At 40.5% G+C, this 269,434-nt stretch overlaps 44 protein-coding genes, 3 long non-coding RNA genes, 1 other non-coding gene and 1 pseudogene across 64 annotated transcripts in view; 20 read left to right on the top strand and 29 right to left on the bottom strand.

The window, feature by feature from the left end:
• The window catches only part of LOC102720395 (beta-amylase 8), an 8,632-nt gene extending 2,286 nt beyond the window's left edge, over nucleotides 1-6,346 (bottom strand). For both annotated transcript variants that reach the window (XM_006646769.3, XM_040520785.1), the window contains exons 1-7: nucleotides 5,853-6,346; nucleotides 5,441-5,668; nucleotides 4,619-4,693; nucleotides 1,451-1,654; nucleotides 888-1,076; nucleotides 394-558; nucleotides 1-45 (exon numbers count right to left, since the gene is read on the bottom strand). The exon at nucleotides 1-45 is cut by the window's left edge and continues 216 nt beyond it. In XM_006646769.3, the coding sequence (XP_006646832.3) occupies nucleotides 1-45; nucleotides 394-558; nucleotides 888-1,076; nucleotides 1,451-1,654; nucleotides 4,619-4,693; nucleotides 5,441-5,668; nucleotides 5,853-6,275 (1,329 nt within the window). In that variant the 5' untranslated portion in view covers nucleotides 6,276-6,346. The remainder of the gene's footprint in view (nucleotides 46-393; nucleotides 559-887; nucleotides 1,077-1,450; nucleotides 1,655-4,618; nucleotides 4,694-5,440; nucleotides 5,669-5,852) is intronic.
• Nucleotides 6,347-9,832: 3,486 nt separating this feature from the next.
• LOC102718522 (protein LOW PSII ACCUMULATION 3, chloroplastic) lies at nucleotides 9,833-13,440 on the top strand. The gene is made up of 9 exons (XM_015833503.2): nucleotides 9,833-10,221; nucleotides 10,307-10,483; nucleotides 11,096-11,143; nucleotides 11,221-11,260; nucleotides 11,352-11,452; nucleotides 11,733-11,925; nucleotides 12,006-12,104; nucleotides 12,265-12,382; nucleotides 13,127-13,440. Exons 1-9 carry the CDS (start codon nucleotides 10,150-10,152, stop codon nucleotides 13,245-13,247), a joined length of 969 nt encoding a protein of 322 aa, XP_015688989.1. The 5' UTR covers nucleotides 9,833-10,149; the 3' UTR covers nucleotides 13,248-13,440.
• A 13,245-nt stretch (nucleotides 13,441-26,685) lies between these two features.
• TRNAS-GCU lies at nucleotides 26,686-26,767 on the top strand. Its single transcript has one exon. It is a non-coding gene; the product is annotated as a tRNA-Ser (tRNA).
• Nucleotides 26,768-27,116: 349 nt separating this feature from the next.
• On the bottom strand, nucleotides 27,117-30,908 carry LOC102719735 (ADP-ribosylation factor-like). Of its 3 annotated transcripts, none has more exons than XM_006646766.3 (7): nucleotides 30,653-30,908; nucleotides 29,998-30,088; nucleotides 28,942-29,057; nucleotides 28,514-28,573; nucleotides 28,343-28,408; nucleotides 27,663-27,871; nucleotides 27,117-27,504 (listed from the first exon to the last, which is right to left on the bottom strand). In XM_006646766.3, exons 1-6 carry the CDS (start codon nucleotides 30,707-30,709, stop codon nucleotides 27,677-27,679), a joined length of 585 nt encoding a protein of 194 aa, XP_006646829.1. In that variant the 5' UTR covers nucleotides 30,710-30,908; the 3' UTR covers nucleotides 27,117-27,504; nucleotides 27,663-27,676. The 3 variants fall into 3 exon arrangements, with proteins under 3 accessions (XP_006646829.1, XP_006646830.1, XP_015688817.1); XM_006646767.3 differs by having other exon boundaries at nucleotides 27,117-27,465; XM_015833331.2 differs by lacking the exon at nucleotides 30,653-30,908 and adding an exon at nucleotides 30,183-30,476 and having other exon boundaries at nucleotides 27,117-27,465.
• A 1,863-nt stretch (nucleotides 30,909-32,771) lies between these two features.
• LOC102719454 (dnaJ homolog subfamily B member 1-like) lies at nucleotides 32,772-37,323 on the top strand. The gene is made up of 4 exons (XM_006646765.3): nucleotides 32,772-33,132; nucleotides 33,529-33,792; nucleotides 35,368-35,783; nucleotides 36,685-37,323. The coding sequence occupies exons 2-4, from the start codon at nucleotides 33,628-33,630 to the stop codon at nucleotides 37,121-37,123; spliced, it is 1,020 nt and encodes a 339-aa protein (XP_006646828.1). The 5' UTR covers nucleotides 32,772-33,132; nucleotides 33,529-33,627; the 3' UTR covers nucleotides 37,124-37,323.
• A 582-nt stretch (nucleotides 37,324-37,905) lies between these two features.
• On the top strand, nucleotides 37,906-44,442 carry LOC102718242 (protein SENSITIVE TO UV 2). Its single transcript, XM_015832957.2, has 12 exons — nucleotides 37,906-38,491; nucleotides 38,600-38,638; nucleotides 38,827-38,924; nucleotides 39,120-39,333; nucleotides 39,421-39,747; nucleotides 40,099-40,167; nucleotides 40,636-40,718; nucleotides 41,435-41,722; nucleotides 41,805-41,911; nucleotides 42,725-42,879; nucleotides 43,131-43,327; nucleotides 43,608-44,442. Exons 1-12 carry the CDS (start codon nucleotides 37,988-37,990, stop codon nucleotides 43,924-43,926), a joined length of 2,400 nt encoding a protein of 799 aa, XP_015688443.2. The 5' UTR covers nucleotides 37,906-37,987; the 3' UTR covers nucleotides 43,927-44,442.
• Nucleotides 44,443-44,505: 63 nt separating this feature from the next.
• Nucleotides 44,506-48,692, bottom strand: LOC102719173 (transcription factor HBP-1a-like). The gene is made up of 14 exons (XM_015833849.2): nucleotides 48,484-48,692; nucleotides 47,940-48,089; nucleotides 47,428-47,493; nucleotides 47,235-47,321; nucleotides 46,674-46,757; nucleotides 46,507-46,563; nucleotides 46,405-46,435; nucleotides 46,275-46,329; nucleotides 46,141-46,192; nucleotides 45,984-46,020; nucleotides 45,680-45,894; nucleotides 45,372-45,449; nucleotides 45,161-45,286; nucleotides 44,506-44,784 (listed from the first exon to the last, which is right to left on the bottom strand). The coding sequence occupies exons 2-14, from the start codon at nucleotides 47,991-47,993 to the stop codon at nucleotides 44,743-44,745; spliced, it is 984 nt and encodes a 327-aa protein (XP_015689335.1). The 5' UTR covers nucleotides 47,994-48,089; nucleotides 48,484-48,692; the 3' UTR covers nucleotides 44,506-44,742.
• Nucleotides 48,693-49,654: 962 nt separating this feature from the next.
• LOC102718896 lies at nucleotides 49,655-52,547 on the bottom strand. The gene is made up of 2 exons (XM_015833497.2): nucleotides 52,180-52,547; nucleotides 49,655-50,236 (listed from the first exon to the last, which is right to left on the bottom strand). Exons 1-2 carry the CDS (start codon nucleotides 52,441-52,443, stop codon nucleotides 50,000-50,002), a joined length of 501 nt encoding a protein of 166 aa, XP_015688983.2. The 5' UTR covers nucleotides 52,444-52,547; the 3' UTR covers nucleotides 49,655-49,999.
• A 1,995-nt stretch (nucleotides 52,548-54,542) lies between these two features.
• On the bottom strand, nucleotides 54,543-55,500 carry LOC102718618 (18.9 kDa heat shock protein-like). Its single transcript, XM_006646764.2, has one exon. The coding sequence runs from the start codon at nucleotides 55,438-55,440 to the stop codon at nucleotides 54,910-54,912; it is 531 nt and encodes a 176-aa protein (XP_006646827.1). The 5' UTR covers nucleotides 55,441-55,500; the 3' UTR covers nucleotides 54,543-54,909.
• Nucleotides 55,501-56,957: 1,457 nt separating this feature from the next.
• Nucleotides 56,958-59,181, bottom strand: LOC102718334. The gene is made up of 2 exons (XM_006646763.3): nucleotides 58,888-59,181; nucleotides 56,958-57,664 (listed from the first exon to the last, which is right to left on the bottom strand). The coding sequence occupies exons 1-2, from the start codon at nucleotides 59,016-59,018 to the stop codon at nucleotides 57,217-57,219; spliced, it is 579 nt and encodes a 192-aa protein (XP_006646826.1). The 5' UTR covers nucleotides 59,019-59,181; the 3' UTR covers nucleotides 56,958-57,216.
• A 1,216-nt stretch (nucleotides 59,182-60,397) lies between these two features.
• On the bottom strand, nucleotides 60,398-63,006 carry LOC102717683 (probable xyloglucan endotransglucosylase/hydrolase protein 30). Its single transcript, XM_040521136.1, has 3 exons — nucleotides 62,662-63,006; nucleotides 62,485-62,585; nucleotides 60,398-62,394 (listed from the first exon to the last, which is right to left on the bottom strand). Exons 1-3 carry the CDS (start codon nucleotides 62,843-62,845, stop codon nucleotides 61,666-61,668), a joined length of 1,014 nt encoding a protein of 337 aa, XP_040377070.1. The 5' UTR covers nucleotides 62,846-63,006; the 3' UTR covers nucleotides 60,398-61,665.
• A 1,388-nt stretch (nucleotides 63,007-64,394) lies between these two features.
• On the top strand, nucleotides 64,395-68,197 carry LOC102717408 (ribose-phosphate pyrophosphokinase 1, chloroplastic). The gene is made up of 9 exons (XM_006648209.3): nucleotides 64,395-64,600; nucleotides 65,022-65,195; nucleotides 65,553-65,801; nucleotides 66,153-66,296; nucleotides 66,398-66,565; nucleotides 66,907-66,976; nucleotides 67,108-67,189; nucleotides 67,502-67,661; nucleotides 67,903-68,197. Exons 1-9 carry the CDS (start codon nucleotides 64,499-64,501, stop codon nucleotides 67,939-67,941), a joined length of 1,188 nt encoding a protein of 395 aa, XP_006648272.2. The 5' UTR covers nucleotides 64,395-64,498; the 3' UTR covers nucleotides 67,942-68,197.
• Nucleotides 68,198-68,595: 398 nt separating this feature from the next.
• LOC102717131 (pentatricopeptide repeat-containing protein At1g71210, mitochondrial) lies at nucleotides 68,596-72,467 on the bottom strand. The gene is made up of 2 exons (XM_006648208.3): nucleotides 69,536-72,467; nucleotides 68,596-69,042 (listed from the first exon to the last, which is right to left on the bottom strand). The coding sequence occupies exon 1, from the start codon at nucleotides 72,327-72,329 to the stop codon at nucleotides 69,603-69,605; it is 2,727 nt and encodes a 908-aa protein (XP_006648271.2). The 5' UTR covers nucleotides 72,330-72,467; the 3' UTR covers nucleotides 68,596-69,042; nucleotides 69,536-69,602.
• A 4,592-nt stretch (nucleotides 72,468-77,059) lies between these two features.
• Nucleotides 77,060-77,761, bottom strand: LOC121053486 (merozoite surface antigen 2-like). The gene has a single exon (XM_040520453.1). It carries the CDS (start codon nucleotides 77,574-77,576, stop codon nucleotides 77,238-77,240), a length of 339 nt encoding a protein of 112 aa, XP_040376387.1. The 5' UTR covers nucleotides 77,577-77,761; the 3' UTR covers nucleotides 77,060-77,237.
• Nucleotides 77,762-78,656: 895 nt separating this feature from the next.
• Nucleotides 78,657-82,928, bottom strand: LOC102718055 (ER membrane protein complex subunit 2). The gene is made up of 9 exons (XM_006646762.3): nucleotides 82,589-82,928; nucleotides 82,105-82,169; nucleotides 81,897-81,945; nucleotides 81,021-81,115; nucleotides 80,756-80,841; nucleotides 80,620-80,679; nucleotides 80,449-80,530; nucleotides 79,300-79,413; nucleotides 78,657-79,203 (listed from the first exon to the last, which is right to left on the bottom strand). The coding sequence occupies exons 1-9, from the start codon at nucleotides 82,800-82,802 to the stop codon at nucleotides 79,039-79,041; spliced, it is 930 nt and encodes a 309-aa protein (XP_006646825.3). The 5' UTR covers nucleotides 82,803-82,928; the 3' UTR covers nucleotides 78,657-79,038.
• A 2,725-nt stretch (nucleotides 82,929-85,653) lies between these two features.
• LOC102717769 (phosphatidate cytidylyltransferase 4, chloroplastic) lies at nucleotides 85,654-90,590 on the top strand. Its single transcript, XM_006646761.3, has 6 exons — nucleotides 85,654-86,202; nucleotides 87,426-87,616; nucleotides 87,896-88,020; nucleotides 88,515-88,648; nucleotides 89,005-89,120; nucleotides 89,931-90,590. The coding sequence occupies exons 1-6, from the start codon at nucleotides 85,733-85,735 to the stop codon at nucleotides 90,020-90,022; spliced, it is 1,128 nt and encodes a 375-aa protein (XP_006646824.2). The 5' UTR covers nucleotides 85,654-85,732; the 3' UTR covers nucleotides 90,023-90,590.
• A 297-nt stretch (nucleotides 90,591-90,887) lies between these two features.
• On the bottom strand, nucleotides 90,888-92,822 carry LOC102717493 (Golgi SNAP receptor complex member 1-2). The gene is made up of 5 exons (XM_040520451.1): nucleotides 92,341-92,822; nucleotides 92,165-92,254; nucleotides 91,998-92,069; nucleotides 91,428-91,557; nucleotides 90,888-91,237 (listed from the first exon to the last, which is right to left on the bottom strand). Exons 1-5 carry the CDS (start codon nucleotides 92,704-92,706, stop codon nucleotides 91,140-91,142), a joined length of 756 nt encoding a protein of 251 aa, XP_040376385.1. The 5' UTR covers nucleotides 92,707-92,822; the 3' UTR covers nucleotides 90,888-91,139.
• Nucleotides 92,823-93,793: 971 nt separating this feature from the next.
• Nucleotides 93,794-95,736, top strand: LOC102717213 (small nuclear ribonucleoprotein E-like). The gene is made up of 5 exons (XM_006646759.2): nucleotides 93,794-93,975; nucleotides 94,067-94,129; nucleotides 95,192-95,270; nucleotides 95,350-95,395; nucleotides 95,488-95,736. The coding sequence occupies exons 1-5, from the start codon at nucleotides 93,907-93,909 to the stop codon at nucleotides 95,495-95,497; spliced, it is 267 nt and encodes an 88-aa protein (XP_006646822.1). The 5' UTR covers nucleotides 93,794-93,906; the 3' UTR covers nucleotides 95,498-95,736.
• A 215-nt stretch (nucleotides 95,737-95,951) lies between these two features.
• LOC102716930 lies at nucleotides 95,952-97,494 on the bottom strand. The gene is made up of 4 exons (XM_006646758.3): nucleotides 97,270-97,494; nucleotides 96,912-97,023; nucleotides 96,755-96,815; nucleotides 95,952-96,619 (listed from the first exon to the last, which is right to left on the bottom strand). Exons 1-4 carry the CDS (start codon nucleotides 97,292-97,294, stop codon nucleotides 96,323-96,325), a joined length of 495 nt encoding a protein of 164 aa, XP_006646821.1. The 5' UTR covers nucleotides 97,295-97,494; the 3' UTR covers nucleotides 95,952-96,322.
• On the top strand, nucleotides 96,513-97,543 carry LOC121053485. The gene is made up of 3 exons (XR_005811071.1): nucleotides 96,513-96,602; nucleotides 96,681-97,086; nucleotides 97,477-97,543. It is a non-coding gene; the product is annotated as an uncharacterized LOC121053485 (long non-coding RNA).
• A 1,541-nt stretch (nucleotides 97,544-99,084) lies between these two features.
• Nucleotides 99,085-100,365, bottom strand: LOC102716848 (putative pentatricopeptide repeat-containing protein At3g23330). Its single transcript, XM_006648207.3, has one exon. The coding sequence runs from the start codon at nucleotides 100,363-100,365 to the stop codon at nucleotides 99,085-99,087; it is 1,281 nt and encodes a 426-aa protein (XP_006648270.3).
• A 366-nt stretch (nucleotides 100,366-100,731) lies between these two features.
• On the bottom strand, nucleotides 100,732-106,707 carry LOC102716573 (calcium-dependent protein kinase 4). 2 transcript variants are annotated; one of them, XM_040520450.1, is made up of 12 exons: nucleotides 106,277-106,707; nucleotides 104,683-104,813; nucleotides 104,127-104,168; nucleotides 103,865-103,976; nucleotides 103,684-103,762; nucleotides 103,372-103,541; nucleotides 102,446-102,572; nucleotides 102,235-102,350; nucleotides 102,048-102,155; nucleotides 101,902-101,964; nucleotides 101,625-101,798; nucleotides 100,732-101,228 (listed from the first exon to the last, which is right to left on the bottom strand). In XM_040520450.1, the coding sequence occupies exons 1-12, from the start codon at nucleotides 106,523-106,525 to the stop codon at nucleotides 101,070-101,072; spliced, it is 1,530 nt and encodes a 509-aa protein (XP_040376384.1). In that variant the 5' UTR covers nucleotides 106,526-106,707; the 3' UTR covers nucleotides 100,732-101,069. The 2 variants fall into 2 exon arrangements, with proteins under 2 accessions (XP_040376384.1, XP_015688441.2); XM_015832955.2 differs by having other exon boundaries at nucleotides 100,751-101,234.
• Nucleotides 106,708-115,448: 8,741 nt separating this feature from the next.
• LOC102716653 (65-kDa microtubule-associated protein 3) lies at nucleotides 115,449-118,781 on the top strand. 2 transcript variants are annotated; one of them, XM_015833574.1, is made up of 11 exons: nucleotides 115,449-115,727; nucleotides 115,824-116,048; nucleotides 116,132-116,365; nucleotides 116,498-116,692; nucleotides 116,778-116,933; nucleotides 117,027-117,186; nucleotides 117,467-117,615; nucleotides 117,699-117,786; nucleotides 117,876-117,940; nucleotides 118,022-118,096; nucleotides 118,295-118,781. In XM_015833574.1, exons 1-11 carry the CDS (start codon nucleotides 115,647-115,649, stop codon nucleotides 118,547-118,549), a joined length of 1,683 nt encoding a protein of 560 aa, XP_015689060.1. In that variant the 5' UTR covers nucleotides 115,449-115,646; the 3' UTR covers nucleotides 118,550-118,781. The 2 variants fall into 2 exon arrangements, with proteins under 2 accessions (XP_015689060.1, XP_006646820.1); XM_006646757.2 differs by having other exon boundaries at nucleotides 117,867-117,940.
• Nucleotides 118,782-119,692: 911 nt separating this feature from the next.
• On the top strand, nucleotides 119,693-123,541 carry LOC102716295 (general transcription and DNA repair factor IIH subunit TFB4). Its single transcript, XM_015832954.2, has 12 exons — nucleotides 119,693-119,788; nucleotides 119,905-119,993; nucleotides 120,259-120,529; nucleotides 120,618-120,664; nucleotides 120,940-120,977; nucleotides 121,051-121,096; nucleotides 121,315-121,368; nucleotides 121,447-121,515; nucleotides 122,253-122,329; nucleotides 122,634-122,729; nucleotides 122,840-122,946; nucleotides 123,184-123,541. Exons 1-11 carry the CDS (start codon nucleotides 119,767-119,769, stop codon nucleotides 122,892-122,894), a joined length of 864 nt encoding a protein of 287 aa, XP_015688440.2. The 5' UTR covers nucleotides 119,693-119,766; the 3' UTR covers nucleotides 122,895-122,946; nucleotides 123,184-123,541.
• Nucleotides 123,542-123,632: 91 nt separating this feature from the next.
• On the bottom strand, nucleotides 123,633-125,705 carry LOC102716015 (light-harvesting complex-like protein 3 isotype 2, chloroplastic). The gene is made up of 3 exons (XM_015832953.2): nucleotides 125,297-125,705; nucleotides 124,221-124,358; nucleotides 123,633-124,068 (listed from the first exon to the last, which is right to left on the bottom strand). The coding sequence occupies exons 1-3, from the start codon at nucleotides 125,661-125,663 to the stop codon at nucleotides 123,821-123,823; spliced, it is 753 nt and encodes a 250-aa protein (XP_015688439.2). The 5' UTR covers nucleotides 125,664-125,705; the 3' UTR covers nucleotides 123,633-123,820.
• A 555-nt stretch (nucleotides 125,706-126,260) lies between these two features.
• On the bottom strand, nucleotides 126,261-131,328 carry LOC102716376 (probable alkaline/neutral invertase F). Its single transcript, XM_006646756.2, has 5 exons — nucleotides 131,191-131,328; nucleotides 129,227-129,629; nucleotides 128,540-128,974; nucleotides 127,533-128,088; nucleotides 126,261-126,940 (listed from the first exon to the last, which is right to left on the bottom strand). Exons 2-5 carry the CDS (start codon nucleotides 129,614-129,616, stop codon nucleotides 126,645-126,647), a joined length of 1,677 nt encoding a protein of 558 aa, XP_006646819.1. The 5' UTR covers nucleotides 129,617-129,629; nucleotides 131,191-131,328; the 3' UTR covers nucleotides 126,261-126,644.
• Nucleotides 131,329-131,969: 641 nt separating this feature from the next.
• LOC102715736 (RNA-binding KH domain-containing protein PEPPER-like) lies at nucleotides 131,970-135,714 on the bottom strand. 4 transcript variants are annotated; one of them, XM_015833409.2, is made up of 7 exons: nucleotides 135,211-135,714; nucleotides 134,219-134,474; nucleotides 133,742-133,890; nucleotides 133,432-133,653; nucleotides 133,014-133,208; nucleotides 132,845-132,909; nucleotides 132,401-132,577 (listed from the first exon to the last, which is right to left on the bottom strand). In XM_015833409.2, the coding sequence occupies exons 1-7, from the start codon at nucleotides 135,643-135,645 to the stop codon at nucleotides 132,502-132,504; spliced, it is 1,398 nt and encodes a 465-aa protein (XP_015688895.1). In that variant the 5' UTR covers nucleotides 135,646-135,714; the 3' UTR covers nucleotides 132,401-132,501. The 4 variants fall into 4 exon arrangements, with proteins under 4 accessions (XP_015688894.1, XP_015688892.1, XP_015688893.1 ...); XM_015833408.2 differs by lacking the exon at nucleotides 132,845-132,909 and having other exon boundaries at nucleotides 131,970-132,577; nucleotides 133,041-133,208; XM_015833406.2 differs by lacking the exon at nucleotides 132,845-132,909 and having other exon boundaries at nucleotides 131,971-132,577.
• Nucleotides 135,715-137,334: 1,620 nt separating this feature from the next.
• LOC102715457 (cyclin-P4-1-like) lies at nucleotides 137,335-139,580 on the bottom strand. The gene is made up of 2 exons (XM_006648203.3): nucleotides 139,076-139,580; nucleotides 137,335-138,031 (listed from the first exon to the last, which is right to left on the bottom strand). Exons 1-2 carry the CDS (start codon nucleotides 139,528-139,530, stop codon nucleotides 137,695-137,697), a joined length of 792 nt encoding a protein of 263 aa, XP_006648266.3. The 5' UTR covers nucleotides 139,531-139,580; the 3' UTR covers nucleotides 137,335-137,694.
• Nucleotides 139,581-140,711: 1,131 nt separating this feature from the next.
• LOC102716095 (bax inhibitor 1) lies at nucleotides 140,712-143,696 on the bottom strand. The gene is made up of 6 exons (XM_006646755.2): nucleotides 143,450-143,696; nucleotides 142,507-142,650; nucleotides 142,283-142,374; nucleotides 141,345-141,531; nucleotides 141,088-141,243; nucleotides 140,712-140,968 (listed from the first exon to the last, which is right to left on the bottom strand). The coding sequence occupies exons 1-6, from the start codon at nucleotides 143,564-143,566 to the stop codon at nucleotides 140,915-140,917; spliced, it is 750 nt and encodes a 249-aa protein (XP_006646818.1). The 5' UTR covers nucleotides 143,567-143,696; the 3' UTR covers nucleotides 140,712-140,914.
• An 8,957-nt stretch (nucleotides 143,697-152,653) lies between these two features.
• Nucleotides 152,654-158,006, bottom strand: LOC102715181 (AT-hook motif nuclear-localized protein 7). The gene is made up of 5 exons (XM_006648202.3): nucleotides 157,028-158,006; nucleotides 156,013-156,080; nucleotides 155,780-155,911; nucleotides 153,947-154,108; nucleotides 152,654-153,318 (listed from the first exon to the last, which is right to left on the bottom strand). Exons 1-5 carry the CDS (start codon nucleotides 157,485-157,487, stop codon nucleotides 153,022-153,024), a joined length of 1,119 nt encoding a protein of 372 aa, XP_006648265.2. The 5' UTR covers nucleotides 157,488-158,006; the 3' UTR covers nucleotides 152,654-153,021.
• Nucleotides 158,007-164,336: 6,330 nt separating this feature from the next.
• LOC121053554 lies at nucleotides 164,337-165,552 on the bottom strand. Its single transcript, XR_005811130.1, has 3 exons — nucleotides 165,461-165,552; nucleotides 164,498-165,377; nucleotides 164,337-164,424 (listed from the first exon to the last, which is right to left on the bottom strand). It is a non-coding gene; the product is annotated as an uncharacterized LOC121053554 (long non-coding RNA).
• Nucleotides 165,553-168,170: 2,618 nt separating this feature from the next.
• On the top strand, nucleotides 168,171-173,330 carry LOC102714893 (3-isopropylmalate dehydratase large subunit, chloroplastic). The gene is made up of 14 exons (XM_015833837.2): nucleotides 168,171-168,239; nucleotides 168,327-168,461; nucleotides 168,584-168,907; nucleotides 169,033-169,101; nucleotides 169,179-169,295; nucleotides 169,824-169,898; nucleotides 169,988-170,065; nucleotides 170,148-170,243; nucleotides 170,414-170,463; nucleotides 171,298-171,352; nucleotides 171,441-171,572; nucleotides 172,202-172,249; nucleotides 172,338-172,496; nucleotides 172,919-173,330. The coding sequence occupies exons 1-14, from the start codon at nucleotides 168,186-168,188 to the stop codon at nucleotides 173,057-173,059; spliced, it is 1,533 nt and encodes a 510-aa protein (XP_015689323.2). The 5' UTR covers nucleotides 168,171-168,185; the 3' UTR covers nucleotides 173,060-173,330.
• Nucleotides 173,331-173,545: 215 nt separating this feature from the next.
• Nucleotides 173,546-175,664, bottom strand: LOC102714620 (protein LOW PSII ACCUMULATION 2, chloroplastic). Of its 2 annotated transcripts, XM_006648200.3 has the most exons (3): nucleotides 175,183-175,664; nucleotides 174,389-174,542; nucleotides 173,546-174,060 (listed from the first exon to the last, which is right to left on the bottom strand). In XM_006648200.3, exons 1-2 carry the CDS (start codon nucleotides 175,571-175,573, stop codon nucleotides 174,403-174,405), a joined length of 531 nt encoding a protein of 176 aa, XP_006648263.2. In that variant the 5' UTR covers nucleotides 175,574-175,664; the 3' UTR covers nucleotides 173,546-174,060; nucleotides 174,389-174,402. The 2 variants fall into 2 exon arrangements, with proteins under 2 accessions (XP_006648263.2, XP_015689091.2); XM_015833605.2 differs by lacking the exon at nucleotides 173,546-174,060 and having other exon boundaries at nucleotides 174,384-174,542.
• A 5,210-nt stretch (nucleotides 175,665-180,874) lies between these two features.
• Nucleotides 180,875-184,365, top strand: LOC102714348. Its single transcript, XM_006648199.3, has 6 exons — nucleotides 180,875-181,194; nucleotides 181,325-181,484; nucleotides 181,589-181,771; nucleotides 181,863-181,946; nucleotides 183,307-183,388; nucleotides 183,561-184,365. The coding sequence occupies exons 1-6, from the start codon at nucleotides 180,875-180,877 to the stop codon at nucleotides 183,992-183,994; spliced, it is 1,263 nt and encodes a 420-aa protein (XP_006648262.3). The 3' UTR covers nucleotides 183,995-184,365.
• A 2,531-nt stretch (nucleotides 184,366-186,896) lies between these two features.
• LOC102715641 lies at nucleotides 186,897-199,235 on the bottom strand. Of its 4 annotated transcripts, none has more exons than XR_005811097.1 (21): nucleotides 197,816-199,235; nucleotides 197,308-197,601; nucleotides 196,961-197,212; nucleotides 196,710-196,842; nucleotides 196,479-196,618; nucleotides 195,759-196,392; nucleotides 195,435-195,499; nucleotides 195,253-195,354; nucleotides 194,928-195,070; nucleotides 194,275-194,330; nucleotides 192,523-193,175; nucleotides 192,242-192,432; nucleotides 191,835-192,129; nucleotides 191,037-191,324; nucleotides 190,821-190,930; nucleotides 189,806-190,136; nucleotides 189,018-189,419; nucleotides 188,494-188,731; nucleotides 188,322-188,391; nucleotides 187,354-187,510; nucleotides 186,897-187,259 (listed from the first exon to the last, which is right to left on the bottom strand). XR_005811097.1 is itself a non-coding variant. In XM_015833750.2 (20 exons), the coding sequence occupies exons 1-19, from the start codon at nucleotides 199,232-199,234 to the stop codon at nucleotides 188,366-188,368; spliced, it is 5,772 nt and encodes a 1,923-aa protein (XP_015689236.2). In that variant the 5' UTR covers nucleotide 199,235; the 3' UTR covers nucleotides 187,802-188,073; nucleotides 188,329-188,365. The 4 variants fall into 4 exon arrangements, 1 of the variants encoding a protein (XP_015689236.2); XR_005811096.1 differs by having other exon boundaries at nucleotides 188,329-188,391; XR_005811098.1 differs by lacking the exon at nucleotides 188,322-188,391.
• A 2,182-nt stretch (nucleotides 199,236-201,417) lies between these two features.
• Nucleotides 201,418-203,298, top strand: LOC102715368 (L-gulonolactone oxidase 5-like). The gene is made up of 2 exons (XM_006646752.2): nucleotides 201,418-202,372; nucleotides 202,457-203,298. Exons 1-2 carry the CDS (start codon nucleotides 201,418-201,420, stop codon nucleotides 203,296-203,298), a joined length of 1,797 nt encoding a protein of 598 aa, XP_006646815.2.
• Nucleotides 203,299-203,593: 295 nt separating this feature from the next.
• LOC121053439 lies at nucleotides 203,594-205,143 on the top strand (annotated as a pseudogene).
• Nucleotides 205,144-208,246: 3,103 nt separating this feature from the next.
• On the top strand, nucleotides 208,247-210,645 carry LOC102714071 (L-gulonolactone oxidase 2-like). Its single transcript, XM_015833679.2, has 2 exons — nucleotides 208,247-208,969; nucleotides 209,431-210,645. Exons 1-2 carry the CDS (start codon nucleotides 208,268-208,270, stop codon nucleotides 210,532-210,534), a joined length of 1,806 nt encoding a protein of 601 aa, XP_015689165.2. The 5' UTR covers nucleotides 208,247-208,267; the 3' UTR covers nucleotides 210,535-210,645.
• A 5,059-nt stretch (nucleotides 210,646-215,704) lies between these two features.
• LOC121053646 (bile salt-activated lipase-like) lies at nucleotides 215,705-217,889 on the bottom strand. The gene is made up of 7 exons (XM_040521392.1): nucleotides 217,721-217,889; nucleotides 217,370-217,408; nucleotides 217,101-217,182; nucleotides 216,804-216,838; nucleotides 216,481-216,513; nucleotides 216,268-216,300; nucleotides 215,705-216,114 (listed from the first exon to the last, which is right to left on the bottom strand). Exons 1-7 carry the CDS (start codon nucleotides 217,806-217,808, stop codon nucleotides 216,065-216,067), a joined length of 360 nt encoding a protein of 119 aa, XP_040377326.1. The 5' UTR covers nucleotides 217,809-217,889; the 3' UTR covers nucleotides 215,705-216,064.
• Nucleotides 217,890-219,785: 1,896 nt separating this feature from the next.
• On the bottom strand, nucleotides 219,786-223,159 carry LOC102715087 (endoglucanase 4). The gene is made up of 7 exons (XM_040520331.1): nucleotides 222,950-223,159; nucleotides 222,406-222,864; nucleotides 222,165-222,257; nucleotides 221,609-221,782; nucleotides 221,357-221,468; nucleotides 220,933-221,105; nucleotides 219,786-220,344 (listed from the first exon to the last, which is right to left on the bottom strand). The coding sequence occupies exons 1-7, from the start codon at nucleotides 223,157-223,159 to the stop codon at nucleotides 220,006-220,008; spliced, it is 1,560 nt and encodes a 519-aa protein (XP_040376265.1). The 3' UTR covers nucleotides 219,786-220,005.
• A 3,509-nt stretch (nucleotides 223,160-226,668) lies between these two features.
• Nucleotides 226,669-227,349, top strand: LOC107303622. Its single transcript, XR_001549580.2, has 2 exons — nucleotides 226,669-226,888; nucleotides 226,961-227,349. It is a non-coding gene; the product is annotated as an uncharacterized LOC107303622 (long non-coding RNA).
• Nucleotides 227,350-229,394: 2,045 nt separating this feature from the next.
• Nucleotides 229,395-232,509, top strand: LOC102714804 (probable CDP-diacylglycerol--inositol 3-phosphatidyltransferase 2). Its single transcript, XM_006646750.3, has 11 exons — nucleotides 229,395-229,524; nucleotides 229,826-229,970; nucleotides 230,161-230,245; nucleotides 230,337-230,386; nucleotides 230,602-230,641; nucleotides 230,730-230,774; nucleotides 230,859-230,924; nucleotides 231,173-231,287; nucleotides 231,635-231,691; nucleotides 231,781-231,879; nucleotides 232,196-232,509. The coding sequence occupies exons 2-11, from the start codon at nucleotides 229,910-229,912 to the stop codon at nucleotides 232,247-232,249; spliced, it is 672 nt and encodes a 223-aa protein (XP_006646813.1). The 5' UTR covers nucleotides 229,395-229,524; nucleotides 229,826-229,909; the 3' UTR covers nucleotides 232,250-232,509.
• A 1,339-nt stretch (nucleotides 232,510-233,848) lies between these two features.
• Nucleotides 233,849-236,760, top strand: LOC102713798 (NADP-dependent D-sorbitol-6-phosphate dehydrogenase-like; the record flags this gene model as incomplete). Its single annotated transcript, XM_015832952.1, has 6 exons — nucleotides 233,849-234,107; nucleotides 234,579-234,673; nucleotides 235,108-235,225; nucleotides 235,323-235,455; nucleotides 236,026-236,245; nucleotides 236,380-236,760. Coding segments are annotated over 6 exons (1,056 nt in total), but the record flags the coding sequence as incomplete, so codon positions are not given.
• Nucleotides 236,761-239,186: 2,426 nt separating this feature from the next.
• LOC102713521 (NADP-dependent D-sorbitol-6-phosphate dehydrogenase-like) lies at nucleotides 239,187-242,834 on the top strand. 2 transcript variants are annotated; one of them, XM_015833822.2, is made up of 6 exons: nucleotides 239,599-240,136; nucleotides 240,582-240,676; nucleotides 241,131-241,248; nucleotides 241,349-241,481; nucleotides 242,065-242,284; nucleotides 242,418-242,834. In XM_015833822.2, exons 1-6 carry the CDS (start codon nucleotides 239,917-239,919, stop codon nucleotides 242,649-242,651), a joined length of 1,020 nt encoding a protein of 339 aa, XP_015689308.1. In that variant the 5' UTR covers nucleotides 239,599-239,916; the 3' UTR covers nucleotides 242,652-242,834. The 2 variants fall into 2 exon arrangements, with proteins under 2 accessions (XP_015689309.1, XP_015689308.1); XM_015833823.2 differs by lacking the exons at nucleotides 239,599-240,136; nucleotides 240,582-240,676 and adding an exon at nucleotides 239,187-239,569.
• A 1,175-nt stretch (nucleotides 242,835-244,009) lies between these two features.
• LOC102713243 lies at nucleotides 244,010-247,356 on the top strand. The gene is made up of 5 exons (XM_015832951.2): nucleotides 244,010-245,650; nucleotides 245,735-245,885; nucleotides 246,005-246,152; nucleotides 246,232-246,474; nucleotides 246,898-247,356. The coding sequence occupies exons 1-5, from the start codon at nucleotides 244,048-244,050 to the stop codon at nucleotides 247,171-247,173; spliced, it is 2,421 nt and encodes an 806-aa protein (XP_015688437.2). The 5' UTR covers nucleotides 244,010-244,047; the 3' UTR covers nucleotides 247,174-247,356.
• A 238-nt stretch (nucleotides 247,357-247,594) lies between these two features.
• On the bottom strand, nucleotides 247,595-252,022 carry LOC102712965 (eukaryotic translation initiation factor 3 subunit C-like). 2 transcript variants are annotated; one of them, XM_040520577.1, is made up of 4 exons: nucleotides 251,926-252,022; nucleotides 251,437-251,500; nucleotides 249,513-251,339; nucleotides 247,595-248,887 (listed from the first exon to the last, which is right to left on the bottom strand). In XM_040520577.1, the coding sequence occupies exons 2-4, from the start codon at nucleotides 251,458-251,460 to the stop codon at nucleotides 247,922-247,924; spliced, it is 2,817 nt and encodes a 938-aa protein (XP_040376511.1). In that variant the 5' UTR covers nucleotides 251,461-251,500; nucleotides 251,926-252,022; the 3' UTR covers nucleotides 247,595-247,921. The 2 variants fall into 2 exon arrangements, with proteins under 2 accessions (XP_040376511.1, XP_006648257.2); XM_006648194.3 differs by having other exon boundaries at nucleotides 251,931-252,022.
• A 1,102-nt stretch (nucleotides 252,023-253,124) lies between these two features.
• LOC102714530 (peroxisome biogenesis protein 16) lies at nucleotides 253,125-257,153 on the bottom strand. Its single transcript, XM_006646749.3, has 8 exons — nucleotides 256,870-257,153; nucleotides 256,496-256,553; nucleotides 255,006-255,219; nucleotides 254,574-254,899; nucleotides 253,984-254,249; nucleotides 253,818-253,885; nucleotides 253,669-253,730; nucleotides 253,125-253,577 (listed from the first exon to the last, which is right to left on the bottom strand). The coding sequence occupies exons 1-8, from the start codon at nucleotides 256,936-256,938 to the stop codon at nucleotides 253,516-253,518; spliced, it is 1,125 nt and encodes a 374-aa protein (XP_006646812.1). The 5' UTR covers nucleotides 256,939-257,153; the 3' UTR covers nucleotides 253,125-253,515.
• Nucleotides 257,154-258,827: 1,674 nt separating this feature from the next.
• Nucleotides 258,828-263,477, bottom strand: LOC102712697 (cyclin-dependent kinase A-2). Its single transcript, XM_015833776.2, has 8 exons — nucleotides 263,406-263,477; nucleotides 263,089-263,273; nucleotides 262,863-262,980; nucleotides 262,570-262,743; nucleotides 261,489-261,652; nucleotides 261,296-261,383; nucleotides 261,114-261,167; nucleotides 258,828-260,405 (listed from the first exon to the last, which is right to left on the bottom strand). Exons 1-8 carry the CDS (start codon nucleotides 263,412-263,414, stop codon nucleotides 260,319-260,321), a joined length of 879 nt encoding a protein of 292 aa, XP_015689262.1. The 5' UTR covers nucleotides 263,415-263,477; the 3' UTR covers nucleotides 258,828-260,318.
• Nucleotides 263,478-267,367: 3,890 nt separating this feature from the next.
• LOC102712422 (cyclin-dependent kinase A-2-like) overlaps nucleotides 267,368-269,434 on the bottom strand; it is a 5,770-nt gene continuing 3,703 nt past the window's right edge. Inside the window, exons 7-8 of one of the 3 annotated variants that reach the window (XM_015833778.1) lie at nucleotides 269,176-269,229; nucleotides 267,368-267,848 (exon numbers count right to left, since the gene is read on the bottom strand). In XM_015833778.1, coding sequence (XP_015689264.1) covers nucleotides 267,843-267,848; nucleotides 269,176-269,229 — 60 coding nt within the window. In that variant the 3' untranslated portion in view covers nucleotides 267,368-267,842. Of the gene's footprint in view, nucleotides 267,849-268,169; nucleotides 268,513-269,175; nucleotides 269,230-269,434 lie in introns of those variants that run through there. The other 2 variants (XM_015833777.1, XM_006648193.3) reach the window with 2 other exon arrangements.

The following is a 269,434-nucleotide window of genomic DNA, read 5'->3' as shown; positions in this document are numbered from 1 at the left end:
CAAGGCTGCCTGCCTTAGGTTCTTTTGCAGATACCTGTCATAACACTGTCGACAATGCAAATCAACAAAAGAAAAAGAAATGCATCCTATTTTTAGGCAATTCTGCAAGATAAACTTTTGTGCCAGCTAGCATGCATCATAGTAATAGCATACAGTTCGGTTATATGTAGTGATCCAAAAGGTAAGTTCAAGTCAAAGCCCAGGCAGTATAACCTACAAATGTGAACAGGCAGTGACATATGCTTCTGTGCACTCATGATTCTATCATATTTAAATACAAAATAGTGCATGATTATAATTCTATCACATTTAAATTAATCTAGTAGAAAGAATTAGGAAGAATAATGCCCTATTTATCCCTATCTCTATACAAGTTTGAATTTGAGTAAATACCTGAAACTCACCAATACCAGGATATCTCCAACCCATTCTTTCTGGACATGAAGGGTATCTTAGCTCTCCAGAAACACCCAATCCAATTTCAATAGCAGAAATAAGGCCCTCTTCGGTCAGGTTTCTGAATTCTATATGAAAGCTCCTCATGAAATCAAAATACGCCTGCATATAATCTCATTAAGTATCAGTATATTAGTTTCGCTTTACATTAATTAGGGTGCAACATGAAACAATATTAAAAAAGAGGATAGAAGGCATGTTCAATGTTTTTAATACCAAGTCCAAGAGTCTATCATTAAGATATGCAGGATATATTACAATTACCACAGTGTATAAAGATGGACGAACGATTAAATGCATTAAAAACACCAGGCATAAATAAATAGTGCCCAACTAAGGAGAGTGGCAGTTTCTATAACGCGTAATACACACAGATGCTAAAGGAAAGTTTAAGCAAGGGAGAAGAAAATTTACCAAGGATGACCCAATACCTCAATGCCAGTTCTCCCATGAAGGACTCGCTCTTTGTCAATTCCCCAGGAAAGGCATTCTGTACTTCTCCTACCTTCTCGATCAGTAAAGAATATATCTTGGTTGTCTTGTGCAATTTCCATGATCCATTTTGGAAGAGAGACACCACTAGATCCAGTTTCCCCAGACCCATGGAATGACAATACAACCTTGAGAAGTTTGTTGAAGAAAATTCGCCAAGTTAAATTGTGATAAAACAAATGATAAAAGGAAAAGCTTGTCTAAGTTAAATATTTCACTCTACTACAAGATGCTGGCAAGTTATGCACATAATTCAATCATACAATTTTGAAAATCGAATGATGCGACTGGTATTATGCCTACAGTATAGACATGTTATTTAGTGCCTCAAGATCTATAGAAATCACACTCCACAACATACTACAATTCACTCGTGTAATGGTTATTGTGTAGAGCATTAAATAAATATGATAAATAACAGATGTGTGATTACTAACATCCCAAAAAAATCTCTGAATATTTGTATCCCAAAGAAGCCATGAATCACGATAGCATGCCTAACCTGAACTTTTAGCTTGAATTCTTTAATGATACCAAAAAGGTCCCTGTAACCAGACCAATCGTACTTGTGAGGAGTCCAGGCTTCCACTATCCCCCACCAACAGTCAACAACAACTCCATCAACATTCAAAGATTTCAGATGCATTAGTTCTGCACGTATGCCGTCCGGATCAATCAATTGGCAGTGACTATTGATAATGCCCATCTGCAGCAATAGCAGCGCTGCTCAAGTATAGTATATGGCATATAGATCATAGATGTGGAAATTTTCTCATCCGATCGTAAAAGCATGTGGTTTTTAAAAGCGTGGGTGAATAAGATGAACATGGCATGGTAGTTATTAGTCAGTTAAATAGATTTTTTTTTTGCCAATTTTGTTACTATAATAGAAGTTCAAGGTATACATCGGTCAGGCCATTAGAGGAATAGCAACCAGGAGCAAATCCATTAAAAAGACAAAGAAGAATGCACGATATGTGCAACTTGGAACCCCCTCTATGGCACACACATGGATAGACACTGGAAGATGGCATAGATTATACTTGAAGATGGTTACAGGACCTGGCCCTGGACCTCGATGGCATGGCGGAGCCATGACCGACACTGTGCGGGCGAGGCAGGGTGCAGCTCAGGAAAACCAATCTCCACAGCCTACTCAAACTAGAACCGATCACCGCTTATATAATGTGTGTGCCTGACCACAAGAATCTTAACTGTAAGGCTAACAAACCAAATATAGATAAAACAAACACAATTTATCTAAACTAATCCTGCATTGGTACTGCTCCTGCATCGCGCTTGTTCTGGCGCCAGTGGTACGGAAGAACCCACATGACACTCCAACCCATCAAAAGAGGAAAACAAACAAAAAAGGGAAATTGCCTTTTCTTTTTAATGGTAATACATGGCATACGATCCATTCCAGCAGAGCACATAGCTGTCATTTAATATAGGGCTAAACCCACCAAAAATGAAAATGAAAACGGTGACCTTTTCACACGCATGCCTTCGTCCTCTTATATCAGCCGCCGGCAGTGAAACAGAGGGCGAGCGGCACGGCTAGGGCTAAAGCAACTAGACAAGGCAGCAGTAGCGATCTGTTCCATGGCGCCCATGACACGTTCCCAGAGTAAAGCCCTAGCGCAGCCAGAGAGCCAGAGTACGAGGAAGCAGCAGGAGCAAATGGAGGGCCGCGGTGATGACCAGAGGGAGTCCATAGCGAAGACCAACGGCATCTCTGATGCAGAGAGATTGCATCTAGCCTCCAGTATACGGTGAGTTCGTGAGTATGCATATCTGAAATTTCTATTGTATCCTATTACACCATGCGTTGTTGCTTTGTTTTTTGTAAATATCGGAGAATTTTTCATGTTATGCTGCTAACCGAGAAAGATGAAATGTTCTTTTATCCAAACATCACGCTTCTTAACCAAGATCTACTGCATCGGAAGGTTTAGGGTGTGTTTGGTTGCTCGTATGGTCGTAGCCTGGCCCATCTCTTCTATCCAGGCTGAATTTGGTTTGGCTCTAGGGGTAAACATGCAGTTGTTTGGTTGTTTGTATTGGTTTAGCCTATTAGTATAAGATTGTGTTTGGTTGACTATATGAGAGACACGGTTAGAAGAGATTTTGTTTGGTTTGGTGCTTTTCCATATGTATGGTTACTTTTTATTTGGTAGGGTGAGGTTACCTCAGTCCTATATAATAAAAAATAAGTTGATTTATGCTATATTTTACTGTTTTATTACAATTAGCTATGAATATGCTGAATAGTCTATACAAAATAAAAAGAACTCATCAGATGAACAAATGAAGGGTAACTAATCATCACCATCCTCAATATATTAGTGACTAATTACGAATGAGTAGGACAAAGAAAGAAACACAAATATGTACAGTAAAACACCGTAAATATATTAGAGGCATGTTCAGAGATTGATGAGGAAAACTAAAAGAAAGGAAAGACAATGGGAAAGGAAAAAAATAGTACATCCTAGCATATATCGCCAGCCTCGCTGAGCCATTCTCCCAGCCAGATCCAACGGTCCGGCCAAATGGGAGCTGGTGGCCGATGGCCAGGGGATGGTCGGGTAGCCACGAAGCCTGTAGATCAGACTCCCTGGTCGTCTCACCACCGTTGCAGCACCCAGATCTGGCCTCTCACCGCAACATCGCCGTGCCCTAACACCAGATAAAGCTAAGCTCGTTGCTGATCACCATCAACGCAGCGTCTAGAAATGTCTGGTAGAAGAGGTGGTGGTTCAAGAGGGAAGGAAGAGAAGAAACGAAGGAGGCCAGGAGGAAGGTTTGCAAATAATGGGAGCAGCGACCCCTACGAAGCGATTGCACGGGTGGGTGCAACGCTGCTTTCGCGGATGCAACCGTGACTGCATCCCATGGGCCTGGCTCGAGAGCAAAGCTCACCACGCGCGTTTCTCCTGGGCCAGGCTGCGGAGGCTATTTTGCACGCTCGGAAACTAGCTCTGACGCTTGTCCAGGCAACCAAACACCCGCGCCATTGCATCCCCCATGCGAGCCAGGGACTATGCAGGTAACCAAACAGACCCTTAGATCACCTTAATAGGCATAACTAAGATATACTGCATTGGAAGGTTTAGATCACCTTAATAGGTGTACATAAATTTGTGACACCTGTTATAGTGGTACTATATTAACTTTTGTTGATTGGTGGTGTGTGATTGCCTCTAATTGGGGTCACATGGCATTTGTCGAATGACTCTATAGTCATATTATGGTTCACATATTCATATAAACGTGTATTTGATGACATTTGTAGCCAACCAACAAGATGCCATTGCCACACCAGCACATTTATTCAAGAAAAAATAGTTAAATGGTCAAAAAAGTCAAAATAAATAAATTAAGCACAAGACCTAGGGCCTACCGGTAAAAGCTTAAAAACTAATGATACAAATTTCTAAAGCATAAATTTCAGAAGTAGGGTAACAAAATGAACATCCAATTCAAGCCATTTATAAAATTTGAATCATGTGACAAATTTCTAAAGCATAAATTTCAGAAGTAGGGTAACAAAATGAACATCCAATTCAAGCCATTTATAAAATTTGAATCATGTGTCAAATGAAGAAATTGAAGAAACAATATTAGCATATCACATATTAAATCAAGAAGTTTTCCAGGAACTTACAGGCAGAGAAGCATATACTGGTATATATGGAGTTCTGGTGTAATCACCTGCCAGTGCTGCTGATGCTTTTATCAGCTATTACAACTCAAAAATAAAATGAAAGATGAGGTAATCAGCCAAGAAAAATATAATAAACAAGAAATCTTCAAGGAAAAGTTGAGTTATAAATTTCAAGAATTTGTGGGTTTTGCATCTGTAGAAGTCTTCAGTCTATTCTAGCTTTCAATATTAGCATGATATAAATTAATTCAAAGACCATTATACAATGCAACAAAAACACCACTGCAATCTAGAACTATAACTTTCTGGCCACCATAGATAGCAACTCATTTTCCAGTTCAGAAACGAAAACAACTAAGAAGACTCCATATTATATTATGGGGATGCTAAACATTGAGGATCAAATGGAAATATAGCATGAGGAAGTGAGTTTTCTTTCACTTTCAATCACTGTCCAGTGCACTGTTGTTCTTTAGGTGATTGGTTAAGTCTCACATTTATGTGAAGTTACAAACCTATGACTCGAGTACAATGGAAGATGCTCAATTCCTTCTAAAAACAAGTTTTGTAGTGGTTAAAAATAGAATCATCACTTTTCCCAACTAGATTCATGTTATTATCTATAAGTTGATTTTTCATGTATTGCCCATTATTAAAGTCTATGTAGAGGCACCATTTTTTTTATTTTGTTTTAAAATGAACTTGACTGTTTCAAAACTATTTTGATCTTAGGTATTGCAGTAGACAATAAAATCTGTGAAGGATACCATAACATGAAATTTAAAAGAATAGCCAAACCAATCAGATGACATTCTTTCTTACCTGGCCATTTTCCAAACAATTCAGAGAGCTGACAGAATCTGAAGTACCATACGTCTCATTTTTTATGCTCTGCTCTGCCACAACAACCGAGTCCAACGATGATGGCGATAAACTATCATCTGTTTGTAGCATAGAAGCCTGCGAATCTAATGGCGTCCCGATGGCATAGCTGTTCAGAACACTAGTAAACGATGGGGTTTCAACAGAATTGACATGAAAAATCCCTGGCTGCAAATAGCATTCAATAGATTGTGTTAGACAATGATGATTGTTCCCCACAAAACCTAGTTTATAAACCCAAATCATCTATAGAATAAACATATACATTGGTAAGTAGGAAGGCAATGTAAACTGAAATGAAAGGACAAACAAGTAGGGAGGAGAAGCACGAGATTGGAGAGAGAGCACGGACCAATGGGGCAGGGGGAGGGGGGAGGGGTTGCGGCGAGGAGCGGAAGGTGGTGCCATCGGGGTGGACTGTCCAACCGGCGGCGCGCGCGAGGGCGGCGAGGACGTCGTTCATGTCGGCGCGTGCGGGGAGGGGGAAGTTGCCGTGCTGCCGCAGGCCGGCCAGCATGCGGCTGGTGATGGCCCGGCGGTGCCGCTCCCGCAGCTTCGTCCGCTCCTTCTCCCTCTCCCGCTCCCTCTCGCCGCCGCGCCGGCGAGGAGGCGGAGGCGGAGGAGGAGGCGCCGCGGGTGAGGGGGAGGGGGAGGGGGATGGGTCGCCCGCGGCGGGGGCTGGGGATGGGGATCCGAAGCCGCGGGGCCGGCGGTTCGGCGGCGGCGGAGGCGGCTCCCCGTCCAGCATCTGCGAGTGCGGGTGCTTCAGGCTCATCGCTCGCGCGCCGCCGCCGTCGCCGTCGCCGTCGTGCCGATCTGCGGCCGCTGGCAACGAGGAGGAAGGGAGCGTGCGTGAGGTGTGGACTGAGGCGAAGACTGAGTGGGCCACATGTGAAAAATGCTGACATAGCGAAAACTAATGCACCTTTTTTTCCGCTTGCGCTTATAAATCAAGATTAAAATTTTAAATTTAGAGTTAATTTTTAATTTTTATCACAGTTTATTTTTTCTAAGGTTGACTTTTAGATTACTATAAACATGTATATAAAAGTTTTATTTATAAATTATTTTTTTACAAATATATCGTTTAACTGTTTTTCCCCAAAACAATCACCCACGTGGATTCATTGTTTCTCTGTTTCTAAGCACAAAATCACTATTAACATTAAAAAAATAATTTATAGATAAAAACTTTTATATACGTGTTTTTTATAATCTAGAAGTAAATGCTACAAAATAAGATATAATAAAGAAATCTTCAGAACTAACTCTCATGTTAAGTTTTAAAATTCGAATTTTGATTTACAAGTTTAAGCGGAAGCAGTTTAGCCAGCAAGAAAAATCATTCCATCGTTTTCTTAAGACACACCGTATTAGAAAATAAAGTTAAGAACAGAGTTCATGGAATACAAATTGCATTACATCACCAGGATAGATAGAAATGATCAAAAATCATTTCATCGTTCAAAAATCAAGGGCACATGATAAATAATATTTTTCTTACCAAAGTTTTCATGAGTATCTGGCGTGCTTTTTTTTAGGCTGAATGAAACGGAATACTGAATAGCTGAATAATCTTTCATCCTTCCTTTTCCTTTTGTACCTAAGATACCGTAACTCGAGATACCAAATTATTCCTAACCATTGGATCTAGCTAAATAGGATGTGTACTGTTGGATCTAACGATCAGAAATAATTTGGTACTTCGAGGTACCGGTACAAAAGGAAGGATGTAACTAGAAATAATGAATGATTTTTTCTTTGAAAAGTTATAATGTTTAATAGTTTATGAAGTTTGTGCATTCTTAGTTCATTTCATCATAGGGATAACAATATTAGAAAAGATAAAACCACGCTCACTTGGTAACTATTATTTGACATAAAGAAACACTTAACTGTTCCTTATATTGTACGAACTTGGTAGGATCTTGATATTTAGTTCAATTCTCACAAAAAAAAAAGTCCAAGTTACCTCGATTTTACAATGTTAAATATACCTATATATTTATGTAGAGATACAACTCTTGTTTGAGTTGCATACCCCTTTTATAACATTAGTTCCTAACCATTTTGCATAATACATTCAAGCTTACGTCCCTATATTTCTGTTTCTACTCATACTTATCAAAATTTAAATTTTTAATTTTAAGTTTAAAATTAATTTTAAGGTTCTTTTTGACTTTTAGATCACCAATAATACATATATAATAGGTTTATTCCTAAATTATTTTTTATTTGCAAGTGTACCGTTTGGTTTTTTCTTCGAAGAACTCAAACAATCACCCCGTTACTAGCCAAACATGGTTGTTATTATCTGACCGAATTTCTTTTCACTTCTGTGTTTTCAGTGCTAACGATGCTCAAGAAGGATCCAGCGCCAGAGGCAGCACAGCCACCATACCAAGAATCCCCCCCTACCCTGGCCGCATCAACACCATGGAGATCAAGCAGCACATCCAGGCGACCCTGGGAGAGGAGAGATCCGAGCGCTACTTCACATATCTGAAAATGTTCTTGTCCTCCAGGATGGAGAAGGCGGTGTTCGACAGGGTGATCGTGCAGACCATCGGCAGGGAGAACGTCCGGCTGCACAACCACCTGCTCATGGCGATCATCCGCAACGCTTTTCTCCCGGCTCCGAATTCAGGCGCCGCCCCAGGAGCCAAGTGATCTTCTTTTTGTTGGGCTGACAGAGAATTTTATCTGGATTTTGTCTGGGCTCGTTTGAAATGGAGGAATTTTGCGAGAATTGGAGTGGTTCCCGCGAAGATCCTGTAAATTTCTTGCGTTTCAGAGGAGCACTTAGGGGAGGGGAGTTGATGGTGATGCTTGTAAGGAAGAACTACCGTTTTAGTTTATTAATTATTGGTGCCGGATTTAATGGTTAGGAGAAAAGGATAGTTATTTCCCTAAATTATGAGTTCATTCGTGTTGTTTGGTGTTTTATCTTAGCAAACTGTTGTGCATTATGCATGTTGCAGGTAGGTAGCTGCTGATGTATTTGCAACAAGAATATGGGGTTCCTGGTTGGGTCATTATAGTTTAAGCTGGTCATTGCAAAATGCCTATTGTTTTTCCTATGATATTATTCTCCCTTTCCGTACCTACATATATGCCAAAGTGTAACATTGCTGCAATGGAGATTTGGTATCATGTTTGTATGCAAGAATTTCAAGAGAATTTTGTGCTATCCGTGTCTTGATAAACTTATAAGAGGGTGATTTTTTGCGGCATGTTTATAAACGAATAATAATTTATGAATAAAACTTTTATATATGTGTTTTTCGTGATATAAAAACTAAGACTGAAAAATAAACTTCGATGAAAAAACATCAAAATCAACTATAAATCTAATGTTAAAAATTTAAATTTTAACTTATAAGCATCCACATAAACGAAAAACGAAAAGGCGGGAGTGTAACAATCTATAGGTCGTCGGATGTGTTTGGAAGCATCTCAAGATTCGTACACGTGTAACAGTCCCGGCTTTACCTGAAGCTGACGACGCCACCGGCCACCGCTGCGCCCAGCTTGTCTCCGCCGCCGTCACAGCACGACGCCGGCGATGTCTTCCAGTGGTAATCACGCATCACCGAGTCACTGCCCATCTCTGTGGCCGGCAGAGTTGTCCCCGCGCGCGTTCACGTGGAGCGGCATTATTGGCATGGCTCTGGCTTCTTGCGGAGGCCGATGCTCGCCGGCGCGCGTGAGGTGTTCGACGAAATGCCGACGAGGGATTCCAGTCTGGTGGGATGCGCTCCTGGCCGGCTGCAAGCGGTGCAGAAGGGAGTTCTTTGGTTGGACGCTTGATTTGCGAGGATGTCGGGAGTTGTTTGACACCATGACACAGGGAAAATGTCATGTTGTGATCTGGCAAGGGAGGGAGCTCCTTTGATCGTGTGCTACCATGATCGTGGCTTCACTGAGCAATACTACAACGCTATACTGTTGCCATGTTTTGTGGAGCTTGGTAGAAGATATGCGAAGACGGATGATGCGACTTTGATATGGCTGTCAAAAGGGGATTCTGAAGGTGTTTATGGGGTAATTTGACGACCTTCATGGCTTCATACACTAATGTTTGCCTTTTTCTTGGTAGAGCCCAGGATATGCCCAGATGAAAATTGTTTCCAGCAAGTATTCATTTTGCTGGAGCTTACTCTGCTATTTTCTGGGGATTCCTTACAAGACCATAATTGAGAAGTTCAAAACTACATTTTGGTTAATTTGTCGCAAAGCATCCTTTGGTATCCTTGGTGTCCATGGCAGAGACAGAGGTAAAGGTAAGGTGAAGTACAGGAGCTTTAAACTGCATGTAAATATCTTTTCAGTTTTTATTCAGGCAAATCATTTTTCAGCCAAGATTTTATTCTACTATATGCAAAATACTATATTACCTCTGTACAGTGTCCACTATCTTTAAAATTTGTAAAACAAAATTGACAAAAGGAAATGTCTCCATCTTATCAACCAATGGCAGCATATGCATACAACTGCCATAACAGACAAGATATTTTCCCCTATCCCTCCAATTGGAGACCACACAGTAAGGCCCCACAAACAGATTGCTGCTCAAATTTTTCTAGATTACCACATAGCCTTTTCTCTTTCTCCCTCCCCTCAACACACCATCCAACCCCCAGTGTTCGATGGCCATGGCAATCAGTTATTGCTCCATCTCCAATCCTCCATTATCCAAAACTTCCTTTCGCAATAAACAGGTATTCCATCACAAAAAAGGCAACATCTTTGTTCTTAATTCTCTATTATTTTAGCCTGCTCATGCATTCTCTTGACTTTTCTAAGGTCTCAAGTTGGATAATTCATACCATCAGCAATGGCAATTGCACTGGTGGTATTTACATTAAGACGAAGAGGAATTTAAGAACTGGGTTCCATGTTCGTGCTGTCACTGGAGGCCAGGACACACGTAACGTGCCTGGTGCAGAGTTCCCAAGCAATTACACTGAGCTTCTAGTGCAGGTACTTATAATGTCATAGTGCGAAAACTTATTCATTGACAGTTGATAATCATAAAAGTATGCCTGAGTTCTTCATTTCTATCTTAGTCGCTTTGCTTGAATATGAACATGTAGTTTACTGTTTGCAACTGCATAATTTAGACAAACACACTTTTCAAAAATTCAGATGGTCGCCAAATTACTGAATTATATAGCAGTAAAGTTGTTTGTTAGTCAGCAGTGACATCACTAAAATATGGGTGGTTCATGTATAAACCATTCCATTCCATGCATGTTACCTGTTAGATGTAGTGCCACAGATGTATAAACAAAGACTTCCACATTTAGATGTCACATTTTTTGCACTGTATTTATCTATCCCTTTTAAATGGCATTTGAAGGTTTTTGTGTGGAATGTACCAGAATATCCAATATACTGAAGCTGGAAACTGTATTTTCTGTAATAGTCAGAAAATATGCTGAACAAGTTACAATATGAACTAACCATGTTGCCATTTTTTTTCGCTGATGCGCCTAAGTGGAGAGAAGTCTTTTCAGCTTGTTAGATGCATCAACCCGGCAAAATAAGATGTTAGAATAATCAACTAATTGGGTATACATGTAGTGATTTCAGGCAAAAGAAGCTGCCGAATCAGCTTTTAAGGATGGGAAGCAGCTATTGGTGAGCCTCAACTAACCACTATCTGACCTCATTATATTCTTTTTTTTACCAAGAAATTGTGATGTAATATTTTTCAGGAAATTGAGTTTCCTACTGCAGGACTGCAATCTGTACCAGGTTCTACACAGATGAACTTTCGGTATATTACCTTGTTATATGATCTCAGTCAGGTGGAGGATACTATATGTATTATATTTTTTGCTTTTAGGTGACGGTGAAGGTGGAATTGAGATGACAGGAAGCATGCTTCTCATAAGAGAATTTTGTGATCGATTTGTACCTGCAGAGAAAGCTACTAGAACCAGAATCGTATGTCCATTTTCTATTAATCAATACATGTATCAATGTAGGTGTGAAATTTTGGTAACTCCTAATACCCTACTCAAGGATTGTAAAATTGCTCATCAATGTATGTCTACAGTTTTTTTTTAAAAAATGCATTCTCATACAGAAACTGAAAAAGACACGGTTATACATGGGATAATCACTGGCAGTTCGTGCCAGTGATTCAAGCACAAATCAATGTGCTTAAATTAAGCTAAATTGAAATGCCCTACCTGATTCTATTTTTCTATCTGACATGTTTCAGTTCTTCCCTGAGGCAAATGAAGTTTCCTTTGCAAGACAGTCCGCCTTTGAAGGATGTTCACTGAAGCTAGATTATCTGACAAAACCATCCCTATTTGAAGATTTTGGTTTTACAACAAAGGTCAAAATGGCAGACCGAGTGCGTCCAGAAGATGAGATATTCCTTGTAGCTTATCCCTATTTCAATGTCAATGGTATGTGCTTCTGTCCTTTCATTGTTGTTCTATAAAAGTTGAGTCTACCACATCAATAATATGATGATGATTCTGCACAGAAATGCTTGTGGTTGAAGAGCTTTACAAGGAAGCAGTTGTTGGCACAGACAGAAAACTGATAATATTCAACGGGGAACTAGATAGAATAAGAAGCGGTTGTATCCTTCCGTATAAATTTAGAGTTTGTATTTCATATGATGCCAAAGCTGCTTATTCTTGTGTGCTAAACTGCTAATTCTAATGCCAAATCGTTCTCCTTATGCCAAATAAGTTATCTTTTAAATTAAGCATATTGCTTCAATTCCTTGACAATCAAAGACTACCCTCCCTTCTTCTACCCAAAGCTAGCGGAACTTTCAAAAACATTTCTTCCAAAGTTGGAGACAGTTTATTATATTCACAATTTTAAGGGAATCAAAGGAGGAACACTTTTCAGGTTTGCATTCCAGTCATGTTTTTATTGTATTGTGTTCTCCAAAATTAGCAACGCTGATTCATGCCCATGCCTTTGCATGATCCATTTTTGGTCTAGTTGCTTGCAGATATTCCATAAGCTTTTATACATAATTAATTAATCAATAATATAGTTCTGTGTTGGCCAATCATTATTGAATTGAAGTAAAATTGCCATGGCACCTGATATTAGAGGCCTCATCTGCCATACTTTTGTGAGGGTCCAACATTGCTGCACTGTATGCAAATTCTATTACTGTATTGTTGTTGGCAAGATAATTAACTTTCTTATACTCCAATAATCCTGATGGTTTGTGTTATCCAGTTTGAACCATGCTCTGGTTAGCATGAGAACTTGAATTGTGCGTGCTGTTCTTTATTTGTATTATCATCATCATTATAATACGCTAGTAACGCTACTTATACCTACATAGCGGCTATTGCCTCTTGATGATTATGCTCTGAAACAAATATGTTCAGGTCGCTGTTCCCATTCAATCACCGTAGCAAGATGTAGTTGCAGAAATTTAGTTTGGTATAAGTTGCAGTATGTTTATTTTGCGAGTAGCTCTAAGAACCCTATAGTTGCAGTATATTGCACTATAAGTTGCAAGATGTAGTTGCAGAAATTTAGTCTGAAACAACATGCATGATTGCATTAAGAGCCTTTATGGCACAAACTGTAGAGACAAAATGTGTGATTTTGCCGAACTTTGTTTTCTGGCAGGTGTTATCCTGGCCCTTGGAAGGTCCTGAGAAACATAGGTGGCAGCTTCTTCTGCTTGCATGAACAACAAGAGATGCCATCGCTGAAGGAAGTGGCCCTCGACATCCTCCCTTCTGCCTAAAACCGAGTCACTATAAGCACAACCCAAGTCAATGAACAAGGGAAAAGCCTCCAAAACTACCTGTTGTTTCTGCATATATGTTTCATGAAATTTTCATTGTACATAAAGAGGTAGGAAGGGATGCACATTGCTGTAATGTGGTGTACACTTGTGCATTAAAGTGAATGCATGGTTGGTCCAATGGATGTTGAAAGCTTGTATGATATATACAAGGACAAATTTTATAGCTCTTGAGAAGATACTAAAAGGTACCAAAATTTTAGTGTAAAATTTTAGTACCTCTCGGTATCTTCTCAAGAACTATAAAATTGCTCATATACAAGATGTACCGAGTAACTATGAATTGATTATTGAGTCTTAGAGTTGGTGTAGAAGCAGAGTTACATGGCTTAAATATCAAGATTCATACTATTATACTATAATGATACAGTACAATCTTATCCATACACTCTTAACTCTTAAGGGATGCCTTGGTGGAGATCAATATCACTCCTGCTAAAAAATGCTAAAGGTATGAGAAGTAAAAGTTCGTCTACTGTATTACTGAACTGAAAAGTTCAATGTAGGCCAGAGTGCTCTCACATTGTATATACCACATCTCGATGTGATTGACTGATATCAATAAAACTTCTATTATCTTAAAAAACCAAGAGATTAGATAATGGACATCTCAGGATTTTATCTTAATTTGATTATTTGACTGAAACAAAAGCATCCGAGCTAAAAGAAACCTGTTATCCTTCACAAGTCAAAACTGCACTAAACAGCAACAACTTAGCTGCGCCGTCTTCTCTGCTAATATGGAAGGAAACCCAGATCCATGGAAGCTTGTCGCAGCAAAAGCATTGCTGGGCGCAGATGTGCACGTGGAGTTCCTGATGCCTCCCAAGCACAGATGCCAAGATTCAGAGTAACCTTGCATTGTTGCAGGCAACATGCCTGAGTGCCTGTTAGCATGGGCTTATATATGGCTTCAGCTTAGATAGAGGTTGTAGTTTCTCCACATTGTTTTCTTGTTTTGAAAAGAATATATTTATCGGATCGATAATGTAGCTAACTTGAAATGCAGTATCTATAGATGTTTTGTACTTGTTTTCAGTTACATTATTCAGGGGGTCATATTTTCGTTTTTTTAAGAAAAAAGGCAAACGGTATATTGCAAACAAAAAAATATTTGTGAATAAAATTTTTATATATCTGTTCGTAGCGATCTAAAACAAACGATGAAAAGTAAATTACGATGAAAAAAACCACAAAATCAACTCTAAATTTAAGGTGAAAAATTAAAATTTTGGTTTATAAGCAGAAGTAAAATGCAAAATATGAGGGTGATAGATCAACTGTATGTACATTCATCCTAGCATGTATAATGCATCCATTAGGATGTCGTGCAGAACGCCGAGCTCTTCATGTGCAGACTTGCAGTAGAGATTAATTAACGGTAGCCTGATTTGGTGTCCTGTACTTGTGCATCAAGTGAATGTTAATTTGGTGGAGATCAATATTTCTCCTGCGAAAATGCATTCTATGAAAATTGATATGCAAGATAAGTTTGATGTTTTATGTTTAGGCAAGAACTTGGAACTTGTGTAACTTCAATTTAGTCCATTAGTGAGTGGGTCAACACAACTTAAAAAAACTATTTACTTATCCGGTTATCCCATTATATGGGGCAACATTTAGGAATCCGCTTATGTAATAGAGACGATATACTAAAGGATTAAGCAGCAATGTAGTATCAGATCACAAAGATAGTAAGTTTTTTTTCTTGCTTATAGGAAAAAAATGAAAGATTTATGTAAGATAGAATAAAACTTTAAAGGTATGCCAGAACTTGAAAACCTTGCTCAAGATGTATCCTAATTCAAGTACTTGGCAGCAATCAAAGTATAAGGGGAAGAACTGGAGAAGGGTTACTTAGTGAAATACAATTTTTACAACTGCCTTTCACTAAGCCTTGCACTTAAACAATGATAATAACTACAGCGACAAATATAGATTCAGTGACGACAATTACAGTTAAATATCAAGAAGACAAATGTTAGTATAACTGATGAACCTCGGCTACGGGTTTAGACCAGAGACAAGGTAGGAGACGTTTGTGCTTACGGATATTGACAATCTATCCTCTCTCTTGATCAACGTTTCTCTATCCTAATGGAGGTCTATTTTCTCGTATGACGCTCCAAAAAAAGGAAGCAAGATGCCAAAGAAGACACAGCACTATCCTTGAAGAAAGGATTGCACAACATACATGTATACACCGAGTTCCCGATGTCTCCTAAGCCCTAACTAACTAGCTGGTAAGCATAGATGCCAACATACATAGCTATGAGCATCAACTGGCTAGAGCCTACAGCAGAATTAAGTAGAGCCTAGAGCCCTATGTTGTCTATTTATATATCAAAGCTAGTGTAATTGTTTGTATTTCTTCATATTTACCCTTTCCGTGTGAAATTTGAAGGAGATTTTGCATCTCCTACCTGATTTCAGTTACATTACTCATTGATTAGCTACGTACATTCAATCAATGTGTATCAGCTACGTACCCACATTCAGTGCAGATGCAGGTGGAATCAATGCATTCATTATCACCTTGCAGGCGTAAACTGCAAAATCCCGAGGTGATCACCCTGTGCACTTCTTTTTTTATCCTGATAATCAGACCGACCAAATCGATCGTCGATTAATACGTATATAAAAGTTTCATCGATAAATCATATTTAATTATTAATACAGGTGACTCAATGTACCGTACGTACAACAGATGAGGTGGAACAGAAGTGGAGTAAAGTGGAAAAACCACCCTCTGTACACGTGCATGTTGAATTCCCTGCGCCTCCTATGCCCCGGAGAGCTAAGATCAAGTTACTGAGATTGATCATTAACATATAAAAAACTATACATTTGTACCCTATAAATAGTAATTGCGCATAAAAATAGTAAAAACTAATATGCAAAATGTTGAGTATATTTTTTTGTCAGTTTGCAATATGATAAAAAATAGTAAGACCAACATAAAAAATAGTAATACCAACATAAATAGTAAGCTTATACAAGAGGTGCCTACGAAAATGGATTTTATCAGGCGCACGACGCCTTCCGCCTGTGAAGATTGTTTTTCGCAGGCGACGCTTATATGGTCCGTCTGCAAAAATCCATCTTCTCAGACGGACTGCCCCCTCTAGGCCGGGTACAATTTTTGTCGACGGTGTTTTAACTCCGAAGGATATGCCCGCCTATGAAAATCGAACCCTTCGACGCCGAAAATGAGTTTTCTAGTGGTGTCACTCACGTACAAGAGGAGCCACCTGCAAAAACCAACAAGCCATGCACCCTGGATACTTCGCCCTTCGCATTTAGTTATCGTGATTGACCACACTATATAGTAGACCACATAAGAAACGGCGAATTATATGTGTCGGTTATAATAAAACATGATCAGAGTAGAGTAGGCTAAGACACTTGGATGCAGCTAAGCTCCAAAGTTGTCAGGGTGACATTAAAGTTGTGACGAGCAAGATGTGCTACAGGCTGTTGTCTTTATTTGGAGGAGCCATCGAGCCCTCGCTTAGCAGCGAGAGCGGCAACTAGAGGAAGTAGAGAGAACCATAACACAAATCTTGTTGCGTGTGAAGCAAATGTTGTAAGTGCATCTTTGTATCCAACTCCCGATGCCTCGTAAGCCCTCAATTTAACAAGACCAAGATAGTATGAGAAGATAGTATGAGTTGCAATAATGAACATGAAGAGCAAGTACTTAGAGTTGATAGGTAGATTGATACAAAGTAAAGTAGTAGATAGATACAAGTTTGCCTGCATGATAGCATTTTGTTACTCCTGCCTTGTTTGGTAGCTCTCATCTCGTATATATTGCCTTGTTCTGAACTGCCTAATAATATCCATTACGACGTTTTTCAAACCGTTAAACTTTTATGTAAGTTCTTTTAAAAAATAATAAATCTATTTTTTTAACTTTTTAACATTTAATTCTTAATTAATCATATGTTAATCAGTTTTGCGTAAGGCTAATGAGCTAATTACAAACGCTGAAAAGAGCATGCCTATAATGCTGTAAGGATATGCTGTAAGGTTAATGTGGTTGGCGTATGATTAATTAAGAACTAAATATTAAACCATTGAAAACCATATTTATTTAATTTATTAATGAACCTTCTGCATATAATTTTTTTGCACTAAACACACCATTTAACAATTTAAAGGGTGTACTATTGGATATCGAGAGAGAGAGAGAGAGAGAGTAACTAGTAAGATTAGGTAGTTTAAATCATGTATATCATTCTGCCTAGAAGCACAACCCAAGAGAAAGGGACAAGGGAAAAAGGGCACCCCAAATTAACTGCAATTGGGTTGTTGTTCATGTTGCATGGATTTTGAGGGATGCATATCTCTGATGTGGTGTACGCTTTTACATCAAATGGATAGATGCACGGTTGGTAGCGATCAAGATTTCTCCTACTAATAAACGCAAAGCGTATAAGAGAAAGATCTATTTTAAGTGGGGCGTCCTTATTTTTATTAGAGTGAAGTGCATCAGCGGTTCCTAAACTTATGTGTATGTATTATCTAGGTCCCTGAACTCTCAAAATGTATTTTTGGATCTCCGAACTTGTTCGAGGATATCATATAGGTCTAAACGGACTTCGACCCACTCCATCGCGGACGTGGCATGCCACGGTGGTGCCTACGAGAAGGGAGAGAAAAGAATAAGGAGGAGAGAGATACTGACACGTGGGATCCACATGGCCCCAACAACACCTAGACGCCACCGTGGCATGCCACGTCAGCGGATGGAGCGGGTCGGAGCCTGATTGGACCTATATGACACCCACGGACAAGTTCGGGGACCCAAAAATATATTTTGAGAATTCAGAGACATAGATGACGTATGCACATAAGTTTAGGGACCGCTAGTGCACTTCACTCTTTTTATTAGATGAAATCAAACTGTGTTGCAAAGTTGTTCACACTAGACAAAATAGACACTGCCTTATTTTTTTCCTTTTTATAAGCATAGCCGAAACAACATGAAAAAATTTATGAGGAAATTTATTATATAGATGCTCACACTGATCTAAAAACACCGACTGAAAAATAAAGCACGATGAAAAACTCTCAAAATCAACTCCTAATTTAAAATTTAGCTTAGAGACAAATGATTAATGATTAGGATCATGCCCTTCCTCCGATCGCAGCTACGGAGAACACTCAGTCTTTTGTCTTTAAAACAAGATCTGGAGACTCCCTCCTTCCTCGTCTACAGTTCCACACGCGCGCCAGCAGCAACAGAGCAGGATAAGGAGGAAGGCACAGAGGTAGGCCACAATGGAAGCATTGTCATGGACGCTGGTGCAAGTCGAGTTCCCGATGCCTCCTAAGCCCCCCTAAACCATGCACCCACCATGAGCAAAGGCGCCAAGATGCAGCGCAACAACAATGGTGATATCATTGGTAGCTCTGTAGCTGGCTAGAGTTGCATGCTGCAGCATGCCTTACTGTTGGTATGCAGCTATATATATACCCCCTATAGTTTGAATCAGATGGTCTCACCCTTCCCATTTCCATTAAAAAAACGGATTGAAAAAAAATACCACTTATGATGCTTGGTTATATATACTATATTTTTTCTCTTATTCACATGACTATTGCCATAGATTATTTTTAGCGAAATATTGCCGCGGATTATTAGCTCCATGCTTACCGGACTATTGCCACAGCTTATTTTTTGACGAAATATTGCCACGGACTATTAGCTCCATGCTTACCGGAATATTACCACGGATTACTTTTTAGCGAAATATTGCCATGGATTATTAACTCCATGCTTTTCTAAACATATAATTTATTTAAGAAACATTGTTATACCAGAGTATATAGGCCACATTGATAGTGCACTGCACATATACATATAGGAATTGATACCCGTGCACTGCACATATACGTATAGGAAATAAGTACAGGGTCGTAAAATGTCTTTTCCACCATAAAAGCTAGACAATGAGATGAGGGGTTTTCCACATATATTAGTTCTCTTGTCCTTCCACGACCAATATAACATTGTGTTCAACAATAAGGGAACATCCTCTTGATCATGAAGGAGTAAAAAATTTTATCAGATATATGAGCCGAGTTCCTGATCCCTCCTAAGCCTAACCAAAGCACACTACCGCATGCACTGAGATTCAGAGAAACGAGCATCAACAAGTTAAGAGCTGAAGTAGATTTGCATCATTCAAGTAGAAATTGGTTTAAACATATTTATGGATGTTAGTATGAGTGCAATGTAACTAATATGGATAAGGTTATGATATATATGCTAATATGCCCAAAAATAGTTGTTTTGTATATTGATTTGTAGGTAGGCTTAAGGTCAGCCATGATCAATAGTGAGGGACGAGACTATGCTCAGTTAGCAGCTGATCAAGTTATATTATAGCATGGTTAGGATATCATATAAGAAAATTGGACTAGAGTTATAATCTTAAGGTTAATATCGGTTAAAGACTAAACAGTGAAGAACTATCTCCAAATCCTCCATGGAGCCCATGGGCTCCCTATCCAGCGCTAGCCATGAGCAGCCAGCCAGACAAATGTGGAGCCTTTTCCCACATATCTCTATTCCAATTGGTTCTTTCCTACCTTGTTCAATTCAGCTATGAATAATTCATTTGGATTGTGAAGTTCTTGTTGAAGCTAACTAAAGTTCTTGATTGTGAAATCAGCTGATTTGATGACCCTTTTTGTGTATATGTTCAAATTCAGCTAGTACATTACATTGTGTTTCCAAGGTGTGATAGACGATGAGGTGCGTCGCAGTGAAAGGAATGCGGATAATAGGTATGTAGCCCATGCAAGGTTACGTAAGTGTAGATGCCAAACTGATAAATTGTATAATGAGCATGAAGACTAGATGTACAATATCAATATTTATATTAATATTATCATCATAATCTTTAAGAGAATTTATATTTAGTTAGGTACAGCTAAACAATGTCATGTGTTTTCTCCAAAAAAAAAATAAATTGTCTTCATAAAATGCAGGCTTTTTCATAAAATTGGCTCATTTCACGTTGCCTCCCTATGGTAGTCCTAGATAGCATACAGTTCCGTGTCTACATATTTTGACGTGCACTTATAAATTGGACCGTTTTACTCGATATCATCTGTTTGGTACCCACAACAACAGCCAGTCTCTCGAAGCCGCTTTCAAGCAAAAACACAAGGCTTGGATGACTTGGAGGAATGATGACTTTCACCTATGCACACTGAATTCCCCAGGCTTCCTAAGCCTAGACATAAACCAACACATGTCATTGGGTATCTATGGATGCTTCAACAAACTAAGTTGAGGACTATATTGTCTATGCTAGCCTTGTTTAATCACACCGCCATGGATAAGACCTTCAGCTTGAGCCTTGTAAGTTAATATCACTCCATGCAGGCATGACCCGCAATGGCGGATTTGCTCATCTCGGCTTTCTCTGATGCCTTCCAGGCTTAATCGTATGGAGATCACACACGGCCAACACATGCGATGTACCAGGAATTTGCATGGCTCAGCTTGCTGTTATATTTGAACTCCCAGCATCCATTTCCATCGATCATGTCTCTCTGCTTTGCCCTGCGTTGGTTATTTATGAGCTTATTTATGTCAAAAAAGGGACAATTTTACCATTCTTGAGACACTCGTAGGAACTACCAATTTATTTTATTATAAAACATTGATACCTCTAATTACTAAAGGTATAAAAATTTTATACTAAAAATTTAGTAGCTTGAGTTATTTTAACGAGGACCATAAGATTTCTAGTATGACTAAAATTTGTCTCTCCAGACCTCAATTTAGTTATTTATATGAAAAGATTTTATTTCTGCACTCAAACAGGTTCAAATCCTAACGTCTAATTACAATTATCCAAATTTTATAAACTCTAACGCCTCCAATCTATATCAACTCTCCATAACCACACTCTGTATTTTTCAAAAACTCCAGTCGGCCGTTTGCCTTGGAGCCCAGCCAGAAGTTAGCTCGTGCAGGGAAATAGTTTTTAGGATATGTGCTTGCATGTCATCTAAATAGAGATAAAAATATAAAATTTTTGACAAGATATATTAATATGAATTATATCATTCCATAAACGTGCAAGTTTAAACTCAACTTCTACAAGTTGTAGAAAAAAAAAGTTAAACTGAAACTAAATATATACATATTCATAATTATTTTTGTTATATATAGAAATCAAATTTGAATTTATATGTTTATGGAGTGATATAACTCATATTAATCTATCTTATCAATTTTTTATACTTTTAGATGAAACGTAAGTAACGGATGAACGCTAAAAAAAATGTTTCCAGCTCATGGGATCGTTTGGATTGACATGTGACGTCCTCACATGGCTGTTTGGAGCTGCTCTATCATCTTGAACGATTTTTTTTTATGGCATGCAGCGTGCAACCGAAGGGGCTTTCTAGTAGATGAACAGAAGCAATTCCTACCCATCCGTGCACATCGAATTCCCAATGCCTCCTAACCCTAAAGATCACACAAGTATGATTGCATAATTAAAGCACACCAACATGCATATATATCGGTGTAATATTTGTAAAGCATATATATATGACATGTCATGCTTGTTAATTAGTAACATTTGTGGTAGCTATTCCTAAGTGCATTGGATGACTTTCAGCTATAGCTCGTAGTTCAATTCGGATCGACATACATGCATCGATCCCTAGCTAGGTTATCTACATATAAGCTGTATAACAAGATGGCCAATTAATATTCTGAGCTTGTGTTACTAGATTGTTGGATAAGATTAAATAAAATGGCTCCATTATTTTGCTCTGATGTTCAATTTATATAGGACATCATATATGCACATGCATGTGACTGACTTCTGCCATAGCTAGCATGTAGCCATTAATAAGTAATAACTAGAGGTGTCAAATTTTTACATTAGAAAATATAGGTCATCGTCACCGACGTACCATCACTGGTGCCATACCTGAGTGTTAGCTCCAATGGTAGCTACTCCATGATATGCTTATGACGTGCACCAATAATTCTAAGTGTCTCCCAAACTTAGCTAGACGGATAGATCGGGGTCAGTGACTGAGTATTACCCCCCTCAAATCTGACTCGTTTATAGGGAACAATGACGGCAAAGGATACCACCGACGGGTGGCAGCTCTGAAGATGGTGTTCTCTCTATACTCAACTGACACGCCGGTGCGTCTAGCCTTAATCGTCATGGCCGCGTCCGGGCCAAGTGGATTTAGCATGGCAACGGTGACGACTTGAGCCCCTACTTGAAGCATCGGCTCAAATAGGGATTTATGTGATAGTGTGAGGGGCACCAAAATTTTTCTATTTTACGTTAATCCATACTAATATAAAAATCCGCCACTTATTTCAAAATGAACGAAGTGATACAACCTAGCAATGTGCATGTGTTCACTTCTTGATTGACACCAATAGATGTGGTTGTCCTCATGAACTGCCATGATTTGATAGGTCAAGAGAGAGTTGTAACAAACTAGTCGTACAAGCAAGGATGACTCTCAACTCTTGAACACTATCTTGATTCAGGAGTGTTTTCTTGACACTTTCAGCTAAATATGGTTAAGTCTTTGTCTTAGCTTCAATGATAGCTACATACAGGTCACATTGACCAGTAAAAAGTGAAATGGACATATCAATATAAGTCAATGTATTGATGTCATGGTGACCATGCATGGGGATAAACACAAGACAATCGAGAGTCATCCCTATCTTCTCGTCGCTCCTGGATCAAGCTTTTATGACTGCCAAACGACGACAGTGTGACCCAGCGAATTGCAGTAGGCAATACCCTCGATGACACATTTTCGCACACCGCCTATTCTTGATGCCTTCCAAGCAAACCTAGCTAACTAGTAGTACATGCACAATGTCTAGCGCGTGGTCAGCCTTATGTCTCAGTGGCAATACCCTCAACGACGCATTTTCACCTTGCATGTTAGCATCAGCTAGCCCTTGCATGGATAGTGCATGGCTGGCCATATGTTTATTTTGTACCCCAACAATCCACCACCCATTCATCTCAATCAATCGTTCATATAGTTCCGTATAGGTGAAACTGTTTTTAGCACTCGGTGTATGTCCACCGGTTTCTTACATGTTATCTTAAATAGCCCACGTATATGCAAGTTCAACTTCATCTCTATCCAAACATGTTTAGTTATGACTTATGAGCTAGCATCTGGCAGTTGGGCTGGCTAGGTAAATCAACGGCATATATACCTCTTCAGTCTTTAATTTTCTGAAGAGTGAACAACATATATATTTGTTGGAGTCAGGCAGGCCATTGATACCCCTGTAACAATGCTGATGCTGAACCAAAAGTCACCTGTAGATGGCCAAGGCCATCAAGAGCGATCAAGCCCACCGTGAATGACGAATTTTACTGGACGATCGAATTATCATCCTAACCGCAAAAAATGTACTATCCTGAAATTCAGGGATATTGATTTGTTAAGCTTTACAACATTAATTCATGATCTCAAAATGCTATTCTAAAACAACAGGCATATGAAAATTTGATTTATCTTATCACCGGAGGTGGCATTGCCCCACTCCAGCGATAAGTGTGGTAACCGTGGAAAACCACGAAAGGTACGGACAAAATCATTAAATATTCAAACTATTTTTAGAATTTTCTTAAATCATTAACTTAGGCTACGTGTGATCACCAGATTCTTCTATAGAATTAATGGTGATGGTACAGACTGGTAATTGATGAAGGCATAGGATTAATGGCTATGTTTGATGTTTTTTAATGTGATCTGGTGATGGAATTCTCCCTTTGGTCCCTTCCAATATGTCTTAGAATCAGGTTTAGGAGTCGCATATAGAAAGGATGCATTTTTGATATTGCGTTGAGGGAATCAGGAGCGTTTCCTTCTAAGAAAAACGATCGATGCGGCTGGTCATCGCACTAAGCAAAAAAAAAAAAAGAAAGAAAAGAAAACATGTGTATGAGACCGACTTGGTTCCCTCACTCGTCTTTGTGGCTCGGTGGCCATACATCAACCAACACCCGGCTGCACGTAGTCTATCACCCCTGTTGTTTGCCTTTTCGCTGAAAAAAAAGCTAAACAACATATTTATAAACAAAAAATAATTTATAAATAAAACTTATATATACATATACATACATATATATACATACATACATATATATATATAAGAGCAAAGATTTGAAGATAAACAATAATAAAAAAACCTTAAATTAACTTTAAATTTATGATAAAAATTTAAATTTTAGCTAAGCACGCGCCAAAAGGTGAGACTTTGTGTTCTGCGCTTTTGCGTGCGCACACAGCCAAGAGCCATTCCACGTGACCATGCACTTGTGTGAACTGCAGGCGATGGCCAAGCTTAGGCGCTAAGAACATCCCAACAACTAATCTAAATTTGGTCATCTATATCTTTATTTCGATGATTATCTAAAATAGTTTCATGCTCCATATCTCTTTCTACTCTAGCAGATCATCCATATATGACATTCTCTATATCTTTTTGGAGGATGAAGAAAGAACATTTAAATATAGAGTTTCTTTCTCCTGATACAAATGTCATCTAAAAATAAAGGATGTGATAGATGTTCTGCTGGAACTCTACTTTTATCATTTATCCTTTATTTTTAAGATATAGGATGAAATAGGAAGGCTGTCGGGGATATTCTAACCTCGACGGCATATTTCCACGCCAGCACGCCTCACCGATTCATGATGCCTTCTAAGCCTACCTAACCTACCTGCAAGTTACAGTGTGCTTGGCCTTACTGTTTCTTTGTTTTGAACCCCTAACATCAAAATTGCACAGGACCATCAGGGCTGAATGCACGCGGTAACCAAACATACCTCAAGTTAACCTATATATGTATGACTGCATGTGTAATATATTTAGTTAGAGGAAAAAATTTTCAGTCACTGAGAAAACACCTAGAGATATTAAATTTTCAGTGCAAAGACTTGGTACCTAAATTCTCCGATAAAATTTCCCAATATCATGGCATTGACATGTGCACGGACAACTGCGACTGTAGCAGGTCGCCATTGATGTGTGTGGTACATGCAATTGTTGTCTTCATGTGCTGACTGGGGCAGTTAAATTTGATGAACTGTAGGCTTTTTCTTTAGTCTTAAATTTTCTAAAGAGTAAACAATATACTAAAACGAGAAATAATCCTATGCTTGAATTTTGTCCAGTCTTTTTCCTTTGGATAGAAATTTAAAAGAGTTAAAGATTATCATTATTAGTCTACTTGATTAACCTGGACATAAGTAGTACAAGTACATAGCAAAGCTTTAAGACACAAGTGTACGATGTCCTCGTGAGCTCTAATATTATTTAATATGTGTATTATTCTGTTTCTTTTTTATTAAGAAACAGTACTTCGATTCACTAATTATTTCTTCCTTCTTTTTCCTCTCTCTGCATGTACATATTAAAATCATCACATATAGAGAAGGAGAGAAGACGAATGGACGACCAGTTCGTAGCAGAAAGATATCAACCAGGTCACATGGTAAAAAGATAGGCCTACTGTATATGTGCATGACGAATTCCCAATGCCTCCTAAGCCCTAGCACGCAGTGTAATTGTGATTTCGATCTACAGTCAGCATAATTTTAATTACTGGAGTATGACATAAAGGGAAAACTCATTTGTTGCTTCTTTTGATCTCTTCAAAACTCAATGGATATTTGGTTTATAGCTTCTGTTAGCATACAAATAGGGTGAAAATGAATAAAGTGTGTTCATTATATGACCATGGTACTGAATATATAAGAGCACGACATGTGCACATTGCAAAGACAAGTGCTAATGTAGCAGGCAGCCATTTTCAAGTCTTCATGGCCCACGCCCATTTAAGTCGATAAAATTAAAGGCACAATTTTACCGTTACCGAGAAAGTACTACGAGGTATTAAAGTTTACACTTAAATTTTGATGAAATTTTAGTACCAAGTTACTACTTTGTATCTTAGGATACTAAAATTTATACTCAAAATTTTAGTATCTAGAGGTATTTGCTTAATGACGGTAAAATTATATAAATTAAATATCAAAAATTTAACAACAGGCGAATAAATCCGCTGATAACTAAAATAACGTCCTGATGGATGACGACGACGATGATATATACAGGTCGACGATCTAGAGGCCCAAGCGTATATATAGGGGTGGTAATGGGCCTAACTATTTTTGTCTATAAAATTTAAGGGTCGGATTTAAAACGGGTTAAAAATAAAATTGTATAGAGTTTTGAACTAATTTTTTAAAAAATTGAATAGGGTTTTGAAAAACGCCCATTACCACCCCTACCTTTTGGCAGAAAAAAGCTAGCCACGGAGAAATATACAAAAGCGACGCTTTGGCCGAGTGGTTAAGGCGTGTGCCTGCTAAGTACATGGGGTTTCCCCGCGAGAGTTCGAATCTCTCAGGCGTCGTTTCTTTTTGTTTTCGTGTTTTTTCTACCATTTCTCGAAAGGCACATGCTCCTGCAAAGGCTACTACGCAACTGTTTTTTAGTACATTTTGCGCCGAATTATTGTCCAACTTATTAGCAACCAAAAATTAATAATTTATAGTCAGAGCTTTTATATCCTTGTCCTTACTTATTCAATAGCAAATATACTAAACTAAACTATGTGGAAAAACTATAAAATCAACTTAAATTTTAAATTTTAGCTTATAAGCATAAACACGAGATGCGTAGGCACGAGGGCATAAATGTAACAAGCTCTAGACTTGTGAGCAACCATGAAGAGAAGCACTCAATCAAAGCATCACTTGGTATGTATCACAAAATCAACATCCAACCTTCTTATTATCGATATGCAATCTTGCAAACAATCATGTGGACAGGCCCCCCATCAAAAGTATACACATTGCACGGTCCGTGTCGTCAACTTCACTACTCAGCTGTTGCCTACTACAAAGTACAGCAATTTACAAACATTTCAAGGAGAAAGATATGCCGCAAGTTCATGTCAGATGACTAGATGAGTTTTGCTCGTATGAACAACACAACGAAGCAAATGCCCTCTGCGAGCTGAGCTGAGCTGCCACACCAAGAAAGCCGGTAGATCGCGCATGGGCGAAGGAATTCATGCGCTGGAGCATATTCTCGTCGGACGAACAGGGACTGCAAAGGAGCATCACATGGTTGAAGAAGCATTGGGATCTATGGGGGGAAAATAGCATGGATATTTCAGAATTTGGCAAAACAAGGCACATTTTTGCATAGTTTACAGCTATTATTTATGTGAAACATGGTGATAGACTTTCTTGCAGTGTTCTAATTGTGTCAGGTAAAAGCAAAATAGCACAGTGAGGCAATACCTTCTCTAGTGAAATCAGATGGAAGGACCAGCAACTGAAGTTGCATGGCCTGTCTCTTGCAATTGCTTCAGGGTAGATGCCAGCCAATCAAGCCCATCATAGAGTCCCTCACCACGGAGAGCGCATGTCCCTTGTATATGCCATATCCTGTTCTTAAGTTCATGCAGACCTAGCCCCTCGCTCACCTCATCTGGGCTCATTGAACCTCTCTGTGTGAAGAGGAAAACTTCTTAGTCTGTAAGTACCGCTGCTTGTTTGACAATTTTATATACATACATACATACATACATACATATATATATATATATATATATATATATATATATATATATATATATATGCCATCCACTATGGAACAGATCTACATTTTGTCGCTTTCAATTTCCAGTTAGCAATATGGAACGTAAAGAATTGTTTCGTAGCTACTCTAAAGCCATTGTGCTCCAATATGTAGCAGATAGAATCATATTTTGTAAGGAGACCTATATATATAAAAAAATCCTGCATATAATCAACAAAGAACATGCTGGACATGATAACAGGCTAGCAGGTTAAAAGATAAAATAATGCAACAAAGGGAATTTGTAAATAATAAATATGAAAAGTAAGCAGCCCCATGTAAAGGTCATGAACAGCTAAGAAGTCAGTCATTGGTAATTCAAATTCTTGGTTCAACTTACCAGGTCCTGTTTGTTTGCAAATACTAAGATAATGCTGTTTGCCATCAGTGGGTCCTTGATAATGGTCTGATAAGGGAAAAAGAACAGAAGATAGTATGATCCCACAATCCCAGCCAACATAATTTGGGAAGACAGGAACTCCTACAGTGACAGAGATAATCTAATTCTAACCTGGAATTCTTGTCTGGCATCTATAATTCTTTCTCTGTCCAATGAATCAACAACATAGATCTACAACAAATGGAAAGCAGAAAGACATCCTTAACTTCAGCAGCAAAAGACATGCGTATGATGCATGTAGCAACTGACATTCCCAATCAGACTAGCAAAGAAGGCTAGATGCTCCTTGCTTATGTTATGAATATCAATTTACAAAATTCACCAAAAACTAAAAGAGCTTTAGGAAAACAATCAGCACCAATAAAACTTTCAAGAGGTGCTCAGATATGATATCAAAGGAAACTGAAAACAAACAATATGCACATTACACTACCAGACCAAGACTTGGGAAAGTATTAAAGGCACTGAAGCAGTGCGAAATGACGGTGTGGGAAGCTAAATATCGATATGTGCGGAGGGTTTCATCTAACATTAATTACCAGTGCATCAGAATTACTGAGGTACATCTTCCATAATGGCCTGAGTTTTTCTTGCCCACCAACATCCCACACGGTAAATACAACATTCTTGTACTGAACCTTCTCTACGTTAAAACCTGCAGAGGGTAAATGTCATTATTGGATATACACATGTGATCAACCAATGGGAAAAAAGGGCAAAGGAATAGGATTATAGGATTATTATAAACAACTAAAAAGGTAAACAAATTTGTGCTACTTCCTCAATTAGATTGAGAAAAAAGTTGTTTCAAGCGACACATGATTTGAAGGGAAAAGAATTCCAACAATGTCTTTTTTTTTTGGTAATTTCCCAATCCTTGTTGCCCAAAAAGAAGAGAAACTCATATAAGGAAGTCTAATAATCACATAGGGTGACCAACTTATTGTATCAAGTATGGTCTGTTCAAAAGCATAGCAAGGCTTCTCAATTCTCATTAAAAAAATATAAGCTTTTGTGTCCATGTATTTTTACAATCGTTGAGGAGTTATCATACATTTTAGTGTAAATATTTGGTACCTCTTTACCTTCCTATGTCAAGGTACCTCCCAATACCTTTTTAAGAAATGTGAAATCACTTTTTGTATCCATATCAGTTTCCTACTTGTATTGTATTGCACATTCTTTCTTGGAAATCTATAAGACCATAAATTTCAGGATCAGTACAAGATTTCAAATAATTGATTTTTTGAAATATCAGTTGTAAACTTGTAATAGACACAAGATATAAGTTTCCAAATCAACTCCACAAGAAAAGCCATGCCTTTCGAGCAAGCTCTGTCTACTAATTAACCAAATATTGTAGGTCATGTTTTTCAATTAATGTCTGACTGCTGTGTGCTGACTCTATAGTCAGCAAGAAAATCAAATCATAGAGCCCGTGAACCCAAAAAATGGCATTATACAGCTGTAATTTATAAAATGAAGCTAAGTGTGACATAACTCAATAGTCTGCATGGCAATCCACGATCATTTAATACCGGACAAAAATAAGTACATTAAAAGTGATACAATATATGAGTCAATGAGTGACATACCTACTGTAGGAACCGTTGAAAGAACCTCTCCCATGTGCAGCCTATACAGAATTGTTGTTTTGCCAGCTGCATCCAAACCAAGCATCACAACCTTCAAGAGGTCAACCACACCATCAGCGACAAACATATAATAGTAAAGCAATTAAAACTTCACAATATAAATGAAGAGAGCTGCTGAGCCTAACGCTATGGAGAGTTGATGAAATGGTGCGGTCTGGTCATCATGCGTCGTCGCGTTAAGACTTGAGACGCTGAGTGGGCTGCAATACTTTCCGGATTTCGTAAGGCGGCACGAATTAGAAGAACTTCGGCAAAGCCCATTCTTTTAGAACTGATCACACAATCAAAATTCACTAAACCCTTCCATTGACAATGCACACTTCTGCAAGGAATCAAGGATGGTACTTCTCTTCCAACCAACTTAGAACTCAATTCACTACTAGTATCACGTAATTACCCAACACTGAACGCAACGAATTTCCGCGGCAGTCGAGACTTAAACAGGAAAACCCTAGGAAGGGGAATCCCAGGCGACACTCCGGCAAGCCTAAGCCAAAGAATCCATCCATCCGGCAGACCCAGGAACCCGGAACGCATCGAGCCACCCTGCGAGGCGAAGCGGAAGAGCGGAGAAAAAAGAAGGATCAGAGGGTACCCGCATCTCCCTGGTGGAGAAGAAGGCGTCGAAGAGCCGCCGCAGAGCTTGCCCCATCTCCCCCCTCCCCGCCCGCCGCCGCCGCCGCGCGCGCTCAGCTGTTGGTCTCTGCGGAGTGGATCGCAGCAGGAAGGTGGTTGGGGTTGGGGTTGGGTTTGGAGAGAGAGAGGAGAGAGAGAGCTCGCCTCGCCAGGAGGAGCGAACGGGAAGAGATCGGAAGAAGAAGAGCTGCTTTTGGTTGCAGGTTTGGCCTGAACCTCGCGGTTTCGCTTATGGCCTTATAACTATGATTATAAACTATACTTTGAACTTTAAAATTTACATTAGTTAATTTTATGATTTGTTTGCAGTTTATTTTTTAACGGTTGCTTTTAGATTGCTTCACGCGTAAGCACTAATCTTTTCGTTTTTGTTTATGCTTATAAGTTTAACATTTAAAATTTTAACTTACGTTTGATGTTAATTTAGATCCTTCTATTGCTGTTTATTTTTCAATCTGGACTTTTATATTGCGAATAACTCAAACAATTTTATTTATAAATTATTTTTTAAACAATTACCCATATATAAAAGTATTTCTTTTAATCTTTACTTAGTTGCTAATGTTTAATTTCTTCAAAAGATGGAACAGACCCAGGGAAGGACCAGGCACACGGTAGTGGAATGCTTTTTCTGCTTTCTTGGTTGGTTTTTCTGTTGGTTAACAGTTAAACACCTCTAGAAGTTTTTAGTCCAAGATTAAAAGTCTTTTGTAATAGCAAATCAAGTTTTGTACACTTGGTTTTTGAGAAAAAAAATTGTGTACTCTCCTGTAGAACGTCTGTGTTTAATTTACTTTAGAGGAATACACGTGGACATGTGATTTACCTTAGAGACAGTTATGTTTTTACCGTATTTTAAAGTATAGCTGTCGATCTAGCCCTAATTTCTCAGTTTTTCTTATTTGACCTCTTTTTCAAAAAATAAAAATGCCTGACCATGACGCGAAGTCTCAGGCTGGAACCGAGACTTCAAAAAATGGTCGAATCACAATTATTCCTTTACCTTGTGTCATCGTTCTGGTATTTTTTATGAATTCAATATTTTAAAACAAGTACAATCATTTTCTAAAATAAAAAATCCACAGCCACTAAAAAAACAAATTAGAAAGAAATGTTAGTATTAACACTGTTTCACGCTATAAGATTTTTTTAATATTTATATGGATATCAATAAATATATATACATATATATTGAATCATTAATAAAAGTAATGTTAAAACTCCTTACAATATAAAACAAAGAAGTACATGTAACTGATTCGCTGAAATAATTTTATAAACAACATTTCTAAATAAAAGCAATAACAATAAATTGGGTGAACGGAGAAATAGCAATAAAAAAGACAACCATCTGAAAAAACACACAAAACAAAGATTATAATTATCGTACAAAGTACTGGTGACATTTCTTAACTAGGAGTTATCTTACTAAATGATAACCCCGACAACCATACCGTTACCATAATAAACACATAATAAACACTAGTATAAAACCACATAAAATTTATCAATGTTTAAGATTTATAATTAATCTCGGAAAAACCAACCAAAATTATCGTATCATATTACTAATAACAAATGTAAGCTGAACCCTACCCACACAAAGGCCGTGTTTAGTTCAAATTTTTTTTCTAAAAACATCACATCAAATTTTTGGACATCTAAATAAAACATTAAATATAAATGAACCAAAAAACTAATTGCACAGTTATGGAAGAAATCTTAAGACGAATCTTTTGAGCCTAATTAGTCTATGATTAGTCATAAGTGCTACAGTAATCAACACGTGCTAATGATGGATTAATTAGGCTCAAAAATTCATCTCGCGGTTTCTAGGCTAACCGTGAAATTTATTTTTTCATTCGTGTCCAAAAATCCCTTTCGACAACCAATCATTTGACGTAACACTCCGCCCAAAAATTTTCTCGATCTAAACACCCCAAAGCCCAAAGCCCATTTGAACCATTTCCAAGCGACAGCGAGCAGTACGGAGAATCCCACAAACACCTTTGCTTCCTCCAACAAACCAAAAAACCATCTCAAAATAATAAATAAAACTAAATTAATTACGTACGTGTAAACCATACCAAAGCGGGTGAGCAACACGAAACAGCTGGACGCGGCCGGCGGCTGCGGCGGCGCGGGAGACCTTCCTTCACCTCCGCGGGCCCTCGCCCGTCGCACCACCACCGCCGCCACCCACGTGAGGCATCCCGGCGTCCGCGGCGTGATCGTCTAGGGGCGAAGGCCGAGGCGCATCGAGGATTCGAGGACGCGGAGGTGACGCCGACGGGGGCTCATCCGCGCGCCGCTCCCCGCCGACCTGCTGCCCGGCCCGACGTCGCGTCGCTTGAGCTGCCCCGGCCGGCACCGCCAGCGTCGTCGTCGAGGCCGCCGACGGACAGCTCCCCCCCGCCGTCACGGTCGAAGCCCCCTGAGGTGAGATCTACGGTTGGGTTCGGCTGGGGTTGGTGATTGATTGCATTGGATGGCTGAATCGCGTGTGGCATTTTGAAATCTGAAACCGTAGGTGACGTCGCCATCTTTCCGTCTCGCCTCATCGTCTCTGCGCACTGTGCATTTCAGGCTATCCGGGGGCAGCAATTCGGTGTGGTTCGGGTAGATAGAACGTTTACTCTGCGGATTTCATTGATTCGTTTGCGCTGCTAGATAAATCTGGTTTAAACTCTGGCTCGGCAATTGGTTGTGGGTATGGAGCATCTCGTTAGTTCAGCTTGGTTTCATTGATTTGATAGCTCTCATTGCGATTCTTCGGTAGCCATGCTCGATTAATTTTGGTAGGATTGATGGATAATTGTTTCTCTGCCTTCCCAGAACTTGGCGGGCTTCTCCTGGATTTGGGGTCAGAAGATATGAAGCTCTAGGGCTAGGTTTTCACATTTCAGTCCCTGCTTGCCTGTTTTGAAAGCAGAGATGGGAATGGACTACTACAACATCCTCAAGGTGAATCGCAATGCAACAATAGAGGATCTCAAGAAGTCATACCGGCGGCTCGCAAGGACGTGGCACCCCGACAAGAATCCAACTGGCGGCGCAGAGGCTGAGGCCAAGTTCAAGCAGATAACTGAGGCCTATGAGGCAAGTGGATTTTGTACATTCATTTATCTTTCAATATGATGCATTTAGGGGTATGCCTTTTCCCCCAGTTTGCAAGAGAATATAGTACTTAAAACATTTGGCGCAAATATGGTGGTGCCATATTGATGTGAAAAGGTGGTCTACAAGTTTTTTTTTTTGGGTTGTAATAAATGATACGATGGAACTTTTCTTATGTGTGTCCCCAAAATGGTAGCTTAATATCTGTATTTTTGTTTTGAGTATATAGGTATGACTCTACAGTATCCAGTTGGTATGGTAGATGGAAATTAATCCTATCTATCATAACAAAGGGGTGGGTCCTTCTAACGGGCGAATGTCCGTGTGCCTATTAACCCACACGAACGTACTATATACTAGAAAATTGATATATACAATTTTTTTAATAATTTGTGTTTGTATGTATAAAGTTTTATCTTTATACTAGAAATTTTATGTATAAAAAATTTATACATAGAAATGTTATAACATATAAAGTATCTAGTAGGAAAAAAATCTACATGGAAAATATCATCTGAAAAAGATGTGTGTACAAAGATTTAAACTAAAAAATTATATATATATATATATAAAGTCTGTATATAGAAAGTTTATATTATAAATTTTTTATATATGAAGTGTCTGCACGGGTTAATTGGCGCGTGAATATTCGCCCGTTAACCTTTTCGATAACAAAGGGCTATCACTGTAGTGTCCTCTTGTTTGTTTCTTCTCCGGTCTAAGTGCCCACACTGCTCACATTTTGACTGTAGGGGTCTATTAGGATATATGGATAAGACTCCAGAGGATCCAGTTGTTATGGTAGATAGGATTAGTTTCCATCTATATCTCTAGGATTACTTGAAATCCAAGTCACATACTCCTATACATACCGCCCCCCAAGGCACAATACAATGAGCCACGTTACACGGTGTCGCAGTATACATCTCTCCTATACTATTCAACAATTTTCATACCATAATTAAGGAGATAGACTATTAGTTGTACTAAAAGACTATAAGCATAGTTTTTTAATGGAGAATGTGCTACATTAGCTTCTACTCTCAAGCATGTTGTATCCTGGACAGGTTTGATCGTGCCCCATTTGGATATATGTCTACCTGGAGGCAATTTGTAGTTCATCCCCTTCTCTTGGTTTACTGCTATGCATACTATTCATATCAACAACATTTTTATTTTTCAACATGAGACCATTGGTTCAACTCTTAGTGCCCCGAAACATGAGGAAATGATCAGCTTTTGATAATTCCAGCTGCTGACCGATACAAAAGAAGACTGTTTCAATACTGTGGGTTTATTTAAGTTCAAAAGTGGCTAGCTTAGCTATAATGCTATACTTCTCTAGCACCCAAAAGTTCATTTCCTAACATTTATTTGGAATTGGAAATAGTAAAACTCAGGCGGTAAGTGAGAAATATAGGTTTGTTTAGTCTTCTTGCAACTATGGCATACACATATAGTAGTACTGCATGAGGCAACATATTGTGATGCAATATTGGGTCATGGCCTCCTCACTTCAGTATGTTATCTTCTAACGAACTCTGATTAATTTTGTAGGTATTAAGTGATCCAGAAAAACGTGCAATTTATGACCGATATGGTGAAGAAGGTTTGAAGGGTATGCCTCCACCTGGTTCACAGAGCCGGACCTCCGCATCTGCTGGTCCAAGTGGTCCTAGTAATTTCCGGTACAATCCGAGCGACCCTGATGATTTCTTTGCTGAGTTCATGTCAAGCAATAAACCTTACTCCTTCGACCAAGAACGAACGCAATTTCAACAACGACCACAGTGGACATCAGGAAACACTAGAAGTGAATCAACTTCTGCTTCACATAAGGAAAGCAGTACCAGCACAAGCCAGCTAGAAAAGCCACCAGCTGCAGAAAAAACCTTACTATGCACTCTTGAAGAATTGTATAACGGAACAAAAAGGAAGATGAAGATCACTAGGAATATTGCAAATTCTGATGGGTACGTATGCCTACATTTTCTCTTTACTGTGTATATTTGCTGTACTAGAGTTTCAGTAGTTTGGGAACACATTTACAAAAATATGTGAAATTATACATAGTTTTGTTGTAAGAAAATTTTCAAGTTTCAAATATTGTGTTTTATTCTATAATTGCATCATTATGGGTTTTGAAGTACACCAAAAATGGTAGGAGTTGTGCTATTGACACTCTTTGTTAAGTTTCTGTTTGCACTGCATAATGCCAACTCCAGTTAGGTTCTAATTAATTACTCATTAAAGGCTTATGGTCCAACATACGTAAATAGTGTTTGATATATAAGTTTCTTTGTGTATGGAACAATATTCTACTTTTACTTGTATACATGAAACAGTTTATTATACTCTGTTGATTTGGTTACCTATTACCTCCATTCAAATCTGCTAACGGTTCCAAAAATGGGATCCAGAGAAGTTTAAATCAAAAAGTTTGGTGGTGGCATGGGCACGGTTAATGTTTGCCCAAACTCTATTAATTCTAAGTCTTCAATAAGCCTTGTTTGCTGCTAACTACACAATGTGGTTTGATAATTGATAGGAAAAGTGTTTCTGGAGGATAAAACCATGTCATAGTTGGCAGCACACTTGGCGTCCTAGTTTTATAATTTGATTTTTGTGATTCTTGATTTAGCTTCACATGTTGAAGTTTCCCTGTTTTTAACTAATAAGAGCATACGCAATGTCAAGGATATATATTGATCTATAGTTTTATTTTATATACTTCCAAAACTGATTGAATGAGAAAACCGTTTCCTCTTGCTTTACAGCATTATATGAAATCATGTTTAGAGGTATCAATCCTGCTTGTTTTATACTGAAGCATTTTGGTTCTCTGACGCTGCATCTTCATGTTATCTTGTGCAGGAAGGTAGAAATCGAGACAGAGGTGTTACCTGTTGAAGTGTTGCCTGGCTGGAAAAAGGGAACAAAGATAACATTTTCCAACAAAGGTGATAGGCTGTATGGCCAGTTGCCACAAGACCTTACCTTCGTCATCTATGTGAAGCCCCATGATGTGTACCTTCTTGAAGGGAACAATCTTGTAGTAACCCAGGTGATCCCTTTGGTGGATGCTCTTGCCGGGACAACCATACATCTGAAGACCCTTGATGGTAGGAATCTCCCCATCAGGGTGGAGGAAGTCGTGCGCCCTGGGCACGAGATCATGATCATGAACGAAGGGTGGCCAATCAGGAAAGAACCAGGGAAGAAAGGGAACCTGAAGATCAAGTTTGATGTCGCCTTCCCAACGAGGTTGTCATCTTCACAGAGAGTGGCCATCAGGCAGATCATGGGGGGTTAGCTAGAGAAAGAGAAGATACACCAACAGATTCATACAGAAACAAGAAACTATAGGTGTGTAGTCTGATAGATGGAGCTGGGCTCAGATAGGTTATTCTGTTGCTACTTGTTACAGGCATATAGTGCTTCGATTTTTATTCCATCTTGTTGTTCTTGCTCTCTGTAAGTGACAGAGAAGTTCTCATTATGTTAATCATTAGAGGGATGCTGCTAATACTGATCGTGTTATGAGCTGATTCTGACGTGTCTGATTTCTGAATGCCTTCTTTTGGAATGGATAAACATTGTGTGCTCAGTCCTTGCGTTCTTTTTGTTGTTCTCGTCCTGTTGTATTCTCACGAGATTTTATGGATTATCTGGTTGTGCCATAGCTATTTGAGAATATAAACAATCAAATTAATTAATATAAAGTTTAAATTTGTTATAGAAAGATCAGATTGGGAAACTTTTATATATGATGGGGAACTTTTATATATAATAGGTTAGGAAATGTGCCTACGGAAATCTAACATCCTTGTTAGGAAATCCAGAAATCCTTCCTATGAAACCAACAGGCCAATTTAATATTCATCTCTCGAAAACCTCTTTGAACAAATGACAAATTTTTGATATTAGATCCCAGAAGGAAAACCCAAAATTCTTAGCAAAATTATTCAAATTTGAGTTCATCTAATTATTCATATTAAATTCTTCTTGTAAAATAAGAGGCGGATGAAAATGACTAAAATGAGACTATGAGAGAGACCCATATCGAAGGCGCTATTAAATGCGACCAACCAAAAACCCCCAAACCCCCGCACCGCACCGCACTCTCTCTCCCTCGCCGCCGCCGCCGCAACCGCCGGTGAGGCGCGCCGACGCGGGGATGGACGGCCTCGACGACGAGTGGGACGACGAGAAGTTCCTCGCCGAACTCTTCCGCGCCCAGGACGAGGCCGTCGCCTCCCGCAACCCTAACCCCACTCCCGCCGCTCCTCCTCCTCCCGACGACCCCATCTCCTACCTCCCGTCGCCCTCCACCACCTCCTCCTCCTCCTTCTCCGCGGCTCCGCTCTCCTACATCTCCCCCGCGCCCCATGCCTTCTCCGCCGCCGCCGCCGCCGCCCCCGCTTCAGTTCCAGTTCACTTCTCGCCTCCCCGCGAGCTCTCCCAGCACCCGATGGGGTTGGTACCCGACGTCGGCCTCCGCGGCTTCTCCCCTCCGCGCGAGCTCTCCCAGCGCCCGGCGGCGGAGGTGAGCGGCCGCGAGATCGTCGCGGTGTCGACCATCCCCGGTGCCGACCGATTCAGAGGCGGGGGCGGGGGCGGGGGCGTGCGGAGGGAGAGGGACGCCAGGGAGGCTGATCGGAGGGAGGTCGAGAGGCTCAAGGTGAGAGGGTTGCGATGGCGCATTCGTGCGTGTAAAGCATGTTCGTTTGGTTCCGCACTCACTTTTCTGTGCGCTCCTAATGATTCATCTTCGTACTTGCTTCTGCAGCGGGAGCTGAATCGTGTCTCGAAGCAAATTAATGACATGGTGCGTGTCTCGCTAGCTGGTTTTCGTGTGCTCTACTAATAAAGTTGTCGATGCACATGTTGCTTTGTTTGAAGCTTCTTTGGAATGAGGATCGGCCTAGTACATGTGGACTGGGATACTATCTGAACTTGGCTAAAATTTGAAGCTGTGATCAACAAGGGATGATTTTGTTTCAATTTTGATTGCAGAGAAACGAATGCAGTGAGCTGAAGAAAGACAGAACAAGGAAAGACCTTGAAATCAAGGCTAAAGAAGCAGAGATTCAAAGTTTGAGAAGGGCAAATGTGTAAGTGGTACACAACCGTTGTATTTAGTAACGCATGCTCTTGTCTCATCATGTTGCAGGATTGCTTATGGACTTAGCCATGCATATTATCTGAATGAGAATAATTTGAATTAAACTAATTTTATTTGATCTGTCCGTTGCTTGCTGTATTTGAGTGCATACTCAAGACCATTCATGTCAATTTTGTGTATTCAGGAGCTGTGCCAACAATGGTGTCGGCGGCATAGCTATGGATATTGATAATTCGAATCATGCCCCTGCAAATGGGACTTTGCATGCTGGGGGTTCTTGTTGGGCATCCACAAGGAGAGCAGACAAGTTAAATGACAAAAACAATGAGCTAAGCTGCCCTCAAGATGGTTCTTGTTTGAATCAAAAGAATCAAACAAACACATCCGAGGTCTTGGAGGTAGTTTATATTTTGCCTGCCTTCATTGCTTTCTACTATATGGTGCTAACATAATCCATTAGTGATAGATTCTGTTCTGATTGTTAGGAAAGTGTCCGCTTTGAATCAAAAGGCAGCAAGTGCAAGGAAATTAAGGCTATAGGGGTTCAGACAGATCTTCCAGGGAACAGCGAACATCTTGAGCACAAAAAAGTATTGATCGATCGCATCTCTAGCAATCTGTGTGCAGTGTGGGGCATGCCAACTATCATTTTGATGGGGAGGAGTCTGATATCAAAGATTCTGGTTTCCTGCTCAGAAGAAATTTTGACGCTTGTCCAGTCTATGGGGTTGCTTGACAAGTGTGAAACCTCTTCTGAAGTGAGCATTTCAGTCAGAAATGCTATTTCCGAAGTATATGATATCATCATCAAGGTAATAGATATGTCAAAGGTGTTTTTTTTTGTGCTTTTCCTCTACTTCGACTTGCATTGACTGTTTATTCAGTAGAATTTGAACTTCTAATCATCAATACCAAAAACCAAAATATATTCTTTTTTTTTTCTATTCATCTTCTCTGTAGTCTACACTAGAAGTGTAATAAGTAAGGCTTTTGTTCATCAAAAGGATTTCGACGCACCATTTGAATAGGGGACAATGCATCCATCCCCATTTATACTGTAATTTGAGTGCTATCTACTTTACTTTTAGTTTATCATTCCATGTTACTCTATTTCATTTGAATTAATATCTTACATTGTCAAATTATCTGTTTCATTCCTGCAGATGAATAGTGATACAATACCTATACAAACTCTTCTCGAAGCATTGCTAAATTTGGCTGCTGTTGGTAATGTATGAACCTATTATCGAATCTCGTGTACATGCTTCTTTTGTCACTTACTTTACATTACCATGTGTACTTCCCCACTAGCTCTAGAAAAAAAAAGATGTAACATTCGATACAGCCTAATGTTAGTTCTTCCTACAATGTGAGTATCAATTTTAAACCAAGAAGTTCTATCATTTATTAGTGGAAATATCTAGCCAGCTGAGAACCAGCAGGAATTAGCAATTGTCTTGTTCTGAGACAGTACATAGTGACAATAGTTTATTGCATGCAAGATGCATGGCTTTAGGTTGAGCTTGTTAGGCATAGATTTACTACTAAGTTGAAGTTAATTTTAAAGCGTGATCCCTTTGGATTGTTTTTCTGTACAATGTTGTCTGTGGATTGTGGAGGCTGAATCGAACCAGTCATTTTCCAGTTCTTAATCCTTAGACGCAATTATTGTTTTTGCCTTATCTTTTTTTTTTTAACAGGCTGCTGTTGTTGGTAGAGCCCTGCGAATGTTGCATAGTATCTTGCTGCACTTGCTGAATAACAGAACCATGTTTAACCAGAGGTATGCTTTACTGCTACATTGAATATAGTTCTAGTTATCGTTGAAGTATTTTTCACAATTGGTTTCATCACTGAACTAAAAAGGTGACCAGTCAACCTTATCTTATAGAACAGCAGCTTCTATTGAATTAGATACCTTATCAATGTTTGCTTCTCTAACTTAGCCCTCCCTTCAGTTTTGTAACCCTTGTGTAGTTGCGTTGCACGGTTTTAAATTCACCTTTGGCCATAAACTCTATTGAAAAATGCTATTTTTCATCCGGAATTCATGACCATAGGAAAGTACATTTAAATACAAATCTGGTAGTATCACCTTGGTGTCACTAAATCTATATATAGTTAGCCTAATTGTTGTCACTTGCAAAGTTTGATTCTCGAAATACATATGCCTTACAAACTTGATAGTTGTTAAGTGACCAGCATTCATGGGCTGCTATCTTCATCAATCATGCATAGTAGAAACAAAGTGGTATCATCCTGAGAAATTAATAGATATTGATCTAACTCTGATTTGTCTTCCTTTTCTGTTTCAGCACTTTTGCTATTTTCTAAGAGAATTGGGTGGGGTGGGTTATATTTTGTAGATGCCTTGTATTCAATCACAGTATTTGGCATAGGGAGGAATAAAACAAGAATATGAGTCTTTTTTTGCTTGTTTATAATGATAGGTTCTCATGCTTATGAACTTTAATACGATTTTCCTCAGTGTAACATCAGGAACAATGTTTATATTGAGCCATGTGTTAGCAATACTGCTCACATGGCGCGGAACAGTCACAAAGATAGCTCTGCTTCACTGAATACCCCTGATGCAGCTAATCTATCAAGAAGCCATGATGGGCTTCACATCGGAAACATGCAACTTCCTTTTACATTCTGGGCATCACTCTTTACTGCAATGTTACAAATTGGGGATAGGCATTCAGAGGAGAATATTCGTGTTGATGCATTATCTATAATGATTCTCATTGCAAGGACTAGTGATCCCAAAGTGGAGAGGGAAAAGTAAGCAAGCTCATGGTTACTATTTCTTTTCTTTAATTGTTTACAATGCTTTATGCTAATGATGTTATGCTGCTACTTTCAGATTTGGATTTACTTCTGTAATAGAAAAATTGCATCAGCTGTTGCAGAAGGAAAATGGATTGCTTGTAAAGAAGCATTCTGTGGATCTACTTTTCTTGCTTTTGAACTGTAAGTTGATGGGCTTATACTCAATAGTAGTCTTAGAAATGAATATCTCAAGAATTTTTATGGGTAAATGAATGCCTCTGTAGATTGCCTGTTGTGCTGACTCCTTTGTTTCCATGGTTCCTTTTTTATTATGGTGAAATTAAAGCTTGCCCATTTCTTGCAAAACAATTTGATTCTATTCCTATTGACTATCATCCACCGGCAACTCAAATGTTTAAGGTAGCGCAAGCGTCCAATTCGAGGAAATGCTATCAACGAGTAGTTTTATGAAATACCATCGTACAAACGACTTTGTCCAAAAAACTTCACTGCCGCCCTCCGTTAAGTGTTGTAGGATGAACAGTGCATTTAATGGTGTGAGATGGACGGAACCCTAATGGTGATGGCATTTTTTAGACAAAATTATTTGTACGATGTCATTTCATGGAACTCACACTCGTTGAGGACATTTCTTGGATTTGAGCATTTGTCAATGATATTTCTTAGATTTTCTCGCATATTAAATGCATGCAAAATGCAAAAAGGTGATATGGACCCTTGGCACCTTCGCAAACTTAATTCTGCCCTTTTGCAAAACCTTGCTACTAGCTTGGCCAGGGTTTCATTAGTATATTAAGTCTGTAAATGAGTTTAAAAATGTGGTCCAAGAGGTGAAACATTATTTTTTTTCAAATCTATTCTTATTCCAATACTGGATGTTTTGGGTCGTAAACCATATTTATTTTCCATTTTCAAGATAAACCCTTTACCTTTCTGTTTCTTTGTTCTTTCTCAAATCTCTATACCAATATCTGGATTTCCTGCTGCTGTTAGGCCCAGCAACATTGAAGTTGCTATGCAATGGAGGTAAAGATAACCCTGAACAGACTGAAGCTATAGGATGTGAAACTGATAGGTCACAACAAGCTATAAGCTTGATTTTTATGGACCTATCTGAATGCTTGAGTTGCAAGGCAACAAGTTCTCAGGTATGTTACTACTGTTTTTAGTTATCCAGACCATATATTTTTCATTTGGATGTTTATCTTGAAGAGTAACTTCACATTATTAAGAACATATACTGCATGGATTGAACATAGTTATATTGACATTCTTGAAAATAGTTGTTGCGTGGTATTTCTTAAATGGTTTAAAGCTGGGCTGCTATAGAAAATATAATTATAGAAATTGTTACATTTTACTTCCAACTTTGGGCAATTAAGAAAGCTACTATTTTCAGGAGATCAAACTTTGTCGGGTAGTTGTCACTCTGTTAGCATATATAGCTTCCAGTGGCAAATCTGGGTATGAAGTGCTTCTAGGTCCAGTTACTGCCCGTGGTGCCAGTTTCCTGGAGTTGATCACGGAAGTCCTTGCATCACAGATGGAATATGACACGGCCTGTTCAAATGGAGCACATGAACTATTGAAAGAAAGGTGATTTTGAACTTCTCATCTTAAACTGCAATTTCAGTCTGTTACTTTTTAGCATGTAAGTGGAGATAGTAGCACATACAGATAGCAACAGTATTGCACCATGTTGTGAAGTGTGACTGCTTGGTAATTTCTATTTACCGCTTATCTTAAATTACCGCCAGATAACTACATATATATGTAAACATAAAATAAAAAACATACAGAAATGAAATCATGAACCTTGGCTTAGAGTTGTCCGTGCTCCATTAATTTTAACTGATACACAGATGCTTTTCTGTAGGTACTTGCTAATGAGAGAGGTGCTGATCCTTCTAAACCGATTAGCTTCACATGCTAATTTTGCAAAGCCAACACTGGAAGTGCTCACGAGCAGTAAGCTCTGTGCAACCTTGACAATTGATGTCGCAAATCGGTTGCCAGAAAGGAGCAAATACCCGTTGAGACACCTTGGTGAGATAAACATCCAGATGGCAAACGATCTTGCTGAACTAGCCCAAAAATTCCGCACGCGAGTACACAGTTTCCTGGAAGAGCAACATTCAACAGTTGACCATTCCAATCCAAGTGCTTTGCACAAGAGCTTACAACTTCCAGGATGAGCAAAATCCCTCCCAATTTAGCTAGCTGGGTGCGATGACGGCTACGACAGCTTGGGGGCTTATTTCTCTAGCTAGTAGAGAATTTTGGAATCCTTGTATATTATTGCCCCTTTTTGGGTGTTTGTTTGTACTAACAGGCAGGGCCTTTCCTTGGTTTTGATTGGCTTGGCTGGGGCGAGTAGATAGGTTTTAGCTGGTGGTGTACAGAATCAAAGGCTACGGCAGATTGGTTTTGATTGGCTTTCTCGCCATTTTGGGGAAATGTAATTCTACGCAAAGAGAAGGAAATGTACAATCAGATAGCAGCATAGGCTACTGCAGCTTCTATTGCTGATGAAAAGTTGTCTACAATCGAATTAGTAATCACATCATCAGTTTGCTAGACGGCCAAAGCTACTGAATTTTGTAAGTAGCAAGTCCGTGAGCTTATTTTAAATCATCAAGGAAAGCACTTTATATTATACATGTTTAAAGTGAGAATTTTTGTTTAATTTTTAACTCAAATGTTAGGTACATTGTGAGAAGATCCTTACATGACATGTAAATATGAGGTAAACCAGTCGGGATAAAGATTATCAATGGAACTGCAAGTAACTGGAATAGACGTTTAGTGTCAACAATTTGCCACGTCGGATTCTGAACTGGCACCGAAAGATACTTTACTGAATTCATCTAATACAAATGGCCAATCTGCTATTAGAATCATGAGCTAAAACAATTAGATGCTACATGTGATATAATAACTCTCAAGGCGCATCATTTGGCTGAGTATCAGAATCCTGTTGCTTCTGGTAGCTGCCGTTGGTGTCGTTCTGCTCATTCATCAGGTATTGAATCACTGTTTCCCCCTAATTTTTCCTGTAATTATTAAATCACAAATGAAGCAAACAATAATGCATATGAGCACAAAAGATTAAAACTATCTGAAATAAAGAGAAGTCGCGATAACACTAAATTCGTTGAGGTGTTGCAACTTGCAAGTTAACATGAACCAACACTCCCAACAATACAACAGTTCGCTTGCGGAAATTCATAACTGGATACCAGTTTCCATGGAACCAACCAACAAAGATAAACGGCAAGTTAATAGAAAGAAAATAAATACTCCCTCCGTTTTATATTGTAAGACTCTCTGGGTTTATCTAGATTTATCCATGTACCAACGTATGTATCTAGATTCATGGCACAAAATGTGGAACGGAGAAAATACTTTGGAAATGCATATGCTAAACACCTTGAGTGAGGCATTATGTGAAAGTAGTGCCTCGTACTCCTTTTTGATCCGTTCAAGCTCGGCCCTAAGAGAAGAGTTTTCTGCCCTTAAAGTGTCAGCGCGTTGAGAAAGCTCTTCACACTCAGCCTGGAACAAAATATTTCGAAGATTCAAAAGGACTATCCTGATATTCTGAAGAAAATAATGAATCCACTGTGCGGGAACATCATACCTGCTTGCGCAGCCGAGACCTCCGTGCTGATTCCCGGTTAGACTGCTTCCTTTTCTGCTTCTTTAGTTCCCTTTCATCCTGAATATTGCCAGTGTGTAATAAAAATATATACAATAACCAACATCAATTACATTCATTTATACGCAAGAGCAAAAAAATAAAAATAGGCCAAACACTTGTCTAAGGACTTATGGCCAGAGTAGAGTCAGCTTTCTTTTGCTTTGTGGATTAGTCTATTCTACAGAACCAAGGATTTTACTCAAATTTTATCCATAAAATATGGCAAACACTTGTCAAAGGACTTATACCCATTGCTCCCCTCGAACTGAACCAGACGGTGATTTGCCATGCATTGCAGGAACAGGTGAAGAACCAGCAGCACCCCAGTACTCCATTCCTATGTTCAAGTTTGTTGTGGGAGCAACTCCCCCAATCACTACACCTGTTTGAGTTGGAGCCATTGACATGTTCTGATTTAACATTCCTTGTGATGCTGAATGTGACATGCCATTCTGAGAACTACCTACATGATCAAATGCATACTTGATCTCACACAAGGAAATATGCAAGTCTATCGGTCAGAAAACCATAAATGGGTCCTCAAGTGAATACCATCTTCCTTTACATCATTTTCCTTTGAATGTGAATCCTGGAGCAACAAAAAATAGGGGCGATGAGCATCTTCCAGGGTGAATGGTTTATCTTACTACCTAAAGATTGTAACAGAGAAGCTATTTGATATGAAAATTTATACAGAGATCAATCTCACATTCTGAGAGTTGGCATCACTTCCTTCACTTTCACTCTCACTTCCACTCTCACTGCATGTTGAAATTACCAGAGATTAGGTTTTTTTGGAACTAAAGAAACTCGTAAGTTAGCCCTCAAAAAAGAGAATAAAACCTGTGGGAGGTAATCCCATTGGCAGATGGACCGGATGTTCTGCCATCATTTTTCCCTGAAATTATGATCAGAAGAATATGTGTAATTCCTTGCGCAAATAACCTTGATATTGACCTTAGAGAAGACTTACCATTAATTTCTGAAGCACCTGGTGCAACTCCCTGAAAGAAGCATGTCAGGATTGCATGAACTGATGATCACCAAACGATTTAAAAATAAGTTGATTACTTACAGCAGTTTCGACATTCCCATTAGTCGGCATAGGGTAGTGATTAAATGGATGCACACCCTACCAAATTAGTTAATCATTCAAACAAGCATGTCAATAAAACTTGATACAATGGGCTCAAGTGTGAAGAGAACATTATCGATTACAACTGTCAGGTAGAAAATGCATACAGGAGTAGAGGGATGGGCATATACAGTTCCTGGAGGATACATCATATATGGTGGTGGTGGTGTCCCGTAAGGTGGCACCATGGGCTGAAATTAAAGGGACAATATTTTGAATTGAGGTACAAAAGAAAATGGTTATATACAGCACACAAATATACTATTAACGAAAGCAATTCTCAAACAGTGCCTAACTTTTATGGCCTTTTTTACCAATGGCAGGATGTTTGCATTGCCCTCTAGTACCAGATTTAACAATAGAACCATAATCTACATGCTGCAAAGTGGTTAATTCTGCTTGTCTTGGAGAGATGAAACCATCGAGATTTTGATGTTACCTATACGACTGTCTAGTGAGTACTAAAGGAAACAAAGATAATATTTAGCAACACATTTGGTTGTGTTTCTCCAATTTAACCCAGCACTCTGTCCTAATCCAGATGATTCCTACATCAGTAAGTCGGACCTAGATTCCAGGTAGCACAAAGATTTGCCCTTTTCTTCTGTAAGTTTAATAGATACAAGAGAAAAAAAAGCACCAACAAAGTTTCAAGATATAAAGGCTACCTGAGCTCCCCACATGTAGGGATGAGCCTGGGCAGTTGCAGCAACAGGAGGTGGAAAGAACCCATGCGGTGGAATTGCCGAGTAGGCCTTTCATGGTTAAACAAAAGATAAAAAGCAATGTAAGTCATTAAAATAGAACTGGAGTCCAGTAGAAGAAAACTAAGTCCATGTTAATAAGTTAAGATGCAATAACCTGAAAACCAGGCCATTCAGGGTAAACTGGAGCTGTAGTGCCAGATGTAGTGGCTGGAGACTGCTCCTGATAATGGGCAAGCGAGAAACCATAAAAAAGGTAAACAAAATATAAATGGCTGTGGAAAGAAATAGGATACAAGTGTTCTGTACTTGTATTGTGTAGTAAATATATCCGTTGTGTCAACAGAAGCATACTAGTCTATGCAAAGAAAAGTATAGAACAGAAACCATAACATCTTGATATAATACAGTGCAAGTCATCTGCATAAACAGAACATGCACATCCGTTCCAATTCATGCCTATAATAGATGTTTGACACTTATCTCAATTTGACAGCAACACAGCACTGTTCTCGAAACAAATCACATCATGTATCATGAGGCTATTGATAAATTCCAATTATATGGAGAAACATGAGGGAGAAGGAGCACTAGAAAATGAAAAATAATCAAGCTTATTGTCTTCAGCAAAAATAAAGTACATTTGAAAAGAATCAAATGATCAAGTACCGGTTCCGATGCCTTTGTTGCCTTGGACGGCGTGCCAGGATCATTAGTGCCCATCAGATTCGCCAACAAATGCTTCTGGGCAGCCAAATTCGAGCACTCATTCCATTCTAACCCGGATGTACTGATAAATTAGGCTAGCCAAAAGGCCACCTGGTAGGGGGGAAAAAATCAATCCTTTGAACAGCAACAAATAAAGTGAAAAAAAAAAAGAGAACTTGACAGATTTTGCAACGACAAATCTCACTTCTCTCTGCCTCTCTCGATCCGGTGTTGTCTAAGCTGCACACTAATCCAAATTCCCACTAAATTTTAAGGAACACCAAATGCATTATGCACCAAATCAAGTGTGCAATTCACCGAATTCTGTGCACCCTTCATCGATGCGGGGATACAGAATCGTAGCTTGATTACCCGTCGGGCATCAGGTTACGAACCCAAACCCACATGGCGAGGCTAATCCTAATCGGAGGAGAAACCGGAACCACGCAAACGCAAGCACAATGCAAGCAGTCCAGCGCAAACACATCACACGGTTCACCCTCACCGGCCTTGCTCCAGCAACCCCGAACGGACAGGAGCAGCTCGCTCCGCCGGAGAGGAAGCCAAGCCCGCGCCGTCGAGGTCGAGCAGAACAACAGCAGCACGCACGCACGGTGGCGGGCGCCCGCTCTCGTCCCCGGGGCTGGCAGCAAATGCAGCGCCCCCACGCGGCGGCGGGCCTACGCCGGCGAGCGGATTGGGGAGGGGCGGCGAGGAGGAAGCGGAGGCGGAGGTGGATTGGGAGGAAGGAATCGAGGAGGAAGAAGAGATGGAGCTAGGCGTAGGCGTCGCGGGGCGTGGACAGCGTCCACGGCGGAGGAGCCTGGGGTCACTTCCAGGTGGGCCCCAGGGGGCTCGTGGGCCTGGTCCATGGTGGACGTCTCGTGAGCCGAAGTAGATGAGATGAGATGAGATGGATGGATAGGATGGCCCACCTGGGCTGGGATCGACGCTGCAACAACCGTCGCCGCCGTCCTGGGATATTCCTGGCCATAGCTTTTTTTTTCCCTATTAATTAATTAAACATTATTAATCCAATCATTTGAGATCATAACATCTTCTTCCAATTAATTGTTCTTAATATAAACTCCAGTAAAAATTGTACTTTCTCAAACAATTTGCTACATGCCCTATTATTTTGTCCTACCGCACATATGAAGTTGCTAAAACTTTAGTTCCGGTACTTAATTTTGGAATGTTCTGTAATGTATCCTAGTTTACTTTTAAGTATTCTTTAAAGTCACTTTCAAGTAGATATAAAAATTTTAACCACAAGTTACCACTAATATACTGTTGGGTGTGTGCTATCGTATTGTGATGAATAAAAGTTGTCACAAGTTACCACTAATATACTGTTGGTGTGTGCTATCGTATTGTGATGAATAAAAGTTGCCCGGTTATATTTATGGCATACTGATTATGCCAATAATATAATATATTTTATGTACCTATATTTTTTAAAAAAATAAAGATAAACAGTTGAAGTTAAACTTGAATAGTACCGGTGTCACTTAGTGTCAATTATATTCAAGAAAGAGTAAGATGGTACGTTCAACAAGTTTCTTGTACCATGGAGAATTGTTTGGGAAATTTATGTCAAATTTCTTATTCCTTTTCTTCTTTAATCAACAGGTATCTGTAAAAATTCTAGAGATGAATGAAAAACAAAAGACACATTACAACCATCAATCTGTTACTTCGTGTAATGCAGAATAGCTTGATCAAAGATTCAGTGGCTCTATTTGCAAATACACATTCCCTTTCTACTGTTCTAGCAGTAGCTTGTTTACTCCTGTCATTGTTCAGTCCAACAATGTACAAGTACTACTAGTGGTACAAAGGAACCAAACCAGGCATCCCAAAACACTTGAAATTTAAGAATGATGCATTAACCATGAACTCCACAGATACACTAATGTAGGCTCCAAGGTAAATTTGCACCTCAAATTCTTGTGATCCTTTGGCCTAAAGGAGTAATCGACAGTTCTTGAGGCAACGGCACACTCAAGCTCACAAGACAGTCACACCCAACGCAGTCGCCCTTGGTACTCCAAGGAATGACGGATATCGCCATCCATGACGGATATTTGCTTTCTCATTGCTAGAGCAGCTGGTTTTGTATTATATTTCACTTGAAACCTTCCAGCTGGAGCTACATCATTGTTGATCGAGTTTTCTGGAACAACTTCATCCAAGAACTCATCTGCGACATCACCATCTTCATCAATCCTTAGCTTCCTTGTATACCACCTAAAACCCTAGACGAATAAAAACAGAGCCAATGATTAATATGATAAGAGGGATGGAAGCAGCGAATCACAGGAAGTTGACAGCATTGAAGAGAACTCATACTTAATTCAAACATATAAAAGAAAATTTCAACGTGTTGAAAGCGCACACACACACAAAAGACAAGACCCATCATCTTCGCATGCCAATCCACGAACTAAAAGGAGTGCCATTCCACATTGTTCTACTACAGAAAAAGCTGATATGATGGCCATGTGCTTTAAGGGTAGCCATCTAGCACCATAATTGTCAGCATGAAATATCCTAGGATGATATAATAAAAAATGCTAAATGCATTACACCCACTCATATTTTTAATCCCCCCACACTAAAAACTTTATTTAATTTTGTAACAAAATGAAAGGAGGAATAGGCACCATATAATATCAGTATAACACCATGCTCTAAGTGTAGGAATATCAACAACACTAGCTAGATGCCCTCATAGTGTCTACTATGTAACAATAAAATCATGTAAGGTAAAGTCGATGATAATTTTCGTACAGTTGGGGGCTAGGGGCTATTATGCATCAATATCTAAAGATTCCAGAGAATGATAGATTTGGTTATCTATTATGCATGAACGGTATCTTCCAATTCATGCCATTGAACATAACAGCCTTACATATACTGCAGCCCAAATCGAGGGTCTGACCTGGGCAGTTCCCAGATTAGATAAAATAAATATGACCTTTAAAACAACAATGCAAATGATTCTCCCAGTTGAATCGTATTCATTATTTTTTTTGGAGGCAGGCAAAATCTTATTCATTGTTTTGCATGGCCATATAATGCAAGCATGTCATAACTTGTATCTGTAGAAGTTCACAACAACAGAAATAACAACCAGAATTGTGAAAGACTCCACTTGCAAAAGACAGTGCTAGGTGTAAAACTCATGGTTTAACAAGAATGCCTGAGAGTATCTGGTATCCAAATTCCAAAACCATAGCACATTAAATAACTTGCACAATTAAAATTTCTCTCATATTTGAAGAGCAGATCACAAAAACAATTATCATGCTAGCAGCAAACCCACCATATCAAAACAAGTAGTTAATGATGAAATGCGCAAATGGACAATTCAGACGTAACATGATTAGCTCGAAGAGAAGTGTATACACCATGTCCGAAGTAACCATTAGTGTAATATAGTGCAAGATATGTTATGTCAATAAAATGAATTTGTAGGCCAAAGATATAGTGAATGCACTCTAATTTTCTGAACAGTTAATGTAGTAGCAGAAGCCCAAGTCGAAATCTTCTATCATCTGTAACAAAAAAAGGTGATTCACATTGCTTACGTCTTAAATTAGGTGAGCTCCTCTACTTAAATTCATCCAAGAAAATCTGCGTCCTGCCTTTCTTCCCCCCCCCCCCCCCCCCCCCCCCACAAACTATAAATGTTAAGGTATGAGTACACGAATGAAAGCTAGCACTCTCTAGTTATCTATTGCACCTTCCTTGATATAGCAAGAGACCCTAATAAAACGCACCATTGTGCTAATCAATTCAATATGGTGTGTCTAATAAATCACAAAACAAGTATTATCTCCGTTCCACGTTATAAGATTTTCTAGCCTTGCCTAGATTCACATGTATGCTAATAAATCTGGATACGTAGGCAAACTCAGAAAGTCTTAGAATATGGAACGGAAGTAGTAGAGTCTTTTGGTGCAGGACTAATCTTATGTTCACGAATGTTAAAAAAGTAAGGTAGAACTATCTAGTTGAATGACAAGAAGTTCACTGGAGCCCCAAAATAGCTACTGCTAGCTAAATGGTCGCGCATACATTTCAGCAAGCAAATTACCACAAGCAGCATCATCGATAACCCCAACCTCCCAGATCGTGCTAACTCCGTCAGGTACATGAACAGCGAGATTGCCACAACCACGCGCCCACCGATTACCTGGACGCCGCCTTCGCCCTGGGGGCAGGGCACGAGCACCGGCCCGGGCCCCGGCCGCTCGACGGGGACGGGCACCTGGACGCTGAACCCCCGCCTCTGCACGTTCCCGGCAGCCGCCGCGGCCGCCGCGACCTTATCCGGCGGGACTTCGGCGGCGGAGGCGGAGTCCCCCGCGGCGCCGGCGCCGTCGTGGTGGGGGTGGTGGTGGTCGGCGTCGTCCCTGGAGATGCCGAAGATGCCGGCGATCCGGCGGAGGAAACCCATCGGCGAGGCGACGGCGGCGAGGAGGGCGAGGGGGAGTTGATCCGACGGCGGAGGGGTAGATTAGTAGATGTGATGTCAATGGCCGACGCAACTCTCTGTGGGCTCATCTTTGCTTCTACTTTTGGGCTTTACTGCGATTGCATTTCTTTTTTTTTTTAACTTACAAGTACCTCACGTTTTACAGAACTGCGATTATTTCGTCAAAAGTCAAAACTATTGCTCCCTCTGTTTTGCCGTGTAAAAGAATTATCTCCTTATGCTAATTATTCTAGATACATATTGATCGGTCGATAATTTTATTTAATATCAAAAAAATTTATAATATAAGACAAATGAAATACTCTGTATAATATCAAACAGATGAAGGAGTTTGTTATAACTAAAGCAGATTTATAATTTTATAATAGTTAGTTAGATTGTTTGTACTACTATTAATGAAGTATTATAAAAATTGGAAAAAAAACATGGCATCTCCCGTCACAAAAGAACTCAGTCTAACTATCTTGTTTTTTTAACTTTCGGTGAAAACATCACCAGATATTTATATATTTTGGAAGGAACGAGTAAGTGGATGGTTGCATCTCTTTGTCGAGAGATTAGTAGATAATTGCGGGCATGATGGGGCAACCGGTAAGGTTAGGTTAGCTTGCCTTTCCTTCATCACCACGTGGCCATGTGCGAACCATTTAATTAATCAATACTCCCTCTTTCGTATCATTGTTTTATAAGATGTTGACTTTTGTTTATAATGTTTGGTCATTTATATTATTTAAAAAATTATAGAAATATCATTTATTTTGCTTATGACTTATTTTATTATCAAAAGAACTTTAAACATGACTTATTATTTCTTATATTTGTACTAATTTTTTTATAAAACGAATGGTTAAACGTTATAAAAAAAATCAAACATCTTACGTTATAATTACATTATGTAACGGAGGTAACGGAGGTAGTAGCTACATATCCTAGAAAAAAGGATAAAAATTAAAAGAAATAAGAGAGGTACACACAATGGCTACGTGGAGAGAGCATGTTTTGGAGTTTTACGCTGAGTTCATTTACCTATATTACGTGTGATGTGATCTTAATGAATCGCCTTAGAAACTAGTAACATGATATCTAATGTTACCTCCAAACCGCTGACATTATGAATCATTGATAGGGTCTCATCTTTTTGGTTTTATTATGTTTATCGGTTGAAATTCAATTTTTCAACCTTAAATCTACAATTGATTTTAGGGTATTTAAATTCTATTTTATTTTTAGTTTCTATTTTACATAATCACACACATATATATATATAAAACTTATTCATAAATTATATTTTTGTGTGTAAATATGTTGTTTAACTTTTGTTTCTACGAAAAAGCTAAAAGATGAGGCCGCAGGAATTCCGCTTACTCTAAACATTTAGTTTCGTTGTTCTCTCTCAAGAAAAAAAACGGTGAAATAGGACAACGAGACGATTAATGATTTTTAAAATGTGAAATAGCAGAACGCTGTTTCCAAGTAGAGGAGACCGCTGACATATATGACATATAAATACAAGCTAACAGCGATTAAAAATCAGAAAAGGAAGAAAAGAGTCTTGCTGACGTGGTAGACTCTGCTCTGATGCTCTCCCACACGTGGGCCACATTGGGCTGGGCCTGACTAACAGTTAGCTCAGAGCCTCCTCCATGCTTGGGACTGGTGGCACCGGTGGAGGAAACCTAGCTTGGAGTGGTCAAATCCTATAGGTAATTTTTGTCATTGTGCCTTTGAAATAACTTATTAAAACTTTTAAAATCTCATTAAATTTTACTTAAGACATGTAGATTTTGGAGAAAGGTTACTGAAAGAGCACCAACCTTCTTAAAAAACTTCATTTGAGTATCTCTCTCATGTCTTATTCCTATTCTTTTCCCTACAGCATGTCTATCCAAAGTCATTCTCGTATTTTTGCGTACGTTTTTTTATCATTTGCTTTACATATGCTTTTTTATCCAAATTATGTAATTACTTATTACTGTGTTTGTACCATACGTCGTTCCAAATAGGGCCTACGTTGGCAATGCATAGACATCAAACTTTATGCTTATATTCCTGCACTTTAATTATGCCGCGTCACGAAATATCACATTTATTCCACCACCATACATGCTAATACTCCAATTTATTAGTACTTCGAGTATAGAATACATAGTATTTGTCTGGGGAACTTAAGATTTTGAAAAGCAGCTGACGATAACCTTCTCAGAATCTAAAAAAGCTTCTAGTTTATTTTCTAAATTTTATAACTCTAAATTCTCAGAAGCTAAGTACTGTTTGAGAAGGTTTCTGACTTCTAAAGATTCTGCGAAAAGCTACGACCGTCGAAAGCTCCCAAATAGGCCCATATACTGGAAGTGATATATTAATTAGGTAGGAGTAACTGTAATTAACAGCAGCAATTATGGTGGGTTTGGATGATTAGCTAGCAAGCTAGTTGGTGATTGGGATGAGCCTTCCACGAGGCTTCACGTCGCTGTCCTTGGGGATGGTGATGGTGAGCACGCCGTTGTCGAGCGAGGCGTGGACGCCGTCGGTGTTGGCGTTGGGCGGCAGCCGGACGGTGCGCACGAACCGCTCGGAGCTCCGCTCGACGCGGTGCCACCGGTCGCCCTTCTCGTCGGCGGCGCGGGCGCGCTGCCCGCTGATCTTGAGCACCTTCTCCTCCTCCACCTCCACCTTCACCTCCTCCTTCCGCACGCCGGGCAGGTCCGCCATGAACACGTGCTCCGTCGCCGTCTCCTTCCAGTCCATGCTCGCCGTCGAGAACGGCAGCGACGGCATGCCCAGCGCCGCCGCCGGCGCGAACGCCGTCAGCGAGATGGCCTCCATGAACGGCTCCATGATGTCCACGCTCACCGCCTCCACCTCGCCGCCGCCGGCGCGGCCTCCACCGCCACCACCGGCGCCGCCCTTCTGCTGCACGTTCTGCTTCCGGCCCAGCATGCTACTGATCATCGACATGGCAGCTTTAGCTAATTCAGCTTCAAGCTAGCTTGCTTAATTACCTAATTAATCAGGGCACTTAGCACTTGTTGAGCTAGCCAGCCAGCTTAGCCTGTCTATTTATAGATGCATACGTATACATGGGCACGCACATCAAGGGCATCTTGAGCTTTTCAGTGAGAAATGACCAAATTGTCCCGTGATAATAATACTAGCTACTACACCTTCGTCTCATAATAACTTTATTTTTTTTCGTATCCAACGTTTGACTATTTGTCTTATTTAAAAATTAGTGCAAAAATCAAAAAAAATAGTCACGTATAAATACTATTTATATTTTATCGTCTAGTAATAATAAAAATATTAATCGCAAAAAAATTTCAAATAAGACGAACGGTCAAACATTGTACACGGAAAAACGAAAAATAAGATTATTATGGGACGAAGGTAATACTTAACTTAATGACAGTGCATTTGTTACGTTTTTTATCAAAATTATACTCACAAATTTATCCGACATTACAAAATGTGTACGATTTGGTAAGGAATACGGATCTTCTAGGAGCTTGTAGACGGTGTAGATTCTATTGTGTGATTTCTGACGAGAGATTACCAGTGTGTATGTAGGCCAGTGACTCAGTGGTAATGCAAATGTGCCTCTTATACTCTTTAATTTAGCGAAAAGAATTTTTTTATGTCATGTTGGACGTTTGATCGGATATTAGAAGGATATTTTTAGACACAAATAAAAAAATGAATTTTATAGCTCACCTAAAAACCTTGAGACGAATCTTTTAAGCATAATTCGTCTAGCACATGTGGGTAGCACTAATAGCTAACCATGGACTAATTAAACTCAAAAGATTCGTCTCACGATTTTCTCCTTAATTATGTAATTAGTTTTTTATCTAGGTTTAATATTCTATTTAGATGTCTAGAGATTCGATGTGATATTGTTGAGAAAAAAAATTGGAAACTAAACGGACCCTAATTGTCATCGCTTTGCTAATCATGCATGGCTCTTCTGTAAATAGTGGATTCGTTATTCGGTCGATGGGTACAAGCACTGAGATGAGAATTTTTCGTGGAGATAATTCACATCACTTCTTTTTCAAGCTCTCGAATAAAGTGAAAATATCATATATCAGATATGAAAGATGGAATCATTCGCTGCCTCAGGGACTCTGCCTGACCTTTATTTCTTCTTGATGCATCGATCGTATATAGTAGCATTGTGCTTAGCTGAATTACTAGCATGACCCTAATTCGCGTACAAGAATGATATGTAGAAACATAAGATATGTAACTTCACAGCTTTAATTAAACTTATATGTGGAGAAACACAAGGAAATGTGATCTTTCTGCAACAGGAATACGTCCAACCATTTCCATTTGGTGAGTTGAACAGTAAAAGTAAAGGTAAATTCCTGATAGAAACATAAATTTTCCTGGTGTTTCAAGCAGTGAAGATATATATCTCTAACAGTAGTGCCATTTCTGAAATGGAAATCTGATCATTAAGGCACAAAAGCGAAGAGAAACTGATATAATGTTTCAGTCCTCATATATCCTTTTGCACATTTCAAGGATTAATGGAGTAGACATATCCATTATGGAACATCACATACTGTCGTTTGAGCATTGGTTAGAAAATCTACTGCTAAACTGGTTGAGCAACAAAAATCTTCTTCAGACCTTTATTATTGCAGGACCCATCACCCATGAGTCATGAGATTCCTGTTCTACGCGAAAATTAAGTCAAATGAACTTTCAATTCCAGGAAAGTATATACCATCACACCATTAGCTGTGCAATGTCCTTGCGAAACACACCCTCAACGAAATCCTTCCTCTTTGCGGTGGCAGAAGGGAATGATGAGTAGGAAATCCGCCTACACTGGCTGCTAACACTAATCTTGGTCGGCTGCATCATTGTAGGTAGAACAGGGAAGGACTTGGGTCGAATATTCAGAGGTGAAAACAACATCTTTCCACTGTCATGTGGTGAAGCTTTGGATGCAGATTTCTGAGCTGCTGTGCTCTTGCTTGTACTCGAAAGATGCCTGAATTGCTCTGAGCTGCCATTTGTTGGGCCTGGAGGATGAGGACGAATCTGTGCCGATGGCTTCATGCGGTCAAGCCAGCGAAGGATCATGTTACCAAGGTTCCGACCAACTTCTAGGTCTCTCTGCTGAATGTTCTTGTGCACTGAGACTGCAACATTGAAAACATCCCGTGTGCGCCTGCATAGAAAAATTCGTTTAGTCATGTAAAATCAATCAGAATGAATATTTAATATTGTGTAGTATAGTAGATAATGAGCAAGAACTATTCAGGGGTGAACAAAAGAATTGAAATGAAGTTCTATTTAAAGAGAACTATCTGAATTATATTAATCCTTAGTTTATACAATGGCCATCGTGGGGAGATTTGTAGAGCAGATATATACTGTTAGTGATAGATCCACATAAGAAAGAGGTTCAAACCATCAGTGTATCAGGTATGAAATGAAACCAAAGAATTAATTAGCATTTACATGGCTGGAGAGTCAGGATTATGTATGCAATATGCAGGTCCATTCACTAATAAGTGGTTGTGCATCAAAATGACTATAAAGTACAATGTTAGCATAAAAAAATCCAATTTCATGGGGATCAGCAAACTATGGAACTTAGTTCCAGGTTATAATATACCACAAAGCTGCAATACAACGTTTATGCTCCTTGTCGTGAGCCATGTCAAGAATTTTTATTTGGACAACACACATAGATGGTTCAGTGGCATTAAGCAAAAGTAGAGGCATATATGGTAATATAAGGTGATGTATTAGAATTAAAGATATCTCAAATGAATACACACCAAAGTGCAGATGAAAGGCATAAACAGAGCGGGAGATTTGCGGCTTGCAGGTATAATCTCTTGTATTGATAAGTAAAAAAAATGAATATGCAAGAATTCAGGAACACCACTTCCATGTTGAGCAATTCACCACAGAAATAGGAGTATTTGACAAGATTTCATATGGACTTATGACTTATGTATGACTGAAATGAGGCAGTCGCAGCCTTGAGAATGTAAGATCAAAGCTGTGCTTTTGGACAACTAACACCAAAAATGCTGGCAAAGCGACATTGTCCCAAGCTACTCGCTGCGCGTAAGGGAGTCCAATTCACCATGAATAAGCCTACATATTGTCCCGTATTATTACGGCATTGACATGTCTGCGCTAATTGATTTCAGGAGAGGCGACAGCTTAGCGCAGATTTCAGGAGAGGCGGAAGCAATTTCTAGGCAGGCGAGCGGGATTCGCCTCCGATTGGTTTGCTCCCCCAACAATCACAACAACCAAAAAGATGAAGTCAATGAATCCATGTGCCCCGATTTGGGCGAATCCCTAACCGAACCCTTCGCAGCACTGCGCGTGCGAGAGCGGGGGGAGGAGGAGAAGAGGGAGAGGCGAAGGAACCTGTAGACGAAGTGGCGGATCCTGGGGTGGTTGGGGCCGATGAGGCGGCGCTGGAGGCGGAGCGCGAGGCGGTAGGTCCGCCTGAGCCCCAGGAAGTAGGCCGTGATCGCCGTCAGCTCCCACAGCACCATCTCCGGTCAGGGGGGGGCGTCCGGCCACGCGCGCGCGGAGGAGGAGCGGATCGGCGGCGGAGAGGGTTTTGCGGCGGCGGCGGAGGAGGCGTGGTTTTGGTAAGAGAAAGGAGGGCAATGGCAATGGCATCTGCGTGCCGTGGAGTTCTAGTATCTCCTGGAAGATGCCGTGTCTTGGAGGAGGGGTTGCTGACTCAGGTGTTATGCTGGACTAGGCGATGGAGTGACGTCACTCCCTTCGTCTACCTGTCCGTGGTCTATCTGTGTGCCGGTCTTAATTGCTTGCTGTGTCGCTGGTTTTGTTGTAAATTATCCCTGCTTCAATATCCGGATTTATTTGTTTATTTATATCTATATGAATGTAAAAAAGGTTATGGAATATTATAAATGGAATAGAAGTAATAAAGTTAAGACCAATTAATTTGTCTGACTCGATACGATATCTTGATATAAAAATCAAGATATGAATGTATTATGGGTCGAGCTATGCCTTCAATCATGACTAAAGTGACCATGACTAAAGTGACCGGTCAATTTTATGGCTTATTTTATTACTAAATTTTATAACTTAGTTTTGAGAACATGTTCCTGAATAACAATTACTACGTACAACTTAACATCAGCATTGGATTGTTCAAACATTATACTTTCTAGACAATGGAACTCATTTCAGCATTTACTTTAGGGAAACCACTTCTAATTATTGTAGAATTTGGATAAATAATTGTCAAATATAAAATTATAGCTTATTAAAAAAACACTAGACAGCCCTAAAAATAGATACTCTATGTATGGTTAGGATTGTTTCAAACAAGATTACCTAATAGGCCTCCATATTAAGAACATTCTCAATCCATAACACTAGATAAACTTTTCATCATCAAGAAACCAGTACTAGACACTACTCTTCTAATGCAAACACCACTATTCCACACATGATATTTTGGATGTTTTGTAGAAACTATGTCTCATGTAAGACATGGTTTCATTCTCTTTCCTTATTTATTCACTTGTCATATCATTTTTCATCCTATGTGGCAACTTATTTAATGCTATGGACACTATTCTAGTCATTAGGTTGAGAATGCCCTAACAAACTAATATTGATTATGCCAATGACCAAATTTAGGGTGAGTTAATTTGAGATGGGAACGAAGACCGAGATAATAAAACGAGGTAAGATATTATTAAATGATTAATTGATTACTACTACGTAACTGTCACAAACTTTTAAAATTAGATTAATATATTTTTTAGCATCATTCATATTATTTTATAAAAAGACATGCGTAATTTAGCAGTTTAGAAAATATATACTCCTAAAAACCAAGAAATTATTTTTCTTTCCATTAAACAGAAAAGAACTCAGCCTCAAAAACTTTGGCCAACGTATTCGGTTTATGTCTGTTCTTGGTTTCAGGTAATCATGTCACCTTCAGTACAACATAGACGCTCACCCTGTGAACACCTCCGAAGATCGTCGAGACGAGCACATTGTCTCTCACTGAAAGCACAAAGACGACGTTCACCCTATGAGCACTATGAACACCTCCGAAGATCGTCGAGACGGGCACATCGTCTCTCACTGAAAGCACAAAGACGACGTTCACCCTATGAGCACTATGAACACCTCCGAAGATCGTCGAGACGGGCACATCGTCTCTCACTGAAAGCACAAAGACGACGTTCACCCTATGAGCACCTCCGAAGATCATCGAGACGGGCACGTCGTCTCTCACTGAGAGCACAAAGACACTGAAAGCACAGAGACGTTAGAATTCTAGAAAATTCATTTCAAAGAAGAGTCGAATTCAGAACCTCAAGTGCTATTAAGTTCTTATGTAACCAATAGGCTACAGAACCTTTCGCGTTTCTGAGATAATTTCTTGCAGTACGTGTCAATGGCTAGAAATGTTTTTGGTTGGATCGTTAGGAGTATATCCGTATATGCGCTAACCTTGGATTCGGAATTTCGGATATTCCACGTTACCATGCTGGTCTCATTTACAAAGGATCAATCGCTGTGTGGCCCACTGCAATTCACACCCAGTTTGAAATTATGGGCCGGATTAAGACGGGCCGTATACTGCGTGGGCCCAATTGGTAGATGCGTTGGCCCATCGCTCGGTTCTCTCTCAGCTTGAATTCACCTTCGAGAGTCACCACCGCGTCACCGTATCTAAGATGATAATTTTTTTCCTTCCCCTTAACCACAATAAGGCTATATTTAACATTTTAACCCATCACCGATAACCGTATTGGAGAAAAATCCCGTGGTTTCCTTGTCCCCGTGCTGCACTTGCGTCGGTGGAGGCTGGCGGATAGGATTAGGCCAAAACATATATAAAGTCTATATTTTGTTCATCTACAGTGTAGGGTCATTGCGAAGAAAAGGGCAACCCCCGTCATCCCCGATAGGAATGAGTTCTGGTCCGTTTGATTTTCTATGAAAGATAGATATCAACCATCTTCGTCCCTATCTCCTGATAGATGAATTTATCGTGAGAAATTGGTGACTAGTCCTCGTTGCCATCTCTATTTTTTTATCGTAATCTTATCGCTCGGTGGCTCGGTGCACAGAACCCGGCGGCGCATGGTCGGCGAAAGGGCAAAATGCTGTGTGTATATATGTGTGTGTTGCTACTTGCTACATGTCCGCCGCGCTGGTGGGCTTCGCCGGCCGGGAGCCCGGCCGGGGGCGGCGGCGGCGGCGGAACGCGAGGCGGAGGTGGCCGCTGTTCTTGAACCGGCGGCGCTCGGAGTCGACGACGTCGCACTCCGGGAAGGGGACGGGGTACCGGCGCGCGTCGTAGCAGTAGGAGTAGACCATGTTGTTCTCCCGGAAGCGGCGCATGGCCTGCTGCTTCTCGAGCGTCATGACGGCGAGGTCGGAGGCGAGGAGCGCGCCCTCGGCGGCGGCGCACTCGCCGGAGGCGCCGGAGGAGAGCATCTGGATGGGGTCGACGCGGCAGCCGACGAGGGCGAGGTCGGTGAAGGAGGCGACGAAGGGCCCGTGGCGGTAGTTGACGCGGTAGCGGCCGCCGGAGGTGGCCCAGGTGGAGGCGTCCCAGACGGTGGCGTAGAGCGACATGGGCTTGGAGGGGAAGTCGCCGGCCATGGCCGGCGAGCGGCGGACCTCGCGGACGGGGACGTCGTCGACGAAGAAGACGACGGCGGCGCGCGTCCAGAGGATGGAGTAGCGGTGGAACTCGGTGGTCGGGTCGAACGGGAGCACGTACCGCTCCTCCCGCCCCCGGCTCACGCTGCCATTGCCGTACACGTTCGTCTGCACCCGCCATGGCTTCCCCCGTATGTTCCCCAAGAACTCGAAGTCCAGCTCGTCGTGCCGCTTCTCGAACACGTCGCCGTTCGACGTCTGCATGCGCGCCATTAACCAACCAAATCAATCCACCAAAGAGAGCCGCCGCGCCGGCGTGGTTAACCAATCAATTACGCACGCACGCACGTAGAAGGCGACGACGACACCGGCGGTGTAGTCGGAGGGGAGCTTGATGGAGGCGCTGAAGAAGCCGTGCTGGTACATCGACGACGAGATGAACCCCGATCCTAAAAAAATCCAAATTTTGCGAGGATGATTTGAATCGGATTACGAGGAGGAGCTCAAATTTGCATTGGTGTTTACCGGTGGAGCGGTCGAGGAGGAGGCTGACGGTGCGGTCGTCGCCGGAGCGGAGGATGTTGTCGAAGCCGAACAGCGGCGTGTACCCCTCCTCGAACGCCACCGTCGTCACGTCGATCGCCGGCAGCGCCGCCGCCGCAACCACCACCACCACCACCATCACCACCACCACCAACGCACCGGCCATGCCGCCGGCGGCGAGCGCGCGCGCGATCTCTCCCTCTCGAATGCAACCCAACCCAGTGGATGCCAAGATTAATGGAGGCGGAGATGCATGCGAAGAAATCAAGATTAATTAAAAAAAATTCGCGCGCGGTTTAATTGGAACGGAGAATCGCATGCAATTGGAAAAGCATGCAACCCTTGAAGACCGGGGAGAGAAGAGAGAAGAAAACGCCTACACTTTCCCTGTTTTTTTTAATCCGTCATTAATTAGCGCAGGTAATTAATTACTACGCACTAAAATTAGTGCGACGGGTAACTTCCTGAAATTACGATGAAAAAGATTTAGTTCCGTGGTGAAAAGAGTAACTGACGGTTTTCTAGATTTTGACATTTGAATAATTAGCTCAATTTTTCGTGTCAAACCTCAACGATGATGATAATATCCACTGTTTTTTTTATGATAGATAGAGTACTAACGCTAAAAATGTCTTGTATGATGTAATCATGAAGGGGTATGAAATCTTAACAGCATACCTTGTCTATGAAAAAGAATAATTAGTTTCTAAAACTTAACTTAATACTTCTTTTAAATGCAATTATACATAGACCAAACTGTCGAAGTGGTTTGTCTATTAAGTATTTGTTAATCTAATAAAATATAGCAAACAATCACTCTATCTGTTAAGATGTTTGACTTTTTTGCGTGAAATGTTTGATCATTTGTCTTATTCAAAAAATTATGAAAATATCATTTATTTTGCTCATGACTTACTTTATTATCAAAATAACTTTAAACATAACTTATCATTTTTATATTAGTACTAAATTTTTGAATAAGATGAATGGTCAAACGGTTAAAAAGGTCAAACATCTTATATTATGAAAAGGAAGGAGACAGTAGTTAACAGTGACCATTATAATTTTATATAATTAATTATATGTTGAATAATAAATTACGAGTTTTAAAGTTTGGACGCTAGTTGCAGAACTTGCAAGGGTGAGTTTATATGCTAATTTTAAAAACATTTTAACAACAAATTGATACAGTAGAACTACTGCATTATCAAGTTCACACGTTGCAATGACATGTTTAATTAAATAATTTATTCATATTATTTAATATAACCATAAAATGTAAAGTCTATAATTAAATTTAATAAAAACACTTAAGTTATATTGCAAACATCTTTTTATCTTTTACAGTAAATAAAATTTTATGTAATATCGTATTAACTGTTAGTTGCCTAATTAGTGATGACATAACTTATTTATGTGGTGAGCTTGGTTGTTATATTGCAAGAGCAAGAGTAGGCAAGTCACAATCTATATTTTATGGGGTGTCTTGCACATTAAATATGATTCCGTTTGAGTAAAATGATTGTTGATTTGGCAGGATCATTAAATAAGAGAGTTTTATGATATGTTGATTTGGTAATTAAATAAGAGAGAGTTTTATGATATGAGACCGATAACTATACTATATCAAATTATGTATAGAGACTAAGCTAACCCCTTCGAACGAGGAAAAAAAGAAAAGCAAAGAGAGAGAGGAGAAAACGATGAAGCAGCCAATGAGGGGAGCGTCGTAATCCGGCGGCTGAAACTAAACCCCGATTTGGCCCAAATTAAACCCTAGCCATCCACCGCCGACTCTACCCCCCTCCGACTCACCCCCATGCCGCTCTCCTACTCAGCCGCCGCCGCGCCGCCGTCTCCCCTCGCCGCGCGCGGCCGGGGCCTCCTCCGCCGGCCGCCGCGCCCGACCCCCGTCGTCGTGGTGAGCTCACTCCCCACCCCCCGCCTTACGCCACTCGCGTTGCTCCGCCTCCGGTGTTTATTTTGTTCTACCTAGTGCTGTAGTGGTGTGATGATTTGTGATGGACTGATTGCTGATGGGGTCAGGAGCTTTAGGAATTAGGAGGTGTATTAGCATCAATTAAAAGGTTGATTTTTGGACTTCTTGGCAGATTGTGCTGGCTGATTTACGGTAGTGCTATGTTAACTGCACCAAAAGTTAGGTTATTGTTCATTGATTGGAGCTGTTCGTGTAAAATTTGCTTACCTCAAAGAAAAGTGGGTTCGTTTTCTTTGCTACAAGGCAGCAAAGCAAGTGTGGCGGTAGCAATGTTCAATTCAGTGCTCTAGATTAGTGCATTCCTGCCTATTTAAGCTGAAAGAAAGGTTCTTTTGTCATGCAGAGGTGTAAGAAGATTGATCAACTGAGGGTGGTCAATGGAGTACCACCATACATTCCAGTGTCTAACAGATCACTGTTGACTCCTGTCACGCTGCCAATTATCCAGGAAGCGAATGTTAAAAATGATACGAGGCTCCGTATCTTCTCGGGCACAGCTAATCCTTCTCTTTCCCAGGTCAGTTGAATGTCCCATCACTTTTTCATGCTTTGCGTACTGTTGTTTCGAATTTGGCAGAGGCAGCTAATTGGGCTATGTGGTTTACTGCTGTTGTAATATCAAAGTTGTTGTATTCTTCATGTCACTCATAACTTTCAGAAAATGGATTGTTTGTTGATGTAAAAGTGTATATTAATTATAGGTAGGCTCAAATAGGAATATAGCCAAGAACTATGAAAAGTGGAAAGCTGCTACTGAAAGAAGTCTAGCTGTAGTATTTAAGTGTGATGTGTTACAGTTAGCACATCTTTGACTGAATGATCAATTAAAAGTGCTAAACTAAGATGCAAGTTTTTCTTGTTGTCCTATCTGCAGGAAATAGCAAGTTACCTGGGCTTAGAACTTGGGAAGATTAACATAAAAAGGTTTGCTGATGGTGAAATATATGTTCAGTTACAAGAAAGTGTAAGGGGATGCGATGTTTTCCTTGTGCAACCAACATGCCCTCCTGCAAATGAGAATCTTATGGAACTTCTGATCATGATTGATGCCTGTAGGAGAGCATCTGCTAAAAACATTACTGCAGTTATCCCTTATTTTGGGTACGCCAGAGCTGACAGGAAGGTAATGCTGTCTTGCAATTTTTTGCCTCCAAATTATGATAGTGGTTTTGGGATCATATTGTTTTTTAGTGCCATTTGTCAAGCTTGCAACAGTGGGATTTTATTAGTTTCCGCAAAGAGAGAGAGAAGAGAGAGAGAGAGAGAGAGAGAGGGGCTTTTTGGGGTAAATTTAGGCTGTTTGTCCATTTGTGAAGGCCTTGGCAATCAGTAGCATTACATATTGTCTTAACACCTGAAGAACTCTTATTCTTGACACTAGGATATATTGTTGGAGTTCTTAATTTCAAATACTTACGGCACCACTCTGGCTGGCATGTCAAAACTAACCAAAATGAACATTTCTTGCTTTCAGTCTCAAGGTCGTGAATCTATAGCTGCAAAACTTGTAGCTAATATGATTACAGAAGCTGGTGCAAACCGTGTCCTTGTATGTGATCTTCATTCCAGTCAAGCCATGGGATACTTTGACATCCCAGTAGATCATGTTTATGGTCAGGTACACATTGATGCATGTTCATTGATAACTTAAAAGACTTGCATGTTGTTTCATTTGCGCTTATAACTTTGTCTTTCTTTTTGCTTCTTTGATCTGTCAAGCCGGTGATTCTTGATTATCTCGCCAGCAAGACAATATGTTCAGATGACTTGGTGGTGGTGTCTCCCGATGTTGGAGGTGTCGCCAGGGCACGTGCTTTTGCCAAAAAGCTATCAGATGCACCTCTAGCAATTGTTGATAAAAGAAGGCATGGACACAATGTTGCCGAGGCAAGTAGAGCATTCTTTGCTTTCTGTTTATAACAGATTAACAGGATACCCATGATTGAATGCAAGCATGAAAAAAACTTAGTTTGTTCTAAGTTCTTCACCATACATGGTGCATGTTATATGAACTGCAGCTTAGGATGATGTATAGAAGAAGAAATATTCTGTGGCACCTTTTTCTAGATTTATTCTGCGTGAAAATTATGGTGCTTGATGCATGAAATTTATAGTGCTTAATACATTTTGAGATGTGTTTATCTTACTAAATGTTGCATAGTTGTTAAAAATTATCATGCTTTCTGAAATTAAACCATTATAGTTTTATCATATTCATTTTTTTACAGGTAATGAATCTTATTGGAGATGTTAGAGGAAAAGTGGCTGTTATGATGGACGATATGATCGATACAGCTGGTAAGTTTTCATTTGAAGTGTTCCCATTCATGCAAGGCGGTTGAGAATTTACTTTTAACATTAAGTTCATACAAAACTAGTTTCGTTTTGCCTTCCAAATATCAATATTCTAATGAAACCAATTAAATCAGGAACTATTGCCAAAGGGGCTGAGCTACTGCATCAAGAAGGAGCAAGAGAGGTCTATGCCTGCTGTACACATGCTGTTTTTAGGTACGGTATATTTGTACTTATTATAGTACTTATAGTAGATTTTGATGTAGTAAGCTAGCGGAACTTGATTTACTGTGGAGAAACTCAGGATCCCCTTTGCCATGCTTATAGGCATACTTTATTCGTGATTCTGGTGGAATTGCTTTTTACAAGTTTGCCTAAACAATTCATAAGCTGCAATTGTTTACCATACTTATAATCGGCAACAATGATCAATGTTCTTGAATTAAATTCGAGTTATGCTTTGTTATACTTCTGTGGAAAATTTATAGCTGTCTGGTGGTTTTTATATTTGTCCGTTGCCTTCTTCAGCCCGCCTGCCATTGAAAGGTTATCAAGTGGTTTGTTTCAAGAAGTGATCATCACAAACACTATACCTCTCAAGGAGGACAAGAGTTTTCCGCAGCTGACTATTCTTTCAGTTGCTAACCTTTTAGGGGAGACAATCTGGCGTGTGCATGATGATTGCTCAGTAAGTACTTTACTAGATATCGCGCAAACTCTCTACTCTTTCATGTGCTGCACTGGGTTGCTTCCAAATTCCAATTGATTCCACAACTCATTTCTTAATGCTCATGTTACCATTGAATGTTTCAAAATTATAATGGCACGGTCGCAAATTTCCCTTGATTAAAAGATCAGTTTTTCTTTTCTTGGGTGCAACTCTTTTGATGTTCAGACTGATGATCCTCTAAATCATTTAACCAATGCAGGTTGGTCATGAGCCGTACTCAAGCTTGGACATTGATTGAAGCTCAAGGTGTATTGCCCCCCAACTATCAGCGCTACCTAGCCCCAAATTTTGGATTTTGTTTATGTTTGGTTTCGCAGAATAAGCTGTGTAATCTGATATTATTCTATTGGTGTAAGAAGCCAATTAACTCTTCAGTATTTCGATGAACCATAGTACATAATATTGAAATTTAGGTAGTTTAGCTTACTACTAGTATGCTCAATGTAATGTACATATCGTTCCACGTGATCCATGTATTTCTTTGCAAAGCTCAATGCCGAATTGTTCAACTTTATGGGCTCTCTGCGATGGGTACAACGTGCAGTTTCATTTGGTCGTCTCTCTCAAACGAAAATTTGAATGCGATAGTGTTTTTTTTTTAATTTTGCATCGGTGTTACGCTAATTGTTGGCCAAATATTGTTGAGATTATATCTTCAATATACATTAAAATAAAAGTTATCGAATGTTCACAGGATGATCTGGTTTGTCTTGTAGATCCTTTCAACATTAAAACATCTTTTTGTGACCTTCAATGATGATCCACAATGAGGAAATTCTTTGCAACCCAAAAGATGCTTAATATGCAGTAAACGATCCAAGTTCTAATCCAAATTTCTGAACAGTTGGCATGTGAAAGAACATAGAAACGCGTAGGTTCACCTCCATAAAAAGGCTGAAAACCAATGGTCACTGAAAAGAATGACCATTGCTTGATGGTAGTATAATTTACTGATTGTTTGCCAAGTAGCACATCACACATCTTACCTAATACAGAAATTGTACAAACAGCATTTATTCAATTTCTATTTTCTAGTGCTTAGCTTCCAGATCAAAAAAGAATAACCATTGCTTGATATAACTTACTGATTACAGTGGGGCCCTAATGGTTGTTGCACCGAATGAAACAATGCCGAATGATCGAATAGCCAAAACCTCAAAATTCTGGGCATAAAATATGTGATCGCAAAATTGTGTAAAACTAGATTTACATGTCAACTAGTATCCTAGACGCATCTTGGACGCTGTGTTGGGGCCAGGTGAGATGTGATTCAAAGTACATTAATGTTAAGTTTAGGAATAATCTTCCACAGGTACAGATCTGATCTTCAAAAGATTGCCTGCAAACATCCAAAACCCGCACCGAATTAAAATGACTTGGAAAAAGTAAAAAGGCTAGATTAACTTGCTTGGTCTATTAGATATTTACAGAGACCAAAAATAATCACAACCAGTTCGTGTGCAGTAAATGCCTTTTTTTAATCATTGCAATATGAACCGCACAAACAAAATGAACTTGTAAAATTAGAATAGACAAATATGTATTTACGTGTTATTAAGCAATTGTACGTCTGTTCTGCCTGTTCCTAACAATTAAACTCAAGTGCGACTGCCAATTGAAAATGGCCATCCAGCACATTGTCATGCTTAAGCTTGACAGATTGCCTTGACCAATGTGTGCCTAACATAAAGTGCAGGGAAATGGCTAATGCGACTTATTGCTTGTGTTTTAAGAAAACATAGAAGGAATTACACAAGAGCATAACAGTAAATGAATGTCATAAAGAAACTTTTAAACAACTAAAACATTCAATGGTTTTGATAATACTTTACCTGTTTCAGTAAAGTAAGAGGATCAAGGCAGACCAAGGCATGATTGTGGTGGCAGAGAGATGATTATTTATACAAATGAGATGGCTTTACGATCATTTGCTCGCAACGCTAGATTGTTGTATAACCTCATAGTGTACCACGTGGGATAGAACCCATTGCGGTGCATTGCTTCCATCCATCTCTCAGCCTCATCCCTGTCACCATTCTTGCAGTAGCCATGTATCATTATATCAAAAGTCCATCGATTCGGTTCATATCCCTTTCTGCACAGCTTCTCAAACAAGTTACAAGCAGAATCCATCCTGCCCACCATGCTCAATCCTCGCAGCAGCATGTTATAAGTGTAAACATCGACTGGAAAATGCTTTTCTAGGTCCTCTTCTAAATCCTCTAAGTCATTCATGTTCCTAATACCATTTGCAAACATCATAACAAGTTCACCAATCAAGAATCGTCCAACCCCCTTACCTTGGATCTCTTCTGGTTTCACTGTTGCCTTCTCTGATTGGTCTCTTGAACGTTTCCAAGCCTTCAGAAGGTCACCACCTCTCAATGTGTGCAACAGAAGAGCATTACACAGGAAAGCTGAAACAGGGCGACCTGTTTTTCTGAAGTCATCAATAATCTTTATGACATTGTCATAATCTCTCACGGAGCACAACAGGAGCACAAGCTGTTCATAGCAGCTGATGCTCGGGACTAAACCTTTTTCCCTTGCTTCCCTCCAGAACACCATTGCCTGTTCTGGCTTGCGAGCTTCACATAGACCAGATATGAATACATTGTATAACTTGGTGCGTGGTGCCTTCTTGTCACGAATGAAGTTAAAGAAGTTTAGTGCATCGCCAATACGCTTGCTCCTCAGATAACTCATAAGAAGAAGGACATTGCTGTCTCCTGATGGTTCAAGCCCAGCATACTCCATTTGGTTATATACCTCCCTGGCCATGTCAGCCTTTTTAGCGTGCCCAGCCCCAGAAATGAAGTAGTTGTAGCATACACGAGGGTGTAGTGCAGTCCGTTGCAACTGGTTGTTCAGCAGCTCAAGAACCTCAGCATACCTGTTCACCTCACACATAGCACACACAACCGACTGATAGAGGCTTCGGCTTGGGATGTGGCCCATATCTTGCATTTCCAATAGGAGCCTTGGCAGCACATCCACCCTCTTGATCAATATTAATGCCCGAATCAAGCTATTGTAAGTTGACTCATATCGATACAAGCCCATAGGACTTTTACTGCTTGACATCTGAGGCACTTGACATGCTGCCTCCACATCCCCACTCTTGCACAATGCCACAAGGTACTTGGCCAAGACACTGTCTGTTGGGCATGCCTCCTGCTTGAGTGCACTGTCGAGAAGGACCCGCACCTTATCTAGCTTCCCCTCCTGACAAAGGACATTTGCAAACATGGTAAATGTCTGGCGCCCAGGGAAGTACCCTTCTGCCATAGCCTGTTCCAACACCAAACATGCCTCTTCTGTGTCCCCAACTTGACACAGAGCTCTGATCAAATTGTTATAGACATCGTTGTTAGGGTTAACCCCAAGCTCCATTCTTGACCGATACAAGTGTGCTGCGACTTCCACAAGCCCAGCCTTGCAAAAGAAGCAAAGGGCGGAATTCATGGTTGAAAGGCCTGGAGCAATGCCCTCCTCCATCATTTCCACAAGTAAGTCATACACTTCACCAAGCCTGTTACTGCGAAGCAAGCGATAAATAAGCCTGTCATACCGACGTCCATCAGGAATATACCCCTCAGCCTCTTTCTTCTCAGAAAGGAACTGCAACGTAGTATCAAGCCTTCCAGCCTCAAGGAGGCCATGAATCCATGAGCCGTACACATCAGGGGAAGGGAACCTGTCAACAATCTGAGCTGCCTCATCGAAGCGCTCACGGCGGCACAAGACTGTGATGATTGAGCCAGCTGCAGCGCCACCGGATGCCTCGTCGAAAGGGAGCGTGTCCAGGAGAGCCACAGCATCTCCGATGCGGGATTGGCGGCAGAGGCTCTTGATGCGAATGCAGGTCGCCACGGGACTGGAAGCAAGGTGGCGGGAGAAGGAATCAGCATAATCATAGAGTGACGCCTCAACGAGGGAATTGAGGAGAATGTGGGAGGAGAAGGCGTCGAGGTCGAGGCCGCGGAAGCGCATGCGTCCGAGGATGCTGAGCCCTCGCTGGGGATCGCCGGCGACGGCGTAGCCAACGACAAGCGTGTCGTGGAAGCGCGAGCGGGAGGCGGACGCGGCGGTGTTGGTGAAGAGGCGGAGCCAGTCCACCACCACGCCGGAGCGTCGCGAGCGGGAGAGCAGGCCAAAGATGGCGTGGTAGACGGCGCGGGAGTGGGAGTATCGCCGGCGGCTCCCCGACCAGTCGAAGAACCTGAGGCGGAGCAGCAGCAGCGCGTCGTCGTCGGGGAGCTGCCGCGGGCGGTGGCGGAGCACGGCCAGCACGAGCTCCTCGGAGAGCGGGAGCGCATCGAGCGCGGCCGCGTCCTCGGACGCGAGGGCGCCGTAGATCGCGTCGAGCGCCTCGGGCGGCGCGACCGCCCCCGCAGCCCCGCGGCGGCGCAGGAGGAACCAGTCGCGGAAGGAGTCCGCGACGGCGCGCACGACGGGGGCGAGCTTGGCGGCGGCGTCGGCCCGGCGCGGGAGCAGCGGGGAGAGCGAGGGCAGCGGGGGAGGCGGCGCGGTCGTGGTGGACGACGCAGAGAAGGTGTTCGAGAGAATGGCGAGGAGGAGGGGCCGGCGGGAGCGGGAGTGGAACGGCGCGAGGAGACGGGGCATGGCGTGGGTCGCGCGGGGGGAGGCGGTCAACGGCGGGGAGGAAGCCGCCGGCAGCGGTGGCAGCCGGCGGCGGAGGGTGGCATCGGGTGTGGCGGCGGCGAGGCGTGCGTGGAAATATTTGGGGTTGGGGTTGGGCCGGTTGGTCGGTCTCGTTTGGGGTGGTGGCGCGGCGCGACGTGGGCCGAGCGAGCCAAGATGAAAGCATCACGAAGCTTCGAGGCTCATCCGATTTCCAATTTTTTTAAAGCAATTTTACATAATTTAAGTAAATATCGGGAGTTACTAAAATTTTATTGTAAAATTTAGTATTTTGATTGGTACCTCTACCTTCTCAAGCACTATAAAATTGATTTTTTTCCTTCATTCTCTCTGAGTCAAAATAAAGAGGCTTACAGCTTACTAGCTCCATCTCATATTACTTCCTCCGGTTTTTTAATTTAATATTATTAAATTTTAAGATATGTTTATTCATTCGTCTTATTTAAAAATTCTATCCAAATATGTAAAGTTATATTCATGCTTAGAGTTCCTATAATAATAAATCAAATCATAACAAAATAATTAATGATTATATTTTTTTAATAAAACAAATAGTCAGACATAAACTTAAAAGTATCAAATAAAAAAAGAATAAAATATAGGAGTACTAATTGATATAATCTAGTGTAATGGATCACCTTTTTAAGATGAATGTGATAATCTCTGTATATAAAAATAATTTCTACAAATAAATCTAGATATAACACATGTCTAGATTATATATAGAAATTTGTTTTATCAGTGACATGTGCTATGTGCTATTTTTTAAGTGATTAAGGTCAAAGTGAGTTATAGTTATGCTGATTTTAAATAAGGAAGTGGACGAAAAAATAGATATATTTTTAGACGGATGAAGTAGTTTGATAAACATTCCAGTGTGTTTATTCTTATGTCATATACAGTGGATAACTGATATTTGTATAAGTCTCCCGTTTATGCTTGGATGTTGTTTGGATTATATATACAGAGTAATAAATTCGTATACTTAATGATTTGGTGGCTATCTAGATTAGTACTATGATAAATTCATATAATTGTTATTGTGATTCCGTGGGTATCATATATAGGGATGGTAATGGGTATAAACTTTTTGTCTGAAAATAAAATTATATAGAGTTTTGAACTAATTTTTTTTAAGAATTAAATAGGGTTACGAAAGAACCAAGGGCCTTAGCCCATTACCCCTCCTATCCATGTGTCTGGTATCAAGCCATCTATTAGATTAACTGATGACAGTAATTTCTCGTATGCTAACATTGAAGTATTAATTATTGTTCATGCCATTAGCGGTGGTGAAGAAGCTTCATAAATAGTTTTTTCTTTTGACCGGATCGTAGAGGCGATATATATACCCAACTGAATATATTACTTCAATCAATTTTACAAACAGCTTCTTTGGTAACAATAACGTAATAGCAATTTTCTCTCGCCGTTGTGTGTGCAAATTAAGTCCAAACAGCTTGCATCCGCTGAGTCTTTGACATAGCTATCAAATTCTTACAACATATTGGTACCAAAGTTCTTTTTGGTATACAGCGTTTTACCCAAGTCATCAAACCACCTCTTCATCTTAAATTGCCGAAAGCAAGGAAAATATATCTATCTTGTGATTTTCACTTGGAAAATTTCTTCTTTTTCTCTGTTAATACACAAAGGCAATGTTACACGACATGAGGGAGAGGAAAAGGTTCACCAAACCATTCCCATAAAAAATCGGGAGTCAAACATTTTTTTTAAAACATATTTGAAAACTGGTGGCTACTGACAAATTCCAATTAAAATTTGTCAAAAACTTAAGATTTGGTTTGACATTTTGAACTTCATGGGAAAGTGATAGTTTGTTTTCTCGGGCTATATATACCCTGAAAATTAAAGTGCGGTTTTCGTAGAAACCGACAAATTCTCATCTATTTTGTAAAGCTAAAGGTTATGCAGTATCTATTAAACAGTGGAGAAAAATTAATAAATTTATTATTAGGACACGAACACAAATTCGAACAGAAAAGATCATAACGCTCGGATGTAAAAGCAAACTTGCCTCTGCCTCTAGGACAGGATTATTGGAACATCAAATATATGTCTACAGGTTCTCTTAACATTTTCCTATTCATCCCTCCTAACTTGTCACCAACGTACTATCACATAATAAGTTACGCATTAATTAAGTAAATGAACTGTTGCAATTTGAGAATTAACCAATCGAAAGCATATGGATTAGATACAGATTAGTCAGTTAATTAAACATCAATTAACTGACGACGAACAAATTAAAGAACAGAGATTAATTAAACATGCTAATCAATGGACATCCACTCATGCATGCACGCGTCGATCTATATATGGATGGCTGACACCGACGGCGGGACGCCGCGCCGCGAGCTCGATCGATCATGCTGCTGCGGGAGCCTCGGCGGGGCCGGCTCCGGCTCCGGCGGCGGCACCGGCGGTGCTGGCGCCTGCTGTGGCTGCCTCGAGCACGGTGCCGACGCCGGCGGCGGCCTTGCCCAAGACGCCGCAGGCCTCGTTGCACATGGTGGTGCAGGCGGGGTCCGTCTTGCCGTTGGCGCAGCGCTCGTAGCAGTCGTCGTAGCAGCCGTAGGAGGCCGCCGCCGGCACCGACGCGGCCGCCACCACGACGGCGACGAGGAGTAGCGCCGCCACGCCCATCCTGATCACCGCCATTATTGTATGTAGTATCAAACTCTTGCTGCTTCTCCTGAGAAGAAAGAATCGCGCACTCGACCGCAGAATCGAGCTAGCTAGCTGCTGCAAGAGATCGAGAGAGAGATGGAAGAAGAGACGATGGATTGAGCTGGTCGCTGGCTAAGATAAGAATTAAGCGGAGCGTGTTTGATTTATATATGTGAATTGATGCATGGGAGGGCAGGACGGAGAGCCGCGGAGACGACGTGAGGACATGAGAGCTTCCCGGCCAAGCGTGTGGTTTTTTCTTGAGAGCGTACGTGTATGTGTTGGTTATTTGCACTAAAAACCCTTCTAATTTTTAATTCCGGAGATGTTTCCCTCGTTTGTTGATGTATTGATAGTTTACTCCTAATTACTCCCCCAATTATATTTATATCATTTCATGTATTGTTAAATATATTTTTATGTATATATATATTTTTACATATTTGATAATTTTTTTAATAAGACGAATAGTCAAACACGTATAAAAAAGTCAACGGCGTCGAACATTTAGGGACGGAGGTAGTAGTTTTATAAGACCACCTTCATCCTGAAATAGGTGAACAATTTAGAAGATAGGCGATATTATGAGCTGAGCAAAATGATCAAGATATACACCATGTTATATGATAGATGTTTATGAATAGAATTTAGTTGGGGTAAAATAAATTGAAATTTAAATAGATATATTTTGGATGGACCTAAGGCCCAATCAGCGGAGAAATTTTTCGTCGTATAATCATTGTACGTATAGCAGTGTTAATATAATATCTAGTGCACCGGGAAATATAATATTATAGATATATTGTGTTATTGCACGTATAGTTATCAACTTACTGCAAGATTATGTTAGCAATTGTACTCCTCTCCCTTTGATGTTCTAAAGTCAAGAGGATTTGTTTCAATAATGTACAACAAGAGGTAAATGATTAGCTAGAACATTAGTACATGTATGAAGATTGGTAGAAAGATGGGTTCCAACTTAATTTGGGGTGGAACCATGATTCCAAAACCAAGGATTTTGATAATATGACACTAGTCTACTGGTTTCGCATGACGCTTAGAAGTTTAAGCTGGCTTAATTATTGGCTTAAAAGAATAACTAATAAACTATCTTATATGTCTCCGATTAAACTTTCAGCCAGAAAGGCCGATCTACAACCGGTTTGATTACTCGTTTTTTAAGGAAAATGATATGATCAGGGAGATTCGGAATGCAATTGCAAAAATAATCACTATTATTCCAGCACAATTGATGATATATTAAACTAGATTTGTTCTCTTGTGAAAAATCATAATTAGTACGTGGAGACGAGAATAATAAAAATCAAAATGTTGATTCCTAACCAGTGGTATTAAAGTTGGGTCTATAATTTTGACCCGTGCACACTCAAGTGGTGTAGACCCAAAGTTAGCCTAATAGATCAATAGAGCTCTCTTAGTTTTGAGTTAGTATAACTTATACTAAATTTTTAATATGAGACTATTCCAATTTCTCACAGAGATGACATATAATAAAATATAGGCAATATATATTTGAAAACAATATGGAGAAGATCGAAAACCATACTTTCTTTTTTTTTGTTTGGTTTTTGCTTACTCTCTTCGGGCCTTTTTTTGATTGAATTTGTTGGATCATCGAAATGTTCGCTTATAAACAAGATGAAACGCATTGGTAATACGGGGACAGAACCACCACCCAGTGTCCAGTGACCCCAGGCAGCTGCTCTACAATTTTGATGTCTTGGTGATTGAAAATAATTTTTTAAGCCATACTCACTGTAATTAGATTTACTTAGACTCTAATAAACGTTTTCTAGCTCTTATCAGTATAATCCGTGCAATTTGATTTTATGCCGTATAATATTAAAATAGGAGTATTAAGTAACGACATGTTTACACAAGATGGATATCACAATAGAACGAAAGATGAATTAACACAATGTAATAAGAGAACTTAATTACTTAATAATAATAATAATTATTATTATTATATTATTATTATATGAGAGTTACAAATCGGAGACACGAACTTGCAGAAATTAATTAAACAACTAAACGCTTGACGTTTAAATTAACGAAATTTCAAACAAAAAACCAACGGAACACGCGCGAATATACGATGGTCGATCGATGGCCGGCGGCGAACGTCAGACGACGGAGGGTGGCGCCGCCGCTCGATCATGCTGCCTTGGGTGCGTAGGCGGTGCCGGCTCCGGCTCCTGCTCCAGCTCCGGCTGCGGCTCCGGCTCCAACTCCAGCTCCGGCTGCGGCTCCGGCTCCAGCGCCGATGGCGGCGCCAATCCCGACGGCGGCGCTGATGCCGGCGGCGGCCTTGCCGGCGACGCCGCAAGCCTCGTTGCACATGGAGGTGCAGGCCGGGTCCGTCTTGCCGTTGGCGCAGCGCTCGTAGCAGTCGTCGTAGCATCCGTACGCGGCCGCCGCCGGCACCGACGCGGCCGCCACGACGGCGACGACGAGGAACAGCGCCACCACGGCCGTCCTGCCCATCTGCGCCATTAATCTCACCGCCGCGAGCGAGCTTAGCTCAATCAGCTCACCTCAGCTTCAGTTAGCTCGAGCTAGCTAGCTGCTGCTGTGATGCGGTGATCGATCGATCTGCGGAATCGAAAAGCAAGCGATCGATGCACGATGATCGAATCGAACAAGAAATAATGCGAGAGATGAGCTGCTTCGATTTGGTAGCGGCGGCGTGGTGGTGGAGGTGTTTATGTAGGGCGAGAGGTAATGGCGCGCGCGGCGTGAGGCCGCGAGAGCTTCGCGGGCTACGTGCGGTGGCCGTCGATCGATCGCATGCGCGCCTCGGCATCCGGCGAGCTCCCCGGTTCTCGGTTCGTTGACCCAACAGAAGAGCTAGCTTGTGTTTCTTTTGTTCATTCGCTATATAAAAAAAATTGGTGAAACAAAATGGACAAAGATTACTAGAATAGGGCTATGTACAATATTAGCCGTTTCTCTCCATCACCAGCCAAGGAAATATGATGCTCTGAAAAATTATTGTCACGTAAAATAATGGGTCAGAGTTAACTCTTACCATTTATTAAAGAAAGTTTTGTTGTGTGTACGTGATAAAAAGAAAGCAATGATAATAAAAAGTTATTTGGTGTATTAATTAAGAGGACATATCTCAGGACCTTTATACATGCCATAAGTGATTATCCCAAAATAGTAACAAGTTAACAACAATATCTCATTTAGTAATTTCTTTACATGTTTTTTCATGCAACTAATTAACTGCAATTACATATTACAGTTTCTCAATCACCTATAAAATAGAGAGAACGGAATAGTACTTTTGATGTGATGTGACACGATTAGGACAATTCTGGTGTTTTCGTTCTCCATAAAATCTGTGAAATAAAATAGATTAAATATTTTTACAAAAATAAAGTGATTTGCTAGTACTCTGTAATTTGAGAGACAATGCCTGCATGATTTATTATGCAGTTGCCGACCCTAGATTCAAACTAATTTGTGTCTGATTGTAATGCACTCCCTCCATCTCACAATACTTAAAGCTTATACTAGATTTGACATAACCTAGTACAGTAGATTTGACATAACCTATTACAGAAAATCTGGATAGCATCTTGATTGTTGAAGGAGTACAGCATTATGACTGGACAAGCTCTAGCAAGTTAGCAACAGGGTATAGCTTTCTCAAGGTCTTATTTCAAAACTGTCTATCCTGAAGTTACAAGGGGAGATTTTATTGATCTTAAATACAGCTTCAAACTAAAACACGATGATGAACACATATTTCTAAATAATCAAAACAGGTATTGTACAACTCATGGAAGCATCTTACATAAGTTTTACATTTTTTGGTGCCATCAGGAAAAAAAACAAGCATTATACTGCTATGAATTGATTTTTGGCAAACTGCCATCGTGGCGCCACTGAGTCGCTGACTAGCTGCAATATGCCACAAGCTAAAAAAAAACATGAGTGGAGGGCAGGATCAGGAGAGTTTCATGTTCTTCAACAGGTTGGTGATAAGTGCCTCCTTAGATGGTGCTCGCTGCTTGTATTCCTTCAATAGTGCCTCAGCAGCTAGGCTCTGCAGCTCTGAGCTTTCTTCCTCCTTATTCCTCCCTTTGGTCAGTTGACTGATTGCTGAGCTACACTGTTGATGTTGAAGGTAATATGCATAAGGATTAGTAATGGATAACAAAAGGAAGCAACTGCAATTCTTGAAGTTGTGGAACAGCAGTCATCTTACCAAACATACACCAAAGAGGGCTCTTGTATTCTTGCCTCCAGTCAACTGTATTGTGGATGCATAATATTTTCTGGCTGTTTGAAGGTTTTCCAAACCACCCATAGTATACAGAACCTAGAAAAAGATATAGCTAACAAGAATTACATACCAATCCATCAAAAGTATACAGAGATGCTGGATGAGAGATCAATTGAGTTTCGAGCAGAATCATGAGTTCAGGACAGGTTCTAGGCTTGAATTAGTTGCATGCATGAAACAGAAATTCTGTGGTGATTTTGCATCCAGTAAAAAAAAAGAAGTAAATGGTGGCATATAGGCATATCAAATTGCTATATTATATAAAAGTCAGAAAAGGCGATTGTATATTCTCTTGCACCTACAATATAGTACTGGAAAGGAACATGCATATGGCATAAAAACAATTGCAAAAACAAAGGAGAAAAGTTTCCCTTGCAAACTCCCAGCAGACTCCACAAGATAAAGCTCCAAATCCTTTCATTAATAATTTTGTACCAACAAATACGTGTCCCCTCCTGCCTACTTAAACAGAGCTAGTAGAAGAACCAGCAAAACAGGGAGGACAAATTCCAGGTCCCAATAAACTACTCTGTATGATTACTAAGACAAAACAGCGATCTCATTCATAGGATAATTCACTAAAACCCATCTTTATGGTGGATCACAATTTACAACAATACAAGTGGCTTATGACTAGTTATTAGTATCTGCAAGAAAAACAGTGATGGAAATGCTGAATAATGGATTAACCAATTAAGATAACTCATGAAATTTTAAGACCATGGTGAAAAATATTTCCTCGAATATGCACTGGAGTCCCCACAAACATGTCAGGCTACTTATTCATTCGAATTCATTTCCTAAAAATACCATTATATTGTCAAACACAAGATCAGTAAAATACTACAATGAGCAAATAAGTAAATCACTCTGAAAGCAAGAGGTTAAGTTCTATTGAATCAAGCAACACTTTACCATTGGCATGAATAATGATCTTTGTGTTCTTAGTTTTAATTAGATTTTTGGTCCCACCTTAGTATGGTACTTGAACTTAGTTTATGCAGGAAGAAACAAGCCAATCCGGATGTACTCCAAAGGAAAAGAAACAGACCAATTGGATAGTTTACTTACCTCAGCATAAGCTAGATGATAGAGTGGAACAGTTGGTTGGGCCAATATTAGCTCCTCATAACAAAAGAGAGCTTGTTTGTACCTGATAAAAGAGGAATAACAAAATTTAGCATCATCGCCGAATCACATTCTAACAGCTTATGTGAATGAATCGATGATTAAATATCTCACATTTGTAAGGCAACATATGTTTCAGCAAGTTCTCTCCAAGCATCGTGATCTGCCATAAATCTAACACCCAGGGAAAATCACTGTGTCAGAGGTAAACATATCTGGTTCATAGCATCAGGTTGATGCAGATACTTACAGTTCCAGATACTTGTTGAGATACTCCACAGCTAATGCCATGTCACCCTGTGCTTTTGCAATAGCAATTTTTCTCTTGTGGACAATCTGTAAGCACACAAGCAGAATATTTAATACAATAAAAGGATCAGTGCATTAGAGCCTTGCAGAACTACCATGCCAAGCATTTGAATGGCTTCTCATACCAAGGAAATCACATTCCATCTTGCACACCAAGTTCACAGCATATAAACCAGGACAGCAAAAGAACCATGTTGTTATCATACCTGATCAAACGGATTGTTTTCAAGGATAAGCGCATAGGCCCTTTCAGCATCAGCCCATTCACCCTTTGCTTCAAACAGCAGTGCTTCCAGCCGACCTTCATTTTAGGGCAAAATGTTTAGCACATATACAGAAAAATATTCATAAGAATCAGGATCACGTATCTCAGCAATAGCCAAGTTGGACACTCCAATGGAGTACAAGGGAATTTGATATTAGGTGTATGTGGTATTTTATTCATGTCCACCAGGATTTAGGTAATCGATCAATAGTTAACAAGCATGTAAGATATGACACATTCAGTTGATCATCACTCTGCTCTCCTACTTTGGATCCCCAAATCAAGAGAAACAATGCCTAGTCTGGTAGCATTGCTATACTCCAGCTTACTACGTCAGTGTTCTATCTTGACGTATGGAACACTAAACTAGATGCAGGTATATCTTTTCAAAGAGACCAACATCAGTTCCTGTAAGATTGTCTTAGCATTATATTGCACGATTGTTGAGCAATTCCACACAACTCATAACAATATAGATTAATAGCCCTGGCTATTTGCCTTCATATTTACTCAAGTTATTGACAGAGTGGCCTATTGTCAACCCAAATTGTAACTTCACATATACAGATATACTTATGACACGGGATGGTGGTATTTTTTGAAATTGTATACCAGATTGTTTTATATCTTCCAACAAAATCCTTTTCGCATTTCAAAAATAGTGAACTCCTGTGAACATTTTTAGTCTGTCTGGACCATTTGTAATTTTTTGACTCTAGCCTACCAGATGTGCATGCATAAGCAAAATTTAAGATCCACATTTGCTGATAAATGATGCTAGTCTCACTACATTATGCTGATCTCTGAAAGAGCTTACCAACCCGCATGCTGCCAGGAAACTGCTTGGAGAGTACTCCAATACAATCCTGTAAAATTATAAAAAGAGGTCACTCATCAGAAATTTGGATAGCTAAATGCCTAAAGAGTGAACTGTTCAGTGACTAAATGAAATCACGTTGAATCAGAGAACATGAAGAGCTGAAAAGAGTGCTACTGGCAGTACAAGACGAGAACAGCAACCTCACCTTTGCCACATCGAGACGCTGGCAATCCATGGCAGCCGCTGCCACCTGCTCATAGAGCGTCCACTCTGCATCAAAAAAAAAAAAAAAAGCAATCTCAGTTCACTACTGAACTAATTGTGAACGGAGAAATCAAATCCTGCAGACTTGCAATCCTATTCCGGTAACTGTAACTGCAAAACCGCAGGGCTTGCAGGCAACACACAAATAATTAACCAAAAAAAAGCTCAATTCTACAGATCACACAGTACTACAACTGCAATCTAACAATAGGGTTCAGGCTGCCCATCCAAAACCCCCCGGCGTCGCATACTCGCATCCACAGATGGATCGGGGCAGCGTAAGGAGATCTCCACCCCGGAGGAGGAGGATGAGATCACGAGATCTATCCAAACGAACCCATCTATCGACCGTGCGGGATTGCGGGAGATCAGGCCGGGGAGGAAGACTTGGGAGGGGAGAGGGGGGGGGCGCAGGAGCACGTTACGTTCTGAGGCGAGGCGGGAGCGGGCGGAGGAATCGTTGAGGAGGGCGAGGCCGAGGCGGAGGACGTGGTCCGGGCGGCGCGCGCGGAGCCTGCGGGCGAGGCAGAGGTACTCCCAGGCGCCGCCGCCGCCGTGCTCCGCCTGCTCCTCGAGCCGCAGCAGCCGCGCCTCGTCGTCCGCGGCCGTCGCCGCCACCGTCGCCGCCGCCGCCGCCATGTGGTGGGGGAGAGGAGAGCAGATTGACTCGGCCGGCGAAGGGGAGGGGAGTGGGGAGCAAGTGCAACTCGACTCGGCTGGACTCGAGCAGACGGACGGATCTGATTGTTGTGTTGTGAGCGTTGCCGTCTGTGCGGAGCTGGTTCGTTATTTCAGTTGCTGCTTCCCTTATCGTTCTTCTTTCTGGACATGGTTATTCCGCTCCATAATAATATCTTTAGCGATTAAAATTTTTAAAACTTTAGCTACAAATAAACAGGATAAATTATACATTAGATGATACCAACTACAAGATATAATTAAGTATCATCAGTGTCATGCTGCAAGGTAGCACAGAAGGCACACCAACATCAGTGGCTAAGTAACACGACGGAGAGATCGGTGCCGGTGCACGAAGCAGCTGAGCAGTGGTATAGACGTCCAAATTAGTGCATAAATAAGCATTAAATAGTACTTTAATAGAAAATATTTGTATTGTATATAATATAATAGAAAATTATAACCAAAGATAGATTTTAAAAGCCGTATTCTTTTGTAAATCACACTCCCGCCCGTCAGTTTGATAATTTTTTTATCATTGTAGTATATGTAAATTTTACTGTCAATTTTTCCATCTAGCTAGCTATTAAAAGGATTACTCTCAATATTTTTCATTTACACTAATAATCTATCATCAATAGTCTCTATCATTACAGAATTACAATAGGATATGTGCACTAGTTGCTTCTTATCACCACTAATGTCTAGCGCCAAGTAGTGTTGTTGCAATTGATTCATCGCGGTCGTGACTCTCGAGTACCAATGTTGATAGCTTCTACATTCGATGAGGTAGTGAGCCAACTCCTTGATCTTTCTATCCGGCCATCTTCGATTTCTACCGTCGCCATGAGAATGGAGAAGGTGCATAGGTCTCCTAACTCTTATTCAAACAATTAAGTAGTATGTCCAGTAATAATCTACTATAGTTATTAGTATTTCATTTCTTTTTCCTATATCACTATTTCGTACTACTAATTGTGTGTTTTATTTGCTCAAGTAAAGATAAAAGGGAAAAATAATTGACTGATTTAGTTGGGATTAGATAAATAGATGCAAACGGATGTGTTTGCTTTTATTGGATCCAAATAAGTTAAGATTGTGTTTGGTTATTTGTATAGGAGAGGGATGGATTGACTATGTACATGCAAACTTAACATGTTTGGTTACATATTGACCGTATATGGTTGAGTTTAGTTACACCCTCCTTCGTAGGGTGAGGTTACTTTTGTAAAATTATATATGAAAAAAATACAATCTCTTATAATCTAAATACTGACCGATTTGAATAATATAGAAAATATCAGATTGCCAAAACATCCTAAACTTCCCATCGTCGATTTTCTCTTAGAACAACATTGTTTTGCTAAAAATAAATACAAGCAAAATAACTTATTAACAAATAAAAAATCTATAGCTAAAAGTTTTAGAGCAAAGTGTACCTCCGGTCCTTAAATTTATTGGGGTGTGTCACCCCGGTCCATAAAGTCTCAAAACGACTATATAGATCCGTATTCTCTGTTTTAGTGTCATTCAAGTCCATAAGCCCAGTAGCTAATGATGTCTTATTGTAAATCACCCCTCAGCTAATATAATCGCTCAAGTTAGTCTTTAGGAATGCTTAAAAATGTGATTTTTGTGGCTGGCTGTTGCACGGTAGTGCTAAAACTTTTTGGTTAGTGCAATGACATGATATGGTTAAACTTGGATGCTTAAACTTGTGTTATGGTTCAGCCTGTAAAATGTTTTCCTAGATGTGTTGGACGGTCATGTTGTTGATCGGTCCTTCTCTTTATGTTTTTTTTTATCGGTGGCGTGTGTTTTTTGTTTTTAAAATGTGTCCTAGGGTGATCTTATAATCTAATTTGAGGGGTGATTTGCAATAATACATAATCAGCTACTGAGCTTATGGACTTAAATGACACTAAAACAGAGATTACGGAGCTGCATAGTTGTTTTGAGAGTTTATGGACCGGGGTGACACACCTCCAACAAGTTTAAGCATCGGGTGTGCACTTTGCTCAAACTTTTATATACATGTTATGTTTTTTATTGATCTAACACAAATGTTGGAAAATGAACTACCAAATTTAATTTTTAAAAATTAAATTTTAATATATAAACATAAGTATAAGTGTAAAGATAAAAGACATCTAATAAGTATAAGCTAAAGTTATAACCCTTTATGATAATCTGGGAAGACAATGCTAATCCTAATTAGAAAGCCCTTTTTATTTTCTTTACACAGTGTATTGCCTATTTACAATATACTCCTATTTGTAGCACATTTTAAACAGCTATATAATACTTTATAATTAACTAATCAAATACTCCCTCTATTTTTTTAATTAACATCGTTGATTTTTAATGTAAGTTTGACCCTTTGTTTTAGTTAAAAAATTATATAATTATTGATTGTTTTGTTACGATTTAATTTATTACTAAAGTAGCTTAAAATATAATTTATAATTTTATATATTTAAAAAAATTAAATAAGATAAATAGTTTAAAGTAAATTTAAAAATTACCTGCGTGAATTAAAAAAATCGGATAGAGTAATACTCCCTCCGTAAAAAACGAATTCTCCGGTTTACGTGTCCAACGTTTGACCATCCGTCTTATTTGATAATTTTTTAGGAAATTAGAAAAAAAGTACTATTTATGAATTATCATCTAATAAAAAAAATATCAATCAAAAAAAATTTAAATAACATGAAAAGTCAAAAATTAAAGATAAAAAAAAGTAAAGAATTGGTTTATTTTGGGACGGAGTACGTAAGTTTTTCGTTTTCGAAGAAAACAAGGCCACCAAAATCCCCTGTACACATCGAGCTCTCCGCCACCGTCCCTCCCTCCCTCCACTCCACTCCACTGCAACTGCAACCCCATCTGCCATGGCCGCCGCGGTGGCCACGGCGACGGCGACGGCGACCATCCACCTGCACCGCCGCCGCCACCTCCTCGTCCCCTCCCAGCCGCAGCCCCGCCCCACCCTCCGCCTCCGCCTCCTCATCCCCACCCCGCCGCCGCTCCGCCTCCTCCTCCGCCGCCGCTTCCCGCTCCTCGCGGCGGCCGCCGTCTCCGCCGACGGCGGCGGCGCGGAGGAGGACGCCAGGAGGAAGGAGAAGTCGCGGCAGCTCCAGAAGCGGGTGCTCGTGGGCGTCGCCATCGGGGTGGGCGCGGGCGGCGTCGTGGTGGCCGGCGGATGGGTGTTCGCGGCTGCCGTGGCCGCCGCCGTCCTCGCCGGAGCACGAGAGTACTTCGGGCTCGTCCGCGGGACTGCCGGCGGTGGCGGCACCCCTCCACCGCGCTACGTGTCCCGCGTCTGCTCTGCCATCTGCGCCCTCATGCCTATCCTTACGCTGTAAGTAGTACATGCCTCGCGATTACACTTACATTGGTTAATTTGGATGAACTGTGTTAGCTACAAATTTGCTTCATCCAATTAGTGTGCAATTCAGGTGTAATTTAGTCGGATTTGTCGTTTGAAGGTGTCATTTTTATCTGCACATAAAAATTGCTTATGATCTTTAATTTTGTAACGTGGAAGCTGTTCTGGCCAATAAAAGGGTTGAAAATGAACTGAACGGTGTGTCTCTATTGAATAAACAAAAGACAGGGAGAGTCTAATGTGGTGCAAATAGTGAGGTTTCAGACTGGGGTGGATTAACTATCTGGGGTGGCTACTGGCCATCATCATAGAGTAAACGGATTGTTGATTGTTGAGGTTCTATTGTTTGGTTGCTCAAACATGCTAGTATCAATATTGCAAAACATACTTCTTAACCTTATTTGTTTATTTAGTAGATTAATAATTTGGAAAAAGGATCAATCTAGACTGTACATAAGAGAACTCCAGTAACCACTAGGCATCTTTTGTTGAACTGTTTATGCGTGCATTACTTTTGAACAAAATACGGGAGGAGACTGCAAAAAAACCTTAATGATGATACACTTTGTAGGATTCAAATTCTGAGAGGGAATTATGTATTGTATTAATTCCTTCATTTGCAAATACTAGAGTGTGCAGTCAAACCAGGAAACCTTACCTCGTGAATTTATGCAAAAATATCAAGTTTTCATATTTGAAAAATGAAAATAGTAGATCTGTCATGAATTTTTTATGTACTTACCCCCTTGGTTTCATATTATAAATCACTATCAGTTTGTCCTAAGTCAAGTTTGACTATGTTTATAGAAAAATACAGCAATATTTTTAACAAAAAAAAATATACTATAAAAATATATCTGATGGTGGATGTAATGAAATTAATTTGGTGTTGTGAATGTTAGTACATTTTTCTATAACCTTGGTTAAATGTAAAGAGGTTTGTCTTAGGACAAACCCAAAATGACTTATAATATGAAACAACGGGAATAATACACATTGGAGGTTGTAATATTTGAAAATGAAATTAGTAGATTGTCATGAAAAAGCTTTTATTTAGTTAATAAACATTAGAGATTGTGCAGATATCCTAAATGACAAGTAAAAGAAATGGAGTATTATATGGTACACAGCTATATTTAAGTTTTCATTTTCTGTAAATGTGTAAAACCTGATGCTTCGCCTGTCTGTTTGCTTAGGTACTATGGGCATATGGATGTTACCGTGACATTTTCTGCGTTCCTTATTGCAATATCATTGTTACTACAAAGAGGAAATCCTCGTTTTGCACAGCTGACTAGCTCAGTTTTTGGGCTCTTTTATTGCGGCTATCTTCCTTCTTTCTGGGTTAAGCTCCGTTCCGGACTAGCTGCTCCTGCTCTAAATACAAGTATGTCGCTCAATCAAGTATATTTTGTCCTTTCTTGATTGAAGCATTTTTTTTTATTAATCCCTTTGTTGTTTAGTTTGTTAGCAATCGTAGAAATGTTGTTGTAATCAACTTATATGTTTCTAAAACCAATTTATGTATAGTCTTAATTTATTCAAAAGGTTCATAAAAATGTGTGCAGAAAAGTTTTTTTTCCCAGTTTAAGTGTTTCTACTGTTATTTTTTCACTCTAGCAGGTGTATAGGGGTCCTCTTTCTTACGCAGTGTGTGTTTTGACAGAAATAGCATACAGTTGGCCGATACTTCTCGGTGGGCAAGCTCACTGGACAGTTGGACTTGTAGCGACCTTGATTTCTATCAGTAGTATTATTGCTGCTGATACATCTGCTTTCCTTTGTGGTCGGGTATGTTATTTTCTTTTATAATGTTCAGTTTGATTTCATTATTTTATTTTAGTATTTAGAAGATACAGTTTTTTTAATGAAACTATATCTTCTGCAATGCCCACGGTAATGTTAGGCTAAGAAACAGCTATAATCTCGTGGGTTCTTGTAAATTTTACTATTGTTTTGTGTGACTACATTAGGTATTTGAGACTTTTTTGACTGAGGTATGCTACTCATGAATCATAGTTCTATTAAGCCATCCAAATTATGTCCAGTGGGTATAGGTTTGCTGTAGATATAGAAATATGTTTTAGATCACATACAAACTTCTAGAATGTTTTTTGCTCCACTTTTTCCTGCTGACCAAGCTGCCATGAGTCTGCTGACTCACATGTATTTATTGTATCTTAGTTTTGCTGCCTATTTGTTGCATGAAGAAATATTGCTACTGCCTGTATATTTTCCAGTCAACTGGTATATTTATGAGTTCTGTTATTTATTTTGCATTCCAGGCATTTGGCCGCACACCTCTTACTGATATAAGCCCTAAGAAGACATTGGAGGGTGCTTTAGCTGGTCTAACTGGTTGTGTACTGACCACCGTGCTTCTTTCAACTGTCTTATGTTGGCCAAGGTCACTGCTGAGGTGCTGCTAATTTCTGGCTTCGAACTATTATCATTGTCATTAGCAAACAGTACATCTCTCCACTGAAACTTCTCACAAACTGGTTTTTCTGGATGCGTTTACTGGAAATGGTAGCCTTTCACCTTTTAGGGTGTATCAGGCTGTACCACAATGTTCTATCATACTTTGCTTAACATACAAAGCACTGTAGTAATGAGTTCTTGATGGAAATGAACCACATGTGAGCATCAAAATGTTAGCCTGATTGTGCTCAGAACTTTGATAAAAGTGACAGCTTTATATGTTTTCCTGAGTTCACCAGTAGCAACTATTTCCTTAACACTTGGTTTTATAACTAACTATTTCACTGATATCAGTGCAACTGCGTATGGAATCTTGATCTTTCTGGGTTCATTGTTTGGAGATCTTGTTGAGTCTCTGATCAAGCGTGATGCTGGTGTGAAGGACTCTGGATCACTCATTCCTGGCCATGGTAATCATTGTTAACTCACTCTTATTTTATTGAGTAATGCATCTGGTGGAAACCATGCAAACCTCACAGGAGTTCTAAAAAATTCTTTAAAAATTCAGACACATGTAATATGATATTAGAGAAGCATACAAAATTGTAAGACCAAACTTTACTTCGTTCGTGAGATATAAAAATAAAAATTAGAGAAAAAGATCTGGGGAAAAGAAAATCAGGAATAGTGTTTTTCCATAGCAGTTTGTTAATTTTATATCTCAGAAACGAAGTTGAATTTGGTCGTGCAGTTTTGAGTAGTTCTCTAATATGATCTTACCTATGTGTATGAATTTATTGAGATTTTTAAGAACTTCTATCCAATAGTTTCCACCAAAGATGTGATTTCCGCTACATATTTTCCCATATGTGCACAAATGATTGTGTTGAGATTAAGAATTAATACATATTTTCCATCATTGGATGCATAATTTCACATTGCCATTTTATGTTGTCTACTGCATTAATCCATACAATTCTAATTTCTTCTACTAGTTTTTACCTTTTGTCCAACCCTTCTCTGTCAAATAAGAGATACAGACACTGCCCCTATATAACTGAAATCTGATAGCATGAGATCTATCATCTACCACTCTTAATGCACTTCGTCAGTTTTATAAATTTTTGTTGAACTCATACTGAAAGTTTCACTGTGTATGCCAGTCGTTATCTTTGCTTTCATCCCTGAAAGGGAAACAAATTACATTTCCATATTTCATAGTTTGTGTTAAAGAACCATTTATAGCTTATGCATGAACATAACACAAGGCTGCAATGCAGGTGGGATCCTTGACCGAGTTGACAGCTACGTTTTCACAGGGGCACTTTGTTACTCATTTGTGAAAGTAGCTCTACCTCTCTATGGAGTATGATTCAGCTAGAAATTGCTTGTTGATGTACTTCTACCGTCAGCAGCATGCTCATCAATTGTATGGCCATGAGAAGTCCTGCTGAGAAGCTGAATACCAGTTTCCATCACTGCACAACATGTCTCTCGCGAAGAGAATTTGATGCCTGACTTTTGAAGTGAGATAGTACCATAGAATGCGGCTGTTAACTCGACAGTTTCTTTGGTGGGATCGATATGTTTGCTCCTTGTCATTAGCAATTTCGTATATGTCACTTTTGCTGTACATAGTTCATTCTTACAGAGTAAAAAGGAAGCAGATTTACTACAAACGTTGTTGAATTGCATTTGGACGGCTTGTGGGAAAGGGTGGCCTCTCGGGACCTAACTGTACTGGTCGATCACCATTTTTTTTTCATGCTTTGTAAAGCGTCAACTACTCGTTTTTATCCACTGCTCTTGCCTGCGATTGAATGGGGCTTTTATTGAGATCATTGAGAATGTTCATCGAGTACTGCAAGATGATGAATGCTATCTAGCTGTATTGTTAAGTGGCAGCATGTATAATACTGGTGACCATCGTGCTTAATAGCAGCCGCTGATGCAATCCTGGCCATTGTAATCTTTCCTATACTGCCATGGGTTGCTAGCAACGAAGGGTAATGCGTCAGTGATCTCCATTCCAGACCAGTTGCAAATGTGTGGAATTGAAGAACCAATAACTGAGATTAATAGCACCAACATGGGTTTGCATTTTCTGCCCCTTAACGGCCACTCTGTTGTTGAGAACCGAAAAGAGAGTTTTCCCAGCTGAACCTAAGTGCACAAAGGATAAAGTAATTTAATGACCATTTTTATAACAAAGAGCATCAGTTTGATTGTATGTCATATTTACTCAGCCAGCCAAACAGGTTACTTTGGAAAGCAAAATTGCTCTGTACTGTACATATAGAACAGGTTAATCTCCAGATACAAGGTATATAACAAAGGCAAATTGATGAAAGCTGAAGAATCCAACCTCTCATCCCCTCCTCTTAGCCTAACAAATAAAACATACTACAAGTCTTATCGTGTCATACGGTATCAGCAATTCTGTGCCAAGAGGGGAAAGCCTTCACGACGAGATTTCAAGGCTTCAACCATCATTTTGAAAGCCAGTAAATAATCAAGAAGATGGTACAGGCTGCTATCACTGCTGAAAGAATGATAGTGTCCTTGGATTTCTTCCTCTTGATGGCACCTGCAGCAAGAATGTGTTACAAAGGTAGTTGTGTAGTAACACAAAAATTACAACGACTATGGTCAATGGGAAAGTTGGGATGCAAAAATGTCCGTGAATAATACAATAGCACATTTTAGCACACTGAAAGTTCAGAACAAGGTGCAAGACAGGATTGATGCAGCATGTAAACAAGGTTTTGATACATTACCAAGTAGGCCTCTAATAACAGGGAACTTTTCACCCAGTTGCTTGACTTTTCCTTGAACATCCCCAAATAATGCCCTCTGATTGGAAAGGGCTACCCTTGTGCTCTGAGCTTGGCCAATGACCTCGTCAATCTGGAATCGAGCGATAGATGTTACTTAACCTCATACATAATGAGCTACGTTGATTGAGATTGTTGCGCTTGATAAATCAAATATCCTCACAAATGCATATTAGTGATTCTCGAAGAAAGAAATACTACCATTTCCTTCTCCTTTTCTCAACTAAGACTACCTCATATTGTTATAGTTTTTATTTTCTCAGAACTAATCAAATGGTTGAGTGATGTAGCAGACTAGCAGTGGGGGATCTTAGATAGACCCTTGTCCAAACAATCATTACATCGAACGTCCCTGATAGGCAGTTAGGAATGATCATGAGATAACATAAGTCAAGCTAATGATGAACATCACATGCCTTTCAATATAAATTCTTCTAGGCAAATCAATGAACATGTATTCGAACCAGGTAAACATTTGATCATTGCAGCCTTCTCAAGCTCAAGCCACCATACCTGGTTAATGCTGCCATGAATCGAAGCCCTCTCTCTGAGCAAATGCACCCTCGGCGACATGCCGCCGGTAGCCTAGATAATCACAACGATCAATCAGGTGAGCAAAAATGCACAATAGAGTATCACATTACAACCATTTTGGGGAGTTGAGGGTTTGCGGCAACCACCTTGGACTCGGTAATGTCGTCCCGCACGGAGCTGAGGAGATCCGCGTGCTCCCTGATGGAGCTCAGATTCCCCCTCGTCCTCCTGAACTCCTGTCGCGATCAGTTCAACCAGCTGAAGACGATTAGTTGAGTTTGTTTCAGCGAAAGGGAGAAGAGAGCCAAGGAGTGGGGTTTACCTGCGCGAACTCGTGGAGGATGTCGCGGTGGCGGGCGAGCTTCTGGGTGACGGAGACGGTGGGGGCAGTGGAGGCGGCGCAGCGGCTCATGGCGTCGTTGACGTCCTGCAGCTTGTCGAGCAGCGACTGGATCTCGAACTCCATGGACTTCCAGGAGGAGCGGTCGCTCGGGGACGACGCCGCGGCGGCGGAGGAGGATGCGGAGGCGGACGCGGAGGAGGAGCGCGCGGCGAGGCGCGCGTAGGAGGAGAGCTTGACGTCGAGGTCGCCCTCCAGCTTCCGCGACTCCCGCCGCAGCTCCTCCCACCCGGACTCCTGCAGCTCCAGCGCCGCCGCCGCCGCCGCGTCCGACGCCGACGGCATCATCGCCCGACGCTGCCGGCGACCTCGGATCCGGGCCCGATTCGGCGACGGGATCCTCTCCTCCTCCTGCTGCTGCTGCTGCTTCCGCCTCGCGATCTGAAGAAGAAGAGAGATGTGAAGAGGAGGAGGATGGCTACAGGGGTATTCGGCGCAACTGATCCCGGCTTGACATTCTACGGAGGCACGAGGACCGTTCGATCGTGGGGTTTTGACGGATCAGATGGAACATCAAGTAATTGCGGATTATTCTTCTCCGAGAAAATCTAACAAATGTCATTGACAAACAATTAATTCTAAGAAATGTCATCGACGAGTGTAAGTTCTATAGAATATCATCAAACAAATAAATTTGTCTAAAAAATACCATCGGCGTTAGGGTTTCGTTAACTTTTTCCGTTAAGTGCTATAATATTAACAGTGTATTTAACGGCAAAAAATGTACGGAAATCTAACGGCAATGATATTTCTTAGATAAATTTGTTTGTGCGATGATATTTTTTAGAACTCGCATTCGTCAATGGTATTTCTTAGACTCATATGTTTGTCAATAACATATTTTAGATTTTTGGAAAATGGTTTGAGCTCCCTTCGTCCCAAAATACGGAATACTGTACATTCAAAATTTTGTTATAAAATATACGCACTATCTATGATAATGATAATAGATGACATTGTTAAATTTTGGGACATTTTTAACCATTTATCTCATTTAAAAACATACATAGTTATTATTTATTTTGTTATAGTTGGATTTATTACTGAATGTATTTTAATTATAACTTCAATTACACCTCTTATAAACATATGTTTGTTTCGTAAACTGGTTTTGTTTGAGCTTATAAAAAATAATTAACTGTCATTTTTTGGTGCCAAAAGATAGAATCCTAGATTCAACAAATCAGCTAGCTGCATTCACCTTAAACCATAACTATACACCGACCAAACACAACGTTCAATATTGCAAAACTAAATAGGTTTTGATCTCATATAATACACAAATAATTTCAAAATAATTTGAAAAAAAGTTCAAATGAAACTTATAAACAAATTCCATAAATTTCATGTGTTCTCCTGATAAAAGGTCTTCTTCCCTGCGAGCCAAAGCCCCCCTCCCTCCTGCCAACAAACTAGGGTTTTTACCCACCTCAGCTCGCCGAGGGCAGGAAGCGCGCGAGGCAGAGAGGAGAAGCGATTCCGCCCGCCATGGCGTCCACCAAGGTGCAGAGGATCATGACCCAGCCCATCAACCTCATCTTCCGCTTCCTCCAGAGTGTACGTACGCCCCCCTTTGGCCCTCCCCTGAGTTCGTGCTGCTCGTGCTTTTCTTGATTTCCCGTTGGGTTTTTCTTTTTTTATGGAGCAGAAAGCGCGCATCCAGATCTGGCTCTTCGAGCAGAAGGACCTCCGGATTGAGGGCAGGATCATCGTAAGTTCGCTAATCTCTCTTGGTCAAGAAAATTCCAGGGAGAAGTTTTCTCTTTTTGCTCAAATTTGATTTTGTCTGCTTAGCGTGCACTTTTTGGTAGTGTGCGAAAAAGAATTTTGCCATACGAAGAGCTCTGTTGTAGTTGCAAAGTGCAACTTTTAAGCCTAATTTCTGAAGAAATGACAGAGGTGAAGTACTGGGTTTGTCATTTGTTACAGGTGAAATTCTGAGTGTTAGATGGTATTGCCGTCAGAGTTGAGGTTGTTGCTCATAAACTTAGTTGTGTTGTATGCTCATAGGCGTCTGAAGTAGCTTTTAAACATGAACTCCAAACCTGGCAATCGCATCCCTTTTGTTATCTCATGTTTGTAGTCTTGGAAACGTTTGGTGGTATGATTTTGTGCCGTTTTAGAGTATATGTATATTTTGGAAGAACAGGTTTGATGGGCTGCAGATTATTGTTGTTTTTGCATCGGACATGGTGGAGTTAGGCATTCTTTCATTTGGTTTTGAAGTAATAGATACGTGGAATAAAAAAACAGTGAGGAGCTGCCATGCACACACTTTCAAGAATTTATAGTACTAGTGTGTTCACATGAATTCCTATTTTCACATGAGACTACCTGAGTCGAATAGTATAATGTATCATCGAAAAGAAAGTTATTGAGTGTTTGTTATGCAGTGGACACATTATGGAACTGTTAATTACTTACTGTGAAACTTTTCTGATTTGAGAACTTGATTTGATAGGAAAATACGGCCAGTTGATCATTTTAATGCTTGATACTGTTATACTAGATATATTTTGGACAGAGGGAGTACTTATACATTTTCTGTTTTGTATGTCAACTCTGTAGTTTAGTTAGTATTAGTAGTAGTAGTATTCACAAAATCTCATGGAATATGGCAAAAGTGTTTAGTTCTTCTCACATAGCAGCTATTATTGTTTACAACTACAGTTGTTGTCTGACCTTGCATGTGCATGCTAAATAGTTTTGTCATTGCTGGTTTGTCCTCGTCGAATATTGTTGAACAATATAATTACTACAGCAAATTTTGTAGGGCTTTGATGAATACATGAATTTGGTTTTGGATGAAGCTGAGGAGATCAACATAAAGAAAGACACTAGGAAATCTCTGGGTAAGGAAATCCTGAACTCTGCTATTCTTGGCCTTTGTTCTCAGCATACTGTGAAATCTCTAATTTTAATTCGTCTCAGGTCGGATCCTCTTAAAAGGAGACAACATTACATTAATGATGAACACGTAAGTGCAAAGCAAATCAAGTTCAATAAGTTCTCTATTAGTTTTAGCTTCTGGGCTTATATTTATCCATCTGTTCTTCCTGTTTGCTTCAGGGGAAAGTGACAACAGCTTTGCCGTGTCCTACATTGCAAGAACTGCTGATTTACATATCTATCCCAACCTTCTATGATGTTAGAATGTGAGGCTGTTGTAGACTTCTCGTTTGTTCATCTAAACTGATTGTAATATACAGTATATGAGCAAGAGATGACGTGCTTTGGGAAAGCAAGTGTTTATCTAGAACATGAATTTTGGCTATTATATCAGGTCTGGTTTTGCACTATAGTTGAGCAAGGTATCAATGTTCTGCTTCTGTTCTGTTACTTTGCCCTTTCATTGGCATGCACATGTTAGCCAAATGTTACTCTTTTGGGGGATTGATGATTCTGTGTGAATTTGTGGGATTCTTCTAAAGAATCATGCCGGAGCAGTGGAAAGTTTGAGCAAATTTGTAAATCCGATCATTGCTTGCTTGCCCAAACATAGACATTTGTTGATCTTGCAGAACACACTTTGATCAGTTTTCAATTTATTGATGTGGTGCAAGTTTTCTTCAGAGACAACCTTAAACCTTCGATTCCATGACTGACTTACACTGCAACTCCAGGCTTAGATACTTCATTTCGCAAATACGCTGAAGAAAAGTATAAAATCATAGAACGCACGATAATTGCAGCTTGGCAAAGGCATTATCCCAGTCTGTGACTATCATCATCACTATGACTACGAACAATAATAAAATAATAAAAATAAAAATTATAAAATGAAGCTTTGTCACCTAGATTTGATCGTCATTTATCAGATTTGATCACCATTCATCCGTGTTATTATAAAAATAATGCTGACGCAGACGCAATGACATGGAGTGCTTGCAATGGCGATGATGAATCAGGGGTGTTTGCTCTTCTGTTTCATCTGGACAGCAGTTGCTCCCATGATGGCGGCCAGAGTGAAGAGCGGCACGAAGAGGACGTTGGGGACGAGGTCCAGCCTCTTCAGCTGCGGGATGCTCTGCCCCGTCTTCTTGAGGACGACGGCTCCCGCCGGCGCCGCCAGGCCGGCCATGATGAAGAGGCTGTCGTCAACCGAGGCTTCACTCACTTCCTTGCGAATGAAATCCATGAACGCCGCCTTCTTCTTTGCATCGTCTCCCTCGATTTTTTTCCAGGTATCATCATAAAATTTCTGCACATCATGCACCGTCACGTTTGAATTTGTTTTCTAGGCTAAAATTTCTGTGATTCAGGCCAATTCACAGCTGAGTCCCGCTAATGGAGGTACATCCCAAAGGAAGATTAGTTCATAAGATGGTAGGGTTACCCTAATTTGATCGATTGACGGGGTATCGAAATCTTGGCCAGGCAGCACGGTGTTGAAATCTCTGCAGTAATTTTGGGAAGATGAGATGTATAACAACCAACAGCGAACAGGATTGCACAAGTGATAATAACAGTTTAGGCGACAAGGGTGTGCTTACTTGCAGAACTCAACATAGGCAAGATGAAAATCAGTAAAGGTGTCGGTTTTCTTGTCCTTGAAATACTGATCGTACACTTGTCCGGTTGGAATGCTGCTCCAACCTGGTAGGCCTGAGAAGAAGAACATCACAAACTAACAAATTCAGAACATGGAATTGTTAAAGCATGAAGCAGGTAACCAGCAGAGCTCCAGAATTGCATAATGTTAGCAATATTGCACATTCCAATACAATGAGACCTTTCTGATGGGAATAAAGCAGCTGTATGCAGAACCATCCAACATACATGAGGCACATGTATTTGTATATCTTAACAGATAATAAATAGGAACGAACTGAAAATATTTACCAAACTTACCAAAGGCACTAAATGCAAGACCCATGATTAGTCCAACAAAGAGGGCAAATAGACTGTTCGCTTACAAGATTTAAGGGAACCAGTGTGTTTATATAGTTCAGAAGAAGAAAAGGAATGCAAGCTTGGAATGCATTCCTTCCTTTGCCTTTTTATCTTACTAATGCTTTTCTCTGACCTTCCTCTTTGATTCCTCCCCTGGAATTGAAGCTAGAGTTGGCCTGGCATTGGAGAGGCAGGAATCATTTGAGGGGAAAGTTACCAAAGCTTGGGTTTCTGTAATGAGGATCAAGGTTTAACTTCACCTTCTATTTCAATGTTATGCACCATTATAGAAAAAACAGAATGTTATGCACAACCTTATTTCCAGGTTAGTCAAAATCTGGCCATTGTGAATGGTCTAGAATGTCACATAACCTTATCCAAAAACCTATTAAGGGGGTCACAGCGAGAAATATTAGGAATTCAGTCCTACAAGTTATGGCACCTACAGTTTTATAGTAGCTCCGAGATCACTTTTAGCAATAATGAGAAATCAAGGCAAAAGATGACAGTAGGCATGCTTTTTGCATATGTATACACTTTTGCTTGCATAAGACGAATTGAATAATCATGCTTTAGATACTAAAAGAGAGATTCCTACTGTTAGTTCTTTTTTGTGACTTTTGGAGTTTTGGATAGTATTAGTTAATACTCCAAATAAAATACACATTACTAAAAGTTGCACTAGAAACTGATGAATACTGAAATTGAGGTAGTTTCTCATACTACACAAATATATTATATCAATATATAGGAAATACTTTCAGCATATCGCCTAATCTGATGTATTTTAACTGGTCTTGTATAGGCAACTAACCACAGTTCTAATTCCATATTTAATTCTTCTTTGTTGGAATGACAACTAGCAGTTATTCAGATTTCTGACAAACACAGTTCTTATTTGGCAGATCATGATCACAACAGCACTAACCTGTGGAATTTCAGCAGCTTCGCAAAAATCAAAGTTGCAGGTATAACATATAGGAAGAACACTGTTAAAGAATAAAAGAATGCATTTGTACCATGAAAAGTCTAATAAGTTCAGCGTTATTCTAGTTCCAGACTTTTGAGCATCCAGTGTAATTGTGTCTAGAAGAAGAAACCTGCAAATAAAATCCATAGCACAAGTTTGTCCTGATGAAAGAGTCAGGAGTTTTTTTTCATATCTTTTGAGTCAAAAGAAAACTGCGTCACATCAAACACTATCAACTTGTTTGGTTCATCTCAGCAAGTTATCACACTAGGGTATTGTATGTTCCCATCAGAATATTACATGACAGAACTTTAAGATCTTTAAATTATTCCGGCGGTTTGCAAATAGTTGGTGCACAAACGCTTCCAATTCATTGGAGGAATCATGTAGCAACAACCATGCTAATGTCAGATCACGTAGTAATGTACTACCCAAAGACTTTAAAGGTAAAGGTAAGCACCTCAGTCTTTCACACCATAGTTTCACGTTCCAGTCCCATGAGTTCATGCACCAACAGCAGAACATCAAAAATGTTAAATATGTCCAATTGTCTTGGCATAATGACGGTATCATACAAGTGTTGTGCATGCATTCTGGAATGAATATAAATATGAGGTGAGCAAAGGAAAGCCACAATTGGCTTCAGTTTCAATTCCTCTCAACAATCTTAAATATGTGACTAAAAAATAGGACCATTCTCAAATCTGTTCCAGGAAAATACCCAGTTGGCATTCATAACAGAAGCAAAACTGCCTCCCCTTGCTCCACCCATAGTGGTTCCATAAAGTGGTTTTTAAGTCATATCAGGAACTAAGCTCAACCCACGTTAATCCAACATCCTTTTCCAACCCATTGTTCTTCATCACTTTCCGCAGCTGGTCAATCTCCTCCCACATGCCAGCCCTTGCATACAAATTTGACAACCCGACATAAATCCCAACATTGTTAGGCTCCAATTCGATTGCCCTCTGAGCAGACATTCTCCCGACCTCAACATTGCCACAATCACAGCAAGCACTGAGCAAAGCAGCCCATGTGGAGATGCCAAACTCACCTCCACAGCCTTCGGCGGTCACAATCTCCCAGGCCTTTATCACCTTCCCTGCCCGACATAGCATGTTGACAACGCAGCTGTAATGATCTGTTGTGGGCGTCAACCCGTAACTGTCATACATAGACTCAAAATAATGGAGCCCCTTGACCACCTCCCCAGCATGTTGGCATGCTGAGAGAACAGCCAGAATAGCCAGTTCATCAGGCCGGACCCCTAAAGCCACCATCTGGTCATACATCTGGATAACCTCTTTGCACTGTCCATGCCTCCCATATGCATTCAGCAGCGCCGTCCACAACACAACATCTCCTCCAACAGCATTCACCCGCTGAGCGAGGTCAAACACTTGATTCGCTTGACTAACAAGCCCGCACTTGGCATACATGTCCACAACTGCACTGGTCAAGAACACGTCTGACTCCACAGCTCCCACCCTTCTGATCGCATGCCCATGCGCCTGCCTGCCCAAATCAGCATCCGCCAGTTCCCCGCAAGCTCTCACCACAGCCGTCATCGTGTATCCATCAACCTGCAACCCGAGTCCTGAAAACTTCCTTGCAAACTCCAGCAACGGTGCCCACTCGCCCGCGTTCACGTACCCAGCAAGAACAGCGTTCCCGAAGACGCCGTTCCTGACAGGACTTTCGTCGAACAGCCTGCGGGCGTCCAGGAACCTGCCGGACCCGCCGTACGCCGCGGCGAGCGCGCAGGACACGAAGACGCTGCCGAGCCAGCCGGACCTGGCGGCGAGCGCGTGGAGGGGCTCCGCCTCTGGCACGGAGGCGTGGCGGAGCGCGGAGCAGAGGGCGTAGGAGTCAACGGGCCCGACGGCCGCGGGGCAGCGGTGCGCGAGCGCGAGGGCGGGGAGGAGGAGGGAGCGGAGGCGCCGGTGCGGGGAGGCGGCGGCGGCGGCGAGGAGGGAGTTGAAGGAGAGGCGCGGCGGGAGGCCGGAAGGGGAGGATTTGAGCAGCGCGGCGTGGATGATGGCGGCCGGATTTGGCGCCAACGCAGGTCGCGCCGCCGGCGGCATTCAACCGTGCGCCTTTGGAGCGATGGAGAAACCGAGTTTCTCAAAACCTCAAACAAATCGGTATTAAGATATTTTTTTCCAAAAAAAAAGAACAAATCAGTACCGCAAAATAGATCTGTAAATTGCTTAGCTCTAAACTATCCACCAGCTAAATGATATTGTTGTATCACATTTTGAACCATTTCACATGATCATGCAATCAAGGGACAACTAATTTGTGAACAAATGTTTATATACGTGTTCTTGGCAATTTAAAAGTAAAAGTTAAAAAATAAACTGCAATGAAAATATCTCAAAATCAACTTTAAAATTTTAAATTTTGATTTATAAATGTAATCAGAGGCGAAAAAGATAAGGAATGGAATCTCTTGCAATCTCAGATAGCTTTATTGTGATGAATACGTGCAATCAAATCATGCATACAGAAATATGTACAGGGAGGAGAATGGGAGACTTGAACAGCATTTCTGCTTGTTACATTTTTTTTTTTTTGGATTTGAGAAAAAATATGTATATACTCCGTACAACACTGAAATTATCTCCATGCTGCACACGGAACCTGGATGCTAAAAACTCAGACACCCTCACATCACATGGTACGCGGACAGTAACAAGACAAAGCATTTACAGGGACTAAGTGAACGTATCTCCGTAGGTGTTCGTTCATCAGGCACGGTCCTTGCCAATGGCTCCATTTTTGCAGTTCACAAAGGTTGAGGATTTGGAGGCCCTCTTGGGCTGGGAAGGTTGCTCATGCTCGCTGTTCGCAGAAGCTTGCGGAATTCGGACAAGCTTATTCTCCCGTCTTTGTCGATGTCGGCCTCCTCCAGCAATGGCTCGATGGAGCCCTTCAAGCCGGTGTGCTGCACCTTGAAAGAAAACCTCAATGAGAAATACTAATACTAGCTTTGTTTGTTTCTACAGTTCCATTGTTGATAATTGTGTAGGCATCTGTCACAGCAGGACAAACATTTACATGCCTGGTTAGTCAAATTAATCTCTGCATCTAATTGCTGAAACAGCACACTGCAGCAAACTGGTCTTCAACGTTACACACACAAAAGAAAAAACACTTTCAGTTTATCAAAGGGCCTTTTCGTACATAGTGATGCTGATCATCGACTAACAGGTGTGACAATCTGGGTTTTTCTTTCTTAGTGTAGGAAAAAATCACTTTATGTGGACAAAATCAGTTCATTCACTAAATAAGAAGAAGCTGCATAAACAAACACGAACACAGAACAGGAATTGAAACTTACCATTCTAAGTTCATCTGGAGTGATATATCCATCACCATCTAGATCGAATTTGCTGAAAGCAGCTTGGCACCGTATGCCCCATCTTTCGGAGTCGAGCTCAGCCATTTGATGTATATGGAGAGTCGCTGCTACAAACTCTTCGAAGTCCACAAGGCCATCGGTGTTGCTGTCGATCTACCATAGAATAATATATCACATTTGAACTACTGTCTGATAGATGGTGAGCTATTTGCTCCGAAAATAAGGGGGCAAGAAATAAAGAAAGACCAGCACTCACTGCTTGGATAATCTCAAGAACACGAGGGCCCTTCAATCTCCAAGGAAGATCCTTTGCAAGGGCCTATAGAAACATAAAAAGATAATCAGAAACTCCAATTAAGTGCCAAGTACATTTTCATTTAAGAAAATCCAACAAGTGCTTACATGCCGCATTTCCTCGATACTAATTGATCCACTTTTATCAACATCAATTGCATCGAACTGGTCCTTCAGATCTGCTAGTTCTTCCTCCTTTAGTGTACTTGCTAAAGCCTTAATATGGAAGGAACCAACATCATGAGGAACATATAACAAGGAATAACATATAAGATTAGTAGTGCACAACATTTACCCTCAGTGCAAATTGCTTAAAACGGCTGTACTTGACAAACTGGCGCATGTTGGACAATACAGATATATCGACAGGGATCTCAGACGCTTCTCCTCCTTCTCTTACCCATGGATGTGCTGAACATATCAAAGCATAAACAGGATCAGCAAGGATGACATATGATGAAAAGTACAACTATTGTATTAAGACTATATTGGATGTTGGAACTTACAGAGAGCTTGAGCAGCAGTTAATCTTGCCCTGGGGTTCTTCACAAGTAACTTCTTAACAAAATCCTTAGCACCTGAACTGATGCCTGGCCAAGGCTTCTTACGGAAGTCAGGCTTGTTTCTTAGTACCTGAGGAAATGCAGAAGATTAAGTACACAACAAGATATGTCTATGCTGATTTAAATACACAAAGATAATCAGCATAACAACAAAAATGCAGGTTGATTAAACAGGAAAAACCAAACTACCTAACGTCTCTCACAGATTGAGTAGAATGTCTATTCTCAGTATGGTTATTTTCTAATTCAACTAATAAAGTAGAAATGTTTTGTACTGTTTTATGTGTTATTAGAAAACATACAGCACGGTAGCAGATAAGAATGAGATTATTCTTCTGTGGACACACCGAATTCAAAAAATATTCTAGCATATGATGGCGATAACGGTCCCAGTAGGATTCTACAGTCAGATGGTGCCAGCTGTCTAGAACTGAGGTAGAGCTATACCACTAGCACATTGGTTGCTAAGATCGTTGGATCTTCATACTAATTAGTACAACTTTGAAGTGAAGTTCATTTTTGCTACTCACTCAAATTATATCATAGGTGTATCAGCTCGATTTTGCAGGCTGCACATTAGCATGCATAAAAGATGGTGTGGTTGTAAAACTGAACAGCTAGTGCAGAACATCACTTGAGGACAGCTTGAACAAGCAGCCAAGTGCCCCACTGTGTAAAAAACAGTGCAACTATATTTCCAAAAACTGACACATGGTTAACAGGGTAACAATGCCACATAACTTACTAAGGAGATGCAGATAACACTGCTCCTTCCATCACATTAGCACACTGATAACACTAGGTAAAAGTTTGGCACTCACTAACACATTTTACATGGAAGCAAGGCTTTGGAACAGTTGATCACTTGCCTCTCTGAATATGCCATCCTCTGTTTTATTCCAAAAAGGGCGCCTCCCACACAGCAAAATATAAGTTATGACTCCTATGCTCCAAACATCTGACTCAGGGCCAGACCGCCGTTTTAACACTTCTGGTGCGACATAATAGGCACTGCCAACTATATCATGAAACTTTTTCCCTACAGTAATGAAACAAAACAACAAATGAACCAGATAAGCTGCAGAATTGTATGTCCAACTCAAAGCAGAACTGCAGAAGCAACAATTGGAATGTGGAACATAGCAAAGATGCACATAAGCAAAAGCCCTCAAAACAAGTACCTGGTTTTATGAAGTCTGACAGACCAAAATCTGTTGCCTTCAAAGGTGAGTCCTCCTTGGTTGATTTAAAAAGGAAGTTCTGGGAAGGAAAATAGGTACATTCTTACATGACCTGAGAAGTAGTGAAATATCACCAAAATGTATGCTAAGTGCCAAGACATTGAAAGTGTTCAATCTCTACCTCAGGCTTCATATCTCGGTGTACTAGCCCATGCAGATGACACTCGGCTGCCACTTTCAGCATCTGCCGCACCACCACTGCAGCATCTTTCTCACTATAACGGCTGTTTTTTCTGAAAAAAAAGGAACATGCCAGTAAGTAATGGCCCTAATAGATGCACTAATAGATGTAAGGGCAATCAAACTAAATAATTCTGACAGAAGAAGATAGCAGAAAATGTATCAACTGCAAAAGAAGAAATGGAGGATATATCATATCTTACTTTGCCAAAATCCTGTCCAATAGTTCACCACCCTCACATAGTCTGCCAAAATAGAAAAGAAGCAATGATTGGTACTGTACTAATGACAATTGAAATTATATGTGCATACTACTTTTAGAAAAAAAAAATTAGAAAATTGGGACATATCAAGGGGAAAATGGTAAAACATGCGAAGAATTTTGAACATATAAATGATTATTGTGGTAAACACATGCATTCAAGATGTGATTTTGAAATAATTGTGTTTATACTCATGTACCACAAAAAGTTATAGAGAATGCAATGGGCAGTAAAGAAATCTTAGGATTTAGGTAGATATAAATATAGGTGCAAGGAATGCATATAGCAAACAATATGTACATATGTGAGACTACGGAAACAAGATATGTGATCCTTTTTAATAAAAGTATGGCAAAAGGACGTCATAAAATTGGTAAAACATCAAATCGTCAAATGCTTGTTTTTAATAAAAACAAGTTACACCAACAAAGAACTAGGGAATTCTGATATGGTTCAACATGGTTAGGATAAGATAAGCTAGTGCATGACTACTTACTCCATCACAATATACACATATGAGTCATCCTCAAATGCATTGTAGAAGTGAACAATATTCTCATGGCCTTTAAGTTCTTTAAGAATCTTCACTTCTCTCTTTACATCCTCCACGGCAACAGGGCGAACCATCTGTCATAAAATATCAAAATTCACTCAATCACATATCCTAAAGATAATGTAGAGTAGACAAATGTAAAAACCATCACTACACAGGGATGCATCCAATGCTCCAACCATGGATGAATATCGGCTGGACAACATAATAGCTACCGTACATGTAGTGTGATTGCATATGCTACTCTAATTTAAATTTAAACAGATGTTATTCACTTAATTATGCAAGCTCATTCATGCATATTTAATTATTTTATCCACATCTCACAAAACACTAAAATGGAGATAATTTATGGAACAGAAATAGTAGATTAACTCAAGCTACACATTATGCAGTTGCCCGTGCCCAATGCTGTGGACAATCACAAAAAATGACTGAATCAGTTATGCCGAATTCTCTACCAAAGGCTATTATGTGAAGCTAAAATATAAACATGGACCAACTATTCAATTCAATTATGTACTTCTGTTCATTGGTATAATTTGAAAGGTGGTGCTCCAGTTGTCCCCTTAACAACAACAGGTGCAATTTTCACACAGGTTAACACAGTCACTACAGATTTGACAAGGACATCACCTAAATTATACAAAATTGCACATACATCTTCTAGTTTAACTATGACACTAAGTCACTAATTTACTGCAAAAAATTATCTGAGATTCTGGAGAGATTAGCAGTTTCTACCATAAGCTTACATTTTCAGAAAAGCATTAATAAGCAAATGCTACCGAGGGTCCAACGTATTTGACGAAATCAACAACATGTTAATTGGTATATGTATTCCAAGGTCAAGTTGATTGGAAGAAAATGGCATCCACTAATACCAATATACCGTAGAAGAATCCAAGGACACGTTTCCATTGCCAGTTGGTAATGGTTGGCTTTCCTGACTGGTCTTATCAAGGAAAAATATCTAGTTACACTATGAACACCTAAAGGAGGAATCTGTCAAGATCATAAATCTCTCCATGAAAAAACAATCAGATGAATTTGGAGACACCAACAAGGACCACACAAACTAGTGCTCTATGTGACACTAACATACAATGGATCAAAGTTGGAAGGTTTACTTAAAATAGCAGGGGGGCCAAAGAAAAAGCAACAATCAACTGAAATTAGTACGACAATGCACCAGCTTTGGCGAGTATTATAGAGCGCAACTAGCCAAACTGAAAGCGTGTTTACCGTTTCAGTGACAACTGCGTTTTTGCCATTTCAGGTGGTAGATGAACGAGGTGAAATCCCCCAACCAAACCTAGTGATGAATGGTATGATTAGGAGTGTAGGGCCGCACCGAGTCGCCGACAGCTAAACTACCCCAAAACGAACCAAAAAATCTAGTCACGAATCAGAAATTTACTTGAGTTAAACCTCCCAAAATTCGAAGAAACAATCTAAATTAACCGAATCCCACTGCTAGCTTCATCCGAAACGAAACGCCCAATCCAATCCACCAGGCGAAGTAGAGCAGCAGTACCTTGGCCTTGTCGATGCGCTTGACGGCGACGCGGTCACCGGAGGTCCGGTCGGTGGCGGCGAAGGTGTAGCCGAACTGGCCGTGGCCGAGCAGCCTCCCGACCTGGTACCGCCCCTCGAAGTCCCTCTCGTACCCGAACTCCACCCGCGCGGGCGCATCCTTCCCGCCGCCGTCGGGGAGCTTCCCCCTCCGCGGGCTGCCGCTCCCGGCGGCGCCGGCGGTGGCAGGGGAGGAGAAGCAGGCGCCCATGGTGGGTGGTGCGGGGGAGGGTTTGGGTGGGGGAGTTAAGCATATGGGGGTTGCGCGTGCGCGTGGGGGAGGCGAGGGGTGGGGTATATAGGGGAGGGGAGGGGACAGCGCGGCGGAGGAGACGACGACGAGGTTTGGTTGGGGAGGGGGAGGGGGAGGGAGGGAGGGAGGAAGGTGGAGAGGAAGGTGAGGAAGAAGGAGGGTGAGGTGGCGGTCAAGAGGGGCCCGGTCAAAACTGTCTATTGTCAACACACTCACACTGTCATTTGCCTGCTACACACGGACACTTCCTTTCCTTTTTAAAGCCGCGTTCGGACACGAGGGAACAAGAGATCAGCTATCCCACACGTAAAACTAAAACGTAATAGTAATTAATATATGATTAAATAATTATAAAAAATTATAAAATAGATTAATATGATTTTTTGAAACATTTTTTCTATAGAAAATTTTTATAATAAATACACCGTTTATTATCTAGGATAAAACTTTTATAAACATGTACGCGAAAAACGAGAAAATCTAGGATTTGATATTGTAGTGCCAAACATGGCTTAAGAGCAAACCTAACAGATATTGTAGTGCCGAACATGGCTTAAGAGCAAACCAACAGCTCATACATATGTGATCATCTGTATGGTCATTTGGATTACCATCCATATTACTTTGCACTCTAAAATAACATCTATAATACAACATCCATATTTATTTTATTAATTTTTATAACCACATACTTTTATGTTGATATTGTTCTCTCCTCTTATGATTGGATGTCGAAATATGCATGGATGAGAGAAAACATCTAAATTTAGATGACATCTCTTAATATGGATGACCATCTATTTTTACATGATGGAATGCATGATCTGTTGCGGACTGTTTTTTCTTCATATCATCTATTTTCAATATTGATGATGGGATGCATGAGCTGTTGGTTTTGCTCTATGTACCCGGAGAAAATTTTTAGCTTTGTTTGTCATATCGGATATACTGACACATATTTCAGGTATTAAACGTAGCCTGATAACAAAACAAATTACATATTCCGCCAGAAAACCGTGATGTGAGTTTATTAAGCCTAATTAATCCATCATCATTAAATGTTTAATGTAGCACCACATTGTCAAATCATGATGTAATTAGACTTAAAAAGATCCGTCTCACAATTTACACGTAATCTATGTAATTGTTTTTTCTACATTTAATACTATATACACGTGTTCAAATATTCAATGTGATGACGTGAAAATTTTTGTTTTGGGAACTAAACAATGGTAATTTAGTTTCACATAATTTTTATGTTTTTGTCTATTTCTATAGTATCCCTATAGTATATAGATTTGATGAATGTAGACACGTGTATATATTTGGATAAATCTAGGTAGTATCAACAAAAGATATGGAGCGGAGCAACTAAGTTGTTTGGTCATATTGATTTTTCATGTGAAAAGAACATGTGGTCTTTTTTCTCCTCTCTTCTTCTCTTTTGTTTTGGTTTAAATAAAAGTTGCTGGTCATGTTGATTTTTCTTGTAAAAAAATCACGTGATTTTTTTAACCTCCCAAATTTATTTGGCTAGGTTTGCTAGAGTGAAGTGAATCTTGGTTGTGAATTTTGTATAGGGTCAGCTGTCGTATAACATAGTGTAAAGCTTCTAGATAGTAATGTTGTGTTCTTTTCAACTGAAAATGGAATATTATTTATTTTGTTTATGATAGCTACTTAATGATATAAACGATAAAATTAGCTATTACAAAGTTTAAAAATTATGAGATAATAAACTTCTATATAGAAACATTTTGCAACAATTATACCGTTTAGCAGTTCGAAAAATATGTTGATAAAATCCAAGAAAAAATCTAAGAATAATTAGGGAAAAGAACATAGCCATTTGAGAATAGTTATCTGAGGATATGAATGATTGAATTAACTAAAAAGTAAAAATCTTGTTTTAGAAATGTCAAATGAGGAAATTTTGCACGGAATGTACCGTTTAAGAGTTCAAAGAGTATGCATTAAAAATAAATCTCACATCTATGTAAACGCAACCTATATACCGTTCATTCCATATTAATGGATTTGTATCGAGTTAACCTTTTTAAAATTTGGTCAGTCTTGTAGAAAAATATAGAAAATATTTCCAACTCAAACACAAATATACTATAACAAAATGTTCAATGGTGAATTTAATGACTAAATTAGTGTCATAGATGTTGCTACAATTTTTTTTTAAAAAAAATAGTGAAACCTAAGGGCGTCACATTATTTCTTGTGTTAATACAATACAATAATTATTAGGCCTGGTCAACTATATTAGAAGTATTTAATGATACATTCTAGATTTTTTTTTAAGGCACCTATTGATTTATTAAGGAGTTGGCCTTAAGTCTATATCTAGGGGGTTGTTATTGTATTACTCAATCATGTTTAGCTTCCATTGTTAGTATTTGCGACATTTCCATGTTAGTACCATATGGTTGTCTTTGTATTGCAACGTTAATTTCTCTTTTAAGGTGATCTAAAAACATATATCAATATCTATAAAAATATTAGACCACTAGATATGTTTGAGGGGAATAGTCAAACAGTTGGGAAACTACATGGGTGTTAAAAGACACGCTGCTTAACACGATCTTTCTTATACTGTCCATACGTTGTAACCGAACTTTATTTACTTGTACCAGGCCAGTGGAGCTCCGTTTAGGCCATATTTAGTTTCCAAAATCATTTTTTAAAGACATCACAACGAATCTTTGGACATGTAAATAGAGCATTAAATATTGATAAAAATTAAAGCTAATTACGTAGTTATGGGAGAAATCGCGAGACGAATTTTTTGAGCCTAATTAACGCATGATTAGCCATAAGTGCTACAGTATCAATATGTGCTAATGATGAATTAATTAGACTCAAAAGATTCATCTCGTGGTTTTCGGACGGAATCTGAAATTTATTTTATAATTAGACTACGTTTAATACTTCAAATATATGACCGTACGTGCTGATGTAATATCTCTCCTAAAAATTTTTAAAAACCAAACGGAGCCTTAAAATGTACTTTTAATATAATAGAGATATCTTTAAGTAGTACTGTCTCTTATTATTTGATATATAAAATCAGCTTTGCAATTTGCTACCTCTCTTGGGTTAAATAATTTTCCTATATAATTACTGTTGCCTGTACTCTGCCATATTTTTAAAAATGTTTTGAGTCTTTTAGACCTCCAATGTCTCCCTAGACTAGGACCATCCATCCATTCCCGGTGTGGTTCTCTACCAGCAGCCACTTAGTTCCAATTTTCCTAGCTCATGGATAGATTACACAAAGCATTAGTATTATAGGATTTATTAGCTTGACAAATAGTACAAAGCTATCAAAGCTTGGTCAATTCTCCACTGCTGTCTGTAGAAGAAACATGAGTGTGCCGATCGAGTATTTATTAAAACAATTACTACTTTGATTTCTTTCTTCCAATTAATTAGCTCGCTCAATCAATCGTGTCAAGGTACTCTTGGACGTATATTCAGCATCTTTTCGTTGTGGTTATGGCCTGTTTTGACCTTCCAGGCTTCCATGCTACAACCCTTGGTTCCTAAGTTGAAGCAGTCTTGGTCAAAATAGGACGCCATTTTCCATAGCGTCGGTATGCTCCTAATCTAAAATTTAATTCGACCTTAAATTTAAAATTAATTTTGATGTTTATTATGATAGATTATTTTTCAATCTTTGCTTTTAGATGGATAAGAATACTTATATAAAAATTTTATTTATAAATTATTTTTTTACAAGTATATCATTTAGTTTTTTTACTAATAAAGACATACGATAACCCAATCACTACTACAGCCTACAAAATGTGCTACCGGTAGGGCTTACTGAATGTGAATATAATGGTCGTTTCAAGAACGGCTAATAAGCCGTAGAAAAATAAAGAAAACAGAAAAACAATTTATGGATAATTTTTTATCTATGTTATTAGAGGTTTGAAAGCTCATAATGAAAAGTAGACTGCGGAGAAAATAAATCACATGGTCACCTTTAAAATTTAGTTAGTCAATTTTTTGATTTTGGCTAATAAGTGAACCAGCAGATGATTAATTTTATATAGCCGTGTTGTGTTTTAAGCTAATACATTGATTAATGATCAATCAGCCCTTGAAGATATATTTCTAGCTTTTAGAATACCACCAAAGATCTACTCCCTCCGTTTCGGTAAGACTTTCTAGTCTTATCTAGATTCATATGGATACTAATAAATCTAGACATATATATAAATTATATACATTTATCGATCGATGAATTTAGAGAAGATTAGAAAGTCTTACCATATGAAACAGATGTGTGGTACATTATCACCATCGTGGTATATATAGATTTAATTAATTTGTGTTTGTCCAACATACGTTATACAATCATCTAGGTATCATCTATAACGATGATGGATATTTGTAAGATTTGGGCATGCTCTTTTCTGATTATTGCCGCTGGATAATCGTAGGCATGCATGCTTCTTAATCTCCTATATTAAATTATATGAATTTTACAAAAAAAAACATTTCTTCATCGGTATTACTTAGAAACTTTTTAATCAACTTATCAACCTTTTAATATTTGATTTATTCATTTGTTCTCTCAAACAATTGCCATAAACTCAGTTAATCTATCATCATTCCTTGATCTGAAAATTCCTATGAAACTTTGCATTTATATTAATCTATTGGTGCATGCATACCAGGCAAAGAGGGTAATTAATTAAGTTGAAGATTTCTCTTGATCAGTGGCCAGTAGGGGCTTGGTGGGACCAACACATTGCATTGTCACAGTGCACACCCAAGGGTGAGCTCTCTCATCAGCCATGCATCATCAGGCCATAAAAATGCTGACTTGACTAAGTCAACACATAATCAACAGGTTAAGTGCACCTTTCTTTCTTATTATTTTTTTTTAAAATTTTGTTTCCATGCTTGCCACTGCTGTCCTCCCTGGAAAGAAAGTATCATAACACTATCCTATTCATCCTCGTGGCTAAATAGCATAATATTTGTTTTATCCACTAGCTCTTTCCTAGCTAGCTAGAGACTCAAACTTGAAAGAGTTGAGGTACGTCTCTATGCTTTATTAAGCTACTATACAGTACTCATTTTCCATAATTTCTTTCACAAGTTGCATATATAATGTCTTTTTTTAAAAAAAAATAAACAACTCTTGTTTTTCACAAGCAACCCTTACGCATGTTTAACGTAAGAACACAACACTATTAACAACTCGTTATATCCTGTTTTCTTCATTTCACAATGTAAGACTTTTTAGTCTTGACTAGATTCATATGGATGCTAATAAATTTAGACAAATATATATATAAACTATATATATTTATCAATTGATGAATTTAGACAAGGTTAGAAAATCTTGTAATATAAAACATAGGTGCTATCAACTCATGCCATGTTATACGACCATAACCCATTCTATGCAGGTACGTACAGCAGTGGAGCTGCCACATATTGCAGCTTAGGCTTGAGTCCCATATGTAGCCAAAGAAAAACACTAGAATAACACATAATTTTAGTTAGAGTTTTTCCCTAAAAGATATATACTTTAGCCAAAAGGCAGATCTCATAAAAAAATTATTAGAGAGGATGAACTTTCTAGGGCCATACACCAAACATAAAGCTCATTATGTTTTATATCAGATCAACATTATGGTTTAAATCGGTTTTATATAAAAACATAGATGAATAATTAAAAAAATAAATGCATGGGTCCTAGAGAGTAGGGAGGGGGGCGACTCGAGCCCCCGTTCTCCCGTGTATAATCCACCACTGACTTTTAATTGTCATGAAAATCTTAGTCTCGTCCATGGATGCACAAGTACTCTCTCTTTTCAATATTACGAGATTTTCTAGGTGTGTCTAAATTCATCTATGTATTAATGTATATATTTTATATACGTGTGTCGATTCATTAGCACATTAGCACACATAAATCTAGTTAAGTCTAAAAAATCTTATAATGTAGAACAGAGGTAATAGCTAAGTACTTATAGAACTTACACATCATTTATTCACACGTGTGTAGGAGGGAGCTATACTCTAAGCAAAATACGTCAAATAGATCAAATGGTACAATGAAATTATCATGAGCGTACGTGGTTGAACTAATTAGGATTTGTTTAGTTCCCAAAAAATTTTTCCAAAAACATCACATCGAATCTTTAGACACCTAAATATAGCATTAAATATAGATGACACGAAAAACTAATTGCACAGTTACGGAAGAAATCTTAAGATGAATCTTTTGAGCCTAATTAGTCTATGATTAGCCATAAGTTCTACAGTAACTAACCTGTGCTAATGATGGATTAATTAGACTCAAAAGATTCCTTTCGCGGTTTCTAGGCTAGCCATAAAATTTATTTTTTCGTTCGTGTCCAAAATCTCCTTCCGACATCCGGTGACGTGACACTTCTCCAAAAAAAATTTCTATCTAAACGGGCCCTAATGTGCGTGTGTTTGTTTGACCAAGATTGGTTGATCGAGGAATATAGAATAAGGACCTACTTATAAGCGTGTGTACTAATACAGTAATACCCTGTTCTTTAATTAGTCGTTATCGATTATATATTGTCGTCGGTATGTTTTTGAAACTTCTCAACAATCCGTTCCATACAACAATTTATCATATAAAAGTTTCTTATCTAATATTTCTAAGCAAGATTTAGCCCTTATACTTAAATCTTGGTAAGAAACGAACTGGGCCTAAGAACCATAGTTAAAAACAGCCAGACCGGACCGACGGCTGAGTATGAAAAAACCAGAACCGGCGACCTTGACGGCCGGACTATCGTATGGCCCGCGCAATAAAACTGGCCAAAAACAAGTGAACAGGCTGTTTTTTAGTCAAACCGATTTTTTAATTTATCATACGACATGATTGCATTATGAATTTGTTAATCTACCGTACATTTGTTATGTTGTGTCTATGCAATAATAAATATATTGATTTATTTATACATATTTTTACCAATTTATAATAGATGTATACTAAAAATAAACACAAATATAATATAACATTAATAAATAAAAAACCGACGGTTCAACCGGTGAACCAACGGTCAGAGTGGATCGACCTGTTATTCGATTTTATTATAACAGTAAGAACAGGAAGATCTCACGGTCTTGAGAAGGACGTGGATCTAGTGACATTGCACCGTAACATTCTATCACTACCATGCGAGCCACGTGGGTCCACACCTACAAGGCTCACATATCAGTGACAGAATGCATCACTGAATCTGTATCCCCGGACGGGGCGAGGGAGTCAAGTTCTCAGTAAGCGAGTGAGCCTGGAGTCGGACGATCAAAGCTGCGAAGCTTCCAATCACTGCCGGCCGCTGCATGCTGCATATTTCTCTCCTCCTTCCTCTTCCTTCCTGACGTCGTCGTCGTCGCTGCTGCAGCATTCATTCTATCCATCGCTGTCGATCTCCTCCTCCTTGTTCACTCGGATAAAACCCATCTCTCTCGACGCTTCCTGCTAAGCTACAGGCGACAGATGGTGACCTCAGTCCAACTCCGCGTCGAGAGAAATTCAACGACCTACGAGACATACATCTGCGTGTATATATATATATATATATATATATATATATATATATATATATATATATATATATATATATATATATATATATATATATATATGGCCCTGCTTATATTTTTGGTGTCACTTTTGAACGTTTGTTCAGACGTCGAAAGTAATTTTTAGACACAAATAAAAAAAATTTATAGCTCGTCCAAAAACCGCGAGACGAATATTTTGAGCCTAATTAATCTATCATTAGCACATATAAGTTGTTGTAGCACTTATGGCTAATAATGGACTAATTAGGCTCAAAATATTCGTCTCACGATTTTCCCACTACCTGTGCAATTAGTTTTTGTTTTATCTATATTTAATGCTCTATTTAGATGTCTAAAAATTCGATGTGATTTTTTTGAAAAAAGAAATTTGGGGAAACTAAACGGGGCCATATGTTCATATACTACTAGTACACACATATATCCCTTTGATACTTTCAAAGAGAATAATATAATGTCATTAGGATGATGCACACATGGCACTGCAACTGCAAAGTAGGACTGCTTCAGGTGAAAGTGAAAGTTCAGAGAAAATAGATGGCAGTAAAACTACATTGTGTGCTTATTGTATATATGATTACTGTCTCCTGTGTGTAAAAATTTCATGAGGATTATTTGTTGACTGAAAGTTACATGTGCTTTCACTAAGCGGTTTTAGGAGCACTAGCATTTCACTTCAGATTTATAGAGTTTTAGTTGTCCTATGTATTATTCTTTTCCTCTAATAAGAGACTTATTTTATTCATGCAAATACTGCAACATTAATACATTACCACCTCTCTCCTCCATTTACTTATGGATGTCACCAAACATTATTCATATTTGAAACTTTGATCGCTTGTCTTTTTAAGAAAAAAATCATAAACACTTGAATTGAAATGATGGCATATTGTCAAAGTGTGTGTGTTACATCCTAAAATTAAGCACCAATCTTACGTTTAGCGTAGACAAACTATTTAAAAACTCATAGCATTCAAAAATTTAAGTAATGTTTGTCGATGATGACACCTATGAAGGAAGGTAGGATTGAACATTTTGTTGAGCTTGCACCTCCTAGCACCTCCTAGTACTTGTGGGTGTGCGAGTGTCTTAGCGTGCACACGTATACGTCTTCCGTGTAATAAACAAAAATAGAACGCATAAACACAAAAACACTTTGATTTTATTTTGGTGTCATTGTTGGCTATCCGTATCTGTAGGCCACCTCAAGCTCACTTGCATGCATGGGTCATCTTCTTCCCGCTTGCCTCTCTTTCTCCCGCACTTTTCTCCCACATTTGCACACTTTCTGAGCAATTCGTGATGCTGCAATCGTATCATCGCTCCCCCACCATGACCCATGCATGCACGCATGCAACATTAGCTTCTGCCTTTCGACCCGTTGATCTTAGTGTGTTCTTGATCTCGATCAACGCCTCTGCTGGAGGAGAAGATTAAGCATGAGTGATTATCAGGTGTGACACGGCGGATCTCAACACCGATGGTCTCATTGAAGTTGCGAGCCATCCTTTTCCCCTTCCAGATGGAGCCCCGACGAGAGATGCTTCTACAAGAGCTTGGGGTAAGTAGGGAAACTCTTGTGACGTCATCAATGGCAATTTGTTCAGAATCCCAATGGCATGGCGACGATTTCTTTCTTGTTGGTTGGTGCATGCAGGAGATGTGGGACGAGATCGGGGAAGGGGAGGAGGAGCGACGAGAAATGCTACATGCATTGGAGGAGGAGTGCCTCAACGTGTACAGATTGAAGGCGGCGCAGGTGAAGCAGCACAGGGCGCAGCTGCAGCGGGAGATCGCCGACTCCGTCGCCGAGGTCGCCGCCATATGCGCCACCATTGGTGAGCCACTGGCCACCGTGCAAACGGCTTGCTCCTCGCTGCAGGTACGCAAAAAAAAATGCATGCATATACAATCTCTCCTTCACTTCTTGATCTGATGGTGAGCTACTTGGAGAAAATTCAATAGAGCACGAGGAACCTGAAGGAGGAGCTTAGCTCGATCACACCAGAGCTAAAGGAGATGAGAAGGAGGAGGGATGAAAGACGACAACAATTCTTGGAGGTGACAGAGCTCATCAACAGGATGCATGAGGAGATGAAGCCAAGTGAGCATCTTCGTCTAACAATGGACAACTCTGACCTCACCATTAGACGGCTTGAGGAGCTCAGATCATACATGCAGAATCTACAACAGGAGAAGGTTCAGATAAATTTTGCCTAGGACACAAACGAATATGTAGAGCAAATATGAAAAATTTCAGATAAATCTTGCATGAATCAAAGAAGGGCATTGTCAGATTGTTGTTTACATGCATGATCTTTGTTCTGACAGGAAAGTCGCACTAGGAAGATGGCAGAGCTCATGGGTTGTCTGCATTCATCCTCCTCAATTCTTGGCATAGATTTCAAAGAGAAAAGCCTTCATCATGGCGATGAAATCGTAAGCGACATAAGCGATGATGCAATCACAAGATTAGTTTCTGAGATCGAGAGATTGCGAGAGATCAAACGAAACAGGATGCAGAAGGTGAGCTAGCTTGATTACATGAATATATTAACTATGGAGAGTAATCAATCATCTTCTCATTGTAACTAACCATGGTGTTTGTCAGCTGCAAGACCTTGTGGCCACCATGTTGGAGCTGTGGAACTTGATGGACACGCCATCGGAGGAGCAGAAGAGGTTCCAAAGTGTGGCCTGCAACATCGCTGCGTCTGAGGACGAGATCACTGAACCAAATGCTCTCTCCATGGACTTCATCAATAATGTTGGTGCTGATCATCATCTCATCTCATGCTGATAATTTTCATCCATGGTGAGAAATTTCAGTTGGGCCATTAAATTTGAGAGTGTGTTGCAGGTGGAAGCAGAGGTGGTGAGGCTAGAGAACCTGAAGGAGTGCAGGATGAAAGACCTTGTCCTGAAGAAGTATGATGAGCTCAATGAGATAAGACGGCGTGCACATATACCCATCGAAAATGAAGGCAACATGATGATAATGTTTGATGCCATTGACAGTGGTAATAATTGACCATGAGTCATAGCATCTGCAGTAGAAGGAGACTAGCTTCATAGTCAGTGGTCATCATAGTATGTGCTTGCAACAAGAAAATATGCAAAATATGTCTGAAGTGATGCATTTGAATAATTTGATTTTAGTTATCGCTGCAAACAAGGTATAAGCATATGAAGAGAACAAATTTTTATTATCGTTAATAGTTTGCAATTCTAGAATGTACTACTTTTGTAGAATCTATCTATGGTACTTGTGCAAAGCATGTCTGATATATTTTTTTACAGATGCTGAAAGGTCTTTAATCCTAGAGCGACTAGAAGTGCAGATCTCAGAGGCCAAAGATGAGGAGTTTAGCAGGAAGGATGTTCTTGAGAGGATGGAGAGATGGCAGGCTGCACTTGAGGAGGAATCTTGGCTTGAGGAGTACAACAGAGTGTGTCTTATGAATTTTTTCTCTACTCATGCCATATTAGCATCTACATCTCCGAATCTTACGAATGTCGTTTTCATTTTCAGAATGAGAATAGATACAATGTGGGCAAAGGGACTCATCTTGTGTTGAAACGCGCCGAGAAAGCACGAGCATTGGTCGGCAAAATGCCAGGTGGTAATCATGTTTCTTGGTTGTTCTCTCTTATAAGGGAGTTAAGAAGATTGATCATTGAACTTGATGTGGGTTTATAGCAATGGCAGAGGCCTTGATCACAAAGATAGTTGCTTGGGAGAAGGAGAGGGGTGCCAAACTCGAGTATGATGGTGTAAGTCGTGTTGCTCCTATGGATGATCTCTACCTTGCAAAGAAGGTGGCTAGACTAACAAGGGAGATGCTTCAAATGTAGGATGGCCTCCTAGACATGTTGGAGGAGTACAACAATACGAGGAAGGAAAAAGAGCAGGAGAGGAAGAGGCAAAGGGTACTACATACTTTTCTCGCTTTAGATAATGAAAGCTTTATTGATATTAACTAATTACAACAAGGCAATACAACCGTACCGAGAAGCACTCCTGTTCTCTACACAACTAGGATGCGCGCAGCAAAAAAGAACTCACACCCACATCAAACACATTTTCAAGCAAAGTGCTCATGCTATCACTAACATAATTGGTTGCAGGATCAGAGAAGGATGTTAGGTCAAGGCATGGTAGAGTCGCCGGTGGCTAGGCCTCCACCGAAGAACATCAAGAACGTAACGAGGACACTATCCATGGGTGGCAGTAGCATGGGAAGCAAGAAGGCGTTGGTGTCGGCATCGGCATCGTCTAGACCAAGCACGCCAAGCTTCCTCAAGTCACCAATGTCGGCGCGAAGGAGCGATGAGGGGCAGATATTATTGTCACGCACAGTTGATGAAGATGATTTGTTATAGCCAATTGATAGAGTATTGTTTGCAATAGAACATATTAGTATTCAGGTTTGTTTATAGATTTCCATATTTTTAAGACTCCTTTGGAATAAAGCTATATTGGTGCAAAAGTTCTAACCTACGAAATTTGTAAAGTTACTACATTCCAGAGGAGCCTTTGATGTCGAACTTTGATCTATAATTACTTTTTGAAAATTTTAGGTGGATTTTTTTCTTATGACAACTTTTAATTATCTATGGCAAGGTTTATTTCATCAACTTTACTATTCATTGGTCATGTGAAATAGTAAAAAAATCAAGTAAATTTGCTACGCATGGATGAACATGGACATTCGTGCATATTGGCCTAAAAACGGCGAAGCCACGAATAATTTAGGTCCTAGAGTATGGGGAAAGTTTGGAGGGATTTAATCTGGTTGGCATTTTATTGTGTATCGATTTTGATGAAATATTTTTAGATAATAAAAATCTATCAAGTCTATGTCTCAAAGAAGACACAACTAATTATTAAAGGGTTTGCAGATCAAACACATGTTGAGGGATAATAAGAAAACTAATTAAAACATCAACATAGAGACATATATAACACAACTCCAACTAAATCTTTATCCATGGTTGGTGAAGAATGCAAGCCACATGTAATACTTGTTTTACTTAGTACCAAACTAGTATTAGAGTGTTGTGCACATCATCATCATCAATCGTCAAACCAAAGCAGAAGATATCGCTAGAGAGTAACTGAACCGTAAGAATACGTAGTTATGTGATAAATCTGTGATAACTTAAGTATTAAATATTTAGTTTTGGGATAAATTTTGTGCTAAATCTGTAACTTTATGACATCAATTCTTAAATAAATCTACATTTTTACGATAGTTTGGTCAAACTATCGTTTGTGAAATTTACCTCTTTCTTTTTCTAAAAAAAATAAAATAAATGTGCCTTCTATTTTCGAGGTGTGTTTACGGACTTCACTGAAAGGAAAACCTAGGCCCAAAGTGCGGCCCAAAGTTATTGGGCCGAAACGGCTGTCTACCAGGCCCACAAGCGCGCTCCCTCCTCCGTATCCTACTTCCCCGACGAGCCGCCTCGCCGCCGCCACCTCCCGACGGCGGCAACTGCTCGCGCGCGCCTACCCCCCGCCGCCGCGGCCCAGCCAGCGCCTCCGTTCGCGCGTTTCGCCGAGCGGCTCCGCCCCTGCCGCCGGCGGCGAGCCTGCCATGGCCTCCAAGCTCTACTCCGGTAGGCCGCGCGCGCCCGACCTCCCTTCCTCGTCTCCGCCTTCTGTTTTTTTTTTTTACCCACGCGTCGCTCTAACCTTTGCCTCCCCTTCTATCGTCTCCGCCGCGCGGGCGCAGATGACATCAGCCTCGCCGTGGTGGTCGTCGACACCAACCCCTTCTTCTGGGCCGGCGCCGCCCTCCCCTTCACCGACTTCTTCGCCCAGGTGAGCACCAACTTTCTTCCCCGCTCGATTTCTAGGGCTTTTTAAGGATTTAAGGCTTGGATTTGCCATGAAAACACGATCAATCTCTAGCTGCGCGCTGATCTAGCTAGTTTAATTTTATGTTTACTTCTCGGGAGAGTTAAATTTGCCATGGAAACACGATCAATCTCTAGCTGCGCGGCTGGTCTAACTAGTTTAATTTGATATCGGCTTCTCCAGAGAGGTTATGCGCTTGATACCGATGCAAAATTTGCTGTTTATGTAGCTGATCCACTATGTGAATTCGCTTCTGCTTCTGAACCACCTCAACCATGTGGTCGTCATCGCCGCCGGGCTTAGCTCTTGCACCTACATCTTTGATTCGAGCGATGCTAGTGCCTCTGGTGCTGCAGACGTCGCGGCCACCTTCGCCAAGGCAAGCCGCAAGATGGATGAGTTCATTGGAGAAGATGCCCATGCCACTACCAGCAGTGGCGCCGTCGCTGACAGCAATGCAGCCTCTCTTCTCTCAGGCGCGCTGTCCCTTGCTCTATGCTGTATCCTATGATTAATACTGATTTCTTAGTTTTAGTGCATTTGTCTCGTTCATTTGTGCTCGTATCTCTTAACCTAGAGGATGCTTAGATATACAGAGGGTTTTTCGGTCTGGGACTCGGCATCCGCAACCTCGGGTGAGTATCCTCTCTGTGTGCGTTCTTATTTACCTTTTGTCTGATGCCTGTTGTTAAATTAACCTATGGAAGTATGGAACAACATAATAGAAGGGAGCATATCAGTTAGCATAGATGTTTACTGTGCACATGATAGACAAAAGCCTGATAAGCATCTGGGTTGTTGGTGGTGATATAGTTGTTTAATTTTCTCCGTTCTCTTGTATTTTTTCTACTCAGTACCCTCACATAAATTATTCTAGTGGCATTATGTATTATACTAACATGAAATACAGATTTTATGCCTGCAGGGTTCTCCAGATGGACCTGAACAGTACGCACATTCATCAATTTGAGTACATACGTATTTTCTGGAAAATGTTTTCACTTAACAAGATGTTGTGCAGATATGTAGCGGTTATGAACTCAATATTTTCTGCTCAACGTTCCATGGTATTTATACACTATCACTATTCTAAAATACATTTGGATTCGTTGTTCAATTCATTTTATTGATACTCTAGATGCGACCACTATTCAAATGTGGTGGTTCTAATTTGTCCCAACTGCAATTAGCAATGCCTTTAGACATGTCTACCAGTTGAATTGCTTAAATCATTGACTTACAACTTTTTATCCTTTGATAAGTAATCTTTCCATAAAAAATTTAGGTCCCTATCGATTCATGTATAGTGGGAACCCAAGACTCTGCTTTCTTGCAACAGGTGATGCTCTCGAGTGCCTTCTTGGATTTTCCATTGTTTCTATCCCTTGCTGACCATATACTAATCTTTTATTTGCAGGCTTCATATATAACAGGTGGTGTTTATTTGAAACCCCAAGAACTAAGTGGCTTATTTCAATACCTTGCTGTAAGTCATTCTTGCACTTCTGCAGCAACACATGCTTTCTAATGTTACCATGTCAATATCTTTATAAAAGCATGATGCATTTATTTATATAAAGCTCATGGTATTATGTCTTCTTATGTAAGCTTCTCCATCTTTTTTATGTAATACTAGACTAAATATTTTCTAGGCTCTTCTGTTTTTCTGCTTTTCTTCAATCTTGGGTGTACTAGTCATTCTTTGGAACTCATGCATCTTTAGTGAGTATGGTTTGTTTAAAGTGGGCATGTATGTTAAGCATGATTTCCTGTATGTCTCAACTCTTAATCTGAGAACATGTAGGAATTTATCAACAATTACATCACTGAACTATTGGATGAGTGGACTAGAAAGTTGAATATACTCTTAATATGTTTATTTCCTATGTCAATACTCATATTTTCTGTCCCTAGAGTGGGCAACATAAATACTCCTTGCAAGGGTGTCTACTTTTAATCTAGAATTAGACGCACATATACGTATAATGCACTAAAGGAAAACAAGGAAATCAGATTAACGCGTGATAAATTGGTTGTTGATTACTTGTGACCCAAGTCTAGAACTTCAATATCATCTTATGCTTACCTATTTTGGAATGTACATTAGTTCCAAAGTTGCTTCCTTCTGTATTTTTCTGAGTTATATCTGAGTAAGAATATTTCTATTCAAGACAAATTGATTATTTTGCCTGACCTCACTGGCTCATTTCTGCAAATATGCAGGCTGTATTTGCTACTGATTTACACTCCAGAACCTTCTTGCGCCTCCCCAAGACTCTGGGAGTGGATTTTCGTGCTTCGTATGTTTTCTTTGGTTCCTCTGTTAAAATGCTCTAGGCCTTAGACACATATCTCTCTGTTTTCTTCAGCATCTTGAATGCCTTGATGGCACAGCTATGATACACATTATAGCTTTATCTGAGAATATAGCACAATCTCATGGACTTTCACAAAATGTGAGAAACATATGGCTAACTTGTTTGTGTACTGAAGGTCTAGTCAGGACTAACAGCGCAGCTTTGTTTCCCCTTTTTGGAGTTCCTGTTCAGTTTTCTGATATTGCTGATCTCTCAACTGTATCTTATTTTCTGTACTTCTTTTCAGATGTTTCTGCCATAAGAAGACTATTGACATGGGTTATGTTTGTTCAGTTTGTTTATCAATATTCTGCAAGTATCATAAGAAATGCTCAACCTGTGGGTATGTTGTAGTTGCGTTGTCTTTCTTTTTTTTTTTATTTTCATGAGCTTTAATTTGTCTCAGCAATAATCAGCTTGTTAGCTTGTTTAATTTGATGTCTTCCGTTGCAGGTCAGAATTCAACCGCGTGATGCCTGACTTAAATTCCATGCCTGATAGACAGTAGTCTGTACACCACAAAATGTTTGACTGCACACTCCTCTATATGTTTTCCGCAGGTACGTCTGATGTACCTTTTTAAGATTATTTTTCGTGCCACTTATCAGCTAGCCAAAAGTTTCATCAGTGAAATTTAGACTACATCTGCATTAGCTGACTTCAGACATGCAATATGCAGTGTGATTATGACATGCACATACAATGCACACAATACCTAACCTAGCTTCAAAATTTAATTACCTTTTGTTCGACATACCAGCCCTTTGTTCCATTCTGAGAACTGGTACGTTTTTCAGGAACATCTATCCAAGCATGTTTAGCTTCAATGATGCCTGATGTGGACTATCCTGTCCCTGATTTCGGCAGGTCCAACTGCTGCTGAGAATACATCGCGTGTATACCTGAATGGGCGTCAGTTCAGTGAAAACTAGCCAATCAACTGATTCGAGGCTGAGTAGATCACATATTACATTTAGATTTATTCTGTTCTACTTGGAAGCTGACAGCATGCAAGTTAGTAAGCTTGGCAGCATGAACCTGTTATGCCCTATTCGCAAATGTATGGTTACTCTTGTTGCTCACTGAAAACAGGTGGAGAGCTAGTAGATGAAATCATGACCCCAATTGAACTTTTGTAGATGGAATTGTGCAAACATGCTCGCGTGTGATGCCATGACAGATTCTAGAAATAATGTTAACTAGAAGCATGCACTTGCAAGTGACTTCATCCAGAAAAACATTGAAGTTATAGCCAAATAACCCGCAGCAACATTACCCTCTAGCACATAAACGAGTTCATACTTTTTACAAGACGGCGTAGGTATCAAGATCATCAAAAGGTACTGAGCCTCACTAATAAACGGGGGGAGAGAGAAAAGGGCTGCAAAAAGAGTGATACAACATAGGGAGGAGGATTCAGAGTCCACTCCAGAGCTAATTCTTGGGCTGAGAAGGGGATTCGTCTTGCCAAGTTGCCTGCCATTGCTTGTCGTAGAACGTCGTTTCATCGATGAGCTTCTTCACCGTCTCGATGTCCTCGTTCTTCCTGACCAGCAGTACACCAGCTACAGCAACAAACAGTAGGGTTTTGCAGAAGAAGTTGCCCATCTGGTCGACAAGCCCCACACCGGTCAAGCTATCAACGAAGTATGCCATGAAGAAGCCAACCATGGCAGCACGGCCTGCGGAGACACAGGTTTGTGAAGTTAGAAGATGTGATGAACGTTTCTTCTAGCATATCCCATACATGTGGTTTCTTTGCAGATGCAGCTTGAGCTTGATGCCAGCAAAAACTTTTTTAGTTTTTGAAACGAGAAGGATTCAAGAATATAACCATTTAGCTTCTCGGCTTCAGGGAGATGGAAACGCTTCACCCATGCCCACCACGGTATGATTGAAGTATCGAAAACAACGCCCTCGTCTGGGCTAGTTGCCTCTGGACAATCTTCAAGCCATTTCCTTCTCCTGGCCTCTGCAAACAAACAAATATGGCATCAGACGATTGCAACGTTCCCAAGGAGTATAAAGGAATCCGATTTTTGTTCCATTCAATGCAGCAACAATCACAAGTGTCATAAATTTACACTTCACTGACAGGCATCTTGCTCATACCAATTCATAAAAAATCACAAACTACATACAGAAATGCAAGCTAGCTGAGGAAAAAAAAACAGTTTCAGAAAATAAATCAATTAGAACTCAGTTCAAACTCTAGTTGTGCGCATGTGACAGATCTCTCTTCCCTATCCAACCTAGCTTTCACCCCTTTTTGCAATGCCATTCCTAGCATCTTGAACTGTAAAAGCAAGCAAGAACACTGTGGAGCAGTTCACATCATCATCTCCTTGCGTTATCAAGCAAATCAATGGCGACAGCGATGCACTAGAAACTACATCTAGTTGACGCTATCAATCTAATCATGCTCCACTGCTCATTGAAGTTTTTATGTATTTATTTTGCGGGGCACTGATTATTCAAGGTGTACAGCCATAGAGATCAGAACCCTAAATACAGAGCACTGTGGATGTTCTTGTCAGCATCCTTGTTCCTCATTTCAGCAGATGGGAGGTCGCAATCTCTGAGACTAGTGAGAACCAAGCTCCATCCTCCACTACAACCACAAACAGTTCCACTGCATAGCAATGGGTTTCATCAAGCGCACTAGCAACCCAACTAAAAACACACTGGAACAATCGTATCCAGAACAATTCATGCACAAATTTCGAGATTCCTCAAGCGAACGCCAAATATCTGATAGCTGATAAGGAATCCTAATCCTGAAGTATTCAGTTATGCAATGCTTAGCTATTTGGGAGTATTTACGAATTCCACCATTGGTGTGCTTAATCAGAAGCAGCAGCAGCAAACTGGAGCATGGGGAGGAAGAGGGCGACGAATCGGGAGTCTCACCGGCGTCTATGACGGCGTCCCAGTCGACGGCGCCGCCCTTGCTGAACTGGCTGAGGTCCCACGTCCCGTTGACCCACCTCGAGTCCCGGAACCTCGGCAGCAGCGGCTCCAGCGCGGGCGCCTTCTCGGCCTTGATGGCGGCCCCGTTGGACGCGGCGGGGGACTGCTCCGCGTCCGGCTTGCTCGGCGGCGCCTCGACGGGCGCCTCCCCGGAGGCGGCGGCGGCGGCGGCGGCGCGGAGGAGGCCGGCGCGGGGGCGCGGGGAGGAGAGGGCGAGGAGGCACTGCCTGGCGGGGGCCGGGTGGCGGCGGGCGAGGGGGAGCTGCAAGGCGGCCGGGGGCGAGAAGGTGGAGGTCGCCATGGCCATCGGCTGCGGCTGCCGGGATGGGGGAGGAGAGCGGCGGAATGAGAGGCCAGCGTGAGCGCGAGCGCTTGGGGCTTCACTAGTGGTCTTTTTTGCCTACGTGGAAGGTCAGGGTGGGGCCCCTTTCGTGACGTGGCGGGGGTGGGTGGATGGGGTCTCGTCCTACGTGTGCGTTTGATTGGCTTGTGGCTCTCAGATAACTCTCGCTTTTAGCGCCGTCCGGTGCCACCAGTCTTTTCTTTTTCCTCTCTTTCCTCCTCCATTTGTTGCTAGTACTACGTTTTAAATTATAAATAGTTTTAAAATTTAAATATTATTCCGCACTATAGTTAATTGCACCTATCGCCTAATACTACTATTTATCTTATCAATTAATTTATGTTTCACATCTTATCTTTACTAATCCTCCCAACTACAATTCATTCGATATTTATTATCAGGGGACTAAGTCTTTTTCCTTAGCTTTTTAATCTCTACTAAATATATATAATACTATGTTTTTTTAACGGAGGTAGAAGACAAGTGTAGATGTAAAGAGCTTGCACAGTTGCACCACAAGTTAAAATCGCAGCCCGAATCACAAGTAGAAGCAGCCTAGGCATCGGCAAGAAACAAATGAGTTGATAAGAAACCGACATACTCAAATGAGTGTCAGCAATGTGGTGGATGCACCATTAATCCACAATCATCAAAAGTCATCCAGGTCTAACCATGAGCTTTTCTGTCCAACATTCCGATCAAAACTCCATTTCCAACCGCCGGTTTGTGTAGTGACCTGTGCGCGAGCTACCAAAATATCCACCAGCGAGGGGCGTCCGGTGAATACCCTAATCCTCATCCTGACAACAACATTACTACCAAGTACAGTACGATATGAACAGTGAGTTAACAGCCTTGATTACCGGAGTACGTACGTACGTGCCTATATTTATATGCAAGGGTGGTTAGCATCTCCGTGTGGGGCAAGCACGTGAAGATGCATCATCACGGGAAGGAGTTGCTCCGCTTGAGGACGGGGAAGCGGGCGTGGCCGTCGTCGGCGAGGGAGACGGCGCGGAGGTTGGAGGGGTCGTCGAGCAGCATCTTGGCGACCAGGTAGCCGGCGACGGACCACGTCTGGAACTTGCGCGCCTGCTTCCCCACGTACCTCCCGGCCTTCCCGTCGTAGTACTCCGGGAACTCGTCCTTCACCAGCCGCTTCTCCGTAGCCTCCACCGCTCGCCGCGCGATGTGCGGCCTCCCCAGCTTCACGCTCACCGCCACCAGTAGCCACAGCAACACTGATCCATCATCATGCACAATGTCAGGCATCCAGCTCATTCAGGCCTTGTTTAGTTCCCAAAATAATTTTTTAAAAAATCACATCGAATTTTTAGACACCTAAATAAAACATTAAACATAGATAAATCAAAAAACTAATTACATAGTTATGGAATAAATCTTAAGATGAATCTTTTGAGCCTAATTAGTCCATGATTAGCCATAAGTGATACAGTAACTAACATGTGCTAATGATTGATTAATTAGGCTCAAAAATTCGTCTCGTGGTTTCTAGGCTAGCCGTGAAATTTGTTTTTTCATTCGTGTCCAAAAACCCCTTCTAATATCCGGTTAAACGTTTGATGTGATGTTTTTACCAAAAAAATTTTGGCAACTAAACACCACCTCACATGGGCTCACATGGGCAAGAGACACATGGCAGGGATTGTGAAAAAAAAAAGTCAAATGACATATTTACAGATAAAAATAATTTATTAATAAAATTTTATATGTATATTCTTATGGATCTGAAAGCCAAGGCCGAAAAGTAAACTATAGAAAAAAAAAAACCTCAAAACCAATTTGGAAAAGATGGGGTGCGAGTGTTTATACCTGGCCATGATCCTCCGTTGTGGTAGCTCCATCTGGTGTTCTTGGGGTCGCACCCGGTGACGATCTGCCACTCCTGGTTCTCCATAGCGGGGTAACACACCTTCATGGGCATCTCTCCGATGAGCTCCTCCCAGCGCTCCTCCACAAGGTCCAGGATTGCTTCAGCCTGTTCGCCGCTTGCCAATGACGAGAGGATCGCGATGAAGTTGCCGAGGCAGAACCAGCGGAAGTCCATCCTCGCAGGGCTGAGGTTGCCGATGAAGTACCCGCCGCGACTCGGCATGAAGTCGAATATCCAGTCGGGGATTGATTCTGGTATCACGTTGAACTTGTTCAGAGCTGTCTCTGAGTACTCCTCTGTCTTGTAGCGGTATATCTCGTTCAGCCTCTGGAAGTCAAGCCAGTAGTAAGTGTGCAGATGGTAGCTCAAAGCTTCGATTCTCTTTGATATTTGGTACACAAAGTCGTCGTTGTGATTTTCTTTCAGCAAAGTTATGGCACATCTCAGAGCCATGAAAAACAGAGCTTGGATTTCAATCGGATAGCCATATATACCCTGCACAAATTGCAATCTGTAAGGAAGCAAAAGATAACCATGCAGAAATATGTTCAGTATGAACAATTCAAGGTAAAAAGAAAAAAGCAGATACTTTGATTAAGTAGTTACAAGACGATCTTTGACAACACAAACATATAATCAGAAAGTACTGCTATAACCATTGGGCATTAGGTCAATTTTGTTACCCGTATAATCAAGAGGGGACATGATTCTTCTACATCCAGGAATAAACTGTAAGGAAGGATCTGACAGAAACACCCATTCGTATTGAATAAAATCAAAAGCACCAGTATAGATTCCTAAAACATGCCTAACGTAATTTCAACTTTGATCAAGATAATACTTCTGACATCGCATCAAAACTATAAAATTCTAGTAAGTAAGAAAACAGTTAAAAGATTCATACTGTCCAAAAAAATGGAAAAGATGTTCAGTCTAAGTGGCTCACCATTCTTCGATCGACCATGGAACAACCATCAGCACAAAGCAAAGCTGGAGACGTATCAAACCCTTCAGACAGACACAATTTCAGGATAAGGCGCATTGCCCTTTGGCATTCAGGACTTTCAGCCAGAGAATTGTCCCTTGTCCATATGGTATAAGCACGAAGAAGAATAATCCACCATAAGCCAGAGTCCACAGGAGCAACCCTTCCGATGGCAGTTTCACCAAAATCAGCAAGCAGACTTTCAGTTTTGTGCTTAGAGTTGCAGTGGTGCACTTTGAAACTTGCTGGCATCACACCCTGACCAAGCTTAAAGAGGTCAACCATCTTCTCTCTTAGTTGAAGGCGAGCAGTCTCTAACAGAAAATTCTTCACAATTGTTGGTTCTCCTTTCATCAAGAAAGCCAATGCACTAGGAATAAAATCCCTCATGAAAACCTGCTCCAGAGTGACGAGAACTTTATCGTTGTCAATTGCATTGGATATCCAGGTGTAAGGAGAACTATTAATTCATAGGTTTTGCAGGAAGAGAAATATTATACCCATCATTATATTACCAATTGGAATATTGTAAGAGTGGTACGTGCTTAAAGAGCATATTTGACAAGGTTATATAGGGATGATAGTAACGATATTTAGGAATCTTTATTGAGTTCATATCCATGGTTCAACTGTAAAGGAAATGCTAACCTGGTCATAGTTGAGTGCTCCCTGAGACTTGTCTATTGCAGCAACAGTTCCAATTGGTTGGCCTCTGAAGTGAACCATTGATTTCTTTAGGGCCTCCCAAGCAGCATCTGCAACCGTGTTCTTGTGTACTGCGTTGGTATCTGTAGTTGATTCCACTGGAGCAGAACACCCAGATATTGGGCTTTTAGTGGGCTCGAGGGTTTGGTGTTGATGACGATTTTCTACCTCAGAAAATACCACTTGACTCACTTCACACGACCTGTGGCGCTCGATGGCATGCGGTCTTGTCTTTTGCTCGACCATTGCGGAATCATATGTAGTCTTACTGGCTACTTCTGTGATCTTTTCAGGGGCCTTTACTGGCGGAGGAGGACCAGCCCAATGTACCATCTTTGTAGTTCACCTATTCCCAAATTGCAAAACCTCAGATGGTTAGAATAGGCAACCAACAGTTTAAGAAATACTCAACAGAAAGCTAGGATTAATTGTATAATCTGTTTCAAATTTAAAATCTAGACCTTAAAGGAAATGCATTACATTGTAATGGAAAAGGCAAACATTATTCTGCCACGAGCTCTTGCTCTCTTGAAAGCAAAGAAAGCATTACTCTGCCACGTGCTAGTGTCTTTGTACAACACATAAGTAAAACACCAGTATGTCTTATAAAAAGCAAAGAGAGTTAGAAAGGCATACCACATACATGTCCATAAAACATACAGATCATAACACTGAATAATGACATGCAGCTTGTTTTAAGCTGAAAGTGTAAATTTAAGTTGCAGAGTCATTGACCAGTGCAATAATTTACTCGACTGGTTCTCTAACAAAATCGGCATATGCTATTAGTTGGTGTTGTGATATCTGGGGAGAAGTTCCGAGTAGGTATGACAGGGAAGACTGCTTAGTTTTTGAATAAAAGCATGGGTTATGCATAAATCTTGTGTAACACTGTAATCTGTAGAAAATATTTTCCTTATGTATATAGTCAGACTTGCACCTGCTCACTCTTGTCCACAATAATTGGTACCTTCGGTGCAAATACAGATTATGTTATTCTTCAGAGATAACTAGTGAAAAAGTATATGGAATTCTTCAAACATCACAGTGGTAAACAAGAATATCATGAATAATCCAAGATGTTACAAGTTTTCAATTAACTGGCATATTAGAAGTTCTGCACAGTCGTGCATTACATCCTTATATCCTTGACCATAGCAAGCTACAGCAAATTACATTTTGTTCTACAGAACAGAAAAATAGCAGGTACATCTGGACCAGATTGCCCATGCAAAAGCCTTAGCTAAACAAGCTTTAACATAACGTCAGAACAATCCAACTCTCTGGACGACCAAAACTAGAGCAGGATTCCAAAATGATGAGATATCTTCTCAATGATCAAACCTACCATACCCTCCCAAATCCAAAACCATTCATGGCGTTCGTTGGCAGAAACGCGTAGAGTGGAAAATGCTAGTAGTAACCGATGCAAACAACTTTGCTACGCTTCTCCGAAACCTCACGTATGCTCACGAACCAACATCAAAATTGCACAACGAATTTCAAAGTAAATCGTACACCGGTACAAACTCAAAAAAATGGGTCAGATCAGAACAACTCCCACCACTAGCCCAATGCGATCGCATGATCTCCATCCGCACACCCGCACCAAGAGAGAATACACCAATACACCAACATCTTAAGCGAGCATCCTCGCGTCGTAGGACATGGGCGGATCTAATGTGGGTTCAGTTGAACCCCCAAACTTTTTGGAAACAAAAAAACAAACTGCCATTAGTCTCCCTTAAGGTTATTAAGGCAGCCAGATCCAGAAGAGAACCTATCTAGGGTTCATGACGCAAGCTCCAGAAGAGAGAAAAAAGTGCGTGCGTGGATAGAGAGACGAGGAAGAGGAAGAGGAAGAGGATGTGGCTGCGTAACGGATAGATGGATGGATGGATGCTCACCGCACTGGTGAGGATGCAGCGGGACACAGCAGGGCGGCGGGAGATCGGCGGAGGCGGCCGGCGAGCCCGCGCGAGGAGGGCGGAGGAGACGAACGGGAGGGAGAGCAGCAACGCCGACGAGACGAGACGAGACGAGAAGGAGGCGACAGCAACGGGCGAGTTGGCTGGCTTACGTGCGAAGCCTTGCTGTGGTCCTCACTTTGTTGCGGGCTGAGCAAGTGATTTCTGGGCCAAGACGATTTAAAGTTTGGGCTTGTTATTACTATCGAGGTGAAGACAAATTAAGAGACAAACTTGCGGATTCTGGAGCTTAATTTCACTCACCCTTGGCCGCGTTCGCGACAGCTAATATGAGCTGATTTTGGATATAAAAAAAAATATGAGCTGATTTTTTTTCCTGTCTGTGCTTCCTGAACGGTTGAACTGTGGGGTATGTTTTTTTAAAAAAAAGTTATATCAAAATTGCTTAAATTTAGTCAGAGTAATAGCTAATACCTAATTAATCAATGAAATTTTTGTTTTGCATGCCCTATTTAGCAAATGGGCCCCTTTATCTGTTCGCTTTTTACTAATTTTATTTCGTAAATTTTAAATTTTTAATATTAAATTTAGAGTTGATTTTAGAGATTTTTCGTTATACTTTTATCCTTTACTTTTTAGATCACTAAAAACATATTTATATAAGTTTTATTTATAAATTATTTTTTATTTGCAAATATACTATTTGATTTTTTTTCATTGAAAAAGCTAAACAATGACCCTGACTTGTCTTCTGCTATGAGATTATGCTATAGGGGGCATGCTTAATCATATGGTGTACCATGTTTTTTTGTTTCAGAGAAGCAGAAGGCTTTGCGACTTAAGACGCCAGGTAGCTCAGTCGCGCCTGGTAACCGGTGTAGTTCTACTAAATACCAGAGTGTTTGTACAGTTTACAAAGCCCTCCTTCCGACATGGTAAAACTTCTCCATACCGAAATAAGGAGCTTTAATTAAGTTAAAACTACACTAGAATTTGACACAATTTAGGATCTGCTTCGGTTAACCGACAACAGAATATACAAACTACTTTAGTCCTTAGTTAATTATCTAAGCATCATTTGGAATCACAGTCACTTCATCGGTCCTCCCACAGCCGCCTGGTGGTTATTGTTAGACACAGAAATGAAGCTAGGTGCAGCTACTTTTGCTTGCTACAGCCTGTATTCTCTGAACCTCGGTAAGCTTGAAGATCCATATCGAACAATGTATGGTTGATGGCCGCGGTATGATGGCAAGTGATCCCAGTTTGCTGGATTGGCATGTCCAGAGATCAGAAACTTTGGGCCAGCATCAGGTCTGCTGTCACTGCTTCCAGGAGGTGGTTCTCTATTGCCCGACAAGATCTCCTGCAAAAATTGCAAGAGCATATATAAATTCAGCAATCGGCATATAGTTTCAAAAATTCAGAAACACATATGATTAGTTGATGGTTGGAATATCATTTCTACAGGATAATGATCTTATGTTTATAATAACCACTTGTTTGTTGGGCCCCTTCTCTCCATACAATCACCAAATGCAGTTTGCAATTGTAGAAACTAGCAAGGGTCGTGTTGTCCAGTTTCTCATTGCTAAGCAAGCAGGTGCTGCTGTGATGGATAACAATGCAGCACCTTCTAGTTAGCTGAGCATGGTTTTGTAGGCTGATCTGAGTTCCTGGGCCCTGGCTGCGACAAGACTATAGTGGGGTAAATAAAATAAACATAACTAGAGGCTCAATTCTTATGGCATCTTAACTTTACGAAAAGAGCAGCAGTGTGCATCAGGACATAGGTTATCAACCTCTACAAGTTGATGTGCAGTTTGAACCTGTGAAGAGCTGCCTTTGATCAGAACTAGAACCTCATTCGGATAATCTCTATTCTCCTCAAGATCAACAACTGCTCCACTGACAGAACGTATAAAAGCAATATTTTGTCCCCTTGCACCAATTATATCTTCAGCAAGTGGCAACGGGATCTGCATTGTTTGTGTGATCTGAAATTAAAATATATATATAAGAACAAGGTCTGCAGCAGCATTATAATTGGAAACATGAGTGCATCAGTTTATATTTTTTTAAAAGAGAAAAAATGGAGCAAATAAATGTAAAACAAATCAGAATGTAACAGTTGAAACTTGAGCAAATTTTGACAAGCAAAATGAAAGAAAAGTATAGTTTGTAACTAGAGGATTATAAGATGGTGTTACTAAATTAGACCTGTTGTATTGCGGTATTGGATTGGTGACTAGGATCAGATAAATATGGGTCACAAACAGATGGGTCTCGGCCATACAACAAATATCTGCTGACTTTTGGGCTGGGAGGAGTTTGACGGTCAGATAACAATAGTTCCTTGTTCCCTGGGAGACGATAATCACTGGCAACCTGATTTACTTGATTTTCTTTAGAATTATCATGTTCCTCACCTACTGCTTGGTTCTGCAGATGAATAACACAAATCTCAATTGCATGAGCAGAATTCATGTTCCTGCATAACAAAGCATGCTGAACTAAAGGAGGCATTAACCTTTCTTTCAAATAGATGAAGCACACCATGATCAACTAGGAACTTTCGGAGAACTCCAAGTACAGATTTTAGGGCATGGAGAACTTTGGAGGGAGCACCACGTATGGCCACAATTCTTTCATCCACTACATCATAACTCAGAAGCTCATCTACACACAATAACAAGTGTTACATCCAAAGAACGGCAGTATGTTCAGACACAGCAAACTGGATTGAAACCAGAAAAAAATGGATAAATTGGTAGAAGCTGTGGGTACAAAATAAATTGAGGAACAAAATGACAACTGGTTATTTTATCTTATTAATATATACAGTAGGGGCCTCCCCTACAGGTTTCCGGCAAAAAAAGAACAAGTGATTCGAATTGGAAATGACCAGCATTTTAACTGAACATTGATTTTAGAGAGCCAAAGAATAACACCACATTTCCAATTTTCTTTTAACTGAGAAAAATTCATGAAACATTGGACCGTATACCTTTATCTATAATCTTTATGGTAGCACCAGTGATTTCTTGAATTGACTTGATCCTGACTCCTTGCTTGCCAATTAAGTATGTGGCTTGTGCTGAAGGAACCAATAATCTAGCATAACACTTGTCTGGTGCAGAACCAGAAATTGAGTCATCGCCATTGATCTTTTCTATATCATTTATATGCATGAAGATCTTAATTGCAGCATCCATAGCAGGAGGTAAATCTGCTTGAGATTCTTCTGTTGCAGATATTAACACCTGAAATACAATGGCGAGAAAATAAACATAGTGCAATGAATAAAAAAATCAGAAACTAGTCTTTTCTGCACGTAAATATGAAACAGGAGTAACAAGTTTATGAAAACTCGGTACGAAGCTGTCTATAGTTCTGATAAGGAGTACCATCTGCACATCTTGCACTAGTTTCCTACCATCTCAAAAGTAACCTTAGCTACCAGTGAAGTCATTACTATCAGAGTCTACTTGACGCATGACACTAATAAGTTATTGTCCCTGTGATGTTGACAAAGAATAAATGAAAAAAGACACAAAGCAGGAACAGGTCATATAGGATGGGCAAGCCTTGCATAGCTATTAAACTGTTAAAAGAAAGTGAAAAGAAAGAAGACCATGCAACATGGTTCCAGATATCGTTTACCAGCTTCTAGAACCATGATAAAGCTAACACAGAATCCAACATGGCACATAAATGAGATCATTTGCGCTAATTAAACTGTTGATACAGCGAGTCATCCTTACTCTGAAGCCTTCCACTCTTCCTAGGAATTTTCACCAGTGATCAGGATGCTGCAATCTCTATTAAAACTTGAAGAGCATGGGAGCATCCTAATGGAGTAATAAGTATTTGACCATACGACAAATATCAGCAGGCTTTCAAACGGATTGAGCATCACATACCGTTTCTAAGTTCTAACCATCCGTACAACGAAAGCCCTAGCTCGAATCACCCAAAATGTGCAGGGAGGAGTCTTACGATCCGGTTGGTGGCGGCGGCAGCGGCAGCCTCGAGGACGCGGACGCGGGCGCGGGTCTCCTCGCAGAGGCGCTTGATGGTGTCGCCCCGCCGCCCGATGAGGCCACCCACCTTGTCCGTCGCCACCACCAGCCGGAACACGCTCGCGCCGGGCCACCCGGGCCATCTAAACGGCTTCCCCACCTCCACCTCCCCCTCCTCCACCTCATCCTCCTCCTCGACCTTCCCCGCCGACGCCGAGGTCGCCGGCGGGGGCGATGGGTGCTGCTCCGGCTCCGGCTCCGACTCGAGCGATGAAGGGGTCCACTGCTTCAGCGCCGGGTGCTCCGGCTCCGAGTCCGAAGACAACCACTCCACCTCCTCTGGCTCCTCCTCCTCCTCCTCCTCCTCCACCTCAAGCTCGGCGTCGGCGGCGACCTCGTCGGGGTCAGCCATCGCCGTGGGGTTTTGTCGCTTTCCGGGCGCAGAAGCAAAACGATCTCCCAATCGAAGTGAAGCGAGTAAACTGACACCACTAGTGACTAGTCGCGTGGGTTTGTGAAAAATATAAACGAAGAGACCATTATAAATTTGCCATGGATTAAATATAAAAATATTAAAAAAATTGTCGTTCTGGTATCGTAGTGAAATTTGCAAAGTCCCAAAAATGAAATGGGTTATTACCTAACGAAACATAATTTATTTATAAAATTTTTACATGTGTTCATAGTGATTCTATGATAAATAGGATAAAATAAACTATAATGAAAAAACCTATAAAATTAACTTTAAAATTAAATTTTAAAGTTTAAATGCTGGCTTATAAGCAAAAGTGAAACAATAGAGCCTAGGATTTTGTATTTCCCATCTCATGAATTCCAACCCATCCCAACTATTCGTAATATTACACTTCCATTGTTTATTTATTACCTTATCAATTATAACTAAAATTGCAATGTAAAACTTAATTTTTAATTGATATTAAGGTTTTCTCATAATTTATTTTTTACATCGGTTTTAAGCTGTTAAAAATATAGAATTCTTATCCATAACTTATGTTTCGTTGTTTTGTTTAATTTATTTTATAGTTTATCAGCCGTAGAACAAACGTTGAATTCCATACATTTGTGTGATTAGCCGTTTGACTTGCTAAAGAAATAACTCAACTGGAGTGTGATTGATTAACCCATTAAATATTGCAGGCTTAAATAAATATTTATTTTAATTTTTAAATATATTAGTACATAGAAATTGTAAAAGTACGTTGGGGATAATATAATATATAGTAAAATGCATACAGCAAGTACCAACCAGGCAACCACAGCTATTCTCCATTAATTTTTATTTTTTAATCCCCGTTAAAACCACATACAGGGAAGGACTATACTACTAGAGAAAGTATAATTTTAAATTTTTTAATATCCTTTATTGTTTCGATTTTAAAACTAAATCATCTTAAGGCTTATTTTTAAATCTGAACCATTTAGACCAGTCAGTTTGACTGGCGTCGCTACAAATCAACTTCTTATGATGTGGACGCGTGGTTGTGCTATTTAGCCATATCAGACAGGGTGGCTACGTCATAATAATTCAGATTTGAAAATAACCGAGTTATTTTAAAATTTAAAGAAGGTTACAAAAATTCAGGGAAAGGACCAGAATGTATCGAGTCGAGTCACAAGATGGACTGAATTTCTAATTCCCAGCCCATTCATGGGAGGCCGGAATTTCAGTTCCCGACATGTTTCCAGAAATGGGCCGGAGTTCTGGGCCTATGAAACAGGTTGATGAAATGGACTGGTATATCATAGCTCATTTTTTTTTAATAACGTTAATGGAATATATAAGGCCATTTAGTTTGGGGAAAAAAATATTGGGTATCACATCGGATTTTTGACCGAAGGTTAAAAGAGTTTTTTGGACGCGAATGACAAAGAATTTCATAACTCGCCTGAAAACCGCGAGATGAATCTTTTGAACCTAATTAATTTGTCTTTAGCACATGTGTGATAGCATTATGGCTAATAATGGACTAATTAGGTTCAAAAGATTCATCTCACGATTTCTCTCCTGGCTGTATGATTAGTTTCTCATCTATGATTAATGCTCTATTTAGATTCTCAAATATTCGACGTGATGCTTTTGGAAAAAAATGAGAACTAAATGGGCCCTAAACCGAGAGTTTTTTTTTTTTCCCTAGATGATGATACTCAGATACTGTACAGTCAGGACGGCTTTTTTCAGATGATCATATACAGGTTAGCCCGATCTCATGCAACACATTGCAATTATACACAAAGGAAATGATCAGCGAGTTGCCAATGGCTAGCAACAACAGCTCGTGATCACCACGAAACAGATTTCCGAGAGCGAAAAAGGGAAAAAAAAAACAAAGAAGCGATGAAAGAATCAATCACATTCACAGACAGACAGGCAATGGCCAACGCCATTGATTATGCCGTCTTCGACAACCTGCACCATCCTCTGCCGCCGGCGTCGTGTTCGTCATTGGGTGATCTCTACTGCTACAGCTCTGTGACGAGCAGCCGTGAGCAGCGGCGCCGGTCTGCCTGCTGCGGCGGCGGCGGCGCTGTCCTTTCGTCGCGGCGCCTGACTCTCCTCCTCCTCCTCCGGCGACGGCGACGGCGACGGCGAGGAGAGCCGCGAGAGGAGGGGGTCGTCCGCCGCCATCTCGCCCTCGAGCGCGGTGCAGTAGGCGGCGAAGGTCGCCGGCGTGACGTTGAGGCGGAAGCGCAGCGCGAAGAGGAGCTCCAGCTCCAGGCCGTTCATCTCCGCCACCTCCACGCCGCCCACGCGCGCGAAGTATGCGTTGTTGTAGTGTCTGCACATCCATCCATCACACCAAGAATAAAAAATATATATTATCACCAACAGATTAAGTGATTAACCAAACCGATTAATTAATTAAACCGACTAACCACTAATTAATCCAGAATGCAGCTGAGATTAGCACCGATTAAGTAGTTTGTTAAACAAGATTATTGGTTAAGTAGTTAGCTAGCAGGTGTGAAGGTAGGTAGGTGAGCAATCGGGATCAAGCACTGATCAGATCAGCTGTCTTCTTGTCTGGGAGAGGAACAGCCTAGCTAGCGACGAGCTGGACATCCCAACTGCACCTACCAGCCCGGCCGTGTCGATCGTGTATTCGTGTCTCGATCTTTAGCAATCTCGAGCAACAAAACTTGCTGCAATATTGATGAGATTAACATCTTCAGAGAAGAGAGAGAGAAAATTCATTCTGTTAGAACCAGCGTTTCTTGGCTGCGATCCAGCTCGATCAGCGATCAACTGCTGGACAATGAGCACTGGATAAGAGTCATAAGGCTAATGCCACATGAGTGAGTAATTAAGCTAATACTCACCAAAGCCATGTCAGATCCGCACATTGGCGCAGCAGCTTGGCTTGCCTTCGCCGACACACAAGGGCACGCAAGAACACATTTTGAGAAAGTTCTCTTTTTTTATCATCTGCTTATCGACTCTGCTCTAGTACCATGCACCGACAGGTCACAGGTCGACAGATTGTTCGATCGGCTGCCCATTTCGCGCCTGATGGCACGCATGGCACATGGTTTGTGTAGTGCAAAAATGTTGGCCGCATTTGTGTGTTCTTGCAAGTACAGTAGTGAATATGATTTATTGGCTGGTGATGCTGGTCAACTTTGGCATGTGCCTGGTGTTATATCGCTCCGTGCTCTCGATTTTTTTTCCCCATCCCGTGGTTTAATTTGATATTGGCAAAGTGGCAGTAAAAATGGCACGAGTTGAGGCAGATGCGAGAGGAATTGTGAATTGCCGGAAGAAAAAAATTGGAATGGAGGTTGGAATGTTGGATCACGGGAAGGAGATGAAGTAGGTTACTCACATGTCGTCCATGAACTTGGCGGCGACCATGACGCTGGTGATGAGCAGCCGGTGCACGCTGTACGAGTCCACGCACACCGCCGCCGGCGACGGCGATGGAGATGAGTCTCCATCCTCTACCACCACCTCCTCCGGCCGACGCGCGAGTCGGTCGAGGTAGACGTGGGCGACCACGAAGCACGCCGGGCTGCAGCCGGCGTACCGGTATATCCGCTCCGCGTACCGCCGCACGCTGATCTCCGGCCTCGTCCGGCCGCGGAACGCCGTAGCCGCCGCCGCCGCGCTGCCCCGGCCGCCGTACTCCGCCTCGGCGGTGTCGGCGTCGCCCCTCGCCGCGGCGCGCTCGAGCAGGCCGGCGAGGACGGCCACCACCTTGGGCGCAGGCGCGGGCGCGGCGGCGGCGTTGCCGTTGCCGTTGCCGCTGCCGCTGCCCCGCCGCCGCCTCCTCCCCTCCATGTCGCTGTTGCGTGGGCGGAGGGAAGGTGGGGGCGCGGGAGGTTGGTGGCGCGAGCGGCGGGGAGTGTGTGCTCTTTTCGCTTGCTCTTATATCTACTTCTCTGGTGGTCGTGTAGTGGCAGTAAGCTTTGGCCTTCGGATTGGTTGAATTTGAAAATTGGACAAATTGTTAGACATTTAGGGCTCTTTGGAACGAAAGAAATGTTTAACGTATACTCATTCTAGATACATCAATTTATCAATATATATATATATATATATATATTAACATACATATACATATACATATGATTCTAGGCCAGATTAGTAGGAATGCATAATGTGAAACAGAGAATAGGTAAAAACACGGGCTTCGTAGGAATGCATAAGCAAGAAAAATGGTTATAAAATAATGAGGTACTAAACAACCACGGGAATGACCATTTGAATAGAACCAAACATAAATCAGATGAGAGAGAGAGAGATTCAAACGAGAATTTTAAGAGGTTGGAATTTTTACTAACTTTTCTCCTAAATCTATATACATTGGACCATTCCGAGGGAATTTCATAGAATTCTGGAAGTACCAATCTTTTGTTTCAATCTTCAAAGGCTGGTGTAAGAACATTTTATATTGGATTATTAAATCCTAAAGCACCTACATAAAATCCTTTGTTCATTTGTTTCCAAGGAGGTGGATTGAATCTTAAATTTCCTACATAAATAATTTGTTTGGATGGATAAGGCGGCCTTGCCTCGGTAAGCTTCAGGTTACAAATGGAGGTTAATTGGTTCTCTCCCAGGGCAGGGATATTATAAGCGATTCGCTAATGTCCAAACTGATGAAAGTTTAGAGAATTGTGTTAATTTGACCGGCTCCAGTTAAAAACAAAATGCGTCAAACGAAGCGTGCTACCGTAGTTACCCTAAATTTTTAACTAAATTTAAATTTGCAGCACGTTACTGGCGTCGATTCTACGTCGAGCAGCGGTAAATGAAGACGCACACCGTGCAGTGCCAATAATCGTTTCATTCACTGTGCCCGTCGTACCGGGCGAAAGCACGCAATTCGTTGGGGTTCGCTTAAATCGTAATAAAGTACTATCTACTAGTACTAGTATATCAATCATCATCAATAGGAAGAACACACACACAAATTGGAGAGGGATCTATCACAAAATGCTTTTAACACTTTGTAACCATTTCAGAATGTGAGAAAGATCCCCGTCATGTATCATTGCTAGTATTTGCAAAAGCTACGACGACATAGTTGAGAAGATTCACACCGTATCAACAAAATGTAAAGAACTCAATTTTCACAACACCCAGATGAAGTGCGGCTCGGCCGTAGGTAGAGGTAGTAGCCGCAGTGGTGGTTCTATGTGCAGAGCGGGGAGAGAGACGCTCACGACCTCTTCTTCCTCTTCTTCTCCTCCGACTTGTCGGACGCGTTCTTCAGCTGCAACGGGAGACAGCGGCGTTCATCGTCAGTCGGCATTTCAAAAGCCAAATCAAACCGAATCGAATGGAGGCTATGTACGATGAGAAATTGAGCAGAAAGCTGACTCGGGTACTCACCATGATGACGAGGATCCGGACAAGGACGGCCACGAAGTCAGTGAAGAGGGTGAGTGCGTGCTTGATGTAGTCCATGTCACCGTGGTGAGCCCTCTCGATGATCTCCTGCGTGTCGTACACCATGTACCCCAGGAAGATCAACAGGCCAAAGTAAACCTGTAGAGAGAGCACCACACATGTATCATTGTTCAGCCAAAATATGGGTACATGTTTTTTTCTTGTTAGCATTGGACAAGAACATCACTCGAGTATCTCACCTCAAACATGAAGCTGCCGGTGGAGTGACCAAAGATGGATGCAGCAAACTGCAGCCAGAGCAGGATGGAGAGGCCAGAAGAGAGCAGACCACCAAGGTAGAGGTACTCCCTCCGCTTGGCAACGATGGCAGCGCAAGTGAAGCACCCGAATGCAATGGCAGTTCCAACAAATGCTGTCACAAGAATGCTGGTAGCACGCAGAGCAACAGACATATGATGACAGTCAGCACAAACAAAAAAAATGCAAGTCAAGGTGATCAACAAGAGAAAAGTTGCTAAGACAGTTGCACTACAAATTTGACAACCAAGACACAGACAGACAGGAACAATGAAATACCGCTTAGTACTGTAAAGCTTGACTTCATCATCATTCAGAAAATAGAATAAGACCAGGACAACCATGAAACAGGCCCAAACCCAAACCACAAGGCAACATCCACAGGACTACTAACATTAGTGATTTCCCAGGGACAAAGTAGGTAGTGCAGTCCTAGTAAACCATATGAATAGAGTCAATAGACAAACAGTATTATTAGGCAGGCCTAACTTTATGACAAATCAATTAATGATAATAATACCACCGCGCAGTATGTATTTACCCAAACTATTGGCAAACTTTGTTCTTGTAGAAGCTATTCAAAGAAAAACAATAGAATTTGACCAATTTCACAAGCAGAATTTGACCACTTTTAACCATGTGAACAAATTTAATGCTTCGAGAACAAACAGTCAATAGTCACTTTAATTCAAAGGTATCTGAACCACAGTAAATCCCACGAGCATCATGTCACACTCAACCCTTGACGTGTTGCCAACCATTATCACCAACTTGTTTGTCCACCATGTCATTTACAATTCCAAGTTACTTCTAAATCCACCAATCATGATCAGACAAAATGAACCATTTACTAAACAACAACATGGATAAGCTCATTTACCTTGGGTCAAAGTCTACAGCAAGCTTGATCAGAGGCCCAACTGAAGCCCCTTCCAGCAGGGCAGCGGCCAAGAGAAGCCCAAACCTCTTTCTCTGCTCAAAAGGGAACACAAAAAAAGTCAGCGTACCATGTATTTGACATTGTCAGTAAACCATACTTCCTGTGAACTTCTACAGAGGAAGCAATCTGAGTAATCAAGGTCAGCAGCAGAAGGCGAGACGAACCTCCTCATAGACAGGCACCGCGAACATCCAGGCGATGCTCCCCACGCACCCGAGCATGGTCAGCATCCCGCCGATGTTCAAGGCGACGTGCAGGTAAGCGCCCAAGGCCGACGCGGCCAGAGCAACACATAGTGTGAGGTAAACCTGCAGAGATATTCAGAATTCAAGTCATTATCGCAACCATCTAAGCTCAATTGACGCGTGGATATTAAGAAGCAAAACCATAATCAGTTACAACCTAAGGCATAAATATTGAATAGCATCCATCTCATGAACAATCTACAATTACAATTCTGTAGGACATTTAGGACATTCAGGCTTGCAGTGCTACCTGCTGTGCGGAATCAAACAGTGAATCAACCTATTCACAGACAGCTACTCAATCGAACAAATCAAATCTGTGAACAAAATTTATGCTCAATCGAGTAGCGTTTGTCGCATTTTGTCAACAGATAGCGTTGGATTGGTACATGTCCCATCAGAAACTACCCAAACCAACAACTCATTCCTAAATCTAATACCAAAACCAACGAAAACGGCGACTAATTAATCCCCATGGCTATTCCCAAACCGACGAGACTAGTCTCCAAAAGTTAGTTAACTGCATGCATCAATCTCATATTCTCATAGCACAAGCGCCGCGATTTCCCTAGGCAGTTCATAAATTAGTCATAAAAACTCCAACCAAAACCGCATTACGCCTAATTCTCTCTCAGAAAAAACGAAAGCCATGGATTCGGAGAGTTAAACACCCAAATCCATTGTCACGTCCCGCCACGGCGGGCGGAAAACCTAGAGCAGATCCATTTCCACGCCCTGCAAAACCTAGACCAGTAGCAACCAGCAACACCCGCCACGCCGCGAACCAAAACCGCCCGAAAGAAGAAAAAAAAATCCCCTCAAAAACCAGAGCGAGGCGGCAGGGAGGGAGGGAGGAACGTACGAGCTTGAGGTGGGACTGGACGGCGGGGGAGATCTGGCGGAAATTCTTCAGCGAGTCGTAGCCCCAGCCGCTGGCCGCCGCGCCGTACGCCGACGAGGTCGAGTAGAAGGCGTCCATCTCGAATCGAATCGAACCGCCTCGCACGCAAAGTGTGCGCAGATTTTTGTTTTGTCTCGTCTCTTTCTTCTTCGCTGGTGCTTCGAATCGTGCGATAATAAAACTAAAGAAAAAGAATGCGTTTGTGAGAGGGCAAGGCGAGGCAGGCGGGGTATATATATATATCGTGCGGTTCGCGGGTGGGGGCGCACGCACGGGACGGGATGTACGTTGCTTTGCATGTGTGGGAAGAGTAGACGAAGGATTCTGGAGCGCAAGGAAACGGGACGGTATTGTTTGGGTAGTTTTCGGGAAGGCTCGGCGCGTTAACGCGGTCCGGTGCCTCGCGACCGCTCCGGAACATTCTAGTTGACACTACAGGTATAGCACGTATATGTAGCGACGTACTCCTTCCGTCCCAAAATAAACCAATTTTTTATCTTTTATCTTTAATTTTTGACTATTCGTCTTATTTAAATTTTTTTACGATTTATATTTTTGTTTTTACTAGATGATAAATTATAAATAGTACTTTATGTATGACTGATTTTTTTTGATTTTCTGAAAATTTTTCAAATAAGACGGATGGTCAATCGTTGGACACGGAAACCGGATAATTTGTTTTTTAGACAGAGGGAGTATCTGGCTGGGTTTAAACAAATTAAATATGATTTTAATCTCTTTTTTTATTTATATTTTTTATAAAATTTTAGGAGATCTTCTTGAAAAATCTCGGTGGGAACTCTAATGACTTTAACGAAGGTAACTAGGACTCAAGCTCCCGCCACCCATGCTCTAATGGCTTTTTCGAATAGGTGGTAATGATTTTTCTTTTACTGTTAAAATTTATTTAAAATTGGGTAGGTTTAAATTTTTATAGATTTTGAGGTAATAGTCTTGGCTCATTACCCTCGTTGCATACGTGCACTATATATACTCGTTGACTTATATTTTAAATATAAGTTTGGTGATTTTGTTTAACTAGTACCATTATACATATATAAGAAAATATAAGTGGCATTTAAGATATCGTTAGTAATAATAATTTTTATAACAAAATAAATACCAATAATTATGTAATTTTTTGGATGAAATTAATGGTAAACATGCTTAAAAAAACAGTATCCAACATTTAAGTAAATCTGTAGTGACTACTTTAAAGCAGGAAACTGAGCTTAGGGGGTGTTTGGATCTCTCCTACTTTTTTTACTCCCTATCACATCGAATATTTGGACAGTAATTAGAAGTATTAAATATAGACTGTTAATAAAACTCATCACATACTCTGGACTATTTTGCGAGATGAATCTATTAAGCCTAATTAGTCCGTGATTAGCGAATGTGATGCTACCGTAAATATTTACTAATCGTGTATTAATAGCCTTAAAAATTTGTCTAATGGAATAGCATTTATTTATGCAATTAGTTTTGTTATCAGTTTATATTTAATACTCCTAATTAACGTCTAAACATTCGATGTGATAAAGAAAAAAAAGTCATGATCTAAACATCCCCTTAGATAAATGGTGGTACAAATAGTAGAGACATGTGACACATGGCATTTAATTTCATTATTGGTAGCATGTGATTTGTTACATTTTTTTGCATGGTAAACATGCACGAGCATTATCCTTCCTACCATGTGTTGCGGTTAATTAGGAGTACTCCACTATTTGTGATTTTGATAGAATGTCGTACATACCGGATTTATCTTGCCTGTTCATTTATACTTATTTTTATAAACTAACATCTAAAATCTGAAATCTAAATTTGAAATTGATAAGACTTTTTTTTATCATGCACTCTTTGTTTTTTTTCTTTACGTTTACGTTTAGATCGCTAAAAACACATATATCTAGGCTTAGGTTGCATTCTCCTGTATTTCTCGTATTTTTGCTTTTTTATGCATGTTTTTTAAGTTACCGAATATGCTGTTTTAAAATGTTTCTAAAATAGATTTTTATTATAGTAATAGCCAATTATATAGTTCATATCATGAAATGACTACTTACAAATTAATAAATTTTCGTTCTCATCCAAATCTGGAAAAGAACGCATCCGTAGGAGTAGTACTGGTACATTTTTGTTTGGAACGGCGATGTTTCAATGGACGAGACGAGTCGACGACCCCTGCGCGACCAACGCAAACGCGCATGCCGGCGCGGCCCCGTGGGCGATCAGCGGTGACGCAAAGCCAGCTCAATGCGGCCAATGGATGAGCGCCACGTGGCACGGCGCACGTAGGTGAGGGAAGCTTCGCGGGTGGTCGCGCGCTACGGGGAGCCGTCGTCCACTGGACTGGCGGTAATGCTTGCTTCCCCGACGCTTTTGCCTTCTCTTTCTAGAGCTGGCCTGGCCCCACCTTGCAGTGAGACCAACCCGTCCATGAGTTTATCTGCTGCTCTCTCACTCTAACATAAAAATAGAGTATATGATGATTGAGAAAATATTACTCTAACATATACTTTATATCATCCTTCAAAATAGAGCATTATTCATACGGAAAAAAACCCCAAATATGTATGTTTTCTCTGATCACTTCATAAAATATCTCAACATCTAATTAAAAGAGGATAGAATAATAATAACATAAGAGAAGATAGTTGTAAAATATTAATGTATATATAATTGAATATGGATATTTTGTTGAAATAATATTTCATATGAACAGAGAATATATTTTGAATGGTCATTCAAACAACAATATGAATGGTCAAATTTAGATAAGCTGTCGAGAATGCTCTAATATAATTATATTTCTAACACTATATCACTAAATTAGTTATGAGAAAAAATATTTAAATATCTTTCATTAAGTAAAAAGATTTATGAAGTGAGAGGTAGATAGAAGTAAAATGTAAAGAGATTTGAATATAAATTGATTAATGGGATAAGTTGTACTTCACAAATATGTTTTTTATGAGATAAAAATTAAATTCTAAAATATAATTAATGGACATAGATAGTACTAATTATCTCCCTCTTGCTTTGCTATTTCCTCACCTGGTTTCATGGTTTGAATTTTCCGTGTTTAGCCAGGATAAATTTGTAGCTCATTTCCCCCAAGATGATTAATGTTTTTTAATTATGCGAGAACTACGGTTCTTCGTAGAAATTCCAGAGATAATGTGGAAAAGTAAATTTAAAAGACATTTTTTATCGCGGTCTCCGTTGTTGGTACTATCAACGAAGTCCTTTTACATTTTCTTGTACAACAAGTACCCACCATCAGACTTTTAATATACAAGCTAGGTTTGACCATATTTTAGTAAAATAATCACCTAATTATATATTTTGTGTGATTTGTTTTATTACTAAATGTTGTTTATACATGACTTCTATTTTTATATTTACACAAAATTTTGAATGGGAAAAATGATTAAATGAAAAGTTAATAATGTCATCTATTAAAAGAGGAGAGCATTTGTTTATTTATACTACTAACTCAACTAATGGTATGAAGTAACTTTATGTACGGGTATGAAGCACCTTTCTCTACTATTAGAACTTATAAATCAACAGCTTTGATCATTTCTAACATATATAAATGATACAGATAGTAAATAGGATAAAGACTTTTAAATTCTTAAGAGGATATCCTCTCGTGTCGTGTATTTTATCTAAATGGTTATAAAAAATTAATAAAAAAATTTAATATGTGATATAACACTACACAAAATATATGAGGTCAAATTTAACTTCTATAATTTGCAAAACAAACATGACTCTAAATAGGGATTAGTGTGTGTACCAGCAGAGAGAAACGTAAACATATATAGCATGCAGGAAATTTCGCGTGAGCAATTTAACAAACGATGTAGAGATTCTGAGCAATCGCATCTCTTATTTGCCGGCGTTCATCTTATTGGCATCTATATATAGCAGCCGTCTGCTATAAGTACTATATATCGACCGATAGATCTTGAAATGATGTGTTACTTTTTAATGTATATATGCGTATAACCTACTACCTCAGTTTTAGAATATAACATGTTTGAATTTTTTGGTTGCACTGTTTGACCATTCGTCTTATTCAAAAATTTAGTATAAATATAAAAAGTGATGTCGTGCTTAAAGTTTTTTTATAATAAAATAAGTTACAAACAAAATAAATGATATTTTCATGATTTTTTGAATAAGATAAATGAATAAACATTATAAAAAAAAGTCAAACATTAAACGGGGTAGTAGTACCGATCGACTAGCACTTCAATCTATCATAGTGATGACGGCTAATATATTTATATATAATTACAATCGAACCGTGTATTTTTCAACAGAAATTTTATCATTTCAAAAAAAATATCCACGAAGGCTATTTCTAGAGACAACAGAGGCCCAAGTCGACCATCCATGGAAATGGAAATAGTTCCATTTCCAATCTATAAATATCTATTTTTAAATGTGATCGGCTAAAACAATTAGATGATCATCACTTGTACATTTTTCTTATGAATTGTTTGTGCAGCCAGAGGACCGTAGGTGAAAATTACTTTTTACGGTGAAGGATAGATATTAATTCACTCTTATACAATTATGCAACTTCTAGCTAGGAATACTATTATATGCTTAATTATGATTATAGTAAATCAAATCTCTTTAACTGATTTCACGCATACAAAATTGACTTGATCAATGCATATATAGCTAGAGGTCCCAAGAAAAGTACGAGTCTCGTTTTGTTTTGAAGCTTAGACGAAGGCACCCAGCTGCAGTTTCTTGCCTTTTCGTTGTATATATATAGATATTTCTAGCTAGTAACTCTGTTTGATAATCAGTTTCTGAGTTTCTGAGAATCTGGAAAAACCCATAAATCCAGCTTCTCGAGCTTCTAGATTATTAGTTCATTTTTCAGAATCTGTAACTACAAGTTATACGCCGTTTAGAGCAGTTTCTGGCAAAAACAGCTTTTGGAAAAACTTCCCCCATCCAAACAAGCCCTCAGCTCGCGTGCATATACACAAGACGCGAAGGATTCCAGTTTTAAATTTCCAAATGAACTGCGCGTGCAACGAAACGGATGATCCATGCACCTGGCATGTAAACTTCGCACGACTTGCATGCATTCTACTTTTCACAGCTTTATATGAATTAATAATATTAAGTGGCAAGATTAATACTATATTAATTGCCCACCTCCTCTTTTTTCTTCTCATGTGCCCTTCGAAAAAGTTGTGTCGCCTTTTGTATTTATATTCTTAATTTGCGTGGCCAAAATCCGCCATGTGGAGCTAACCTTGTTTGATGTAATATATTCAAGTGATACACTTACCCTCTGACCAGTCAAAAAAAAAACTCCACGCCATCGAGTTTTGATGAACTTTAACCATTTATCTTATTTAATTTTCTTTATAAACATTTAAAATAATAAGTCGATCATGCTTAAAAAACTTTTACTAACAAAACAAATTACAACAAAAAATAATAATTATATATTTTTAATCACGTTGACACAAAGTCAACCATATTAGTTAATTAAATAAAAGAGGTAGGTACTAATTGGCTGAAGAATTCAGCTGCATTCTTTACACAAGATTTTTCTTAATTTTTTTCTCGGGTTTTATCCGTATACTTCTTAAACTACTAAACGGTATTTTTTTACCAAAAGTTTCTATATAGAAGTTTATCACCTTTCATTCTAAATCAGCTTTGTATTAGCTAATTTCATCGTTAACACCATTAAATAATTCTAAAAAGGATAATCTTTCATATTTCATTAAAAATATCTAAAAGAATACAGCCAGGCGTTGCCGTGATGCTGCCCTAGACTCTCTAGCTTGTACGTAGGTCGATCTTCTTAAATTGATCTTCTTAATTTCTTGTGGGCGTCTTATCTTTTTCTACGAGCTGAGCCACCACCTGCAGATTGAGTGCTTCCTCAGTTACCAACTATTTCAACACCTAGAAAGAAATACTACTCAGATTTAGTATAATAATTTCAGTTGCATGCAAAGAAAGTCTTGGTCGGGTGAGACATTAATCGATCGTCGCATACATGGTTAATTAATTAATATTCAGCAATCTGATCAGCCACACTCTCCTGTACGGTGGGTCATTCACATGAGCCCCTGCAGCTATAGCTAGGAACTTCTCCGAACGTGCATCTATCAACTGATCGATTGACATATATCGATTTAGGGTGTGCTTAGTTTGCGAAAATTTTTGGGTTAGATGTTACATCGGATATTTGATCGGATGTCAAAAGACTATTTCGACGACTAATTAAAAAACTAATTACATATGGTGTCAGGAAAACATGAGGCAAATTTTTGTCTAATTAATTTGTTATTAGCACATGTGAGGACTGTAGCTGTTATGGCTAATTTGGACTAATTAGGCTCACAATGTTCGTCTCGCAAATTCCTTTTAAACTATGTAATTAGTTATTTTTAATTATATTTATTGATCTATACATATGTCTAAAAATACAATGTGATAGGTGAACTCGAAAATTTCAAGAACTAAATAAAGCCTTAATTTATCCATTAGCTATCTTTTTTTCTTGCTGTCTCTCTCCCGGTGAGTATAGTATTGATAGTCGTGCGTGCACGGTAATAAAGTACCTGAAGAATTGGTGGTGTGATGGGGAAGTTATGGATAAATAGGTAAGTGCGTGATAAAAACCCGTAGAATATGACCACGGGTTTAGAAATATAAATTGATTGATATATGTAAGCATATACTATAGGTTTTTTTATCATTTTTAAAAATATCTTTAAGGTATCAAAAATTTTAGTGCAAAATTTTAGAACCTTTAAGATACATTATACCTCCTTGAGATACTAAACTTTTAGATATTTTTTAAGGATATTAAAAAAAGCTCTATACTATATAGCTCGTACATGCATGCACTCAGGGACAGTACCAGGCGTGAGGCAGCTTATGCTGGAGCCCCACGTCTGGCCTAAAAATCATATTAAAAAATTATTTTTTTGGTTAAAATTTATTTAAAAGATTTATATTTTATTGTTAAGCACTAGGCTTAATAAATTTTTGTTTCCGCACCTCCGTGCACTTGTGGTAGAAATGTGGAAGAGAAAACTAAGTAAGGCCCTACCCGGCTGCCTTAGGCTGCTCAGCTGCTACGACTATGCTTTGCTGCAGTGGATGGCTTTCAAGCAGCCCCTGTGAAAAAAGAGCTTCCAAAGGAGAAGAGAAGGGAGAGATATTGTTTTTTCAATAATGGAATTCAATTTGATCTCAACATCGATCGAAGATGCTACTGGTAACCATGCATCTTCGGTTTGGATTGTAGCCTTGTAGGGGATGGATGATTATTTTGATTTTACGATACTTATCCAACGACAAAAATGAATGATGAGTTAAATATTTACCTATGTTTTATACTGTAAGTTTTTCTAGCTTTGCCTAAATTTATTTATTGATGAATGTATATAATTTATATATGTGTCGAGATTTATTAGCGTCTATATGAATCTAGCCAATGCTAGAAAGTCTTATATGACGAAACGGACGGAGTAAAAGTTAAAAGATAGATTTTAAAAATATCTAAATAAATTTCTATATATAAAGTGAAAAACACATTTTTTAGCTGCTTGATTAATATATTCACAATAATACAATACTAATTAATGGTCCAAAATAAATTTGGCACTGTAAACAACAAACGTATGCTAGAAAAAACCCTACGCTAGTTGATGAGTGATGCATACCGGCAGTTGCGTTAAGTTATCCGGCAACTTACAAAGTATTACCCCACGTCACATAATAAGTATAACTATTAATTTAAATTTTGACTATAGGATCGCAATTATTATACAACGGAGATAATAACTTACAATTTCATCTATATTGTGTTTAATAGATATCACCGTTAACTTGATATATATTTTATCCTTTGTCTTATTAAAAACTTTGTAAAATATAGGCGAAATTTAAGTTAAAGTTATTCTCAGTGATTTAATCTAATTATAATAAATAAATGATAATTATAAAAAAAATTTAAATAAGATAAATGGTCAGGTATTTATAAAAAAATCAATTAGATCATCCACGGAGCACAAAACCAGCAACCGGTGCGTTGACCATATTAATTATTGGAGGTGGTGCATACCATTCACTTTTGACAAAACATTGACAAACTATAAAGTGCCCATGGATCGACTGTAAACGGCAAAACCGGAGAACGCTGGTAACAACTGCGCATTTACGGTCTTCTTTAGTTTTAGAAATAAATGACAGCCGACAGTGCGATGTTTTATACTATTGAAATAGCAGGAAAAAGTTTAGAAACTATATTTTTAAGAACTGAAAGAAATTTACAGGTATTTTAAAAAGGATTTGTTCATTACAAAGAAGGTCTAAAGTTTCACCTTACCTGTCCATCGGGCTGGGTTTAATTAAATGGGCTTTCAGATCGTTGCTATCACCGTGTCAGTTCAGCTAGAAGCACCCGGGGGGAGGGGGGGGGGGGGTATTGTTTGCTTATTTAGGGAAAATGACAAATATGAATTGTTAGAAAGTACAAAAGAGACCGAGCAAAGAGAAAGTAAAGAAAGAAAGAAAATAGAGAGATGGATTCATGGATTCCATGAATCCTTTATAAAGGAAAAAGGATGATTATAACTATTTATAAAAAAGAATAAGTGTGAACATGATGCGAAAACACTCCGTTAGTGAAAAGGTGTCCCTTCATAATAAGGGTAAACATATCCTACTATGAAGAGGTGTCTATTCATAATAGGATTAATTAACACATGCTAATTGATCATCTATATATCTTATTTCTTAACATGAATGATGGGTTAAATATTAAAATTTAAAAGATAGATTTAAAAATATTTAAAGAATTTTTATATATAAAGTTTTGAAAACACATTGTTTAGCAGCCCGATTAATATGTTCACAATAATACAATACTTGTTAATTGTTTGCTTATTTAGAGAAAAATGACATATTTACAAATAAAAAAGTATTTATGAATATAAATTGTATATATGTATTGTTAACGATCTAGAAATTAATGCTAGAAAATAACTACGATAGAAAACCCTAAAATCTACTCCAAATAAAAAAATCAAAATTTGACTTATAAGTATAGACAAAAGCGAAAAGCGAAAAGAATGAGACTTCCAAATTATAGGAACTAACTGCACTGCACATATCATAAACATCACATGCAAACTGATGCCCAGCACCTGTATGCAAATACAAACTATAAGGACATCAATCATGAGATAAAAAAAAAGAAGATTTAATTATATCTTTCCACCGTTACAGATTAATGGATAAACCAATCCACGACGAATGGTGTGATAATTTCTTCCACTAACATTTAATTTAATTGCACCACTGATTTAATTATAAGGGGGGCTGCTGATCTGACGACGACTGATCGATGGATGGTACGAAAATTTTTCATATCTGCACATGCATTTCAGGAACCTAACACAAACTTCAACACCTGCAATGCAACTATGCAAGCTAGCTGATTAAGCTAGCAATGCAAAGCTCCGTCAGGCTCCGGCGACCGGGACTTTGGCCTCCGACGACGGCGTCTTCCTCGCCGCCGCCTCAGGCGCCGGCGGCGTCGGCGCCGTCCAGTTCTCCACCCTGAACGCCGACGTCGAGTTGGCCTTCGCCGTCGCCGCCGACCGCGGCTGGCTGCCGCTGTAGGAGTCCTCCATGTGATCGCCGCTGGAGATGGTGAAGCCGACGGCCGGCGGCGGCGGCGGCACCGCCGTGATCTCTATGACGGGCTTCTTGGCGTTCTGGTCCAACTGATAGCTCGGGAGGAAGCTTCCTACCACAACCTGACGGAAACAGCAATCGATCACTCAATCAGGTTGTTGCCAACACCAAGCAAGCAAGCACGGATGAGCACGCCATTCAGGAGTAAAATAATCTGAATATCAATCACAAAATCCATGGAGCTTAAGGCAATGCTCCCTGTTTGTGACAGATTATCCATCCGACTATTGTTGTGGATTATCACTTGGTTATAGGTATTCATTAAATGTTTTTTTTTAAAAAGACCTTAACAAATAGCTTCGAACGAACGGTCTAAACAATAAAGTCGGAGATAGTTTTCTAAATGTAATTTTAGGGTCATGTAGCAAATAACCCAATAGCAATAATTTGGTAAAATAGATGATTATGGATTAGAGCTGATGGGTGATCTACTTAATTATAAAGATGAATTAAATATTATATATTATAAATAGAACAAATAGCTTGTAAAAAGTGGGTGATCTACTTGATTATAAAGATGAGTTAAATATTAAATATTATAAATCGAATAAATAGCTTGTAAAAAGTGGGTGAAGCAGTGGAACAGAAGAAATGGTTTCTTTTCGAGAAAACGTATATTTGCAGAAGTGTGGATCAAATGAGCTGTGGCAGGTGGATAATCTGAAAAGAATGGGCCCTAAAATGGTTCACCTGCACAGGGCTTGCTGCCACAAGGAGACCAGCAACTCCACCGCCAATGACACGGCCGTCCGTGGCCGCCAATGAGACGCTCATTCCACCGGAGCGGCTTCGCGTTCCACCACAATCAGTTGGCGTGAATGATCCGGATAGGGAGAGTAGCTCAAACCGGCCCTAAATTAACAGCAACATCAATCAATTAGTAATTTAGAGAGAAAAGTTTCAATTAAGTTCTTTGATACAAAAGATAAAACATGGTTATAGATACATATGTGATCAAAAGACTGGAACAATTCTTGCATATGGAGAGTGGACAATGCGCACAATGTGATTGAAATGAACGTTTCACAAGGATTGTTTAATTTAATCAATATCTAGCATGTACAGTATATAAATAAGGGGGAATTGTACTGCAGGTTGGACTTAAGTTTGTTCAAACAGTAGATATGCGTGTGTGGAAAAGCTAGATAGATTGGAACGTTTCCATTGTCTACAAATACTTTTCACTATCAAGTACTGACAATGTACGCCTGGATGCATATGTACGTATGAAATACACAATTTCCATGTAAGTTCTTCAGGTGGCCTCTTGTTAGTTTCCACCTAGTTTCCTTGCATTTTTCCTTTCATTATGTTGTAGAGTGGACAAAGCAATATTATTTTGGGTCATGGAGAAGTCCTGATCATGACCACTACTAGACCCATATACTCAAATCAAATCATATGAATTATATATTATGATGTATGGCCGACATGTTTCAATTTTCAACTGCTCTTTTTTTATAAGAAAAATCTTCACTCGAGGTGTCGGACATTTCCTCCTCTTGTAGTTCATATGCTCCTGTTGCTAAGCCCTTGAAAGTGGCCACATTTTACTGGCCTTCAGGAGTACAGTAGTCTATTATGCTTTGAACTTTGAGGTTGTGTTCCTTTTGGCTTATGGACTGTGGAGTTTCATAGGTACGCTTCTCTTCTAAACAGTATGATTTTTGCAAAAGACATAACAAAAGTTTCTTCTTCATCATTTCTTACGATTTTTAATTCAAATTTTCAAATTTCTAATATTTAATTCACGTGTTTATGCCCTCGAATAATTGTCATAAACTCAGTTTCATCCATCATCTATAAAGAATGCTATTTCCTGGTAGCTGAGGAACTGTTGAAGCCATATCCGTTTACTGCTTTGATTGTTTGACACTTCACTGGACTAAAAAATAGTGTTCGTTAAGACCTTAAACTATTCATCATTTCTAACAGTAATGCTATCTTAATGTGTTTTATCAGAACTGCACACGCACAAAAACCAAAATCAGGACTCCAAAGTAAAAACTGTCTTTACTGCACCCTTTGGAAAGTTAGAATGTCTCCACAGGAATCTCATTGTTTGGTTTTGGGCTCTTCTTGTGAACTGATATTGTTTAAGGATACAGTTCATGCCCAGATTGTAAAGAACAAGGATTAAAGAAATAATCAGTTTTCACATAATAGAACAGGGACCGTATGCTGAAAACCACATGCCTAGAGCATTTGTCTAGCTAATAAGCTCAATTAAATTAAACCACATAAATTCTCAACTTGCAATACTCGCTATACCAAAACTCCAATGCCACTGAACATTGGCTGCATGCCTGCATTCATGTTTGGCAGGATCACAAAGCCACAATAAGAATATTCAAAATATGGTAGTATAGAAAGGTTTATTTAGTAAAGCGCAACAAACAATATGAATTTTCTTGCTCTGCTTGTACGATATGCAAGTGATTTACCTGTTTTGCATATTATAGAAGAAGAGCAAGAAATGGACAAGCAAACATGGATAATAATTTGGAGGCGCAAAGAACAAACCTCATAAGTCACTGTACCACCTAAGGTATCTTGCTGACGCAATGTGACATTTGAAATCACCCCATTAGCGGACAGAATGCAAATTGCCCTTGGACCTTGTTGGGAGAAAGATATGACCTTCATATTAACATCCTGGCATAACAATGGCAACACCACAAAAGCAAATTTAGCAGATAAATCAATTAAGATTGTGAGAACAAGAAGAGAAACACAAACATCCAGTGGCATCTTACCTCGCCCGCAGCAACGTTAATGATATGAGGCGTGAAATTTGCACCAGAAGCACATGCTACCAATTCACCTGCCCACCAACGTAGAGGTTAGCACAAAGGTTCTTAGCTTTGAGAGGCAATTTTTCAAGACATCATGCATTTCACACATCTTGCAACAGTTGTATTTTTATCAAGCATGGAGGCAAAATTCTATCCTTGAATAAATTTCAATGTATTGTAGGCTCATAATGTCAGGTGCACATGATAGCACAATTACTTGTAACAACTCTCTGCAACTAACTAATGCATACAAAATAGTAGTATTTTTCCACATGCACACCTTATCACCTACGGTCCTACGGAGTATATAACAACTCTGTTCAACTAATGCATAAAAAAACAGTATTTGCAGTTAAAAGAACACCAGACAAACACTAGATTCAAACACAGCAACCCAATGGTCATCCTCGTCCATGGTTATCCTTGCAACCCTAACCAAACAGGTAGGAAAAGACTGTACTCATCACAACTGAAGGTGTTATGATAAATTGAATTCTCACAACCGTTTCTCCTAAAACTCAGCCCAAGGCTTTCGATACAGTACTAGGCTTCCCTACCAAATTCATCAAGCTTTGTAAAACTACTAGGGTGAGATCACAACTCACAACCTGAAGCCTGAAAGCCCAGGTAGGACACTGAAAGTCTGAAGTGAAACCCAACCATGACACACTAGGCAGCACCAAGGTGGTACTAGTAGCATCTGGAACTGGTCCAAGCAGAACCTGAAGGCTGAAAGCTGCAGGCCTCTTTCAGTTCACCTACCTAGACTAGATCAGTAGACAGTCCCTGTCTCTCTTCTAAGCTTGTCTCTCTCACCAGTCACCACCCAACCAAGCTCCAACTAAACAGGCTTATCTTTTGTACTAATACAGTACAGAAAAAGGGTTAGTCTTTCACCTGAATTAGACGAAATTATGGCGAAATTTCACAAAATTTAGAGAGGACGTATTGAGCTGAGGCGAGAGGAGTTTTATACCTAGCGGCCCGAGCGTCGTTTGGGTGGCCGGCGACGACACGACCACCGCGGCGGTGGGCGTGGCGGCCGTCACAGCCATCGCCACCGGCGACGCGCGGCTGACGAACCCCACGGGGCGGCCCCTGCCCCGCTTCATGACGGCGCCCACCGCCGCCGCCGGCGTGTAGTGGCCCCCTCCCGAGTCGTCCGGCACCGACGCCGAGATCGGGGTCGCCTTCAGCGGCCGCAGCAGGCTCCCGTCCGGCCCGTACTTCCTCGGCCGCCCCCTCTTCCTCTTCCCGTCCCCTCTCCCAGCCGCCGGCGCAGCCACCGCGACTGGAACAACCGCCGCTGGCGGCTGAGAACTTGCCACCGGCGCCGCCGCCAACGCCACCGGCGCCGCGGACTCCGCCTCCGGCTCCGGCTCCATCTGCGCGGCCGCCGCCGGCGAGGCCGCCGTGGTCTCAGTCGCGGGCTCCATGACAACTCCTATCTCTCCCCTCCTCGGCCCGCGACCATCAGAGATCACCTCTGCTTCTTCCCGCGAGTGCGATCAAGAACAACCCAGACAGCTCCAATTCAAACCCCCCGAGCTCGAACCACCGCACCAGAATTCGAACCGCAAAACCTGGAGCGCAAACGCAGGGGCCACCGGAGCAGTTCTCCGGCGAACTCTCGCCGGCGAGGAATTCAAGAACAGAAGCGACGGGAGAGAAGAGGGAAATGAAGGGAAGAATGGAGATGGAGAAATGCAAGATTAGGAAATAAAAGGGATCGATCGGTTTTAATTTAATTTTAAACAAACGAAAAAAATAGCAAATGGATGGGATTTTTTAAGAGTTTTTGGTTTGTTTGGTTTGGTGATTGGTTTAAATTAGTGGTGTTTTTTAAGAGGCAAAATAATGGTGGGGCTTATTGTTTAATGCTTTTCTTGTTTTGTTTTGTGTAGGGAACGTTTTTTATTCTAGGTGGTGCTAATTTCGAAATATGCGGTGTGACAGGGAAGTAGTTTATGGTTTTCTGATGGTTTTTGTGGCCAAGTCCCTATTAACTACAGAAATTAGATATATATTAGAAAAGTAGTTTCTATGGTTGAATTCTTCCTTCCACAATTTGTCTGCCGATGTTTGCAAGGCTTGTTGGAATATAGACTTTGTCAGATACAATTTCTTTCGTAGAATATGGTGTTTTTTCTAGAATTTTTGTTTTAGTATGGAAATTTGATTATCAATATTTAAAACTAATTTTGTAAAATAATTGAATTCAAAATCCATATAATGACATTGAAGTACATTTATTACCAACATATTCATTGTACGGTTCTTTCTCTAGATTATTCTTGTTTTTTTCTGACTTTTATACGCCACACTTTTCAACATGTTAAACTACTTTTTTTATAAAAAGAATATGATATTTTAAAATAAAATTTTAACTTTAAAATAACTAATTCTATCGTTAACATTGTTGAATGTTTATCAAAAAATCATATAATATTTTATCTTTGGCTAGAAATGAATATGACCAAAATGCCACTAAAATCAAAACCAGTAAATTCGAAAAATGTTGTAACACCCAAAAAAGACGGTATCAGTTACTACGAGAAAAATAACGTATGGCGTACATTTTAAATGTTATATTTGACCATATCCATAATTAGAAGCAATTAACGCATTGCTTGTTTTAGAAATACACTATTTGTTAATTGTTTATCTGTTAGTAGGTGTTAAAAATGGATATTCGTAAATCATTTTGTAGAAGGGGATGTGCTCTAAATTGCCTCCGGAAAGTATTTAATAAAAATGGATATATGTATATTTGGACATGGCTGATGTAATAGATTTCGTACATAGTTTATTTCTTATTTTACTCTTTTTATATATTCAATCTAACTCAACAATAATATGGATCAGAACCCGGAAAAAAAAGTAGAAGAAAGAATCCCAAAACTAGGCGGTCGTCATGCCAGTTCTTCCAGAAATCGTAAAGTATTCAGGTGTGTTTTTGCAAAAGAGTCTTTTATATTGTTATTTCTTTTTCGAAGGCAAATTTTATAATCTCCTTCACGATGGAGTCATTAAGATATGAACCCAAAGGAAAGACGTGGAAAGCAAAAGTATGACTTTAAAATTTTTAACTAAAAATGTACGAATTTTCTATTGAAATTTAATCGGTGGAAAAGGGCCTCTTGCCCACTATTGACTATTTCTTGTCAGATTAAAAAAATATGAAATGATTTGTTATATAATCGTGGAAAATTAGCCATGAACTTGTGAGGTAACTACGCACTTACCCGTCCATAGTATTGATAAATAATTTTTTTATGTCAACGCAAAATGATTTTATCAGATGAATGATAAACATTACCGACACAGCTGAAATTATTTCATTTTCATATCCTGTTTCGACCATGTTATCAACTAGCTAAAGTCAAGTTGTTGGTTCTGACCATAAGATATATCATTGTGGCAGTTGGATATGATGATCTATATTATTATTTGATTAGCTTAGATCGATGATAACACCTTGTAATCAATAAATATATAAATATATAATTCAGCTTTGCACAAGAAAGGTCAGTACATGACAAACCAGCTTTCGCACAAGTGGCAAGCCATTGCACGATAATCACAAGTGATTAACCATATTTCAATCTTTTTATTAAAAAAACAAAGGGACCATATTTCAATTTGCAAACAAATTTTCAACTGTTCTACCCTAATAAACTCTAGTGGTCTGAAAAAGGAGGGGCAGATTAATTAAGCTGAATGCTAATGCCGTTAAATCAGGTGCTTTGTCTGAAGAATCCTGACCAGTGCATTCATACAAAAGGAAAGAGTAACGAGTCAACCCAAGTCAACTCAAAGCCAGACCCCTAGTGAGAAATTATTCTTGTATATTGTGGTGGCATTTTAGCTCTTCAGAGCTGTGGAAAATAGATTCAAGAATTATAGCATTTCATTTAAATTTCAACCAAATTCGATAAAATGTTTCGAACAAACATGCCGTGCATGACGTGTCTTCATGAAAAATTATAAAAATGAATTCAGTAAGGTTCGCTGCACAATCTTTCAAATAATAAATCAAAAGAAAAACTGTAATGGTTGAGTTTTATTTTAACCTCAGAATATGCCACCATTTTAGTCTACTATATTGTATATGTATTTAAATATATTGTCCAGTGCGTATATGCCCAATTACTTTATAATTTATCCGGGAAGAGTGTAGAAGCACTTAACTATATATAACTACGATTTCCAAAGTGTGTTCACATGCATTTGGGCCCATTTTATTGTGCCTATATTATATTATTAGCACACACAATAAGATATATTGTAGTTATGTAGACATAATTTGACTGTATTAATTTTTTATTTGGGGGGCACATTTTGACTTATTTGATACGGTATATAGGACAAAAGGGCAGCACGCTGTTTTAAAAGGAATTACGGATTTGTGCGATCTAGGGCAACAATATACAATGCAGCTTTAGTTGGTTTGATGTTGTATTAACGGTATTAAAATATTTTTACGATGGTATTTATATCATCGATTGCGTGGTATTGTTGCCATGACGATAAGCTTCAGAGATGTGATCCGTTCCAAATCAGCCTCTAGTACTAATTTTTTTAGAGATAAATTGCACAAGGGCTAGCTTTTGTTACCAAATTTCTCAACCAATTTCTTCACTTGACAGAGCAGATATAGTATACATGGAGTCCGGATCCTAGCTGGGCGTTTCGTGATTTGGGTTTCCACGGTTACCGTGGTCTCCATTGAGATACGGTTAGCCATTTAAATTTTAGGAGAATTTAAAAATTTGAGAAAATTTGGTAAGAAATATTTGGGTTAGAGATTAATTTGTGGTGAAGTTTGTTGCAAGAAATAGATGAAAAGAATAAATTTACGAATGATTAAAAATTTATTAATGAAAAAAGAGGAAAAAAGAAATTTATAATAGTTTATTAGGTAAAAATTGTTTGTCGGTGCATGTTTATAAAAACTTGACATGAGGGCGGTATTTTCGACAAGATTTATTTATAGACATGTAAGGATATGTTTGTATGTTGTTTGGAAAATAAAAATTATAACTATCATTTATTAGTTCATACTGGATAGTTTTCTATATTAATTAATTTAGAATTTTTAGAGATATATATACAAGATAAATACACATAATTCTTGGTATAAAATACGTGATTTATTTGTTAGTTAAAGGAATACATATGCATTATGGCAAATAGAATCTCTGATTTTGGGTGGGAACATGGAGAACCCCTGATCATGTCTTTCCAAAAATATGTCCTAACTATCAAAATTATATTTAACTGCTAATTTCCAAAAACATGTCTTTTCAAATTTGCGGCTGCATCCACGGTTATTTTACAGTAACCGCGCCTTCGCTGGGTCGCAGTCGGAGGTATTTCGGGAACCCGGTTTCCAACAGCCCAGGGCTACGGGGCTTCCTGGGTGACTGACTATTGGGCAGCGTAAAGGCGTGACTGGAGGGTCCTGGGCTCTCTCAGTTTGCTGCTCATTCGCTATAGTGTGTTTACCTTGTGGTGGCGGGGATGCTCGGAGGGTTGCCATAGATCCCATTGTGACTATCGTTTTTTGTTTCTTAGTCACCACCATTGGCGATGAAGATGATCATGAAGACTCTGTCATCATTTAGGAGGGATAATTGGGTGACACATGTGGACGCCATAAATCTTCCTGAAGACGATGTCACTGACTTCCTATCTCCAGATTAAAACTTAATCTCTACGTAAAAATTTAATGGCAGTGATATTTTAAATGTCATAATCTTTTGAAGGCATCATGTTGAAGGTATTTGTAGTGGTGTCCAGATTGAATTCAATGGTAATAGAGGTGATATGATTATGTTAGATAACTAGTCTACAGCTTAGCTATTTCCTGGCATTATTTTTTGCTTTAATTCGACAATAATACACAGTGGTGATAGGAGTAGAATTCAATATACTTGGGATCGATTTTGAAGATATATTTTTTTACTAGTTTGAGGAATACAAGGACCGCATACAATTTGTGGTTTCTTGTTTAAATCAAGATGTTACTTTGCAATTTACAATCATTTATCTTATAATTCATGTAATAATTGCTTGTAGCTTTTTTTTAAAAAAAATTCAATCTGATCCCGCATGGAATCCTCTGTTTCTAATCGTGGTCCGTGCTTGCTGTAGGTGGAAGTTTCTGATACTGTTAAAGCCGTCGGTTCAAAAAACCAGAAATAGAATAAAATGGTTTCTTTAAGAAAATTGTCTCCTTTTTTATGGATATAGACAATTTCTTTTCTGTATGAGCCTATACAGTCCATCATCATTTCTATGAATATCTTGTAATGCACCGGTATATTACTAGCATAAATGAATACTTGATCAGGCTTAGTCAGATCACTTTATTTACTGCTCTTCTGAATATTTGAGGCAAGAAAATTCGTCATACAAGTTTCCTGTGGTGAGAAATTCATAGTGTTGCCATAAGTCAATAATTTAAGGGTTGCTTTAAGGGCAATTATTCTCACTATAGCTTTCGGTTCAGTACAATTCAGAAGAGACTTATCATCACATTTTAGTAACATGATTTTTTTTTTTGCTAGATATATGAACAAATGAAGAGTATGGTTTGTCTCGGGCCTTTGATGGGCCAAGAAGAATCTTTTGCTGGGCCTTGTGAAAGCAGACGATGGGCCACAGAAATCAGAACAAAAGCCCACTTCTTCTGTCTATACCGACATTGGAGTGACCAAAGCCAACCCACTGCCGTCCGACGGCTTGGATTGCACAGGTCACCTCCCCGCGGTATTTGCTCGGGCCTAACCAAGGAAGAGGAAGGCGGAGGCGCAAAGGTCGGAGGCGAGAGGGGATGGCTTCCACGCTGCGGCGCGCGTCCGTGCTCCGCCGGGCACTCTTGTCCGCGCCGCCTTCTTCAGTGCCCGCCGTCCGCCGCGCCACCGCCGCGCTCCCGGTCGCGCTGCCCCGCCCTTTCTCGCAGACGTCTGCCGCATCAGGTGATCAGCCTCCCAAGTCTGCATTTGAGAAGGTAAGCTTCCCCTTTCCGTCCCCTTGATCTTCGTCTCATACCCTGCCTTCCCACAAGCGTAGCTTCCCCGTCCCCGTGGTGGGTTTTCGTTTGATCACTTTGCGCTGTAGCAGGCAGACCACATCCCGGAGGGAATAGGGATGAAATATTAGTTTTTTCAGACTTGTTAGGATACATGATGGACCAAATAAATTTCAGGTTGTGTGGGTACCTCTGGTGTTCCGGTTTATTCATCAGTAGAATTTAATTGTTTAGGAAATTCTTACGAGGTAATGGAACCCTCAACCAGAAATTGGTGTTCAGCGTATTCCATGCAAATCGTAATAATATGTAGCATATGTCAGATATAATATGCTCTCTCCATTTCATATTGTAAGACTTTTTTAGTTCTGCCTGGATTCATTCATTGATCAATTGTACGTTTTATACGTGTCTAGGTTCATTAGCATTCATATAAATTTAGATGAGACTAGAAAGTCTTACATTGTAGAACGGATAGAGTAGTTACAAGAAGCTTTCTAGCTGTCTCCAGCATTGTTTTTTGCACCTTGCGTCAACATCTATTGCATCCCATCTCATTGCAAGTGACTAGCCTTTGTTTGTTTGGTCCTAAGCTTTAACTTGAAAGTAAAAGAGCCAAATCCAAAACAATTGGATGCCTCCATCGCAGGACGCGCCTCCATTAGGCCACCACCATTGCCATCATCTTTACCCTTTCCTACCAGTGCCATTCTAACATCAAGGTTATCTGCACCGTTCCTCATCCTCACCACTCTGAATTTAGTGCTCAATTGTAGCTCTTGGGTCAGATCTGATTTTGCTGCTGATATTGATAAAGTATGATTGAGAACCTAAAGAAACTAGCTATCCATATTAAATTAGTTTCTTTTTCCTTTTATTTGTTGGGGTAAGTGCTACCTAGGAGGGTAGTTCTAGATTGCAATCGTGAATTTGTGCTTTCATGTTGGTCTTTCAGTGTGTTAATCAGTATTGTGGAGGAATAGTATGGTTAATGAATAACAATAATGTCGCATGCACGGTTTATTTTCATCTCAATTGATTTCCAAGTGCTGTTCCTTTCTATGTTTGTACATTTTGAATGATGTGAAAGTTTACAAAGACAGAGGTTTCAAAACTGAGTGCAAACCATTTTCTGTTAAAGAATATTCATATCATGAGTCATCGTTTTCAAGTATGAACTGCTAAATGAGCCTATGGAAGATGATCAGTTCATAAAAAAGTCCTTGCAGCTCAAGGGTATTTCAGCCTTTTTGAACAATATAACAGCCATGCAGCAAGGGCAGGTTTCCAAACAGCACGAAAACCCAGCCAGGATAAGTTGCTTGTATATTATAGGCCTAAGTCAAACAAGCAAGGGTTGAGTATATAGCACCAAGTAAGAATCAAAAGTGTTTCTCAAGTATTTCTTACCCACAGAGCCTGTAAATAACTACATAGATGATCTATTGCGGGTCTCCCCTTAGCTGCACAAGTAAAAGTGTTGGACCAATAAAATCCTCTCTCCATGGATAGCCTAGAATAGTGGGTCATCTCTCTCAACAGAGGGAAACCTTAACTATGATATGATTATTACTATTTTCTCTGTTATCCTGATGTCTGGTATTTTAAATGAATAGTTAGTGGATATGCATTCTTGAAGAGCGACAAAATACCTGTCACAATAGTCACGGTCAGAGCTGTGGATAAATCTGTGCAGCTTCACATGTTCAGTGAAAATTTGTTGAAACATCCGCTCCAGTTCTTGAAGATGCTTTCGCTCCAGATCAGTCTTGTCATCCTTCACAACAAACAATGGTTGGGAATTCATAGTCAACTGCAATCTGCCTTCTATAATCAAAATGTAATTCTCTATTAATCTGGCTCCAGGAATTGAACTGTTACTCTTATGCAGGATTAATGCTTCTGAAAGAAAAAGGGATTACTATCAAACTAGACAATTAGGCATGCCAGTGCATGTTAAATAGAAGAAATAAACATGTTTCTAAGATGAAAAGGACAAGCTCCATTTGCCCCCAATTTGATTCATGCCATTAATCTATAAGCCCAAGGCTTGCAAGTTATCGGATTAGCTTAAGCTTTGCTCTGCTGTGTAGTGTGAGGTTGCGGCAGCGGCACAGTAGGGTTTGGGCCGCGGGCGACGGCAGCTTCCACCCCTCCTCCTCCGGACGCGGTGGCTGCCGCCGAGATGGCACGGCGAAAGGAAGGCCGGGAGGCCGCGGAGAGAGCGCGACGGACGGCCGACGAGCGCAGCAGAGACGACATGGCCCTCCCAGCCTCCCTGATCTAACAGCTGCAGAATCAGAACCATGTAAGGGGGGAGGATGAAGGGGAAATCAACCGAATATGGTAGAACAGGGATCAAACGGAACTCACCCGAGCACCTCACCTCGGCCGCCGGAGCTCTCGACGACGACGCGCCGCCGCGAGCTTCTTCGCCACGACCGTCCCTGTCTCGTTTGGATTTGAAGCCCTTCGTCTTTTACCCTACCAAAACTACGACCAACTTTGATAGTACTCCCACCGTTTTATAAAATATTACTATTTGTTTCGTTAGGAAAGAATTTCTATATTACTAGCAAAATATCCGTGCGTTGCAACGGCTTTAATAATACAATTTTATTTTATTTTTGGAAATGGTACAAAAATTTTCATATTAATGAATTCAACTATTTAGTGTCAACTTCAATACAATGCTGAATTTTTAAAGAAAAAACTAAAATTTTGAAATTTCATCCCTATCGAAATATGTGCAGCGAATGTTGAAAATAGTAATGGTACCAATTATAAATATTGATTTAATGATGATTTTAAAAAGTGGAAACTTTCTCTCTCTTTTTTTAATTTGGGAAGGTGTTTTTATTTGATTGGTTGAATATTGTATGCACTGATAATAAATATTTGCATGGACTTCTAAATACCATATGTTGTGATGAAAATATATAAATTCATAAATTTTGAATTTAGATTCAGCAAAGTAGATAAAATACATTAACAATGGCATGAACATGAAAAAAGCACGACTTGCACAAGGATAGACTAAATACATACGCAATACATACATAAAGTGGAAAACATACCATTTAAATCTACATGCACGGCGTGGATTATTGTTTGTTAACATGTGATCTCCAAAATATGTGTTTAACTATAATTATATATAATAGATAAATGCTTTTATTTTTATTAACTATTTTTTATATACTCTTGTTGCTTCCATGTCTTCAACTAAATGCTTTGAAAGAAACTGAGAGGGAGTAAGTTTTAGCTTAGGCATGAATTATGGGGCGAATACTTTTGCAACATGAGAATGCCATTTTCTTTATTTTATTTTATTTTGATATCTTCCGTTTTGCGTGCCTTGTCAGGGAGAGCGAGAGAGGGAGGACATGGGTCACTACAAGAGTTCAACCTTCTTTCATCCCTATATTTCGAACTGTCCATTTTCTGTGTTGAAAAAAATTCAATCTTAAATATAAAATCAAAAAAATTACATGCCAGCTATAATCTTCAAATAAGCATGGGTCAGTCGAGTATTTTTACAATTTTGCTTATTTTATTCGGTAGAAAAACAATTTAAAAACCATGCTAATAGACATGTATGCTTAGGAACCGGTGATGGAGGCAACGTTCATACCAATTCTAGACAACGAAAAGTGCTCTCTAATTGTTAACAACTTTTTAACAATGCTAGAGATGAAGGCCATTGAAGGTTGAATCAGTCTAAAACGCTGGATGCTAGATTCGCTTCTTGTATGTAATCGTACAGTGGTGAGTTTTCCGCCTGTCACCTTGGTACTCGGGTTCGATCTCCGGCAACGGTGCTTGTATCTTCTTTTTTTATTATTCGCGAGTGGGCCGACAGCCTGACGGTGAGCACGCGCAACTGGGCCGTGAGCACGAAGCGGGCTGACGGGAAGGCGAACGAGCGTGACCCACGGCCCATGGCGGACATCGCTGCTGCTCCTGACAGTGACAGAGGATATCGCAAACGTTGCTGCTACTGCTGACATCATGATGACGTCAGCACAGACGGACAAAATTTTTTGGCAGAATCGTTACCGCTTTTTATAATAGTATAGATTAATGTGTTACTGGAGTGGTACTCCATAATAATAATAATAATAATAATAATAATAATAAAATATGATAATACAACATTCTTATTAAATACGTATATAATAATATTAAATTTGTGTCATAAAAAATATATTATCTCTACTATTTAAAAATTTAAGATGGATCCCTCTACAGTATCGATCCGTTTTTATTGTGTTTTCTAGCATGTTTGAGTGTTGGGTTGTGTTCTTTCGTAGGATAACTAAACCAGGTTCTCGTTTTCCATGGTCCCACTCCTTAAGATGTATGTATTTTTTAAAAAAATTTCTCATATTATTGACGTTTGAGTTTTCGACCTGCTGGAATTTTCTCGTGTAAACGCTACGTACATGTTATTGACTTATATATATCGTTATTTCTCTCCGACGCTGCTAATCACAATGATGAAACACGGAGATCAAGCTATATATATCATTATTCCTCTCCATACAAGCTATATATATACATATATATATATACACACACAATCTCCATGTCATTGCTATATGTATATGAGACTAATGTTTATTTGACTATTACTCCTCCATATTTTTATATGATATTGTTGACTTTTAGTTACATGTTTGACATTTCGTCTTATTTAAAAGATTATATAATTATTGATTATTTTGTTATAATATAATTTATTATTGTAAGAACTTTAATATGACTTATAATTTTATATATTGGATATAAATTTTGAATTAAGAGCACGGTTTGTCTTGGGCCTTTGATGGACCAAGAAGAGTCTTTTGCTGGGCCTTGTGAAAGCAGACGGTGGGCATAAAAGCCCACCTCTTCTGTTTATACCGACATTGGAATGGCCAAAGCCAACCCACGGCCGTCCGATCTCGATCGGACGGCCAGGATCGCACACGCCACCTCCCCGCGGTATTTGCTCGGGGCCTTGTGGCTCCGCCTCGCAGTTGACACGGACGCCACGCACGCTAGCCGCCCCAATCCCGCTCGCCATTTCGCCGCCGCTCGCTCCCCCACCGCCGCCATGGCCTCCATCTCCGCCGCCGCCAAGGCCTCCGCTGCCGCCTTCGCCCACAAGGTTCGCCTTCTTCCCTCCTCTACCTCGGGTATCCATATCCCCCAAGAGGTTTGCTGTGCTGACTTGACCCCCTCCACCCTGTCGCAGAACGAGCTCGCCGCCGCGGCGCCGGCGCAGCAGCAGCAGCAGCGGAGGGTGAGCGGGCGGAGGGCGCGCTCGGGGAGGGTCCGCGCCGTCGCCACGCCCGCCCGCGCGCCCCGCGCCCCGGCCTCCACTGGCTCGGTACTGCTCTCTCGAACCCGAACACGAATTTGGGATGGCGTGGCCTCCCCCCGAGCTGCTGTTCTCGATGTGATTCCTTGTGCGGATGCGGATGAGGCTCTCTTGTGTTTTTGCGGGTTCAGGTGAAGAGCGCCATGACGATGACGGAGAAGATCCTGGCACGGGCGTCGGAGCGCGCGAGCCTGGAGCCCGGGGAGAACGTGTGGGTGGACGTCGACGTGCTGATGACGCACGACGTGTGCGGCCCGGGCACCATCGGGATCTTCAAGAGGGAGTTCGGGGAGGACGCCAAGGTTTGGGACCGCGAGAAGGTCGTCATCATCCCGGACCACTACATCTTCACCAGCGATGAGCGAGCAAACCGGAATGTTGATATCCTCAGAGACTTCTGTATGGAGCAGAAAATTAAGTACTTCTATGATATCAAGGACCTGAGCGATTTTAAAGTATGCCAATCCATTTCATTCTCTTTTCCCAATTGGTAGTTTGTTAATTGTCTGTTCCATATCAAACTGTGTCATATTCATTTTTAAGAGTTTTTTTAATAATGTGCATTTTGAGTTGTTTGCAGGCAAATCCAGACTACAAGGGTGTTTGCCATGTTGCTCTTGCCCAAGAAGGTCATTGCCGACCAGGCGAGGTAATTCAGTGACTGTGCTAATGCAGGAATCTTGTGGTTTCACAGGACTGGATTAACCTGGTCCAATTGCTGTCTAGGTTCTCCTTGGTACTGATTCTCATACATGCAATGCTGGAGCCTTTGGGCAATTTGCAACTGGGATTGGAAACACTGATGCAGGTTTTGTGATGGGCACTGGGAAGGCTCTTCTTAAGGTATGTAGAAAGTTATCATTACTCTGATTTTTTGCCGGGATCTCATTACTCTGATTAGAATTCAAATATTGGCCTGGACAGAAAAAAGAGGTTGAGATATTGGCTGGTGATTATGTTAATCAAAATGTTGTCATGTGTCTCATTGATGTGTCAAGTTCTATGTTTATTTAATTATTTCTATAACAATGGCATTGTAGCATGCTGCATGCTTTTGACCACTATAAATCATAACTCAAGATAGACTTCTGGTGCTGAGTGTTCTTTTTTTGGTTATACATGCTGCAGCATCTGAATAATATTTCATCCAAACGTAAGAATAGTAGACATATGAGATGTATCATGTGAGCCGCACTATCCATAGGACATTTATATTCTTCTTCTTCTTCTTCTTTATGTTCCTTGTATTTTTCATAAAAATATTCTTGATATGATAAGTAATGGTCTATGCACATGTTTTGGTCATATTGATTATGTCAATGTTATTTTGATAAAGAAAACTGTATTTTGATATGTCAATGTTATTTTCAGGTGCCTCCAACTATCAGGTTTGTGTTAGACGGAGAAATGCCACCTTATTTACTTGCGAAGGATCTGATTTTGCAAGTAAGCCTGCAAAATACCTGTATAATTTTTCTGTACTTCTTTCTGTTAGCATCTTGGAATATCTCATCCTCAATAATTGCTAATTACAGATCATTGGTGACATTTCTGTGTCTGGTGCAACATACAAATCCATGGAGTTTGTTGGTTCAACTGTGGAAAGTCTGAATGTATGCTCCATGCTCATAACTAGGTGAATTATTATTTTCATCTTCCATGGAATTTTACATAGGATTTTCTCGAAATTGTTAGATGGAAGAGAGAATGACATTGTGCAACATGGTTATTGAAGCTGGTGGCAAGAATGGTGTCGTACCTGCTGATCAAACTACATTTAACTATCTTGAGGTATTTTACTAGCTTCTGACATTCTTGACAGCAAAACTTAGCAATTTATTTGCAACTAAAATTTCCAATATCCTAGGCTTCTATTAAGCAAAAAGATTAGCATGAACATTTTCTTAACGTTTACATCATGATAATTTTGACATCATATCTGTCATCCTGGTACACTGCAGGGCAAAACATCAGTTGAATATGAGCCTGTCTATAGTGATGCTCAGGCGAGGTGATTATTTCCTGTACCTTCTCTTTTCCTCTTGACCATGCAAAACGTCAATGTGTTTACAGTACAGTTTTTGATGTTCTCTTTGTGTGATACAGTCATACAGAGATAACAGAGCATAACTTTTTGTTGCATATCAATCACCTTTGATATGCAGCTAGTTTATTCCTACAGTAGACAGCTTTTCTAATGTTTGAATGTCAAATCTTATTGTGAGAGAGATGGCTTGCTACTAGGGTGACAAGAAAATACATCATTGTCAAGAGAACACTACCACATGAGTGGGGAGTTGAGAAAACTTGCATGATTTGATTGAGAGTCGAGCAATACAGCTATTGTTTTCACACTAATTGCATTGGAGATAAACAATGCTCTCAAGTATCAAAAAGTCTTGTTGCTTGAATGTAGAAGACACTATAGCTAAGTTTGGATAGAGTAGCTAAAGTGCAAGAAGGATGTCATAATGCTATGAGCAGGGAGGTAAAATAATTTTTAAATGACTGTTTCTTTGTTATTCTTTGTCATCTTCAGTTTATCAGAATGATTTAGAGCCTACTAGGTGGTGATTTGCAAAATTATGTTGCCCTTGTGCATTTATGCACTATTTTTCCCTGCATGGTTAATAAATTTACAAGCTTATGTAGATGGACTGCAGTCCATGATTTTTGATATGTTATGTTTTAGTAGATGATACAATGGTTCCAATGCTATTTTATAGTGATTTCTTTTTAGATTTGCTGCACAGTTCTTTCATGTTTTGGACAGTGAATTTGAAATTGCATAAGCCTAAGCTGTTGATGTCTTCCTTTACTTATACTTGATTGACTATATTTTCAGATTTGTTAGCGACTATCGGTTTGATGTATCCAAATTGGAGCCAGTTGTTGCCAAGGTTTGTTCACGTAGTGATTGTTGTCTTTTGCAATCTCAATCAATTTTATTATACAAGAGTTAAAGCTGCTATCTTGGTGGACCTGCAGCCACATTCGCCTGACAACCGTGCTCTAGCAAGAGAGTGCAAAGATGTCAAGATTGACCGGGTCTATATTGGTTCTTGTACTGGTGGTAAAACTGAGGACTTCTTTGCTGCTGCAAAGGTGTTCTTAGCTTCGGTAAGAAGCCTGAATCTTGTTGGATGGTGGCATATGACCAGCATCATTTTGTTTATTTAGTATTTTGATAGTTAATTAGATGCCCGCTAGAACTTAGAGGAGGATCATGACAATGATTTGTGCTTGTATCCATTTGTTACCATCTAGGGCTGTTAGGTTCTGACTCAAGTGTTAACATAGACCAAGGTACCTCATTTTCCCCCTTGTACATGGACAGCTGAAATCAATGCAGAAAGGAAAGTAGTGGTCTTGCATAGGCATATTTAGAATAGGATATATAAAACTTTGAAGGCTGAAAGGGTTAATGTGCTGAGGTTTATATTATCAAAATGCTGAATTGTGAGAAAATTTGTATGTTTATAGGAGATGGCTGGGTTAATTTCTGCTAAAGCTGCAGTCAAATGATGTGGGAGTATGCATTTGCTTTACTTTGATAGACACCCAGCTTAATGACTAGTGTGACCGGGGTGTGCAAATTACAGCCACTACTATTTGTTGAAGCATCTTGATCCACCCTATTTATTTAACTCCTTTTCTCTATATACAAACTTAAATCACAGTTTATGGTAATTTTCAAGTCATACTACTTCATGGCTTACTAACTTACTAAAGTTGTTTTCCTAATTCAGGGGAAGAAGGTTAAAGTTCCCACTTTTCTTGTCCCTGCGACGCAAAAGGTGATTAGATGCAGCAGACAGCCAAACACATTCTGAAATGATCATCTTGTGGTTCGAATTTAATGATGAGAACGTTAAATCTTTGTAGGTGTGGATGGACATCTATAGCATCCCTGTACCAGGATCTGGTGGCAAAACTTGCTCACAGATATTTGAGGAGGCTGGTTGTGATACGCCAGCTAGCCCTAGTTGTGGTGCTTGTTTGGGTGGTCCTCGTGATACGTATGCACGCATGAATGAACCTATGGTAAGACTTTCGCAATGATCACTGTACAATCTACTCGATACAGACTTTATGAACCTGGAAGGAATCTTCCATATTTGTTATATTATTAGATATCTTCAAAATTTAAGCTATTTGGGTCTCCAGTTTTCTTATTCCGTTTGAAAGGATATCAATCCTTGAACTACTTTCACATAATTGTTTGTTTGTTTGCTGGCAGTCATATTATTATTATTTTTTTTGTTTTTTCATGGGCATCGTACAGCAATCCAATTCTCGCTGTTTGTGAATAATCATGGCTATAATTTTTTTTTAAAAAATGCTCCCTTAGATTTAGTAGGTCGTTTCTGATGGATTGTAGACGAAAAATCCTGTTCTACAATTATGTCTTGTTGATACCAGTGGTGTTGGCGATTGACTGATATCGAAAACGTACCTGGATGCAGGTCTGCGTGTCAACGACGAACAGGAATTTCCCCGGAAGGATGGGGCACAAGGAAGGGCAGATCTACCTGGCCTCGCCCTTCACCGCGGCCGCTTCAGCTCTCACCGGATACGTCACGGACCCCAGGGACTTCTTGATGTAAAAACCCAAAGGAGTTGGATTGTTCGACGCAGATCGAGAGCCGTTGCCTCTTGTACTACTGCTGAACAACTGATGTTCTCTTGTTCAAGTGTAGTGTAGTTTTGTCCCATCAAAGGGTAATAATAAGTTATTTTCCTTTCCTTTCATTTCCAAATTGTGTACTGGGATAATTTGGACGGATGATCTTGACTGTGGACAGAGCAGTTTACAGAGTGTAATATCAAGAATAATAAGCACCAGTAATGTTATACAGAATTTGGTTGCCTTATTAACTCTGTCGGGGCCCATTTTTGAAATCGGGATAATTAGCCAGAGAGGCTTGTTGCCTGGGACTTCTCCCGGTGATTTGCGGCCCGTTCAAGTTGGGCTGGAACTGTGTTGGGCCGGAGTATTTCGCCTACCTGGGTGGGCCGGAACTGGATTGCGGCGTACGAGCGGCCTTAGCCACAATACAGGCGGACTTGATTTTCTCATGTAATTTGAACCAATTTAATCCACCTGAAACGCATAAAATTATTCAAACCAAACGAATGCGTGTCATTTCATTCACATAACAGCAATACAAATTTATGGATTTGCTCGCTGAACAAACCCCATGAGTTAGAAGAAGCTAGCTAGAGAGTAGACAAACGAGAGACTGATTGGAATTACAGAGCTCTTAGCTTCCCCAGACGCTCAACGTAAGTTTGAAAGGCTCATACAATTGGGTCGAATTACAACTTATCTGTGCCGTCTAACTTCGAGAAACTCAGTTTATCGATGATCCTCTTGACCACTCTGTGCATTATAGAGAGACCATCTCGGAAACCTTGAGCTATTTCGATGCCTCCAAGCACTTTCTAGCCATGGAAACAATAGATGACCAGTTGCGCTGCAGTTTGCATGATGCCTCTGGTTGTTATCTTGTGCAGCTACGATGGTAGTAGTCAATACTCTTAACCATGGAAAAATACGAACATTTACACTCTAATTGTTCCAACCCCACCTCATTTTTTTACTCACCTGAAAACAAATCAGGGCATGTGGCAATTAGATGTAATGTTCCAAACTTAAGTTGCTGTTATCGAATCTACATTGAAATGAAAATATGGCCAATGTATGGTGTGAGAAAAATGAGAAGAAATGACAATAACCAATATAGTGCAGAAAAAAAGAAATTAAACTTCAAATACCATAAAAGCAGGGACTGATTTATATTGATAATAAAAAGCACCGTAAAAGATTACTAGTTGGATTTTATTAATGCTTGTTGGAGGGAGTGAAACCATGATACAAAATTGGGAGAACTAAAGGACTAAAAACCCACAAGATAAATCTATTTGAGTCTAACCTTTGTGCAACCATCTAGCTTTTGCTTTGTTCACCTTCAAAGTACTTGATGATACCATATCCAACTGTACCCGCCAAAAATAAGATGACCGTAGGAGTAAACGATGGATAAAGGTACTTGACAAAAAGGCTGTCCCATTCTTCTGGCAAGAAACCTGCAAGACATCATGATGTAAGACTCCATCAAATATGGTTATTTATAAGCAAAACAGCTTATTAGTGATTTAAAATTTTTTTACACACATGCCTAGCAATTTAAAAGCAAATGCTGGTAAATAAACTACGGCGAAGAAACCCCAAAATCAATTCCAAAACTAAGTTTTAAATTTCAATATATCTGTTCCTTCTTAACATTCCTATTTAGAACGAGCAAAGATATATCCCGGTGTTTTGTGCACGATCAGCATCACCCAAAATTTAAGAAAATGGGACGATTCCTCCATCATCTCATTCCACATTTTCCACTCGAAAGGTGTCTCATTTCCAGATGACTCATGACTGGAACGTGGTTTCTTTTTTGTTCAAACATTCAGTGTTAGTTACAGACTAAACTAGTGTTGTTCCATTAAGTGAACTAGTACTAACAATAATGTGAACAAAGGATAATAATACTCATGCTCAGAAAAAGTTTTTTTTCCTCTGCCTTTTAGAGTACTCCCTTCGTTTTACAGTATAAGACTTTCTACCCTTTTTAAGATTTAAATGAATGCTAATGAATCTAGATATATATATAAATTATATACATTATCAATCGATAAATTTAGATAACGCTTGGTATAATTGATGGTGGTTTACCGGAGGCGGCGAGCGCGAGGCCCTCGACGAGGATGATCAAGCCGAGCCCCAGCCAGGCGAGGAGGAAGGCGTTCTCGTTGGCCTGCCGCTGCCGCAGCTCCTCCTCCGTGGGCCCCTTCCCGCCGGCGCCGCCGGGCGTGGACCCCGGCTCCGGCTGCTGCTGCTGCTGAAACACCGACGCGCTCCCGGCCGGCGCGCGGCGTATCACGGGGGCCGGCGGCTCCAGCGCCTTCTCCTTCCCCTTCCCGCCGGCGTCCCCCTTGGACTTCCTGCCCTTCTTCTTGCTCCCCGAGGAGGAGGACGCCGCGAATGCGCGGAAGAGGTGGAGACGGCGCGGCGGCCCTAGGCTGGTCGGGTAGGCGAGGGAGGCGGCGGAGGTGCAGGCTGCCATGGCCACGGCGGCGGCGAGCCGGCGATGGGTTGCGGTTTGTGCGGCCGGCGCGCGGCTTATCTCACCTCCTCACTCACAGCTGAGAGGAGGGTCAGTTGGTGCTAGCGTAGTGGGGACCACCAGTCAGTTTGGCTTGTGTGTATGCGCAGTGGGGACCACCAGTCAGAAGGTGAGTTGGGTTGGGCATGGCGGCGCTGTGTCTCCTGTTTGGCCACTATCAGGCCATGTTTAATTTGCAAAATCTTTTTCAAAAACATCACATCAAACTTTTGAATATATATTTAAAGTATTAAACGTAATTTAATTATAAAACAAATTTTAGATTTTGGCTGGAAACCGCGAGACGAGTCTTTTGAGTCTAATTAATCCGTTATTAGCACATGTTGGTTACTGTAGCACTTATGACTAATCACGTCCTAATTAGGCTCAAAGATTCGTCTCGCGATTTCCTCCATAACTGCATAATTAGTTTTAATGTTCATGTATATTTAATGCTTCATTTAAATATCCAAGGATTCAATGCGACGTTTTTTTGGAAAAAAAATTGGAAACGCCTCATTCAGATCCTGCCATACTAGAGCTGTTGACAAGATCATCCAAAGTGAAGAATGTCTTTTCGCTTCATTTTACTTATAAGTTAAATTTTTAAATTTAATAATTTTGAAGTTGATTTTGAAGATTTTTATATCATAATTTATTTTTCAGCATTTGCATTTAAATCACTAATAGCACATATAAAAATTTTATTTATAAAGATGCAATTTCGCTTTTTCCTAAAAAAGTAAAACAAACGTGACTTCCATTTTAGTACTACCAATGATTTTAAATACTTGTTACTCTCATCATGCATGTTTTATTTTTTATCATTAATAATTTCTAAATATGTTGTTTATTATTAATGAAAGCTATATATTTATAGGAATACACTATGCATGTTATTAATGACTTCTAAGTATATATGTCCTAAGTGTATGATACAAATTAATTGTTAGACAAGTGTTTGGTTGAATTTTATATTTGAATTTAAGATACACTTTATTAAGCATATTGGCTCACATGTCATATATCCACTTATTACCTAAATATTATCATCCAAATCTCTCTTGGGCCATCGATGATACATCTTGATAAGGATTGGTCATTGGGCCTTGGCAGAGATAGACAGTCAGAGTTCAGAGACGAGAGATAATCCGCTCAAGTTATATATTGTTCTGCACTTCTGTATGCTGCCATTCCCCAGCGACAAATGTTAACTATGCAGTTAATTAAGGTTGAACGCTACCTCTTATATATTTTTAAAACATAAAAGCTACTACTGCTATGGTTGTGTTATTTTGGTAGATTATTCAACGGCTTTTGTCCGTATGTTTATCAAACTGTTAAACAATATATTTTTTATAAAAAGTTTTATATGCAAATTGATCATGTTATATTTATTAATTATTAAATAGATTTTTAACTTTATAACAGTTAATTTCATTATTTATATTATAAAATAATTATAAAAACTAGAGAAACGCAGTCTATGTCTTTGTAGACGACAGCTTCTCTTAGTTTCCAAAAGGAAATACGTGTACCAGCTATAACCACTCACTCACTGTCGTCTGAACCCTCTCTCAGCTTGCTTTCTCATAGTCTTATTATGATAGCCAGCGATTGGTAGGGGGAAATGTGCATTTATAGATAACAATTAAAGTCGAGCCGTCGCATATGCTCTTAATCTAATTAATTACCTTGTGAATCACATGATTAAAGTGGTCTCAATTATGGGCACCTTGGATATATAGGAGATGATGGATGGATCGATGCTAGGGTTTGGAGCGACAGACAGCTGGTGATCAGTGATCAGCCTGTTAAATTGCATTGGAGATCTAGCTTAATGCTAATAATATTTGTTCTCAGACCGAGAAAGGAAGTGGTAGGTGCTTGTGTTGCAGTTTCAGGCTTTCAGCTACTTTTGTTTTTATCTTCTCATTTTAGCCAGCGAACCAATAGTGAATTTTTTTTATTTTTTAAACCTCTTAAATGAATATATTTATTACTAAATTTTGGAGAAAAATATTTCCACCGTATGTTTTTCCAAGGTGTAGTAATAAAATTATTCATTTAAGAGGTTTAAAAAATAAAAAAATCACTATTGGTTCGCTGGCTAAAATGAGAAGATAAAGAAAACATAAGTAGACCTCAGTCTAAAATTATATTTTATATGAGACAAAATTTTAGGTTAAATGTTTTAGAAACGGGCAGTATATATCATGGTATATATATTGTACACTTTTAGCACACTCAAGGATTAATTAAGTAATTAACACGCAGCTTTAGGTAGCCAGCCGGCTAGCTGTTCCTTCACGAGAGACATATTATCGGTGCATGCGTGTTAGTACTAAACTTACACCAACTTGCATTGCTGCATCTGTAGATTAACAAAGTTAATCATGGCTGATTTTGGTCTTCTCCGCAGCTGACAAGCATGCATGTACAAACTAGCATCATCAGCTCAGAGAGATGGGACCAAACTACTCCACTTATCCAGATTTGTTGGCACCACAACGATGGCTGAACTAGATAGGGTTATCTGCTCATGCATGCTGCATATACACACCATGGCAACTGAAAGAAGCATATCTAGCCGCTGAATAATTTCTTAGAGCCTGTTTGGTTCCCTTATCCTTAGTCCCATGACTCCTTACTTTAGTCTATGCTGTTTGGTTCAAGTGACTAAAGGATGACTAATAAGCAGTTAAAGTAGTACTAAAGGGTGGATTTGCTCTGGTGGGTCCCATGATTAGTCCCTTTAGTCCTAAATAAGCACCTCTTTAGGGATTTATTTTTGCACCTCAAATAGAGACTTATTAGTCCCTCCTGTTTAGGATTTTAGAGACTAATAGAGACTAATAAGTAGAGACTAAACAAGAACCAAACAGGGTCTTAACATCGTAATGAATCTTGTAACGAGTGAGTGACACGGCACAAATCACTGATTGTGTGTGTCACTTAATCACCCCCATGCATGTGAATTTTAAGAAAATTTCACATAAAAATTGTTAGATGCCTACTAGAACTAGGGGTTGTTTGCTTAAGCTCCCATTGCAGCTTCACCTCTCTGGAGCTCATCTTACAGTTTCAGCTTCACCTAAATCAACAAAAGAGAGGGCTGAATTGATACGAAGGAAAAAAAACTACAAGGATGAAGCAGGGTTCAAACCGCTCAATAGGTTCCCTCTAGACTCTGGCTCTTGGAGCTAAATTTGTTTATTTAGAAGTCAAAATCCCGGAGCTTGTGTATTTAGAAGTTAAAATCCAGATCACTATCCTGAACTGAACAACAATAATGCATCATCCTCTGCGATGCCAACTGACATGACAAACTCAGAAACAGTGTTAGGCCCAGGCAGGAGAGGAGAGTGACATGCAAGAACAGCCGACCTGCAATCACTCTGCAGGTGTCGAGTAGTAGACAGCAGCTACAGGAGAGCCATTTGGCAACTGATGAAGATGATGGCGATCAATTAGTAGTAAACAAAGCCTTTGCCTTTTCCATTCTTGATGATGACTGATCAAATTGCTTGCATGGTTGTTGGGCCAATGGCCCGCCACGTGGCGGGCTACGGTTGGTTGGAGGGGAGATTTGGGCCCCCACAGGAATCGCAAGGGCGCTGCCCCCAACCTCACCCCCCAAATCCGGAAAATCCCCCTTATCGTCTCATCCCTCCACGTCTCTGCACATGGTCCATATACACTCTTCATGGACTCAAATGGATCAGAAAATGGGTACCACTATGATGATAGGTACTCCTGCTACCATGTTATTATGGATACATTCGTTCTCCGTAGATTATTTCTCGGTCTTTGCATGTATATTTCTCGAATTATTGAATAGCATAGCTTTTTAGAAAAAAGTCTATGTATAAGTTCATTATCTCAAATTAAATGAGTAGATTTTTAATTTTATATTAGTTAATTTGATCGTTTATACTGTTAAATGACTATCAAATAACATATCATCTTTTATCAACCATAAGAACACAATCGTCTTTTATCAACCATAAGAACACAACCATATGAGTTGTGAGAAGAGGAAAAATGGGTTTAGGAGGATGAGTCTTAGGATATTTATGAGCTATATGGTTTGGTATTTCTTTCATAAGTTTGGTTGGACTGAATTGATGCGATGATAACAAGTTGATAGGTGGTGAAGTGGGGCTGCTAAGTTGACAAGTTATCACAATCATTAATTTGTTTTGTACTATCATATTGTCCTGAAGATGTGCCTACGCAAATTTTCTTTTCCAAAGATCACGACGATTAATTACTCGAGTTATAAAGGTCAATTTCTATTGTTATTATCGACATCTGTAGCATATGCTTTCGATTGCAAAAGTTTACCCATTGCCCTTTCACCGTTACCAAAGGGTACATGACACATCTTATTTTAGCTCCATGGAGGATGTACTTCCTCTTTTTTTTTTCAAACTGTTTAGATATCTTTAGATCATCTTTTGTGCCTTCAAGGAACAAGCGTGAGAGCACAACACTCCTGTGAAAATGACTCCTCAACAGCAATCAACCAGGACTAATACCATTATTAATATGGGTCAACAAACATCTTAAGAAAAGCTAACTATTGTACACAAATATAAGCGATTGACCAACCAACATTGCTTTGTTAAAAAATCACCTCACCTCACCCCCATAGTGCCATTCATTCATTAGTCTTTTTTCTCAAAAAATAAATATCTTACATTAACGGCCTAAACTAGTACTAGTCCTAGGCTACGTTCGGCTGGAGATGAGTTATCTGACGTAGAAGATTATTACGTGATTAATTAATTATTAGTTATATAAAATATAAAATATATTAATATGATTTTAAAGCAATTTTTTATAGAAAATTTTTGCCTAAACATATGTTTAACAGTTTGGAAAGTGTGTATGAAAAACTAGAGAATCTGAGTTAGTAGCAGAGGAGAAAAACGCGGCCTAAGTAAACTCTCCCGTCAAGTCCTTTTAAAAATTCTCCTAAAAATAAAATAATGAAAACATAATGAGATGCAACAAAAAGTCCATGCACCATGTCCACACCTCAAGGACACATCACTAGTCATGCACCACACCTTTTTGCCTCTCCAAAGAAACCCAAAATAATAAAAGAAAAGGGAGAAAGAGGCCAAGAGGGAAATAAAAATCGAGTCTTTAATCCTCTCCACGACTCGATAGGCCGCAAAGCCCATTCCTTTCTCCGCCCCACCCAATCGCCGCCTCCGCCACCGCCACCGGCCACCGCGCCCGCGCCCGCCGCCGATGGGGTACGTGCTGTCGGCGGTGGCGAGGGTCCTGGAGCAGCCGACGGCGTGGGGCGCGGCCTGCGAGATGGCCGTGCTCGCCGGCCCGCTCTGGGCCGCGGCGCTCCTTGGCCTCCTGCTCGGCTGGGCGTGGCGCCCGCGCTGGGCCGCCGGGCTCGTCGCCACCGCCGACAGCCACCCCGCGCCGCCGTCCTTCGCCACGCTGGAGTTCTGGAGGGCACAGCTCCCCGCCCGCCTCCGCGTCCCGCTCGGCCAGTACATCGGCGGCGCCGCCGGCGCGGGGCAGCTGCGGCAGGACGACGGCCCCGCCCTGCTTGGGTACGTACGCTCGCGAGCTGTTCGGTGAAATGCCGGTGGCGTTGTGCGGTGTCAAAGCCGTACTTCAGTGGATTTGGTATGTGAAATTGGAGTGGTCTTTGACCCTGTCGGTGCCCCTTGGCTTTGACAGGTCGTCGGAGATGGCGAACGAGGAGCTGGCGGTGGGGAAGGATGACCTAGTGAACCTCTGGAGGCTGGTGGAGGGCAGGGACGGCGGCCCGGCATGGATCAAAATGATGGAGAAGGCGCTGCCCAACATGACCTACCAGGCATGGAGGAGGGATCCCCAGGTGAATTCTACACTTCATGGACTGAATTCTTTGGTGATTGTTGATTTGAGGCGATGGCTGCCAATTTTCTCACTGTTTCTTGAATGGCACTTTGATGTGATCAGACTGGACCTCCACAATACCAGAGCAGCACTATATTTGAGAATGCAAATCCGGAGGAGGTGAGGGATTTCTTCGGCGACGATCAATTCCGGATGTCCAACAAGTGGGATGATATGCTTATCTACCATAAAACTTTGGAAGAGTGTCAGACAACAGGCACGATGAAAGTGCATTGGGTCCGCAAGGTAGATTGTCTTGGCTTGATAGTAAATTGACTGAATTCTGCTTGTAATTTTTGACTGTTCTCATTCATCTACATTTTTCTTGCTGTTGCAGTTCCCATTCTTCTGTAGTGACAGGGAGTACATCATTGCTCGTCGGATATGGAAACTGGGAGGCGCATACTATTGTGTTACAAAGGTAAAAACATACTTTTAAATAATATTTTTAGTATTAAGTGTGGGGGGTTGTAGGAAAGCTTGCACTTGATCCTTAGCATATGAATATTTGATGTTCGTAGTGAATTTATGTGCATCAAACTTGTATTACTACGTTTCCCAACAATTCAAATACGTATGTTCAACTTCTATGGATGAATTTTGATCTAGAGCCTTTCTGCTTGAACATGTATGCAAAACGAAGTGATCCTATCAAAGTAAGTTATGCTGTACAGTCGTACTTCTTTGCCCTGTTCTGTAAGAATAGGCAGAGCTAGGTGCATTCATCACTTTGGTTACTGCATAACTGTACTTTTTTGTGATACTGGGAGGTCACATAAAGAAAGTCCAGCTGTTGTTTTTCAAGTGTGCTGATATTTTTTAAACATTATCTTTATCTAATGATGTTGACTTCTGGCCATTTCTCCATCCTTGGGACACACTTATGAATGCAGACTTAACATTATTAAAGTTTTGATTTTAATGTTGAGTTGTTGACAGCAAAGATTCTCAAATCCTCTTTTCAAAATGGGAACACCCATTACCATTAAGTTATATTTAATAGGGATAGCCATTAAATATATAGCAAGGAAGGACTAGGAAGTAGATGCTAATTTGCTACACCGGTATCAAACTTAGAAATATGTCAAATATCAGTTCTGGTTATTGGTTGTAATTAATTGAATGATGTGTTCTTTAGCCTCCTGTATCTCATCAAAGAACCAATAATCACTTGTAGCTTTAAATTCAGTTCGCAGATCACATTTCAGAAGTTTTGTCTTGCTTCCATTCCTGAAATAACATAAATTGTTTTTTTGGGTGTTGGGTGTGGAGGGTTTCTTTGGTCATGTACACTTATTTCTTCTTCTGGCATCTCTTTCTGTTTTGTCTTCCATCTCAGCTATAAATTTCCTCCTACAACCCATCCCCCTTTTTGTATAGATGTTATTCATCCTCCACTGTTATGCTAGCCTATCCTCTATAAGCTGTATTTTTGCTGATGTTTGTTCAATGTACATTATTTTGGATTCTTTTCCTCCTAGCCATTATCATTTGATTCTAACAATAATTTTGTTGTTACTATAGGAGGTTGAACCTAACCTAGGTTCAAGTTGTTTAGGATATTTACCCTGCGTAAGTGATTCAGTAGGATGTATCTCTAGTCATAGAGATTATTACATTGATCCAAGGTTAACAGTGTTTCTTTACGGAGGAGTAAAATAATCATAGTCTTGCCTCTTGAGGCAAGTTCACCTTGCATTGTGCGGATCACTAGAATGTACATGTGAACACAGAGTTGATTAGCTCAGAAATTTACATGTGCTTTGTGTAACATTATGCAGGGCGTGCCATGTGCATCCATCCCACGTCGTAACAAACCTCGTAGAGTTGATGTATACTATTCAAGTTGGTGCATCCGCGCTGGTAAGCCAGTTTTCTCTACTGTTTTGTTTTCCTTTTAGCCTCAGGAGTCAGGAGGTGAAATTAAAACTGTCTTGAGTAATGAGTCTGAACAAAAAGAAGTGTGGATATATTTCTCTGTTTTTTTCCCCTTTGTGGGCAGTCTGGTAGCTGAAAAATTCTTCTGTTTTAACAGTGGAATCAAGAAGAGGTAATGGTGGATTTACAGCCTGTGAGGTTCTCCTGTTCCACCATGAGGACATGGGTATTCCATATGAGATTGCAAAGATTGGCATTCGGCAGGGAATGTGGGGGTGTGTAAAGAGAATCGAACCTGGACTTCGGGCCTATCAGAAAGCCAAGGCTGCTGGTGAACCATTGTCTAAGAGTGCCTTGATGGCACACATTAATACCAAGGTCGGCGATAATTTTGTCCGTGGATTGGAATCCAACGATGATCAACCGGATATTGTGGAAGCAGAAGAGAAACCCGCGAAAAACCACGTCGCAAGGTTCCTTGTGCTCGGTGGAGCTGTTGCTCTGGCTTGCACTCTTGATCAAGGACTGCTGACCAAGGCTCTCATATTCGGAGTTGCACGGAAATTTGTAGGGCAGAGGAAGACATTGTAGCACCTGATCTCTGTCACAAACCCTCTGAGCCAGCCAATCTGCCTATCTGATGAAGTGAACCCTGGCACACTCACTGTCCTGGCATGGAGGAACTGAACTGAGGAAGAGGTGATCCAATGGCTGGTGCTGGCCTTTGGCATCCCACATGCCATTGAGAGCAGATGGAGGACTTCGATGTATATACAACGCCGGCTGTTGGATAAGAGAAAGAGAGGCAATGGAGTAAAAAGTTCTGTACTTTTACATTTGGAAAAAGAATTCCAACTATATATATATTACGCTGAGCCTTTGTTTCATGTAATCTACTACTATGTGGACTAATTCATTCACAGGACTCGCAAAATCATATAAACATTTTGTTTTGCTCGTCATGGATAATCGAGCGACATACTGTATCTGTTGTGGTGAAAACCGATGGAACGCTGCTTGGATAAGACCACGTTTAGATTCCAAAAAATTTTAAAAGAAGGATCACGTCGGACGTTTGACCAGATGTTGGAAGGGGTTTTGGATACGAATGAAAAAAAACAAATCTCATGGCTCGCCTGGAAACCGCGAGACGAATTATTTGAGTCAAATTAATCCATTAGCACATATTACTGTAGTACGTATGTCTAATCATGTACTAATTAGGTTTAAAATATACGTCTCATGATTTTGTTCGTAACTGTGTAATTAGTTTTTAATGCTTCATTTTGTCCGTAACCGTGTAATTATTTTATCTATATTTAATGTTTCATTTAGATGTTTAAAGATTCGATGTGATGTTTTTAAACTTTTTGGGAACTAAACGAGGCCTAATATTCGTATTCGTATTTCAAATTCTAACATGAATTCGAATTACGATGGATTTTTTTCCTAAGTTGAAAAGTTTTATGTGTTGTGTACTGGATCAAAGACTCTGCCGCTTTGCTTCTCGACGAGTCCGAATCGAATTGGGGATTCGGATTCGGACATGGCGCCAATGGCCTATACTCACCTTTTTATTTGACGCGGGAGTAGCCGATCAAGGTTTCTTCACTCTGCCATGGCTGCCCCAGAGCGGAAGCGCAGCGCCGACGCGCCGCCTTGCCCCACCGCCAAGCGCGTCCGCTTAACGCCATGCGACGGCGAGGTGGCGGCGCAGGGGCCGCTGCAGTTAGACGACGCCCTCCGCCGCATCTTCCCTGACGCCGAGCCCCGGGAACTCGAGGCCTGCTGCCTCGCCGCCTCCGAAGGCGAGGGCCTCGACGCGACCGTGCAGGCCAGGGACGCGCTGGCGGCGCGGATCACTCGCGCTGCGCGGGACGGCAGCGGCGCCGTGGCGGTCCAGTGCTCCGGCGCCGTCGCGGAGCACATGGCGGCGGCGACCGGCGAGGCCGACGCCAGGAGCCGCGCGTCGTGGATCCTAGGGGTGATCGAGGCCGCCGTCGCCGCGCGCGAGGCCACTGTCGTGCACAACGAGAACGCGGCAGCGCTTAGGGAGGAGCTTGAGCTCGCCGTGGCGGCCATGAGGAGGAGGGTGGCGGAGCTGGAGGCGGTCAACTTCGCGCTCCGCGTCCGGCTGCATGCGCGCCATCGCCGCCGGTAAATTCCCCGGACGTACCCTTCGCCCGACGGCCGATGCGATTTGATCATTTGAGACTGTAACCACCTCGTTTAACCCTGGAACTAGGCTTGGATCCCCAACATATGGGCTCCCATTATTTAGCTTTTTAGAAGAAAAAGTGATGACATGTTTTTACAGCCCAAAGTAAAACTTTTATATATATGTGCATAGTAACTAAAAATAGTAACTTGAAAGTTATAAAAAACATGATGAAAAAATAATAAAATCAAGACTAAAATTAAGTTCTAAAATTCAAATTTTAGCTTATAAGCCGTTGTAACTGTGAACCGATGGGAGCAATCTAACGGCTATCATGTGTTATAGATCCACGTGACAGTGTATGTAACGACGTTATTATTATGGTAAAGAACGTGACTACCAATATGGTGTGATTAACTCCATCCTTATTAACCAACTTTAAATGGATGTCTAATTTATAAAGAAGGAAAACCACCTATTTATGATCAAAGTTATAAAAACATAGCCATATAACTTACTGCCTCTATCCCAAAAATAAGATTATTTTTCAGTTTTTGATACAATGTTTTGACTCTTCGTCTTATTTGAATTTTTTTACGATTAATATTTTTATTCTTACTAAATGATAAAACATGAATAGTACTTTATGCTTGACTAATTTTTTAAAGTTTTTTTACAAATTTTTTAAATAAAACAAATGGTCAAACGTTGGACACGAAAAAACGAAAAATAAAATTATTATAGGACGGAGGTAGTATATGGCATATATAATCTTATATATTAAGATACTAATGTTTTACCGGCTCTACCCAAATGCATATTAGTATGTACTTATAGCAATTATTGGCTGTATACTACCATGTTTGGTTTTTCTTTTCTCTATTTGAATTTTATTGTTTTAGTTATAGCTGAATTTACTTGAGATTTAAATATGAACCATAAAAATCTGTGGTTACACGTCACAAGTCGTAATACACACACTTTTCCATAACGTTGACAACAAATCATGGGGTTCACAGCTCCTTTTTAAAAAAGAAAAATCCAGAGGTTCCTTCCTGCCAATGCTGTTCCTTTGCGATTTAGATTTTTATTGGAAAGCCTCTCCTGTTTGCTTGGAGGCTGACTAGCTGTGAATGCGAGTTCATAAAAACTTTATGGTGATTTTGTTGTTACAGCAGTTTGCTGCGAGACTAAAAATATGATATTGTTTAGCAAACAGCAAGCCTAAACAATACTCCTCGGTTTTATATTTCAATTCCCTTTAGATTTATCCTAGGTACAACTTATTTCAAGTTTAACCAAATTTATTTTAAAAAAAACATAGCAATATTTCCAACACAAAATAAATGTACTATAAAGAATGATCCAACTTGAAGTTTAACTTATTACAAACCCAAAATGACTTTAGTATGAAATGGTGGTTGTATTTTGCAGCAACACCGGTTGATCAAAAATCATGTAACTAACTGATTTTTAGTATCTCATTTGCTATACATGCCAGCGCTCCTGTGTACCTCACAGTTTACAAAAAGGAAAAGAAGTGCGGATGGCGTCATCATGTGTTCGTCTCTGTACAAATTTCTATTACGATGAACTGCCCCCACAAAAATTTACTATCACATCTTGTGTTCTAAAGTTACAGCCTTTCAGGGTTTTTTGCTCCCGCCTAGCCTTGGGATTTGCAATTCGTCTCCCTAGCTGAAACATGATCAAATTAAGAAACGGTGTAAGACAGAAAGAAGTGCATTAACCAGCTGAAGAAAAAAAGATGCTATTATCTCCTAACTCTTACCGTGAGAGAAGAATTGCCCTACTCAAAACAGTTTTAATGTATCACCACGATGAGAATCGAGTACCGAGGAGCAGCACGACCACATTTGGCAAATCAATGATAAGTTGAAGCTTCAACAACCATGATGGCGTAAAGCAAATCAGTTATCAGCTCGAATCTGGTTTCAGCAGGGAACAAATAAAAGGATCATTATCCCGCAATCGAGCAAATCTTTTACTCCCTTCGGTTTTTAATGTTTGATGCCCATCAACTTTTTGACAAACATTGGATTATTCATCTTATTAAAAAAATAAGCAATTATCATATTTTTGTGATTTATTTTATCATTACAAGTACTTCATGCATGATTTATATTTTTGCATATTTATACAAAAATTAAATAAGATAAATGGTCAAACGTATATCAAAAAGATTAACGGTGTCAAACCTAAAAAAACAGAGGGAGTATTTCAAATTAACAATAGAGCAAATCGATGAGGAATTAAGGATCATGTACAAACAAGTACAATAGAAATTGACAATCCCATTATATAATCCAAACAGTTTAAAAATACAGGACGTGAATAAATCAAGACACTCCTATCTATTTTCAAGCTTATTCCAGACATAGCAATTTCAATTCTTATTCCATGTGCATTCGTTTTGCATGTCTTCATTGATTTCCAAATTCCAGGTCTCCTCTGGTCACATTTTCTCTTGATCATGGTGATAACGAGGGTTCTAAATAGTTCAGTTAGGTCAACATAGATGATATATTACAATCCTTATCAAGTTACAGAAAAATGTAAGGTTCAGTTTAAGTCTTGCATTGTGCTTTGCTAGGGATCAAGAAACTTTGTTAAGCAATATAATATGGTTTTCCAAAAGCCACAACGCCAAATTAAATCTGTTTTGAATGGATTTAAAATTGATTGCAATAATGATTGTGTGCACGATAAAAACAGATAAAACTATACCAACAGACTTACCACTTACCATTGTAAAAATTGTCAAATTTATAGTAATATTTACACTATCGTAATTGATTATTCTGAGAACCTACAAAAGAACAAAAAAAACATAAACAGAGGAAAATTTTTCAAAATGAAGTGCACAGAGTGCCATTGATATTTATTTAATCAATGTGAAGCACGGACTCACTCAATATGCTTGACTTTGGCAGAAGTCGGTTCCCTGATTTTCTTGATATTGGATTCTTCATTTGCCATATTATCTGGGGTTTTTCAGTTCTAACTGGATGCTTGCTGGATTCTCCCACCGTGGTTGTTCTCTTCTGTATCTTTTCATGATATATTGCTGGTGGTGAAAGTTTCAGTGGAGATACAGTTTCTACATGCAAAGAGTTCTGTGGCCTCTGAAGATGATTCAGTATTTCATACTGCAAAAAAGAGAACCAATGTGTTATTATAGACTTATTACGGTACTCTAGGCCATGTTCACTTAGAACCTGTAAAACTTAGAAATTAACTTAGATTTCACAGTAAATTTGATATGTACTAAAAGTGGGTAGATTGTCATATTCATTACAAGAGGGAAAGGTTATAACTTGATCAAGGCTTCCAACTATAACTGAAATCAGTTTTACTCACTGGAGAACTTCTGCATGCAATTGAGAGATGTATGATACAAGTGGTAAGAAATGGACAATGCATCCATATTTTTACCCGTGACATCTGCTGAAGCCCACGAGATCTCTCGACATGGTCTGTTTCATGGGTATGATAGGTGCCATGCAATACCTCGCTTTCAGACCCAAAATGTTTCCCTAGCCCATTCTCATATATAGGTGATTTGTTCAAAGCTTGTGTATTACTAGTTGAAAGACAAATTGGGCATCCATTTTTGGAATCCCTGTTCGATGACTTGCTTTGTTCGGACTCACATTGGATATGAGTTGCATGTCCACAACTGAATACTCGTATCGCTGAAATAGCACTTTCTTTCGAAAGAGAGCAGTTGCATATGCAACATACAAAAGTCTGCGGCGCAAATCCATGACAAACCCCTCTCTTTAGTAAGCTCAAGGTATAGAATGAATCATCCTCAATTACTGACTTGGCAGTTTCCTGCAGGCAGATGCATAAGGTATCAGCGGAGCAATATATATATCTTCAGTACGGTGCACCCCTATTGTTTCCTGAAAAGGGTATCAGGGGAGCTAGAAACTCTTTTCTATCAAACAAAATATACAACGTTATTTACCCCAATAATTGGAGTAGCAAACAAGTGTTCAATTTTAAAAACACTAAAGTCTGCCGACCATTGTAAGCAACGTGTACTCCAGGACATGGTGTGACCACTCAATGCAACAGCAGCATGGAATTTCCTAATGATTTTACATTACAGCAGCATGGGAGTGCCTAAAGCATGAAATTGCTGATCTGTTATAGCACTAAGTAAATTTCATATGGAATAAAAAATTTCATATGGAATAAAATAAATATGGACATACCAGTATTCTTTTTTCGTAAAGATACATGGACAGCATTCTATGTATAACAAGCTTAAAATCACCAAACTCTTGACTCCCATTGTCAGATAATAGCTTTCCCATGATTGCTGGTAGGGGTATATGTCCAGCCATTGCCTCAATTATTTCTCCAACAAACTGTGAAAATACTCTCCGCAGTGCATTCAAGCACCTTTGGTAAACCGAAATCCTTGTTTTTTGTGAGAATCCTTTGTCCTTTGGCTGTCTATTCAACGTTTCACTCCCATTGGGCCTCACACCTTTTTCATGTACATCCTTGCTTCCGTACAATTTTTTCAGGGGCTCTGAGAAGCTGAATTGATAATGTAACAATATTGATGTCAATACATTTATGAGAACACAAGACATTTTTGTATGACCACAACAAGCCACAAACATGACAGAAACGGACAACTATAAAGAAAGCTTATGCAATTCACAATTATAGGTTGGTTATATCCTTTTAAATATGTAGATTAATCTAATGAAACTTTGTCATGAGGACATATTTAAGGGCTTGCTTGATTTGTCTAGATTCAAAATTATGGTTAAAAGAACTGATCATGTTACTATTTGTTATGACTATTCATAAACTGATGCGTCTGTAGGAACAGTTCACTAGATACAATTTGGCATCATCAGTTCATCTCCAACACTCTCAATGGCATGCATATGTATGTGGATACCAAATTTACTCTCCATATTTGGATTTTAAGTATACATAGTAACTCCCTAAAGGTGTTTAAGAGCATGCCTCAGTGATAAAACTGAACAGTACAATTTTCAGGGAAAGGGATAGAACAGCAGTATGTTGGTAAAAAAGCACAGCTTGCAATATGTCATGGGATCATATCCCTAGGAACAAGGAAAAATATCAGGCCATCTAAATAATGGTTACTTGTGCCACTAGCAAACCAGCAACTGAGATGCCAAAAATTATACTTGTAGCTTATAAATCTGAATAATGCAAGGAAGTATCATATGTAGCATAACTCACGAGTCAAGCAGTTGGAACCAAAGTGACTGGGACTCCTCTGGGTTTAAGCGTTGTGAATTCCTTTGACACAATCCGATGGCAGCACGTAATGCATCAAGCACTGGATGAGCCTTCAAAACAAACAAAAATATGTTGAATATGTATAGGTATAGGTAATATATAAATAGGCAGGTATAAGTGATTTATATCAAACACAGGGGCTAAAAAAAGAAAGACCTCACTCAGTTTTAAAACAACGTCTGGTTGCTCTATCTCAGATATACTCTTTGATGCAATCCAAGAGAAAGCATTTTCCACTGAAGATATAAATAGGCTGATTTTCTCATCAAGACCTGCTAGAATAAGTACCAGTGCACTCCCAACATCACCAACTCTCTCTTGCAAGAATGCAGCAGCATCTGTAACTCCATAATCTAAACAAAGATGCAAACACCGCTCCAATTTGTAACTGTCAAATGTCTCCAGAAACTTCAAAACTGACCTTCGCTCATACTGACACAAGAGCTGTACAATAAGGGTTTGTTTAGTAACAGTTAGGATGAAGATAACATACAAATTTGTTTTGATCGCTAGAAAATTTCAGTTACATACTGCAGACAATTAATTTCAAATATCGGATTTTTCAATATCATCAGTAAGACAAATTTTGCATCTCTTAAAAAACAAAGCAAAATAGTATATTCACAACAAAATGGAGAACTGCAAAGTACATATTTTATTAACAGTTATAAACACAATCAGATTCCAAAGCTCAAAAAAGGCATAAGACTTCAACCTTCAAGAGAATAAACCCCCATGTGCAATATGATGGACAAAGTACCTTTAATGTTCTACCATTGACATGTTTATGCTCTACAGAGAAAAAATAAATACTGGATGTGGCCATAAAGAACATTTTTCCCAGCCATGACATTTCACCGAACTCTTTTCACTTGTAACAAGCAATCAAACCTAAGACCTGAACAGTTAAGAAGTCTTTGACATACTTGGTTTAAAAAAAATCAATAGATTTACCTCCAGATAGAGTTCAACCAACTCATCAGTCACAATAACAGGATTGCGGTCCAACAACTTGGGAAGATTTAAAAGTCTTTGTATATAAAATTCAAGTTCACGAGATGAGTATTGAAGTTCCACCGTGCTATTGTTTCTGGTACTAAGCTCACTGAAATTCAGTTTTCCCGACAAGTGCACTTCAATTGCAGTTTTCAAAAAAAGAAAGAGGCTGTGGTGATCAGAATGAAGCTTGGACAATATTTGCTGGATCTCATCGTGGAAGTGATCATTGACTAAGACAAATGCACACTCCCTGAGAAAAGGCATAGAGAAGAAAATGAGCACATTCAATAGAAATACACACAAGCAGGCATAAATCTAGTTGAGGAATATGATCTACTTGTTAGATGAATTAGAAATTTCACCTGCTTAGCTTGACAAGCTCAGGAAAATGAGATATTACTGAGGAACGAAATGATGAAGCTTCGTCATCTGCCAATTCGGATAGTTTTTTGTTAATGAAGATAAAAGCATGGAATGGTTCTAGTGTATCCTTCATGTAACTTTCTAAAGCAGCCAAATTTTGCTTTCTGGTCATATATATCAATCCACAGGCCTGTATAATAACAAGATTATTCAGTCATAGGCAAGTTATTTGTGAGCATGTACCGTAACAGTTAACTTTCAAAGAGTAATGTTCATGAACCTGGTGAAAGTGAGCGTCTAAGCAAATATGCAACACATAATCGGAATTCCAATCAATTTGAGGAACTGCATCGAAGAGCTGAAGAACTTCCTTTTCTTTCTGATGAGTTGATGTTTTCTTGTCATCAGATGAGAGGATAGTGGATGAAGTAAGATATCTGAGAATGTGCCTAACAACTCTTTGAGATGCTTTTGCCCTTTTGTGGGAAACAAAAGAAGACACAAACTCGATAAGATGACCAAAGTCTTCTGAAGGCCAAATTTCTGACTCAACAGATCCAGAAACTGAGTGAATAGCCTCATTTTCCAAACCAACAATATCCACAATGGTGTCCACTACATTCTGTAACATAATATTTTCATTCTCAGGACTTCCAATATTACTATTGTTTCCATCCTCTGAGACACGTGCATCAGGAGTACTAGATGGGTTATCTCTAGTTTCAAATCTTTCATGTGCAAAGGCACATTTGAGAACCTCCAAAGCAGCTTCAGTATCCATCCATAGTAGATAGCATATGTTTGGGCATTTTCCGCATGAGGATTGGAAGCCCTTGTATACTTCAGTACTGAAAGTCTTCGACTCCTCAAGCAAAAATTGCAAAAGTTCTTCTCGTACTGCATGAAGGCGGGATTGGGGAATCATCCCATGCCCTGAAAAATAAATCATGTAGGAATGTCCCATCAAGATCTATTTTTTAAGAGTAAATTACCATGGGCCACTTATGTTTACCTATATTGCAATTTGGACTAGGGATAAGATAGCATTTTCACTTTATACCAGTTAAGTTTGCAATTTTTCACACTGAACCACTTCATTTCTATCTCTTCCCTTTCTTTTGAACTCAAGCTTCTAAACAAACCTGACGAGCTCATCAGCAAAAGAAGCAGCATGCAGCTCCTTGTCGTCCTTGAGGCAGTGTGACATGAGCTGGATTGAACCATCCAACAAGGAGCAGCCTCTTTTATGGAATTGTTGGGATGAGAGGACCTCCGAACTTGACATATGGTGGGCAGGGAAGGGAGGTGATGAGCAGTGAGTGCAAGCTTGTTCAGATCGGTGAGCACACGGCTCACGGACGGCAACCACCGGTGCGGTCCACTGGTGCCCGCTCCATGATGCGTCAAAAGTAGGTTGAGCTTGGGGGGCTGAGGTCATACAGTCGAGCTCGAGCACCACCAGTGGCAGGAAGCGAGAGGCTGAGGTGAGGAACTTGTTGGTGGGGAAGAAAATGAACTCGTCAGCATGAGGGTCTTACGAGCTTGAATCTAGCGGTGTTGAGTGAGGAAGAAGATGATTTGCTAGACACTAACATGTGGGGTCCCTAGTCCAAAATGAAAGTTTGGAAAGAAACCCTAATCCAAAGTGAAAAGATCTATTAATACCTAGTCCAGTATGAATCCTAGGTAATTAAAAATCTAGCCCAAGTGCAATTTACTCTTCTTATAAGAACATTCTATACATCAACTTCATGTGTATCCCAAGTGGACATCCTTATGAGAATGACCCAGTACCTGTGTATCTCATGGTAGAACTGAATTCTCTAATTTTATAAAAGTAGTTAAGCTTAACATATAGCTTTATCAGCGCATCTCTCAATTCACAAGTTCAGGCCTAACAAAAGACACAGCAGTATAGCACAGGGAAAACATAGTTTACGGTCCAACTACTAGCCAGTTTACGGTCCAACTACTAGCCTAGCTGAATTCATGAGATGGTAAACTATTTTTCACAAATGATATAGATGCTAACCTGGAGGAAATGCTAGGCCCTGAAAGCAATACTTCAGGTAAACAAGCATCCTGTAGCTGTTTCAACAAAAAATACTTATAGGGTAAGAGATTAGCTACATGTGCAGTACTAGTAAGGTACTACAAAAGTATAATCACTTCATGTATAGCACTTAAAACTAAGCAAGTCCAGCCACATAGTATTGTTCATACTTGCGTTATTCATTTGCAAAAAATTAATCTTTGCCGATACATACTATCAGCCATTTTGTACATGCTCATGTATAAAGGAATTTTCTATATAAAAAAAATATTGTCAAGACCATCAAGTTACATTCTCAATCATCCAAGTAAAACCAAGGTAATTAATGCTATTTTTTGACTGATTAATATAATTTACTTGAACGTAATTTTATCAAATACTTCAGGATAATGAAACTGTTATGTTCAAGTTACATATATGCAACTTATATAGTAGTATATATTACCTATGGTCATGGTGTTTACTTACTTTACTAAGATACTTATCACTCTTATCAAATCATTTTTTCCTGAACATCTATCAGGAACTTCAGAATAATGAAATTATGCTCATCTAACATCATCTTATCTACAAACATAATTTTATGGGATTTTATACCACTCCTACTGACCAGTGGCCACAAAATGACTTACCAAGTAGAAGCACCTTCTTTTCTACTAGTGTTCTGAATGACAGATAAAAGCTCCTCTAGAGGCGTGCGGAAATCTTTAAGACCTTGGTTAAACAAATAAATTAATGCACCATATAATCCGTGTTCACGACATAGTCTGACTACCTGAATAGAACAGAGCATAACAAATCAGGTTAAACAGACCGAACTTGAAACTACAACATTGGAAACAAAATAAGTTGAAAAAATTTATTAGGCATGTTATTTTATCAGTCGATATATGCAACAGAACATGCCAGATAAGACAGATGTATTTCTTACACTTCTTAAATGCAAACTATGTATACCTGATTAAAATCCAATGAAGAAATATCCATATGAAGAATGCATTGTTCAACTCGTTGCAACCACCCTTTGCTACTATAATGCTCTACGAGTGCTTGCATAATCTGCAAATCAGATTGGCAGAAATGTTTAGTCATTTGAAGACTTTCTACGCTAACATTAGTAAACCCTTGATGTAGCTCACCTCAGGCGGCAAAGAGCCAAGCATATCCTTCAATATATAGGGCTCTAGCACCTCCAGAAACATACCTGTTATCAACGTCATGTCAGTTTTGTCAAGCTATAGCAGCAATTTAATAACAAAAACATGTACCTGCACCATCTAACCAACTGGCACAAGACATATGCAAACAATAGGCAATAAATTAAGGAAGATCACAGTAAGTATCACAGAAGATCTAGATACACTCAATGCATAAGGGAGGACTGCATCAACTTCCACAGGTATTTCACATGGCATGAACAAAACAAATTTCAAAGCTAAACCAAAAGGAAAGGTTACACTTACCTCCACTTTTTGCAGCAACAAACTTAGAAAAGACTGTGTCAAAAAGGATGTCATTTCGTCCAATATGAACACAATACTCAACTGCAACCCCTCCTACACGTGCATACTGTTCCTCTCTCTGTGTCAGCAGGGATCTATCGGCATCTACCAGGCCATCTGATGCACCCCCTTTTCCACTATGGCTTGACAAAGCAATTGAAATGTATTCAAATACATAATGTATATATGATAGCAGCAACTCTACTAAATATGGCATTATGGCTTCTCGTATAGAATCAACTGTTCTCGGGAGATCAACGACACCCTGGGTCTGGCCATCATAAAGTTTCATTGCCATGTCCAGTGCACCCATCCAATCGCCAGCTCTCTTTAGTGCTTCAATCCTCTCTTTCCATGGAAGAAGTCGGGAAACTGTGAGGAAATTTGGCCCAAGAATATACACTGTAGCACCTCTTACTGCTACTGAATTGTTAAAATGCCTCTCTGGGTTACCAAACCTGTTAGAGAAATGTGTATGGTATAGTATGCTGTCATCGAAGACAAAACCATCAAGAACAAATACAGTCCTGCGAAGTTCATTGCCATCTTTGGAAAACAAACAGAGCTGCCCTCTCAAATTAAGGACAACCAACATCTGGAGAAAAAAACAGTGATGTGATTTTACACCTAGAAAAGGAGTATATGCTAATTGGATTACAGAAATGTTAGCTTTTACCATACCTGATCATCTAACCAGGCAACACCAATCGCTGCACTGTCAATCTTCCATTCTTTATGTTTAATCATCTTTGATTTAATATACTTTGCCACTTGAACTTGACGATCCCATGCAAGTGCAAGCCATGATACTTGTTCGTCATCTACAGTGTTCCATATTAGTCAGTCCATGAAAATACAACATAGAAAAGATAACGTGGCAATCTGCCCATAGATAAGGACGTCTAATCTTACCTATGGACAGTGAATCACTCGAGAATGTAGTGTATTTCCATGCAGCATATGCAATAGAGCCCTCTCGTGCTCCATCTGGTCTAGAGAAGGTTTCAATATGGTCAACATGATCAATATTGGTACGGAGCCTAACCTAACAGGATAAACACAGAACATCATAACTAAAGATTTAAGATAGTAATGGGCTCACATAATACATACAGCAAAAAAAAATTATAAAATGCTTCTAGAATTATATAAATGGTTTATACCACAAGAGCATGTTGGTGCATAATAAACATCACCACTACACCATCCTCCACTGGAGAAGAACCTTCATTGAAAAACTTCCATCCAGAATCAACTCCAACTACACCTCCAACAACACCTCCCATCATGCTGCTAAGACCACCGGAAGAAGTTGTCAGGTTTCCCTGGGTGGATGAGTTGCTAGAACCAAATGATTCATCCACTAGAAGAGGACAGGCTGAGAGCACAATTCCGGTATTTCCATCAAAAAGGCGCTGGCAAATTGTAGCTAAGTTTTATCAGGCCAGGCATAAATTCCATAGGGGATCAAGTAAGTTAACATATACATGCTGGAAATAATGATCCATACCTGGGTTCCCTTAATGGTCAAGCGATTAATTACTGGGATAATGGAAAATGTGTGCAACAGCACTAGCCCTTTTGAATCACCAGTAATGGCTTTAGATTGGCGGATAAAGCAAGCATGCACTACAGGTGCCGTGTGCTCACCATATATGACTTTTGCAGCTGTACCTTTCTGTACATCCCAGATTGTCATATGACCATCACCATATCCTACTAGAAGAAGATCGCCTTGCTGGTTGAAGCACATGGCAGTCACCGGTGATTGAGTTTTCTCACCTTGGTTCCAAAAGAACAGCATCTGGAATCATGTATATGAAACTTCAGAACCACTAGTACAGGGTGGACATCCTTATTTTCAACTCAACGAAAGCAAGAATTCCAATATGTCTAGCACTAAGTGTTATCTAAAGATTCATCTTTAAGCCTAGGAAACACTGAATCATCTTAAATAACATTCCACTTATAGCATTAACCAAATATAATAGTTATTCACGCCGGTACCAGCGACTAACCTTTGCATCTGTATCATCAGCTTGGTGGATGGAATATTTGCTTGGTATAACAATGACAGATCCTTTAGACATGCCCAGCGCTATATAGCTCTTATGAACTGTCAGCACCTGGGGAGAACCATGGTCCTGCCCAAATGACGAGGAGGACATGGCACGAGTTATAGGGTTGTCAACCTCAATCTGCATGTAACCAATAGCTGGTTGGCCCCTTCCAATCCCCTCCAGATGCATGGGTTGTGCTGCTGCTCCTTCCTCCCAGTGCTGCCCAAAAGAAGCCTGCCTCTTCTCAAGCTCCTCCGCCTGCTCCAATGGTTTCATCGACACCTTAGGCTTTTTCTCCGCTGTCTGCTCAGCTTTCCTGCTAATCTCCAACCTCTCTTCAATTACCTTATCAATAATGCTCTCAGATTCCAATTGCTCTTCCACGGACGTTTCGGATCTTTCAAATTCCAGATCATCATCAACATTTTTCTTGCAGATAGCCCCAGCTTGATCCCCAGCACCACCAAATTCTGTGAAATTTTCATCAGCAATTTGGTCATTGACACATTCCTCATCAGCGAGACCAATTTGATCCACAGGTTGATCAGTTTGTGCCGAACTTGCTCCAAGTTGCTCATGCTCGCTGATATTCTCACCAACAGCAGAAGCCGCAGCAACTTCTTCCACCGACTCAATGGGCTCAGATTTCTCCTCGAACCGCACTTCTTCTCCATGCTTCTCCGCTTCCAATTCTTCATCACCAATCCCACTGGCAGCTTCCTCGGTCACATCCGCATTAGCCTTCTCCGCTACTCCCGCCTCCGAATTTCCAGAGGAAGGGAGCTCCTCGGAGGCTTCGGAGCCGGAGCCGGAGCCTTCGTCTAGAAGCCTCTCGATGGGCGCAGAGGCGGAACGCCGGGACTTAATGGCAGCCGCATGGGGGGTGAGGACGGCGCGGGACGCGGCGGCAGCTGCGGCGAGAGCGGCGCCAGGCTTGGGGCTGGGACGGACGCCCCGGAAGAGCGAAGGGAGTGGCTTCGACGAGGAAGACGAAGCGGCGTTGTTCGAGAAGGTTCTCGACACGAGGGAGGTCAGTGTCGCCGACGGCGAGGCGGATGTGGATCTCCTAGGTGAGGCGGATGGGGAAGGCGAGAGCGAAGGTTTAGGGGGCGGAGCCGGGGCTCGGATGCTGGCTAGGGTTTTGAGCTGGGTGCTGCTGGTGATTGGTCTAGCGGGTGGCTCGTCGGTGTCGGAGTCGGACGACGAGAGGAGGAGGAGGAGGTCGTCGACGGCGCGCCGGTGATCGTCTCCGTCTCCATCAGATTCCGAGGCTGCGGAGGAGGCGGGGGACGAGGGGAGGAAGGCGTCTAGGTCGAGCTCCTGCGGCGGCTGCGGCGGCGGCTGGGACGGCGGCGTCGCCGGTGACGACGTCGACATGGAGGAGACCGGAATTGTGAACTGCTTCTCCCTTGTGTACGAGAAGAGGTTGCGAATGGGCCTAGTCCTTGATGGGCCTGAACAGCCTTGCGGAAACCCACTGTTTTCTTCTCAGAAAAAGTCCATAAAAGATCCCTAAACTTAAAAGAAGACCATGTTTTTCGGCCTTTAACCGAAATATCAGAAATGTATATCAATAAACTCATATAATCCATTAAAAAAAGGTCTCAAAGTACTTTTCACTCATTTTTTTGACTGTTTTAGCTGACGTTAAGGCCTCATTGAATTAAAGCCCGTTAAGGCCTCATTGAAATGCGGGAATTTCAAATATTTTTTGAGGAGCTCCATTTTGAATTAAATCATGCGTCTTACAAAATTCATGAATTCCAAAAGAATAATAATTTTTCGAAATTTTAACATCCTCATATAAATTTGTTTCTACTTATGCTTATGAGCCAAAATTTGATTTTTCAAACTTAAATTTAGGGTTGTGGTTTATTTTTTGGCCTTGATTTTTAGACCATTGAAAACAAATATATAAAAGTTTTATTAACAAATTGTTTTTTATTTGCAAATACACTGTTTAGTTTTTTATTAAAAAAAACCAATCCACCACCCCCTAAGATTCTTTCTCAAGAATGACTGATTCTGAGGATGTTGTTTTCCCCTCGTATGTATAAGGGCTGCCCTTTTGTTTTGTTTTGTTTTTTAAGCTTAAGCTTCACTAACAATATTAAAATAAGCAAAGACACAATTAATTCAAGCAACCAGACTCTACCAAAGCATTGATTTGGCCCTACCAATGATGGCACCAAGCCTTTTTTTTGGCAAATAATGTACTTCCCCACTTTTTTTTATTTGATGCCGTTAAATTTTAAATATACTTTTAAACATTTGTTTTATTCAAACAATTTATGTAATTATTGATTCTTTTTTAATTTGACTTGTTACTAAAAATATTTTAAGTGTGACTCATGATTTTGTATATTTGCAAAAAATGAATAAGTCGAATGGTCAAATGAAATAAAAATACAAGTGACGGAGGGAGTATTAAGTAGCTGTGAATATTAGTTAAGGAAATGAGTATAATACATAAGATATCATGGAGTATAATACATAAGATATCATGGTTGAAATAAGAATATAAGATTGTCATGCCTAATCACCACCAACCTTGAATCATTTTCTCGACGAATATGCTTTCCGGTAGATAGCATGCAAAGATGGTCACATATTGGCTGGCGTCTAGCCGGGAAGGGAGACACGACAAAATTATGCAATACACCCGTGACACGCACCAAATCATGAATGCGTTATTCATAAAGCTAATCAATTCATGTATCAAAATGCAAGCAAGTTATATATTGGCTGCCGTCCAATTTAATTTATTATCTCGAATTAATTATACCTTCACCTTTTTATTTGACCTAATTAACTTTTATATGATCATATATTTTATTCAAAATATGTATACAAATATGCACATAATAGATCACACTTAAAATATATTTGATGATAAAATGTCACAGCAGAATTATTAATAATTATGCAACCTTTTAAATTAATACGAATTATTTTCACCCCTTTATTTCATATTGTAAGACGTTTTAGTTGTGTCTAAATTTATTTATCAATTGTTGTATATTATTTATATATGACTCTATATGAATGTAGCGAAGTTTTATATTAGGGAGCAGAAGGAGTAAAGGTTAACTTTATTTAAAAAGAGCAATTTTAAAAGCATCAGGAGATATCACTATTTTCTATATAAAATTTTGGTATCTCTTAGTAACTTAGTACCTTAAATACTACAAGGTACTAAATTTTACATGGAAAACAGTAGTATCTTATGGTCCTCTACAAGAATAGGAAAATGTTCATTTAAAAAAAAGCATTTTTTCCATTTTTAAGAAGATACCATGAGATATAACTGTTTTTTACATAGAAAACAGTGGTACTTCTTATTACCTTTTTAAGGATGATAAAATTGCTCTTTAAAAAGATACAAGTTTTAAAGATCAATTTTACCATTATTAAGAAGGTATTATGAGGTACCACTGTTTTCTATATTAAATTTGACCTACCTCCTCCTTAATGAGGGGAAAAATTACTCTTATATCATGCACACACGCATTGACGCGTCATTAGTTTGCATGTGCGAATAGCGGATAGCCGGAGACACCATGCAAGGTTCAGGGGTAACAGAGAACCGCGCTGTCCATGGCCTCCTCGTCGCCGCCGTGGTGGTGCAGTGCCTCCTCGCCGCCGGTGGCAGCCCGCCGCCGGACCCAGTCCAGTGTGCATCGGGGACGACGGATTGCACGGTGACCAACGCGTACGGCGTGTTCCCGGACCGGTCCACGTGCTGCGCGGCTGCCGCGGCGTACCCGGCGTCGGAGAAGGAGCTCCTCCGCGTGGTCGCCGGCGCCGCGGCGTCCAGGACAAAGATGAAGGTGGCGACGCGGTACGGTCACAGCGTGCCGAAGCTGGCTTGCCCCGGCGGAGGCGACGGCCATGGACTCGTCATCAGCACCAACGCGCTGAACCGCGTCGTCGCCGTGGACGCCAAGAGGATGGTGATCACGGTGGAGAGCGGCGTGATGCTGGCGCAGCTGATCGACGCGGCGGCGGAGGCTGGCCTTGCGCTGCCACACTCGCCGTACTGGCTGGGCGTCACGGTCGGCGGCCTACTGTCGACGGGCGCGCACGGGAGCTCGGTGTGGGGGAAGGGCTCCGCCGTGCACGAGTACGTCGTCGGCATGAGGATCGTCACGCCGGCGCCGGCGAGCGAGGGGTACGCCAAGGTCAGGGTGCTCAACGCCGGCGACCCGGAGCTGGACGCGGCGAAGGTGTCCCTCGGGGTTCTCGGGGTCATTTCTCAGGTCACTCTAGCGCTTCAACCAATGTTCAAGCGCTCGGTGGCGTTCCGGCAGCGCGACGACGGCGACCTGGCGGAACGGGTCGCCGCCTTCGCCGGCGAGCACGAGTTCGCCGACGTCCTCTGGTACCCCGCCCACGGCAAGGCCGTGTATCGGATCGACGACCGCGTGCCCAACGACACGATCGGCGACGGCGTCTATGACTTCATCGGCTTCCGGTCGACCCCCGCTCTCGCCATCCAGGCCAACAGGCTCGCCGGTGCGCCATCCATTGCCTGCACCGAGCAAGTATTCCAATTTTGTTGTCGCTGACACGATGTTCTTGATGTCGTGTTGCATGAAGAGGACGCCCTGGAAGCGACAGGGAATGCCGCCGGCAAGTGCCTCACGGCGTCGGCGACGAAAACCATCCTCGCCGCGCGCAACTATGGCCTGACGAGGCACGGTGGCCTGCTGGCGCCGCTCCCCGGCACGCCGGTGGTCGGATACCAGAACCGCATCCAGGCGTCGGGATCCTGCCTCTCCGGCGCCGACGACGCCCTCCTCACCGCCTGCCCCTGGGACCCGCGCGTCGAGCACGGCACGTTCTACTTCCAGGCCGGCTTCAGCGTGCCGATGTCCAGGGCGGCGGCCTTCATCCGCGACGTGCAGCGGCTGCGCGACCTCAACCCCGCCGCGCTCTGCGGCGTCGAGCTCTACGACGGCGTCCTCATGCGCTACGTCAGGGCGTCGACGGCCTACCTCGGCAAGACGGAGGACAGCGTCGACTTCGACATGACCTACTACCGGAGCCGCGACCCGGCGGCGCCGCGGCTGGACGGGGACGCGGTGGAGGAGGTCGTGCAGATGGCGCTCCGCAAGTACGGCGGCCTCCCGCACTGGGGCAAGAACCAGAACGCGGCGTTCGAGGGCGCCGTCGCCAAGTACGGCGGCGCGCGCGTGGCGGCGTTCATGAGGGTGAAGCGGGCGTACGACCCCGACGGCCTCTTCTCCAGCGGGTGGAGCGACCGGGTGCTCGGCGTCGCCGGCGGCGCCGTGAGCGTGGTGAGGGACGGGTGCGCGCTGGAGGGGCTGTGCGTGTGCTCAAAAGACGCGCACTGCGCGCCGGAGAAGGGCTACCTCTGCCGGCGAGGCAGGGTGTACCGCGACGCCCGGGTGTGCCGGCGTGTCGCCGATGATCTCTAGGCACACGAATACGTGTGGATATGCAATAAATGCGACTGGGTTTGAAAAGAAATTTGTTCGATTGAATTTTTTTCAAATGAAATTTCGTTTTCAAATCAACTCAACAGCACGTGGCCCGGCCCAAAAATAGAGCGACTAGTGGGCTGATTTGTGGGCCCAAATGTTCTGTAATAAATGGGCTGACTTATGGGCCCAACTGGACTCCTCGCCGACCACTAAACCCAGGGATACCCCGACGGTTTACTCCCACCGCAAAACCCGCGCGACCTCGCCGCCGTCGCCGTCGCCGTCGCCGCCGCCGGAAACCCCAGGTGAGCCGCCTCCCCACATCTCTGGACCAATCTCTCGGTGCAATATCGTCCAAATACTCGTCGGTCTTGCCGGGACCGCGACTTGGCTGAGGCGCTTGGCTTTTCATTTGTACTGGTCCTGATTCTACTTTGCATCATCGTTGCAGCAATAGATTTGATCATTTAAGGAGAGATTTGCTCTGCGAATTTTGTTCCATATAAATCATGTCGTTGTTGATTGCTATAATTTCATACCTCTTGCATGGATATGCACCCAACTTCTGGGGGCAGCAAGCCAGCGACTCTGACGACAAAGAGCATGGGATTGAGTCAGAAGCAGGAAGCAATAGTGAAGATGGAGACGATGATACCGGGGACGTCCTAGAAACCAGAACTGCATACCCATGCTTGTAACAGTGAGTCTGATTCTGGTCAGTGTGTGATTCGCTCCTTGACAACGAAGAGATGAAAACTACTTTTGACCAGATGCGCAATACAATGAAGATCACCCGAGGCGTTTTGAAGACATTGTTGTGGCTGATGAAGAGGAAGAGGATGAGGATAGTGCACACAGATATTGAGGATCCTGAGAAGATAGTTATGTCTGAATCAGAAGAGGAAGGAGATGATGAAGAGGACGGTGACCAGGATGGTGGAACCTGGGAAAATAAGCTGAGCAAGAAAGATGAGATTATGGACAAGCAGTTCTTGGAAGGACCCAAGTGAGAATACTTGGGATGATGTTCAGAGACTTAGGGATGAATGTTTGTTTTCTGGTTGTTGCACAAAATATCTAAAATTACCTTGAATGGGTTGGGAACTTGAAGGCTGGTGCCAAGATTGCATTGCATTGTGCACTTGTGCTGAACTAGTCTGTTACAAACCTCATGAAATTATGATGCGATGAGAGAACTGGCAGGGCAAGTGAGGACAGCAGGGAGGATGGAGATGATGATACTGTTGAAGAACATCAAATAGTTGAAGATAATAGAGGGCCACCACCATTTGTTGTGATCCCTGAAGTTGTGCCAAGGAAACCTACTTTCCCAGATAGTGGTACAGCTTTGATGGATGTATTGAAATACCTGATTTACCAGTTTGTTGGTGAAAGGACCAAAGCTCGGGCAATACTATGCAATATATATCACCATGCTATCTTTGATGAATATTCTGTGGTTGTCACCTGCCCTTAATGAGTCATTTGCAAGATGGGGTTCAACTTATGGACATTTCATCACAGATTTTATTCAACAGAGTTGTGAACCAATTAGGGCCGTGTTTTTAGGGTAGGCCTGATAACTGAAGCCCATGGTTTGGTTGCTTGTCTGAGTTATTTTCAACTGAGAGAGTGAAAGAGTTGCTTGCGCAAGGTGTGCAGCCTATACTCACGTGTCACGTCCTACCTGCACCGCACCTTGTCTTGAGCACATTACTTCTTGTGATCTGTCTATTGTGTTGTGCTCCTTCCCTGCACTGCTCAATCATTTTGTTCTTGTTATTATGCTACAGTTTTCTAGAACTTCATATACCTGCATTCTGCTTTTACATGGTATAATTCTGGTGTTTCCACAATTAGAATGTTATTTTCTCTAACTTTCCCATTTTAATTTTAATTATTTAGATACATGTACCTTAAGGGTCTCGTCTTTTTACTTATAGCTATCTTATAAACTAAAATTTGAATTCTCAACCTTAAATTTAGAGTTGATTTTAAAGTTTTTCTAATCATAGTTTATTTTTCAGCATTTGCTTTTATATCGCTAAGAAGCAAGAACAGACGTATAAAAGTTCTATTCATTAATTATTTTTCGTTTTCAAATATGTCTTTTGGCTATTTTCATAGAAAAGTCAGACAAACGATGCAACACTAGATTTTCCATTAACTGATAAATGGTAAATGGACTTCAGCCCTTCACTGTAGTTCTATGATTTAATTTTACTTCTGAATTCTGATCATCAGCATTTGACATATGGTAAGAGGTGATGGTGGTGCACGCATGGTAAAGCCTGAACAGGGCCGGTAAAACTAATTGAGATAGTTTTCAGCTCGACAACTGGAAGTTTTGAAGCACTGGTTTTTCCCATTCAGATCCCCTCTGCCCCTACCGTACTCCAGCTTGGTACTCCTCCGCCTGTCCAGGGTTGAGCCCTGGGATTTGACGGCAATTGTCATCAGTTCTGACTTCTGAGCCCAATAATCGTTCTGTCCTTTTCGATGCCACTGTAGTTTAAATTTGATTTGTCAGACACCGGGATAGCTGTCTATTTTTGCACCGCACGCACTCCTTTTGATATCGATCAAGCTGCCACCATTTCTATTTGCGTACTGATTTTGTTCTAATATTGCCTTGTTCTGCTAATGACTCTCCACTGATCCATTGGAGATTGATAACCAGAAGAAGGTAATCTTGTGATGACTCTCCACTGATCAATTGGAGATTGATAGCCAGAAGAAGGTAATCTTGTGAAGTTGTAATTCTGTTCGCTGCTTGTCAATGTCAGAGTGATATGGGTAGTGTCTTCCTAATGTAAACTTGTTCTAAGTATAGCTGTTAGGTCGTTCTATCTTTTCAGATTTTTTTTGTAAGCAAGATAATGTTGTGCATAACAACACGTGCTGGAGTTCTAGATTGCCCATTTCGTGTTTGTTGGTATGTAGCTGTCATCTGTTCAAGTAATATAATCCTTTTTAGATAACTTGTGATAGAGCAATATGTAGCTGGAAAGTATTTTTATTACTTGATCGGATGCCCATTTATTTTTTGCATGTTACCTAAACAATTGTTTATTTTTTAAAAATAACAAGTTAAATTAATATGAGACATAACACCACAAACGTGCAAATTTAAATTCGGATTCTATGAGTCGTAACAAAAACAAAAAATTTAACTATAAATGTGTGCATAATGGTTTCATTTAATTTGTTTTTTACTATATGTAGAAGTTGAATTTATATTTAAGGAGTTATATTATCTCGTATCCATCCATCTTATTTTTTTTAAAAAAAATTGAACTATTTAACTGACATACCAGGAAGGAGCGAGTGTCCTACCAAAGAATGAAAATCCATCTCCCATGCTGTTTTGCAATCAATCTTGGGACGTATTTCTGAACTTGATATGTACTCATATACAGTTGTACGTACACATGCAATGCAACAGATATATGTTACGTGTACCAATTCTATACTGTTATTGACTAATAGACGTGCGTGTATATACTTTTATTCTCTGATTCTTTATGTTAGAGATCAGGTGTGGGAGGGTACGTGGAGCATCTAATGATCGAGTCGAAATATGACTGAATTTTCTGTTCTCTATCGTTGCTTATGCTTCTGTATAAACTGGCTGTGATACGTGCTTGTAACCCAGGTCTTAATCTTAGCTCGAGTGCTCAATAATACTCCTAGTCCGTAATTTTTCTCAGTCTTAAAATAAATCTATTTCTAACTATCATACAGATTATTAATTATCAAAGTGTCATCCATTAACAGAAAAGTAACATCCATGGATGGATAGGCAAGAGGTTTTGAAAAATAAATAAAATGTAGGTAAGAGGATAGAAATACCAGAGGTTACACTGGATTTTGGAACCCATCTTCATCGACAGAACTTTTAGATGAACTAATTGGCATAATAAGATAATTGAGATCATCTGCAGTCTCAACTTGCAACTGGATATTAGGGACTGTATGTAATCTCATCCTTTCTTCTTCTTCTTCTTTTTTTTTTTTACAAAAGGCTACAATCAGCCGCTACACTTTCCATGCCACGATAATGGGAAGAAGTTTTTTAGCACACGGGTGTATATACACCCGTTGCTTGCATGTCATATAAATAGTCATAAAAAATTTGAAAAAAATTGACAAGATAGTTTGATATGAGTTATATCACTCCACCAATATGCAAGTTTAATTTAACTTCTATAAGTTGTAGCAAAAATAACGAAAATAATTATGAATATGTGTATACTTAGTTTCAGTTTTGTTTGTTTTTTGCTACAACTTGTAGAAGTTGAATTTAAACTTGTATGTTTGTGAAGTGATATAACTCATATTAATCTATCTTGTCAAATTTTTTCATATTTTTTTACGACTATTTAGATGGCATACAAGCACACGGGTGTATGTGTACATCCGTGTGCTAAAAACAGTGCCGCAGTTTTTTTTTTTTTGACCTTTTGATTTGCATCAAACAACTAGTGTGGCTGCTTTGCTTAAAGTTAGAATCACCCTATGGAATGCATGTGATACAAATCCTACTTAAGAGTATAGGCCATTAATAGCCATGACTGTGGCCTATTCTGCAGCGTAATTAATCTGAATAACTCTTCGTGATTAATATCTGAACCGGACACTTTGAAAAATGTTGTTGCTGTATATTCCATATTTTGAGGGGTCATTGACATTTTATTTTGCTATACATTCCACGTGCATATCTGGGTGCTGTTTTTTCAACAAAAGATCGTGCTTCATTGCTTCGCACGATGCCTTCTTTTTTATCATATATACATAAAAAAAATTCATGCAGTCCATTTTCTCCTATGCTAACTAAGTACGCTACGTGTCTTTAAAAGGCCAAATACTCCATGCAGCACGAAACTCCATCAACTAACTATTAGCTAAGCTAGTCATAATGTACTACTGAACGCAGGGTGCAACAGATCATCGCCGGTGCACCATGCACGGCGTTCCGCTCCTCCTCCGGCTGCTCGCCGCCGTGCAGCTCGTGGCTCTATGCGTAGATAGTGTTCGGTTCGCCGGCGCAAGCCCACCGGCGGGGCCGGTCAGGTGCGCGCCGGCGTCGGGCACGGCCAACTGCACCTTGACCAACGCGTACGGCGCGTTCCCGGACCGCTCCACGTGCCGCGCCGCCGCCGTCGCGTACCCGGCGTCGGAGCAGGAGCTCCTCCGCGTCGTGGCCGGCGCGGTGGAGTCCAGGACGAGGATGAAGGTGGCGACGCGGTACGGGCACAGCGTGCCCAAGCTGGCCTGCCCCGGCGACGGCGGCGGCGCCGGCCTCCTCATCAGCACCGACGCGCTGAACCGCGTCGTGTCCGTGGACGCCGGCAGGATGGAGATCACCGTGGAGAGCGGGGTGTTGCTGTCGGAGCTGATCGACGCCGCGGCGGAGGCCCGCCTCGCGCTGCCGAACTCGCCGTACTGGCTGGGGCTCACCGTCGGCGGCCTGCTCTCGACCGGCGCGCACGGGAGCTCCTTGTGGGGGAAGGGCTCCGCCGTGCACGAGTACGTCGTCGGCATGAGGATCGTCACGCCAGCGCCGGCGAGCGAGGGGTACGCCAAGGTCCGCGTGCTCGGCGCCGGCGACCCGGAGCTGGACGCGGCGAAGGTGTCCCTCGGCGTGCTCGGTGTTATTTCTCAGGTATACAAATTAATACAACAAGTTTGACATTTTTTCTATCTTCTCCTTCTCTTTTCTTTGATTAGACGAACACGCAAACACACGTAACCCATGAATACGTTTTCAGGCCTTGTTTGGCTGACAAATTTTTTAGCAAAAGGGTTACATCGAATGTTTAATCGGATGTCAGAAGTGGTTTTCAGGCACGAATAAAAAAAATGAATTTTACAGTTTGACTAGAAACCACGAGACGAGTATTTTGAGTCTGATTAATCCATCATTAGCATATGTTAGCTACTGTAGTAATTATGGCTAATACTGCACTAATTAGGCTCAAAAATTCGTCTCACGATTTTTCACGTAACTGTGTAATTAATTTTTATTTTTATCTATGTTTAATGCTCTATTTAAATGTCTAATGATTTGATGTGATGTTTTTATGAAAAAATTTTAGGAACTAACCAGGTTGTTAGTTTGATCAGATAACTCTAGCGTTGCAACCAATGTTCATGCGCTCGGTGGCGTTCCGGCAGCGCGACGACGGCGATCTGGCGGAACGAGTCGTCGCCTTCGCCGGCGAGCACGAGTTCGCCGACATCCTCTGGCTTCTCAGCCAGCGCAAGACCGTCTACCGGGTCGACGACCGCGTGCCCAACAGCACGACCGACGATGGCGCCGTCTACGATCTGGTCACCTTCCGTGCGACCCCCACACCCACAATCCAGGCCAGCAGGCTTGGAGAGGACGCCCTGGAAGCGACCGGGAACGCCGCCGGCAAGTGCCTTGCCGGGTCGGCGACGACGGCCAACCTCGTCGCCGGAAACTACGGGGTGACGAAGCGTGGCATGCTCGCGCCGTTCCCCGGCACGCCGGTGGTCGGCTACCAGAACCGCATTCAGTCGTCGAGGGGGTCCTGCCTGACCAGCGCCGACGACGGCCTCCTCACCGCCTGCACGTGGGACCCGCGCGTCGAGCACCACGCGTTCTTCTTCCAGTCCGGCCTCAGCGTGCCGCTGTCCAAGGCGGCGGCCTTCATCCGCGACGTGCAGCGGCTGCGCGACCTCAGCGACCCCGACGCGCTCTGCGGCCTCGACATCTACTACGGCGTGCTCCTGCGCTTCGTCGGGGCCTCGACGGCGCACCTCGGCAAGCCGGAGGACAGCGTCGAGTTCGACATCACCTACTACCGGAGCCGCGACGACCCGGCGGCGCCGCGGCTGCACGAGGACGTGCTGGAGGAGATCGAGCAGATGGCGCTGCGCAAGTACGGCGGCGTGCCGCACTGGGGCAAGAACCGAAACGTCGCCTTCGACGGCGCCATCGCCAGGTATCCAAACGCCGGCGAGTTCCTCAAGGTGAAGGGCACGTACGACCCGGACGGCCTCTTCTCCAGCGAGTGGAGCGACCAAGTGCTCGGCGTCGCCGGCGCCGGCGGCGTGAGCGTGGTGAGGAACGGGTGCGCGCTGGAGGGGCTGTGCGTGTGCTCGGAGGACGCCCACTGCTCGCCGGAGAAGGGGTACCTCTGCCGGTCGGGCAGGGTGTACGAGGAAGCCCGGGTGTGCCGGCGTGTCACCGGCGATCTCTAGGCGCAACGATAATAGTACAAACATGACTGCATTTGACCGCATTGGACTTCTGCCTGTTTGAGTCCGGTTCTTGGATCTTGAATAAAATTGTGTGGCCCGGCCTGTTTAGTTCCCAAATTTTTTCTAAAAACATCACATCGAATTATTGGATATCTAAATAAAGCATTAAATATACATGAACATTAAAACTAATTATATAGTTATGAGAAAAATCGTGAGACAAATCTTTTGAGCCTAATAAGGACGTGATTAGCCATAAGTGATACAGTAATCAACATATGCTAATGATGAATTAATTAGACTCAATCAAAAATTCGTCTCGAGGTTTCCAAGCAGAATCTAAAATTTATTTTATAATTAGACTATGTTTAATACTTCAAATCTTCAAATATATGTCCAAAAGTTTGATATTTTTGCAAAAAAATTTTGCAAACTAAACATGGCCTTAGCCCACCAAAAATATATACCAAACTACTCCCTAGGAATTTTTAGCAGTAGACAACATCATTATTTTTTTTCGTTTTATTACACGAGCTTACGTAGTTATTATAAATTTTATTTTGATCATAACTTATATTTTCGTATATTTGCATAAAATTTATAAATAAAATAAAGGGTCACCTAGTGATCAAATATTTGAAATTTTTTTAATTCCAACAATCAAATCATGTCATTGATATTGGAAGATAATCTAAAAACGTGCACGTAATTCAAAAAGCACATACACATCCTTCCTCCTCAGCCCTCATATATTGCACGCGTAAGAATAAAAATTCAAACGTTTGATCAATAGCAGAGGTGTAAAACAAATGTGTAAAACAAATGATAAAACCTGAGTTAAATAAATAGCTATTAAAATATGAAGAGTGTACATTTTATTTTAGTAGGAAATCAAATAAGTTGGCAGAGATGTGAATAGCATATGGTAACAGCTTGAATTAATGGCGATCGAACGATAATGAAGCTAGCTTAGTGACTAGCCGACGAAGGGGGTGCGCGTGACGGGGCCGGTGGCGTCGCCGGCGTTGAAGAAGACGCGGACGCGCTTGGCGCTGAACCCCGGGGGCACGGTCGCGCCGTCGGGGATGACCTCGATGGAGACGTCGGGCCTGTCGCTGTTGATCTGCGTCACCGCCGCCGTCGCCGGCCACCCCACCACCTCCGGCCACGACGCCTTCTCGCTGCTCATCCTCACAAAATTTATGAATACACGCTGCAGAGATGATCAGTTAGGTAGCTCTAGTTACAGGCAAGCTAAGCTAGCGCTGCTCTGCTCGATCTTGTGATGGATTAACGATGTGTGTAGTGTTGGATTGTATTTATAGGATCAGATTTGAGCTAAGTATCCATACATGTGTGCGACTGCTGATTTGCATTGGGCATGTCGCCGTTAGTTTGTTTGCCGGATCGGAGCAAAGCTTTGGTTGTAACTCCCTTGATGATTTTGCGTTTGTACTGCTATTGATTAGTTAGTGCCACTAGCTTAATTACTGACAATTAAACAGCCGGGTCAGTTGTCTGATGCGCCTATTGGCTATTGCATTCGGGTGGCCTTCTCCGGTGCATTTTACTGGTGATAGAATTTAATCTATATTGTTGATATATTATTATCCGACAATTATGATTAAATTATACTACCAATAATATTAGGTGTAGTAGAAATTTGAAGAAGTAATATTGTCCTTTTTATTATGGTCTTTATTAAAAAAACAAAATTATAAAATACTACTAATCAAGTAATTAATAAAGTACAAAAATACTCTTTTTTACTGGTAGTATAATACTACTAAGTAAAATAGACCGAAAAGTTGCCCTGCATTCGGATGTATGTTCCGTTCTGATGTCTGAAGAGCATCATCGATCGGGTTGCCAATTATATCTTTATATGTATATAATTATAATAATACTACTGGTAAATGTACCGGAGCCAGCCCCATATACTTATTGGATATATAGCACCATGACTATGCATTGTATGGAGCCATATAATTTAACGATATACTCGTATTAGATCTATATAGCGAATTTTGAACCACTGTTTATCTCTGGTTTTGTGGGGGAGGATATAGTACTGCTGCGCCTCTTTTAAGTAGAAGAGAACCAGATCAGCCTCCCACGGGATACAATGGTAGCTAGCCGATGACCGGCGTCTGGGCAACGGTGCTTGCGTTGTCGTCGTTGAGGAAGACGCGGACGCGGTGGCCGTCGAAGCTACCCGGCGGCACGCTCTCGCCGACGGATCGAGCGCACGTCGACCTGCACGTCCGGCCGGTCCCGGTGGATCTTCATCACCGCCGACATGCCGTCCCACCCCACCACCTCCGGCCACGCCGTCTTCATGCTCAGTATGTCGCCGCCGCCGACGCCCGCCGCCGCTCTCCCCATCCTCGAATCAATCCTCGGTCGATCGATTCGTTTAGCTTTAGCTTCGCTTGCTGTGCTTATATTTATACAGCCATATATACGCACGTGGAATGCATTCGCCGCTGTGTCACCGGGATTGACGCCGTCGTCGACGACGAGACGATGCATCGATGCGTTGTGTTTTTCTTGTTCGATATGATCGAGACCGATATTATCTAGGCTAGGCGCGCGTGCAATCTCTGCTCATGCAGAAATTAAAGGGCAGATATTATACTCGTAGGATCAGATATCATAGTATTTAATTCTATCATTTATACTATTATTAAATAGCTATAAAAATCAGATAATCTAGTCATAATCACGTATTCACTCATTAGTTATTTCAACCCAGGATACCACATCCACATGCCACCAGGCAGCATACAAAATATGCTTTTAATTAGCACACATAATTAATTAAGGTAGAAATACAAATGAACGCAGGCACACATTTTACTGTCGACGATCCGACTCGATCGGGACATTATTAAGGTATAGGTTTCGTGCTAATTTTATTATGGGTTGAGGAGATCGAAGTCCAGGGGCATATGCATGGGTACGTGGCTAGCCGACGACGGGCGTCTGGGCGACGGTGCGGCTGACGTCGTTGTTGAGGAAGAGGCGGACGCGCTCGCCGTCGAACCCCGGCGGCACGCTCTCGCCGACGTCGTGCGCCTCGATATGCACGTCCGGCCGGTCGCCGCTGATCTTGATCGCCGCCAGCAGCGCCGCCCACCCCACCACCTCCGGCCACTCCGTCTTCACCTCATCGTCGCCGGCGACCGGTCTCCCCATCCTCGATCCAAGGTACTTGAGCTCGTCGAGTATGTCGTACGTGCAGCGTGTAGTTGCATAGGTGCTTATATATACAACACGAGGTGAGAAACGTCTAAGGGGTCTTTTGGCTATCCCACCACTTCTACCTAATTAGCTCTTAGTGACATGAAACATTTTTGGAGCTAGTAGTTAGTTATTTTATTGACCTTGCTCTAAGAGAGTTTATGCAGACGCTGTTAATTATTTGATGATTACTATGATTAATATGACGCGTACACTGCCCTCGAGAATATCAACGATATGATCGATGTCTTTTGGGGCTTTTGCTAGTAGCCTGGGAAAAGTTAAATAATTAGCTTAATTTGCCATGCACGAGCATAGTATATACTCGATCATCTGAAAAACAACAGTATTAGTAATTCTCCATTCTCACGTCAACCAAAGACATATTTCTGCCGTCGTTTACTAGAGTATTTCAGTATGCACAAATCTAACGGAAGTTCCGAGATTTCGGACATTTTGGGACGCGAAATTTTAAAAGTTACATACAATTTTAAAATGCACTAATATTACATAATTAAGCACGGCATTATTTATTTACTCCATTATTTTGAGTTGCTGAAAGCATACGGAGTTCCAAGACACGTATGCATATCTGCATATGTAGCATGATCAGGTACGACGTGCGTGCGTAATTAACCCATGACGGGGTCGACCTTGACGACGATGAAGCTGTCGTCCATGAAGACGCGGATGCGCTTGGGGTTGTACGAGAAGGCGGCGCCCCGCAGGAGCACCTCGACGGCGACGTCCGGCCGGTCGTTGCTGATCTGCGTCACTGCCAGCGGCGCCAGCGCGCTCAGCAGCTCCGGCCTCCTCCTCCTCCTCATCCTCCTCCTCCTCCTCCTCCTCCTCCTCCTTCTTCTTCTTCTTCTTCTTCTTCTTCTTTTCTTCTTCTTCTTCTTCTTCTTCTTCTTCTTCTTCGATCGTCGACGTACGTTGCTCCGGCACCGGTGAATCCCAATTAATTAATCTCGAATTCTTCTCGATCGATCGATCTATATATGTCCTGCCCGGTTGTTAATTGTTCCCTTCGATTCGTAATATAAGATTTTCTAATATCGTCTAGATTCATATGGTTACTAATAAATAAATATATATATATATATATTTATTAATTGATAAATTTAGACAAGACAAAAAAAGAAAATAAACGGAGGCAGTAACACACGGAAGGATCGATCGATTTGCTCTCTATATATCGGATCAGAATTATGAGTACTGTGGTCCATTTCAAAACGGGAGGAAGAGGAGGAGGATATCCACCGGACATATGCGAGATTAAGCCATCATCGACGAAGCAAATATTCGCATGCATATGTTTCATAGATGCATTCAAAACGGTATATTTAGAAATAAAAAATAATTTATTAATAAAACATTTATATATATGTTATTAATAACGTAAAAGTAAATACTAGAAAATAAAATACGATGAAAAAACCTAAAATCAACTATAAATTTAAGGTTTAAATTTTAAATATTAGCTTATAAACATAAACGAAAGCGGAAAAAAAATAGATACTCGAACCTTGTTTTTCTACTCCGTTTTTTTCGTGTTGACATACCAATGAATATTAGATATATACGTTACTCCTCCCAAAATCCCAGATTATATAGAATTATAACTATTCACTTATAATTTTTAACCATTCGTTTTATTTAAAAATTTAGTGAAAATATAAAAATTTATAAGTAATTACTTAAACTACTTTTAATAATAAACAAAATAAATAATATTTTCAATTTTTTTAATAAAACAACTATCAAACATTATAAATAAAAAGTCAAAATCACGTATAATATGGGACAGAGGGAATACTATATAATTCATCCATGGATAACTACAAACAATGCTGGTGCTAAGCTTACGACCTTTCAGGTCACAAGAATGAATCACCACAAAGCAAACAGTAATCAACGCCGGTCGTTTAAAACAAAACAAAAACAACTAATTAATCAGCAGACCTAGAGCGGGTCTTACGTGGGGCCCATATTGGTTGGGCCGGTACAAGATTCTGACTGGTAGCGGGCCAACTTGGGCCGTACTTCACAAATTACACAAATACTTTCACACAAGACAAATGCATAAAAGACTTTCACAAATTACACACATACATACGAATTTCCAAGCCATGCAAACTGACGCTTCAAACTGGATCGTACGTAATTTATTCATAACATACACATTTTATGCATAGTGCATGATAGATACTTTAATTTATTCATCCATTTCGGCTATATACTAGCTGAGGTGGTTCTTGATTGATACTGTTGCCCAGTTAATTGGCTAAGGGTTGCCACCGCCGTTTGTAGGGACAGAATTGTAGCCACTTCTTCCTGCATGATCACCAGAACATCATATGTTAATTAAGTATAATTAGAAGGAAATAAAACAAAGGCACATTTTAGTTCAGTTTCTGCACAATTTAATCGAGTGTAGTATTAGTAAATTGTTGGAATATTGGTTTTTGCAGTGTCCCCAGTTCATACCATTGGGATTAACTGAGTTGTAGCCACTCCTCCCTGCAAGGACAAAAAGGTTCACTCAATACACACATGAAAAGAAGGTTCAGAATGACTGTGTGTGTATAAACACAGCCGAAAAGGAAAAGTAAGTCTCTTTGAGTTTAGTTTCTGTTTCTGTGCTATTAATCATGTGGAGGCGAGCTGTAGTTGGGTTTCCACACCATCCTCAGTTCATACCATTGGGATTGACTGAATTGTAGCCACTCCTTCCTGTAGGAACACCAATTAAATATATTCAGCATACACATGCAAAATTCTAAACAACTTGAAAACAAATGTATATAAGGTGTAAAAATGTGATAGTTTTCAGAGAAAAATTAAACACATATATGTGGAGTTTTATGAATATGGGGTTATGCGTAGGACCAACAATTAAATTAAACATATTCAGTACACATGCAAAAACTTCAAACAACTATGTATATATGATGTGAAAATTTTAGAGGATTAACTCATCTAAGTGGAGGTTTAATTAAGTTGGGTTTTTGCGCAGTCCATACCATCGGGGTTCACTGAATTGTAGCCACTCCCTCCGGCAAGAACACCAATTAAAGATATTCATTGCACGTGCACAAAATCTAAACAACTTTAAAAAAAACTATGGATTTATGGTGTAAAACATGGAAACTTTTAGAGGAAAAACACATGGGAATCTATAATTTAGTGAATCCTGAGTAAAATTTAACATTTTGTCGCTCTTTACGGGAAGAGCTTAATCCCTCTCACAAGGTTTTTAAGAGGGGAGTAGAAAATTTATTGTCACTTGTACGTAAGAGTGTCAAAAGGTTAAATTTCACTTGGGATTCATTGAATCGTAGCCACTCCTCCCCACAGGAAGGACAATTATATTCAGTACAAGTGAAATACTGTTTATATATGGTGTAAAATATGTATATTTCGGAGAGAAAAAACGTATCTAAGCCCCTAATTAATCTTTTCACTTATGCTTATAAGCCTAATTTAGATTTAAATACTTAAACTGAAGTAAATTAGGGTTTTTTAATCATAGTTTATAAAAGTTTATTGATAAATTAATTTATTATCATCAATAAATGTTTTGCGTGATTCATACCATCCGGGTTCACTGAATTGTAACCGCCCCTTCCTGCATGGACAAAAAAATTATTTAGTATACACATGCAAAAGTTTCTAAACGACTTAAAACTAACCTTTGTAAATATGGCGTGAAAACGTGGACATTTTCAGAGAAAATACACATCTAACTGAAAGCTTAATCAAATCAGGGCTTTGTGCAGTTCAGACCATCAGGATTCACTGAATTATTTAGTATATACACATGCAAAAGTTTTCAAAAAATCTGGAAAAAAAATCTACGCATACATGTATTGCGTAAACTAAAGAATTTTAACACGTACTATGCATGTAAATATGAGCGGCTAATTAATTAATTAATTACCTGCTTCGACGGAGACGGTGTTCATGGTGCAAAGCAGCGTAGCCACAACCAAGAGCATCAGGCAAGCAAACGAGAATTGCTTCCTCATGATCTCAAGTTAATTAATACCCTGCAAATGCCTCTGAAATTCGACTGTTTTTCACTCAAATTCAGGTGAGATTGATCTGGTTGCAATCGCTGCTGTTGATTATATGTTCAGCTTTGGCTAATGCTGTATTTATAGACTTGGCAGTGGAGTCTATTGTGGCCTTGCATTAACTGTGGTGCCATTTTTCTCACGCTGCCGCCATTTCTTATTTGTGCTGATCGTACTTCATTTTTTCTCAAAATTAAGGTCAGGATCATATCGACTGTCACCGTCAAATTATGTAGGATTTTAATCATTGAAACCGTCGTGTTTATCTTGCTTAATTTGTCAACAGAATTTCACCTGGGGAAGTGATAAACGTACGCAACTAAAGCTAGCCATTCGAAATGCCAACACTGACCGTGTCAGAGAACGAAGACTCTGTTTCTCTCTTAAACATAAATTAAGGGCTAGCTTAGTTCCTAAAACATCACATCGAAACTTTGAACACCTAATGAAGCATTAAACATAGTTGAAAAAACTAATTGCACAGTTAAAAAGAAATCGTGAGACGGATCTTTTGAGTCTAATTAGTGCATAATTAGTCATAAGTGTTACATTAACCCACATATGTTAATGATGGATTCATTAGGCTTAAAAGATTCGTCTCGTAGTTTTCCAGCGAACTATGAAATTTGTTTTTTCATTCGTGTCCGAAAATTCATTCTAGAACCCGGTCAAACGGTCTGATGTGATACCCTAAAATTTTCTTTCGGTGAACTAAACATGTCCTAAATATAATTGATTTTGCAGATTATTTGTGTTGCTGGGTCGGCACGCAATTACAAAGGGGAACTTGCAGAAAAGTAGGCGGCTGACCATTCTTGTCAAGGATGCCACTTAATTGACTATTTCTGCAGAAGAACAAGGAGACGTACTCGAAATTAGGTTTGAATATAATGCCGGCTTAATTTCAAACTAACCACAGGATTGGAGGAGCCAAATTTTCAAGCACGTGCGTAGGGTCAAGTACGATATAGACTAGTTTTTTACGGATTTTATCACTACTGTTCTCACTACTATTTCATAGTATCAGGTTGAGATTTGTTTGCTTCAATTTCACTTGATGATCTGCGGTTATGGGTGGAAACGGTATGGAAATTTCCGACTATACCAATATCATTTTGTATGTAAACATAATATATTTATCTTTTCCAAACATTTTTGTTCATGAATTTATTTATTTTTCTATTTTTTGTTTGAGTGGTATTGAAGTTATTTTTAAATAGTTTATTTCATAAATATGGAAAATTCTCGACCATATTGAGACCATTTTCAAGTAATAAAGTAATTATGGGGGGTTTCACAAAACAACATGAGTTTTTACGTGATATGTAACTACAGGTTTTATGGTCCTAAAATTTAAAACCATATACTATTGTCTAACTATCCTTTGACCTCCTTTAATTGTGAGTTATAAAATTATGTGTAAAAGTATATCAAATTTATAAGTTTTTACATAAATTTTATGCAAGTTACCCATATAAGATTAAACATTTTCATTTTATTTATACTATTACATCAAATTTGTTAACGGGGTGGTTTTGTAAAAAAAACAACTATAATACCCTGGTTTATGTGCAGGTGCACCGTGCTAAAAGTACTTTGATTTTGTGCAACTTGGACTATATTTTTGTAAAATTTACTCAAATAATATAACAACATATCATTCTTGTATTCAGTGTTTTGTGGTGCTCATTCCTGTAAAACCGGTATGTTCTTAATGAAAAGCTGGACTTCGGCCTTTTTTTCTAAAAAAAAACATACCAATTCTTGACCATTTTCATCTCTATCTACGATGAGTTTTTCCATCCTTGAGAAGATACCATGAGGTACTAATTTTTTCTATATAAAATTTAGTACTTTCTAATACTTAAGTTACCCAGAGGTATCAAATTTTACGTAGAAAACAATGGTACCTTTTGGTACCTTCTGGATGATAAAATCACTCAACTACGATACACATGATGACAACAAAAGTTACCTACGCAAATCACGTATTGATCGACATGGCAGCACGAAACAATTGCATTCACTTAATTGATGAAGCGACAATGTGACACCAGCGTCACATCTGATCACATGCATGCTTAATTAATCCAATTCTATCTATCTTAATTAGATAGCAAGCAAGCTTGATCGACGCATGATTCAGCAGTCATGGCGGGACCATCCTGCGTGCGCCGGCGAAGAAGGCGAGCGCGCCGACGAGCGGCGCGTTGGTGTAGGTGGAGGGCTCGGCCTGCGCGTAGTTGTCGCGGCTGTCGGAGAAGCCGTCGCTGGCGTCGGGGCCGCCGACGACGGCGCCGGCGAGCAGGTTCCTGTCCGGCTCCGGCGAGTGGAGGTAGCGGAAGCCGTCGTCGCAGCCGATGCGGGCCGGGTGGTCGCGCACCGACGGCAGCGACGCGCCGCGGTGGTGCACGTGCCGCGGGTACCTCGCCCCGAACCCCACCATGTACGACATCCCCGCCGGGTTCGCGCCGAGGATGTAGTCCACCTTCATTCACGCGCCACGGATTAATTTGAGCTGTTTTTGGTGGACTGTTTGGTTGAATTTTGTGCAAAACATGTTTCGTGCTCCCTTCCTCAGACTGATTTTTAATAGGTCAAGCCATTATTGTTTAAAATATGTTTGATCAATCATCTTAGTAAAACTTTTATATAAATGTGTAGAAATGTAAGTTGTACGTAAAGTACATTTTGTGGTAATTGAAATTATAAAAAATAAAATATAATTATATTTTTTAATAAGATGAATGGTTAAATATATGTCATGACCTCGTCTGTTAAAAATCGAAGGGAGTAGTTATCCCTAAAATTAATTTTATTACTTGTAATTAATTTGTAAATTACTCAATATGTTCCATATCATAAGATGTGTGTTTGGCTATATTTATAAAAAAACGTAGCAACATTTTTAACACAAAACAAATATACTATATGTCAAAATATATACCATGTTAGATTTGATGAAACGAATTTGACATTATGGTTTTTGCTATGTTTCTCTATAAATTTGATCAAATTTTGACAGATTTAACTTTCTAAAAAAACAAAGAAATGTAGTATGAAACGGAGGGATTACCTGTTTCTTGGCTAGGGAGATGAGGGTGGAGTGAGAGACGGCGGTGGAGCCACAGGAGACGGTGGCGCCGGCGCTGCCGGTGGAGGCGAGATACTTGGCGTAGGTGAGGAGGAGGAAGGCGGTGGACGTCACGTACTGCATGTTGCTGTCGCCTTCTTTGAACAGGAGACCACCTGCAAGATTGCATTGCATCACATCACATGTTCACTGCTCCATCAGCATGCAGCTGAAATGACCCAATTAATTACACTAGGTTAGTGATTAGAGCTTTTTTACCATTCTTAATAAAGTACTCCTCAATGTACCATACTTTTTAGTATAAAATGTGTGGTACCTTGAGATACTAAAAATTTATACTAAAAATCTTGATACCTTAAAATATTTTTCAAGAATGGTAAAAAAATCCTAGCTATTAAGTTTGTACCTGGGGTGTACTGAGACCGGAAGCCGTTGGCTCCGGGCACAAGGGAGCAGATGTAGTTGTCAGTGTGCGCCTTGTACAGCTGCAGCCCGTCTTGTTTGCTCTGCAAGAACCCCTGATCCACACAGAGTTTGCACAAGTTCAGAACTTCAGAATTTGTATTATATAAATTTATGAAAATCAAAACATCTTATGAATTGAAACTAATATAATTTTAGAGATGAATGGCTGATGATGCATATCATTTTGCAGTGCCTTGGAGAGGAGGACTTTGGTGGCGACGCGCTTGTCGTCCCAGCTGAAGGTGAAGTCGTCCTGCTCGGCGCCCAGGGCGTGGCCGTTCGAGCTGATGTACGACAGGTACACGTCCTTCGTCTCCGGCGACGGCGACGCCAGGTGCAGCCACGACGCCGCCCACAGCAGCTCGTCCTGTGACGTCCACACACACACACACACCCCTCCATCGATCAGCCAGCTTATTGGTCAATGTAAATACGTAATTACCATGCATGCAAAAACAGTACAAATCCATTGACGGAATTCAGAAAATTCAGAGAAATCTGTGCAGGGGTCGTTTTTTCTCGAGCAGCATGCATGTGCCGGCGTGCTCTGCTTTCTATGGACCAAACGGTTCAGACAAGGCTTAAAAGTTAATTGGCCGGGATGCATACATCGCCCGTGCATGAGTACGACAAACTGCAATTGCATCTGACCGATTAAGAAGAAGAGACAAGAGAAAACGACCAAGACTAGGAACAAATCATCGCTGATCGCTGCAGGTTAATTTGCTTGATTAATTTGCTTAGCTTACATGGTAGCCGGAGTAGGAGCAGTAGAACGGACACACCACTGAGCTGAGCGAGTCGCTGTACGAGCCCCTGTACCTGTCCGCGAAATCGAACACCTGCAATGCAGCAGCAGCACGTACACAGAATCAGAACAAGGATGAACAGATCGAGCAAGCTGGCTGGCTATCTCGACATGGTGAGGTGATTCTTGTGAAGCTAGCTAGTATATCAAGTGACATCAGGTGGCTGTGAGTGCTTGCTTACCTGGCGAGCTGCGTCGAGCAGCTTGGCGGAGTATGCGGGGTCGGAGCCGCGGAAGACGATGGAGGCGGCGGCGAGGGCGGCGGCGGTCTCGCCGGCGACGTCGGACCCGGGGCTCTGGGGCGTCACCTTGTACACGCTGCGCGGGGTGTCCATGTCCTCCGGTCGCTCCCAGCACCGGTGGTCCTGGTACGGGTCGGCCACCTGGACGTACAGGGTGTCCGGCGTCGCCGTCGCCGCCTTGAGCAGATAGTCGGCGCCCCACCGCACGGCCGCCCTGGCGTTGTCGAGCTGGCCGCCGCCGCCGCCGCCGACGAGGCCGAAGAACGACGACGACGACCGGCGGGGCATCATGTCGCCGAACTCGATGACGCTCCACGACAGCATGGTCACCGTGAAAGCCATCGGCAGGCCGAACTTGACGTTGTCGCCGGCGTCGTAGTAGCCGCCGACCAGGTCCACCTAATACATTGCAAAGCCATATATATAAAGCTAGTGACCTTCTCCGTCGACCGATCATGGCGGCTGGTACGGACGGACGACGTACCTCATAGGCAGAGCCGTCGGAGAGGCCGGAGTCGGCGCGCCAGGCGACGCGCTGGCCTGCGGGGAGCTTGCCGGAGCGCTGCGCCTCGAAGAAGAGGATGGCCTTGTCGAGGGCGTCGGCGTAGTTGAACGCCGCCGCGCCACGAGCGGCGCCGAGGCAGACGACGGCGGCGACCACGACGACGACGAGCAACTTGCTGGACGAGTACATGGCTGACCTGGTGGGTGCTACGACGTACGTGACAACGTGGCGCATGTATGTGCACAAGTTCAGGAACCGGTGCATGCATGGCACCATATATATACTCCCAAGGCTGGCCAGGCCATATATGATACATGTTCTTCTACTCCGGTTATTCTTAGTTTTTCGATCAACTTTTGCGATTTGTTCAAATCCAACAAAAAATATTTCAAGATACCGATATCTCATGGTATCGAATCGTTTCTGATTGCATGCTCATACTGTTTAGCTAGATCTAATGGTGAGAAACAATTTAATACCGTGAGATACCGGTACCTCAAGATACTTTTTATTGGACCAAAATAAATCTTTTTTTTATCAAACGATGTATATTTGATAAAAATATTTTTATACAGAAGCTTATAATGTCATCTTTCTAAAAAAATTGGTCTGGTACTCTGGTAGTGGCAGTTATTGTTCGTTGGAGGCGTGAGGCAGCAATTGATCGAAAGAGTGGCGTCTGTTACGGGGCAGCGTCAGCATGCAATGCATGTGGTCAACCATCACGTACAGATGCAGCCACGGGCACGTCACGGATCGACCTGTGCTGGCGCTGCTGACAGTTGTGGCACTTACGTTGGTCGCCGGTAATGCAGTAGGGCAACCCGGGAGCCAGGGACCATGTATGCATGCATGATCTTCGCTTCAGTGCAAAACATATCAGAGCAACTGAACTGTGAATGTTTATTGTAGCTTGTTTAAAGGCTGAGACTGATATATACTAGAGTAAGATTTGTCCTAAATACTGCCTCATTCCCTAAATGTTTGACGTTGTTGAATTTTGTATATACGTTTGACCATTTATTTTATTTAAAAAATTACATAATTATTAATTATTTTTATATCATTTTATTTATGGTTAAGTATACTTTTATGTATATATATATATATATAATTTTACATATTTTATAAAAATATTTAAATAATACGAATGGTTAAACGTATATAAAAAAGTCAATGACGTTAAATATTTAGTAACGGGGAGAGAGTAAATAACGTTATAATTTGATTGGACACGTCATGTTGCTATGAATCTAGATATACGTCTATGCAGATTGATATAGTCCTATATGTTTGTTTATCTTTAGATGGAGTGAGAGAGTATACGTTTATTTAGATATTACAACAAAACTCTTGCCGATCCAAAAATATATATTTTCTTTATTACTACTCTCTTTATTTCACAATATAATATAAGACTTTGTAGCTTTGTTTAGAGTGTATAAATGCTAGTGTGTATACATTAATCGATGTATTAAATCTAGATAAGTCTAAAAATTTTTGTAATATGAAAAATATGGAGTGTCATTTTATTTTCCCACCATTGAACAGCAATGTTTCTATTTATAGATATTGAGTTGTTGCTAACCGTAGCAACGATATTTATCAATCCTCTCTTCTGTCTTTTTTTATATCAGCAAATATTCATAATTAGAAAGGCTAAAAATCTCTATTAATGAGTCCGTTTCATATTGTAAGACTTTCTAGTCTTATCTAAATTTATCTATCGATGAATGCATATAATTTATATAAATATCTAGATTAATTAGTATCCATATAAATTTTACAATATAAAACGGATGGAGTAATAATCATTATATGTACACGTCCTTACAAGTATACGGAGAACAAGCTTATAATTAGTTGAATGCTGAAGCATGTATTACTTCAAGTACAAGTTGTAGTTTGGCGTATCCAAGAAACATGGAGTGATTACAAGAGCCAAGAAACATGGAGTGATTACAAGAGCCAAGAAACATGGAGTGATTACAAGAGCAATTAACAAACTTGTGAGAAGATAAAACTCTGCATGCATCCTCGGCTTGATTCACTGATATTTGTCTTGCTGTGTGGCGGACATTTTCTTTGTCCTCTTGTTCTTTTAAGTCTCCAAAAATGCTCGCGTCCGTCCCTGTCTAGCTAGAGCCGAAGTCAATGCAACGATCAGTGCACTAACGTCTTATTGCTTTATGTTTTGTTGTTCTACTGTCGTCACTCACGTCTTATTGTTTATGCTTAAGCTAAAAGTTTAAATTGTTAACTTTAAATTTTAATTTAAAGTTAATTTTATATATTTTTACTATAGTTTACTTTCAATCTTATCTTCTAAATTATTAAGAATATGTATAAAATATTTATTATAAATTATTTTTTATTTACAAATATATCGTTTGGTGTTTTCATAAAGAGCAATTTTCTTATCCTTGAGTAGATACCCAGAGATATCACTGTTTTGTATGTAAAATTTGGTATCTTCTAGTATCTAAGATAACAAGAGTTACTAAATTTTATATAGATAACAGTGATACCTCGTATTATCTTCTCATGATAGAAAAAATGCTCTACCATAAAACACCCGCCCGATCGATGACGACGACATTGATTTGGATGTCGCGTGCATGCAATCGCAGCGTGAATTCAGCCTCTCATCCAGCGTCTGGAGTTTTGAGCTCCCATCGATGCGGCCGTCGCCAATTACGCCTTCAACTCGGTCGATCACGGGTGGTCGGTTCCTGTTCCTTCACGTGCGCGCGGCGCGCGTCTCTCGTGTCGATCTCCTTATCCTACACGCGCGCCCGCCGCCGCTGGCACGGGATCAGCTAGAGAGCTACGTACCTCCGGCCATGGCGGCATGCATCTGCTGCTCCTCCTCGTCCTTGTCGTTGTCGTCGTCGTCGTCGAGCCCTCCCCCATTGCCCCGATCTGCTGCTCCGTCCTCCTCCTTATTATCATCTCTGTTGAGATTAATAGTCTCATGTTAGTCAACTTACAAATGAGGATCGACAAGTCATTCATCTCTTGGATTAGCTTTTTGGGGCATCAATATGTGCCGGCCGGATGGATGGGTCGACGGATTACACTTTCTGAATTATATTCAGTGACAAGACCTTCTTATGAAGATGTTTGTTTGGTTTGCTTATGTCAAGTGCAAACTAAACATTATCATGCATCATATCAGTCAGTCGCAATGGATAAATTTAATGTTTAGACATTTTTTAATGAAATTATTAATATTGATACTCGTGATTATGACATGTGAGACCATCTAAATCCATGACAGTTGGTCAATAACGGTGTGTAAAAATATCAAATAATCCAACCTCATATAAATGTTAAAAAAAATCTCTTGTCACAAAGTGAGTGAAGGGAAAAAAAACAAAGTGAGTGAGGCAAAAAGGTCTTCACAGCCAGGCTGAGCAGGAATGACCTAAGAGCATCTTCAACGCTTGGGTGCTTAAACACATGCTAAAAAGCTAATTAAGTTAAGCACCATGTTGTAGAGTCTAATGGTCCAATGCAATATAATAAAATGGGTGCTTAAAATGTTGAAGATTTGTGTATAGCACCCATACAAGCACCATAACGTTCCAATCCATCTGCAGTCAAGCACCAGACAACTGTTCACTGCTACGCTAGTCAAAGAAAAATAAAATATCAAACAACAGAGCTATTTGTAGCTCACCTCGAGTAGTATGCTACCTTATCTTCTTTCTGGCTTATCTTGTCCTCCCCTTCTCCTGTGGATCCAGTGCTAACACTTCTTCCTCACGAGTAGATTTACTTCCCCTACTTCGTTACACATCTTACTGTGCACTCACCACCGTCGACCGGAGTCAAGAATGATGGTGCTACAGTATGCAGCCGTTGCTGCCAAGACCGGCGGCTAGCAGATGGGCAGGGGTCTATGGCCTCGTCTACGTGAGTTTGATAGTTCTGTTTGCTGCTTCGTTGGGGACTTGGGGCCATGGTGTGATTTTGGTTTTTGGGCAGGATGACTCGGTTTGCGTGGCGGCGTGGGCGGACGGCAAGATGGCTGTCACCGAGCTTTGGGCGGAAGGCAAGAAGGCTGTTGAGCTATTGGAGCTGGAATAGATGATGTTCGAAGTCGCTTGCTGCTTCGTTGGGTGCTTGGTGAAGCTGATGATACCTTCTAATTTTGTAGGAGAGGGGTAACAAATTCTTGCTGCTATGAACATATATCTGGTATCTCATTTGTTGAATGAGAGCCCAACAAATTCATGAAGCTAGTGTCAGTATAGGACTCCATGGAGATGGCGCTTTCTGAAGTGAAGTGCGTGAGTAGCTACCAAACGTTGTTAGAGAATTATTGATATGGGGTTGTTCCTTTGGCTTTTAGGAATGATTTTAAATTTACTGAACGTTGTGATTATTCGTTGAACTCTTAGTTTTACGGCTAATTTGCAGGGTTGTTGGTTTGCTGCATGATTTGCTGCAAGTTTGTTGGATTGCCCTAGGATATTGGTTTGTTGTGTGATTTGTTGCGTGATTTACTATCCGGTTGACTTGTTTGCTGCGGCAGGCGTTGATGCTAGCGCAAGCTTTCAAAATTTGTTGGTGACGAGTTTAGCGCCTGTTGAGGCATCGACACCGCACGAAGCAGCGACTCCATTTGAGAAGCGCCCTATCAACCGGGTTTTTTTTACATAAGCAATCCCCTAAGCGCCTACGTTAGAGGTGGCCTAATGGAGATTCGCGATTCGCTCCCGTCCTGGCCCAACGTATGCACCCGCGCATGCAGGGTGAAAATTATTATATACGAATTTTTCTTGGGCTTACTATTAATAACAGATAAATTTATTATATACGATAAAAGTTAGTTTCCTTTTATTTCCAATAAAAAAAGTTGTTTGCTTAGTTTTTTTTGATTGATATGGTTGGTCTTGATATTTCGATTCTGCATAAAACCATATAATATCTATCTATATTTCTATATATACTTCACAATGAAAGTTATTCGGTAGGAAACATATCCTCGAAAAAACATCACAAGTATTCGGCCTGAGAGAGGATATGTATCGACTACTGCTTCTTCTTTCCAATCTACCCAGCATCAAACGGGATGACTGCCGGAATAATAACTTTTTGTCACTTTTATAAGTGATGATAACTGATTTATCACTGGATCCACATGTTACAGACATATGAGTACCCATATATCATAGATAATAAGTGATAAATAGGTTATCATTCAATCTTAGAAGTAGCAAATAAGTTAAATGCCCCTACAAGCAGCCTCCAATAAAAAAAAATCGATCCATCTTCGGCCGGCGACTCCCGTTTCCTAGTCAGTCTCTTACTCCTAACCTTTTGTTTCTTTTACTTTCTCTATACTAGATAAATACTCGTGCATTATGACGGAATAATCTAAGACCATTATTAGGATTCTCTGAAATCATACGGGATCATATCATTTTCTTTCTAAATTTCTTCACCAAATCATTGCATTATAATCGGAAAGCAATGAAAGGGGTTGTTTAGTTCCCAAAAATTTTCACTAAAAACGTCACATCGAATCTTCGGCGTCTAAATAGAGTACTAAACATAGACAAAATAAAAAACTAATTGCACAGTTATGTGAGAAATCGTGAGACGAATCTTTTGAGCCTAATTATTACGTGATTAGCCATAAGTGCTACAGTAACCAACATGCGCTAATGATGGATTAATTAGGCTCGAAAGATTCGTCTCACGGTTTCCAGTAGGGGTGGACAGAAAGCTCGTGGCTCGTTAGCTCGCTCGACTCGTGACAAACTCGGCTCATTTTATTTTTCTAATGAGCCGAGCTAGCATTTTTAGCTCGTTAGCTGCTCCCGAGCCTAACGAGCTAGACCAAAGATACGCGATTCGTCGGCATTCATTGATTCTACCCCGGAAAACATGTGTTCAATATTTTATAGGTTCACCAGGTGATTTGTTAGTTCAAACTTTAATATTTAGATACAATCTCATATGATTTGCATGTTTGAACTGAAAATTTGCTTATATAATCTATTAAAAATTGTTTAAATTAACTTTTCATGCATGGCTCGCGAGCCTAACGAGCCAGCTCGAGCTTTGTAACAAGCCAAGCCAAGTTGGGTTTTTAACTCGTTACTATAACGAGCCGAGCCGAGCCAGCTCGTTATCCACCCCTAGTTTCCAGGCGGAATCTGAAATTTATTTTGTAATTAGACTATGTTTAATACTTTAAATGTGTGTTTAAAGTTTTGATATGATGTTTTTGCAAAATCTTTTTTAAACTAAACAAGGCCAAAATTCACAAGGGGATATGCACTGAAAAAGCAAAAAAGATATTAAAAAAAACCCAAACTTTAAATCGGACGGGCCCAAAAACACTTGCTCTGCCCGCAAAAAAGATGGGCCAAGAAAGCCTTCGTAAAACGAGGACCAAATCAAGGCTGGGCCCAAAAGCTCGGCTCACGTCTCGTCCCCTCCTCGGCGTCGCTGTCGTCTCCGTCTCCTCCTCCTCCTCCTCCTCGCGCGAGCTCGCCGGCCGCCACCGCCGTCCTGCCGTTTCCGCTGCGTCCTCACCGGTGAGAATCCGTCCGTTGCGCAGACATATCCCCTTTCTCATCTCTCTATCCATGCAACTTTTCTTCTTCTCCTCTGGAATTTGCGTCATGAACCCTAGGGTCTCCTCCAGATCTGCAAGTTCCTCTCTTGATTTGCCTTAATGTTAATACTAATAGCGGTATTTTTGTTCCCAAAAACTGAACCCCCCGTGTCCCACGCGAGATCCGCCACTGGCTGTGACGTCGGAAGTTTTTATGGTTTTCCTTAAAAATTGTTGCTTGTTGCCTTGTTTATAAACTGAGGCAATTATTATTTCTCCAGGAATTCCTATATAGACACTACTGCCAGCAATTTAAGTGAGGAGATTTCAGGCTTCTAGTAGCAAGTAAAAACTACTGATCTCCAATGGCTCAACCTTCCTCAGAGAAAACGCCGTCAGTCTATCTTTACATTCCTAATATCATTGGTGAGCTTCTGTATTATTTCTTGTTTAATACACTATGCTATTAAAAATAAAATTATAGATAAGAATGGCAACCTGAGAGAACTAGAAGCAAAATAATTGGAGATAACTTAATGCATCGCATATATTATTGAATAGATGCAATGGACGATTTTTCCTTAAAAATTGCAATTGGCATCTTGCTATCATGCAGGATATTTCAGGATTATCATAAACTTCATTGCTTTTGCCGTGTGTTACTCCAATAGGGTGCTCTTTGCTATCCTCTACTTCTTCAGGTGAGTGTTATACATTTATCCTTGGACAACTTGCCTTATGCAATTTGAATATCTATGGAATGTTGGAACTAACATCTTCCAAATCTATCAGCTTTTTCTGCGATGGCCTGGATGGTTGGTTTGCACGAAAATTTAACCAAGGTAATGACTAATAATCATTCCTTTATGTGTTCAAAGTCATGTATTCATGTAGTTTGTCCTTCTGCAGAAAAGATTTTTTTTTTTTAGTTTTTTGTCTGCTGCCTTGATACTTTGTAGCAGTACTTAATTTGTGTGAAGAGTATATTATATCATGAACTTTTTTTATTGAAATACTCCTTAATATTATATCTGATCTGTTAATGTTATTCTATCAGCATCAACATTTGGAGCTGTGCTGGACATGGTAACAGATAGGTACTCCTCAAGTAAATAATTCGACTCTGTATATCCAGGGTGAATACATTCTGCAGCCTGAAATAATTTCACGGTTCACATTCCTCAGGGTTAGCACTGCCTGTTTGTTGGCACTTCTCTCCCAGTTTTACAGGTAAATGAAAGTAGAAAACACTTTAAATTTTGTACTTTGTATCTCGATACCTGATACAAACTGTGTTTGCAAGTTTCTCTACAGACCTGGCTTAGTTTTCTTGATCCTGCTTGGGTTGGATATTACAAGCCATTGGTTTCAAATGTACAGGTTAGTTTTCTCTACCATTTTTTCAGTTAGTGCCACTTCATAGTTTTCTTCACCTAGTAGGCGCATGCTCTTCTGGAAGGGAACATAATAAATGTAATCAGTTACTAGCCTATTGGTCAAGAAAACCGAATGATTTTTTTTTTCATGTTGCATTTTTTTCTATAGCCAAGAGTTATGCTGTATAGTTTTGTGATGCATCTCTAGTTACTTCTACATGTTGCTAACTACTTGATGGTGTTTTGTACTAGTTCTTTCTTATCAGGGAAGACTAGCCATAAGGATGTAAAGGACACAGGCAATTGGCTTCTGAAATTATATTATGGACATCGACCGTTCATGGCCTTCTGCTGTGTTGCTTCCGAGGTACATGATTTTTCTATATTTGACAGTATCTGCATGGGTGTTTGGCTACTTGCATGCAGGAGTATGTGTTGAGTGCTGTGTTGGATGGTTTTCATCTAGTTTAGCTGAACATGGGCATGAATCGAGTAGATGGGTTTTGAGGCATAGGTATAGGATATCTTGATGTGCACAAAACCAATGTATCACCCAACGAGCTTATCTTGCATCTGCACATGGTACTAGCATTGAACAGTTATTTAATATAGTCAATGAGTCACATCTCAGCATGTCCAGCACGGCAGCACCCTTTTACGCTGCTGACTAGACTGCATGTTTCACCTCCTAACATAGAAAGCTTCCAATTACAGGTTCTATACATAATTCTCTTTCTGTATGCTGATGAGAAGTCAACAAGCTTGCTTAATGTAAGAAGACGTCATATCCGCAGTTACCTATCCAATTAATTGACTTACTGCTTAATACCTAGTATTTTACTATTTTCTGTATGCAACAGGTATGCAGAGGCCTTATGAAGCAAAGTCCTCTCATTGTCTTTGTGTTTGTTTCAACTTTAATTGGTTGGGCGTTGAAACAAGTTATCAATGTCATACAGGTATCCATAAAACAACTTTAAAATTTTTTGCAGGCGCTTTCTATGGTATTGAGTTGTAATTATGACACTAAATTGGTTTGATCTAGAAGAGAAGTGAAAAAAAGGTGTTGATGCAGTGATTGGCACATATATTTTAGGGGATAGCTAGTCCAGTTAATATTTGTAGGATCAGTATGTTACTTGAAGCCTACAACAAGTGTTTTTATGTACCTTTAGTCTTCTTTAGAATGTGTATCTATATGATTCTAGCAGTACTAATGCAGATACTTCAATAAGAAGTTGTTATGTAACAATCATGCATCTTCCCTGAGTGCAGATGAAAACAGCCGCAGACGCCTGTGTTGTGTTTGATTTGAAGCGCGGCAAGTGAGAAGAAACGCACAAAGAGTTCATTTATTTTGTGTTTGACATGCCGAAGAAAATATTCCATGAGGCTTGGTGTACCAAAGCACATATAAACATAGTAGTTCAGGTGTAAGATTTTGACATGTCTCTGACCCGAGGGAGGACATGCTGTGGCACTAACAGCGTGGAAGAAAAAAATCAGATGTATTCAGGAAAACAGGGTTTGCCAGATTTTGTATGTTTTTTTTTCCTTCAACGATGAATCGGTGCGATCGTTGTTTCGTTTATCAGCTCATGTTTATTAGCTGTTGGTTCTGTGTGGATACATTTCTCATTTCTGAAAAATTGGAGGGCATAGAATCCAGATCATCATTTAGCATTTCACTTGCTGGGTGTTACTTCCCTTCTGTTGTTCACACCAATCTCCAATGGAATGTATCACATTATCTCCTCAGTTCTTTACTTTCACATTACTGCTGTATGACATCACACTATATCCTCTAATTGCTTTCTTACACATTACTGATGTATGACAGAAGCCTAGCAAACCTCCATTCAGGAAAAAAAAAAAGCAATTGGGTTTCTAATATTTGAAAACTTGGAATCAATTTGTACTTGATCCAAATTTCTCTTCAATTGGAGTGGATTTGCGATACCTACTAGAAATTAGGAGTTATCTACAAAATTGTTGCTCAGCAATGGCCATCAACTTTTGTCATCACAGCATCTCGTAAAGATATCCCGTGAAGATGCCAATAGACTTGGAGTTGCAGCAGACATCAATAATGACTCTGGTTTAACTCAACGAACTTAATTAATTAAAAAGGAATTTATTTAATTCAATTGAGCCAATCATAATAATGACTCTAGTTTAACTCAATAAACTTAATTAATTAAAAAACAATTTATTTAATTCAATTGAGCAGATACTAAATTATAGGCTCTATCTTTGTTGCAGCTGCTTATAAGCTAAAATTTAAATTTTAGAACCTAATTTTGGACTGATTTTGTGGTTTTTTCATTGTGGTTTGTTTTGTGCATTTTGCTTTTGAGTCGCTATGGACGCTTATATAAAAGTTCTACCTACAAATTGTTTTTCATTTATAAAAACGTGTTTTCGCTTGTTTCTCTAAAAAGCGAAATGATAGGAGCGATCGAACCGATCCAAAAGACTGAAAGTGCTAATAGACTTGGAGACGCATTAGGTCGTCTAATTTAACTCAATAAATTAAATTGTGAGTTAAACTAAATTAATGTTATAAATAAAAATCCAGCTTATTCAAGTAAATTAGAATTAATCTTAAATTACCTATGGACTAAATCAAGCCGATGAACCGACGAAAGATGAAAAAGGAAAGAAGAGTCACGTTATCGTCGTGCCAATAGACATGGAGGTTTAACTTAATAACTAGATCTAAGCTTAAAATAAACCATCGTTTAATTAAGTTAAAGCTGATTCTAAATTAATAAAATCATGTGCCAAGCTGATCCAAAGACGACGCCAATAGATAGACTCCGATTTAATAACATTGCCCCATGACATTACTTCATTGACACGTACAGAGTCTATATATATATATCAGTAAATAATGTTACCGAGAATATCACGGTACAATATGACTGAATCGTGAGCGGTGGTGCATCACATCAGAATAAGAGGGACGCACTCTTCTTCTTCTCTTCTTCTTATCGTCTCCACCTCCAGCGAGGCGAGGCGAGGCGCGGCGCGGCGGCAGCAGCAGAGCGGATGGCGGCGCTGAAGCTGAGCACCGGGCACGAGATGCCGGCGGTGGGGCTGGGCGTGTGGCGGATGGAGCCCTCCGCCATCCGCGGCCTCATCCACTCCGCCCTCCGCATCGGCTACCGCCACTTCGACTGCGCCGGTACGAAGAACCAACCCTAACCACCCACCCGCCCACCGACCTAGAACCTAGCATGATACCACTTCCCTTCCCTCCGTGTGATTCTACCTCTAGTTGCTACGAGTTCCAGGATTGCCAATCTGTAAGCTGCAATAGCTTACTGTGTTAACTGTAGGATGCCTATGTGCTTGTGCGTCGCTTTGGAAGTTAAAATCGGCGATTCTGTCTTGTTTGGTCTCGTGTTCTGCGGAGACGTAGATGAATCAGGTTCATCGTACCATGAGTTAATATGTATGCACTATGCAGTTGCAGTTTAGTTTGTCAGGATAAATAGCAGATTTTTGAGGTATTTTTCCAATTTTTTTGGGGGTGGAATTGTATGTTCTAATTGATAGGGAATATGAATGATGATTCCAATTGTCCGGGAAAAAAATCATGGTTACAATTCTTTTGGGAGATTTTGCTAACTGTGTTTGCTTGGTGGTTCTGCAGCTGACTACCAAAACGAGGCTGAAGTTGGTGATGCACTTGCAGAGGCATTCCAAACTGGACTTGTCAAGAGGGAGGATCTTTTCATCACAACCAAGGTTATTGAGATTGGAAAACACTACTGTCATCTTTTAAAACCTTGAAACTATTACTACTTTCTTGCCTCGGAAATTATTCATCTACTACCTCCGTCCTAAAATAAGCGCAGCCTTCTAATTCAAATTTGAAGTAGTGCACTTATTTTGGGACGGATAGAGTACAAGTAAGCTTCTAGTGCCTCTTTGGAAATAGATCTACAATGCTATAAATCAAGTCCTACTTATACTAGTGGTTAGCATGGTTAGAGTAGGCATGAGCGCTGCTATCATCCTGGATGAAACTACTATGCTGTTGTTTAACAACGATCACTTAACAAGTGTGCTGTTGGGCAATTAATTAGCCCCCCCTTTTTTTCATTCTAGTGCACTCTTCTTTTTCTACGCATTTATTTTATTGTGTGATTGAGGGTTCTGTGCCATTATTCTGGTTGCAGTTGTGGAACTCAGATCATGGGCATGTGATTGAAGCATGCAAGGATAGCTTGAAAAAGTTGCAGCTAGATTATCTAGATCTCTACCTTGTCCACTTCCCAGTAGCTACTCGACATACTGGTACAACCTTTATTCTTATTTCTCTGTTATATATAGAGGAAGAACATTTATTTTTTCATTAGGTGACTGACGATGTGAAAATTTATATTGCCTACAGGAGTTGGCACAACTGCCAGTGCTCTTGGTGATGATGGTGTGCTAGACATTGATACCACTATCTCATTGGAGACAACATGGCATGCAATGGAAGATCTTGTTTCGATGGGATTGGTTCGCAGCATCGGGATTAGGTGAAATTGTCATTTGTTTTCTAATTATAATCATAGTTTTGATTATTTAGTATTGGATGCATCTTTTGGAATATTTGTTTTTTCCTACTTCCTAGTTCCATGCTGTCTACATGAACAAATACAATAAGTATTATTGCCTTCTCATGTTATACTTATATGTACAGAGGATATGTTATAATCCCTGTTTTTGTCACTTCACACAGTGTCCTCTGTCCCAGTTCTGATAATTGTCACAGCTTTTGTTGTCCAACCCTTATCAGATATTTGGCTGCTCTCCATTGGAGCTCCTAATTGTCACATACTGTTAAGCTTGATAATCTGCATCATATTGTTTATCTCTATAAGCTGTAACTTTCTCTTTATTAATTCCATTATTTCTAGTAACTACTAGCTATAATAAGCCTAGGAGATAATTCCAATCACTTGAGCTATCTACATTCAGAAGAAGAACCTGAAGGGAGCTATAGATCTCGCAATTTCATTCTGCTGCTTCCTGTGGTGGCATGTCATGCCATAGCCATGGGAAGTCAACTTCTCAAACTTCTAATTAGTGAATTATTATTCATGCAGCAACTATGACATATTCCTTACCAGAGACTGTTTGGCTTATGCCAAGATAAAGCCGGCAGTGAATCAAATCGAAGTACACCCCTACTTCCAGCGTGACTGTCTCGTCAAGTTCTGCCAGAAACATGGGATCTGTGTCACTGCACATACACCCCTTGGTGGCTCCACTGCCAATACCGAGTGGTTTGGCTCCGTCTCATGCCTCGACGATCCTGTCATCAAGGTTGTATTGTATGCCATCCCAAATGTCCAGTTCATCGTCCCCACTACTGTTCCATTAATTGCACAGCATTGCATTCAGTGTCAAAGCATTCTGAAAACCTGACGATAATTTCTGAACTTAATCTGCTGGTGCAGTCTCTGGCTGAGAAATATGGCAAGACACCGGCCCAGTTCGTCCTCCGGTGGGGGCTCCAGAGGAACACGGTGGTCATCCCCAAGACATCCAAGGAGGAGAGGCTGCAGGAGAACTTTGCGGTGTTTGATTTCACCATCTCCGACGAGGACATGGAGAAGATGAAATCCATCGATCGGAATTACCGCACCAACCAGCCTGCCAAGTTCTGGGGCATCGATCTGTTTGCCTGATGAATGGTAGAGTCCACAGCACGAACAATAACTGGGGCTTTCCACTGTCCCTGCGAACTTCTTGTGCCATCATTTTTTTTTCTGAACAGAAACTTCTTGCGTTTTTCGCCCTATCGTATCGTTAAATGAACTTGATTCGTACTTTATGTATATATATGCCGGATTCGCTCCCTTGTTAAATCTCATATTTGATCTAAGTCAAATTATTTACAAACAAATACTCATACACCTTTGTGCATTCAGATTTAACTATAAAAATTTCCATGGTAGTCCTGTGACTCGCCTTGTCAAAAACAGCTCAAACAATGGGCCTGTTCACATATCCATCTTTTATGGAGCTTATGCTTAACCAAAAAGTTTAATTCGAGTGGGCTAAACTGGTACTTAAAAAGAACTTAAACTAGAGCATGGAGTGGGGTTTTGGTCGGTTCAGCAGATTTTGTCTGTTTTTCTTTTGTTCCTTCAGCGATGAATCGTTGCGATCTTTGTTTCTTTTATCTACTAATATTTTGTTAATACCAGTATTTGTTAGCTGATTCTGTGCGGATACATTTCTCGCTTGTGAAAATTTGTAGGACATGTGCGGTGTGTTACTTTCCTGCCGTTCTTTACACCAATCTCCAATGGAATGTGATTATCTCCTCAATTGATTACTTTCACATTAATGGTGTATGACAGATAGATGCCTAACCAACCTTCATTCAGAAAGCACATCCAAATCAGGCCTCTAACATTTGGAATCAATTTGTAGTTGCTCCAAATTTTGGAGTCGATTTGTCTTTCGGATACCTAGAATCAATTTGTAAGGTGTCCACTGCGAAATTATTACACACTCTGGGTGGGTTTGAAAGAGTGAAGTAGAAAAGGAGGAAAATCATGTAAAACACTTATTAGTGCATGGTAATTTGTAAAGTTAAAAAAATAGATTAAAAAGTAACTTCTAGATAGAACTTTTTTCTTAAAAAATGCATCGTTTACCAAATTAGTAAGCTGGTGAAAAACAAGGGGTTTTCTTTCATTTCACTTGAGATCATTCTTAGTAGGAGTTCCATTCTCAAGCCATATTAGCACTTTTGATTATATGGTAGCGAGTTAATGGAAAGAGATAAAATGGGTGATTGTTTGGTTTTTCAGAAAAAAAAGTCAAACGATATATTTACAAATAAAAATATTTTTTAAAAAAAATTTTTATATACGTGTTTCTAGCAAACCAAAAGCCAAGACTAAACAAAATAAACTACGATCAAAAAACTCTAAACTTAAGGTTAAAAATTCAAATTATAGTTTACTAAACGAAAATATTATGCTGTTTCATCCAGATAAAACTCGATGAAACTCTCTTTACACCGTTTCAATACTACTTGTCTCTATATTGCCTATACAATAATAAAATAAAATAACACATTACCTGACTATTCAACCATCAACTCTATACCTTGTTGCTTATATGCCCCTTTTAGAAACATAGAGATTAAAACACCCCACTAGAAATGGACTTGTCTTGTTTGGTTGGCGACTACTACTGTTCTATAATATATAATATATAAGTATTTCTATATATTGTTTAGTATAGATTAAAACGAAGCATCACTTTAATAGTTAATTTTTGAAATTTAAATTGATTAGGTTCTTTTTAAGTATCCGATTGACTCTAAAATCGTTACAATGACTAAACTCATAGTAATAAATTTATATTGTAGTACAAAATTTAAATTTTAGAAATGTTTATATTTATATTTAGGACAGAGGAGTTAACTTTGTCACACTAACCTTAGGCAAGCCATAGTTTTAGATGATTGTGTTTGGAAACTTACACAACTCAAATTTAGTTAAATCTTGGTCACCTGACCCACAATTTATTTACTCTTTTCTCTCCCCTAACTTTACGTTTAGCTTACTAATTTATTTGCCACCAGAAGATTAAAGTTTGCTAACTTATTTAAAAATATGAGCTTACTAATTTATCTGCGACAAAAGAACGAGAAGACTAAAATTATAAGACTACGGAGCTGGAATTCAGGGATTTTTTTAAGTTCTTATCATATTAAATGTTTGGACGGTAATTAGGAGTATTAAATATAGACTGATAACAAAACTAATTGCATAAATAAAGACTATTTGATTAGACAATTTTTTAAGCCTAATTAATCCACGATTAGCATCACATTTGCTAATCTTGGATTAATTAGGCTCAATAGATTCGTTTCGCGAAATAGTCCAGAGGATGGCGTGAGTTATATTAATAGTCTATATTTAATACTTCTAATTAGTGTTCAAATATTCGATGTGACAGTGATTAAAAAAAGTCCCTGGAAACAAATAGATTCTAAAGATATATCACTGTTATCTCAATGATATGTCGGGTACACATGTCAATGACATGTAGACCAAAATGACATATCTCTAATTAAAAAAAATTATAATAACAATCTTATAATTTTTCCTATTTATAGAAATAGGAGTATATGACAATATTATCTCTTAACGGGAACGAACGCAGCCAACCAAGGCCATCACTCTCATTATCAGGCATCAGCTTCACAGTACTATCCTATGAAGATATCCTGCCTGCGTGCCAAATAGATAGGCTCGGAAGTGTGAACCGCATGGGTTGGCCACCCACTTCCACCTCCTCCTCCTCCCGCCGCCGTCGACGAGGGGGAGCTCGCGCGGCCAGGTCCGGCGAGCCCGCGGCGGCCGTTGCCCCCCGGATCTGCAGCAGGGAGAAGCGGGGGCGGCGGCGGCCAGATCTGCATGCCGCGCGCGGAGGAGGAGAGGAGGGGACTGCGGCCGGCGTTGAGCTCCTCCCCCCATGCCCCAGCCTCGCCGAGCACGGGGGTGGGTGGGGGGGGGCGAGAGGAGTCCTCCGGCGGCGGCGGAGCTCCGATGTGAAGGAGAGGCGGCGGCGGAGGCAGGAGGCCGGAGGATGGCTGCGCCGGCGAAGGGATTGAGGAATCTGGTGAGGATTTTTTTTTTTTTACCGATTTGTGAGGTGACGGTAGATTAGTTTCTGATTAGTTCTGGACTGTAAAAGCTTGGACTTACGTGCAAATTCAGAAAAATTAAAGTCTTAGATACAAAACATGAACGGCCGACAGGGTCTGATTCTCGAAACATCATTAGACTGTGGCTTGCACTGTAGAGGTGGTATCCTCATCCTGTAGAGTGTGGCTTGCATTGCAGAGCAATCTGGTATCCTAATCCTATAGGGTGTGGCATGGATTGTAGAGCTGATATCCACATCCTTTGTGGCATCTTATCTCCTGTTGAGACTATGAGTAGGAGTGGTCTGCACTATGAATACAAATGCCTGCCCTCATCGGCCCCGACTCCAACGAGGCGTGGCACGGTGGCCGGCAGCAGCACGGCACAGGGCGGAGGAGGATGGCAGCGCAGTCGCTGACGCTGAGCAGCGGGTATGAGATGCCGATGGTGGGGTTGGGAGTGTGGCGGATGGAGCCCTCCGCCATCCGCGGCCTCATCCACTCCGCCCTCCGCATTGGATACCGCCACTTTGACTGCGCTGGTATGAAGAAGCAACCCACCTACATACCAAGCACGATAGCTTCCCTTCCGTATGTGCTTGTACCTGTACACCGATGGAATTGCTACGAGTTGGCCATTTCTAGGATTGCCAATCTGCAATAACTTACTGTTGACTCTAGGATGTATATCTTCTTGTGTGTCACTGCGGAAGGTAAAATTGGCGAATTTGTCTTGTTCGGTCTCGTGTTTTGTGGGGACATAAAGAAATCAGGTTCATCATATCATGAGTGGTATGCATGCACAATGCAATTTGTCTGGGATAAATGGCAGATTTGTGAGTTCTATTTTACAGTTTTTTGGGTAGAACTTTATATTCTAATTGATAGGGAATATGATTCGTGATTCCGATTGTCCGGGGGAAATAAATCATGGTTCCAATTCTTTTGGGAGATTTTGCTAACTGTGTTTGCTTAGTGATTCTGCAGCTAAATACCAAAACGAGGCTGAAGTTGGTGATGCACTTGCAGAGGCATTCCAAACTGGTCTTGTCAAGAGGGGGGATCTTTTCATCACTACTAAGGTTATTGAGATTGGAAATACTATTTTTATCTTTTGAAACCTTGAAACCATTATCACTTTCTTTCTTCAGAAATTATTCATCTACTAGTTAGTGCCTATTTAGAAACGGCTCTACGATGTTATAAATCAAGTCCCACTTATACTATTGGTTAGCATGGTTAGAATAGACGTGACCGCTGCTATCCGCAATTTCGGTTTATTCAACTTTGCATCGCATTCTGTCTTTTTGGAATTGTTTTGGCACACGTCTGGTGCACTTGGGACTATGGGAGCTGCCCCTCTGATTTCATTTTGGATGAAATTACTATCCTGTTTTACACCTGATCCCCACCTAACAAGTGTGCTGTCGGACAATTTATTAGGCCCCTTTTTTTTTCATTCTAGTGAACTCTTCTTTTTCTCCGCATTTATTATGTTATGTGATTGGAGGTTCCGTGCCTTTATTCTGGTTGTAGTTGTGGAACTCAGATCATGGGTGTGTGATTGAAGCATGCAAGGATAGCTTGAAAAAGCTGCAGCTAGATTATCTTGATCTCTACCTTGTCCACTTCCCAGTAGCTAGTCGGCATACTGGTACAACCTTTATTCTTATTTTGTCTATTATATATAGAGGAAGAGCATTTATTTATTTTCATTAGGTGACTGATGATATGAGCATTTCTATTGCCTACAGGAGTTGGCACGCCTGGCAGTGCTCGTGGTGATGATGGTGTGCTAGACATTGATACCACTATCTCGTTGGAGGCAACGTGGCGTGCAATGGAAGATCTTGTTTCGATGGGATTGGTTCGCAGCATTGGGATTAGGTGAAGTAAATCAAAGTTGTCAGTGTTTTCTTGTTATAATCATAGTTTTGTTTATTTAGTATTGAAAGCATATTTTGGAATATTTGGTTTTTCCTACTTCCTAGTGCCACGTTGTCTACATGAACAAGTAAAATAAGTGTGATTGCCTTTTCATGTTATACTTATGTACAGCGAATATGTTATAGTCCTCGTGTTTCTCACCTCAGATAGTGTTCTTAGTCCCATTCCTGATAATTGCCACAGCTTTTGTTGTCCGATCATTATCAGATCTTTAGTTCCTCACCATTGGAGCTCCTAATTGTCACATAGTGTTTAGCTTGATAATTCTGCATAACATTGTTCATTGTTCATCTCTACTAGCTGTAACTTTCTCTGTAGTAAATCCTTTTTTTCTAGTAACTACTAGCTGTAACTAGGCCTAGGAGACAATTCCAATAACTTGAGCTATCCACTTTCAGAAGAAGAACCAGAAGGGAGCTATAGTTCTTGCAATTTCATTCTGCTGCTTCCTCTAGTGTCATGCCATGCCAAGCACAGAAGTCACCTTATCAAACATCTAATTAGTGAGTTATTATTCATGCAGCAACTATGACATATTCCTTACCAGAGACTGTTTGGCTTATGCCAAGATAAAGCCCGCAGTCAATCAAATTGAGGCACACCCCTATTTCCAGCGGGACTCTCTCATCAAGTTCTGCCAGAAACATGGGATCCGTGTCACGGCGCATACACCCCTCGGTGGCTCCACTGCCAATACCGAGTTGTTTGGCTCCATCTCATGCCTCAACGACATTGTCATCAAGGTTGTATCGTATGCCATCCCAAATACTCAGTCCATCGTCCCTGCTATTGTTCCATGAATTGCACAGCATTACCTTCAGTGCCAAACATTCTGAAAACCTGACGATAATTTCTGAACTTACTCTGCTGCTGCAGTCTCTGGCTGAGAAATATGGCAAGACACCGGCGCAGTTTGTCCTCCGGTGGGGGCTCCAGAGGAACACAGCGGTCATCCCCAAGACATCCAAGGAGGAGAGGCTGCTGGAGAACTTTGCAGCGTTCAATTTCGCCATCTCCGACGAGGACATGGAGAAGATGAAATCCATTGACCGGAAACACCGCACCAACCAGCCTGGCAAGTTCTGGGGCCTCGATCTGTTTGCTGGATGAATGGTAGTCTATAGCACGAACAATAATTGGGGCTTGCTTGTTGTGCCATCATCTTTTTCTGAACAGAAACTTCTTGTGTTTTCGTCCTACTCCTGTCGTGCCGTTAAATAAACTTGATTTGTATATGTATATGCCATTTCGGCAGCACGCCTAATTCTAGTCAACCCTTGGTTTGTGAAATCTTGTAATGATCCACTCCCGCTATTTCAAATTACTTATCATTCTAGGTTTGTTCTACACCAAATATTTTTATATTTGACTAATTTCTAGATATTTGTATAGTATAACAATATGTATTTGTAATGGATTATATAAATCTTTCAGCCTCTGTAAGGGATTTCGAGGGTGAATCTGAACAACGATGGAGGTAGTATCATATTAGAAATTGATGATCAAAGGTATAAATGTTTGATTTAGAATGATAAGTAATTTGAAACGGATGGAATAATTAAAATACAAATACATTACCGCATAAAACTGCTATCACTTGTGCTTTCCCTTTATGCCATCCTCAGGGATGGCCGCATTTTCAAATGCCAGTCTCAGAAAAACTTGGATTGTTTGCGTACCGTGGAGAAATTTCTGTCGTGTTCCTTTTACACAGTATGCTGTATGCAGCCATTGCGGTCATCTTCTAGGTGACCGAGGAAATTCTAGGTGACTGAGGAAAAACTAAGTCAAACTATATATTTATAATTAAAAAATAACTTATGAATAAAATTTTTAAGACATGTCACCCGAACGATTTTGCCCACTCCGGTCACCTAGCCGTTATGGGCATCTATGAGAATCTGCTGGTGTTCCTGTTTTGGCCATGAAAAAAGCCTAGAGGTATATTTATAAGCAGAAAATAAAAATAACTTGTGAATAAAACTTTTATATATGTATTCTTATTGATCTAAAAGCCAAGTCTGAAAATTTAGTGAAAAACCTAAAGTAAACTCTAAATTTAAAGTTAGAAACTTTAATTTTAGCTTATAAACATAAATAAAAACGAAAAGATTGGGTGAAATAATGCGCGGCGATGGCTGAGCGCGCTCTTCAGGCTGCATTCTTTAACATTGGTTTTTCTTATATTTTTTAGCTTTTGCTATATTTTTTAAAAAATATATAAAAGTTTAATATACTATATTTTAAAATATATTTTTAACTTTATATTAGTTAATTGACACTGTTAAGTATTTATCATAAAATCATATAATCTTTCATCTAAAAATACGCCTTCGGTGGTATAAAAAGTCCAAAATTATTCTTAAACCGTGCAGTATTCAGTTTGCAATTTGTCGTCACAAATCTGACCTCGCAACGTCAGCGCCGCCGTCGTGTCAGTCTCAACTCCTCTCCTCCCTTCTCAAATCCCAAACCCTCGCAGCTGCAGCTGCAAGGAATCCCGGCCATGGCGACGCCGCCGCCGGCCGCCGCCGTGGCCCTCGCCGACCTCCTCGAGTCCGGCACCTTCGCGCCTCCCGTTCCACCGCCTCCGCCGCCCGCCCCCTCCACCATCCTCTCCGCGTGGTCGCGCCTCCGCGACCCCTCCTCCTCCCCCGCCGCGGCCCTCGCCGCCCTGGAGACCCTCTACCTCCACCGCCGCTCGCTCCGCCTCTCCTCCGCCCACGTCTCGCTCCTCCTGCCGCTGCTCCCGCTCCACCCGCGCCTCGTCTCACCGCTGCTCGCCACGAGCCCGCACCTCCTTCCACCGGCGTCTCCTCTTCCCGCCTCTCTCCCGGTCTCCCCTCGCCTCCTCCTCCTCGGCGCGCTTGCCTCCGTTAGGAGCGCTACGAATCTTTCCGGCCATGCCAATTCAGGGAGCAAAACGACGGCCAATCTCGCCGGTGGTGAGTCCAGCGATGGCTGTGATGGCGATCCTGTTGCGGCTGTAGGTCGAATTCTCGATGGCATGGAGAAGGGGAGCGAGAGCTGCCATGATCTTGATCACCTGGCACTTGCCGGTATTGGTTGCGTGTTGGCATCTTCTGATGAGGCGCAGTTTAGAAGGATTACTGGATCCTTGCTTAATATTTGCGGGAGGATTGGGAACCTGTCTGCTAGTGTTAGGGTGCTTAAGATGGTAGAGTGGCTGTTGTTGGGATTCATCGAGTCGAGGAAGATGCGGAAGGTTCAGGTTCTCTTCGAGATAATTTCACCGGAGACGTGCGAGAATCAGGGCTATGTTCTGTCTACAGTGGTGATGGTAGCTTGTGGTGCACTGAGGGCATTGAGGGTTGCTTCAGCAAGATACCGGCTGGACTTTGATCCACAGTTGAAGGAGGCGCCTGAGCGAACTATCCGATTTGCAGCTGACAAGGCAGTTTTAGAAGGGGAACATGTTGATGATAGACGTATCCTTCTTCAGTGTGTTGCATTGGGCTTGACACAGTGTGGGCAGGTCACTTCTCATGAGTCAGTGTTGCGTTGTGTCTGTATGGCACTACTGGAGGAACTTCTTCCTCTGCCAGATTTACTCAAGATGTCTGTGCAAAGTCCAGATGGGAATTCAATTGAAGTTGTCAATAATCGGGTCAAGCAACATCTGGATAGCCTCCTTTTCAAGGAGGCTGGACCTGTTACTGGGATTCTCTGTAATCAGTATTCCTTTGCCAGGGATAAGGCTAAAACTTCTGTTGAAACTTGTGTATGGGAATATGCACAGGTGCTGTATTCTCATCTTCGTGCAGCAGTAATTTTGCATCAGGGGAAGCATGATGGTTTGCTTACGGATATTGGGAAGATTGCTGAGGCTGCATTCCTTATGGTTGTAGTTTTTGCTGCTGAGGTCACTAAACACAGGTTGATTGCTAAGTCCTCAGAGGGATTTCAGCCAGAGGTTGCCGTTAGGATCTTAGTGTCATTCTCTTGTTTGGAGCATCTAAGACACTTGCGCCTTCCTGAGTACACTGAGGCGGTCCGGCGTGCTGTGCTTGTCAACCAGGAGAATGCGGCAGTTTCTGCTTTATTCATTGAGTCAATTCCTTCTTATGCCGAATTGACAAGTAAACCAGGTTGATTGTTGAAGTGTCATTTCTCTCATTGTAGCATTCTGATTCTGATACTGTTGATTAAGATTCTTCCTTGGTTTATTGTAGATTTATTGACCTTGGATGGAACAAGATATATCTGGTATAAAGATATGGTTCAGACATCACGCATATTGTTTTACCTGCGTGTTATACCTACTTGCATTAGTCTCATTCCAGCTCACATGATTCAGGATAAGTTAGCTTCGATCATGTTCTTGTATCCTTTGTAACTACCTTTTTTTGATTTTGCCCATCTTAATATTTATTCTCTAATTCTTTGACCGCTATTTAGATTTACATATTGAAAAAAGTTTCCCCTTAGCACAAACTTGTCAGATATATACAGCATTCAAATGAGAAAGTAACACGTGCCTCACACTCTGTGGTGGTATCTTTCCTGTCATCCGGCAAAGATACTGATCAGGATGATCGAATGGCTTTGAAAGAGCAACTTGCCTTTTACTATATCAAGAGAACTTTGGAGGTAATTCATTGGCTACTATTTCCATATTTGATTTCTGTGTGGAATCCTAATTTACTTGTCTAGTTTCTTCACTTAATAGGCATATCCTGGGGTTACTCCCTTTGAAGGATTAGCATCAGGAGTTGCAGCACTCACCCGACATCTTCCTGCTGGAAGTCCAGCCATTCTTTTCTGTATCCATAGCCTTATTGTTAAGGCTAAAGATCTTTGCGCCTCAAAGGTCCAGGACAAATCCTTGTGGAGGTCATGGGAAGGCAGCACAGAACCTTGTAAGAAAATGTTAGACTTGTTGCTGCGACTCATCTTCCTTGTGGATATTCAGGTAAAGATTTATCCCCCTTATTAGTTTGTTTGCATGTAGAGCACTATTTCTTTTTTGAAATATTGATCTGTTGTAAACCCCATTCTTATATTCCGGATGATACCTCAGTTTTGAAGGCAATTCTTTTACTGAAGAATCATGGAATCACAAAGCAACATAATTCTCATAACACCAAGATTACAAACTTAACTAGGATAATCTGTTTAGTATAGTCTTGTACTGCAGAATTCTTTACTTGTAAAGATGAATGCCATTTTTTATGATCAAATGACTCTGGAACCATTATGTTCCATGCCCCATGCTCAGTAGGACAGTAGCTATGTTTCAGCATCATCCATTCCAATGTTTTGTTATCTCTTGAGAATGCATTAGGCCTTTGCAGCTGCAGTGTACTACTGACACCCTTTTGGACTCGTTCTGCAGTCATTCCCTTATCTGCTGAAGGAGCTGGCAGAATTCGTCAGTCTGCTACCAAAGGAAGGCCAGGATGTGCTCCTCGACGACATGCATGCTCATGTTGCTGAATCTGACGATGTTACAAGGAAGCCAGTACTCGTGTCGTGGCTGCAGTCCCTCTCCTACATAAGCTCACAATCTACTCGTCGTAAATCTCTCGATAAGGATGCTGATAAGGATGCCGATGCTTGCTCTGTAGGAAGCGACCAACTAAGCCTGAGTAGAACCATGGCAAGGTTGTGACATGAGGTTGCTCGTGTGCCATGCTCGTCTTTCTTTTTTTTTCTCCATGTTTACCAGATGTCATACCTGTACATTGCCATTACAATGGTGTATAATAGAATGGAAAAATTAGAGATGCAATCATTCATTCGCTATCTGATTTGACAGTATGAGACATACATTTGACATGCCATATACATTCATCCCCAGATAAACTAAATCCAAATCCAAATTCATATTCGTCGTACCGAGATAAACTAAATCCAAATCCCCAAGAGAATGACACCATCTTAAGCACACGTCCGTTTCAAGTAACTAGAAACTGTCAATCGAATAGCACCATCAAAGCATTTCTGTCATGAAGACAGATTTACTGCTAATTTCAATACCAAACTGTTGGAACTCAATACCAACAGGATCCATAGCGCATTTCACTGAAGCATACACATGACCTCCAATTTCGATCAATGCAATCACACGTGCGCAGAAGTAAACAACGTAAAATTAAAGTGCAACAACAGTAGAAAATAGTGGCAGCATGATATAAGATATAGGAGTGAATATGGAGCACTCACTCCCATGGTACTACAGAGTACAAACCAGAGTTCTTTGTCCAAGTGACTGGTAAATTTAAACCGTAAATTGCAACGAAATTAAGAAAACAAGACTAGGTTCAGAACAGAGGTGACTTTCGAAATGCCAGAAACTTGATCAGTGCTTCGGAACCTGCAAAACTTTGTGCTGAAAACTATCCTGGAGAACTTGTCCTCTAACCTCTTCCAGCCCTGTTCAGGCTCACCATTCGTGCACTGCCATCACCTCCTCTAGCCATTGATCCGGACTGCGTGCGAGACCTTCCATCTTGGAAGCGTGAACCACCACCACCACCACCATAGCCTCCACGGGAACCCTGACTGCCCCTGTCCCTCTGGTACCCACCACCACCACCTCTTCCAGAGCCTCCAACTCTGCCGGCATAGCCAGACCTCCCACCGCCTTGCCGCCCTTGAGACGATAGGAAATTATCCTGCCACTTACCCATGTTGGATGAGTCCTGACCATCACCCCTGCGCCTGGGTGGTGCCCCCTCAAGAGTACCACCAGTTTTAGCTTCATATGCCCTCTCATTGCTCTCGACAAGGACAGAGAGCTTATCAGCCATCTGGAAGAGGAGTCCCTGAAGCCTAGTTTGATCAACGTTGTGGAAAATGATGCACTTGGTTGGTTGATCCCAACTAGCATGAAGCTCCTCATGCATCATCATCTTGCTAACAATGCTGTGCGCTTGTTGCTCACTAAGGTCAAACATTGTAGTGAGCTGGTCAAGGCTCAGGGACTCGTAGCAAGAAGAGTATGAAAATAGATAGGTTCTAAGAGCTTCTTCTTTGATCTTAAGCTTCAGCATCTCAAGAACATGCTCCTTGTTCCTCAAAAGCTTCCATATCTCAAGTGAATTAATGACATCAAAAGCCTTTTGGTAGTCACCCTTGCTGAGGGCCCTTGTTGCAGCCATTACATGGTCCCTCACATTTTCTGGTGGTCCAACAAAAGTCTGCCTCTCACTGATTTCAAGAAGCCTGCGGAATGTTCTGTTCATATACCTCCTCTTATCATAAGTACTGGCAGCCATATTGGGGACCTCAATCAGCATTGCGCAAATCAAGTGTGTGGCTTCCAAAAGCTCAAGGTTTATATGCATATGGTAAGGCATCTGCCTTCTCCTCTCAAGCCTTTCCTGCAGATATTAGAGCAATACTTATATTAGTGCAAAAGATGTACAGTTATATCTTTAGACTACTGTGCAAGAACAAATAGTCTAACTATCAGTTCCTGGGATAACTGCAGCCTCAGCAGATATATTGAAATTTCTAGGTCTAGATAACAAAGATAAGAAGGCATATAATGGTAAAAACGCTGGAACTATAAGTATTAGAGCAACCAAAGCATTTGAAGTAAAATCGGTATGTTCCTCGAAAAACTAATGAGATCTCTGGGATAAACTACAGCTTCAGAAAATAAATTGATATTTCTAGGTCTATAGATAAGGAAAATAAGAAGGCATATCAAGATAGGGTCACTAATATTATTAGTGATACAGCAATCAAAGCATTTCATGTAAAATCCGTATGCAGCACATTCTTAAAAAACTAATAAAATGCAATAACAATAACAACAACAAAAAGAATAATAATAAATCAAATGATGGAGAATGCAAGAACATAAATATACATGTTAAGAGTACAGCCATTGAAAAATAATCAGCGCAGATCAGTGACCCTATACTGTGAGGTGAGTTGCATGCGTGAAGGTATTTACATGAGAAAAAGGCAGTGTATATTGCAGGGAGTTCAGAAGTAAACCTGTTCGGGAGTTTTTTCATGGTATCGGCTTTGTTGCACACCCTGTGCAAGCAACTCCTTCACTCTCCCAGTTGAATATAACTCAGACAAGCAACCATGAGCTTCAGTTATCAAACCAGCCCTAAAAGCACACAGCCCCAGCTGGGCCATGACTCTGTTGAACAGTATTTGCGATGATATGTCCATCAGCTGAACCCCATCTTGCAAATGGCTCATTAAAAGCAAGTCACGAGCCACAGAAAATTCATCAGAGATAGCATGGTGATAAATGTCACACAACATTGCCCGGGCTTTGGTCCTTTCATCTCCAAACTTGTAAATCACAGACATCAATGCATCCATCAGAGCTCTGCCACTCTCTGGGAAGGTAGGCTTCCTAGGCACGACCTCAGGGATCACAACAAATGGTGGAGGCCCCCTATTATCATCAGCTACTTGACGCTCCTCGTCAGCCTCTGCATCTTCATCCTCCCTACTATCTTCATTCTGCTCTGCCAGCTTTCTCATTGCATCATATACTTCTTGAGGTTTGTAGTATACCAATTCAACACGACGCAGTGCAATTTTAGCTTCAGCCTTAAAGTTACCAACACGTTCCAGGTAATCTTGGACATTCTGTGCAACAACCAGAAACAGAGGTTCATCCCTGAGCCTCTGAACATAATCTTTAGTATATGGATCAGTGCACTGCAAACTCTTAAAAAATTCAGAATCCAGTCTCTCCAGGAACGCAACCAGATCACCAGTAACATGGATTTTTCCATCATAGTCAGCACCCTTCTGAGTTTCCTTCTCGTCAGGTTCCACTGAGGTGTCTACTACAATATTAGGATACTGCTGCAGTATATCAAGCACAAGAAGCATGTTGTTAACACACTTCTTCCACATGTTGACTGGCATGTGACCAAGTAAGCTAGGGTTCACATCAAATTGGGCGGAAATCACATGAAAAAGAATTTCAAGCTTCTGAGCAGGTGTTTTTGCCACACGTGTCAAAAAGGTAAGCTGCTCAACACGCTCAACCCTCCCCGTACCTTTTTTACCCCTTGAAGCCACAATCTCCTTGAGCTTTTTATCAACAATATCCCATGTAATCTCACTTGGATCTTTCAGAAACTGCTTGTCCATAAGCTTATCTTTCTTGCTCAGCTTCGTTTCCCAGGCTCCACCATCCTGATCACCCTCCTCATCGTCATCTCCTTCCTCTGATTCAGACATAGCTATCTTTTCAGGATCCTCAATATCTGCATCAGTATCGTCATCCTCTGTCTCATCATCCACGTCCTTGTCTTCCAGATCATCATCCTCAAAGCGCTCTGGGTGCTCTCTGCACTCCTGGATAAGGTTCTCATACTGCTTGTTGTTCTTCTTTAGTTTTTGTTTCATCGCATTTAGTGCCTTTGCATTGCTACTGCTCATCTTCTTCTTAGCCTCTTTGTTTGCAAGTGCCTCAGCAAGAAAGTCCTCCAGTAATACAAGGGCCTTGATATACATATTTGGAACTGTGGTGGATTCATTGACACGTACCACCTTCTCAAGCTGCTTGTTGAGCTTCTCAAAACTCTCTTGCAAGTTCACCCAGTCATTGATCTTCATTGCATTTCGCATCTGATCAACGGTAATTTTCAACTCTTCGTTGCGCTTATCCTTCAAGGAGCGGACCACTCGCTGACCAGAATCAGACTCATCACTGTCGCTTGCATTCGTCGTCCTCAAATAGCGGTTCTGGTTTCCGCCACGCCCCCCGGCATCACCACCTTCATCCTCGCTCTCGCTTCCTGCTTCCGACTCGATCTCCTGCTCCTCCTCCTCGGAGTCGCTGTCTCCCTGAAGTTGGGTAGATCCACACGAGAGGTATTAAATTATCATAAGCAACAAGAACAGGGTTCATATCTATTACTGCAATAATAGTGATGCAACGTACCTGTCCCCAAAATCGGGATGCCATGGCTGCTGCTTGGTCCTTTCCTTCTACTGTGCTTCAAGCTCTGCAGTTGTGGAAGAGTTATAACCAACAAAAGTATACAGAGATACAATTGACCAGGTATGAACAGAAAAACTAAACCCATCAGATAAAATATAAAACAAATCCAATAGAACAAATTTTCTCCCTAAAGCGTGAAGCGCTCGCATATGGCAACGATTAGGGCAAAAGCACCACCAAATCATTGCATGGACCAGTGAGAGAGAAAAAACTCGCATCAGGGTGGGCAGATATCGAACACAAGAAACTACTGGCGTAACCAGCAAAACATACATCTAGATCCGAGCTCTACATCTGAAGCACCCAGACTAATCGCGACAGAAGCGGAGCGGGCTACACACTGACCGATCCGAGCCCCGCGCAGCATCGCACAGCGAGATGGGTAGACAGAAAGAGAGAGAGAGGGGGGGGAGGGGAAGGGGAGGTCACCTCACCTTGACGCGGGGAGGGAACGCCGGTGGAGCGGAGCGGAGCGTCGTCGGGGAGGCGGCGGCGCGAGGGAAGAGAAGAGGAGAGTGGAGAAGGGTTCTCCTGCGAGGGATGAAGTGGGAGGGAGACTGGATTGGGTTGGGTTTCATCGAGCGAGGTTGGGTTGGGCCAGTGGCGGCGTGCCGCAGTATGGGCCTGGCCTGTCAACCTCTCCGGCCCATAAAAATGGACCCCCAACCATTTCATCCGAATTGCTTCGATTTTTGCAGGTTCTCGCGAAAAGTTGCATGAAATCCATATTTTGGGATCCAAACCAATACACTCGTATATGTCAAGTGAAATACTCTATTTGCTTTTTGCTTTTGTCCCTTAAAAGAACTTATTGTTAGTGTACGAGGAGAAAGGGTTAAGGATTTACCCGAAGTAGGACATTGCATTATTCGTGATCTAGATCCTATCGTGAAAAGAATTTTCAAGCAGGCTATAAGCTAGCTCTAAGTATATTTTAAAAAGATAAGAGCAAAGAGAGAAGAGATGTGGACTACTAATTTATAGCCAATTGCACATGGACTCCAAGACAAAATATATGTATGATATGTAGGGCCATGTATTGATGTTTTATAGGTATCTATGGTATGAATTGGCTATTAGATTGACTATAGATAAATTATAGCTAGTAGTTAACTATACTATTGAACTTGCTCTAAGATAATAGCATCATCTGGTGAATCGGTAAAAGCTACGGTATTTTTTGGAAGCTTAATATTTTAAAAAGCAATAAGTGAGAAACCAACTTTTCAACTTATGGTTTCTATCTTATTTTCTAGATTTTACAACCACAAGTTCTCAAAAATTACATGAAAATATGGATTGTTTGGGTAGCTGTAGCTTTTAATATGGTCAGTATGGTAGCTGAAGATTATGGAAAAAGCTACAATTACTAGAAGAGTTTTTCCATCTTCCCCAGCTGCTAGAATAGCTTTTGCTTCTAGGTTATAATTCATTTCTTGAATTTTACAACAGATGCTCAAAACCTGGATGAAACCTGTTTGTAGAGCTGGAGATTCTAAAAGAAAAAAGAAACTTCCCCCCAGACAGGCCCTACGTAAGCTCAGGAGAAACGCCAAGGCCAAATTAAGGATGGGAGTACAAACACGTACTGATTCATAGCACAGAGCACAAGCATGGAAGGTTTGCACTTGCAGCACAAAATCTGAGAGTTCATGGAAAACCCCCAAGCAATTTATCATAGATTTGTTCTGGGGTTACAGTATGTCCTGCTTGGTAAATACATGGTAGTATGATTGCAGGGATGATGTGCCTATTCTTAACATTATACATCGATATAGTACGGTATAGTTAGATCCTCAACTGCCACCAGAAGAGAGTTTACAATGACCGCAACTCAGCAGCCCAAGACATCTGATAGGATGCCAAATCTTGCTAGGAAATGGCAGGTACATACAGGATTAGGACCAAGCTCAAAACAGAACCCATCAGCCAGCTCTCATGAAGCACAAAAAGGCCAATCATGACAATTTGGGAAATCGTTAAGGAAGCTCTCAGACATCTGACTGCTGGTCCACATCCTTATGAGCCTGATGTGTATGTATACCGTGTCTGAGCCCCCTCCACTAGCTCCGTGAGTTTGCCTGCAATTAATGAGTTTATGTTACAAAAAAATATTTCCTCCTTGAGTTTATGCAGGATAGGATTTTACAGATATGGAGAAGGTGCGCATACCTGTAAGGAAACCGATAAGAGGCACTGGATTCAACACTTTCTCAGCCTTCTGGAGATGGCGCCTGTAGAGCAGAAGCGTAAGAGCAGGAACCAAAAAAAGTAAAATCAATCCATGCTACTATTATCATAAGGTTTCATGGTCACGTTACTTGGTGTATTTCGCAAAGAATGGATCTCTCATGACGTAAAGTGCCCACATCACCTTTCGCCTTTTCAACTGATGGAGTAGAACCAATGAAAGAAAAAGCTAACTCAGAAGAAGAGAAAACATGATCGAACAAAGTTCAACAAAATAGAGAGCTAGAATAATCTTGCCTCGTCCCTCTCAGCAGATGAGAGCTGATGAACTTTACCCCCTCTTTGATGTAGATCAGTCGCACGTGAATGGATACCAAGACTTGTGATCTCCACGGTTAAAGACACTAACCATGGGGTCCATGATTTGATTCCAAACTTTCTAATCAAAAGTACATATACAAGTGGTCTGAATATGTGGACAACTTCTCCCAAGAAAAACAATCGCCCTGAAACTCCTTTAGAGGACCAAATACTTGCCAAAGTTGGCTTCTCAACCACCATCACTGCACAGCACACAACAAATAACTCAATATGAATAAAGATAATGATTCAAACATTAACAGCCCCATCTTTACGTTTCTACTTATGCTTATAAGCCTTTCAACCTTAAATTTAGAGTAGATTTTTGGGGGTTTTCATTGTAGCTTATTTTTCAGCCTTGGATTTTAGATCGCTAAGAACACGTATATAAAAATTTTATTCGCAAACTATTTTTCATCTGCAAATATGTCATTTGGTTTTTTTCCCTGAAAAAGTCAAACAATCATCCCTTAATATAATGCACAGATCAGGACACATGACACTCCAATAGGGAACCATTATTTTACCAGGAGGATCAGGAGGAGGCAGGGGCCTCTTCATCCACATGGGATCTGACATCATCTTTGCATTCTGGCCAAACTTGTTAAGAGCAGCTACTGCTCTTCCCTCCAGACTCTTCGATACAAATCCAGCCTTTCCATCAAGACCATTAGATGCAACTCCATGACCGTTTTGGAAATGGCCATCCATTGGATAAATGAGTGGCACTCCATTACTTTTGGCTCCAAAACTTTCCTCAAGAACATTAATCTCCTCTTCATGTGTCACCTCCCCTCCTTGTAAGAGCATCTTGTAGCCACTCTCCCTGAAAGCAGCTAACCTGACAACTGCTCTGAAATGTTGCAGAACCATTATCATTTGTCTGAGCAAAGCTTTAATATGCAGACTATTTATGAGTTATGAAACCAAGAAACTGATAAGTTAAGTTATCATCTTACTTCACAGCTTCTGTAACAGCAAGAAAGCTCCATTTGCGATCATCTCCAACAAAGTGTTGGGCAGCCACCTCAACAACTGCCTCAATATCTTTGAGTACAGAGACAACAAGGGACCATGGGATTGATTGCTCTTTGGAGGTCAATGCCTGACTATCAGTTGGCGTGTCAATTATGTGCTGATTGACAGAACTCACAATACCCAGAAGTGCATATACTGTTCAAGAAAAGCAAAGATGTCTAAATGTGAAATGATCAAGCTTGTAACATAAAATATGTGTCATTTAAATAAGAGGAAAACAATGCCCAACAACAAGCCATCATGTGTTTGCAAAGTGAAAGAGTGTTGCTTTGTTTCCTACAGTATAAAGTATCCTTCGAAAGCCTTAACAAAATTAAAGAATTAATCTCTATAGCTTTTTGAATTGGAATAGAAACAAAGCTGGAAGGTAAATAGCTGATATCCTAAGTTAGTAACAATGAATTGTTTTAACTGCCAAGCTTTTTGAACTGGAATAGTAACAAAGCTGGAAGGTAAATAGCTGATATCCTAAGTTAGTAACAATGAATTGTTTTAACTGCCAGGGCATTTAACAATACAAGTTTGCCAGCGAATAGTATCTGCAAAATACGTGTATATCTTATCAGAAGGTAAACGTACTCAAGATTTTTACCCAATAATTGCTATCTATTGATAATAAGGCTGCATAAGCAGGTCTTTATAAGCTATAATATATAATCAATACAAGGTGGGTGACCACAGGCATGCTGCTCAGCCCCTACAACAAGTTTCCCTGACAATTGACCATAAAAAAGGAAAAGAATAATAGGAACCCAATTCTGAAACAGGCCACCTATTTTTACGCGATGATAGTAAAGAACAATATTTGTTTCATCTATATGGCTCCTCAAGTGGTATCCATTATAACACAAAAGACCTAATCTAGTTAGTAGGTGACTGCGTTAGCAATAAGTAGTTAAAAATACTCAACAACTAGAAGATGGTCAGCAGCAACAAGCAGTGGACTATTTTTGTGTCAACAATATTGATCACAGCCTTGGCCTGGTCTACAGAAGGCTCCTGATTTACTCTGGCTTCATGTGCATGTGCTATCCAAGACCTATGGAGAGTGGTTATGCTAGCGTCCAAACAAGAAGCGACTATGCTAACACCCAGACACGATACGAGGTAGTTGGAAAATTGTGTGTAACAAGATATCATTCCAGAGAAACCATACTTGGCGATGGACCCATGGCATATCAATATTCGATGGATGGTGCGATCAAACGGTGATGAAGTTAATACGGCTCAAAGGTCAAGCACATGACAAAGCACGCGAACTGTAATTGGAAAATTGTGTGTAACTAAATGCTTGCAAATATAACAAGCTAATATGGGTGAAGCACATGACAAAGCAGCAAGCATATCAAATGGTGATGCAGTGGTGCTAAATGTTACTCCTAGTCTCCTACTCAAGGATAATTGACAGTACCTGCTTCGGGTGCGATCTCGGAGTTGGCGAAGCGCTCAGGAAGTATCCATGTCAACCCCTGAAAAAAAATATATATCGCTGAAGCCCTAACCAAATTTAATGATGCTGGAGTCGAACAAAGATGAACAATTGCAGCAAAAAATAACGAATTTGAATGAACCCTCTCGGTGCTGTCCTCGGTTGAGACACACCACAGAACCCATCACCCCCAGTCAACAGCATAGCGCCCGATTCAGCCTACTCCAACCACAAAACCCAGACGCCCCGAACCCCAGACAAGAGGCGCCGCCGGATCGACAAACTCCCCGCTGGCTGCCAAAATCAATCAAAACCCAACCCAAGCAGCTAGATTCGGGATCGGAGGCTAGAATTACATTGGCCAGCGACTCGAGGGAGCGGACGAGCTCCCGGTTCTTCCGCACCCAGAGCTTGTACGCCTCCATGGCCTCCTCCTCCTCCTCCTCTACGACCTACGGCACCAGCACCTCCTCCGCCTGGTGGTAGTAGAGGACGGCGGCGGCGCGGAACCCCGCCGCCTGATCCGCGGCCGGAGAGGGGGGAATCGAATCGAGGCGGCGGAACAGGTGGGGGGAGGCTATCGGGGAGGATTGGTCGCGCGGCTGCCGGCTCCTCTCCTTCCTTGGGAGCAGTCCGTACTGCGTGCGAATCCCTGGGGTTCGATGCGGTGCGAGAGCTCTGGGCTTCACCGTCGCGTAGCTGGTTCCTCTGACAGGTGGGGCCCGCTCCCCATTGACGGGGAATATCCAGTCCCTTCCGATCGTTCTCACGCACTGTCCTTGGGCGTTACTCCTCTCTGTCAATAAAACCAATTCTTCGGTTTTCGTGTCAAATGTTTGACCATCCGTCTTATTAAAAAAAAATTTAAGAAATTAGAAAAAAATTAGTCACGTAAAGTGCTATTCATGATTTATTATCTAATAAAAACAAAAATATCAATCGCAAAAAAAATTGAATAAGACGTTGAGTCAAAACTTACAGGTAAAAAGTGAAAATTGGTTTATTTTGGGATGGAGTGAGTACTCCCTCTGTCCCAAAAAAACCAATTTTCGGTTTCCGTGTCCAACGTTTGACCATCCGTCTTATTTGAAATTTTTTTAGAAAATTAGAAAAAAAATTAGTCACACGTAAAGTACTATTCATGATTTATCATCTAATAAAAACAAAAATATCAATCGCAATAATTTTCTGAATAAAACAAAGAGTCAAAAATTATAGGTAAAAGATGAAAAATTAGTTTATTTTGGGACGGAGGGAGTACAATTTAGGAGCTCTCATCCGTTTTATAATTAAGTTTTAAGAAAAAATCATATAGTTAACTTTTGGATTTATCGCCTTATTTTAATTTTCTATAATATAAAATTATAAATCATGTTTAAAACCTTTTATAATAAATTAAATCATAACAAAATAGTTAAACATTCTGTTTGTTTAATAAGAAAAAAGATCAAACATAAACTCAAAAATAAACAACATTCAATAAAAAATAAAGGGGTATCATGTACCACCTCTGTATCGCCGTGTAAGATTCATATGATGCTTAAAAAATATAAATATACATGTAAGTAATATAGATCGTCAAATGTCTTACAATATGACATTTACAATACGACGCAAAGAGAGTAATATATTTTGGCCAACTTAGATTCAGCCATGATTCTATATAAAATGAAAGTATATACGAAAGAAACATAACATTTATAATGTGAGACGAAAGCATATCGATACTAATTGTGACGATGAATATGCAGCCCACAACTTTTTACAAATTAACCCTTGGTGTTTCTTGGATATTATGAAATAGACTACATTTAATTTAAACAATTGATATTACATAGTTGATAACAAATTTCTTTGATATCTGTAATATATTTTCATAGCAAAGTATGTGTATTTTGCTATTAACTATAACTCCATCACCCAAATATACGAATACTTTTAGATTTCAATACGGTCTTTAATGAGCTACTTTTACCAATAGTAATTATTAAAAAGAACTGCAAAAACTGTTTTAAATAAAAGGAGTTACATATTAGGATAAATTAAAATTTAAAAAATATTTGACTTGACACTATTTTAAAACTACTTATTTGTGGACATGGGGAGTATTCTTCTACTCATATTTAATAATTTGGATACACTTTTTTGTATGAAATAGGAGAAATCATATACATTCCTTTTTTTAATGACATGGAAGATGAGCACACTACAAGCACACAAATACACGATTATGTCAGCGCAAAACTTTCAGTGACCAAGAATTTTCAACGTTACACATGCAGCGACACTGTATTGTTGGCTTTTTCTAAATTGTCCCTTAGTCTGTGCATTGATCAAAGTAGTTAGTCTTCGTTTGTTATGAAATTACATTTTTTCTTCCATTCCTTCCCCATGTTGTTTGATTGTCTTTCCCTATCCCCCACAGAAAAAAACAAAAGGTGGTTGGCAAAATAACTATTTTTCCTACCGGCTGTATAGTTCATCTACAATTGTATAACCAGTCGCAATGTTCCTATGACTGTACAATCTATTTTTCAGTCATATCTCTCCGTTGCAATGCACGAATATATTAAGAGTGAGCGACAACTCATTTGGACAAATGGATATGTCATACTTCAGCTAGGAATTTATACTTCATCGGCTCCCATAAATAAAGCAGCTCGTCACTTATTTTTGTTTTTTGATGATAAAAGTATCTTTCCATCACTTGTATAAATAAACCTCACATGGCCATCAATCCAGCTTCCAGCATCCTTCCCCAAGCAGTTAACTTAATATAAGCAGGCCGGTCCAATACTTGCATCATGATCCACTAATGCTGTCCAGAATCAAAGATTTATATCAAAAGATCTTTCAAATTAAAATCACTAGTAACTGTACCGCCATCCTCCCCCAAAATCCAGTGGTTTCTTCTTAACCATATGCGATTTGTAGTATCCATTCCCTATTTTTAAATTCACCCAAAGATTTTTAAATTCTGTCACATGTCAGACATTTTATCAATTCACCTGTCCATCCAAACATGTCATGTAAATATCATATAAACCGACGGATAATTTGATGATTTTCACACATCTTCACGTCCTCTTCGTGGCACTGCCATTGCACACGGCTTTTACATGTGCCTCACTTTATATTTACCCTGCACTGCACCTGCAAGTCTGCAACAGCATTGTACAACTGCTTTCGCTGCTTCTTGGGGACACAATTTAAGGCCATTAACTCGTCCTGCTGAATCCTCCTCTTGTATACTCCACTGCACAAGAACATCGCCATCGCTTGCATATAAGTCGACTCATTGCCATTGGTCCTCCGATCCGTAGGGCCATTCAGGCGTGAGGCCACATGCAACAGTAACTTTGTTTCTGATTCCAATGGTCCATTCCCATGAGCATGTATTCCAGCAAGTGAAGTATATGTCAAATCTTTACAGAAGATATAAGGCGAAACATTTTCACATCAGTTGAAAAATGCCGTAAAATAGTGAAATTAAACTGATTGGTTGGCTGGAGAAGTCCATGCCATACTGGCAGATTAAAGACAAGGCAATACTCTAGGACCCTGGATCTAGGCAAGCAAGGAAAAATTGCAATGTAGAGCTCCCAGAAAAAGTATCTTTCTCAATTGGAACGACTTACACGGAGATAGCCAGGAGGTACCTTCTGTTCTCATCTCTACACAACCAAAGGGCAAAAATAGGAATGGGGGGAAGAGCACACGAACTTAGATTAAGAAAAGCAAAAAAAGAACTCGGCTGAGCAAACAATGCAATCTTAATTTACAATGGGGCAAGATGAAGCATAATCTACGCTACTTCCAGGTCCTTGAAGTACTCGTGCTCGAGGGCAGCACGGGCGGTGATTCTTGTGCTTGGATCTAAACGGAGCATTTTCTGCGTGAGGCGAGCACAGCAGTCAACGAGGGTATGGATGCATAAAAACTGAAAATATAAGTGTTTGTGATGGAGAAATGATGGGTAGAAAGCAAATAATGCCACTAATAGTATATCATCTAATCCTTGATAGTGTGTGCTCCAATTCTGATACGTGTGATTTAGCATATAGTGCTCCACATGGATTAAAAAAATAAATTTGTACAGAGATTGCAGCCCAAGTCAGTATTATAAGGTTCATATACCAAGCAATGCAATCTTTTGTTTGGTGTTTAATGTAACTGGCGGTACAGCCATATAATCCGAATGGACAGGCTCCAACTACCCAATATCTATGTAAGAGACTTCCCTGCCTACATAAAACTAATAAAGAGCACCGCGACCAACATAGCAAGATAAATGAATACATGGCTACATCCTGATAGTCGACAATCAAGCTGCACCCACTGTCAGTTTACTGCTTATAGCATGGAAATATGTACTGCAGAGAAGAGGATGTGTTCACATCTGTTCCCGAATTAATGTGGGAACTCAAGTTTAGAACCTGGCAACAATCCCAATAGTCCACTAAGCAACCCAAACACCACCAAGCTGAATATATAGAACACAAATAATGGACTAAACCACAAAGGAAAAGTGGCCTTTGTTTCTGTGGGGAAATTATTATGAAATGCAACATGGAATCAATAACATCCACAGGTCACTTACAGATAGAAGATCAAGTCCTGAAGCATCAAGTGTTGGGACCACAGTTGCAAGCTCCTGCATCATGGACAGGACAGTATGTTAGAACCAAAATTAACCAGCAGCCCAATAAAAAAAATGGCACATACATAAATTTGTCCACTATCCACAAAATTCAAACTATATGATTTTTTTCACTCCTTTACCACAGGCGGCCACTTTGGGAAAGCTGATTTGTAGTCGGGTAGTGAAGCAACACCTGGCCAAGTTTCTTCATTTGGAGTGCCCATAATTCTTCATTAATATGAACACATAAAAATGTAAAGATCGTGTTAGGACGCTTTGTTCAGAAACAAGGAAGAACATGAAACAAGACTTAACAACATTTGAAATTAAGACCTGAAAATCTTAAAGAGCTCATCAATCTCAGAATCTCCAGGAAATAGTGGCTTCTGATTCACCATTTCAGCAAAAATGCAACCAACTGACCACATGTCAACAGGGGTGGAATAATGCCTTGCACCAAGAAGAATTTCAGGTGCTCTGTACCACAATGTCACCACCTAACAAACCACAGTGGGTTATGTTAAGACGAAACAAAGTAAAAATAGAAGGGCAAAAGGTGTTCATCACAAGATCTTGGTAATACTATGCCTGCTACAGTCCAAACCTGGCGCTAGGCTTGCATCAACCATCAAGACAGAAAGATTCTCATTGTGTTATCCATTATTCTAGATTAGGATAATTTAATCTACGGTCTGCAGCATTCCAGATACAGAACATGTGGAAATTGCTCTATAATTATTCTGGTTAACTTTCAGATTTTTTTTTACCAAAGCCTATATTCGATGTATGTCAGTATGCATGTACTTAGTCCTTTTTGTGTCCACCTTTCAAGTTTAGAAATTGCATTGTTCTTTTGCAGGAGTTGTCATAAAGGTTGAAATAGATGGTGCACACTAAAGAAAAAGGTCCAGGTATTCATGCTGATTTTATAGGTTTTGCCAGATATTGCCACAAAGTGGAGTAAAAATGCAATTTGGGGAAAAATGCACTATGAAAGCAGGGTAGGAAAATTGTCTACCATTGATTCTTCAAACAGTTGATGAAAGTGACGAGTGAAGGGAAACACAAGCAACCTTAACATGTACCACAAAAACAGTGAGCACTAATGAGCGACATCAATCTACTGTTGGCAGTCATGACATAGTTCGTAATTTTCATATCTCCATGACTACATTCATTATATTCAATGAATCAGACAGTACACATATAGCAAAGGAGTACACATGTGACCTACTTAATAGAATGCCTCCCATCCGAATGCATTGTACTGAAGGATGCAATGTTAATTTCTAGAGGAACTCATAAGAAGTAGCTGCACTTCTTCACTATTAGACAATTTCCCTCTTCTGTAGTGCGTTGTGCATTGCAAGGACTGAAAATCAAAAAAATAACATGACAGGCTGAAAAAATGTACCTCGTGAGTAAATGTCCGAACAGGAATGCCAAATGCCCTGGCCAATCCAAAGTCAGCAAGCTTCAATGAGTTTGTACGCCGATCTATCAGTAGGTTCTGGGGCTTCAAATCTCGGTGGAGAACACGGTGCGAGTGACAGTATGCAATGCCCCGGAGAATCTGATAGAGGAAAGACTGCACTCGTGGCACGGGATAGCATCACAATCACATTCCCCGTTTCAGTACACAATGACTAGCGCATTCCACACTTTCAGTGAAACAAAGAAAAGAGGATGTTAGTGTCAACATCTTACTTTGACTATGCGGTGATTCTTGAAATCCTGGGAGGAGTCCATGTGCTTCTTGAGGTCGAGATCAAGGTACTCGAAGACTAGGTATATGCATTTCTCGTTATGCACGACGTCCTGCAGCCTGACGGCACAATCCACAGCAGAAGCAAGCATTCACAATCCATTGACGCAACCAACCAGAGGGACGGCGGCCGGAAGAGGGAGGGAGACGCGGGCGGGGGTGGCTTACTTGACGATGTTCCGGTGCTGCATCTCCTTGAGCAGCGAGATCTCGCGGATGGCAGTGGAAGGGACGCCCTCGTCCTCCTGCTCGAGGCGGATCTTCTTGAGCGCGATCGTCTCGTTGGTCTGCCGGTCCTTCCCCTTGTACACCACGCCGTACGTCCCCTCCCCGATCTTCTCCACCTTCTCGTACTGCGCCGCCGGCCAAACCACACTCATCGTCAGCGCCATGGCCTCCCAGCTCCCACGCCATCCGGCGAGGATGGATTGGACACGACAAGAGTAAGAAGCAGAACAACGATCGGAGGGGCCGGGTGGGCTCACCTGGTCCATGGCGGGGCGATCCGGGAGGCAGTGGCCGGATCGGGGCGGGGCGGGGCAGGCGGCGGCGGCGGCGGCGGCGTGGATGGGTGGGGGGAAGAGGAGTGGTGTGTGTGTGGTGGACTTGTGAGGAGGGGGCGACTTGGGCTGGACTGTGCCGTCGTCACTATCAAACGGGGGGCGTGCCAGTCGCGTGCGCACCTTAATATTTTCACATGAAATTACGGTGACAACAGTTAAGACAATGTGTGTCAAATACCCCTCTCTCTCTTCTCTCGGTTAAGATGTTTGATTTCTTAATGTTAATCATTTGTTTTATTTTTAAAAATTATGGAAATATTATTTATTTTGCTTATGACTTATTTTATTATCAAAATAACTTTAAGCATGACTTATCATTTTTTATATTTATACTAAATTTTTGAATAAAACGAATAGTCAAATGTACAACCAAAAAAAGTCAAATATCTTACATTATGAAATGGAGGGAGTAGTTGATTTTCCCTACAGACGGGATATTAACTTTGTATAAAGTCTGAATTTTGTTAGATGAACGGTGCATATTGGTCTATGTCCATATTGTAAGGTTAAAGAGTTTTTTTTATAGGTATCGTAGTATCAATGGACTTTTTTAACAACACAACATATATTATATGTAATAGTATTATGCATCTACAAATTAGACTCACAGTCAGGGTCGGTGAAGCTGTGCTAACTGCGACCTCCGCTGAGGGACGATAATGGCACGGCCACGATAGGGACCACCAAAATTGAGGTGAATTTTAAAAATTTCAGAAAATTAGCAAAAAAAAGGTAGAGGTTGATTTATAATATAATTTTGTGTGATAAATATATGAAAAATATGTATTTCCCAACTATTTAAAAACATTAGTGAAAAAGGCAAACAAAAAGAAAAAAAAATGGAATTGTTCATTTGAAGGCCCGTCAGGGCCCAAGAGAAGTTGGGGACCAAAATATCTATCCTCATCCATGAGCAATGGAGCAAAACATGGAGGGGACCAAAATATTTTGTATTGTACAGTGGACACTGCTATATTTAAATTTGAACTATTGCTTGGTATTATGTTATGTATTGTATCATAGACACTCTATTTATCATATAGTCTATGGAGTATGGACACTAGCCTATTTATGATCAATTCTACTATTTATGGTTTGAAATGTGTTTGGAATATCATCTATATTGTGTAATAATTGTGCCTTATTATTTGTTATGTATATATTTATTGCAATGTCACGGATTTTATAAATGTCATGCCACAATTTTTCTTTTTTCCCCAAAAACATGTCCTATAGTTAAAGCTACCTACTATTTTGTTTTTACGGTTTTTCAGATTTTTCTTTACAGTTTTCTACCTTCGGATCATGCTTGTCACGGTTTTTTGCTCAAATCACACGGTTTTGACTACAAATTGCGTGGTTTTGCATGACAAAGCTGCGGTAACCATGGATTTTGAATACGAACAGTTGAAATTTGATTTTGTGGTGGCATCAACGGTTACCGCGGTTACCGTACGATAACCGCACCTCTACCATGTCGCGGTCGGAGGTCCTCTCACGGTTTCGTGAACCCTGCTCACAACGGTTGGTCTGAACAATTATATCTCCTTATGTTGCAAAGTAATTAAAGTATTATGCTATCTTGGAGTTGCATTGAATGTTATGACTTATGTTGTGCATGAGTGTTTTAGCATAATGCTCTTATAAGAAATTATTGTGAAGATGAGATAGATGGTGCTTGTTAGGTTAATCATGGTTCATAGTTCTAGCCTCATGAACATTTTCTATGCTAATAAATTTTGACATGCTATCGTTTCTACGTAACATTTAAAATTTACTAACATAAGGATACTAGTCTATAAGATCAAAACTTTTATTGCCATTATATCTTTGAGTATAGTTTTGTTTTCATATATCTATGTCTATAAAAATGAATATTAGTTCTAACCATTGTTATGACTTACGAGCATCTCAATCTCATAAGTTCACATATTAGCATAAATAATCAATACGCCATGGCACTTGTTGTTGTGCATCATATATCAATCAAGGGTAAAAAAGTCGTGTCTTGCGATGGCGTATGAGCCTGGTCCATCCATCTGGAGCCTGACAGACTATCAATAACCGCTACTGACGTGGCACACCGTGTCAACCCCGTGCCACGTATGAAGCAATACCCACACGGTCCGGTCAAACGAGTCCTCGTTAGCACGCGTTGTTTTCAAGTTTAATCACGAGATGCAACCTGATTAGCAAAAACAAATTGCAGCTGGGCCAGACGACCAAAACCCTCGCCCACCATGCTCCCGGTCCACCAGCACCGCAACTATCCCACCTCACGCGCTCCCGGTGGTCCATGTACACCGAGCGTTGCGCGTTGGGGTCCGTGGGCGCTGGGGAGGGTTTGACATAGTCCATATGCTTCGGATAACATGGCGCGGGAAGGCGGGTGCGGTCACCGCCAACGCCGGGAAAAATTTTGGCCTCGTTTCGCGCCAAAAACCACAGGAGGGACGTGTGGTCCGCGTAACCGAGTCGGGTGACGGGATCCGTGCTTTTAGTCAAGTCAACTCGACCCCCCGCGAAGCTGGCTGAGCTTGATCAGGATTTGGCGCGAATTTGGGGCTGTCACGTAATTATTTTAATTTTTTTTATGTCCAACGTTTTTGTTATCCTTTTTATTTAAAAAATTTATAAAAACTTAAAAAATTAATTACACATAAAATATTATTTATATTTTATCACCAAGTAACAATAAAAATATTAATCGCAAAAAAATTAAATAAGATGAAGAGCACACGTGGGCCCCACCCCGCCCAAATCACTCAAAACGAAACGCCAAAACCACCCCCTCCTATGGCCTCGAGTCTCGCGCGCCGGTCCACGGCCCACCGTTTCTTTTCACCGCTACCCACCCACTGTCCGGTGGGACCCACCAGCCCTTTCCACGCACTCTCACCATGTGGGCCCTCCGTCACCTGCCTCCCTCGCACAGAGGAAAAGTCGGCCGAGCGTGGCGTGCAAAATAACTTTCTGGCCATCCATTTGCATCCTAACGCTTTGCTCTCACCGTTATGTTATTCTAGACAGGTTAAACTAGCATTGACCTCTTTCCGTTTTTATTATATTTATAAGTTAAAAATTAAATTTTTAATTGAATTTGGTTTTTTAGACGTTACGAAAAGTATATAATTTTTTATTCATAAATTATTTTCACAAAAATCAGCAAATACACATATTATATCGATTAAAAAACCTAAAAATAGTCGCCTAGATCTCATCGACCTCAGGCTGCTCCTCTTGATATCCTCGCATCTGCAGACGCCATGCTCGGACGAGGAGTAAAGCTCGACCCGAGCGTTTCTCTTGAGCCTAACTGGAGAGGCGATTTTGCATGCTCGGAGCCTGATCCTAAAGCGCGTGCAGGCAACTAAACATCATCAATTGCATGCACGGATGCAAGCCTGGCTTGGAGAAGGTAACCAAACATGCCCTTATTTTCTCCTTGCGCAACCATATGCAATTTGTAAGATTTATTCCTTAATTTTAAATTCACATAGAGATTTTAGGGCAAATTTCACAAAACTATATGAACTTTTATCAAACTATCATAAAACTACAAATTTAGTGGCAATTTTATCATAAAACTGTAAATTTTATATTAAGCATTGCAAAACAATAGATTTAGCAACAAAATTGTCACATATTTATGTACTTAATGTTAATTCTATCACAAAACTAAAATGTTCATAGCTCGAATACAATGGTAGTGATAGGGATTTAAACTCTAAAATGTGTAACTTTTGGATAATTTCAATCTTTGATCTATAGTCTTGTGATAAATTTAGAATTAAATCTATAGTTTTCCGATACATCACTTTAAATATATAGTTTTGGGATAATTTAATCAATATATATATATATATATATAGTTTTATGCAATTTACTCAAGATTTAAAATTGTCACATTTCCACGTGCAAGGACATTTTATCAATCAACATATCCATCCAAACACGTCACGTAAAATGTCTAGGTACATATAAACCGACAGATGATTTGATAATTTTCAGACATATTCACGTCATCTTCGTGACGGTGTCATTGCAGACGGCTTTTACATGTGCCTCACTTTATATTTACCCTGCACTGCACCTGCAAGTCTGCAACAGTATTGTCCAACTGCTTTCGCTGCTTCTTGGGGACACAATTTAAGGCCATTAACTCGTCCTGCTGAATCCTCCTCTTGTATACTCCACTGCACAAGAACATCGCCATCGCTTGCATACAAAAATCGATTCATTGTCATTGGTCCTCCGATCCATAGCAACATTCAGGCGTGAGGCCAAATGCAACAGTAACTTTCTTTCTGATTCCAATGGTCCATTCCCATGAGCATGTATTCCAGCAAGTGAAGTATGTCAAATCTTTAAAGAAGATATAAGATCAAACATTTTCACATCAGTTGAAAAATGCCGTAAAATAGTGAAATTAAACTGATTGGTTGGCTGGAGAAGTCCATGCCATATTGGCAGATTAATGACCAGGCAATGCTCTGGGACCTTGGATCTAGGCTTCACGGATAATGAAACGATGTATTTGCAAACAAAAAATAATATTTAAATAAACGTTTATATATATGTTCTTAGTAATCTAAAAACTAAGGCTGAAAAATAAACTACGATAAGAGAACCCAAAATCAACTCCAAATTTAAGGTTAAAAATTTCAATTTTGGTTTATAATAAGTATAAGCACAAGTGAAAAAAGATAAGATAGGACACAAAATTGCAACGTAGAGCTCCCAGAAAAAGGATCTTTCTTAATTGGAACGACTTACACGGAGACAGCAAGGTGGTACCTTCTGTTCTCATCTCTACACAACCGAAGGGCAAAAATAAGAATGGGGGAAGAGCACACGAACTTAGATTAGGGAAAGCCAAAAAAGAACTCGGCTGAGCAATCAATGCAATTTTAATTTACAATGGGGCAAGATGAAACATAATCTACGCTACTTCCAGGTCCTTGAAGTACTCGTGCTCGAGGGCAGCACGGGCGGTGATTCTTGTGCTTGGATCTAAACGGAGCATTTTCTGTGTGAGGCGAGTACAGCAGTCAGCAAGGGCATGGATGCACAAAAACAGAAAATAAAAGTGTTTGTGATGGAGAAATGAAAGGTGGGAAGCAAATAATGTCACTGATAGTATATCATCTAGTTCTTGGTAGTGTGTGCTCTAATTCTGATACGTGTGATTCAGCATACAATGCTTCACACGGATTAAAAAAATAAATTCATAAGCAATGCAATTTTTTGCTTGGTGTTTAATGTAAATGGCGGTACAGCCATATAATGAGAATGGACAGACTCCAATTACCCAATATCCATGTTAGAGACTTCCCTGTCTACATACAACTAATAAAGTGCACTCCGACCAACATAGCAAGAGAAATGAATACATGGCTACAGCCTGATAGGTGACAATCAAGATGCACCTACTGTCTGTTTACTGCTTATAGCATGGCAAAATATACTACAGAGAAGGGAATGTGTTCACATGTGTGCCCGAATTAATGTGGGAACTCAAGTTTAGAACCTGGCAACAATCCCAATAGTCCACTAAACAACCCAAACACCACCAAGCCGAATATATATAACAGAAATAATGAGTAAACTACAAAGGAAAAGTGGCCTTTGTTTCTGCGGGGAAATCATATGAAATGCAGCATGGAATCAATAACATCAACAGGTCACTTACAGATAGAAGATCAAGTCCTGAAGTATCAAGTGTTGGGACCACGGTTGCAAGCTCCTGCATCATGGACAGTATGTTAGAACCAAAATCCTCCAGCAGCCCAATAAAAAAATGGTGCATAGCTGAATCAGCTTGGGGAATGAGCAACTGAAAAAGGAAGAAAAATTGGAGAAGGATATGTTATTTGATCCTGTGGTGCAGGATAAGAGTTTTAATGAGGTGGAGGAAGAAAAGGAAAGGGAACGCAAGAAGAGTTTGACTA

The sequence above is a fragment of the Oryza brachyantha genome, chromosome 2 (genome assembly GCF_000231095.2).
Source record: "Oryza brachyantha chromosome 2, ObraRS2, whole genome shotgun sequence".
Taxonomy (NCBI): Eukaryota; Viridiplantae; Streptophyta; class Magnoliopsida; order Poales; family Poaceae; genus Oryza; species Oryza brachyantha.
This window is presented reverse-complemented; position numbering and strand designations above follow the sequence as displayed.

What these genes read in the sequence shown, in the direction of transcription:
- LOC121053486 (XM_040520453.1), bottom strand. Translation starts at nt 77,576, where the DNA reads ATGGCGCAGATGGGCAGGACGGCCGTGGTGGCGCTGTTCCTCGTCGTC.
- LOC102716573 (XM_015832955.2), bottom strand. Translation starts at nt 106,525, where the DNA reads ATGGGCGCCTGCTTCTCCTCCCCTGCCACCGCCGGCGCCGCCGGGAGC. An exon ending in AGGATGGCATATTCAGAGAG is followed by an intron (nt 102,573 to 103,371) that starts GCAAGTGATCAA and finishes GCATTTCCTCAG; the next exon opens with GTACTAAGAAACAAGCCTGA. An exon ending in AACTGCTGCTCAAGCTCTCT is followed by an intron (nt 102,351 to 102,445) that starts GTAAGTTCCAAC and finishes TGATATGTTCAG; the next exon opens with CACATCCATGGGTAAGAGAA.
- LOC102716653 (XM_006646757.2), top strand. Translation starts at nt 115,647, where the DNA reads ATGGTCTCATTGAAGTTGCGAGCCATCCTTTTCCCCTTCCAGATGGAG. An exon ending in ATTGGTCGGCAAAATGCCAG is followed by an intron (nt 117,787 to 117,866) that starts GTGGTAATCATG and finishes GTGGGTTTATAG; the next exon opens with CAATGGCAGAGGCCTTGATC. An exon ending in AGGAGAGGAAGAGGCAAAGG is followed by an intron (nt 118,097 to 118,294) that starts GTACTACATACT and finishes AATTGGTTGCAG; the next exon opens with GATCAGAGAAGGATGTTAGG.
- LOC102714530 (XM_006646749.3), bottom strand. Translation starts at nt 256,938, where the DNA reads ATGGAGGCGTACAAGCTCTGGGTGCGGAAGAACCGGGAGCTCGTCCGC. An exon ending in CCCTCGAGTCGCTGGCCAAT is followed by an intron (nt 256,554 to 256,869) that starts GTAATTCTAGCC and finishes ATTTTTTTTCAG; the next exon opens with GGGTTGACATGGATACTTCC. An exon ending in CATCTGCTGAGAGGGACGAG is followed by an intron (nt 253,886 to 253,983) that starts GCAAGATTATTC and finishes CTACTCCATCAG; the next exon opens with TTGAAAAGGCGAAAGGTGAT.
- LOC102719735 (XM_006646766.3), bottom strand. Translation starts at nt 30,709, where the DNA reads ATGGGGCAAGCTCTGCGGCGGCTCTTCGACGCCTTCTTCTCCACCAGG. An exon ending in TTCAACGGTTCCTACAGTAG is followed by an intron (nt 29,058 to 29,997) that starts GTATGTCACTCA and finishes TACCCTCTGCAG; the next exon opens with GTTTTAACGTAGAGAAGGTT. An exon ending in TTGCAAACAAACAGGACCTG is followed by an intron (nt 27,872 to 28,342) that starts GTAAGTTGAACC and finishes CTCTTCACACAG; the next exon opens with AGAGGTTCAATGAGCCCAGA.
- LOC102718055 (XM_006646762.3), bottom strand. Translation starts at nt 82,802, where the DNA reads ATGGCGGCGGCGGCGGCGACGGTGGCGGCGACGGCCGCGGACGACGAG. An exon ending in CTCCCGCCTCGCCTCAGAAC is followed by an intron (nt 82,170 to 82,588) that starts GTAACGTGCTCC and finishes TTTTTGATGCAG; the next exon opens with AGTGGACGCTCTATGAGCAG. An exon ending in CTCAACAAGTATCTGGAACT is followed by an intron (nt 80,680 to 80,755) that starts GTAAGTATCTGC and finishes CCTGGGTGTTAG; the next exon opens with ATTTATGGCAGATCACGATG.
- LOC102712965 (XM_040520577.1), bottom strand. Translation starts at nt 251,460, where the DNA reads ATGGCATCCCGATTTTGGGGACAG. An exon ending in CATCCCGATTTTGGGGACAG is followed by an intron (nt 251,340 to 251,436) that starts GTACGTTGCATC and finishes ACCCAACTTCAG; the next exon opens with GGAGACAGCGACTCCGAGGA. An exon ending in ATGAAAAAACTCCCGAACAG is followed by an intron (nt 248,888 to 249,512) that starts GTTTACTTCTGA and finishes TAATATCTGCAG; the next exon opens with GAAAGGCTTGAGAGGAGAAG.
- LOC102718618 (XM_006646764.2), bottom strand. Translation starts at nt 55,440, where the DNA reads ATGTCGATGATCAGTAGCATGCTGGGCCGGAAGCAGAACGTGCAGCAG.
- LOC102716930 (XM_006646758.3), bottom strand. Translation starts at nt 97,294, where the DNA reads ATGGGTCTTGCATTTAGTGCCTTTG. An exon ending in TCTTGCATTTAGTGCCTTTG is followed by an intron (nt 97,024 to 97,269) that starts GTAAGTTTGGTA and finishes TCTTCTTCTCAG; the next exon opens with GCCTACCAGGTTGGAGCAGC. An exon ending in CGTCAATCGATCAAATTAGG is followed by an intron (nt 96,620 to 96,754) that starts GTAACCCTACCA and finishes CATGATGTGCAG; the next exon opens with AAATTTTATGATGATACCTG.
- LOC121053646 (XM_040521392.1), bottom strand. Translation starts at nt 217,808, where the DNA reads ATGAGGAAGCAATTCTCGTTTGCTTGCCTGATGCTCTTGGTTGTGGCT. An exon ending in AGTGAACCCGGATGGTATGA is followed by an intron (nt 217,183 to 217,369) that starts ATCACGCAAAAC and finishes CATATTTTACAC; the next exon opens with CATATATAAACAGTATTTCA. An exon ending in CAACTCAGTTAATCCCAATG is followed by an intron (nt 216,115 to 216,267) that starts GTATGAACTGGG and finishes GTGATCATGCAG; the next exon opens with GAAGAAGTGGCTACAATTCT.
- LOC102717213 (XM_006646759.2), top strand. Translation starts at nt 93,907, where the DNA reads ATGGCGTCCACCAAGGTGCAGAGGATCATGACCCAGCCCATCAACCTC. An exon ending in TCTTCCGCTTCCTCCAGAGT is followed by an intron (nt 93,976 to 94,066) that starts GTACGTACGCCC and finishes TTTATGGAGCAG; the next exon opens with AAAGCGCGCATCCAGATCTG. An exon ending in GGATTGAGGGCAGGATCATC is followed by an intron (nt 94,130 to 95,191) that starts GTAAGTTCGCTA and finishes CAAATTTTGTAG; the next exon opens with GGCTTTGATGAATACATGAA.
- LOC102718896 (XM_015833497.2), bottom strand. Translation starts at nt 52,443, where the DNA reads ATGGGTTTCCTCCGCCGGATCGCCGGCATCTTCGGCATCTCCAGGGAC. An exon ending in AGGGCGAAGGCGGCGTCCAG is followed by an intron (nt 50,237 to 52,179) that starts GTAATCGGTGGG and finishes TTATTCGTCTAG; the next exon opens with GGTTTTAGGTGGTATACAAG.
- LOC102716015 (XM_015832953.2), bottom strand. Translation starts at nt 125,663, where the DNA reads ATGGCCATGGCGACCTCCACCTTCTCGCCCCCGGCCGCCTTGCAGCTC. An exon ending in GGACGCCGTCATAGACGCCG is followed by an intron (nt 124,359 to 125,296) that starts GTGAGACTCCCG and finishes GTTTGTTTGCAG; the next exon opens with AGGCCAGGAGAAGGAAATGG. An exon ending in TGAAGCCGAGAAGCTAAATG is followed by an intron (nt 124,069 to 124,220) that starts GTTATATTCTTG and finishes GTGTCTCCGCAG; the next exon opens with GCCGTGCTGCCATGGTTGGC.
- LOC102715368 (XM_006646752.2), top strand. Translation starts at nt 201,418, where the DNA reads ATGCAAGGTTCAGGGGTAACAGAGAACCGCGCTGTCCATGGCCTCCTC. An exon ending in CCAGGCCAACAGGCTCGCCG is followed by an intron (nt 202,373 to 202,456) that starts GTGCGCCATCCA and finishes TGTTGCATGAAG; the next exon opens with AGGACGCCCTGGAAGCGACA.
- LOC102717769 (XM_006646761.3), top strand. Translation starts at nt 85,733, where the DNA reads ATGGCCGCCGCGGTGGCCACGGCGACGGCGACGGCGACCATCCACCTG. An exon ending in CTCATGCCTATCCTTACGCT is followed by an intron (nt 86,203 to 87,425) that starts GTAAGTAGTACA and finishes CTGTTTGCTTAG; the next exon opens with GTACTATGGGCATATGGATG. An exon ending in ATCACTCATTCCTGGCCATG is followed by an intron (nt 89,121 to 89,930) that starts GTAATCATTGTT and finishes GCTGCAATGCAG; the next exon opens with GTGGGATCCTTGACCGAGTT.
- LOC102714071 (XM_015833679.2), top strand. Translation starts at nt 208,268, where the DNA reads ATGCACGGCGTTCCGCTCCTCCTCCGGCTGCTCGCCGCCGTGCAGCTC. An exon ending in TGCTCGGTGTTATTTCTCAG is followed by an intron (nt 208,970 to 209,430) that starts GTATACAAATTA and finishes TAGTTTGATCAG; the next exon opens with ATAACTCTAGCGTTGCAACC.
- LOC102718334 (XM_006646763.3), bottom strand. Translation starts at nt 59,018, where the DNA reads ATGGTGCTGTGGGAGCTGACGGCGATCACGGCCTACTTCCTGGGGCTC. An exon ending in ATCCGCCACTTCGTCTACAG is followed by an intron (nt 57,665 to 58,887) that starts GTTCCTTCGCCT and finishes TTTTCTATGCAG; the next exon opens with GCGCACACGGGATGTTTTCA.
- LOC102716376 (XM_006646756.2), bottom strand. Translation starts at nt 129,616, where the DNA reads ATGGTACATTGGGCTGGTCCTCCTCCGCCAGTAAAGGCCCCTGAAAAG. An exon ending in GAGCACTCAACTATGACCAG is followed by an intron (nt 128,975 to 129,226) that starts GTTAGCATTTCC and finishes ACTCTGGAGCAG; the next exon opens with GTTTTCATGAGGGATTTTAT. An exon ending in CAACGGAGGATCATGGCCAG is followed by an intron (nt 126,941 to 127,532) that starts GTATAAACACTC and finishes ATGATGGATCAG; the next exon opens with TGTTGCTGTGGCTACTGGTG.
- LOC102719173 (XM_015833849.2), bottom strand. Translation starts at nt 47,993, where the DNA reads ATGGGCACTAATGATCCTGGCACGCCGTCCAAGGCAACAAAGGCATCG. An exon ending in CTGAATGGCCTGGTTTTCAG is followed by an intron (nt 47,322 to 47,427) that starts GTTATTGCATCT and finishes TAACCATGAAAG; the next exon opens with GCCTACTCGGCAATTCCACC. An exon ending in AGGTGCTTCAGAAATTAATG is followed by an intron (nt 46,330 to 46,404) that starts GTAAGTCTTCTC and finishes TCATAATTTCAG; the next exon opens with GGAAAAATGATGGCAGAACA.
- LOC102714620 (XM_006648200.3), bottom strand. Translation starts at nt 175,573, where the DNA reads ATGGCAGCCTGCACCTCCGCCGCCTCCCTCGCCTACCCGACCAGCCTA. An exon ending in CCTCGCGCTCGCCGCCTCCG is followed by an intron (nt 174,543 to 175,182) that starts GTAAACCACCAT and finishes GATGTCTTGCAG; the next exon opens with GTTTCTTGCCAGAAGAATGG.
- LOC102719454 (XM_006646765.3), top strand. Translation starts at nt 33,628, where the DNA reads ATGGGAATGGACTACTACAACATCCTCAAGGTGAATCGCAATGCAACA. An exon ending in AGATAACTGAGGCCTATGAG is followed by an intron (nt 33,793 to 35,367) that starts GCAAGTGGATTT and finishes TTAATTTTGTAG; the next exon opens with GTATTAAGTGATCCAGAAAA. An exon ending in AATATTGCAAATTCTGATGG is followed by an intron (nt 35,784 to 36,684) that starts GTACGTATGCCT and finishes TATCTTGTGCAG; the next exon opens with GAAGGTAGAAATCGAGACAG.
- LOC102714804 (XM_006646750.3), top strand. Translation starts at nt 229,910, where the DNA reads ATGGCTCAACCTTCCTCAGAGAAAACGCCGTCAGTCTATCTTTACATT. An exon ending in TTACATTCCTAATATCATTG is followed by an intron (nt 229,971 to 230,160) that starts GTGAGCTTCTGT and finishes GCTATCATGCAG; the next exon opens with GATATTTCAGGATTATCATA. An exon ending in AAGTTATCAATGTCATACAG is followed by an intron (nt 231,880 to 232,195) that starts GTATCCATAAAA and finishes CCCTGAGTGCAG; the next exon opens with ATGAAAACAGCCGCAGACGC.
- LOC102714893 (XM_015833837.2), top strand. Translation starts at nt 168,186, where the DNA reads ATGGCCTCCATCTCCGCCGCCGCCAAGGCCTCCGCTGCCGCCTTCGCC. An exon ending in CTGCCGCCTTCGCCCACAAG is followed by an intron (nt 168,240 to 168,326) that starts GTTCGCCTTCTT and finishes ACCCTGTCGCAG; the next exon opens with AACGAGCTCGCCGCCGCGGC. An exon ending in CAACTGTGGAAAGTCTGAAT is followed by an intron (nt 170,066 to 170,147) that starts GTATGCTCCATG and finishes CGAAATTGTTAG; the next exon opens with ATGGAAGAGAGAATGACATT.
- LOC102715181 (XM_006648202.3), bottom strand. Translation starts at nt 157,487, where the DNA reads ATGGAGCCCGCGACTGAGACCACGGCGGCCTCGCCGGCGGCGGCCGCG. An exon ending in AACGACGCTCGGGCCGCTAG is followed by an intron (nt 156,081 to 157,027) that starts GTATAAAACTCC and finishes GTTGGTGGGCAG; the next exon opens with GTGAATTGGTAGCATGTGCT. An exon ending in TGGCAGCAAGCCCTGTGCAG is followed by an intron (nt 153,319 to 153,946) that starts GTGAACCATTTT and finishes TGTTTCCGTCAG; the next exon opens with GTTGTGGTAGGAAGCTTCCT.
- LOC102717493 (XM_040520451.1), bottom strand. Translation starts at nt 92,706, where the DNA reads ATGATGCCGTCGGCGTCGGACGCGGCGGCGGCGGCGGCGCTGGAGCTG. An exon ending in TTCATGGCAGCATTAACCAG is followed by an intron (nt 91,558 to 91,997) that starts GTATGGTGGCTT and finishes GCTCGATTCCAG; the next exon opens with ATTGACGAGGTCATTGGCCA. An exon ending in TGTTATTAGAGGCCTACTTG is followed by an intron (nt 91,238 to 91,427) that starts GTAATGTATCAA and finishes TTCTTGCTGCAG; the next exon opens with GTGCCATCAAGAGGAAGAAA.
- LOC102717683 (XM_040521136.1), bottom strand. Translation starts at nt 62,845, where the DNA reads ATGGCCGGTGCGTTGGTGGTGGTGGTGATGGTGGTGGTGGTGGTGGTT. An exon ending in CCTCCTCGACCGCTCCACCG is followed by an intron (nt 62,586 to 62,661) that starts GTAAACACCAAT and finishes GGATTTTTTTAG; the next exon opens with GATCGGGGTTCATCTCGTCG. An exon ending in GTGTCGTCGTCGCCTTCTAC is followed by an intron (nt 62,395 to 62,484) that starts GTGCGTGCGTGC and finishes GCGCGCATGCAG; the next exon opens with ACGTCGAACGGCGACGTGTT.
- LOC102717408 (XM_006648209.3), top strand. Translation starts at nt 64,499, where the DNA reads ATGCCGCTCTCCTACTCAGCCGCCGCCGCGCCGCCGTCTCCCCTCGCC. An exon ending in GCCCGACCCCCGTCGTCGTG is followed by an intron (nt 64,601 to 65,021) that starts GTGAGCTCACTC and finishes TTTGTCATGCAG; the next exon opens with AGGTGTAAGAAGATTGATCA. An exon ending in ATGGACACAATGTTGCCGAG is followed by an intron (nt 66,566 to 66,906) that starts GCAAGTAGAGCA and finishes ATTTTTTTACAG; the next exon opens with GTAATGAATCTTATTGGAGA.
- LOC102715087 (XM_040520331.1), bottom strand. Translation starts at nt 223,159, where the DNA reads ATGTACTCGTCCAGCAAGTTGCTCGTCGTCGTCGTGGTCGCCGCCGTC. An exon ending in CCGACGGCTCTGCCTATGAG is followed by an intron (nt 222,865 to 222,949) that starts GTACGTCGTCCG and finishes GCAATGTATTAG; the next exon opens with GTGGACCTGGTCGGCGGCTA. An exon ending in TGCTCGACGCAGCTCGCCAG is followed by an intron (nt 222,258 to 222,405) that starts GTAAGCAAGCAC and finishes GCTGCATTGCAG; the next exon opens with GTGTTCGATTTCGCGGACAG.
- LOC102716095 (XM_006646755.2), bottom strand. Translation starts at nt 143,566, where the DNA reads ATGGACGCCTTCTACTCGACCTCGTCGGCGTACGGCGCGGCGGCCAGC. An exon ending in CGGTGCCTGTCTATGAGGAG is followed by an intron (nt 142,375 to 142,506) that starts GTTCGTCTCGCC and finishes CCTTTTGAGCAG; the next exon opens with AGAAAGAGGTTTGGGCTTCT. An exon ending in GCTGTAGACTTTGACCCAAG is followed by an intron (nt 141,532 to 142,282) that starts GTAAATGAGCTT and finishes GCGTGCTACCAG; the next exon opens with CATTCTTGTGACAGCATTTG.
- LOC102712697 (XM_015833776.2), bottom strand. An exon ending in TTCGGACATTTACTCACGAG is followed by an intron (nt 261,653 to 262,569) that starts GTACATTTTTTC and finishes GTGGTTTGTTAG; the next exon opens with GTGGTGACATTGTGGTACAG. An exon ending in TCCCAAAGTGGCCGCCTGTG is followed by an intron (nt 261,168 to 261,295) that starts GTAAAGGAGTGA and finishes TCCATGATGCAG; the next exon opens with GAGCTTGCAACTGTGGTCCC.
- LOC102713243 (XM_015832951.2), top strand. Translation starts at nt 244,048, where the DNA reads ATGGCGACGCCGCCGCCGGCCGCCGCCGTGGCCCTCGCCGACCTCCTC. An exon ending in ATATCAAGAGAACTTTGGAG is followed by an intron (nt 246,153 to 246,231) that starts GTAATTCATTGG and finishes TTCACTTAATAG; the next exon opens with GCATATCCTGGGGTTACTCC. An exon ending in TCTTCCTTGTGGATATTCAG is followed by an intron (nt 246,475 to 246,897) that starts GTAAAGATTTAT and finishes CTCGTTCTGCAG; the next exon opens with TCATTCCCTTATCTGCTGAA.
- LOC102718522 (XM_015833503.2), top strand. Translation starts at nt 10,150, where the DNA reads ATGGCCATGGCAATCAGTTATTGCTCCATCTCCAATCCTCCATTATCC. An exon ending in AAGCTACTAGAACCAGAATC is followed by an intron (nt 11,453 to 11,732) that starts GTATGTCCATTT and finishes GACATGTTTCAG; the next exon opens with TTCTTCCCTGAGGCAAATGA. An exon ending in AGATAGAATAAGAAGCGGTT is followed by an intron (nt 12,105 to 12,264) that starts GTATCCTTCCGT and finishes TGACAATCAAAG; the next exon opens with ACTACCCTCCCTTCTTCTAC.
- LOC102717131 (XM_006648208.3), bottom strand. Translation starts at nt 72,329, where the DNA reads ATGCCCCGTCTCCTCGCGCCGTTCCACTCCCGCTCCCGCCGGCCCCTC.
- LOC102713521 (XM_015833822.2), top strand. Translation starts at nt 239,917, where the DNA reads ATGCCTGCCCTCATCGGCCCCGACTCCAACGAGGCGTGGCACGGTGGC. An exon ending in CCGCCACTTTGACTGCGCTG is followed by an intron (nt 240,137 to 240,581) that starts GTATGAAGAAGC and finishes GTGATTCTGCAG; the next exon opens with CTAAATACCAAAACGAGGCT. An exon ending in GTTCGCAGCATTGGGATTAG is followed by an intron (nt 241,482 to 242,064) that starts GTGAAGTAAATC and finishes TTATTCATGCAG; the next exon opens with CAACTATGACATATTCCTTA.
- LOC102715736 (XM_015833406.2), bottom strand. Translation starts at nt 135,645, where the DNA reads ATGGCTGACCCCGACGAGGTCGCCGCCGACGCCGAGCTTGAGGTGGAG. An exon ending in CCAATACCGCAATACAACAG is followed by an intron (nt 133,209 to 133,431) that starts GTCTAATTTAGT and finishes TTTTAATTTCAG; the next exon opens with ATCACACAAACAATGCAGAT. An exon ending in CTGCACATCAACTTGTAGAG is followed by an intron (nt 132,578 to 133,013) that starts GTTGATAACCTA and finishes CAATTTTTGCAG; the next exon opens with GAGATCTTGTCGGGCAATAG.
- LOC102715457 (XM_006648203.3), bottom strand. Translation starts at nt 139,530, where the DNA reads ATGGAGGGGAGGAGGCGGCGGCGGGGCAGCGGCAGCGGCAACGGCAAC. An exon ending in GCCAAGTTCATGGACGACAT is followed by an intron (nt 138,032 to 139,075) that starts GTGAGTAACCTA and finishes ATGGATGTGCAG; the next exon opens with ACACTACAACAACGCATACT.
- LOC102715641 (XM_015833750.2), bottom strand. Translation starts at nt 199,234, where the DNA reads ATGTCGACGTCGTCACCGGCGACGCCGCCGTCCCAGCCGCCGCCGCAG. An exon ending in GAGTGATTCACTGTCCATAG is followed by an intron (nt 196,619 to 196,709) that starts GTAAGATTAGAC and finishes GGAACACTGTAG; the next exon opens with ATGACGAACAAGTATCATGG. An exon ending in CTTCATTGGATTTTAATCAG is followed by an intron (nt 195,071 to 195,252) that starts GTATACATAGTT and finishes TGTTCTATTCAG; the next exon opens with GTAGTCAGACTATGTCGTGA.
- LOC102718242 (XM_015832957.2), top strand. Translation starts at nt 37,988, where the DNA reads ATGGACGGCCTCGACGACGAGTGGGACGACGAGAAGTTCCTCGCCGAA. An exon ending in CGAAGCAAATTAATGACATG is followed by an intron (nt 38,639 to 38,826) that starts GTGCGTGTCTCG and finishes TTTTGATTGCAG; the next exon opens with AGAAACGAATGCAGTGAGCT. An exon ending in CATGAACTATTGAAAGAAAG is followed by an intron (nt 43,328 to 43,607) that starts GTGATTTTGAAC and finishes GCTTTTCTGTAG; the next exon opens with GTACTTGCTAATGAGAGAGG.
- LOC102714348 (XM_006648199.3), top strand. Translation starts at nt 180,875, where the DNA reads ATGGGGTACGTGCTGTCGGCGGTGGCGAGGGTCCTGGAGCAGCCGACG. An exon ending in GACGGCCCCGCCCTGCTTGG is followed by an intron (nt 181,195 to 181,324) that starts GTACGTACGCTC and finishes TGGCTTTGACAG; the next exon opens with GTCGTCGGAGATGGCGAACG. An exon ending in AAGTGCATTGGGTCCGCAAG is followed by an intron (nt 181,772 to 181,862) that starts GTAGATTGTCTT and finishes TTGCTGTTGCAG; the next exon opens with TTCCCATTCTTCTGTAGTGA.
- LOC102716295 (XM_015832954.2), top strand. Translation starts at nt 119,767, where the DNA reads ATGGCCTCCAAGCTCTACTCCG. An exon ending in TCACCGACTTCTTCGCCCAG is followed by an intron (nt 119,994 to 120,258) that starts GTGAGCACCAAC and finishes CTGTTTATGTAG; the next exon opens with CTGATCCACTATGTGAATTC. An exon ending in GCTGTCCCTTGCTCTATGCT is followed by an intron (nt 120,530 to 120,617) that starts GTATCCTATGAT and finishes GAGGATGCTTAG; the next exon opens with ATATACAGAGGGTTTTTCGG.
- LOC102716848 (XM_006648207.3), bottom strand. Translation starts at nt 100,365, where the DNA reads ATGCCGCCGGCGGCGCGACCTGCGTTGGCGCCAAATCCGGCCGCCATC.